This window comes from Taudactylus pleione, unplaced genomic scaffold, assembly GCF_031769625.1.
Source record: "Taudactylus pleione unplaced genomic scaffold, aTauple2 ptg000122l, whole genome shotgun sequence".
NCBI lineage: Eukaryota > Metazoa > Chordata > Amphibia > Anura > Myobatrachidae > Taudactylus > Taudactylus pleione.
The window spans coordinates 6,145,125-6,397,500 of record NW_028284524.1 but is presented as its reverse complement, the minus strand read 5'-3'; the positions used below and the strand labels follow the sequence as shown (position 1 = coordinate 6,397,500).

The 252,376-nt window shown below is 46.5% G+C and overlaps 4 protein-coding genes across 21 annotated transcripts; 3 read left to right on the top strand and 1 right to left on the bottom strand.

Moving 5' to 3' along the window:
* Window positions 1-8,868: 8,868 nt before the first annotated feature.
* Window positions 8,869-86,933, bottom strand: ANKZF1 (ankyrin repeat and zinc finger peptidyl tRNA hydrolase 1). 2 transcript variants are annotated; one of them, XM_088472316.1, is made up of 16 exons: window positions 86,847-86,933; window positions 85,866-85,993; window positions 80,310-80,410; window positions 79,688-79,790; window positions 68,953-69,140; window positions 62,534-62,649; window positions 62,242-62,395; window positions 53,481-53,700; window positions 45,073-45,168; window positions 33,160-33,303; window positions 32,109-32,258; window positions 17,374-17,641; window positions 15,726-15,837; window positions 13,929-14,096; window positions 11,671-11,741; window positions 8,869-10,977 (listed from the first exon to the last, which is right to left on the bottom strand). In XM_088472316.1, the coding sequence occupies exons 1-16, from the start codon at window positions 86,852-86,854 to the stop codon at window positions 10,851-10,853; spliced, it is 2,154 nt and encodes a 717-aa protein (XP_088328442.1). In that variant the 5' UTR covers window positions 86,855-86,933; the 3' UTR covers window positions 8,869-10,850. The 2 variants fall into 2 exon arrangements, with proteins under 2 accessions (XP_088328442.1, XP_088328443.1); XM_088472317.1 differs by lacking the exon at window positions 86,847-86,933 and adding an exon at window positions 81,263-81,315 and having other exon boundaries at window positions 85,866-85,949.
* Window positions 86,934-87,101: 168 nt separating this feature from the next.
* Window positions 87,102-150,419, top strand: ATG9A (autophagy related 9A). Of its 11 annotated transcripts, XM_088472307.1 has the most exons (18): window positions 87,102-87,216; window positions 89,876-89,965; window positions 100,935-101,051; window positions 102,330-102,383; window positions 103,881-104,035; window positions 104,913-104,956; window positions 112,794-112,858; window positions 113,330-113,485; window positions 113,786-113,927; window positions 122,878-123,626; window positions 124,265-124,418; window positions 126,647-126,826; window positions 127,487-127,732; window positions 130,376-130,542; window positions 132,237-132,360; window positions 133,270-133,477; window positions 148,995-149,137; window positions 149,822-150,419. In XM_088472307.1, exons 5-18 carry the CDS (start codon window positions 103,933-103,935, stop codon window positions 149,825-149,827), a joined length of 2,487 nt encoding a protein of 828 aa, XP_088328433.1. In that variant the 5' UTR covers window positions 87,102-87,216; window positions 89,876-89,965; window positions 100,935-101,051; window positions 102,330-102,383; window positions 103,881-103,932; the 3' UTR covers window positions 149,828-150,419. The 11 variants fall into 11 exon arrangements, with proteins under 11 accessions (XP_088328433.1, XP_088328437.1, XP_088328431.1 ...); XM_088472311.1 differs by lacking the exon at window positions 89,876-89,965; XM_088472305.1 differs by lacking the exon at window positions 100,935-101,051.
* Window positions 150,420-167,153: 16,734 nt separating this feature from the next.
* ZFAND2B (zinc finger AN1-type containing 2B) lies at window positions 167,154-192,794 on the top strand. 7 transcript variants are annotated; one of them, XM_088472302.1, is made up of 11 exons: window positions 167,154-167,237; window positions 179,692-179,779; window positions 179,937-180,031; window positions 180,872-181,003; window positions 181,089-181,240; window positions 181,383-181,481; window positions 181,947-182,001; window positions 182,924-183,000; window positions 191,077-191,145; window positions 191,420-191,478; window positions 191,666-191,745. In XM_088472302.1, exons 2-10 carry the CDS (start codon window positions 179,725-179,727, stop codon window positions 191,457-191,459), a joined length of 774 nt encoding a protein of 257 aa, XP_088328428.1. In that variant the 5' UTR covers window positions 167,154-167,237; window positions 179,692-179,724; the 3' UTR covers window positions 191,460-191,478; window positions 191,666-191,745. The 7 variants fall into 7 exon arrangements, with proteins under 7 accessions (XP_088328428.1, XP_088328430.1, XP_088328423.1 ...); XM_088472304.1 differs by having other exon boundaries at window positions 191,070-191,145; XM_088472297.1 differs by lacking the exon at window positions 191,420-191,478 and having other exon boundaries at window positions 191,666-192,793.
* Window positions 192,795-195,385: 2,591 nt separating this feature from the next.
* On the top strand, window positions 195,386-198,995 carry LOC148524025 (uncharacterized). The gene is made up of 2 exons (XM_088472247.1): window positions 195,386-195,939; window positions 198,377-198,995. The coding sequence occupies exons 1-2, from the start codon at window positions 195,386-195,388 to the stop codon at window positions 198,993-198,995; spliced, it is 1,173 nt and encodes a 390-aa protein (XP_088328373.1).
* Window positions 198,996-252,376: the final 53,381 nt, after the last annotated feature.

Below are 252,376 nucleotides of genomic sequence, written 5' to 3'. Positions count from 1 at the left end.
TTACAAAAATCATTTGTAGTTCAAAAAAATCGTTCATTACACTTTAAAAAATCTGACAGAAAATCGTTCATAAAATCGTTGGTAACAAAATCGTTGTGTGTGTATGCAGCTTAAGACTGATTTTCTTTTGGCTATTTCATTAACTAGGAGAGTTCCAGATGTCTTGCAGGCATAACTTTTTATGTAAAATCAGGAGATCAAATTTAATAGAAATCAGTATATTGTGATTCCAGCTTCAGACTGACTTAGACCAATTATCTTTTTTTTCCCCCCTCTATGAAAATGGATTGAATAGCCTTCAAGTAGTAATATATTGCTAGTTTGATTACTTCCATTTGTCTTTGGCTCAGCAGCTATGTAGGATTGGCACCTGGTCGTCTGTTCATACATGAGCGAACACATCCTTACCATAGTTAGAGGACTAGGATAAATTATTTTCATTAATTCCACCTTCCTGCTTGAACATTCTGAGAACTCTGGGGAGTAGAGATATCGGAGGAAAGAGATACGCCAACTTGAAATCCCATCTCACTGCCTGTGCGTCCACGAAGGACCTTGTGGTTGTGGCGTGATGCCATGAGATCTCTCTCTGGTAGACCCCATTAGTTTACCAGGAGCTGAAACACTCCCGGATGGAAAGACCACTCTCCGGCATGTATGTCCTGGCGACTTAGGAAGTCTGCTTCCCAATTGAGTACTCCTGGTATGAATATTGCCGAGACAGCCAGAAAATGATGTTCTGCCCAAATCAGAACCTTTGTTACTTCCTTCATGGCTGCAGAACTTCTTGTGCCTCCCTGATGATTGAGGTAGGCCACTGTAGTCGCATTGTAGGACTGGATCTTAACCAGCCTGCCCTGCAGCAGGTCCTGTGCCATAACAAGAGCTCTGTATACTGCTCTTAGTTCCAGAATGTTTGTTTATTGGAGAGATGACTTTCTTGATTTGTCCATCTTCCCTGAAAGGTGTGGTGACCTGTCACTGCCCCCCCTCCGTGAAGGCTGGCGTCCATGGTGAGAAGCACCCAATTTGGAATCCAGAACAGATGTCCTTTGTTTATATGATCCTTTCTCAGCCACCACCGGAGGGAGTAACGAACCTCTGGAGTGAGAAGGATCCTCTGAGACTTTATAAGATGATGCGGTTTGTTCCACTTGGAGAGAATCAATCTTTGTAGAGGCCTGGAATGGAACGGAGCATACCCCACCATGTTGAAGGTGGATACCATTGATCCCAGGATCTGCATTGCTAACATAATGGATACCCTTCTCTTGTGTAGCAGCTTGCATATTCGCATTGATAGATCCGCAATCTTGTCCTCTGGCAGAAACACTCTTGCCCGAGAATCCAGAAATGCTCCCAGATGTACCATCTGCTGTGTTGGAGAAAGTGACTATTTCTTCCAATTGATTATCCAGCCGTGCCCTTGTAGGCAGGCTATGGTCATTTGAAGATGGTTTTGTAACATAATCGGAGTCTGTGCCAATATCAGAAGGTCGTCCAGATATGGCAGAGTTCTGACTCCCTGACGCCTGAGACAGGCCGTCATGACTGCCATTATTTTGGTAAACACCCGGGGAGCCATGGATAGGCCAAAGGTTAAAAGGTTAGAGCCTGAAATTGGTAATGTTGCTGAAGGACAGCAAACCGTAAGAATTGTTGGTGGGATGGTATAATAGGAACATGCAGATGTGCATCCTGAATGTCCAGGGAAACCATGTAATCCCCCAGCTCCATTGCCAAAACAATTGACCAGAGAGTTTCCATATGAAACTTGGGTACATGGATAAACCTGTTGAGTGTTAGATTTAGTATAGGACGATAATGCCCATTCGGTTTCTGAACCAGTTTGGAATAATAACCCTTTCCCTGTTGAGACACAGGAACTGGGATTATTACCCCCGCCTGCAGCAGTGAGTGAATGGCTTCCTGAAGGGCCAAGGCCTTGACCACATCTGATGAAAGATTTGTGCAAAAAAACTTCTGGTGGGGATGTCTCCTGAAAGTGAGGACATACCCCTGAGAGACCACTTCTCAGACCCAGGCATCTGTGGTTGTCTGATGCCAAATAGTCTGCAAACTGAAGAAGACGGCATCCCACCCTGGGATCCCCCAGGAGGAGGCCCGCTCCATCAGGCCGAGGCCTTGTCTGGCTTAGAAGCTGGACGTCTCGCCGGGCAGATCCCTTAGTTTGTCACTTAGACTTGCGGAAACTAGTTGGCCTAGAGGAAGGCTGTTCCTTTGCTCGTCCCTGATGGAAGGACTGAAAAGAAACCTGCCTAGATCTAGTTTTTGACTTAGATGGCAGACCTGCAGATTTTGAAGCCGCCAGAGTACTGATTATATTATCCAACTCTGCTACAAAAAGTACCTTTCCATAGAAAGGTAAGACTTCCAGCACCCTCTTTGATCCTGTATCAGCTTTCCAAGATCTTAACCAAAGGGCCCTGCGTGCCACTTTATGCTGCTGATGCCCTAGAAGCTAAAATTCCAACATCCACTGTAGCCCCGCCCAGATAGGAAGCTGCTTCACGTATGTGGGAGATGTTTGACATCTGTTCTTTGCTAGCGAATCCTCCAATGCCCTTATCCGTTCTTCAACAGCTTTGGCTACCCAGGCCCCAGCCATAGATGGACAAGTAACCGCTCCAGATGACAAAAATATTGCTTTAAGAAAAGCTTCAATCTTTTTATCTGTGGGCCAGACTGGTGTAGTGAGGACACGGACAATTCCGGGCCCTGACAGCAGCAGCTTCTAATGCGTCCGACACCAAAAGCAAGGACTGTCGCGCGCATTCCTCGTAAGCGAGGAATCGCCTTACCTGACATCTCCTAACGTCTGGTGCAGTCCAAGTCGCAGCATTGCTGCTAGCTAAGCTCAGCCACGACCCACCGAAATCACCAGCACAATTACTGATGTTGCGGCCCTGGTGAAGGTAGATTGAGTCGCATTATCTGCGTCCGAGTACAGATGCTGAGTACTGCTGACTCAAGCATAAGAAAAACAAGAGATATGGTAAGAACTTACCTTTGTTATCTCTGTTTCTACGAAGTCCATAGGGTCCACAGGGTTGACCTTGGGGCATAGGTTGGGAACCAAATCCGGGCACCACGCAGTTAAAGCTTTTAGCTCCCAGGATGCACTTGGGTCCACTCTCCCTATAACCCCGCCCCCCAGCCAGAGGCACCTCAGATTGTAAGTAGCCAAAGGCCGGAGGAGGAGAGAAAAAGAGAGAGAAAACTGGAACACTCTAGAACCATACTCACAGAAAAGGAGACGGGAAGCCGGTGACCAGTAACACAGCCCATATGAAGCCAGGTGCGTCAGGGCGGGCGCCCTGTGGACCCTATGGACTTCGTAGAAACAGAGATAACAAAGGTAAGTTCTTACCATATCTCTTGTTTTCTACTTCAGGGTCCATAGGGGGTCCACAGGGTTGACCTTGGGGATGTCCCAAAGCAGTTCAACCAAGGGTGGGGACGCTCCTGTGCTGAGAAGAGAATCCCTCGCCAAAAAGGAAGCATCCTGAGAGGCAAAGGAAACCAATGCCTAGAACCTTAAAAAGGTATGGACAGAAGACCACGTGGACACCTAGTAAGGCAAAACAGCCGAGGCGCCACGACGAGCCGCCCACGAGGGTTACACGGCCCGAGAAAAAAAACAAGCCTCAACGACAGAAATGCCCACCCATGGGTAGGCCCCTGAGGAAGACATACGAGGCCATCCAGTCAACATTTCATTATAGGCCGGCCATCGTTTCCTGTTAAAACCAGAAACCGCAGACCACCAATAAGGAGTCCGCTTACCATAAGGAACTTGAACGGATCACATAAAGCCAAAGAGGCCGGACCACAGTCCATGAGGCCACAACAGCCGAGAGGACTGGGAACTGAATGGCCATACCATAAGTTCCAGAATAATATGGAACCTAAAAACCACTTTAAGAAGAAACACAGGGCGAGAGCAACTCACACCCTGACATGATGCCCTCCAGAAGAGGGAGCCACATGAGAACGCTCCCCATTCAGACACTCTCCTGGTTGATTTAAACACCCTGAGAGAGAGAGAGAGAGCTTAAACAATAGACCATGTAATGGCTATCACAACCAGCGGTTCCATTGACTGTCCCCGGAGGGAACAAAGAACCACTACTAACTCCCCAGGAGTCCCTAGGGAGGACAAGTGGAGACATAATCCAGAAAACACTCCAAAGGATGAACTGGATATCAGAGCGGAGCAATTCCATATCTTAACCATACCGACAGTGTAGAGATCCGCACTGTCAGGAAGGCCAGGCCAAGGGTGAAACCCAAGCCAGCTGGAAGGAATGCCAGAATATCTGGAAATCCTGGACACCGGAGGATCGTATCGACAGGTACGATACCATAAGAATTATGTATGCCACAGTCCGTGGCAGATCCCAGCAAAGTCTGGCCTATCTGCTCTAAACATCTCAATGAAGACAGAGCCAGGGAAGCCCGAGGACCACAGTAGGGGCGCAGTTAAAGACAAGCGATCCAGATCCAGGGAAAAACAAGGACCCTGAGACAACAGGTCCAGATAGTGAAGCAGTAGGAACGGAGCATCGAGGAGGAGACTCCGAAAATCTTAGTACCAGTGATGTCTGGGACGACCTGGAGCCCCCAGAAGGAAAGCCCCTCCGTCTCGAATTAAACTTCCGAAGACCTCGAGGAAGAAGGGAGACCGGAGGACACAGGTACACAAAGTGGAAGGACCACTTCACTGACAAAGAGTCACTGAAGGTAGCTTCAGTACTCCTAGAGCTGGACTGTAACACCGGTAATGTGTGATCGAGTCAGAAGGCCATGGGGATCAATCCCCTCAGGGAGGCCCCCTCTGCTCACCAGGAGTTGAAACCTCTCTTGGAGAAGAGACTAGTCCCCGGGATGCACGCCGTGACGGCTGAGGAAGCCCGCTTCCCAATGGAGAGCTCCGGGAATAAACACCGCAGAGTTGGCCAGGAGAAGACCCTTGGACTATGTCAGAATGGGTGACATTCCTAACATTGCCACCCAACTACCAGTGTTGCCTAGATGGAAGCCACTGTTGTGACACTGTCGGACTGAACCTATTCAGGTTAACCGTGACAAATGGGTTAGGCCAGAGTGAAAGTCCAAGACAGCTTAAAGTATCAACAAGTTAAGTGGCAGGGCAGAAGCGACAGACGTCCAACTGCCCCGAAATGAATGCGGACCAGACACTGTCTTTAGCAAAGAACACCCTGGACGAGATGGCCATAGCCACCCGGACAGAGACCAACTCGCCTCCGTAGAAAGTATCATGGTTCGAACAGCGATCCGATGGAAAAAACTCGATCCATCTGGAGGGGAGTCAATTATGGCAAGGCCTGGAATGGAACTGAGCACATTCCACCCTACCAAAAGGTAGACACTCTGATAGACCGCGCATCACAAAGAGTAATGACATATGTCGACTGCGTAGATATCCGCACACTCGAAGTTGAAGAGTGGAGATCTTGTCTTACGCCAGAAAAATTCTCAGATTCTGAGAATCCAGCAGTGCTCCCAGATGAAGAAAACCCTGTGAGGGATGCAGGGAGGACTTTTCTGTGACGAGAAGAAGCCCCGGTTATCCTGACCTGGCGGTAAAGTACCTTGGTGATCCTGCTAAAAGTAGGAGACCGTCCAGAGAAAGGAGCATTCGGATACACTGAACAGGTGAACTGTCAGAAAATCCATAAAGCTGGTAAACCCCGGTGGAGTTGAGGACAGCCCCAAAAGGCAGAGCCCGAAACTTACAAGTGTTGCTGTGGCACAGCAAACCTGAACCCATGCTGATGAGAGGGCTCTGTATGTACCCGTAGGTACGTATCCTGAATACTCGGATATACCATAAAATCCCCAGGTTCCAAACATCGGATGATGGAGCATGGACGATTCCACCTGAGTCAAGGCACCGTTGGAATCTGATTCAGGGATTTGAGACAGAGTATAGGCGAAGGAGGACCAGTCGGTCACCGCCCCAAAAAGAAAGTAGAACAACCAGTCCCTCACTGAGATAGTGAGGTTGGCCGAAATAGCTCTGCTTACCACAAAGACTGTATAGCTTTCTGGGATTGTAAGGCCCTGATCAGTTCTGAAGAAGGGCCCGTGTAACAATGCCTGTGAGGAGGCTGCATGAGCAATGAGAGGCCGTTGAGAATCAGTACCTCACTCTGGAAATTCCCCAGATGTAGACCTGTCCCGTCAGGCTGAGGGTATATCCTCAGGTGTAGAAACAGGGTCGTCCAGAAGTCCAGGACTGCTCGGTACTGGATACGGTGGCCCCCGTGGAGGCCGACAGCCTAGGAAAAAACAGGCCTTTAGGCTGACCCTGAGGACAAAAAGACTTAACAGAGTTAGTCCGAATGTAGTGGGAGTAGCTAAAGACGGTATCTCCCCATTAGTGATACTGCCAATGATGCAACGATCTTGTCAAGGTCAGGACCAAACAAGAACTTCCCCCTGGAAGGAGTGTGCACCTCTGCTTTCCCATAACGCAGCCATAGGGTACTGCGGCGGATACAGACGCCGCCGAAACCCTGAAAGTTAGAAGACCGGCATCCCATGAGGTAATCCCACATATGACCACTGCATATTTTGTGAGCGGCAAAAAGATATTTGAACCTCAGACGTGTTGGAGGGGAAAAACGTCACAAAAGCATCACCATGCGATGGCCATGGTAGGACGGGCAACAGGCCCTGAAAAACTTGAGTACATTGATTTCAGGCAAAGTTACCACCTACGGATCCGTAAAATTCGTCCAGGCCGGGATGGGAGGCGTATTAATGCCCGTAACCCGATGATTAACATACAAATCCATCCCAGAAGGGGATTTCCATTACTTGTGAGGACCCTCAGGGAATGGGAAACAGGAGGCCTTTGTGACTCCTCGTATCTGGGGACAGCCAGACTCCCGCTATGAGATCCACCCGCTGGGCAGAAAACGGGAGATGTATGATACTGGTGCAGGATCGACATTCTCTATATCCAGAATGAGCCTGGCTACCAGCCCCAAAGCAGGGATAATAATACTTGAGATCGGCTCCCCCCCATGTGAGAGGGAAAGAGCCGAATATACCATCCAGTTCACGGCAGAGCCACTGGTCAGTAACCACAGGGCGTATATCACGCCAATTAGTATTTCGTATAAAACGACATCCACCAGGGTGGCCGTTGTGGTAATCCCTGCAAGGGGAATGACAGACCGATGTGGTATCGGAGGTAATTCATGTACTGTGAAAAACCCCGGCAGGGAGCGATAGTCTGTGACACAGGGGTAAATTGCAAGAAATTGCGAGATACCCCGAGTTCAAAAGGGCAGTATGGTGAAGTAACTCCCAGCGAGTGACGACAATGGGGCCCGCCCGGCGATCCTCAAAGGAGAGGATCCTGAGAAACAACGCCCTTTAAGGGGGTCGTGCAAGGGGCCCGGCACCAGATGGTGCCGCATACGTAAACCTTTCTGAGTTAACATCCTCCGCACTAATTCCTGCAGGCTATGACTTGCAGGATAGCAATAATGGGTGCAGTATCGTGTGCAATCTCCTGGTCAGATATATCTGACTATCTTGACGGAAATATTAAGCAGCGCCATACCGGTCCTGACTGACGCTAAGATTAGCTGCAGGAACCCATTATCAGCGTACGCAACTCACAGTTCCATCTAAAATATGGCAACGTGCAGCACGCAACAGTATGTGACAAACCTCACAGATATTAACAAATATATATATGTGAGGTCTCAGAACCACCCCAGGTACACCTGTATTAGGGCAGATAAAGAAAAGGGATAGATATACACTGACAGGTGAGAGAAAAAGCAGACAGTCAGCACTAGCATAAGTCACATACAATGCAGAAAAATATATATACATACATAAGCATGACATATAAAATACTGCACAATGTCGCTACATTCAACTGCCCAGATTCAGTGTCTGGGAAGGCTATAGCGCTGTGTACACTCACCCAAAATGGCCAGGTACGCAGGGGGACTGGGCTCACTGACATCCTAAGAGTTCTGCAGCACCACAGAGAGAAAATGGCCGCTGGAGACCTCAGAAGAAGCGTGGCCCGCGGAGGAAGCAGCTCAGCGACGCCAGACTGTATTATTGAAAGGCGCGCTGAGCTGAGGGGAGGAGCCGCTAGACAGGGAAGGCTTCCTCCCCTGGCTAGCAATTAACCCCCCGGGATGCCGGCTCCCGCTGCCGCTATAATCCCTGGTGGGCTGTGGACACGCGGGGTATGCCTCCATGGAGGGGGAGCCCGCCGCCACCGCTAGCGCCTCCGGTCTGTCCCCAGAGACCGGAGGCATAAGGCTGCATGTACACGCGGGTCACCGCAAGCGGTGACCACGCGACTTACCTGTCCCCGTCGATCCGGCAGCAGCCCAGGGATTCCTCCAGAGCCCGGCTAGTACAGACTCTGGGGTCCCGCTGCGATCCCCAGATCTGTACTGGCGTCGCAGCGCCGGCGGGGTGTAGGAGCGGCAGCTCAGACGTCCATTGGACAGTCTGATGCTGCCGCTCTGAAGAGTAGTAAAAAAAATAATAAAATAAAACTCTTTTAAGCTTAGGGGCTGCTAAGCAGCCCCCCTGCAGTAACGGTGACCCGACTCCGGCCGGGCACCAACTTAAACTGAGGTGCCTCTGGCTGGGGGGCGGGGTTATAGGGAGAGTGGACCCAAGTGCATCCTGGGAGCTAAAAGCTTTAACTGCGTGGTGCCTGGATTTGGTTCCCAACCTATACCCCAAGGTCAACCCTGTGGACCCCCTATGGACCCTGAAGTAGAAATAAAAGCTTAGGACTGCCAGAGCAGTCCCGTTACAAAAGGGTGCGTCTTGATCCTGCCGCACCAAACGAACAACTAAAGTGAAGTCCTATGGCTAGGGGCAGGGTATATATGGGAAAGGACCCGGGGCATTCTGGGATCAGAAGCTTTAACTGTTTGGTGCCTGGTCTTCCAACCATAATATTCCCATGGTATCCCTGTGGATCCCTATGGACCCAGAAGAAGAAAATCCCAGTATCCCCCCAATGTATTTAAAGAAAATTATTTAACTGAATACAAAAGTCCTCTTTTTTCCACCACTTGAACAGATTTACACCCAACAGATGCTATTTCTATAGGAAGGCGCATTTATTACACTGGTATTTGAGAGTTTAAAAAGTGTTCTAATGTACATCACTTTGTCTGAGCTGTAGTGCAGTAAAATACAAAACAACAAATTGTAATAAAGAGACTAAAAGGGACAATGTACACATTTCCAGCATGTTTGTGCACACACTATTTACCTGGGGTGCACTTTTGAAAATGGTGTAGGTCAGCTCACTTGTACATGATAAACCACATTGCATATTTTTTTCTCACACACCCCCACAATGTGACAGCAGCCAGAAAGCTGAAGGGAAATTTGGTATTGTGTATTTCATGACATGGTGATAAAGCTGAAACACATGGTCTGGCACTGAGATGTTTACTGGGTAGAAAACTATTTTGTGGTAAACCATAACCTAATAATTTCCGACACTGGCCAGAGACATGACACATACAATAAATATTCCTTACAACTGCACAGATTTCCCACACACCTTATAATCTAGTATTTAACACTAGTACTGAATGAGGTTTGTAACCAATTAAAACCCAGGTGTGCATTCCCCCTCCCCCAATCTTAGAGATCTGGCTGCACAGGGATCAAGCGAATGCTGGGCACACACAATGACAGTCAGCGGACCGATTTGTGAGCTATTCACACTAATCAGTTGGCCACTCAATATGCCTGGCCGGACATGACTGGGTGGACATTTAAATTTGCACACCCAGTTGTGAGGTCAGTGTTCCTTGCAGTAAGATATATCAGCATTGGCTGTGCTGCAGGGTCGACCTGATATATGTGAACGACGTAATTCCCAGGCATATCGGGTATACACACCCCGCCGATGCACTCGCATATATCATTCATCGATCAATATATTGACAAGTGTGTAGCCAGCTTAATCAAATTGCACAATATTCCTAACACCTGCTGATTGCACATTCACAATTGCACAGTGGGGGTGATTTAGTATCGATCGGAATTGCAAAGCTGCAAGCAGGCAGCTCTGCAATTCCGTCCTTGCTAATATGCAAATGCAGCAGGAGGTGTATGACACCCCCTGCTGCATTTGCGATTCCAGCACTGCAACGGGGTTGCAGGCTGGGATGACAACCGCGATTGTCGATGGTTGCAATTGTTGGCGGTGCTGGGCACCAAGCCAGTTGAGTAAGCTTCAGCTTACTCAGGCTGGCTGGCTTGCGAGGCCAGGACACTGCGTCCGTCAACGCAGTCCCTGGCCTTGCCGCTCTCAGAAACCGGGACAGACACACTCCCGTTTCCGGGAACACCGTTCCGCCCCCGCACACCACTCTTTAAATGCCCCTGCTTGTCAATCAGGCAGAGGCATTGAAGGGGCTGCGTGCGACTACGCAGGACCCATTCTGCACACTTGCAGAATGGGTCCTGCACCCGTAGATTCCCAATAATCGTGAATCTGCTTGCAATGCTGAATCAGCCCCAGTGTCATCTAGTTTACTAAGATACACCGTAGTTTAAATTGTTGGTATCGACAATAGCCTTAAAATATTTAGTGTGTTCGCAATCAGGTTCAGCAATGACGCAGCTGGTGATCCTTCATAAGGAAGATTATTACTGGATCTCTGATCTATGTTCCCATCATTCTTATGCCTGCTGTGCTGACTGGCGGTAACAGCTCCAGCACGGACTAGCTGCAGTATTGAATTTCACAGACCATGTGAAGCCATATTTTGTTACACTACACGTTCTTATTTCAGAGATTTGCGACTCTGGCTCTGTCGATGTTCCTGTAGGCAGCGAGTGGAGCAGAAGGAGAAATCAAGGTATTCAAATGGAACTTTTCCCAAGAGAGACTCCCCGCAAAACCAGCAGCGTCTACAAACCAAAGTAAAATTACAGATTAATACAAGGCCAGCAGGATACTAGGACTGTGCCTCTGCAAGTTAAAAAGCAGCAGCATTCACACTAATCCATAAATTAATTTTCCACCTTTAAATATGAATTTAGCTAAGGTAGTAAGAGAGCCATGGTCACAGCCTTACAATTTCCATTCCTTAGAACAGTACTTCCATTAGGACCAACCACCCACTACTATTAGCTGTATTTAGAAGGGTAGAGGCGCTCACCTGTAGCCACAATCTATGTTTTATTGTTCGCTCATTTATCATGTACTGTGTAAGGTGCTGCAGAACCCTTGTGGCGCCATATAACTTATGGATAATAAGAACAACAACAAATAGGCTACTTGGCTCTATTTATAGCCAGGAAGATCCTGCACATGGCTCTAAGGCTTTCAGTGAGACACTGGCAGATGGCCCCTGCTACAGAGAGCGCCAAGTGGGGCTATAGGTCAGGGGTAGGCAATGAGTGGCACTAGGAATCTAGGCTTTATATAAAACAGACACCACGCTATATGAGGTTAGTACCATTCAATATGAAGCCAGCATCCTTCTATATAAGAGTACAAACATTAAGGAGAACAATAAAGAATATGAGCACTCCTCTCCACAAGCAGCTTCACATTAGATGAGTTTGTGTTGTCCATTCTCTGGCAGACGATCTGGTTACCTGATATTACTTCCCGCTGTCTCTTTGGGGTTGAGCTGAGCAGCTAGTCTACGCTCCGCAGCCAGAGCTCTCTGAAAAGGATGAGAAACAAAGATAAAAGCACAATACAGACTGGAGCCATGACTGGTAGATAAAAGGGATAGAGGGCCTGATATAGCAGCGATCGCAAATGCAGCCAAGTACGCAGATTGAGCGATTGTTAGCCATTGCGCATGTGTATAAGCCGCACTGTGCCACGATGGCACCGCGATTACGTACGCACAGAGGAATCCATCGCAGAGAGTCACAGGCTGAGCGCATTTGGGGGGTGGTGACAGGGAGTGGTCGGAAAAACGCATGCGTCCCTTTCCGTTTGAACGCTGTCATGGTTGTGCATATATAACAACTGCAATCGCATACGCAGCTTGAGAGCCCCTCTGCGTGTGAGGAGACTTGCAGTGTCTGCAGCTGGTCAACCTTGGTGTAAATGCTGCGTACCTGTGTGATGTGCGTAGATTGTACTCACGTTTACGCAGAAGAGCGACATTGGGTGGATGTGAGAAAGCAGCAGTGGGCGTCTTTATGCCGGCTGTGCTTTGGAAAGCATTAGCATTTTTGCAGCTGCGTTCCGTAAAGAAAAAAAAAAAAAAAAAAAAAATCATAGTTGCGAACGCAAATGCAATTCGTACTGAATCAGTCCCAGAGATCACTGAAATGGTTTGGGAAAGTGAAATTAAGAAATACAAATTAGTGTATTCTCTTATTTCTTTTTATCATTGAGTAGCCAAATTATTAAGTCCACCGGGTTAGTATTGTATTGGGCCACATTTTGCTCTTAATGCAGCCTGATTTTTTTTCTAGGTATGGTTTCCACTAACTGTCAGTATTTTTCATGGGGAATATTGGCCAGGAAATTGCATTTCCATAGCATTGCCTCTGTAAGACTTAAGAGTTGTGATGATACAAGAAGGATCCATGCTTTTGTGCTGTTGTCTTCATATCCGGATAAAATCCTGACTGTCGGGATGCCGGCGCCAGAATCCCGACGCCTGTCAGAATCCAGACACCGGCATCCCGACGGTAAGTAGCGAGGTTAAGGAGAGGGTTAGTGTTAGGGTACGGGGAGGGGGACGTTAGGTTTAGGCACTAGGGAGAGGGGGGGGGGGGAAGGTTAGGGTCAGGCACGGGGAGGAAGGGTTAGAATACCGACTGACAGGATTCTGAACACCGGGATCCAGAGGGCTGAAAATGGGGTCTGTTCAGGGGGGGTGGCTTCAAATTGCCCGGTCTTGTTGGAGGGGCCTGGGTCCACCCACCTCAATCTTACCTGTCAGTAGCCTCTATCCCCAGCCAAGCAAACACTGCTATGTGCTGAGCTGCAGTGTGGCCAGGGAGCAGCAATCCCCTCTGCTTGTGGGTGGGATTTGCCTCTCCTCTCCAGAGCTGCAATTATTTTCTTTTATATTTTTTTTTTCCTAAAGGGGGCGTTACCACGCTGCCTGTGATTAGGCCATGGCCCCAGACCGGCTCTCTACGGACCTAGGTCTGACTAATCACATTTTCAATCATTTACTGTCCAATTCCTGTGTTCCAGAGAAACTGGAGGAGTTTCCCAGTTTGCAGCAGATGGCAATGGTGTACAGACAGACCTTATGCTTCTATAGCCCATACAATGTAATGTGCGGCATACTGTACTTGAGAGGACATCTGAATTGGTCCACGATTTAGATTATATCTTTAATTTAATGCACTATTGCCCATCTGTGGGACTAAACAAGTCTGCCCATTCTCCATTCCACTCGAGCATCTAGGAACCATTTACGACCACAGACCTTGCGCTCACACCCAATTTTTGTCTGATGATCCATTGTGTGTACACTTTAAAAACTGCCGCTCTCGAACAGTTCACCAGTGTAGTAGTTTTGCGAATGCTCACACTGTGCCAACAATCATTCCACGTTTCCCATTATTTCTAGAGTCATACACTTCATTAGTCTGTGCATACCTTCGTCTTTCCATTCTTAAACAGATTCAGACATCCTACGTCAGCATTATCTGCGGAAGAGCTACTTTGCATAAAATCGCCTGGTGGTCAGATTAATTTGATCACTTTTTTTTGCTTTAATTGGTAGGCTGCCTTCTCCTGACTATTGGTTCTGCCATCAAAATAGCTGCGTCTACTGCGAGTAGATGAAGGCTCTACTTTAAACGCCACACAGTAAATGGTTATATTACATGCTAAGCAGGTTGGCATAATGGAGGCCAAAGCTAGACTTCACCTTCTCACGATCGCTCAGTGCTGCAAATCTCTTCTTCATATCCTCCTCTGCCTCCTTTCTTAGCCTCTCTTCTTTGTCTTCCTTCTCCTTTAGCTTCCTCTGTGCTCTCTGAGCTCGCTTCTTTTCAACCCTGCGCTCCTCCACCTCACCAGATACTGGTCCTGGGATCTGTTGCCAAAAATAGGTTACTAACGTTTTGTGGATCATATTGGGAATCATAGTACTACAAGAAGATTTCCTGGCTCACCAGCAACCTGCACATCCATGTCTAAAGAATCTATCAAATGCAACAAGCCAGTGGATAACAATGACTCAGCTAAGGCTAGACCAGGCAAGTGCACCCTTGAATGTCAAAGTTTTAGGAAACTTGTAAAGACTGCAGAACTAGATTTTCCCGTTTGAACATAAACGAAAACAATATTGCACTAAATCCTTAAAAAAAGTTCGTTCACACATATTGTTAAATATGGGATGGGGACGGGATGCCGGCACTCGGGTTCCCGGTGGTCAAAATCCTGACACCAGCATCCCGACAGGGTTAGGATACAGACACCTGTTGGTAGGTATCTTAACCCTCTCCCTACCCCGAACCCTCCCTCCCCTGTGCCTAAACCTAACCTCCCCCTAATCCCGCTACTTACCTTTGGGATGCCGGCGGTCGGGATTCCAGCGCCGGTATTCTAAGCGCCGGGATACTGACCGCATCCCATTAAATATATGTATAACATTACTGACTACCAACCGGAGGTGACCTCAGTTATCTGGCACTTTATGTATTGTAGTACTTCACTATGGAAACTTTCACTTATTCTGCAATCTACTCATGATCAGGACTCCCAGAGAAGTAAATAAGAAATATATTTACAAATGATTAAAATTCTAAACTGAAAGACTCAGCAGGACACTTGACAAATTGGTGCAACATGTCTGTACTGGAGCTTGATATCAAATCGCTTAAGACTGGAAGAGGAGGGATTCTCCAAATTATGATACTATCGTTGCTCTTATTGGACATGTGGCATGACGGAATAATGGAGTGCATAACTAGCCTATTCCATGACAGAACGCCCGATTCAGCACACAAGCAGCTTCGCAATTCCGTCCTTGCAATTATGGTACTGCAGCAGGAGGCATCACACCTCCTGCTGCATTACTTATCCGAGCTGCGTTGTACAACGAAACAACGAATAATCTGCAAGAACATCAGCCGTCTAAGTGACCCAAGGGGTCATGCAAGCCAACCGCCACAACAGCAGCGTCATGCTTCCGTTTCAGGAAACTGAGCCAGTCGCCGCCCCCTCCCTACCCACAAACTGCAGCGGACTGTCAATCACTGCCAATCTGTGTGTGATCACGCAGGACCCGTACCGCTCATGCGCAGTACGGGCCCGGCGTCTGTAGCGTGCACTGCTGAATCAGGCCCAGAATCCGTAATTTTTTTTTGATTTGCTGTTGCAGTGAATCAAAAGATTGAATTAATAAAAAAAAAAAAAAATTTATATATATATATATATATATATATATATATATATATATATATATATATATATATACATATACACACACACACATACACACACACACACACACACACACACACATATATATATATAGCATCTGAATATTCTTTCCTTCTGCACATTTGGGAATTACAGGGGGTATTCGTGTGGAGTCACAAATGGTTATACTGAAATGGATATATTTCATATGCTGTGCTTTTAACTAAATCATAGAGTAATGAATATTAATACTTATATGTATCAGTTTTAGAACACAGAGAAAGATTTACAGACACACCTGGGATTTACTGTAGTTATATTTGTCGGGATTATCTTCTCGGTACTTGCGGAAGCTGTTCCTGGTGCGTTTGTCAGCAGACACAGAATACGGGGTTTGTGCAGTAGAGTCCCTGGAAGAGATAATTAGAATGTAATCTTACTGTACCCCAGGAATATATTGCTGGTTACATTCAACATGTGGAATAGCTTTGATTTACTGTTATTTTTTGCAGACAGATGAGACCATAGTCTGCCTGGAAAATACATAAAAGAGTCCCTATTTCAGACTCACATCTGTCTAAAGTATATTTATACTGCATTGTACAGAAATCTGGGTCTCGAAAACATGCATCCACGTCCATTAACAATAATTCAGTCAATCATATAGAATTCATATTGGACGACTTGGAAAGTGTATATCCTAACCACTTCTGTGCTAAGGGGTTGGGGTTGGGTATAGGATGCCGGCGCACACATGACCGGTGGTCACAATACCGATGCCAGAATCCCGACTGGCTTGCAATACCAACACCTGGAGTTACGTTGTCTAACCCTTCCCCTAACCCTCCAGCAGCTGTCAAAGTCAAATATTAAAACTGAATGAAGTACAATAAAATACAACACTTTCTGTACGTTATTATAAATATTATTTTCATTATTAAGTGTAATTTCCTATTTTGTATTGAATTTGTATAACTGTATATTGATGTTGTCTTATTTTAATCAGCATTTGAGATGTATTGCTTTATAATAAATACTGCATCTCTGCTGTAAATATAAATGTAATATTATTGATGTAATGTTGTAAATCCATTTATTTGCAGTTAAGCAATGTAATGTGCTGCCCCTGATACTCAATATTCCCCTGACCCATGATACTGTAAAACAAAGGCAATCCAGCATGGGATACTCATCGGCGGGGGCCTCAGGCTTTATGAAGATCCAGCCACTCACACAAAGGAGAAGGTACTGACCTATCCAACGTCGAGTATACACAGATCCCTGCATGTACCCAATGATTTTATTCCCTAAGGACTATTTGAATGTTAACCTTTAAATTGTACTGAAGTGACCTTTGGAAGGCAGTGCATTCAGAATTGAAGCCTTGTGTTGGTGCCAACCACGCATGGGCATTGTAAGGGGCGGTACTCTTTGTATTTCTTTGTGCAAATAAATCTTTTGGACTTTGGAACTCCAAGTAAGCTGATCGGACTTCACAATTATTTTACTTCAATACAGCCTAACCCTTCCCCCACCCCCCTGCAGCTTAACCATAACCCTCACCACCCCCTGCAGCCTATCCCTAACCCCCCCCCTACTGCCTAACCCTAATACTTGCCGTTAGGATGCCGGTACTGGGATTCTGACACCTACATCCCATGCTAAGGACGAGTTGGACTTGTCCTGCATCTACAACTCTATAGTGCTAAAGGCACATTTTGGTACACTTACAGACTCAGGGCAACCTCAATTCAAAGAGCAAAGTTCCCTTTGTCAAATGATGGTCCCACAGAAGTTATTTTTTAGTAATTATGTGTGATTTACAAGTTTTTATTCTGAAAAATGAAAGCTATTGTAGTATTTTCTTTATTAAGAGTCTTAAACTGCGCCCACCTGAGTGTTAAAATTGGAAATAAATCTTGTTTGAGATGGAGCGGCCCGATTACCTGAGTGCAGGATCCCAACCAGCATCCATCAGCAGACATGCCATCTCTCCATGTCCCGCTGATGCGGCCACATGAAGCAGTGTGCGTTGCTCTAACGACAGGCGCTCATTCACCAGTCTGCTCAACACCTCCTTGGCTGGAGGTCTCGGAAGAGGTGTCTGTGCAGTAGGGCTGGGGAGTAGATCCTGCAAGATCTGTTTAGCAGTCTCAGAGTCGCCCGTCTTGCAGCATGTGAATAAGGCATTGCGTATCCTGCACAGTTCATCACCTTATTGGAGGCAGAGATAAAGTAGTAAGTTAATAACATCTTCTACCAGTAGACAAAGAAAATTTGTTAATTACTGTATATGCCTATGTTCATTTTCAAATTTACTTCCATGGTTTAGCTTATTTAAATGCAATGATACATTAGTAAAAAATACAATATAACCTAGGGATGCATTTTTATTTGACACAGCTGTGTGGACAGAGCAGTGACTATGGCAGTACAAGTGCCTGTTGTAGATGCAACAATGAGGGGGAACCACCATTTAGGAGTGATAAGGATAGTGTATACCTGCGTTAAACTACACCCATTAACAATACAGTAGCGGCATCCAACTTGTAAGAGTAATTATATGCACTAATGTGTGGTCGCATGGCGCTAGAGCACTGGTGTTGTGTCAGACAGCTCCACCGGGTAAACTCCATCGCAGCTGCCACCATTATAACAACTTTGGTCCCAGGACCGGTGACGGGGATCTCCACTAGCACAGTCAACTGGGACAAGCTGCTGCGGCCTGTACACCGTCTCTGCAGCCCGGCTACATTGCACTCCCACTTACCCCTCCTGAGAAGCTCTGGTCGGGGGTCAAGGTTTTACTGGACACTGCTCCAGTGGTTTCCATTGCTCTGTCTGCTCTGGGAACCTGCTAGTGTAATTCGAGCTGGGAGCTTTGGTGTGACAGTGGCCATTTTACATCTAAAGCCTACTCGGGTTCCTCTGCTATATAACTTTGCAGCTACAGGTAGCCTCCAATGTTATACAGCTTACTTGGTTTTCGGAAGTTCCTGGTGGCTTGCTTTTAAAATATCCCTCACGTAGCGTCACATTTGGTGAGATTCTATTTTTATAGATATATTTTTTTTCCTTTCACTTGTCTTGCTACCTAACATATTATAAAGGACCGAGTGTTTGACAAGTGACCTGTGCTACCCTTACATGCTAATAGCTATTTGACTCCTATTTCCAATTATATAGATTTTCCTTTTATTTGCCATCTTATTGCCTGAGGAATCCTTCCGATGGGTAAATTTATGACACCCCCAACTGCAGCTAAGACCCAGTGCCAGAAAGAGGGCTCCCACAGAACCTACTCTGCTCACCTACAGTGGACCCTGAACCACACCTTCAGTCTCTCCCCCAGTCATTGCCTCATCCACTTCTCCACCCCATCACTCCTCTGAACCTCCTCCGCTATCCTATGCCGAGGTGGTTAGGGCCATCCGAGAGACTATGGAACTATTAATCCAACAAGTTTCTGATTGCGGTTACGAAATTGATCTGCACACTCATCAGGTCTCAGTTAATGAGCAGTAGATATGGTCGACCTTTCATGAAATCTTGGAGCTTAAACAGGTGGCAGAACTTTCTTCTTCCTACATCCATTTATTGGCTAAAATGGATGATCCAGAACATAGATACCGTCGTAATAGTCTACGGCTGGTGGACCTTCCTGAATCCTACAAAAGGTCCAACTCTATGGAAAATACTTTAATTCGATCTCCCTGCGTTGTTAGAGGTCACGGCATTGCTGAAGCATTGGGAAATTGAATGGGCACATTGGATAGGCCCGCCTAGTACGTCTGATGGCTCCAAACCACGGACTGTTATCTTCAGGTGCCTTAATTAAGTTTATAAAGTTCTATTATGTACTGCTACTCGGAAGACCTGCTCTCTCCAGTGGGAAGGTCATCCACTTTTCCTGTTCCAGGACCATTCAGCTGAAGTCACCAAAACTACAAAAAAGGAAATTACCTCCATCTGCTCGCTACTTGCACAGATGGGCAGGAAATTTGCATTACTGTATCCAACACAGCTACATCTCTTCACGGAACAAGGTCCAAAGGACTTTACCTCAGCAGTTGATGCCAAAGCATATCTCCAGGTAGAATCTGAGGCGATGGCTCAGTCTACCTTGGAGGTGGACACTGGACCATGGGACGCTCGACAGCTGCCCCCCCAGGGGGAAAAACACTCAGGCTGCCTGACCGGAGAACTGTGCACCCAAGTGGACGTTGCCGAAGGCAAAAACAGGAAACCTATAAAATGAGCAAACATGTGGACAGAGGACCAGGTAGCTACATGGCAGACCTGTTCAGCCAAGGCCCCATGGTGTGGCGCATCGCCCAGGAGGTCGCCACCCCCAACTACAGTAGAATGAGCCGACATCCTGGCAGGTGCCGGTCGCCCCACATCAGAATAGGCCAGAGAGATGATGAAGTGGATCCAACGTGCAGTGGTCTACTTCGTAGCCGGCCAGCCATGTTTCTGAGCATCGTAAAGAACTAATAGGCAATCCGCACGACGGAGGGCAGAAGTTCTGTCCAAGTAGATCCGCAGGGCCCGGATGATGTCCAGCAGAGGCAAATCGTCCCAGTTCTGTGAATTCTCTAATGGGGAAAACACAAGAAAGACCATTTTCTGGTTCAAGTGGAAAGCAGAAACAACCTTCGATTGAAATAAAGGAACCATATGGAGAACCGCCCTATCATCAGGGAATATGAGAGACGGCGGCTTGCAAGACAAAGTGCACGGAAGTCCGCCTCCTAATTTTCCACGCCTGGAATGAACACTGCAGACAGTGCTGGAACAAAGATTTCCGCCAAGGATAGAATGCAGTGTGCCTCCACCATTGCTCCCGCACTCTTGGTGCGCCCGGATTCATGTATGCCACTGCTGTGGCGTTGTCCGATTTAATCCGCACCGCCCGACCGGCTAGGACGGACTGGGCTCCGAACAGAGACAGATAGATGGTGCGGAGCTCAGGGCAGCCTCCGATGACTACCATAGACACTAAACACAAAGACTCAACGTCACAGCCCCAACCGATGAGACTTGCGTCCATGGTGATAATGACATGTCAATACATTTTGTTTTTGTTGTTGCTCAGTTTTAACTTGTCGGAACGAGAAAAAAAGTGCAGGTTATTTCTAGGAGTTTCCACTACAAAATGATGCAGTTTTCATGAAAATCGGTTCAGTCGTTTTTGCACCAACTTAGAACTTAACGTTCTTATAATATTACTATGGATTATATGCCAGATCTTTCTAGTATAATGTGCCATGATTCGAGTCTGGAAAGCAGCATGCAATCTATGTAACATGCCAACACGTGAACCAGGAAGGTCAGTACTCCAAAACATAGACACATTTGAGCCCATTTAGCTATGACAGAAAATACAATACATAATAATTGGCCAGAACATGTGAGGCTAGATGGCATTACTGTTTTTAAACAAAGGAAGCAGTGTATCATGACATAATATGTAAGTTATAAGACCAGTACCCATGTAGACAGCATGGAGCAGAAAATGTGGGCTATGAGGGCAGTACCAAGTATAATAAATATGTGCCAAGCTAAACAGGAAAAAACGTGCAGGGTCAGCAATATCAGCGTTCCCGCAAGGCTGTTTTAGCCACGCCCTGCCTGAATTCAAAACTGCAAAATGCACCATCCTTATGACGACGCCCTGCAGAAATAGCTTGCCCAGTGCCATCCCCTCACATGGGCCGCAATGGCCCGCAGGTGAGAAAAGTTATGGTGCAGCGCTCACTGCCGGTAAAAAGATGTCTCGCGAGTGTAGAGCTTGGATGCAGCCCAGCATGTCTGTAAGTGCTAGGCACACCCCAAAGAGTGAGGAAAAGGGGCGCGTCTTAAGGATACACCACTTTTGACGCGGCCACAAACCTTTTCAGCGCACGTGTGACTTCAGCACTCGCGTTAGTGCGCTTTGTACGGTGATCACCAAGTATTTAGTAACCGGTGAGCCTGGAGAGATAGTGTCAGCCATAATTCATCTAGGCTCCCTGACAGGCCGACTGCAACATGACACAGGATAACTCACCGTTTTCGAAAGTGCTGTTCTTTGCGATTTTAATTGCAATTCTATGTGAATTCCAGCATTAATAACGTCGCTATGCACGCAATCATTGGCGGGAGGTAAAGCATCCATAATACGATGCTTGGTACATTCTGCACACAGTGAGAGAAGGACGGAGCTGCGCTGTTAGTTCCACCCATGGATCACTACGTGCAGTTCACAGGCTATGCGGTGTCCAGCGGCAGTCACCCGGAGGTGACACCCCCTTGCCAGGAACATAGGGATGACGGCAGTTGCATCACTATGGGGGTGGGGAGGGCTGCTCTGGGTGTCACCCTCGGAGGGGGTGACACCAACATGTCGGCTCCTCCGCAGTGACAGGAGCCGGGTGCTGCAGTATTACATTATTCTGCAGCACTGTCACAGAGCAGAAGCCGGCAGTCAAGGCATAGAATCCGGGGGACAGGACAGCTGGGCACACCCCTGGAGTGTGTTGAATTCGGATGATTGGCTGAGTCCAAATCTTACAAATTAATATCTAGTGACGCTATTGTGCTCCTGATAGCGGGAGTCCGACATGCTACTGCATGCGGGTGCGGATACGCACAACGCACATTAGCGAATACAAAACATACATACCTGCTCAACGCACATTATCGGTGTAAACATACACACCAGCACAACCCATATTTGCATTGTACACATACTGCGTTTCAGGGGGGAGGTGGTGGATGACAGGGGGGAGGGAGTGGGTTCTTAATAAATTAATTTATTTTCTGTTTCCCCCCTTAAGTTCCCACACTATGTGCTCCCTTGTTGCTCCATGGGGTCTGTGCTCAGCACTCCCCTCATTCCTCATGCTCCCCTGCTGATGTTTCTTCCCCCTCCACAGCAATCACACATTCTGTGTCCCCCCCACCCTGGCAGCTGCGGCCCCCCAGGCTGCACTTACTTAAGAACATCTGCACAGACTGCAGACAGACTCAGAGGAGCCATCTGCCGGACTTTGGCCCTCATTCAGAGCCGTACGCTCTGAGCAGAGCGCACGCTCTGAATGAGGGCCGCCCTCCATGAAAATGGAGCGTCCTCCTGGACGCTCGTATAGCTGTGGGTCACCACCCACAGCCTATAAGAGCGTGCATTTTGATGGCCGCGATGGTCGTGCGAGCCGGAGCCTGCGGTTGAGGTTTTCAACCGCAAGCTCCGGAGTGATTTTGGCTCTATCAGAGCCAAAATCACTCCCACTGACATCACTAGTGATGTCAGTGGGCCGGCTTCTGACGGGAGGCGTTCCCGTGGGAACGCCCCCCTCAGGGAGGCACGCCCCCGGCATGCCCACCAAAGGGGGCGTGCTGTCAATCAACATCGACAGCACGCCCCCTTTGATCAGACACAACGAGCGAAGGACTTTCCTTCGCTCGTCGCGTCTGGCGCATGCGCACGACAGAGCTCCCTCCGTCGTGCACATGCTCAGTGCATAACATCACCCACTTGCGAGCGGACAGCCGCTCGCGAGTGGGTCTGAATCAGGCCCTTTGTCTGCTGCTGATGCTTGCTTGCTTCCTGTGTGTCAGTTTCTGCTGCTGAGCAGGAGGACAGGAGAAGCTGAGCACTGGGGTGGGGACGGGGCTGCCTGATGACACCTTGGATCTCTCAGCCAGTGATCCGAGGAGTCTGAAATAACAGACCAACTGGTTTCACTCTCCTCAGATCACTGGCTGAGAGATCAGAGGAGTCATCAACCTGACCCCATGTGAGTCGCGACCCCAAGCTGAGATGGCCGCGACCCACTTTGGGGTCACGACCCAGTTTGAGAACTGCTGTATAGAAGATCGTAGACAAGTCATGTTTGGTACCATTCTAAATCGCTGTTTATTCACAGCTCTCCAGTTCTATCGGCAAGGAGATCGCATCATGCGTCCGCAAGTTATGAATTATAGGGAATTAGTGGATAGAATGTAAATCTCTGTATGTAGTATCTGATAGCCAGTTAAACCAGTTCGGCGGGAAAACCACACAAAAGGGCTCTATTTACTACAAACCGCATTTGTAATGCAGATTGTAGTGTGATATTATCAAATGAATTCGCATAGCGAATGAGGGCAATATCACAGGGATTTACTACAAATTCCTTGCAGGGACAGAGCTTGCGATAAAGCTCTGTCCCTGCGAATCCCCTCCGCACACTAGTCACTGTATTTTCGACTGCCGCTGCTACCCCCCCCCTCACCCCCGGTGCTAAGCCCCGCCCTCGCGGACCCCCCTCCCTCAACAGCACTTACCTGCAGTCATCGGTGCTCCGGTGATGTCTTCCATGCCTCCGGTCAGCTGACATCCCATACTGCACTGGGACACAGTCACCTGATGACCGGGCCGCAGTGCACCATGGGAGACCAGCTGACCGGAGGGAGAACATCACCGGAGCCCCGATCACCAGTCCCCGGAGTCAGGCAAGTACTTTTTTTTTTTTTTTTTTAGCAGAGATCAGCTTGCGGTCCGTTTAGACCACCTGATCACTGGGACCGGCTCCAGGCTCTGCTCTGCCCGTTACAGCAGAGTAGGAGCCCGGTAACTTGGGGAGACCCTGGATAACGCCACCTCCAGGTGGCGTTATTATCACAGGGCCTCCCTAGGTATTTTTTTCACTATTTATTTTTAGTAACTACCAGGCAGATCACATTTCCCATTACAATTATGGGAAATGCGATCTGCTTACTAAAAAACAAGAGATATGGTAAGAACTTACCTTTGTTATCTCTGTTTCTACGAAGTCCATAGGGTCCACAGGGTTGACCTTGGGGATATAGCTGGATCAGGATCCATGGGCACTACACAGTTAAGCTCCCAGGATGCACTTGGGTCCTCCTCTATACCCCGCCCCCGAGCCACAGGTACCTCAGTTGGTAAGCAGCCTAGGCCGGAGGAGAATATGAAACAGAGAAGGAAGACTGGAACACACAAGAAACCATACTCACAGAAAAGGGAGACGGAAACACCGGTGACCAGCAACACAGCCCATTTGAAGCCAGGTGCGTCAGGGCGGGCGCCCTGTGGACTTCATAGAAACAGAGATAACAAAGGTAAGTTCTTACCATATCTCTTGTTTTCTACTTCAGGGTCCATAGGGGGTCCACAGGGTTGACCTTGGGGATGTCCCAAAGCAGTTCAACTAAGGGCGGGGACGCTCCTGTGCAGAAAGGAGAATCCTGCACCCGAAGGATGCATCCTGAGAGGCAAAGGTGTCAAACGCATAAAATCTTAGAAACGTCTGAACCGAAGACCAAGTGGCTGCCTTACACAGCTGAACAGCTGAGGCACCACGTCTAGCAGCCCAAGAAGGGCCCACAGAACGAGTGGAATGAGCCTTAACAGAGGCTGGAACAGGTAAATGCTCTCATATATAAGCCTCCCTAATAACAGAACAAAGCCAACGGGCCAAAGTCTGTTTGTTGGCAGGCCAACCCCTCTTATGAAAACCAAAGAGGACAAACAAGGAGTCGGACTTTCGAACAGAAGCAGTCCGATCAACATAAACTCTGAGAGCACGGACAACGTCCAACGAAGTCTCCCCTGCTGTAAGATCAGGGGACTGAAAGGCTGGGACCACCAGTTCCTGATTGATATGGAACTTAGAGACAACCTTAAGTAAAAACTCAGGACGAGTGCGAAGCACTGCTCTGTCCTGGAGAAAAAAAATTAAGAAGGGGGGACTACATGAAAGTGTCCCCAACTCGGAAACCCTCCTTGCTGAAGCAATAACCAGGAGAAACACAGTTTTAAGCGTTAACCATTTGAGGTCAACTGACTCAAGAGGCTCAAAGGGAGGTCCTTGCAGAACTCGAAGAACCACCGCCAAATCCCAAGGTGCCACCGGAGGCACAAAGGGTGGCTGAATCCTGAGAACACCCTGGAAAAAAGTCTGTACGTCCGGTAACATAGCAATTCTACGTTGGTACGAAACCGATAAAGCAGACACGTGCACCTTCAGAGTGGAAAGGCGTAAACCTAAGTCCAAACCTGACTGAAGAAAAGCCAGAATCCTTGAAACTCTGAATACCTGAGGATCATAGTTTCTGGACTCACACCACTGAAAGTACGTGTGCCACACTCTATGGTAAATCCTTGCAGAAGCAGGCTTGCGTGCCCTCAGCATGGTAGAAATAACGGAACTAGAAAAGCCCCGGGACCTTAAGACCTGCCGTCTCAAGAGCCACGCCGTCAAAGACAGACGACCCAGATCCGGGTAAAGGCAGGGCCCCTGAGACAACAAGTCCTGACGCTGAGGAAGAAGGTACGGAACGTCGATGGACAGACTCTGTAGGTTGGAGTACCACGGACGTCTTGGCCACGCTGGGGCCACCAGTACCAGAGTGCCTCCGTCCTGCTTGAACTTGCGCAGGACCCAAGGCAGAAGGGATATCGGAGGAAACAGATATGCCAGCTGAAACGTCCATCTCACAGACAGAGCGTCCACCAGACTGGCGCCGTCGTCCCTTGTCCTTGACCCGTACACGGGCAACTTGTAATTGTGACGAGAGGCCATCAAGTCCACCTCCAGCAGTCCACACTTGTCCACGAGTAGCTGGAATACCTCTGGATGAAGAGACCATTCCCATGGATGCACGTCGTAACGGCTGAGGAAGTCTGCCTCCCAATTGAGGATTCCGGGAATGAAGACTGCCGAGATCGCTGGAAGGTGGCACTCCGCCCAAGTTAGGATGTGAGACACTTCTGCCATCGCAGCCCGGCTGCGAGTTCCTCCCTGGTGATTGATGTACACCACCTTGGTGGCGTTATCTGACTGCACTGGCACTGCCCTTCCGCGAAGAGCGGTGCCGGCCGACTGCAGAGCCCTGTACACGGGTCAGTTCCAGAACATTGATGGGGAGAGCCGCTTCCTCCGCTGTCCAACGACCCTGAAGTGACAAAGAGCCTGTCACCGCCCCCCCAACCCCGAAGACTGGCGTCTGTCGTGAGCAGAATCCAGTCCGGGATCCAAAAGGGGCGACCCTCGAGGAGGTGAGCTGTTTGAAGCCACCAATTCAGGTACTGTCGTACATCCGGAGATAGCACCGTCTGGGACCGGATCCGGTGAGGCAACCCGTTCCAGTTTGCTAGAATCAGCCTCTGCAGAGGCCTGGAGTGAAACTGGGCAAATTCCACCATGTCGAATGCCGACACCATGGACCCCAGCACTCTCATTGCCGAGTGTACCAAAAGACTGGCACAATCCAGGCAACTGCATATACGCAACTGTAGGGAAGATACCTTTTCTGGAGTTAGAAAGATCTGCTGCTGACGAGAGTCTAGGAAGGCCCCCAGATGGACCATCTGCTAAGATGGGATCAGGGATGACTTCCTCCAATTTATTAACCACCCGTGCGTCTGCAGACAAGCCACCGTCAGTTGGAGATGTTGCAGCAGAACCTCCGGAGATCTTGCCAGCAATAGGAGGTCGTCCAGATACGGTAACAACCGTACCCCCTGGTTCCGAAGGTGGGCAGCCATAACTGCCATCACCTTGGTGAACACCCTCGGCGCTGTGGAGAGCCCAAAAGGCAGGGCCCGGAACTGGTAGTGATGGTGCAACAGAGCGAACCGCAGATACCTCTGATGTGACGTTGCTATCGGCACATTGAGGTAAGCGTCCTGGATATCCAGGGAGAACATGTAATCCCCTGGTTCCATAGCCAGAATTATGGAACGCAAGGTTTCCATTCTGAACTTGGGAATACTGAGAAACCTGTTCAGAGACTTTAAATTTAGAATGGGTCGATGGGAGCTATTGGGTTTCTGTACCAGAAACAGCGTAGAATAGTACCCCATCCCACGCTGAGATTGTGGAACAGGTACAATGACCCCTGCAGTCAGCAAGGAGTCTATAGCTTCCCTGATCAGCATAGCCTTGGCTATGTCCTGAGAAGGACTCGTGCAGAAAAACTGGTGAGGCGGTCTGCGCCGAAAAGACAGGGCGTACCCCTGGGAGACCACTTCTCGCACCCAGGCATCGGTGGTAGTATTGAACCAGCTCTGGGCGAATTGAAGAAGTCGGCCTCCCACTCTGGGATCCCCCAGAGGGAGGCCCGTCCCATCAGGCGGAAGGCTTATCTTCCTGTTTGGAAGAGGAACGCCTGGCACTCCAAGTTTGTTTCTTGGACTTGGAGGCAGATTTAACTGCTGCTTGCCTCGGGAAAGACTGACCTCTTGCCTTACTCTGAACCCGAAAGGGCCGAAAAGCCGGACCTTGGCAGATGCTGCAGCTGAAGGAAGGAAGGCCGACTTGGACTTTGCCTCCCGTGGATAGACTGGCTATCGGGAAGCCGACTGCCTCAATACCGGCAGCCGGCTTCCCGACTGTCTTATCCCGGCAAGTGTGAAATGCCGGGCGCCACGAGCGGACAGCCGCAGGGGGGGGGGAGGGTTAGGTTTAGGGCTCCCGGGGGGGACTTAGGGTTAGGCACCCCCCCGGGAGGGTTAGGCTAGGGGGAGGGAGGGTTCGGGTTAGGCACCCCCGGGGGACTTAGGTTTAGGCAGCGGGGAAGGGGGTGGTTAGGGTTAAGCACTTGGGGGGGAAGTTAGGGTTAGGCACCCCTAAGGAGGGTTAGGGTTAGGTTAGTGGATATTTACCTATCCACGATCGGGATTTCCAGCGCTGTCGGGCTTCCGCTGCGTCGCACTCTGCTCCTGTCGGGCTGCCGCTGACGGGAATCGAACCGCCGACGGCCGACGGTATTTCATACCAATTCCCTATCCACGATCCTATCCAAGTCTGGACCAAAAAGTAATTCCCCATTAAAAGGTAAGGCCTCCAGGTACTTCTTTGAATCAGCGTCCGCTCTCCAGGACCTCAGCCATAAGGAGCGGCAGGCATGCACAGCCGCAGCCGACACCCTAGAGGTTAGCAGACTAGCGTCCAAGGAAGCTTCTCCAATATAAGAAGCCGCATCTCTAATCTGTCCTAGTAATGCCCTCTGGACTTCCTGAGTATCCTCAGGAAAAGTGTTCTCTAAGGCATTGGCCCAACCCTCAATGGCCTTAGCCACCCAGGAAATGGCCATGGACGGGCGAGCAATTGCTCCCGAGAGGGAATAAATAGACTTAAGGCAAGCCTCAACCTTTCTGTACGTGGGATCCTTTAACGAGGAAACTGACGGTATTGGCAGCGTAGCACTCCTAATAAGGCGTGTGACGTGGGAATCCACCGCCGGTGGAGCTTCCCACTTCCTACAATGCGCCTCCGGGAATGGATAATTGGAAGCCAACCTCTTTTGAGGCACAAATCTCTTACTGGGTGTCTGCCAAGCCACCGCCATATGATCCGTTAATTGATCAGACAGGGGGAACACCGCCGAAGTCACCTTAGTCTTTTTAAAACTAGGGAATTTCGACTTAGGAGCAGGTGCCTCATCCTCTATTAGGAGAATGGCACGCACCGCCCTAACCAGAGCTTGTACATTAATAGACGACCGAGATTCCACCTCCTGAGCCGAGGTGTACGAATCGGAGTCGTCCTGGACCTCACCCTCATCTGAGGACCCCTCAGTGTCCGAAATCTGCGCCGCATGCAACTTATGTGCACCCTTAGACGCCCCTGCAGACCTGTCATTCTGCAGCATCGACTGAAAAGTCGAAGATGCAGCTGCCAGACTCTGGACTGAACTGGAGAGCACGTCCACCCATGATGGAGGAGCTGCCACATTGGCCTGGAAAGGCACCACAGACTGTTGTGTAGCAGGAGTGGCCTGAAAATAGATAGGCAATCCTGAATAAGGGTCCACAGTCTGTGACCAAGAGGAACTCTGCAATAATTGCGGTGTACCCTGGGAATGGGAAATGGTAGGCTGGGACAGAGTCCTCGTAGGGACAGCAGACGGAGCCGTAAGGCAGTCCGCCAGAGACACCAGCATATGTGAAAACATAGCCCATGGTGGCTCCTGTGTCATAGGGGGTCTGGATTGACCAGGAGTCAACTGACACAGGGTCACAAAGGCCATCCAGAGATGCCTCTTCCCTATGTAATCCCGCAGAGCAGCGCCTGCAGGAAAACAACACTGGAGTCCCGGAGTGCTCAACTTCACCCTCAGACATGACCAAATATAATGTACAGACAAAATATATATGGCAATAGAGGAAAAAAAGAATTGCACTTCCCTGTGTGCTGAACAACAGTCCTGAATATGGCACTGTGTAGCACACAACTGTATGTGACAGACCTCACAAATACTTGATTTATATATGTGAGGTTAGTAGAAAAGCCCCTCCTCCACACCTGTAGGGCTAAGGAAGAAGGAAAGATAGATATAAGCTGACAGTAATAAGAGAAAAATACAGACAGCAGCACTAGCAAAAGTCACATACCGTGCAGGAAGAAATACTTACTGCACCTTTACACTACACTCAACCGCCCAGATTCAGTGTCTGGGAGGGCTATAGCGCTGTGTACGCTGTCCTAACAGGGGAAAGGTAAACAGGGGGACCGGTCCGCATGCTCCCTGAGGGATCTGCGCTGCCACATGTAGAAAAAAAATGGCCGCCAGAGACCTCAGAGGAGGAGTGGCCGAGTGAACTGCAGCTCAGGGACGCTAGACATGCAGGCTGAAAAGCGCGCTGAGCTGAGGGGAGGAGCCTCTGAATAGGGAAGGCTTCCTCCCCTGGCTGGCCATTAACCCCAGGGATGCTGGCTTCCCGCTTGCCGGTTATCCCTGGTGGTCTAGTGGTCCCACGGGTTATGGGGGGGCCCGCCGCCACTGCCAGCAGCCTCCGTTCTGTCCCCAGGACCGGAGGCTAAAGGACTGCATTTTAAGGCATTCCGCGCGCCGCCACTAGCCAGCGGCGCGCGGCTTACCTGAATCTCCGGCGACTCCGGCAGCAGTCCTGGGAGGTAGACAGAGTCCGGCTAGTACGGACTCTGGCCTCCCGCCGCGATCCCCAGATCAGTACTGGCGTCGCGGCGCCAGTCGGGGATCAGAGCGGCAGCGTGGGCGCCTGTACAGACAGCCCTTCGCTGCAGTCTGTAGTAAATAGAGAAACTAAAATAAATAAAATCTATTAGAAAATAAAAAGCTTCTGGGGGCTGCTCCTGCAGCCCCCCTGCGCGGTGACCGACTCCGGCCGGGCACCAACTTACACTGGGGTGCCTGTGGCTCGGGGGTGGGGTATAGAGGCGGACCCAAGTGCATCCTGGGAGCTAAAAGCTTAACTGTGTGGTGCCCATGGATCCTGATCAGCTATATCCCCAAGGTCAACCCTGTGGACCCTATGGACCCTGAAGTAGAAATAATTGATACTTAGGGGTTGGAGTAGAGTTTTACAAATTCTACTCCAATTGCCCTGTAATAGGTGATACTAAAATAATGTGAAAAGGGTGTGAAAACACCCTTTTTCACTTTATTTTAGCAAAAATAATGATAATAAAAAGAGCCCAAAGCAACTTCTGAGGAGCTGGGACATACCCCTAATGACACCATATGAACTGACTTATTACCTGCTTCGTACTAGAATGACAAAGAGCATGAACCAATTAAATCATGTTTGCTAGTCTCTATTGTTTTACCTGTGACCTGTAAGGTACATAACTTGTGTACTTGAGCCAGTACTCAGTCATGCCCTTTTGACCACAGATATCAGGTTTGATAGCAGATTACTGGATCCAGTGCGCAGGCATAAGTACCGGCCGTACCTTTGTATTTAATTGTCTTTTGCGCCAATTACATTAGATCAAAGCGTGTAACTTTCTTTTTATTGCAATAAGAACTTTTGTGCTTTGGAAACACAATAGAAGTCTGGAAAGCAATTATTTCTGTTTAGCGATTATTGGGTATTCATAAGTGACTCGCTCGATAGGGAGACCTGCGAGGCCACGCCCTCTTTTGGGCAGGCATTTACAGAGCGCACTGGGTGTCGCATCTGGATGGCGGGGCAATTTGCGACGGGCGGCGCTCTAATGAGATCTACTTCGTGCCCCCCCTTCTCAGAGAACTCCGCAAACAACTAGAAAATTAAAAGTAGACAAGATTAAAAGGTAAGAATCTAGCTCAGCAAAACATGACCATTCCATGATGCACATATATAAAACTAATCTCCTATAGGTCCTACGGCCTCATGGGATGTAGAGGGGGAGGAGCAAGTTTTCAAAGAAGTTTAGTTTGAATTTTGTGCATGATCCCGGATTGGCGCAATCTACAGCCCAGTGTCCCCCAGATTGGATGAAAGAGAAATTTTTATGTTTTTGCTAAGGAACGTGATGGTCAATCAACTGTATTAAGTCACAAAAGTATACTACACCAAGAGAGTTTAAATAGTCACAGTATGGGAGATGTTTTCCCCTCTTAAGCTGGGTACACACTGAGACGATGGCAGCACGATATGTCGTTTCCGGCCGAATCGGAACGACATATCGGCCGCATCGCTCAGTGTGTATGGACAATATGCGCGCTCCCGCGGACGCTTGCGTCATCATCCGGCTGTGATATAGGAAGCAGCCCCGTTGCAGGTAATGAAGGATGGAACGAGGCATCGTTCCGTCGTTCATGACCTCGTTCTAATGTGTACCCAGGATCAGATATGTCAGACCTTATGTGAGGGAAAATGTTATTTAACAGGGAATAACCCACCGCTTCATACAGGTTACTTAGGATGGGGACAGGTTCTTACCTTCCAGTGCCGATACGGTGTGGTGATCAAGATCAACAATTTCCCGACTGGCTGGCTGGTCATCCACATGCTTGTGATGGTCACTGGATTCTTCTATTAACCACGGAGATGTGGAATTGGGTCCAACTATATCCTGGCCATGGCTAAACTCTGAAATAGAAATGTATGGATTCTCCCTTAGAAATTTCTATAAAATCAATTCACTGAGAATAAAACACGGGAGAAAAGGAATAATGGTACATTAAAATACTAGTTACATTATAAGATTCTGTAAAACAAATTTCTTTACAAATTATATATTTCACTTGTAGCGAATAGAGTAATAAAAACAAAATATATTAATTGATCTTAAAATCAATAAGACAACTCTCAGCAACCACATTTTTTTATTTTTGCAATAAATTCCCAACTAAGAGCTGTAGGGACCCATACCAGGCATCGAACGTCTCAATGTGTCAGTCCTGTAGGCATAATGCAGCATTTAAAGCGGTGCAGCCAGCAGGTATTTCTGCCATGGCGTACTAATGGGGGGCAGCCAGCAGGTATTTCTGCCATGGTGTACTAATGGGGTGCAGCCAGCAGGTTTATTCCCGCAATAAGACACCCTCCCCCAAAAAGATCTGTAGTGACCCATACCCGGAATGTTACTTCTCAGTGAGAAAGTCAGCAGGTTTTCTGTCATGTGGCACTAATGAGGTGCAGGCAGCAGGTTTTCCGCCATGTGGCACTAATGGGGGGCAGGCAGCAGGTTTTCCGCCATGTGCTACTAATGGGGGGCAGTCAGCAGGTTTTCCGCCATGTGGCACTAATGAGGGGCAGGCAGCAGGTTTTCCGCCATGTGGCACTAATGGGGGGCAGACAGCAGGTTTTCCGCCATGTGGCACTAATGGGGGGCAGGCAGCAGGTTTTCGGCCAGCTGGCACTATTAAGGTGCAGCCAGTAAGTGTTCGGTCAAGGAATCTAAAAGAAATACACAGTTGTCTCAGGAAAGGCAGAAACTACAGTAAGAAAAAGACCAACTCTTCTTGAAGAGTTTTTTTTTTCTCTTTACCAGATGCTACTTTTTTCGGCTTCTTTTTCCTTTTCCTTTTAGGCTGCAATTCATATTCTCTAAGATGCAATGTGCTGAGAGTCAGCTCTTCTTCCACATACTCCTTAGGCACGGGGGCCTCCTCCTCTGATAGCTCTGGCGTGTCTGACACAAAAGTAGTGAAAAAAAAATGTTCATAAAAATGTTTAAATGTTATACAGACATTCCTCACTTAACGACAGAGTTCCGTTCCTACGACTCAATCGTTAAACGAATTGGTCGTTAAACGAGCAATTATAAAATGAAGCTGGAAAGAAGCTGGCACGTTCAACAATTTTAAATGGTAAAAATAGAGTGGAAGAGTCAGTGAAAGCATCAACAGGATATACAGTACATGCATAATTATAGTACAGTATTGTATACATGTACAGTACAATACAGTACAGCAATCATTTACCTGTATTGTATTATGAAGAAAAGGAAACTGCTTTACTTTGCAAAACTTGTTTCATTTTGCTTTTTGTTTTTTTTTTACTTTGCAAAACTTTTATTTTTGAATAACTGTTTACTTTGCATACACAGTACATTAAATTTGCATAACTTTACAGCACTTTGCAGAACTTGTTTGTTTTATTTGCATAACTTTACTACGTACTACTAGTTAGACTTAGCATAACTGTTGCATACTGCACCTTTACAGAGCATGAACAAGACAATCGGCATTAAAAAAAATATATATATATGAAAAACAGACATTCTAGCCAACAAATCCTTAATCATGTAATGCATCATCATTGGTGTTATCAGGATCTGTAGAGGGTTTGGGTAAGGGAGATGATGGCAAGGAAATGGAAGGACTTGTAGGGGTAGGTGTACTGGGTGTAGCTTTTGAGAAGAATCCTGTTAGTGTGGTCTGCTTTCACAAAAAACAGACAAATCTCAGGTGCACAACTCCAAATTATTAATAATATATAAATGCATTAAATTTTGCAATCAATAGAGGTTTTTATCATAATCTTGGCCAAGGTTATGGGCTACCCACCATATCCAGGTAACCTCTGTAGGGTAGGTCCCTAACATACTACGATTCAAATCCAGAGTGCCCAGACACCCCCAAACTAGCCCAGCTAAGCCGCCCCAGGGCACCGCCATAGTAAGAAAAGTGCAGTGTGAAAGAGATATAGATGTTATACATCTATATCTGTATATAACCCTTGAATGAAGCGACCCCTAATATAATTTGTGCCAACTTATATCTCCTGGCCATAAAATAGCAGGCATAAATTGATATCGCAGTGTTAGATCTATGAGTGTTGATGTAACATACCTTACAGACATATATTATGTTCAAGTCAATGGATGTGACCAGTATATAAAAGTGTATTAATCACGAATCGATTTTATATACCTATAACACCAAAACAATGGTTGTGTGAACAAGGATTTAAGTCACACAAGGAATATCTCACGTCCGATCATACTCCCCAAGGGGGGGAAGTGATACCTGACAGCATTTGTGTCAGCCTGCATTTTCTGTTTAAACAACAGTAGAAGACTGATAATAGATATATATGTGAAATTTTGCCCAATAATATCAAGAGCATAGTACTGACACATTAATTGCCAGCATCTCAGAACTAGATGGCAACATTATTTGTTACAAATAGATACTAGCTTTTCAGTGATATATTGTTGCCATTTATCTAGTAGTCATGTGCTAGGATCTGCAGAATATTCACTGGTAATCAAGAGTCACCACTGGTTTTTTTTTTTTGCTGTCCATAAAACATAATAAATGGTACAACAAAGTGTTTGGACAGTATCATATATTTATATTTTTTATTTTGAGCCACATGTAGATTCAATGAGATTGTACATTCTGAATAACACAAACATATATACTTTGCCTACAGACATATTTATTGATCTGTGGACAGGAGTATCTGCCCATTAAGTGATATGACCCTTGGCATGTTATTTTAATTCTTATATTTCTCTCTTTAATCTTTATTTTTAAATACTTCGCCGTTCACGAATCTTGAGAGGGACTATGTAACCATTTTTATATATACTAATGAAAGTTAATTTTTAGTAATCTACCATATATTACTCGAACAGTGCACCTGAATACTACCCCTTTTCCCTTTTTTTGCAGTATTTACAATAAATGGTAGTAGGTAGCACACCTCCCTTATGCACAATATATTGAGATAGAATATCTATCTAAATTTGTATTCTTAAGGTGGTCATCGAGTAGAATCTGTGCGGTGTTCCATATCTTCTACACATGATTTCATCAAATTAGTCCACAAATTTTTCTTTTTTTTTTGCATTCTGTTTTTATTAGAGGTTTCAAACAAAGAACGTACATCATACAGAAGCAAAACATTATCAACGTGTACGTGTCCAAATGTACGCAAATTAGAAACCACTTTTTTACATTTCAATAAACACATCACACAGTATAAAGAAGGTAAAGTAAAAAGAAAAACTATATACTAAGTAACAAAAAATGGGGGAACAGGGAAGGGTCTTCATGTTTTAAAAGTAAGTGGTTAGCCAATATAAAGAAGCTGCAGTCTATATTACGGGGTAATTACGGCTGGAAACATATAATTTCTATATTCCATAGAGTTTTTGTATTCCAACCATGGAAGCCAAGTATTAGTGAGAATAAAAGGGCTATTGATGGAGAGGGTTGAAGAGTCTTCCATTGACATGTAGTAATCGAGTCTTTGGAACCAGTCCCTACGTGTGGGCGGGTTACAAGAGTTCCAAAGAATTGGAATGACAGCTCTTGCGGCATTACTCAAATGGCGCAGCAAGGACTTTTTGTAGTATCCCAGTGAGGACTCAGAATAATTTATTAACCAAAATGCTGGATCAGTGGGGACAGGCGCGCCTAAAATTTGTTGTGAAACGGAAATGACCTCCAACCAATATTTAGATAGCTGTGGACAGTCCCACCATATATGTAGTAATGACCCTGGAGCCCTAAGACATCTCCAGCAACAGTTGGATTTTGTTGGGAACATGGCATGTAATAGTGTAGGGTGTCTATACCATCTCATCAAAATTTTGTATTGCGTTTCCTTGATAATTGAGCAAGTTGAGCTGCAGTGTGCCTTGAGAAATATTGTTTGCCATTCTTGCTCTGTGAGGGTAATGCCTAAATCTAATTCCCATTTTTTAGCCCAAGGAGGTATGATACAGGAAGGGTTGTTAAGGAGTATCTGGTAGATAGCAGAAATTGTGTGGGATGGATCGGTTGGTGAAATGCAAAGTTTTTCGAAAGCAGTGAGATCTCGACTAGAAACATTTATTCTACCCGCAGAGGACAGGTAATGGCGAACTTGCAGGTATTTCCAAAAATCTGAATGAGGTATTGACCACCTTTCCTGGATATCAAGAAATGCTTTGATACCTGACTTAGTCACCAGCTGGCCAGTCCGAAAAAGGCCTTCCCGCACCCAGTTAGGGAATTGATTAAAATCAATACCAGGGGGAAAATCCGGGTTAGCCAAAAAAGAAGTAAGAGGTCCAAAGCGTGAAGAAATATAAGGGAGATTTCTTAAAGAATTCCACACCGAAAGGGAAGGAGAAATTGTTGGATGATGGAAATCTAGTTTAGGAATGGAAGGAAGCCAAGGTGTTATTTCAGGGGGAAATTTCATGAAGCGACCTTCAAGGGCAACCCATTGCTTCACCTCTCTATATCTAGTCCACTCAAGAATTCTATTAAGGTGGATAGTGTGATAGTATGCTTTGATATCTGGGAGTTGGAGACCACCCAGTTGTTTTGGTCGAGTTAGAAGAGTACGTTTAATCCTAGGTTGTTTCCTAGACCAAATAAATTGCTGAATTAAGACATTTAGCGAACGGAACCAGGAATCTGGAATCTGAATGGGCAAAGACTGAAAGAGGTAAAGCAATTTAGGAAGCGTATTCATCTTCACCACGCTTATTCTACCCAGCCAAGAAAGTTGTTTCAAATGCCAATGGGAATAGTCCATTCGAATGGAGGAGAGGATGGGAGAAAAATTAATATTAAAGAGATGCGACATGTTTTTAGGAATTTTAACCCCTAGATAGGTAATATGAGAAGGGTGCCAAGGGAATGGGAAAGCCGACTGCAAACCCGAAACTACAGAAGCATGCGCAGACAGATTTAAGGCCCAAGATTTTGTGAAGTTAATTTTAAAGTTGGACAACTTTCCAAAACGGTCAAACTCATGCATCAAGTGAGGCAGAGACGTCACCGGGTGGGAAACAGTAGCCAATAGGTCATCCGCAAAAAGAGCCAGTTTGTGTTCCTGTTCACCTACCATAATCCCAGAAATAAGTGGATTGGCGCGTATAGATCCGGCCAGAGCCTCCATGCAAAGGATGAAAATCAATGGCGACAGAGGGCAGCCTTGTCGCGTGCCATTGTGTATGGAGAAAGATCCAGACAGCTCACCATTGACCCTCACCCTCGCCGAAGGACAGGAATAAAGGGCCAGAATTCTATGCAGTGTCACGGGACCCAATCCCATGTGTACCAGCACAGACCTCATAAAAGACCAATTAATTCTATCAAACGCTTTTTCAGCGTCGGTGGAGAGTAGGATAATAGGGATCTTTGATTGAGTAGTAGCAAAGTGTACCAAATTGAGGACTTTTGTGGTATTATCACGTGCCTCCCGTCCCTTAACAAATCCGACTTGGTCAGTATGTATCAGCTGAGGAATGAGGGGGTTTAGCCTATTAGCTATTAGCTTGGCATATAATTTAAGGTCCATATTTAATAATGAAATGGGTCTGTAGCTCGAACACAGGGAGGGGTCCTTACCAGCTTTGGGGATGACTGAGATGTGTGCCTCTAGGAATTGTTTAGAAAATTGCGATTCCACTGAGATATGGTTGAAAGCCTTCAACATCATAGGGATTAGTTTATTCTGGAAACTCTTGTAATAACCTATGGTTAAGCCGTCAGGGCCAGGGCACTTTCCCGTAGGTGAAGAGGCTAATGCTAACTCTAGCTCACGCACAGAGAATGGAACCTCCAACGCCAGCTTATCTAGAGGTGAGATAGTAGGAAAGGAAATGGAAGCCAAATAATCAAGAACGTTTTGTGAAGTGAGAGGATTAGAGGATACAGGATTAGTATTAGGTAGGTTATAAAGAGAAGAATAATATTGTTGGAAGCATTCTGCAAGTTTAGAGGTTTCAACTTGAGGCCTTCCCCCACTATCCTTAAGTGTGTGTATGAATCCACATGCTCGCTGGGCTCTCAGCGCTCTAGCCAAAAGACGTCCCGGCTTATTACCCCAGTGATAAAAGCGACTTCTACACTTTTTAACGGACAACTGTATGTTGTTCGAAAGTAATTTGCTAAGAATATTACGAGATTCCATAAGCTTATGATAGTCCTCTTTAGACATGGTTTGTTTATGCGACGCCTCTAGTAATTTAATTTGTTGTAAAAGGGTCGAAATCTGTGCGGATTTTTGTTTTTTAATATAGGAGCCCAATTGTATAAGCTTACCACGGATAACGCACTTGTGCGCTTCCCATATTGAGATTGGGGAAGTTTCTGGTAAGTCGTTGTGGGTAATATAGTCAGATAGCGCAGTATCGATTTCGGCTTTACAGTATGTGTCCTGTAAGAGGGATTCATTTAATCGCCACGTCCATTGTTTAGAGGAAAAATGTGGAAGGATCAACGTCAATGAGACCGGAGCGTGATCTGACCATGTTATTGGCCCAATGTCAGCTTCAGCGAGCATGTGGAGGTGTCTATGGCTGAGGAATAGATAGTCCAGGCGAGAGTATGTGTTGTGAGGATGGGAATAAAAGGAGTAGTTACGGCCCGTGGGATATAATGTCCTCCAGGAGTCTGCCAGTTGGTAATTATGAAACAAAGTCTTGACTTTTTTGTACTTAGCAAGGGGATACCTAGGCGCATCCTTAGATATATCTAGTGAGGGGTCTAAGGACCAGTTAAGATCTCCTCCCAAAAGAACAATACCCTGAAGTAGGGGGTCAACCATATCCATTGCAGACCGGAGAAAATCATATTGGCCCTTGTTGGGGGCATAAATATTGATGAAAGTGAAGACCTGATTATATATGTGGCATGTAAGTAAGAGGAGTCTACCCGGAATCAATCTATGTATGTTTACATCAGAAATGGGGAGTTTGCGTGAGAAAATAATTGCGACGCCTTTCGACTTCCCCTCTGGGTTATTATTATAATAGGCAGCAGAATAATGTCTATCACACAAAGACTGAGGGCGCGCTGCAATTTTAAAATGTGTTTCCTGAACCAGTGCTACATCAACTCTATTTGCCCATAGAGCGCGCAACATTTGAGAACGCTTTTCTGGAGAATTTAATCCTCGGGCATTGACGGAGGAGATTAAAATTTTAGTAGGCAGGGACATTATGGATGGCAAAGAAATAATGGCATTCAAAGACCCAAGGGAAAAAAAAGAAAAAACAAATAAAGAAAAAAAAAAGAAAACAACATTGAAAAACAGACATTAACAAGATATGCAAGATAAACAATACTGAAAAACCCGCGACTGAAACCACGGAACAACAATTATGGTCCGAAGTCTCAGTAGTAATATACATTAAGCGGGTGAGGGGGCACAGGGGATTGGTGTCAACTTCAACCTCAAAAGGTTAGCAAGGTATAAAACTCTAGATATAAACATCAAGACATATTAAAGTTTAGTGAACATTACATTATGGGAAAATATAACACTGTCAATATTAAATATAAATTAGCTCTCTATAGTGAACATTATCCTAGAAAAGGGAAATGGAAATACACAATCAGGTAACTTCTGCTGCGGAATGATCTGGGGAAAACCTGTTTCGACGTTGAGGATTCCTGACCGTCTGCCAAGAGGAAGGCCGTGATTCAGTTGAGGGCAAGTCCCATTGAGCTAATGGTTCTTTCCAATCAGGAGTTTCAATTTTCGGAAGGCCCAGAGCAGAACAAAAGGATAATAGGTCAGAGGGGTTATAGAGAGTGTGCGATTTGCCCGAGAGAGTCACCTGCAGGTGGAAGGGGAATCCCCATCTGTACTTTAATTGGCGTTTGCGCAACTCATCAGTCAGTGGGCGTAGAGCTCGGCGCTGTTGCAGAGTGTGCCACGATAAGTCCTGAAAGATGTGAATAACATCGCCATTAAAATCCACACCATCTAGTTGCCTGACTTTCCGCATTATTTCCTCTTTTTGGGCAAAGTAGTGTAATCGGCAGATTACATCTCTCGGGCGGTCGGATGAGGAGCCACGCGGCCGCAAAGCTCGATGTACTCGGTCAAATTGTAGCTTGTCGTTTGGGTTATTGCCGAGAATTTCATTGAAAATCTTTGTTAAAGCATCGATTAAGTTTGAGGGGAGGACATCCTCAGGCAAGCCCCTGACGCGTATGTTATTTCTTCGGCCACGATTGTCCAAGTCTTCCATTCTGGTTTTAAGCGAGAGTAGTTCCCTTGATTGTTGGGCAACTATTGTTGTCAACTTAGACAAAGAGGAATCTGTGTGTTCTTGACTATCTTCTAGGGACGTAAGGCGGTCCGACAGTAAAGAAAGATCTTGCTTAACAGACGCCAATTCCTGACGAAGAGTATTTTGGATGTCTGACTTTGTCGGTAATGTCTTGACGTATGTCAGAAGTTCTTGTATGTCATTGTTGGACTTCGCAGAGGATTGCATTGCTGGGGTCTCCATTGACATAGGGCTAGGAGGATTTGATGGATCTGGTGAAGATGCTATTGAGTCAGAGATAGAGTCTTGTTTAGCAGGAGTTGGCAAGAGAAATGGACGTAGGTCAGATTGAGATGGTTCTGTTCTAGGATGAGGAGTCTCTTTCTTGTGAGCAGATTTCCCGGTTTTGCCCATGGCATATAGGTAGCTGAAAATGTAGGTTAATGATAGGCAGTAAACGTTCGTTTAAATGTTACGATGTCATATGAAAAGTTGAGGCAGTCGATCACCAACCCCTAGAGGCCAGGGGATTATTATATAGCCATTATGGATGTATAACGCCTTGTTTCATGGTAGTATGTTAGAGACAGTCATTGTGGTTAAGAGCCTTTTTTACATAAATATCGCTCAAAAGTGTTGTCGACAAAGGTGAAAAATATAAATCTACTGCCAAGTGCTGTTATGGCATGCAATAAAAGCTATGACCACCGGGGGGAGCACCAGTATCACTGGATCAGAGAACACTGTAATGGAGAATAATTACTGAGTCCAGCACAAGTTAAACAGGATAACGGACACCACAGAGGGTTATACAGAGAAAGAAGGCCCAGTCATCTCTTCAGAATGTTCCTTAAGGCAGACGACTCCCTGGAGACAACAACCCACACTTATAGTGAGTATGGACTGGGAGGGGTGTTATAGGTTTCAGTTGGGGCTGGAGGCTGTGTACATGTAGCCAGGGGGACACATCCGTGCGGCCTGCAGGGCTTTGCAAGACCCCCTTAAATGGTCACCAAGGAGGGCGGTGGGGCAGAGCCCAGTGTTAAAGCCTCTTCAAAGGGGAAAGAGCTGTGGGCTGATGTGTCACTTCACGGGGCCCAGCAGGAGCCAGCGGCGGCGGCAGCCGCGATTAAAACAGCGCTCCTTAAAGCGGTGTCCAGGGGGCTTATAAGACGGAGTGGGAGAGGCACTCACCGGAGGATCCCCACGGAGGAAGGTAGCGGCACACCCCGGAAGATAGCTGGGGTCAGGAGCGGCAACATTAGCGGAGGCACAACCCGCGGACCACGGAGGCTCCAAACTCGAGGCCGCGGCTTCAGGGGGAGAAGTAGGCCTCAATCGAGCAGGGGGCTCAAATCGCTCCAATAGTCCGGGCTATGGAGCCAGGGTGGTGTGGGCTCCCACAGGTGTCTGAGCAGCGATGTGTCAAGTGGGTAAGACGCAGGCTCTTCTCTATAAAGGACAGGTAAGGCAGGAGCTGTATAAAGCCACGTCTGTCCACTCTGCCAGTTAGGCCACGCCCCCGTCCACAAATTTTTCAGCTGCTTCTACGTCAGCACTTGCTGCCTCACCGCTGATACTGCGATTATGCAGGTTGAATCTCCGACTAAACCGTTGAAACCATCCATGGCTTGCCGTAAATGTTTCCGCTGATTCATCCTCCGCACGTGTCTTCAAAGTTTTAAAGATACTGCATGCCTTGGCTGGAATAATTGAAAGGCTCAGTGGCATTTTTTTTTGCATAAGGTCATCAAACCAGATCGCCAGTAATTTTTCCATTTCATGAATTAGACCTTTCCGCTGCCTAGTTATTAAGGCTTTAAATCCTGTTGATGCTTTCACTGCCTCTTTCACTTTATCCTTCAAGATTGTTGAAATGGTTGAATGTGTCAGCTCCAATTCACCTGCTATCTCTAACTTTCTTTCCAGCTTCAAAACTTCATTTTCATGTCAAGATCAATAGCCTTCCTTTACTTTGAGCTCCTTTTCTCAGACTTCTTCTCTGACATCTCTCATATCTCATCTCTCTGACGCCACGCATGCTGCCTGTCGCTAAAGCATCAGGGCTGGTCGTAGCTCCGAACGGTTGCTAAAAAGTCAGCGCGGGGCGTAAGTTCGAGGCCGACGGTAACGCGCGGGTGTGGTCGTAAGTGCGAACGGTCGGTAAAAGTGTCGGTTGTTAAGTGAGGTATGTATTAAAAAAGAAAATTATAATAATTCATAATCCACTAATGAGCACACAAAAAAAAAAAAAAAAAGTATAAAATTACAAGCAATTTGGTGGAGCCTTTTTTTCTGCATAATTATGACTCGAATGATAGTTTGATGGGCAGATTTACTAAAGTACAGGTTTACAAAAGTGGAGGTTTTACCATTAGCAATTAGACTCTGGCCATTATTAAGTGGTACATTCTAGGAGTTTATAGCTAGAATGTGAGTGCTTTCTATGAACAACATTTCCATTTTTATAAAGCATAACTTTAAGTAAAACCTTGGCAGTGGCAGATCCAGGGGCGAGCGATTGGGGCGACCGCCCACCGTAGCACTGTGTGGCTGAAATTAATCAGGTCCCTTGTGTCTGTAATCTTAGTATACTTTGCCGGGATCACAGATAGCAGATTGATTAAACGGTCTGCTGCAGTCTGAATCTATCGAGTGCTGAGCTGCTTATTAGCTTGCCAGCACTCTGCTATCTAAAGGTGGGTACACACCTGACAAATATATCTGCAGATATATATGTAGATGGTTGTTCTTATACACTGAAGGACCATCATCTATCCAGCAGCCGCGGATGCCGCTGGCCAGGGGGTGGGGGGGTCCGCGCCCTCCCTGTGGTTGCCGCTGCATGTGTACGAGCGGTCTGCACTTGCCGATGGCCAGATACGTCTGCAGACATATCTGTCCATCAGCTGTGCAGCACAGCCAATACGATATCGGCAGTACACACTGGCCGACAGGCAGCAGATCTATTGGCAGATCAATTGATCAGCAGATATGTCAGCCAGTGTGTACCCACCATAAGACAACCACTCTTTGGCAGCCAGAGGCTCCTGTATATATCACTGCCTACAGGAAGAGATAAGACAGTGAGTACTGCTAATGCGCTGCAGAACGTTTCATGACAATTTGGAGCATGCAAACCCAGAGGGCTGACTAGTATGTACACAATATGGTCACTATGGACGACTAATGTATGCATAGGGGAGACAGTGTGAGCAGAGCAGGAAGATTCACACTGTTTGCAGCTCATAATTAGGAGTCCCAAAATGTGGCTCACATGGCATGCTGGAATTTGTAGTTGCACTACAGGTGACAAGCCACACATCGCTTAGCCTTTTATAGCGCAGCCATTAGCAGTTATTTCAAAGCTCAGATTAATAGATACAAAAACCATTCAATAAGTGCTAAAATTAACTATTAAATAATAATTTATACATGCTGTTATTTTAGTATTTTACCACAAGTTGTTACTTTATTAGAAATGCAGTTTCCAACAGCTCAAATGTTTATCACCTTTACTCCTCTGCACTGCTGACAATCACAGGACACATCCATTTGTAGATATAATGAATAGTATCAGTATTGCTATGAAATGCCACTACATACTATACTACATACTATACTACATACTATAAAAGGTAAGACTGTGGAAGGCCATTTGGATGAGATTGTCAGATTAGTTTAACTTTAGAGATTGCAGAAAAGATTCCTGCAACATGAGAAATTTCATGTTTTTATATGATGTACAAACTACATCAAATAAGCCAGTGGTTCCCAAACTGAGTGCCTCAGGACACTTGCAGGGGTTTCTTGGGTGGGTAGTCCAGTAACAAATAAAATTATTTTCACTCAATGCGATAGGCAAAACCAGAGCTGTTGGCTGCCTATCATATGTGGACAAAAAGAAGCGCAACCCAGTCAACCCCCACATAACTGACCCTAAGGGTGACAGATAAGCACAATTGACTTCATTTATTTTTTGCTGAATTTCTCAATAAGAAACTTTTGGCCTAGGGTGCCATGTAAAATATGCTGATACTCTAGGGCGCCGTGATTTTAAAACGTTTGGGAACCACTGATATAAGCAATAGTAAAACTGAATACATAGTTATTTCTATACTATTTGCAAGCCAGTGACAAGATGATGTTCTATCAGCTAGGATCCTGAATTGTGCATGCTGACAGACATAGAACAGCAGTGATCTTGGGGGGGGTTATGGGAGGGGCCAGGACTGGAAGTGGGTGGAGTAATAAGCAGATAAGGGAAGGGTTAGGATTAATTCTGAAACCACATCTCTAAAGGAAAGTCTACATTCGCTCCTGAACCTTGGGTTAAATTTACTAGTTTCTGCAATTAAAAAGCATGCACATTTAACCATTTATACATTAGTCATTTCTTGTACAATAATCCCCAATTTGAACAAACATAGTAATTCACATTATATTTACCAGCTGTCTCTTCTTTGTTCTCTGGCCGTACAAGTTTTTTACACTTTACAGTTTTCTCTCGTGTTCCAGTGTTCCCCGGCACGGGTATGCCCCTTTCTGTGTTCAATAATAGGTCATGAATACACAAAAGCTGGAAACAGTTCCAAGTTATGCCATAAAATATCAAAGACAAGAAACAAAATATACAGATAACAGAGTGCTTGGGATTTAGTTTAGGGTTTTCTGGATAATGGATTTTCCACAATTGAGACGACAGCACTAGGTCTAAAATATAAAAATAAAATATATAGGAAAAAAGGACCCCCATCTAATCCCCCACCAATGCCACAATTACCTTCCTCGTTTAATTGTTTCACAAAGTTCCAGGCAGTGAAAGCACTGTGTGGTTATTTCTGTGTAAACACTTACTTATACATACACACCTAACCTTAAATCTCGCCAAACAGCCCCGTTTAGCGCGCCAAGGAATTTGCATCTTAGCCACGCTAATACACCTCCTAATACATAATAAGCGATTAAGACGCATGCATCCTTATTCTTAATCTGCAACTTTATACCAGTACTAAATACATGGTACACTATACGCAAAGAAAGATGCAAAATAGAGAAAAAGTAGCAAACTTGAGGAAAAACTAAGCAGTCTGTGTAAACAAGGGTAAGTCTACAATAACTCTCACTTTCTTCTTCAGGGTCCATAGGGATCCACAGGGATACCTAAAACAGTTTCCCCTAAGGGTGGGGATGCTCCTGAGCAGAAAGGAGAACCCAGCGCCCAAAGGAAGCGCCCTGATAGGCAAAATTGTCAATGGTATAGAACCTGAGAAAGGTCTAGACGGAAGACCACATGGCCGCCCTGCACAAATGTTCAGCAGAAATTCCACAGCGAACCACCCACGAGGATCCCATAGACTGAGTAGAATGTGCTGTAACCCTGTTTGGAACAGGAAGATCAGCTTGCGTGTAGGCCTGAGAGTGTCATGCGGAGCCATCTAGCCAGAGTCTGTTAGCTGGCCAGCCTCGCTTGTGAAAGCCATACAACACAAAAACACAAAAAGAGAATCAGATTTCCTGAAGGAGGTGGTACGATCCACGTAGATCCGAAGAACACGAACCACATCCAGGGAGGCTTCACCTGCATTGAGATCCAAGGACTGGGAGGCCGGAACCACAATCTCTTCATTCAAATGGAACCTGATACCACTTTAGGGAGGTAAGGGGGAGCGACATGATAGCACTGCAAAATCAGATACCCTGTGGGCAGAGGAGCTAGCGAGGAGAAATAGTGTCTTCGCTGTCAGCCACTTGAGGTCTATCGAGTCCAGGAGGTTCAAACGGAGAAGCCTGTAGAGCCCAGAGAACCAAGGACAAATCCCACGGAGCCACCGGAGGGACAAAAGGAGGATGAAGGTGGAGAAACATTTTAAAATCAGACAGGGGAGCGATCAGTCTCTGGAACCAGATTGACAGTACAGAAACCTGAACGCTATGGGATGCCAGGTGGAGGCAGAGGTCTAACCCAGCCTGGAGAAAGGCAAGCACCCGGAAAACCCTAAGAACCATAGGGTTATAGTCTCTGGAGGAGCACCATTGAAAGTAATAGTGCCATTGCATCTGTAATAGATGCGGACTGAGGAAGGCTTACGCGCCCTGAGCATTGTCTGGACCACAGAGCAAGAGAAACCTTAGCCTTTATGAGGGATGACTCAAAAGCCATGCCGTCAAAGACAGACAAGGTAGGCCCAGGTGCAGGCAAGGACCTTGCGCTAATGGATCCGTCCGTAGAAGAAGTGGAAAAGGAGTGTCTATGGAGAAACTCTGTAGGTAGGTGAACCAATAACTCCAGCCTGGCCCAGGCGTCATCAGCATCACCTTACTGCTTTCTTGCTTGAGTTTTCGGGGAGCCCTCAGGAGGAGAGAGAGAGAGAGATCAGCGGAAAGAGGTATGTGAGATTGAAGTCTCACCTCACTGCCAGAGCGTCCAGGAAGGCTGCTGAGTGGTCTCTGGCCCTGGACCAGAACCTGGGGACCTCATGGTTGTGACGTGAGGCCATGAGGTCTACGTCTGGTAGGCCCCATTTGTCCACCAGGAGTTGAAAGACATCTGGGAGTAGAGCCCATTCTCCGGCGTGTATATCCTGACGGCTTAGGAAGTCGGGAATGAACACTGCCAAGATGCCGGGAGATGATGTTCGCCCCAGACAAGTATGTGTGCTATTTCCCACATGGCTGCCCAACTTTGCGTGCCTCCCTGATGGTAGAGGTTGGCTACTGCAGGTCGCATTGTTGGACTGGATTTGGATCGGCCTGCCCCAAAGGAGATCTCGCGCCAGAGTGAGCGCTCTGTACACTGCTCGAAGCTCCAGAATGTTTATGGGCAGGCAATTTTCCTGGGTTATCCACCAACCCTGAAAGGTATGATGACCGGTTACGGAGCCCCATCCGCGAAGACTGGCATCTGTAGTGAGAAGTTCTCAATTTGGAATCCAGAAGGGGCGACCCTTGTCCAGATGGGACGTCTGTAGCCACCATGAGAGGAAAAGCCGAACTTCCGGAGAGAGAAGGAACGTCTGGGACCGGATCAGATGATCCTGCCCATTCCACCGGGAGAGAATCAGTTGTTGAAGAGGTCTAGAGTGGAATATAGAAGGTGGATACCATGGACCCCAGGACCTGTATTGCTGAGTAAATGGATACCCTTTTTATTTTTTAAGCAAGTTGCGCATGCAAGTGCAGTGCCAAAATGTTGTCCGCTGGCAGAAAGATCCTTTATGTTCGAGAAACCGGGAGTGCACCCAGATGTACCATCTGCTGTGTGGGAGAGAAGGACGACTTTTCTCCAATTGAGGAGCCAGCCGTGTGCTTGCGGTCAAAGCAATGGTCAGCTGAAGATGGTGTTGTAAAACTGCCGGTGAATGTGTCAAGATTAAAGAGGTCATCTAGGAATGGCAGGATTCTGACTTCCTGACGCCTGAGTTGGGCAGTCATGACTGCCATTATTTTGGTAAAGAGTCAAGAGGCTGTTGACAGAGGGCAGCACCTGAAACTGGTAATGTTGCTGCAGAACAACAAACCGTAGGAATCGTTGGTGGGTTGGAGTAATAGGCACATGCAGGTAAGCATCCTGAATTTCCAGAGAAACCATTAAATACCCAGGCTCCAAGAGTAAAATAAAAACCAGTTCCTCGCTGACTTGAAGGAACCGGTATTATCACACCTGAACGCAGCAGGGATTGAATGGCTTTCTGGAGGGCCAGGGCCTTGATGGAGTCTGAGGGCGTACCCTGTTTGACACCAAGAGTCAGCAAATCGAAGAAGTCAGCCTCCCACCCTGGGATCCCCCAGACGGAGGCCCTCCCCATTAGACGGAGGGCTTGTCGACAGACTTGAAAGCTGGACGTCTGGTCGACCAAGACTGCTTGGATCGCGGCTTGGTGATCTTGCAAGGACTAGGCTGCCTGGGAAAGAACTCTCCTTTTGCCTTACCCTAGGGGCGAAAGGAGGACGACCTAGGCTTAGGGGCAGCTGACTAGATTTTGAGGCTGCCATGGTAGCCATGATTTTGTCCAACTCTGCGCCGAACAGCCTGTCTCCAGAGAAGGGTAAGGATACAAGGGCTTTCTTGGATTCAGTGTCCACTTTCCAGGAACATAGCCAAAGGACCAGGCGGGCGACTACTGAGGTCGCATATGTCTTAGAGGCAAGCAGTCCAGTATCCAACTCAGCTTTTCCCAAATAAGAGGCCGCTTCCTGAATATGGGAGATGTAGGCCAGTTGTTCCCTGGTAGCGTCTGATGGCAGGCAGTCTTCCAGTGCCTCTGTCCATCCTTCGATAGCCTCAGCTACCCATGCCACGCCCATAGCCGGCCGAGTAATAGAGCCAGAAAGCGAGTAAACTGACTTGAGACAAGTTTCCAGTTTTCTATCCGTGGCATTCTTAATGGAGAATGTAGACAATAAAGGCAGCGTAGAGCTTCTGACAACCTGTGCCATGTGTGAATCAACGGTAGGAGGGACTTCCCACTTAGTACACTCAGTAGGGAGAGGGTAAAAAGACGCTAGTATTTTTGGGACCTGGAACCGTTTGCCAGGAGTACCCTAAGCTTCCCCCATGAGCTCAGTGAGCTGGTCTGATTGAGGGTATTCAGCCTTAACCACCTTTTGACGTTTAAACATCGGAGTTTTAGGCTTAGGAGCTGGTTCATCATTTTGTACATTCAGGATCGATTTAAACGCCCTCACTAAAGAAGGGACATCCACTGTTGAATGACAGTCCTCCTCGCCCGAGGGCGCCTGGGGAGAGAACCTTGTGCATCATCTGCCCCCTCAGATGATGCGTCAGTATCCGAAAGCTGGGTGGACTGAGAGGATGATACAGTCCGCCTATGTGCTTCGGCAGCTAACGGTCTGTCTGTCTGTAACACTTGCTGATAGGCGGCAGACGTTTGAGCCATATTCTGAACTGAGTGGGCAAAAACTTCCATCCAAGGAGGATGCATAGGGGTTACAGACATAGTAGGCTGTAACAACTGTGGGTAACACATGTTGGGAGGCAGCGTTAGGGCTGACAAGCGATCCACTAGCTGCGTCATAACCTGGGATAAGGAGGACACCCAAGGTGGCTCCTGGACAGGGGCTGGTACGATGGGCTGGAGAGGTGGTACATAAATAGCACACAGACCGTCCTGCACGGAATCCGGAGGGGACAAGCCTGCTGAACAGGATCCACACTTTGATAAAGGCATCCAGCCGAAACGCGTTAGTGTGACTACAGGAGCGGGACTACAAATACTGTGGCCTGTTTGGGAACCTGAGCGGATTGTGAAAGCAGCCTATTGACGTGGACTTTTTTCCGGAGTTAAAGTCCTCTGATATATGCGATTAACACTTGCCTTGGTCTGAAGGCTCCCTACGGTACGCAGGCATTTTATTGTTTGTGTGTATTAATAAAATTGTTGGTGTCAATAATACACTATGGTCTGTCCCCGTTTCTATCATTCTCTTTGAGGGACATCATTATCTACATATGAATTTTCAGTCAAGAGATTTGTTTCCAAACAGAGAGATGGGAGAAAGACGTTTATTCCAAAGTTATATGAATTTGGTAGAAGATACATGCTGAAAGAAGATTTGTGATATAAATGGACTATTGACTTTTGATCATTATACATAAGTGGACATTATACAGTACCCTAATTGATTTTGCGCTGGGTTTATATTTTTTGTTGATTCTGCAAGTAACCAGCACAGGGGCCGCAGGCTCCTGTTTACCCTTGTCTTTAGAAGACATAGTAATAACCAGCAAGCAGCAATCAGTGTAAAGCTAATAATGCAATGTGACACCCTTCACAAATACAGGTAAATGTGAAGTAATAATGAACCCCTATCCACCTTGTAGTGATGGGTTAAGAAAGAGCAGCAGAGATAGATATAACTGACAGTCAGAAAGTTTAAGACAGTATATCACAACACCATAAGCTAGCACAAGTCACATACAATGCATATAAATAAATATACTTGCCATGGGCACTGAATCAACTACTCAAGCCTTAATAGACTGGTAGGATTGCGCGCTGTATTACCTGGTCCCGAGGAGAGGTATACAGGGAGACTGAACCTGATTCTCCAGAGACCTGTAGTATCAACCATGTCCTGAGAAATGGCTGCTGAGCATCTTACAGTGGGAGGAGGGTGAGAAGGAACAGATCAGAGGCAAGAAACCTCTTATGAGGGATCGTGCTCTGGGCTGAGGGAGGAGCTACCGTGGGAGAGCTTACTCCTGCTGCATTAACTGCCGGGTGCCGCCGGCCTCTCCAATGGTCCCAGATGCCAGACTTAACTGCCCCGGTAGTTTAGTGGGGGTGCGGACGAACTAGATGCCCCACTATAGCGTCCTCCGACTGGTCTCTACAACCGGAGGCAAGAACTGCCAAATTACGAGATTCCCCGCAAGCGGGGAATTGCCTTACCTGTCTTCCCTGTTTGTCCAGCTGCAGCCCTGGGTCTTGAAGTGGAGCGGCTAGCTGAGCCCCGCTGGCGCCCGCTGTTGTCAACGGACCGCTCACCGGTGTTGCAGCGGGGGTAGTTGGAGTAGCAGCACAGGCGCCCATTAGGACGCCCACGCTGCTTGCTCTAGAAAAAAACAAAAACTAAGAAATAATAAAAATAAAGCTTGGGGCTGCCTAATTCAGTTCCCCTGTTTAAAGCTGCAACTGGCTCCTGCCGACACCAAAATTAAACTGATCAACCTTTGGCTGTGGGCGGGGTGTATGTGGAGGAGAACCGATGCATCCTGGGAACTAAAGCTTTGACTGTTTGGTGCCCGGTTAGCTCCAACAACCTACGCCCCATGGTATCCCTGTGGATCTCTATGGACACTGAAGAAGAATATACCTAGTACACTATGGGCCTGATTAAAAAGATGCATCGGATCATCTGCGTGAACATCGGTCATCTGAGTATCCCTCAGTCAATCAGGATGACCGGTGTTTTTAGGCTGTCGGGGACAGTCAAACTGAGTCAGAAGACGAAGACCCTGGCCTTGGCATGCCAACAAAACAGGGTCGACATCCCTTAGTTTTCCAGAGCTTTCCCCGTCGCCGCCCCCTCCCTGCTCCCAAAAGGCCACAAACTGTCACTCATCTGACACCTGCAGTTGTCAGACGACGCAGGACCCGATCTGCACGTTCAGTACGGGTCGTGGACATGCAGTAGTTAAACGAATTATCAGGTTTGCATACATCTCTCAATTAAGCTCTATATGCAAACTAAGGTGCAAAACTGAGAAAAAAAAAAAAAGTGTACAGTACGGGAATTGCGCAAGGCATCTTGCTCCATATGGTGCAAAGGTTGTATGAGGATACATCCGTGCAATGTAATCACTGAATAGCAACATTTCTTTCATTTGTTTTGTTTCTGGCTTTAAGAGCTTCCTATATAAAAGTATTTAGAGTTATGAGCTCCTATAAGCCGCCATCACTGGTCTATACAGTATGAAAATACATTTCTCAAAGTCTCTTTTACACACATTAACAGAGGATGTAGTTGGCATCCCGGTGATCAGAATGCCAGCACTCAGAATCCTGGCGCCAGCATCCCGATGGCAAGTATTAGGGTTAGGTAGTAGGGGGATGGTTAGGGTTAAGCTGGGGGGGTGGAGGTTAATTTGTGGGGAGGGTGACTGTTCTATTTTGCGATATTCTGGGGTAATTTAGATTGATATAGGTGTCAGTGGTGCAGTGTCTAGGTGCATAATAAAGATCCACACGCAGCTTTTCAGGTTAAATGAAAATAAATGGAGCTTTAGTGTCAGCATTCACAAACAACCTAGCCCCAATGCAGGGCACTACCTCACTTCTTGGCCCCTCTCTATAATTGGCAGCTAGTCTGCAAAACGTAATACAGTCAGTCTGTAGTCCGGTCTCTCACAGGTATAGACACTGCCTCTTAGCCTGGCTTGTCTGGCACAAAGTCTCTCTTGTGGTCCGCCCTGCACCACATGGAAGTATGGACACTGGCCTCCTGGCCTGTAGCTTGGCTGCTACAACTTCACATACACAGTGAGAGATTTGTGGTCCTTCCTGTCTGACTGCAGGTCTGGATACAGCCTCTTGGACTCCCACTGGCCTGGCTTGGCACACTGAGGGTCTGATTCAGAGCCGGACGCTCTGACAAGAGCGCTCGCTCTGAATCAGGGCCCTCCTACCTAAAATTGGAGAGGCCTCCTGGCCGCTCGCATAGCTGTGGGTGACCACCCACAGCTTATGCGAGCGGCCAAAAAGATGGTCGCGATGGTCAAGACCATCGCGACCATAGGGCTTGCGACGAGACCCTGCGATAGGGTCTCGCTGCTGCAAGCCCAGGAGTGCTTTTGGCTCTATCAGAGCCAAAAGCACTCCCACTGACATCACTAGTGATGTCAGTGGGGCCGGCCCCAGATGGTAGGCGTTCCCATGGGAACATCTCCGTCTGGGCAGCAACGCCCCCGGCACGCCCACCAAAGGGGGCGTGCTGTCACTGACCTTTGGTGTGAGACCCATAGCGACGGCATGTGCACCATCGACCCGCTTGCGAGCGCTCAGCGCTCGCGAGCGGGTCTGAATCAGGCCCTGAGCTCTTTGGCTTCCTCAGTCCTATCTTGGACTGAATCCTCTGAGCAGCCATTAGGTGTGGTCACACCTTTTTCTTCTCTGTGTTGGCCGATCCCTTTAGCCCTACACAGAATCCATGGTTCACTATTGCCACCATAGCTTTATATTGCAATGCAATACATGCGTAGTGTACATGGTGTTAAACACTTGTTTTACAATAGGTAAAACGTGATCTTAAATATGAGCTCTATTGTATATCCTGCTTTAAAAACAGAGACAGATGGGACAACACTACAATAGCTCCCTGTCCCCTACGCTTACCATAGACTTCCAGTGTGAAAACTTGCGTGTGCACGCGCTGGACCTCTCGGAAAGTGGCTCTCCTAGTGCTGAAGGGAATTCTGTGGACTCGAGTGTCCCTCTGTGGAATGGGTGAATTACGACCCAAGAAAAGGGTCTTATCAGAACGGGGCGCTCGTAGGAAGATTCCACAAGCCTTTGCCAGGTCCTCTGTCCAGCTCTGTAACAGCTGATTTATGTCCTGGGAGATAGAACACACGGCACAACATCAATAGAACTCCCCATGAGACAGGTTAATAGAATACATTTTACTTACTGAAATAATAAAATTATATCCCTCTTCTTACAACATAAAATAGTACTAATGAGGAAACAAGATTTGTTGTCCCCTTTAATATAGATGCCCTTAGATATAGAAATTGGTACAAGTGATACAATTTCACACTCTCACTGTCTCTGAGCTAGTTCAAGAGCTATCCAAATCTTGTTAATTGTTAACTACCAGTACTTATAACAAATTATTTCTTAACGTGCATCATAGGACCTATCTCCACACAGACGATTTAGGATGCGAATTCAAACAACTGCCCTAGATCTTGTCGAGGGGAGGCGGGTCTTTATACCTTTATGCCTACTTATGGGCCTGCCCAGTGGTTCAGGGATTCTGGTGGCAGGTGAAACAAGAGGCAAACACACATTTGGTCAATTATGTTCCATTTTCCCTGGAATGGGCCATTTTGGGTATTTTCCGTAAAGGGCAGAGGTTCACCAAGGGTAGCAGTAGACTTTTATTAACATTGGAGTGCGGCCGCAGAGGAGACCATTCTACAAGAATGGATACATCCTACCCCTCTCAATTTTCGATTATACAAAGAGAACCTCCTTCATATTTCGAATGGACTGGGTAGAGAAGATATTTGACCAAGAAGAAAGTCACAATTTTCTTTAAGTGGGAAAGCTACATCTCAACTCTTCCTAGCTCCACTCAATCTCAGATCCACCACAGTCTTCGCTTGACTCTATGGCATGAAACTCGCTCTTTACTCAATGATCCCTCAATCATTTTGCCTGATGGGTGAGTGCCAGGACCTCACCTTTGATACAAATCATTATTTGACTTGAGACTTAGTCATGCTCTTTAATAATACAACCGACTATTATATTATGTCACTGCCTTTTACTGTACTACATCTTATGTAATGACTGTGAAATAACACTATTTGCGATTTGTACCTTGTACCTGTATGTACATTTTTTTTTTGTTTTTTGTTTGTTTTTTATTGAAGCAAAAGCATCAAACTCCCATGGGCAATACTTCTTACAGACATGAGAAATAAGGAGATTTGTGGTCTTACCTGGTTAAATCCTTTTCTTTGGAATCCATAAAGGTACAGTTATTACAATGGGTATAGGCTGGAGCAGGAGGAGTCTGGGCACCAAGTAGTTAACCTTTTTCTCCCAGCAGCCCCAACTCTTCCTCCCCTATATCCCACCCCCAGCCCGGCCAGTGTAGTAAGCAAGCACAAGGCAGGAGCGAGAAAGAGGAAAGAAGAAGAACTGGAAGCAGAGTAAAAACCCTGCCAGCCCGGAGAATCAGAGTGGGAGCCCAGTGGCCCCTATGGATTCCGAAAAAAAAGGTTTTAACCAGGTAAGACCATAAATCTCCTTTTCTTCTTCATGCCATAAGGGACACGATCATTAAAATGGGACGTCCCAAAGCTATCCCACTAAGGGAGGGGACGCGCCAGAACTGCGCTGACAGCTCTTCGGCCAAAAGAATAGAATCTTAGGAATGTAAGGGCGGAGGACCACGGGGCCGCCCCATTAAGTTGCTCATCCTAGGCAACCTACTCAAGAGGTACCCACCAATCTGGCAAAATGAACCATCACCACAGATGGAACAGGAAGGTCCGCCACAGCGTAACAGAGTCAAACTGAGCCAACTGGCCAAAGTCCGTCTTGAAGGTAACCAGTCCCGTCCGTGAAAGTCATAGAAGACAAAAAAAAAGTACCCGTCCCAGGTCCTGTGCACTATGGACCAGAGGTCTCATACAACATCCAAAGACGACGTCTCCTCTGTAAAACAATTAGGTGCCGAAAAACAGCTATCCCGATTTCCAGAGACATGAGAAACCTAGAGACTACCATAAGCAATTTAGAAGAATGGCCCAGTCCAAGTGAAAAAACAGAAATGGGGACTGATAGGACAGGGTGCCCAAGTCTGACACCTGCCGGGTCGACGCAGTAGCTGGCAGGAAGACAGATTTCCATGTAAACTAACAAATGTCTCCCGAGGACAAAGGCACAAAGAACAACGACTGAAGTATCAAAAACCAATGCCAAGCTGCCATTGGAGGAACAAACAGTGGCTGTACGAGGAGAACTCCTTGAATATAAGTCAGGCAACAGAGCAATCTGACCCTGAAAGAAGACTGGAAGAGCGGTGCCACCTCTGCAAAGAAGAAAGGCGGAGGACTCAATCCAGACCCACCTAGAGCGAACCAGAGAGAAAAGAAGACACTCTGGGGTTAAATTAACTGTCAGAAAACCAAAGTATGTCCGCCAAACCCGTGAAAAAATCTTGCCGAGGAAGGCATGCAGGCATTCAGCATAGTACAACTGACTGCACTGGAAAAGCCCTAAGTTTGCAGGATGGGTGTCTCAAGAACCACCCCATTGAAGTGAGACTGTTCAGAACCGGATGGAAGTGTGGGCCTGAGACAGAAAAACCGACCTCCGAGGAAGACACAGCAGAGCGTCCATGGAGATGCCGAGGAAATCTGCGTACCAATATGCTGTGGCAATCGGGCTAGCAGAAATACTGTGCCACCCGTCTACGTCAACTTGTGGGGGACCCGTGGAGTCAGCGACAGACGTACAACAGAATTAACTTTCACCAGCCTGTCAAGGCGTACACCCGAATGGCTTCTGTATCATGGTGCAAACGCAGAATCTCAGCCGCCTATGAAAGTGCTGAGAAAACGAAGTCCGGCAAGCCCTATTGAAGAAAAAGAAGCTGAAGGACATCTGGATGAAATACCCCTACGCTGGCAAAACCTCTCGAGGACCAATTCCGAACCCCTTGAAAGAAAAAAACAATGACAAATGGCAAAACCTCCCGAACCGTCCACTTGAGGAAGCTCAGGACACTGAGCCAGATAATAACATGCAAATAGCCTCCTAGGACACCCAGGTGACCTATGAAAACCCCTGGCTGCAGAGCCAGAAAAATAGAACGCATAGACTTAAAAGCCCTTTGTGAGGAGTGAACTCACGCCCTTCAGATTATGAAACTAATGCGCTACTTAACAAGGCACACTCTATACGAAATTTGATGGCCCTCAGGTTGAGGCCAGATGGAACCGAACGGCTACTGAACCAAGAAGTGGCTGGCCTAAAAGCCAGTGCCCCTTTGAGACTGGGGAACTGGAATAATTACTTTGGAAGCCAGCCAGGTAGTGAAAGACTCCAGCAGAATCACTGCTTTGCCCGAATCCACCGGAAAACCTGTGGAAAAAAATTAGTTTGCAGGTCGCTTTTGAAAGGCAAGGGCGTAAATAAAATAAAAATAAGAGTTATGGTATAACATACCTTAGATAACTCTTTTTCTTCGAGGTCCATAGGGCCAACAGAATCTACCTTGGGGTATGTAGTGGAAACGATCCATTGCACCAAACAGCTTCTAGCTTTGTAGCTCCCACCATGCATCGATCCTCCTCCCTATATACCCCCTCTCCAGCCATTCAGTTTGTAAACCAGCCTAACGGCAAGAGATGGATAGTGGGGAAGGAAGTACATCGCACACAAGAAACACTCCACATACGAAGAGGGAATCAGTGATACGAAAAAAAAACAGATCAACTGAGGCCAGGTGCGTCAGGGAGGGTGCTCTGTGGACCCTATGGACCTGAAAAAAAAAAAAAAAGTAATCTAAGGTATGTTATACCACAACTCTGATTTTCTTCTTCAGGGTCCACAGAATCTACCTTGGGGACGTCCTAAAGTTGTTCCCTTAAGGGTGGGCACGCTCCTGCGCAGAGGAGAATTCGCCACCCAAAGGAAGCATTCTGGGAGGCAAACGTATCAAACGCATAGAATTTGATAAACGTATTGATGTAAGACCAAGTAGCTGCCTTGCACAGCTGTTCAGCCGAGGCGCCATGTCTAACCGCCCACGACGGTCCGACAGACCGAGTAGAATGTGCCGTTAACTTGTTATGAACAGGGAGATCAGCCTGTATATAGACCTGAGAAATAGTCGTACGCAGCCAGTGAACCGAAGTCTGTTTGTGTTATATGGGTTTCACAAACGAGGCTGGCCAGCAAACAAACAGCAAATCGGATTTCCTGATGGAGCTGGTATGAGCCACGTAGATACGAAGGGCTCGAACCACATCCAGGGAAGTATCACCTGAAGAGTGAAAGGCCGCAACTACAATCTCCTCATTTATATGGAAAAAGGAAACCACCTTTGAAAGGTAACCCGCCTTAGTACGGAGGATAAACCCTATTCTGATGGAAAATCAAATATGGAGAGCGACATGATAGAGCTGCCAAGTCAGAAACTCTACGAGCCGAGGCGATAGCGAGGAGAAAAAAAAAAAAAAAAGTGTCTACGCTGTCAACCATCTTACATCCACTGTATCCAAAGGATCAAAGGGAGCCATCTGCAATACCCTGAGAACCAAAGTCAAATCCCACGGTGCCACCGGAGGGACAAATGGAGGCTGCAGCCGGAGGACCCACTGCAAGAATGTTCTAACATCCAGCAGAGGGGCAATTCTGTACTGGAACAAAATTTACAGTGCAAAAACCTGAACTCTCAAGGCAGCCAGGCGAAGACCTAAGTCTAATCCTGCCTGAAGAAAAGAAAGTATTCTTGCGACCTTGAAAATTTTAGGGTCATATTTTCTGTGAGCAGACCAAAGAAAAAATTTATGCCAAACTCTGTGATTCAGACGATGCTGAGGACAAGGAAGCCTGCTTCCGCCCGCATCTATCACAGAGGCCTTGAGAACGGCATACTCAACAGCCATGCTTTCAAAGCCAGCCAAGGTAAATCCTGATATTGGCAGGGACCCTGCACTAGCAGATCCATCCATAGAGGCAGTGGAAGTGGACTGTCTATGGATAGACATGTCAGGTCGCAGAACCAATGCCTCCTGGGCCAGGCAGGGGCTATCAGTATAATCCTGCCGCCTTCCTGCTTGAACTTTCTGAAGACTCTTGGGAGGAGGGAAATTGGAGGAAACAGGTATGCTAACCTGAAGTCCCACCTCACCGCCAGAGTGTCCACGAAGGTAGCGGAGGGGTCCCTTGCTCTGGACCGTTACCTGGGGACCCCGTGGTTGTGACGTGACGCCATGAGGTCCACATCCGGTAATCCCCACTTGTACACCAGGATTTGTAAGCCCTCCGGATGAAGATCCCATTCTCCGGCGTGCATGTCCTGGCGATTTAGGATGTCCGCTTCCCAGTTAAGAACACCTGGAAGATGGCATTATGCTCACAGCAGAATTTCCGCCACTTCACTCTTGGCAGCCAGACTTTGTGTGCCTCTTTGATGATTGATGTAGGCCACTGCTGTCGCGTTGTCGGACTGAACCTGGACAGACCTGCCCTGTAGGAGGTCAGTATGAGTGCTCTGTGCACAGCACGAAGCTCCAAGATATTTATTGGTAGGTGACTTTCCTGCCCCGGCCACCTTCCCTTGAAGGTGCGGTGACCTGTCACCGCTCCCCATCCTCGCAGACTTGCATCTGTGGTGAGAAGTACCCAATCCGGTACCCATAACAGACGACCCTGGTTTAAATGAGTCGTCTCCAGCCGAGGGAGAACCGAACCTCTGGCGAGATGCGAATCATCTGGGACTTTATCCGATGATACTGACAATCGAAATGAGCTAGAATCCAATTTTGCAGGGACCTGGAGTGGAACTCGGCATAAGCCACCATGTCGAATGTGGATACCATGGAGCCCAGCACCTGCACTGCCAAGTGTACCGACACTCTTTGCTTGCAGAGACAGCATTGCCACAATCTTGTTTTCTGGTAGAAGAATCCTCTCACCCAGAGAATCCAGCAGCGCCCCCAAGTACACCATATGTGGAGTTGGAGAAAGACGACTTCTTCCAATTTATTATCCAGCTGTGCTCTTGTAGACAGACAATGGTCATCTGGAAATGGCATTGTAACATCTCCTGAGATTGTGCTAATATTAGGAGATCGTCCAAATATGGCAGTATCCGGACTCCTTGTCACCTGAGATGAGCAGTCATGACTGCCATTATTTTGGTAAATACTCGAGGAGCGGTGGCGAGCCCGAACGATAGAGCCTGAAATTGGTAATGTTGCTGATCTACCGCCAATCTTAAGAAATCTTTGGTGGGATCGTGCAATCGGAACATGCAGATATGCATCCTGTATGTCCAGGGATACCATGAAATCCCCAGGCTCCATCGCCAGCATAATTGACCGTAGGGTTTCCATACGGAATTTTGGCACATGGATGAACCTGTTGAGACTTCAGATTCAGGAAAGGGCGATGTGACCCATTCTGTTTTAGAATCAAAAATACATTTGAATAATAACCCTTTCCTTTGTGTCACAGGGACGGGGACTATGACTCCTGACCTCAGGAGGGCCCCAATAGACTCCGGGTAGGCCTAAGTCCTGCCCGGGTCTAAAGGAAGGATTGTACCCAAAAACCTCTGAGGGGGATGCCTCAGGAACGTGATGGCATAACCCTGAGAGACCAGCTCTCGAACCCAGGCATCCGTAGTTGTCGGATACCAGACCTGGGAGAACTGTAAGAGTCGGCCTCCAACCCTGAGACCCCCCAGGGGGAGGCCCGCTCCATCAGACAGACTTACTATCTGGCTTGGAGGCAGACCGTTTGCCTGACCAAGATTTCTTGGCCTGACGTGTCTTGCGGGAATGACTGTCTAGAGGAAGACTGACCCTGCACCCTACTCTGTGGGCGAAAGGACCAAGCTACCGACTGCCTAAATTTAGGAATAGTCGTGGATGGCAATTCAACTGACTTCGGTGTTGCCAGAGAAGTCATTATGTCATCAAGCTCTGGTCCAAAGAGTCCTCTTGGATCCTGCATCCGCCTTCCAGATTTTTAGCCAAAGGGATCTTTGAGCTGCAACTGATGTCGCCGAGAGCCTAGAAGCCAAAATACCTGCGTCAGTGACCGCTTCCCCTATATACACAGCTGCTTCTCGCATCTGATAGAGAAAAGACTGCTGTTCTCTGGTAGACTCAGGCATAATACCTTCCAGAGCGGTCGTCCATTCTTCCATAGCTTTCGCTACCCAGGCTACAGCCATAGCTGGTCTGGTAATCGCTCCAGATAATGAAAACATTGATTTCAAAGGTTACAGATAAGAAACTTGACCAAAAGGATGCTGTAGGAATGGGTAACGTAGCGCTCCTAATCTACCTCGTGACATGAGCGTCTATCGTTGGCAGAACTACCCATTTGTTACACTCACCCAGTGCAAATGGGTACATTTGTAGCATGGAAATGTTTCCCAGGAGTACTCCATGCCTCAGACATAAGATTCGTCAGTTGTTCAGACTGAGGAAAGTAGTACTTAGCCACCTTTTGACGCCTAAAGACCACTTTGGCTTTCGGCGGGGCCTCCTCTTCATCTATACTGAGGACAGATCTAACCGCTCTTGCCAGAGAGGGGACATCCACTAGAGACTGATTGTCTTCTTCTACTGAGTAAGACCCAGAACTCAGAGTCAGAAGAGGAGTCCGGGTCGTCATGAGGCAACTGGTAGGAACCTCTCTTATGCCCCTGCTTTGCTGCCATTTGTCCATCTGGCTGCTGAGGAGCTATTGATGGTGGCATACTCAGACTAGAGTGAGCAATAGAATTAACCCAACAGGAATTCATGGGGGGCATATACATAGAAGGATGCAACTGCTGTGAATACCCCATAGCATGGGGAAATACTGCAGCCGATGCCCGCGCTTCTGCGACTTTGTCTACCAAGTGAGACTAAACTGGATACCACCCGGGTGGTTCTAGCGCTTGAGCTCTAGATGTACTGGCTTGAGCAGCTGTTTTACAACAGAGGTAACAAAAAACATCCAGGTTAACATCTTGCTCAGATAGGCCTGCCAAACAAGACACACCTGATCTTAGTACTGGCAAATCATCCTTCTCACCTACAGACATGACAAATGTATAAAAGGTGTACAGCGTAAATGCAATGTGACTCCCTATCAATGAAACTCCTCACACTTTCAGAGGGAGGAAGAGAAACACAGTGATAGGTACAACTGACAGTTTGAAACAAAAAGACGGTACAATACAGCAGCTAGCATTAAAGTCACATACAATGCATAGATACGCACAATTGCTATTGCAAATGGTACTTTGAATCAACTAGCCAGCCCCGGAGGGGTAATGGTAGGCTATAGACTGCTATATACCAGACCCAAGGGAGAGTTATACAGGGAGACGACCAACCTCTGAGACCAATAGCTACAGCAGTATACACACAAACGCGATCTGCGAGCTTCTAGTCAAATATAGCAAACCAGACGCTAAACTCCGTACCGTAAGTTGCATCTGGTTTGGGGGAGGAGCGACCGGGGGAGCACCTTATCTCCCCTAAGCTACAATTTCGACGGCACGGGTACGCTGGCCTTCACCCGGTCTCTATGACATGTTCTCTTAGGTGGAAATATACAGAGCAATCATTCCTATCAGCTGAATTGCTGAGCCAATCTGTGTCACACAAGTATGATGCACACAGCTCACCGTCTTCAGAGCGGCTTGGTTATATCTTCTGAGAGCAGCTCCAGCAGACTTGGCCATGTGACTGCGGTTCTGAGCATCATGCACTGCTTGAGAAGTCCCTCTCTTGGCTCGTACAGTGTATCGATGGAAGGTTTTGTGCTTTAACACCTCCTTTCTGTGAATTGGAAGACAGATTAGAATGGGGTACTGTGGAGTTGTGGGCATATAGAACAATACATAAACATTACATACTGTATCAGGCAGTTTTCACAGATACTTCAGACAGAGGACTTAACAATTTGACTTGATTTACCCCTTATAGACAGCTCCAGCAAAATGTCCTCCACCAGCCATGAGAATCACCACCACCGCCTGCTCCTGCATAGCGCCTACACAATTCAGGAGCTGGTCTGGATTCAGGTCTCCATCCTGTAAAACACACACAGGCTTTATATAACAAGAGATATGGTAAGAACTTACCTATGTTATCTCTGTTTCTACGAAGTCCATAGGGTCCACAGGGTTGACCTTGGGGTATAGCTGGATCTGGATCCACGGGTACCACGCAGTTAAAGCTTTGCTGCTCCCAGGATGCACTTGGGTCCGTCCTCCTCTATACCCCGCCCCCGGCACCTCAGTTGGTAAGCAGCTAAGGCCGGAGGAGGAGACTAAACAGAGAGAAGGAAGACTGGAACACACAAGAAACCATACTCACAGAAATGGGAGACGGAAAACCGGTGACCAGCCACACAGCCCATTTGAAGCCAGGTGCGTCAGGGCGGGCGCCCTGTGGACCCTATGGACTTCGTAGAAACAGAGATAACAAAGGTAAGTTCTTACCATATCTCTTGTTTTCTACTTCAGGGTCCATAGGGGGTCCACAGGGTTGACCTTGGGGATGTCCCAAAGCAGTTCAACTAAGGGCGGGGACGCTCCTGTGCTGAAAGGAGTACCCGGCGCCCAAAGGATGCATCCCGAGAGGCAAAGGTGTCAAACGCATAGAACCTCAAAAACGTTTGAATTGAAGACCAAGTGGCTGCCTTACACAGCTGAACAGCGGAGGCGCCACGTCTAGCAGCCCAAGAGGGACCCACAGAACGAGTGGAATGAGCCTTAACAGAGGCTGGCACAGGTAAACCCTCCTGTGCATAAGCCTCACAAATAACAGAACGAAGCCAACGGGCTAACGTTTGCTTGTTGGCAGGCCAACCCCTCTTGTGAAAACCGAAGAGGACAAACAATGAATCAGACTTCCTAACCGAAGCAGTCCGGTCCACATAGATTCTAAGTGCCCGGACTACATCTAAGGAAGCCTCACCAGCTGAAAGATCAGGTGACTGAAAAGCTGGCACAACAAGTTCCTGATTAATGTGGAACTTTGAGACCACTTTGGGCAAAAACTCAGGACGAGTGCGGAGCACCGCTCTGTCCTGATGAAAAATCAGAAAAGGGGGGCGACAGGAAAGCGCCCCCAACTCTGACACCCTCCTGGCAGAAGCAATTGCTAGGAGAAAAACGGTCTTGAACGTCAGCCACTTGAGGTCCACCACCTCAAGAGGCTCAAAAGGAGGACCCTGCAAGACCCGTAGCACCACCGCCAAGTCCCAAGGAGCCACAGGAGGCACGAAGGGGGGCTGTATCCTGAGAACACCCTGGAAAAAGGTGTGAACATCCGGTAGTGTAGCAAATCGTCGCTGAAACCACATGGACAAAGCAGACACATGAACCTTCAGAGAGGCCAGGCGTAAGCCGAGGTCCAAACCTGATTGAAGGAACTCCAAGATTCTGGAAACCCGGAACACCTGAGGATCATAGTTTCTGGATTCACACCACTGAAAGTAAGTGCGCCACACCCTGTGGTAAATCCGTGCGGAGGCAGGCTTGCGTGCCCTAAGCATGGTACCAATGACCGAACTGGAGAAACCCCCAGACCTCAAGACGGCTGTCTCAAGAGCCACGCCGTCAAAGACAGCCGACCCAGATCCGGGTAAAGGCAGGGCCCTTGAGACAACAGGTCCCGACACTGAGGAAGAAGGTACGGAGCGTCGATGGAGAGACACCTCAGATCGGAGTACCAAGGACGTCTGGGCCACGCCGGAGCAACCAGCACGAGCGTGCCGCCGTCCTGCTTGAATTTCCGCAGAACCCGAGGAAGTAAGGATATCGGAGGAAACAGATACGTCAGGTGAAACGTCCATTTCACCGACAGCGCGTCTACCAGACTGGCGCCTGCGTCTCTTGTCCTTGACCCGTAAACGGGCAACTTGTGATTGTGACGGGAGGCCATCAAGTCCAGCTCCGGCAGCCCCCACCTGTCCACGAGTAGCTGAAACACCTCTGGGTGAAGCGACCATTCCCCGGGATGCACGTCGTGACGGCTGAGGAAGTCCGCCTCCCAATTGAGGACTCCGGGAATGAAGACTGCCGAGATCGCTGGAATGTGACACTCCGCCCAAGCAAGGATGCGAGACACCTCCGACATCGCTGCCCGACTTTGAGTTCCTCCTTGGTGGTTGATATACGCCACCGTGGTGGCGTTGTCAGACTGCACCTGAACCGGCCTTCCGTGAAGAGCGGGACCGGACGACTGCAGGGCCCGATAAACCGCCCGCAGTTCCAGAATGTTGATGGGAAGAAGAGCTTCTTCCGCAGACCAACGACCCTGAAGTGACAACGAGCCGGTCACTGCCCCCCAACCCCGAAGACTGGCATCCGTCGTGAGCAGGACCCAGTCCGGGATCCAAAAGGGGCGCCCCTCGACCAGATGAGCTGTCTGAAGCCACCAAGCCAAAGACTGCCGAACCTCCAGGGACAACACCAGCAACTGAGAGCGGATCCGGTGAGGTAACCCGTTCCATTCCGATAGAATCAGCCCCTGCAGGGGCCGGGAATGGAACTGGGCAAATTCCACCATGTCGAATGTTGACACCATGGAGCCCAAAACCCTCATAGCCGAATGGACCGACAGGCGGCAACTGCTCAGGCAACTGTGTACCCTCAGCTGCAGGGAGGAGACCTTCTCCGGGGTCAGGAAGATCCTTTGCTGACGAGAATCCAGCAGGGCTCCCAAATGAAGCATCCGCTGAGATGGAATCAGGGAGGACTTTTTCCAATTTATCAGCCACCCGTGCGCTTGCAGGCAAGCGACCGTCAAGTGGAGACGATGAAGCAGTACCTCCGGGGAACTCGCCAGCAACAGGAGGTCGTCCAGATACGGTAGTAGCCGTACATTCTGGTTCCGAAGATGTGCGGCCATGACCGCCATAATCTTCGTGAACACCCTCGGTGCCGTGGAGAGACCAAAGGGTAGCGCCCGGAACTGGTAATGGTGTTGAAGGATAGCGAACCTCAGATACCGCTGGTGCGAAGGTGCTATCGGAACATGGAGGTAGGCGTCCTGGATATCCAGGGACACCATGTAATCCCCCGGTTCCATCGCCAGAATGATGGAACGTAACGTTTCCATCCTGAACTTGGGAACTCTGAGGAATTTGTTCAGAGACTTCAAGTTGAGGATAGGGCGATGAGAACCATTGGGTTTCCGCACCAGAAACAGAAGAATAGTACCCCGTCCCTCGTTGTAATTGAGGAACGGGAACAATGACCCCTGCTGTCAGCAAGGACTCTATAGCTTCCTGAATCTGTAAAGACTTGGTCGTATCCTGAGAAGGACTCGTGCAGAAAAACTGGCGGGGCTGTCTGTGTCGAAAAGACAGGGCGTACCCCTGGGAGACCACTTCTCGAACACAGGCATCCGTGGTGGTATTGTGCCAGCACTGGGCAAATAGAAGAAGTCGGCCTCCCACTCTGGGGTCCCCCAGAGGGAGGCCCGTCCCATCAGGCAGAAGGTTTATCTTCCTGCTTGGAAGAAGCGCTCCTGGCACTCCAGGGTTGCTTCTTGGGCTTAGAAGCGGCCTTGGTCGTCGACTGCCTCGGGAAGGACTGACCTTTGTCCTTGCCCTGAACCCGAAAGGACCGAAAAGCAGAGCTCCGTACCTTGGTAGGAGCAGAAGCCGAAGGGAGGAAGGCAGAGTGTCCACAATTTTGTCCAAGTCTGGACCAAAAAGCAACTCCCCATTAAAAGGTAAGGCCTCCAGTCCCTTTTTGGAGTCAGCGTCAGCTCTCCAAGACCTCAGCCACAAGGACCGACGCGCCGACACAGCTGCAGCCGACACCCGAGAGGTTAGCAGGCTTGCGTCTAACGATGCTTCCCCAATGTAGGAAGCCGCATCCCTCATTTGACCTATCAACGCTCTCTGGATCTCCGGAGCATCTTCCGGAAAGGTATCCTCCAAAGCATTGGCCCAGCTCTCGATGGCCTTAGCCACCCAAGAGATGGCCATGGACGGACGGGCCACCGCCCCCGAGAGAGAGTAGATAGACTTCAAACAAGTCTCCACCTTCCTGTCCGTGGGATCTTTCAGGGAGGAGATCGACGGCAAAGGCAGCGTAGCGCTTTTAATTAAGCGGGTAACGTGGGAATCCACCGCTGGAGGAGTTTCCCACTTCCTGCAATGAGCCTCCAGAAACGGATAGTTCGAAGCCAACCGCTTCTGCGGTTGGAACCTCTTGCTGGGCAACTGCCAGGCCCCTGCCATATGATCCATCAATTGATCGGAAAGGGGAAAAACCGTCGAAGCTACCTTGGCCTTTTTAAAATTTGGGTATTTTGACCTGGGGGCGGGCACATCCTCCTCAATGTGAAGGATGGCCCGCACCGCCCTAACCAATGCCGGCACATTAATGGAAGACTTAGTCTCCATCTCCTGGGCCCCGGCATCCGAGTCAGAGTCTTCATGGATCTCCCCGTCATCCGAAGACACGTCCGTGTCCGTGAACTGAGCCGCCAGTGAAGCCGGAACGGAACGCTTGGACGCCCGTGGGGGCAAATCACTGTGCAACATATTTTGAAAAGCCGATGACGAAGCCGCCAGACTCTGAACAGAGCTGGAGAGGACGTCCACCCAAGGCGGGGGTACTGCCTGAGGATACCCCTGAAAAAGGTACCATCGACTGCTGCGGCACCGTGGGGGATTGCACGTATACCGGTAAACCCGCATAAGGACCCACAGTCTGAGACCCGGGAGGAGACTGCACCAGACGAGTCACACCCGGGGAACGGGGGATGGTAGGCTGGGGCAACGCCCTAGAAGGGGCCGCAGTCGGGACCGCAAGTCGGTCCGCGATTGACGCCAGCACTTGCGTAAACATCGCCCACGGAGGATCCTGCGCCACCGGGGGTTTAGAGGGTCCAGGTACCAACTGGCACCGCCCGCACAGACCGTCCTGAGACAAATCTGCCCCGTCAACCCCTGCCGAACAGCGTCGGCAGGAAAACAACACAGGAGCCTCGGAGCGCTCATTCCCCTCATCAGACATGACACAAACTTTTTTGCAATAAAAGTGTCTCACCGAAACGAGGTAAGGCGTATAACACCCACGCACTCCCAAGTATGCAACCTAAAGAGTCCACAATATGGTACTGAGGAGCACACCGCAGTATGTGACGGACCTCACAAATACGTAGATTTATATAAGTGAGGTACACAGAAAGAACACCCCTCCCCCACGCACCTGCGGACCGTAGGAGAAGGAAAGGGATAGGTAAAAAGCTGACAGTAAGTAGAAAATAAGCACAGACAGCAGCACTAGCAAAAGTCACATACCATGCAGAGAAGTTATACTCACTGCACCTTCCGCTACAATCAACCTCCCAGATTCAGTGTCTGGGAGGGCTATAGCGCTGCGAACACCGTCCTGATCAGGGGAGAGGTACGCAGGGGGACTGGTCCACTGTAAGCCTGCCTGGGAGCTCTGCGATGCTGTCTGAGGAGGAGTGGCCAGAAGATAACAGCCCAGCGACGTCATCACACATGAGAGAAGGCGCACTGGGCTGAGGGGAGGAGCGCTGAAGTAGGGAAGGCTGCCTCCCCTGCTAGTACTAAACCCCCGGGGAAGCCGGTTCCCCGCCGGTACTTACACCCCGGGGGCCAGCGGTCACGCGGGGTATTCCTGAAGAGGGGGAGCCCGCCGCCGCTACTAGCGCCGCCGGTCTGTCCCCAGAGACCGGCGGCATGAAGACTGCATTATCCCCGCGTGCAGCGCTGCACGCGGCTTACCTGGCCCCTTCAGTCCGGCAGCAGTCCTTGGGAGGTCCCGGAGCCACGCTAGTACTGACTCCGGGGTCCCGCTGCGATCCCCGGATCAGTACCGGCGTCGCAGCGCCAGCGGGGCTGTTGGAGCGGCAGCGTAAACGTCCAGATGGACAGTCTGATGCTGCCGCTCTGAAGACAGTAAAAATAAAATCTTCGTTTTAAAAATAAAAAACAAAGCTTAGGGGCTGCTTATGCAGCCCCACTGCGCAGGGTGACCCGACTCCGGCCGGGCACCAACTAAAACTGAGGTGCCTGTGGCCGGGGGCGGGGTATAAAGGAGGACGGACCCAAGTGCATCCTGGGAGCAGCAAAGCTTTAACTGCGTGGTGCCCGTGGATCCAGATCCAGCTATACCCCAAGGTCAACCCTGTGGACCCCCTATGGACCCTGAAGTAGAAATTTATATTATGCTCGGTGTCTGCCGATTAGAGTTTGCATCAAATATGTATAACTTACTTATTCAATTGTAATCATGTACAGTGCAGGAAGTGTACAAAGTTCTATTTGTATTGTTTGCAGTTTAAATTTACATACTGAAAAAAAATATTGCTTATGTGGGATATCGCCTTGCACTTACCTTTGTTGCCCCCAACACACAGCGGTAGACAGAAAGCAGCTGTCCCTGTCTGTTCCTGAACAGGACTCTCTGTGAGCGGCTGGGTTGACCCAGTAGAGGAGCTGAGTCAATTCCAGGCCCAGACGTGGTCCCCAAGTCCCCATCATCAGAGCTCTCTGAGTCAGAGCCAGATATGCTGGAAACATCCCCTGAAAGAGATAACAGTCCTCGTACATTTAGGAAATATCGCAATACTGAGGATAGGATGACCGCATCAGGGCCAAGGACAACTAGCACAAGCAGTAACAGATCATGTGGCTTACATGAAAGGTTTTGAGCAAGCTTTTAAGATGTATCTGTGAATACAATGACACAATGAAATAATATGAGATATGGTAAGAACTTACCCTTGTTATCTCTATTTCTACGAAGTCCATAGGGTTCCACAGGATACCTTGGGGTATAGGTGTGACGTCAGTCGCAGGGCACCAAAGAGTTAAGCTTTCAGCCTCCCAGGATGCACTAGGTCCCCCTCCTATACCCCGCCCCCGGGCCAAGGCACCTCAGTTAGTTACCAAGCCATAGGCCGGAGGAGGAGAAGGAAGAGAAAGAACAAAGATCTGGACACATTCAAGAATCACATTCTCACCAGAGGGAGACGGAAAACCGGTGACCAGAGCAAAGCCCATCTGCAGCACAGGTGCGACAGGGTGGGAGTCCTGTGGAACCCTATGGACTTCGTAGAAATAGAGATAACAAGGGTAAGTTCTTACCATATCTCATATTTTCTACTTCAGGGTCCATAGGGTATCCACAGGATACCTTGGGGATGTCCCAAAGCAGTATCCTTTAAGGGTGGGGACGCTCCTGTGCAGAAAGGAGAATCCGCTGCCCGAAGGAAGCATCCTGAGAGGCGAAGGTGTCAAACCTGTAATACCTCACGAAGGTATGGACAGAAGACCACGTAGCAGCCTTGCAGATCTGAACTGCCGAGGCACCACGTCGAGCTGCCCACGAAGGACCCACAGACCTAGTGGAATGAGCCTTCAGAGAAGGAGGGACCGGTAGGCCTTCATGAAGATAAGCTTCAGAAATAGCCATACGGATCCAGGCTGCCAAAGTTTGCTTTGAAGCAGGCCAACCCTTTTTACGGAAGCCATAGAGGACAAACAAAGCGTCCGACTTCCTAAACGAAGAAGTGCGGTCAACATAAGTCCTTAAGGCCCGCACAACATCCAAAGAGGCCTCACCCACGGAAAGACCCGGTGAGTTAAAGGCCGGAACAACTATTTCCTCGTTAACATGAAACTGGGAAACAACTTTGGGAAGAAACTCGGGCCGAGTGCGGAGCACTGCCCTGTTCCCATAAAAAACCAAGAAAGGGGGTCTACAAGAAAGAGCCCCTAACTCAGAAACACGTCTGGCCGAAGCAATGGCCAGAAGGAAAACAGTCTTAGCTGTTAGCCATTTAAGATCCACTGAGCCCAGTGGTTCAAACGGCGGTCCTTGGAGAGCCCTCAGGACCACAGCCAAATCCCAAGGCGCCACAGGTGGAACAAAGGGCGGCTGAATGCGGAGAACACCCTGCATAAAGGTGCGCACATCCGGGATTGTAGCAATCCTACGGTGAAACCAGACAGATAGGGCCGAAACCTGTACCTTCAAAGAAGCAAGGCGAAGCCCATGATCTAGTCCCGCTTGCAGGAAGGCGAGAATCCGAGACAGACGAAACTCCCGCGGTGCATAACCTCTCGGTCGACACCACTGGAAGAACGTATGCCACACGCGATGGTATATCCTCGCGGAAGACGGTTTCCGAGCTCGTAACATGGTACGCACCACAGAGCTGGAAAACCCCCGGGACCTCAGCATGGCCGTCTCAACAGCCACGCCGTCAAAGACAGCCGAGTCAGGTCCGGGTGAAGGCAAGGACCCTGAGACAGAAGGTCCGGTCGTAGCGGCAACCGCAGAGGACTGTCCACGGACAGACCCTGAAGGTCTGAGAACCAATGCCGTCTGGGCCACGCGGGAGCTATCAACAGGAGCGTCCCTCCTTCCTGTTTGAATTTCCGGATTACCCGTGGAAGAAGGGAGACCGGAGGGAACAGGTATGCGAACCGGAACGTCCACCGGACGGACAGAGCATCCACCAGAGACGCCCCTTCGTCTCTTGTGCGAGACCCGTACACCGGCAACTTGTTGTTGTGCCGGGACGCCATGAGGTCGATTTCTGGAAGACCCCACCTGTCCACCAGTAGTTGAAAAACGTCCGGGTGCAGGGACCATTCCCCCGGATGAACGTCCTGGCGACTTAGAAAGTCCGCCTCCCAATTTAGCACTCCCGGGATGAAGACCGCTGATATGGCCGGAAGATTGCGCTCCGCCCAAACCAGGATCCGAGAGACCTCTACGAGAGCCGCCCGACTGCGAGTTCCTCCTTGCCTGTTTATGTAGGCCACGGTGGTAGCGTTGTCCGACTGGACCTGCACCGGGCGACCCTGGAGAAACCGCTGTGCCTGCTGGAGAGCATTGAAGACCGCATGGAGTTCCAAGATATTTATTGGAAGCTCCGCTTCTGTCGGCGTCCACCTGCCCTGGAACAAGTGTGGACCCGAAACTGCTCCCCAGCCCCGAAGACTGGCGTCCGTTGTCAACAGGACCCAATTTGGAACCCAGAACGGACGTCCCTTGTTGAGGTGGGTCGTCTGTAACCACCACGCAAGGGACAGGCGAACCTCCTGGGTGAGCACAATCGTCTGGGACTTCAGAGACTGAGTCAGCCCGTTCCACTTGGACAGGATCAGGTGCTGCAGAGGTCTGGAGTGAAACTGGGCGTATTCCACCATGTCGAACACCGACACCATGGAGCCCAGTAACCTCATCGCCGAGTGTAAGGACACCCGGCGGCTGTGCAGGCAACTGCGCACCCTTGACTGTAAAGCAGAGATCTTGTCCTCCGTCACGAAGATCCTTTGCTGTCCCGAGTCCAATAAGGCTCCAAGATGCAGAATCCTCCGAGACGGGATTAGAGTGGACTTCTGCCAGTTGATTAGCCAGCCGTGCCGTTGCAGCAGTGCAATGGTCAGGTCCAAGTGGCGCAACAGGAGCTCTGGAGATCCTGCCACCAATAACAGGTCGTCCAAATACGGCAACATGCGGACTCCCTGCAGCCGCAGAGAAGCCGCCATGACCGCCATCACCTTGGTGAAAACACGTGGTGCTGTTGCCAGGCCAAAAGGTAACGCCCGAAACTGGAAGTGGTCGCTGCGGATTGCAAACCTGAGGAACTGTTGATGGCGCAAAAGAATAGGGACATGCAGGTAAGCGTCCTGTATGTCCAATGACACCATGTAGTCCCCAGGTTCCAGCGCCAGAATGATGGACCGTAGGGTCTCCATCCGAAACTTCGGGACCCGCAAAGACTTGTTGAGTGCTTTGAGGTTGAGAATCGGACGATATGACCCATTGGGTTTCTGTACCAAAAAAAGATTTGAATAGAAACCCTGGCCCCTCTGGGAGAATGGAACAGCCACTATAACTCCAGCCTGGAGCATAGTGTGCAATACCTTCCGCAGCTCCGTAGCCTTGTTCCGGTCTGATGGGAGACCCGTGGTGAAGAAGCGAGCCGGGGGTCTGTGCCGGAAGGAGAGGGCGTATCCGTGGGAAACCACCTCCAGAACCCAAGTGTCTGTCGTAGTGGTCGACCAACACTGGGCGAACTGTAGCAGGCGGCCTCCCACCCTGGGATCCCCCAAAGGGAGGCCCGGACCGTCAGGCCGCAGGCTTGTCATCTGGCTTGGGGGCCGGACGTCTGGTACTCCATGCCTGCTTCCGGGGCTTGACCGATTTCTTAGGGCCAGCCTGTCGAGGAAACGACTGTGGTTTGGGCCTGCCCTGGGCCCTAGATGACCGAAAGGACGATGGTCCCGAACCAGAAGGAGCAGCGGCCGACGGGAGACAAGCAGATTTGGCTGCCGCCAGCGTGGCCACAATCTTATCCAGATCCGGACCGAAGAGAACTTCTCCGGTAAACGGCAACGCTTCCAGACCTTTCTTGGAATCTGCGTCCGCCTTCCAGGATCGCAGCCACAAGGTGCGACGAGCAGCCACCGCTGCTGAAGAAATTCTAGACACCAGAGTACTAATGTCTAGAGCCGCCTCGTTGATGTAGGTGGCCGAATCACGGAGATTGCCAATCAACTCCGCCTGTTCGGCCGGACAGTCGGATTCAAAAGAAGCCTCTAATGAATCCGCCCAGCGCTCCATCGCTCTGGCAACCCAGCAAATGGCCATAGCCGGCCGTGCTGCCCCCCCTGCAAGGGAATAAGCGGACTTCAGGCAGATTTCTACCTTGCGGTCCGTAGCATCCTTAAGGGAGGACATGGATGGCATCGGCAATGTGGCACTACGGACAAGACGGGTCACGTGAGAATCCACCTGTGGAGGGGATTCCCACTTAGCAAAATAATTATCCGCGAACGGATAAGCCACCGCCAGGCGTCTCTGCGGCTGGTATCTTTTGCCAGGTTGTTTCCACGCCTCCTCTAAATGGTCCACCAACTGACCCGAAAGAGGAAAGACTGTGGCATCGCCCTTCACATCTTTGAAAAAGGCATACTTAGATTTAGCCGCTGGGGGAACTTCGTCCTCAATCACCAAGGCTGTGCGGACCGCCCGAATAAGTCCAGGAATATATACTTTGGACTTAGCATCAGCGTCCTTAGTATGGAGAGGTTCCTGATCGTAAGGATCCAGAATCTCCCCATCATCAGACGTCCCTTCGTCATCCTCATAAGGAGCGGACAGAGACGCCACCGGCCTTTTATGAGGCCGCATCACAGACTCCCCTTGCAACACATCCGACAAGTGCTGTACAGAACTCGTCAGGGAGTTAACCCACGCTGGCTCCTGAGAACCCGGGAGCGGGGAAATAGGGAGACTGTGGGGTACCACCAATTGTCGTGGGAACCCCTGCATGGGTGACGACACCACAGACTGCTGGGACAAACCCATCGGAGTAAACGCGGGCTGCGGAGCTAACTGGCCCACTAAAGCTGTTAACGCCTGAGCGAAACAAGCCCAGGGCGGCTCCTGTACCGGTGCTGTAACCGTAATAGGCCGCGCCATGGACAAACACTGCCGGCAAAGGCCCTCCGCGCTACCCTCCCCCTCCGCTAACGGTACTTTGCACGTGGTACACTGTAGCCGGAGGGGAAAATCACTTTCAGACATGATGGCACCACGTATGTGACCTCTCTCACCAATTAAGTATTAAATAGGCGAGAGACCACCCTGCAGCACCGCACCGCAAGGGCTTTAGCAGAAGAACAGGGACAGTAATAAAGCTGACAGTTTAGAGAAGAAAAGTTACAGGCAGCGCTAGCACAGTCACATACAATGCAGAGAAATAACAATTCCTGCACTAACAGCGCTGATTACTCAACTACACAGACACAGGGCCTGGTAGGACACAGTGCTGCATACACAGACCTGAGCCACAGCGGAGGAGAGGTATGCGGGGGGACCCAGACCACGATGCTTCCGTCCAGCGCTTCCAGCAGCGTTCACCATGCGTTCTGGAGAAGATGGCCGCCGAGGAGCAGAGAGGAGGCTGGCCTGGGGGAGGAGCGCTGCCACAGGACCAGTCGGCAGCATGCAGAGAGGGCTGTGTGCAGCGGGGGAGGCGCCGGCTGTGAGACAGGGAAGGCGCGCTCCCCTGGCATGCATTTAACCCCTGGGACGCCGCAGCGCTACCGCTCTGCTGCGGTCCGCTGTCCCAGGGGGTAGTGGAAGCGCAGGTTGGTCGCCTGGCTCCACGCTGCAGCCAGTCCCCAGGGAGCCCCCTGCCTGGGGACTTAGGACCATGTGATCAGCGGGGACCCACCGCGGGACCCCGCTACTTACCTCTGTCCCCCTTGAATCCGGCCATGGTCCGGAGCATCTGGGGTCACCGCTAGCTGTGACCCCAGACGCCCACCAGCATCCCCGGATCAGTACCGGCGTTCTGGTACCGGCGGGGTGTAGGGAAGACAGCATGGACGTCAGGACTGACAGTCCATGCTGTTCATCCAGATGTGCAGCCACAGCTGCATGAAGAAAAAGCTTCAGGGGCTCTTCTAGCCCCCACTCCAACAGGTGCACCCGACTCCGGCCGGGCACCAAACTAAACTGAGGTGCCTTGGCCCGGGGGCGGGGTATAGGAGGGGGACCTAGTGCATCCTGGGAGGCTGAAAGCTTAACTCTTTGGTGCCCTGCGACTGACGTCACACCTATACCCCAAGGTATCCTGTGGATACCCTATGGACCCTGAAGTAGAAATATTGGTTTTATCACCGATAGAATATATGAACTAACATTCTCTGGTGTCAGTTTCACCACAACACCCTGATCTGATTATGATAGCAGCAATCCCTACACCAGCACTTACATTACAACTGTCTGGACAGGCCGTAGTCAGGTGGGCTTGCCAGTGTTTACTGTAAGCTTAGGGGTTGCGTGCTTGAGCTGGCAACTTAAGCTGGGTACACACTAAACGATGTGTGCCCAGCGACGGGGCGATGCAGTATAATGGTACATCGCGTTCGCCATAAACACTGCACGATCTGGTGTACGACGGCACGATAAGCGATTCCATGCTGCATGTAACAGCACTGGTTCGTTCATTGCGTCGGCCCATCTGCTGTGCAGAACAGCAGAGTGGCTGATGCGATGAACGACGGATCGGGTGTACACGCTATATGATGTGTACGATCCGCTACGCAACACTATATCGTATAGTGTGTACCCAGCTTAACACACTAAACCGAATATGACTGGGGCCATTTCCCTGCGCTACAACATTCACTTGCTCTCTCTGCCTGAAGGGGTAGACTTGTAACATGTCCCTTTGCAGCCGAGAGAAAAGGTTTAACCCTTTGCTTTTAAAATGACTTGCTTTCTGCCCTCAGGGAGAATGCAGGGATATTCAGCAGTAGTTTATCTGATGCTCCTCTGGTCACTGGATGGCAGCCGCATGATTTCTTGTTAGGGAAAGTAACTTGCAGGTAGTATTGCCAGACACACTTCCGCTACTTAATCCAGTAACACTTGTCATTCTCTGTTGTGCAGTGGGACACACAACTGCTACTTTCCCCCCTCCATGAGCCATGACAACTTGCCATTGCACACCAGAAAACTGCTTTGTGCCTCTAGTATAATTATAGTGCTATCAGTCATTGGCCTATGCAAAATATATACACAGTTCATGAGGACCATTAAGGGGCCTGTCCATTTGGTGGCTTTCTGCACGATGCGACCAAAACCAGGAGGTTTTGGTCGCAATGTGCAGAAAGTCTGCAAATGGATAGCCAGCAAGGACCAGTGATGCAGACCCTCCAACATTTCCTAGTAAGAACCCGGTACATGGGGGGGCATGACCGCAGATAAAGGGGAGTGGTAATCGGTAAAGGGGCGTGTCCATGGGGACTGGAGGCATCGGACGCTGGCTAGTTTAGAACATGCAGAAATATACTGCATGTTCTGTATGTATACCGGCGCTGGCGGTCAGGGCAGAGAAGCACGGAGGTCGGCTGTCACTCAGCAGCGCTGCGGGAGTCCTGTGTCCCAGCAGCGCTGCTTAACAAATCTGGTGAGTGTACCAACCCGGTACAAAACGGTACAGCCCCGTTTGCCGGTACAGACCATTAGAAAACGGTACTGTACCGGCTAAAACGGTATAGTTGGAGGGTATGGTGATGCGCGTGCACGCTGGGTCCTTGCCGACCCAGACTATCTATTGAACATGCCCGACAACCTGACGACAGTCGTCAGGTTCGGCATGTTAATAGACAGGGAGGTTGGGCTCCTGCACTGAAGACGTTCAGTGAACGTCTTTGTGTGGCGCTCGCACCTCAGTGACATGAAAGTCTGAAGGCTGAATGTTCAGACTTTCATGTTGTTAAATGGATAGGCTCCTTTACATATATGTCATACAGGCTGTATTGTAAGCCTCAAAAATGTTGCTTTGTTTTAAAACTCTTTTTTTCTCACATTTATCATTACTGCAGCATTGTGTTATGCAAATACATTTGTATTGGGCCCTATTAATGGTTTACATAATAATCTGAAACTGTAGATGTACCCTTCATGTGCAGCTCTTCAAGCCTTCACTTGCAACCCCCATCTCCTACCTTCATTATGAATTTTGTTAGCTACAGCTTATAAAACGTGTTGATGTGTTATTACATTTAGGTGTCTCTTTCCTTCATTAAATATATTAAATTAACTTGCCATTAAGATTAATGTGTGGCCCTTTGAAGGTTAGAGGGTCGTCCCATGCGGCCCCCGAAGTGTATCAGGTTATTTCTCTATACGGTACATCTGATTATGTGTGGTTGAGAGAGAGAGAGAAAGAGAGAAAGAGAGAAAGAGAGAAAGAGAGAAAGAGAGAAAGAGAGAAAGAGAGAGAGAGAGAGAGAGAGAGAGAGAGAGAGAGAGAGAGAGAGAGAGAGAGAGAGAGAGAGAGAGATATCCCATATATATATATATATATATATATACATACACACATACATACACACGTACGTACACCTATGTCCAATATTCCCGACATGTACATAAAATTGTTTGAGGAGGGGGCCAAGCTTGCAGGGGTTAGGATAGCCTTTTTTTTTTGAATGGTTTATTTATTTTATTTAAAGTGCTTAAGACAATAAAACTTTTAGATGAGAATGATAAAACATTGTGCGCTATATAAATAACTGGTAACATTAATAATAATTTCACACATATTCTGCAGCGCTTTACAGAGATCAGATATACATTAGGAGTATATGAGTATATAATAGAAATAATGTAAAAAAACAGTATCAGTAACAACATTAGGCGATTGTATACAGTATAGTAATATATTACAGATAACTGATTGAAATTAGCTGCAGTAAATAAAAGAAAAAAAGAAGAGGGAAAAAATAAATAAAAAGGGAGAAAGAGGAAACGGAGAGGTGGGGGGGCCCCGCTGGTATAGTACCCCAACAAAGTATGGGGCAAAGACGTGCGGTGAGGTAAATAGCTGGGGAGGCACTGGCTAGTATCAGAGCCAGATTTACACATACATAAATGAACCTGAGGGTTCATGTGGGCATTATACAAAGGTGCAGAAGTATATAGTGCTGGAAATTTGGTGAGTTTTGATCAGGGATGTGCGGAAAAGGTAGACAGGGGAGGCAGTGCCTCACCTGCCATACACTTTTTACTCCAGAGTTGGCTATAAAAATTAGTAGAATAATACAAATAAAGATATTTATAATATTTTCTTACATTTTTAGAGTCAAAACTTTGGAGTATACCCAAATATGACAGGAAAGGCTCTGCCAACTTGCCTCACCTAACCGCACATCACTGGTATGGGGTCATAACATATGGTACTAATATAGAATTAAGTCAGTGCTCACAATTAGGATGGCCATTTTGCTATACATGAGAATAAAGGAGTTATATATACGGTGAAGCATAAAGTGATCATGTGCTTTATTATACTTTCTGATATATGTACCAAGGATATAAGCGCAAATTAAATTAAATCAACACCCACACATTTAAAAAATTAGAGTGAACTTTGGACGTATACAGGTAGAATAGGATATACAATCTATTTTTTAATTGAGCATTTGAAAAGTATTAAACTCTTCAAGATAGTTGTTCATTGAGCAGGTAAAGCACAAAACAAAATGCTCTTGATCCGCTTTTCATGATGCACAATGTATCACATCCCTCCCCATCACCTATGTCCTGTCCCCTATAGCCAACCCTTTCACCTACCCAAATCCAGTCTCTCGTCCTTACCCCCTTTTCCCAGTCCAGACCCTCACTATCCTCTTACCTGCCATGTCCTTTCATAGACTAGCCCTCACTAGCCAGGCAACTGTCCCAGCTCAGCCCTCTCAGCTACGCACGTCCTGTCCCAGCTACCCACATGCTGTTCCAGCTCCTCACCCCTCTCAGCATCCTGTCCCAGCTCCTCACACCTCTCATCTACCTTTGCATCCAGTCCCTGTCTCACACCTCTCAGCTACTTCCATCCTGTCCCAGCTCCTCACACCTCTCACCTACCCGCATACTGTCCCCGCTCCTCACCCTTCTCACCTACCCGCATGCTGTCCCAGCTCCTCACCCCTCTCACCTACCCGCATGCTGTCCCAGCTCCTCACCCCTCTCACCTACCCGCATCCTGTTCCACCTTCTAACCCTATCCTATCCCGCATCCACATCTTTCATCTACAAGCATCCTGTTGTAATCCCATCAAGTACCTTTGTCCTGCCTTAATACTTGCCTCACCTACCTATGCCCTGTCTCATCTCCACCCCTCTCAACTTCCTGTGTCTTATCCATCCTAACCACCCCCTCCAACGTATCTTCATCCACTTACCTGCCCATATCCTGTCCTGCATCCACTCAGCTCACCTACTTGTGTCAAGTACCTTACACCCTCTTCTCTCACCTGCTTGTATCCTGTCTCTTACCCATTATCTGCCCATACCCTGTCCCTTACTCCCTCCCACTGCCCATGCCCTGAACCCTACTCCACCTTTCCATCAGCAGACTATTTACTGTCCCTTACTCCTCACCTGACCATGTCATGTCTCTTTCTCCGTGTCCGCTCAGCTGCCCATATCGTGTCCCTCACTGATTCTCACCTGCTTATTTCTGGTCCAATACCCACCCCCCACTCCGCATCACACCTGCCCATGTCCTGACCTGTGCTCCCTCTCCTCTCACCTGCCCGTGTCCGCTCCTGGAAGTCATCCTCAGTTAGTGCTGCTGCTCCTTTGATTTTCCGTTTCAAGTTAAACTGATGCCAATCCAGGGTATAGTGTTCTTTCTTTAATGCAGAAAATATAGAGAGATTATTGATATATCTACAAAGCTATATGTAATAAAGATGCCATCTAATTAAGTAGTACTGAACATTGTGTTAGCTAGGACCCCTAAGTATCAGTGTCCCAAGGTGCTGGGACCCCAAAATATGTAGACATTGTAGACATTCCTACGTAAGTGATATATTATACAAAATAACTACAAGAGACTAATCATAGTCTTTATTACAAAGGGGCCATAAAGAATGGATTGCGTAATTAGCATGCAAATGATAAGACATATGACTAGCACAAAGTTACACGTATAATGTGAATAGAAACTTAGTGACAGTCCAAAGTAGAATTAGAAAAAAAAAAAAACACAAGGTCAAAACAAAGTGATGAAATGTTTGTGTAGCACCCATAGAACAATATTTGTCACAGGTTTTACTTTATGAATTTGCAGAAATTAGTAGGGAGTCACTTTATGGTATTTTAACAGTAAGCCCAAAATTTGTAAACCCCATTGTGACTTAGCGAGTTACCTGTTCCTCTCTATTGTCAAACACACACTGACAAGCAGAGCAGCTCATGCGATCAGAGATCTCCAGGATGACAGGCACCTTAGCGTTGCCATCATTTATTCCTAGATAGGAGATTACAAGTCTTGTATGAAAAGCAAGTCTAACAAAACAGATCTTTACACTAATAAATTTACACTTAAACAGCAAACTATACACTAGATATATGCTTGCATTAATTTTAAACCAAAAAGCAATAGAAAAGCTAAGCCGATATTAAATTTGCATATAACAAATCTACTTGCAAGTTAGAGATTTAACCAGATCAGGGACGGTTTAAGAGGAGGGGGCCCGTGTGGAGCCTCCGTGCAGGCCCCCTGCTCTCCAGCAGTGCAGTAGACTCTGGCTTTATCCCAGAGAGTCTACTGCACATGCGCAGGTCTTCAGGAACATATGCTATGTTCCTGGAAACATCTCTAGTGTACATGGGCAAATCACCGGGAAAATGGCCACCGTGCAATTTTTCCCTTTGATTTCAGTCTATAACATTAGCCAGTGAGAAACTCCGGAGAGGGAAGTGTAATAATTATATGGGTGCAGGGTGTGCGGTGTAGACCCCCTGGACCCTATTCCCATTATAGATACACTAATGGTCTGATTATTGATCGACGGAAATGTGGTGCATTGTACCACAAAGTGATGAACCAAACCTGCAAAGTGCCAAACTATCAGACTGTGTGTGGCCACTATGTGGATGTTATTTTAATGTAATAATGTTACTAGATTCTGTAAAACAGTTAATGCTTATGGTTCTGTGTTCCGCATCCTGTCACACAAAGATACAATGAACACTGCTGGACCGGGTAAATGCTTATTTTCATTCACAAGAAAAAAGGACAGAATATTTACTTAATACTGAGATACACATATTATACCCACACCCGAAAAAATAAATAAAAAATGGGATTGGGACTTACCCAATAAATCCTTTGCTCTGATTCCATGGGGGGGGAACACAGGAACTGTGGAGCTGAAAGAGTGTGGGAACTAAAAGGTTAAGCTTTGAACAGCAAAAGCTCCTACCCCACCCCATGCCCAAAGCAGCCAGTTATTACTAACAAAGCCCAAAGGACAGAGTAGGAGGTGAACAGAACAAACAGGCACACAAAAAGAGACTGGTTTGTCTGGACCGGCACAGCCCTAGAAAACAATCCAGAGCCAAGGGTGTAAGGGAGGGTATCCAGTGTCCCCCATGGACTCAGAGAAAAGGATTTATCAGGTAAAAACCAAAATTCCATTTTCCCTTTAACTCATGACGGATATTGGAAGTGTGTGCCCTCACCAAATCCGGAACTGGCTTGTTGGCTAAAGAATAGGCCTGTTGAATGACCAGCATAATCCAACGAGCAAGAGTCTGCTTGGTAGCAAGCCAACCCCTCTTATGGACATCATAGAGCACGAACAGCATATCTGAACAACGGAAGGTCCATGGTCTTGTCTATGTAATTGCAGAGAGCCCACACAATGGGGGTCATTCAGACCCACTTGCGAGCGTACTGACGATGGTACCCACTGCGCATGAGCACGACGGAGGGAGCTCCGTCGTGCGCATGCGCGAGACCCGATGAGCGAAGGACTTTCCTTCGCTCGGAGTGTCTCATCAAAGGGGGCGTGCTGTCGATGGTGACTGACAGCACGCCCCCTTTGGTGGGCGTGCCTGCCAGACGGAGGCGTTCCCAAGGGAACGCCTACCGTCTGAAGCCGGCCCCACTGACATCACTAGTGATGTCAGTGGGAGTGATTTTGGCTCTGATAGAGCCAAAATCACTCCTGGCCTTGCGGTTGAGAAACCCAACCGCAGGCTTTCACTCGCAGTTCCGATGGTCGCGATGGTCAAGACCATCGCGACCATCATTTTGCACGCTCGTATATGCTGTGGGTGGTGACCCACAGCTATACGAGCGTCCTGGAGGACGCTCCATATTAATGGAGGTGGGCCTTGATTCAGAGCGAGCGCTCTGGTCAGAGCGTCCGGCTCTGAATCAGGGCCAATGTCCAATGAGGTAAGAGATAAATGTGAATTCCATTGATTCTCCTATGGAAGAGAAGGTCCCACAATTTTGTTGTTTATATGGAATTTAAATACCACCTTCGGAAGAAAATCTATCCTAGTGTGTAGGACTACAAAGTCAAGGTGGAATATCAGAAAAGTAGATTTATGGGACAAGGCAATCAAGACAGACACCCTCTGAGCATAAGAAATATCGAGAAGGAACAAAGTCTTCCACGTGAGCCAGCGGAGGCCCACAAATTGCAAAGGCTCAAAGGGGTGAATCTGAAGAGCCCGCAACATGAGAACGAAATCCCACAGGGAAACCAGAGGCTGAATGTGAAGCACCCCTCGATGGAAAGTCTGCACAGCTGGAATAAGCGTAATATTTTGCTGGAAATAGACAGATAGGCCTGAGACCTGAACCTTGGGGGAGATGTATAATAGCAACACAGATCATGCCACTATAACTCTTCTTGCTTCGCCTCTTCACCTAGGCGCAGCATCTCTTCTGCCAGAGTGGGGGGGGGGGGGGGCAACGACAGCTGCATCTGTGGATATTAAAAGCTACAGCTGTCGGGACAGTCATTGCCCAGCTTATCAGCGCTGCTATCTTTTAGATATCTTGTAGATAGCAAACGCCGATAATGACAGAGGCGCATTTAACGCCAGATCCCTCAATAATACATGGGGAGAAGCGGTATCAGCGCACATAACTTGCGCTGATACCACTTCTTCCCCATATCGCCCCTTAAAACATCTCCCCCTTAAGTGATGAGAGACGGAGACCCAAATCCAGGCCCTTCCTGCAGAATTTACAAGATTTTGGAAAGTCGGAAGACTGCCGGGCTCATTTTCCGGACGGAACACCAGGTAAAATCAGCTTACAACACCAGATAATAGCGTTGCACAGACACCGGCTTCCTGGTGAAAAGCATGGTGCGCACCACAGTCAGAAAAAACCCTGGCCTTCTAGAGGGCTGTTTCAAAAGTCATCCTTTTAAAGCCAGGCAAGGGAGATCTGGATGTAGAAAGGGACCCTGGGAAAGAATGTCAGGCCAGAGAGGAAGATGTTAAGGAGCTACCGTTAGAGATCTGCGTACTAGGCCCTGTGTGGCCAGTCTGGAGTCAACAGAATGGCTGAATCGCCCCCAGCTTGAACTTGCCAAAAACCCAAGGCAGCATCAATACCGGAGAAAAGGGATATAGGTGAAATGTACCTGGAACCAACAGGTCGTCCACCAGCAGGTCCCACGGATCCTGAGTTCGGAAGCAGTACCGGGAGGCCATCATGTCTATGGCCAGACAGCCCCAGCAATCCACTAACATTTGGAACATGGCTGGATGGAGAGACCACGCTCCATTGAGAAAGTCTTGATGACCGAGATAGTCTATTAAGTTTTTTGACATTTCGGATATAAACTGCCGACAAAGCTGGGAGAAACCGTTCTGCACAACAGAAGATCTTGCCTACTTCTCTCATGGCTCCCTGGCTTTGTGTACCGGACTAATAATTGCCATACAGAACAGCGGCCACTTAGTCTGACTGGACCTTTACCGCACTGCCCTAAAAAGTGGCCACATCTGGCGAAGGGCCCTGTAAATAGCAATGAGCTCCAGAATGTTGATCAAAAGGAGGAAAGAATGTTGACTCCTGTAAGGCTCCTGCTTTGCCTGGGTTGACAGGAAGACATGTTGCGAACTACTGGCTTGGAGGGGCCTCCCAGAAGTTCAAAAGCATAACCCAGAGACACTATACTTCGTACCGAGGAGTCGGACGTTGTCCGCAGCCATGCTTCTGAAAAAAAAAATAGCTGCTTCCCCAACTTGCCTGATATTGTTGACTACTGACAACAATCCCAAACTAAGTCCCTCATCTAGGGAATCCGTCCATCTCTATAAGGCCTTAGTACCCCAAGCTGAGGTGAGGGCTAGCCGTAGTACTACACCAACAGTAGGAAACATGCACTTGCGGAAAACCTGTCTTTCTGTGGCTTCTGTGAGACCACATTAGGAAGAGGGAACGTGGTGGCCCTAGCCAGGCACACAATAAGGGCATCCACCAGTCTATCCATCTGAACCATCGGGTTCTTATATACTCCTTCTCTAGGTTAGGGGGTTATGAGTATATCCTGTTTTGATTAATAAGTTTCAGCATTCTTTGTACTGGTGTAAGATCATTTGTATGCCACATTTCTTCTGTATTGCCTGCCACGTTTATTTAATTTTACTTTTTTGTTTGAAATAAAAAAATGTCAACAAAAACAACCTCATTGGTTCTGCATCCTGTGAGGCTCTCCGTGGTACAAGGCTTTCCATTGTATTCCACTGTATAAAATATCCTTGTCGGAGATTTAGATTTAGACCTAGCTCTAAATCTTATTTTCTGGCAAGGGTATTTTATATGTGGAAATCTTAGATGTCTGGACATACAGGGTATGTAGAGAAGTATTTTATTATATGTATGAGGAGATGAACGGGATAATTAGGGGTAATCCCGCAGCAACCAATTAGAGTGCACATAAGGGTATATTAAGCAGGTAGTACCACCATAACTATACACCTTGAAAAAGGCTCTTTGGGAGAAGAAACGCATGGTGGTTATTACAAACTGAGTGATAGCCAGGTGATATCTTTGGAGTGGAGGGATTGCTTTGCACATATGACCAGTGGTGTTCCAGTACCCTAAACCCGGGAGGTGACTGATAATACTTTATATGCAAACTTGGGTGTGTGTAATTTGACATCCCTCTCAATCTGCTACGCTGCTCTGTTTGTTACATGGTAGAATTTTAATGGATATGTTTTTAATCTGAAAACAGTACCACACACACACACACACACATTATGTATAATATATATATATATATATATATATATATATACACACACATACATATATACATACATACATATATATATATACATACATACACACACACCCTTTTACTTTTTATGTGCAGAGGAGAGCTGAAATTATATACTGTCAAGCCTTTAAAGAATATCTGCCCCTTTAAAGGGAGGGCATCTCATCTTGATAAGTGAAGTGTGAGACTTCAGAATACTCTATAGGTAAATCTTTGTTCAGCGTATAAAAATACCTTGGAGGGCGCACATAACCACAAGTACTTTGTTCTACATCCGATTTCACAGAGGTGTGGGGGACCACCACAGTGGTTTATTGCACACTATTGTTTTGAAGCGCATGTTTTTCTATATCTTATTCTGTGTTCGTGAACTTACTACATTATGAGCAATCTCCTATTATATTATTTGTTGCACTCTTTATGCATTGAGATAAGACTGGATTACAAGGTGATCTTTAGCATTACAAAACACATATTTACACCTGTTGACACTTGCAATCCCCATGCAATGCTCTAGAATGCAACTGGTGCTGCAGGAGCTGGGGTAGCATCTTGGGAGGAGTCGTCATTTCATATTTTCTAGTGCTCAGCCTAATAGTGGTGAATCATAACCAACCATCTAGGTCTCCTTACAGCTGTCCTCATCAGTATCTACATATGTACCTGGGTGTCTCACTTTTTCTTCTGTGAAGTCCTCCTTAGTGTTACTGTTATTATTCAGTGAAAGGTCTGACAACAAGGTGCTTGTTGGACTCAGATCAAACAGACAGAATGCCTGCATTCCAGGTGGCCTGAGAAGAGAATATAATGAATTACATCAAGCTATTATGGCAGAAGTCCAACTAGACCGTTACTGTATTTTAACATAAATTTTACCTGATCAACATAGTTTTCACCAAAACACAAACTATATTTTTAGAGCTATTAAATGAATAAGATTTTGCTTCCAAAACAATGCCGCCAACATGAGCCATTTCACAGTGTCATAATATTCTGCTCCTGCTTTCCTACTTAAAATAGCCCAGTCTGAATTACATAATCACATACAAAAGAAAAGGTAGACATCATTTTGGGGAAAAAAACAAAAGCAAACTACAGCTACGGATTTGGTATACTAGGTCGACATTCATCATGGTCAGAATGTCAACGGTGAACATGTTGACATGGTCAGAATGTCAAAACTGTTTAAGGTAAGCCCAACACCACCGCTAAGACTAATGTCAACATTTTCACAATGTCAACCTAGTTGCTGCAAGGCTACTACTATATATACACATAGAAATGTTATATTTTATTCACATTAATAAGACATTTCTAGATTTACAGACCAGCATATGGTATATAAGCTAGGACCACATTAATCTATTATCTGTACCTGATTTGTGCAACCTGTGGCTTTACTGCTGCTGTGGAACTAGAAGTTCCAGAATGCACAAGCAATCTCTATTTCAAAAGACCATTTCAAAAAGCATGCGGGAACCTTTCATTTCCACAGCAGCTGTGGAACCACAGGCTGCCTATCATGCACATGGGTACAGCGAATGACAGTTAGGGTACATCTACTGAAGGGGATCTATCCGCTACCTACGTGGGAATGAACAGTAGAATACTGTAACCTATAATAGAACATAGATAAGATCTCACCCCTCCATGCTGCCCACATGGCAGGCACACACTGACACTGATCTATCGGCTCTGTTCCGCGTATGACGTCACTTCCGTCCATCCAACATAAACATGATAAAAACATCGCGCTCTGCTTTCACTTTACCCCAAAATAAAACACGAACCCCGCCCACATTATCGCAATTGGTCAGCGAGTTGCGTGCTCTGACTGTGATTGGTCGTTGAAACGCCCGCAGCCCAAAGGCTATCGTCTTATTGGCTGGCTGTCATGTCAATGCTATAGAGTGAAATGGCAGGCAGTTCTGTGTGATTGTGGTAGAGGAGCGGCCGTGCGTGGTAGACACAGTACCCGGGCAACGGAGGCGGGTGAGAGGCGGACACCCAGCGGGTAATGTGAGAGAAAGGGCCACGGCTGGTATTATGGACCCTCTCTGATTGGCCTGGATCTTCTTTTTACTGACAGTGACAGGAATGTTTGCTGACAGCCATTAATGTTGACTGACATATTGTTTATGTAATTTGAAAATGCATCCCATATATAAGATGCCTAGGCATACAGAGGGATGTGCTGACATATATTGGTAACAATGTATTCACAGCACAGCTCAGGCCCACAGCACTAATCTGATGCATATTATGCTTAGTGTAATATAGTTACTAAGATCTAGTTTTCTTTACAGTTCCTGAACCTATTTGTGCAGAAAAATAGCCGTGTGTGTATATATATATATATATATATATATATATATATATATATATATATATATATATAATTTTTTTATTTTTTTTGCTTGATCATTTTGTGGCATAGTATGAATGTCTAGTTAGAAAGCTGTGTATTACAGTCACTGCTATTTACCTGTTATTGTTTTGTGCATAATTAGATTATTGTATTGAAAAGAAGCATATCTGTGTTTTCAGATATATATGTGTGTATGTCCTCATTCTCCTATTGTTTATATGCCATATGACACGAGACGCTTGGCACATCTTAGATGCTCTGCCACAGATAGTTATTCCCGTACTTTTTCCTGAATTTTGCATCTTATTTGCATCATAGCCACATATAAAGTTGCTTACAGAGTACCAGGCATACTATATTAGTACTCTTTTTTTGCAAATGAATTAAAGTCCCAGATTAAGCATAACATTACGTGACATGAGACATCATGTGTCGCTCATATTGGACTTGTCTTTTGCCTTTTTATTTACATTAATGGCCAAGTTGCAAACAGAAGCTACATGAAATTACAGTGTTAATATCAGGGTACCCATGAATTGTACTTTTGTTGCATCAGTGATATGAAGAAACATATTTTGGGAAAAAGTCTCTGGTAGGACGCTTGGCGTCTGTGACTCGCCAAACGGGTTATTGGACACACACACATAAGATCGGCATTCCCAAAAGTAGAAGTAACTGCCCGGGTGCCCCAGTCCAAGAATAACAATATACCAACAGAAATGGGCTGCACTCCTGGGACTCCCCAACAGCAGCAAAGTATATAGCACATAGCCTTGTATATTTCCAACGTTTCGGGCTTTTATTATACATTTCTATATAATACACACACACAATTTATTTTTTCACCTGAATGTTAGCCATCACGTTTCAAGTCCTAACCTAATCCCATGGGATGGATAAATTATACCCTTGATTCTGATGCTGTCCAAGGTAGTGGAGTAATTTAGGATTCCGAACTCCATGATTACTAATTCATTATTCTATGGCAGTGGTACCCAAGCTGGGGACTTGTGGGGGTGCCACGGGTTGGTGGTCCAGGACCAAATCAAATTATTTATGGTCCATGTTATCGGCAAAACCCAGCTGGTGGCTGACAATCAAAAGTGCATCCCTGTCACTACCACATAATATCCTTTTTCCACCGCCGCAAAAAAAAAAAAACCCGGGTTATTGCCGTGTCAACCCTGATCGTGACTCACTGGGAAAGGCTCCTAGAAAAAAATCCCGGGTCGTATGACCCGGAATTTCTTCCCAGATCTCAAGCAGGGTTTTACTCGTGTAAGACCCGGGTAAGGCTCAGTGGAAACGGGTTTCCCGGATCCCGTTCACAGCATAGGGAGAGCCGCATTTCCTGGCGCTTGGAAATTATGCAATCTCCAAGAGCCAGCAGGGGTAAGCCAAGGTCCAGCCTGCGGTTGAACTGGGATTCAAGCTGCTGTGACACGGCTTGAAACCCATGTTTAGTGTCCCGGGCTGGACCCGAGATTTTGGTGGAAAAGTAGTATAACTGAACCGAAGGATGACGTATATGAACAAATTACTTAATTTAATAATTTTTGCAAAATTCCTCAATAAGAAACTCTTGGCCTAGAGGTGCCGTGATACAAATGCTAGAGTGCCATTATTCAAGAAAGTTTGGGAATCACCGCTCTATGGTATGCAGAAGTGTCTCTGTGTGTGTGTGTGTGTGTGTGTGTGTGTGTGTGTATATATATATATATATAACAAAATAGTAGTAATCCACCAGACCGGCACTCATCCACAAGTAGAAATATAAAAAATTTGCCTAGCTGAAGACTCACTCCGTATACATGTATCCCATTTGCTGTAGAAAAAACACATGGGTGAGTGTTTTGTTATTTATATATGTATGTTGTTTTTGTATGTACATGGTCCCTGAGGAAAAGCTGGTATAAAAACTGAAACGTTGGAATTGCCATGATCTAGTGTCTTCGTGTTTGAAGTCCTGTGAGTTGTGAGTGCCGCCATCTTTGGATATATATATAGATATAGTTATCTGTGCATTGTATATAGATATATATAAAAAAAAAATCTATGTATGTATTTGGTAATTATTGTCCGGTACAAAACTGAATGTCAGTATTATGATAGAGCTATGGAATACACTATATTATACTGTACATGTATCATTGCATGGGATGGTAAGAACAGTAAATATTTATGTGATAACTAATGTCTGTATGATGATAGAGCTGTGAAATAAGGTGACAAACACTGACTTGTGGTTGGCCTGGGCAGGGTGCAGCCTGTATGACTCATCCATTAGAAGTTTCATTTTCACCAGATACAGCCCTGGCATGTTTTCAGATGTGGGAAAGGACTGGAGCTTAAATACATATACTGACAGTGGATGACCATTCTGGGGCTGCTCTTGGTGAGTTTAATAGGGAAGGAAGGAAATTGCTTTATATGGGAGCATCTACTAGACAAAAGTGGTGTTTTTGTCATTTCTAAAGTCTAAGCTACAGTAGATAGCAGTTTGATTCTGTAGGCTTGATTCACTTCTAAGTGCTGTTAATTGACTCAGGTATTCAGCATGGTTCAGGTATTATGCCACCCTTTCCCATAGGCACCATAGCAGAATTACGTTCAGTTGCACTGGGGCTCAAGTCTACAAATAGAAATGATGAAGGTCTGACCCTCCCCCTACCAAAAGTGATGAGGTTATTTGTAATCGCGGTCTAGTGGTAGCTGGCATGTCAGCTGACATCAGGCCACTAATACAAACTATATCACAATGCTAAGGTGCAAGGGGCACCTGAAAGGGTAAAATATCATCTTTTCTTGTTTTTAAATGAGTCTACTGATGTGTCCACAAACATCTATCTTCCGTGCTCTACAAGTCGCGCTACACATAACGCAGGAGCTCCGTGTGACTCAGTAGCGCAGAGCGTCTTTTCGTGCGACTTTTTACCTTCCAATGCGTATTAATCACAGCGCAGTGCGAATAGGACACACAAGCAGCTTCTGCTGATTAAAATGATATGCGGCTTGCCTATAGGTGCGGTGTGGGGCCTGATTCAGATTTGCCTACAAGTCTGTTTTACAGATGGATCATGTGAGTTTTTGCAGAGCACATGCAGCAGAGCATACATAGTTTTGACCAAGTAAGGGTGATTCATCCACACTTGGGGTTGAGTGGGTGTAACTGGGCAGTAATAGGGCGTTCGCGTATAGGCTAAGTTTCTACTTCAGGGTCCATAGGGTATCCACAGGATACCTTGGGGTATAGGCGATGGCGGCAGACATCCAGGCACCACAGAGTTAAATTTTCAGCCTCCCAGGATGCACTGGGGTCCCTCTCCTATACCCCGCCCCCGAGCCTCAGTCCACTCAGTTTTTGTCGGTGCCTGGGCGGACCAGTCGCACCGTACAGAGGGGGGTCTTTTTAAGGCCCCTGAATATTTATTTGCAGCTGTGGCTGCACAACTAGAGTGCTCCAGCATAGGACAGTCAGTATTGACGTCCATGCTGTCACTCCTAAACCCCGCCGGTACCAGAACGCCGGTACCGATCCGGGGATGCTGGTAGGTAGCTGGGGTCACAGCTAGCGGTGACCCCGGCTACCTGGACTGTGGCCGGATGCACGGGGAACAAGGTAAGCGGCGGGGTCCCGCCGGTAACACAGTCCTGTTTGGTCCCCAGGCAGGGGGCTCCCTGGGGACCGGCTGCGCGTGGGGCCAGGTACTCATCCTGCGCCTTCCACTAGACCACCAGGGACAGCGGACCGCAGCATGTGCGGTACAGCGCGGCGTCGCAGGGGTTAATAGCAGGCCAGGGGAGAACGCCTTCCCTATCTAACAGCCGGCGTCTCAGTGCCATTCCACAGCGGTCTGAGCGGGCTGTGTCAGCGCTCCTCCCCCGGGCCCTGCCTTCTCTCTGCTCCTCGGTGGCCATTTTCTCACTACATGGGGATGGCAAACGCTGCTGGAAGCTGATACAGATGCCATTGCGGTCCGGGTCCCCCGCATACCTCTCCTTCAATTAAGGTCAGTGTATGCAGCACTGTTTCCTACCAGGCTCTGGTCTGTGTAGTTGATCGCAGTGCTTGTAATGCAGGATGTTATCTGTGCATTGTATGTGACTTAAATGCTAGCGCTGTTTGCCTGTACTTTCATTTCTGACTGTCAGCCATTTTCCTATCCCTGTTCTTCTTCTGCTACAGCCCTTGCGGTGCGGTGTTGCAGGGTGTTTATTACCTCACAGTAAACTTGGTTTTTCTGTGTGGGAAGTCACATACGCTCCGTTCACACTCCTCATGTCGGAAAGTGAACGAGGATATCCTCTTCCAGCTATAATGTACTGATATCATGTGCAGTTAGCGGAGGGATATGTAGACGCTGAGGGTTTATGGAGGGCATGTTGTATTCTATATCACGCCCCATTTCTGTCACTGTGCCTGCAGAAAAAGGGTCCGCCCTCGGCTGGCTAAGATGCTTACAGCCCTTGTGGGCAACGCCCCCTGCGTTTCCCCATAGGGGTTATCAGTTGATGGTACCCCAGTGTATCCTGTTTTTCACCCCCCCAGGTCTCGCAGGAGCCTGTGTGGGTGAATTTATTGCCCAAATGGTATAGCACCTGATGGACGTTTTACAGGGGGAGTCACCATTTCGGCCTTCTAAACGGCCTTTCGGGTCTCAGACAGGTAAAGGCATGACGTCTGATGACGGTGACATTATTGACTTTTTCAGACACGAGCCCCTTAGTGCAAAGGAGGCGTAGTCTGGGTCTAAAGTCTATATACCTGGCCTTATACGGGCAGTCCGTGCGGCTTTGGTTAGTACATATTACCCGTGGCTAAATCCAAATATGCCTTCTTTAAGGATAAGGGTGTTGCCACTGTAATTCCTCTATCTGGTCAAGTGGATCATTTAGAGGAGGCGTGGAAAATCCGGGTAAGCGGTTCCAGCCTCAAAAACGGTTGACCTTTTGCATGCCCCTTTGCGGATAATTACATTTCCGAATGGGAGTTACCTTTACGGGTAGATTCTCATGTTACACGCCTAGTGAGGAGTGCTACGTTGCCCATGCCCTCCAGGTCCTCTTTGAAGGAGGTTCCAGATTGCAAGGTGCAAATATATCTAAAATCCAATATTCCCTTGCTGGAGGGGCTTCCAGGCCGGCTATGGCCGTGTGCTGGGGGGCAAGAGCCATGGAGCGCTGAGTAGGTAACTGGATCTCTGCACACTGACTCTCCAGCAGAGCAGGTGGATAGTGGCAAATTCTCAGAGACTTTGCCATGTTCATAATGAGACGGTCTTACATATAGCCTACTCCTTTCCAGAATCTCCTCGTCAGCAGTAGCGGCTTGCCGCTCCCTGTGGTTGCGCTCTTGGAAAGCGGACGCAGATTCCATTTGAATTGCTTTGCCTTTTACGGGACAAGTGCTGTTTGGCCCTCGTCTGGACGCAATTGTGGCCCCGCAGGCAGCAGCTACGTCTGCGTGTCTGCCATCGGCTATAGTCCCATCAGGGTCTGGGGCTTTGTCTTTTCGGCCCTGTGAGGCCAGGGTAAGTCTAAAATACAGCTTTCCAAGACAGTCAGTAGCCAGGAAATCTGCTCAGCCATAAGAACAGACTTGGAGTACAAGACGTCCTACTCCCAAGTTGGACTATAAGCCTTCAGCCTCACGGGACGGGCCTCCTCTCGGGAGACCCCAGAGTTGGAGGCCAGCTTCTCCAGTTCGCCCAGTGCTGGTGTCTGACCACCACGGACACTGGGGTAAGAGAAGTATTTTCTTGAAGGTATGTCCTCTCCTCCCGGTAAAAGCCTCCCAGACGGTTTTTCGTTACAGGTCTTCTGTCAATTCAGGACAAGGCCCTGTAATTTTTGAGGGTGTTACACTCTATGCTCCAGGCAGGAGTTATAGTACCTATTCCGTTGCCCCAAAGGGGAACGAGGTATTGCTCCATCCTCTTTCTGGTACAGACACCCAATGGGTCTTACCAGGACATTCTCAACCTCGAATCCTTCAACAAATTCTTAAGGGTTCCTCAGTTCGGGAGGGGGACCCTGCGTTCCATCATTCAATGGAGCCTGGGAATTTTGTGGTGTCGTTGGATATATTCAGGGTGACTACCTGAATATCCCTCATTTTCTTAGTACACCAGTGTATTCCTCAGGTTTGCAGTGGTCGATAAGCATTTCCAGTTTCTGGCATTGCCCCTTGGTCTAGCCTCCGCGCCTCACGGTTTACCAGGGTCATGGCAGTTATGGCAGCCCACCTGCAGATGCAGGGGGTCCGCTTGTTACCCTATCCGGGCGACCTCCTGTTGTTACCACGATCTCCAGAGATACTTCAGTGCCATATGCAATGGACAATATCTGTGTTGCTACGTTAGGGCTGACTGATAAACTGGAAATGGTCCTCTCTGATTCTTCACAGAGGATACTCCATATCCCAACATCTGAGGATCTTTGTGATTGAGGAAAAGATCTCTGCATTACAGGCAAAGGTACGCAGTTGCCTGCAGAGTCGCCGAGTGTCTATTCACTTGGCAATGTGGTTCCTCCAGGGTGTCGTTGTTCGACATGGTGGAGAGTACCCAGCTTCACTCTAAACCTCTGAAAAACTTGATCCTCTCCGGATGGGATGGGTTGCCCCATAGGATAAAGTCAATAGGCTTTCCCCGGAGGTTTGTCTCTCTCTGGCCTGGTGGCTGCGAAAAGTTCACCTAAACAAGGGGCACCCCCTTTGGGATTGCGGGCAGGGTCCCTCTGACGACGGACGCCAGTATCCGTGGCTGGGAAGCAGTGACGGGTCCACACTTGTTCCAGGGCAGGTGGATACCAGTAGTTTTTGCGCTTCCCATAAACATCTGAGAACTCTGAGCAGTATTCAAGGTTCTCCAGCATGCAGGATAGGTCCTCCACGGAAATACCGTGCAGGTACAGTCTGACAACGCCATCATGATGGCTTATGTAAACCACCTAGGAGGTTCCCGAAGTCAGGCGACTCTAACAGTGGTGTCCCGAATTCTGGCTTGGGTGGAAGGATATATCCCTGCCGTCATCGGCAGTGTTCATTCAGGAATCCTCAGATGGAAAGCAGGCTTTCTCAGCCGTCAAGACGTGCATTCAGGGAAATGTCCTCTTTATCAGGAGGTGTTCAATCTTCTGGTGAACAAGTGGAGCCTTTCAGAGATGAGACTCTTCTGATAGACGTAGGTAGGTCCACTGGACCTTCCAAGTTGTGTACCTCGTCCCTCCGTTATCCCTTCTTCCTTCAGTATTAGCAAGAAGGAGGCACGCTCCTGCTGATAGCTCCAGCGTGGGCCAGATGGCACTATTACTCAGATCTTTGGAGCCTCTCAGTTAACACTCTGAAGCTGTTGCCTCTACGCCCGGACCTGTTGTCTCAGGATCCTGGCTGATACCCAGACCTGGGTTGTCTGTCCTTGACGGTGTGGCGGTGGAGACTGCCCTCTTAAGGTCTAGGAGTTTTTCCAGCTCTATAGTTAACAGGGGCTCTGTCCATGCTAAGAGCTCGGAAGCTTTTATCTGCAAGAATTTACCATTAGGTATGGTATACTTTCTTTCAGTTGTGTCGCCCTAGAGGCTAGGCTCCTCGGATATTGCGGATATCCAGAGGTTGGCTTTCCTACAGGTGGGCTTAGATTACGGTCTTCGCCTTGCTTACCTGAAGGTGCAGGTTTCTGCCCTGTTAGTATGGTTTCAGTGTAGGATTGCTACTCTTCCTGATGTCCGCACCTTTGTGCAGGGTGTACATTATATTCAGCATCCCTTGGTTCCACCTGTGGCTCCTTGGGATTTGGCTGTGGTCCTTAGGGCTCTCTGAGGACCGCCATTTGATCCACTGGGCTCTGTGGATTTCAAATGGCTTATGGCTAGGACTGTATTCCTTCTGGCTCTTAATTTGGCCAGTAGGATCTCAGAATGGGAGGCTCTGTCATGTAGACCTCACACTTGCCCTGGTTTTTTACCTACGGGGGTGTCTAGTTTCCACATCAATGAGGAAATTATAGTACCGGCCTTTACTTCCCCAGTCCTGTCTGCTGGTGAGGCCTCTTTGGCTGTGGTACGGGCGCTAAGAATTTAAGTTGACCGTACCAGTCCATTTAGGAAATCAGACTCTCGGTTTTGTCCTTTCTGGTTTCCATAAAAAGGGTTGGCCTGCCACTACGCTAACTTTGGCAGGATGGATTCACAGGTCTTCCTGTTCCATCCTCTATTAAAGCTCTTCCACTAGGTCTGTGGGTCCTTCGTGGGCAGCTCGACGTGGCGCCTCAGCGGTGATTGGCAGCCACGTGGTCATCTGTCCATATTTTTGTAAGGTATTATGCTTTTGATACCTTCGCCTCTCAGGATGCTTCCTTCGGGCGGCGGATTCTCCTTTCAGCACAGGAGCGTCCCCACCCTTAAAGGATACTGCTTTGGGACATCCCCAAGGTATCCTGTGGATACCCTATGGACCCTGAAGTAGAAAATATGAGATATGGTAAGAACTTACCCTTGTTATCTCTATTTCTACGAAGTCCATAGGGTTCCATAGGACTCCCGCCCTGTCGCACCTGTACTGCAGATGGGCTTTGATCTGGTCACCAGTTTCTCCGTCTCCTTCTGGTGAGAATGTGATTCTTGTGTGTTCCAGACTGTCTTCTCTCTCTTTTTTGCTCCTGCTCCAGCCTATGGCTTGTTACGAAACTGAGTGGCCTGAGGCTCGGGGGCGGGGTATAGTAGAGGGACCCCAGTGCATCCTGGGAGGCTGAAAATTTAACTCTGTGGTGCCTGGATGCCTGCCGCCATCGCCTATACCCCAAGGTATCCTGTGGAACCCTATGGACTTCGTAGAAATAGAGGTAACAAGGGTAAGTTCTTACCATATCTCATATTGTTCTGAGGATGTGTCATGGACATGTAGGCGGAATTGTGGACTATGGAAAGTTCAGTCTGATTGCAGATGGATCTCCTGCACCAAGTATAGGACTGCAAATATGCTCTGATATTTATGATGTCTCCTTTCACAAGCACATGGATAGGGGTGGTGCAGCTGTATAGATGTGTGCAAATCTGAATACAGATCTGCATATATTCCCGACAGAGCCGTAGCTAGACATTTTGGTGCCCTGGGCCGGCAGGCGCTTTGGTGCCCCCCCCCCCCCCCTCCCCATCGTAGAAAAGGACAGTGCATGCCACAGGGGCGCGGGCCAAAAAAGGGGCGTGGTCTCGTAGGAAAAGGGCATGGCCACGCTATAGTACCCCAATTCACATTATGCCACAATTATTGCCCCTTATTCACATTAGCACCCTCATATTACCCCCCAGTACACACAATGCCCACATGTTGCCCCCAGTACACACAATGCCCACATATTGCCCCCCAGTACACACAAAGCCCACATATTACCCCCAGTGCACACAATGCCCACATATTGCGCCCCAGTACACACAACACCTCCAATATTACACCAGTAATGTCAGTAGGGCCGCCCACAAACGGCAGGCGTTCCTTGTAACACCAAGGAACGCCTGCCATTTGTGGGCGGCCCTACTGACATTACTTGTGATGTCAGTAGGTGGACCTCCTGCTCTATTAGATCAGGAAGTCCACTGGGGCTTGCGGCCACGAGACCCTACCACAAGGGTCTCGTCGCAAGCCCGATGGTCGCGATGGTCTTGACCATCGCGACCATCACCTGGCCGCTCGCATATGCTGTGGGTGGTCACCCACAGCTATGCGATCGGCCAGGAGGCCGACTTTAAAAAAAAAAAAAAAGGGACACCCTGATTCAGAGCGAGCGCTCTTTCAGAGAGCGTCCGGCTCTGAACAACCCCTCTGTGCGAGCGCACCACCCTAGCTACGGCCCTGATTCCCGAGCACACAAAATACATGCATCTGCGGTCAGCATGTGTTCAACTCTGAATCAGTCCGTTGATATCTAATAATGTTTTTTCTGACCCTGCCCATTCCAGTGCACCACCAACAATGCTTCTAATACTCCTATATTTAATTTCTGCACAGCGACCTTGTAATTAGCCCACTGTTTTTTTAGGTATTCAATTCTGCGTGATGTGGCACCAAACATTTCAGCGATGTCTGACTTTGCACATTTACATTCTATCACTACCATGGATACTGGTCACACAGTACCTTCGTCCAACTGTTCCAGGGTACTTTGTGGCCATCCAGACATGTTAATCCTCTGTTAAAGGCATCTGGCTGACCAGTGAAGCTTGTTTCCACTACCTTCACACTGATATTTTTTCTCTTGAAAGCAATATCTGAGTTGATTGCTATTCGTGAGATTTGCACACATGGGCCTCTGGGTCCAGGTAGGGAGGCCCACACTGCACACCCTGCACCCATATATAATTATACTTCCCTCTCCGCAGTTTCCAGAGTGCTGCTCTGCAGTGCTGGTCCAGCGCTGCAGAGAAGCAAAAATCACAGGGAAAATGGCTGCGGCCATTACTCCGGTGCCTTGTGCATGCGCAGTAGAGCTGTCCCCGGGAATAAGGCGCAGATGCCATTTTACCAGAGACCCGTGCATGTGCAGTAGATTCTGGCACCAAGCCAGAATCTACTGCGCTGCCAGAGAGGAGGGGGCCCACACTGAGGGGCCCATGGATCATTAATCGCATTTATAGCGCCCATGATCGCATTGCAGAATGCAATTACGTCGTCGGTATGTATTATAGAGCACCTGCAGGGACAGGCTCTCCGAAAAGAGCCCATCCCTGCGATGTGCTTCCGGGGATGGGCATGCGCAGTCCCGCTGACCGTACATGCACAAGGCCCATTTCGCCTGAATTTGCGATGTGTAGCCCATAGGCTACAATGGGTTACCGCTGCGGTGGCCAATCTCTGGAATGCTTTGTCTTCCAGAAATTGGTAAATATGGTAGCATCGCATCCCCCATAGAAACCTATGGGGGATTCAGCTGCCGGCAGGAATGGAGAGATCACAGCAGGTACTGGAGATATCTGCTGCGGCCCCTCTGTGATACATCTGGTGGAAACTTAATATTTGCGGTTAACCCCCGAAAACTGGTGTTTTGGGGGATTAAGCCGCAAATATACGATTATAAATGGGCATCTAAGTCTGTACATTGACCCTCTCCTCTCTTAAAACGCCCCTGATCATGGGCGTATATGAATAGCTCCGTGTGATTTTGACTCATGCTTGTGGGGAAGGAAAGGCTGTTTCTGGCAGATTTCGTAGCACGGGGCTGGTGCAAGTGGCGATACAAATTATGTGGCTGCCGACATAAAATCAGTGGGTGGCACTGGTTTCCGCGTGCACACTCACATTCCCCCGCATTAATTTAACGAATACTCGCATCAGCATCAGGTAGTAAATCAGGCTGCCGCTGCTGTCCGCAACTACAGCTGCTCTGCATGCGACTCAGAATCAGCCCCTATGTAATTACCCGCCAGCTGCTTAGCAAAATCTATCAAAGGGAGGACACAGAAACCCCTCTATTGTGTGTGTATATGTGTGTATATATGTGTGTTATATATATATGGAAAACAAAAAGGTGAGAACGAGCGCCTATATAGTGTAGTATTATATATATATATATATATATATATATATATTATATATATATATATATATATATATATATATATAATACTACACTATATAGGCGCTCGTTCTCACCTTTTTGTTTTCCATATATATATAACACACATATATATATCACAGAGGCTCTGCACTCACATAATAACTAATACTAATAATTATTATTAGTTATTATATATGTATATATATATGTGTAGTGTTCCCGCTAGGCTGTTTTAGCGGGGCGCGGCGCCCTGCCCTCCTTCTGGAGGGCAAAAAGCACCCTGCCCTCCAGGAGGAGGGCAAAAAGCGCCCTGCCCTAACAGCCTGCGGGAGCCGTTCTCACCCGCGGGACGCAGTGTTCCGCGGGTGGACAAACATGCGGTGACCCGGTCACCGCCGGAGAATAGACACCGGGCGCATGCGCCCGGCGTCTATTCTCCCTTTCTGCAGCGCTTGGGGGCTGCCCGGCATGTCCGTAAGCGCCGGGCACGCCCCCAAGCCAAGTATGACGAAAAGGGGACGCGTCTTATAGACACGCCCCCTTTTCGTAACCACGCCCCCTTTTCGGACGCGCGCGCCGAAGGCGCACGCACAACATTGCCCTCTCTAGCTCCGGCGCCCTGCCTGCCGCCGGAGCTAGAGGGAACACTATATGTGTGTGTGTGTTTATTGACAGATTGACAAAGAGATACAAAACTAATGTTATTGACAAGGAGTTAAGGTAGAAAAATAAAGACATTGGGCCTGATTCAGACCCACTCGCGAGCGGCTGTACGCTCGCAAGTGGGTCGATGGTCTGCACTGAGCATGCGCACGACGGAGGGAGCTCCGTCGTGCGCATGCGCCAGACACGACGAGCGAAGGACTTTCCTTCGCTCGTTGTGTCCGATCAAAGGGGGCGTGCTGTCAATGTTGATTGACAGCACGCCCCCTTTGGTGGGCGTGCCGGGGGCGTGCCTCCCTGACGGGGGCGTTCCCACGGGAACGCCTCCCGTCAGAAGCCGGCCCACTGACATCACTAGTGATGTCAGTGGGAGTGATTTTGGCTCTGATAGAGCCAAAATCACTCCGGAGCTTGCGGTTGAAAACCTCAACCGCAGGCTCCGGCTCGCAATTTCGATGGTCGCGATGGTCACGACCATCGCGGCCATCAAAATGCACGCTCGTATAGCCTGTGGGTGGTGACCCACAGCTATACGAGCGTCCAGGAGGACGCTCCATGAAAAAGGAGCCCGGCCCTCATGCAGAGCGTGCGCTCTGCTCAGAGCGTACGGCTCTGAATGAGGGCCATTGCTAGTGCTGGGCATACACAGCCAGATAAAATGTCTGTCAGACCGACAGACATTTTATCTGGCCGGCTGCCAGCCGCAGATGTCGCCGGCATACACTGTGAGAGAAATCTCATAGTGTATCAGCCCGACATCCGCGCTCCGCCCCTGGGGGAGGAGACATTTCCTGAACACAGGAAATGTCTGTCTGTCGGCTACGCTGGGCATACACTGCCCGATGCGACCGACAGTTTACCGGGTAATATTGCATCGGACGGGCATGCTGGACCATCCAGCATGCCCGACCGAGCAATATTTAACCCTCGGTCGCCCCCCCACACGCTACAATTATCGCGGCGATCCGCCGATATCGGGTGGATCGTCCCGATAATTGTAGCGTGTATGGCCAGCATAAGTAATGTAATAGCTCATACAAATAGTCGACATCATAAACAGAGTAACATTATAAACTTATAGTAAAGAAACAGAAGGCAGATATTTCAGCGAAAAACTTTACAGGGAATAACAATTGGCGTTTCCCCCCATAGCTAACCTGATTGCATGAGTTCTGAAGGGGAGGGGCACCATTACTGAGAGTTTCTAAATTGTACCAAGACGTCAGTTGAAAACAGTTCCTCAGGGCGTCTTTCATAGTGAGCGATGATGTAAGTACATAGGGTAACCATGTGTGAAAAATGTCTCCACTAATCTTTCTTTATGGAGGAATGCTTCTGTCCAGTCCATCCGGAATAGAAATTATACTTTGGGAACAATAATGCCATTGGGGGTGGATCTGGTGCTATCTATTGGGATGATATGTCTTTTTGGTAGCCGCCACCAGCTTAGTAAGAAATAGGCGAGAACCTTTAGGGGTACCTGTTGTGGTGGTTTTAGGATAAATCCCTATAGTTTTAATTTACTCTGTAAAATAATCCTCGGACATTCCTGCTTTAAGGACTGGAAGCACTTTTTAACCTGGTATTTACAAAATCCAGATGGATGCTGGTTTTCTCGATTTTAAAGGGTACAAGTTTACACCTTTTGTGGCTTTATTCTTAAATCCTGTATCCTAGGGTCTGATTCAGCAAGGAATGCAACTGCAATTCCGCACGCAGTCTCACTGCGATAGTATGCTAATTCATTGCGAACGCTATGCCACCGCAGCACAACATAAGGACGCCCACTTTACCTTACACACATCCGTAATGTTTAGCAAGACTGCAAAACCATCAGTAACATGGAGTACCACACGCACACTTGTACAAGCCCTGACCTTACTCAGAAATTGCTAACTGCATCGCACACTATGAGTCCTGAAGCCGCATATGCCGTCGCTGTTGCTAATTTATGCACCGCCCCTGTAACAGCGCTCAAACGCACTGGCACGCCTGCGTTTCTCGATTCCCCCCCCCTCCCCCCGTCACCACCCACAAACGGCACTTCCTGTCAATCACTCTGTCATAAGTTGGCGTAACCTCTGCGTATGCAGTTCTGACCGCAGCTTCTGGCTCGCGCACGTGCAATGCGCAGTATGAATTAATCGGCCGATTGAGTGCGTATTAGCAACTGCGTTCCTTGCTGAATCAGGCAGGCCCGGTGTTGTTTATTGGAAAATAGTTATTTTTTTTCCCTATAAATTGCAGATTGCTATCTATTTCTTGGATTTGTTATGTGCTGGATTTTTTCTGTTTGACATTAATGGAGTGGCAGTATTCAAATATGTCTAAGATTAAATAAAATTTGACATTTATAGTGCTTACTTAATTAAAAATAAAATTCATATTTGCATTTTGTTACTTTTCAATTTAGTTTTGCTATATCGTTCTACTCCTCTGTGTTTGGGTTTTTATGGGTGTTTTTGTTAATGGAGTGGAGTGACCTCTCCTATTCAAGAGCTAAATTAAATGAATCTAATTTTTTTTCTATTGTTTTATTACTCAAAGGTGCACTGGGAACTAAAGATTTTTAGAGAATGAGAAGCTGAACAATTTGTAAAGGTTCGTTAAACCGCTGTGACCTTGATCATTTTGCGATTTCTACCTGAATCAGGAGTCTGAATTCGGAGTCAGTCTATAAGTATACATGTGATTCGGTCCTATCTGTTCTGTTTTATATATCTAAATTCTTCTATTGTTCATGTATTCTCCTTTTAGTACTGTTATGGTGCACACACACGGTCAGATTTAAACGATAACTATATCGTTTGATCATATATCGTTTGCCCCCTCAAACGATTAAACGATGCACGGGCACGAATGGTCGATATCAATATCGACGATCACCCGTGCATGCAGGCCAACCTGGTCGATATCGACCAGGATAGCCTGTTTACTATAGGGACCGTCGATCGTTGATCCAGTGTCGTTATAGTAGTTGGGGGAATGGTGCATGTGCTGGATGTTCGATAACAATCATCCAGCACATGTAAGCCGATCAGGCGATGATATCTGATCGTTGTCTGATCTGACTGTTTGTACGGTCCATAACACATTTTCACTTTCCTGATCATATTATCACTGTCTTTTTTTCATTACACATTTTCTTGTAATAATTGAACAGCATCCTAATATCATTGTTCCGTGTGAGTTTATGTTGTCATTGTAATGACTGTCCTGCTGCAAAATCTTTTATTTTGAAATGGAAGAAAATAGATTAATGACAGGTCAGTGTTATTGTAGGTTTCCCCAGCCATTGTCTTCTCTACATTCCTATTATGATCATTAGGCAATACATTCTATATTGCACATGATACTATCATTTATTCTACATAGATAAAGGAACTGTGGAGGTGAAAATAGGTATAAAAAGTTGGGGTAATAAAGGAGGAACATGGGGAAGGGTGAGGACAAGGGGAATGAGGGAATCGTTTTCTTGGCTGTTAGTGAAAAAATACTTCAGCATTGTTGGTATTTTGGGTGGGTTGGGTACAGGATCTTGGCAGTCGGGATGCCGGGAGTCAGAATACTGACGGCAGCATCCCGACAGTCAAAATCCCGACACCCAAAGGTGAGTAGCCTAACCCTTAGCCATTCCCCAACCCACCTTTCCTGCAGCCTAACCCTCCTCCTAGTCCTTAACCTCTAACTCTAAACCTAATCCTAATACTTACCGTCTGGATTCTGGTGATGGAATGTCAACTACATCCCTATTGGGTTATATCATGCAAGTTTAATTAAATTAGAATGCTTGTAGTGTATTGCTAGTATAATGCACTGCATTAACTAATATACAGGCAGCCTACAGAAAAATTTTTGCTTACTCAGCAGTTTGATCACAGAAACATATTTTCACATAAACTAATATGACTGAAAGTTGTCGTTGTTTGTTTTTTTTTCTTGCCCAAGATTTAAAGAAATTTCCAACATCTGCATCAATGAAACAGGGATCAAACATAATTAACTTCAGTATTCAGTAATGTCTCATGATTATGTAATCATTAGAGTCTAATGGTATGATATATAAAATATGTTTCTGCACGGTCCTCTCTGTTCCAGTGGCTCCTCCACTTTGAAAGCTGAGATCTGGATGTGAGGCTGTGGAGAAGAGATGGCTGTGTTTGACACACCGTACCAGAGGCTGGAGGCCTCTTATACTGACTCACCACTGGGGGAGGATGATCTGCTGGTGCATGTGCCCGAGGGAAGTAAATGTGAGTATTCTTATCTCTTCTCAGATCCGCCATCGCCCCTCTGTGCTACAAGCTCTCTATAAAAAAAAAAATATATATATATGTATATATATATATATATATATATATATATATATACATAATATATTATTATTATTTTATTTTTTTTTCTCCATTATTTGCTTGGGTGGGCCAATATTGTAAATGTTGAACTTTTTTAGTGCTTGTTTTTGTCTTGGTTTTATATTTTGTTGACTTTATTTATTGACACGATAGCAGTCATATGTTATTATAGCACAATATGTTAAGGCAGAGTCTGACAAAAGAAATGCACCCATTAAGCAGCAAAATTCTATAATAAACATGATGATATTTCTTATAGATTTCTTATAGATTATTTAGTGAAGTTACCTCCATATTTGTAGTCAGCAGGCTCATATGATGCCCATTATACGTAAATCTTGTATCCAGTAAATACAACACTTGTAACTCACAGTTTATGGGCTCGTTCAGACTGACAATAGCTCTGGCCTTAGGGTCATTCGCCCTGGTGCCTTTACACCATTTCCGTGCATACACACATCAGTATAATCTGTGGGTCATGCTGATACACTGGGACAGCTGAGTCATGCAGGCACCAGGATCACTGATCCCAATGTCCACAGTATTCGCTATGTTGAAATAAGTAGAATTTTGCACAAGAATACACAGAGTGGTGAAGCGTAAATGCCGTAAGTTATTAATCCACAAGTAAAGTTCAGAGGAAGCACTCCTATCATCCACATCCAGTAAGCAAATGAGGATGATGGTATTGCATGCTCAGAATTGGTTTTGCTGTGGTTTAGTAATTTTTCTATTCTACTGTGACATATGACAATCTGACTTTTCTTTTCCCCAGCTCCATGGAATCACATAGAGAACCTCGATATCTTCTTTTCTCGTGTATCCTTTGACAGCTGTGATAGAAGTACAGAACTATAAGCAGGAGAGGCTGCTGGACACAATAGTGTCTAAGTGTATTACTGTACCTTATTTCAGGAGGTCATACACTGTAAAATCTGGAGACCTCATAAATTGTATCCAGTTAGTGCAATCAGACATGGGGGTCAATCCAATTGTTTGCGATGATCTTGCGGGTGCGAGTCATCGCGAGAACATAGGGCTCCTAGCAAAATTGTGCGAATTCGGTCTCAGAACGGGCTGCGAGGGGTGCAAGATGCGGTGCCGTTGCCAGGCTTTTTAACACCATAGCAACAGCATTGCACACCCTTAGGATTGAGACGCCTACTTTTAGCGCCCGTGCACACTATAATACAGATCGGTGCGTCCTTAAACGCCACCATCGAATACTTGAACCAGCCCTATGGCAAGTGCAGTTTCTACTTCAGGGTCCATAGGGTATCCACAGGATACCTTGGGGTATAGGTGATGACGTCACGTATCGGGCACCATAGAGTAAAGTTTTCAGCCTTCCAGGATGCACTAGGGTCCCCCTCCTATACCCCGCCCCTGAGCCAAGGCATCTCAGTTTCGTTTGGTGCCCGGCCAGGGTCGGATGCACCTGCTAGAGGGGGGCTAAGAAGAGCCCCTGAAGTTTTCTTCATTGCAGCTGTGGCTGCACATCTGGAAGTTGAGCATGGACAGTCAGTACTGACGTCCATGCTGTCTTCCCTACACCCCCGCCGGTACCAGAACGCCGGTACCGATCCGGGGATGCTGGTAAGCATCTGGGGTCACAGCTAGCGGTGACCCCAGATGTTTGGGCCATGGCCGGATCTAAGGGGGACAACGAGGTAAGCAGTGGGGTCCCGCGGTGGGACCCTGCTGAACATGGTCCAAAGTCCCCAGGCTGGGGGCTCCCTGGGGACTGGCTGCAGCGTGGAGCCAGGTATTAACCTGCGCTTCCACTACCCCCTTGGGACAGCGGACTGCGGCAGAGCGGTAGCGCTGCGGTGTCCCAGGGGTTAAATGCATGCCAGGGGAGCGAGCCTTCCCTGTCTCACAGCCGGCGCCTCCCCCGCTGCACACAGCCCTCTCTGCACACGCTGACTGGCCCTGTGGCAGCGCTCCTCCCTCAGGCCAGCCTCCTCTATGCTCCTCGGTGGCCATCTTCTATAACGCATGGTGAACGCTGCTGGAAGCCTAATACGGAGGCATCGTGGTCTGGGTCCCCCCACATACCTCTCCTCCTCTTGGTCAGGTCTGGGTATGCAGCGCTGTGTCCTACCAGACTCTGTGTCTGCGTAGTTGAGTGATCAGCGCTGATAGTGCAGGATTTAATTTTCTGTGCATTGTATGTGACTGTGCTAGCGCTGCTGCCTGTACTTTTAATTTATTACTGTCATCCTTATCACTGTCCCTGTTCTTTCTGCTAAAGCCCTTGCGGTGCGGTGCTTGCAGGGTGGTCTCTCGCTATACTAACAAGTATTGGTGAGGGGGGTCACATACTTACCATTATGTCTGAGAGTGACTTTCCTCTCCAGCTTCTGTGTACTACGTGTAAGGTACCTATAGCGGAGGGGGAGGGTAGCGCGGAGGGGCTATGCCGGCAGTGTTATTCATTGGCACGGCCAATTACTGTCACGGCACCGGTACAGAAGCCGCCCTGGGCTTGTTTCGCCAAAGCGCTTACAACCCTGGTGGGCCAGTTAGCTCCGCAGCCTGCGTTCTCACAGATGGGATTGTCCCAGCAGTCAGTGGTGTCGTCACCCATGCAGGGTTTCCCGAGGCAATTGATGGTACCCCACAGTCTCCCTATTTCCCCTCCCCAGGTCTCTCAGGAGCCTGCATGGGTTAATTCGCTGACTAGTTCTGTACAGCACTTGTCGGATGTGTTACAAGGGGAGTCTGTGTTGCGGCCACATAAGCGGCCGGTGGCGTCTCTGTCTGCTCCTTATGAGGATGACGATGTGACGTCTGATGAGGTGGAGATTCTGGATCTTTCGGACCAGGAACCTCTCCGTACTAAAGAGTCGGACGCTAGGTCCAAGGTATATATTCCTGGACTTATTCGGGCAGCCCGCACAGCTTTGGTGATTGAGGACGAGGATCCTCCGGTGTGCCATATCTAAATATGCCTTTTTTAAGGATATTAAGAGTGACGCCACAGTGTTTCCTCTTTCGGCTCAGTTGGTGGACCATTTAGAGGAAGCGTGGAAACAGCCTGGCAAACGGTACCAGCCGCAGAGACGTTTGGCGGTGGCTTATCCGTTTGCGGATAATTATTTTTCTAAGTGGGAATCCCCTCCACAGGTGGATTCTCATGTGACACGCCTAGTCCGTAGTGCCACATTACCCATGCCCTCCATGTCTTCCCTGAAGGATGCTACGGACCGCAAGGTGGAGATCTGCCTAAAGTCCGTTTATTCCCTGGCGGGGGGGGGCATCTAGGCCGGCTATGGCCATTTGTTGGGTTGCCAGAGCTATGGAGCGCTGGGCTGATACTTTGGAGGCATCTTTCGATTCCGACTGTTCGGCGGAACAGACGGAGTTGATCGTCAATCTCCGGGATTCGGACACTTATATCAACGAAGCGGCCTTGGATATCAGTACCCTGGCGTCTCGGATTTCTTCGGCAGCTGTAGCTGCTCGTCGCACCTTATGGTTGCGATCTTGGAAGGCGGACGCGGATTCCAAAAAGGGATTGAAAGCTTTGCCTTTTAATGGAGAAGTCCTATTTGGTCCGGACCTGAACAAAATTGTAGCCACACTGGCGGCAGCCAAGTCTGCATGTCTTCCATCTGCTGCAGTTCCTTCCAGGTCAGGTACGTCGTCCTTTCGGCCTTATAGGGCCCAGGGTAGGCCTAAGACGCAGTCCTTTCCCCGACAGGCTGGCCCCAAAAAATCGGCCAAGCCCCGGAAGCAGGCCTGGAGTACCAGACGTCCGGCCCCTAAGCCAGACGACAAGCCTGCGGCCTGACGGTCCAGGCCTCCCTTTGGGGGATCCCAAAGTGGGAGGCCGCCTGCTGCAGTTCGCCCGGTGTTGGTCAGTCACCACGACAGACACTTGGGTTCTCGAGGTGGTTTCTCACGGGTACGCCCTCTCCTTTCGGCACAGACCCCCGTCTTGATTCTTCACCACGGGTCTACCATCATACCGGAACAAAGCCTTGGAACTGCGGAAGGTCTTGCACACTATGCTCCAGGCTGGAGTTATAGTGCCTGTTCCATTCTCCCAGGGTTTCTATTACAATCTCTTTTTGGTGCAGAAACCCAATGGGTCGTATCGTCCGATCCTCAACCTCAAAGCTCTCAACAAGTCTGTGCGGGTGCCAAAGTTTCGGATGGAGACCCTACGGTCCATCATTCTGGCGCTGGAACCTGGGGATTACATGGTGTCGTTGGACATACAGGACGGTTACCTGCATGTCCCTATTCTTTTTACGCCATCAACAGTTCCTCAGGTTCGCAATCCGCAATGACCACTTTCAGTTCCGTGCGTTGCCGTTTGGGCTGGCGACAGCACCACGTGTTTTCACCAAGGTGATGGCGGTCATGGCAGCTTCACTGCGGCTGCAGGGAGTCCGCATGTTACCATACTTGGACGACCTTCTCTTGGTGGCAGGATCTCCGGAGCTCCTTCTACGCCACTTGGACCTGACCATTGCGGTACTGCAACGGCACGGCTGGTTGATAAACTGGCAGAAGTCCACCCTAATCCCGTCTCAGCGGATTCTGCACCTCGGGGCCTTATTGGACTCCGGACAGCAAAGGATTTTTGTGACGGAGGAAAACATCTCGGCCTTGCAGTTGAGGGTGCGCAGTTGTCTGCAGAACCGCCGGGTGTCTCTGCACTCGGCAATGAGGTTACTGGGCTCCATGGTGTCGGTATTCGACATGGTGGAATATGCCCAGTTTCACTCCAGACCTCTGCAGCACCTGATTTTGTCCAAATGGAATGGACTACCTCAGAGTCTACGGTCCAGACGATGGTGCTCACTCCTGAGGTTCGCCTGTCCCTAGCCTGGTGGTTGCAGACGACCCATCTCAACAAGGGTCGTCCGTTCTGGGTGGCGAATTGGGTCCTGTTGACAACGGACGCCAGTCTTCGGGTCTGGGGAGCAGTCACGGGTCGGGCGGAAACGGAGCTTCCGATAAACCTCTTGGAGCTCCGTGCAGTGTTCAATGCTCTCCAGCAGGCACATCAGGTTCTCCAGGGTCACCCAGTGCAGGTCCAGTCGGACAACGCTACCACCGTGGCCTACATAAATCGGCAAGGAGGAACCCGAAGTCGGGCGGCTCTCGTATAGGTGTCCCGAATCCTGGTTTGGGCGGAGCGCAATCTCCCGGCCATTTCAGCAGTATTCATCCCGGGAGTCCTCAATTGAGAGGCCGACTATCTCAGTCGCCAGGACGTTCATCCGGGGGAATGGTCTCTGCACCAGGACGTCTTTCAACTGCTGGTGGACAGGTGGAGTCTTCCAGAGATCGACCTCATGGCGTCACGGCACAACAACAAGTTGCCGGTGTACGGGTCTCGCACAAGAGACGAAAAGGCGTCTCTGGTGGATGCTCTGTCCGTCCAGTGGACGTTCCAGTTTGCTTATCTGTTTCCTCCGTTTTCCCTTCTTCCTCAGGTAATCCGGAAATTCAAACAGGAAGGAGGGACGCTCCTGTTGATAGCTCCCGCATGGCCCAGACGGCACTGGTTCTCAGACCTTCAGGGTCTGTCCGTGGACAGTGCTCTGCGGTTGCCGCTACGACGGACCTTCTGTCACAGGGTCCTTGTCTTCACCCGGACCTGACTCTGCTGTCTTTGACGGCGTGGCTGTTGAGACGGCCATGTTAAGGTCCAGGGGGTTTTCCAGTTCTGTAGTGCGAACTATGCTATGAGCACGGAAACCGTCTTCGGCAAGAATATACCATCGTGTGTGGCATACGTTCTTTCAGTGGTGTCGACCGAGAGGTTATGCACCTCGGGAGTTCCGTCTGTCTAGAGTGCTAGCCTTCCTGCAAGCGGGACTAGACCATGGGCTTCGTCATGGCTTCTTTGAAGGTGCAGGTTTCTGCCTTGTCTGTCTGGTTTCATCGTAGGATTGCTACAATGCCTGATGTGCGCACCTTTATGCAAAGTGTTCTATGAATTCAGCCGCCGTTTGTTCCACCAGTGGCGCCTTGGGACTTGGCTGTGGTCCTGAGGGCTCTCCAGGGACCGCCGTTTGAGCCACTGGGCTCAGTGGATCTTAAATGGCTAACAGCTAAGACTGTTTTCCTTCTGGCCATAGCTTCGGCCAGACGTGTTTCTGATTTAGGGGCTCTCTCTTGTAGACCCCCTTTCTTGATTTTTCATGGGAACAGGGCAGTGCTGCGCACTCGTCCTGATTTTCTTCCCAAAGTTGTTTCCCGGTTTCATATTAACGAGGAAATCGTTGTGCCGGCTTTTAACTCACCTGGCCTTTCAGTGGGTGAGGCCACTTTGGATGTTGTGCGGGCCTTAAGGACTTATGTTGACCGCACTTCTTCGTTTAGGAAGTCGGACGCCTTGTTTGTCCTCTATGGCTTCCGTAAAAAGGGTTGGCCTGCTTCAAAGCAAACTTTGGCAGCTTGGATCCGTATGGCAATTTCAGAAGCTTATCTTCATGAAGGCCTGTCGGTTCCACCTTCTGTGAGGGCTCATTCCGCTAGGTCTGTGGGTCCTTCGTGGGCAGCTCGACGTGGTGCCTCTGCAGTCCAGATCTGCAAGGCGGCCACGTGGTCCTCTGTCCACACCTTTGTGAGGTATTACGCGTTTGACACCTTTGCCTCTCAGGATGCTTCCTTCGGGCGGCGGATTCTCCTTTCAGCACAGGAGCGTCCCCACCCTTAAAGGATACTGCTTTGGGACATCCCCAAGGTATCCTGTGGATACCCTATGGACCCTGAAGTAGAAAATATGAGATATGGTAAGAACTTACCTTTGTCATCTCTATTTCTAAGTCCATAGGGTTCCACAGTACTCCCGCCCTGTCGCACCTGTGCTGCAGATGGGCTTTGCTCTGGTCACTGGTTTTTCCGTCTCCCTCTGGTGAGAATGTGATTCTTGTGTGTGTCCAGATCTTTTTTCTCTCTCTTCCTTCTCCTCCTCCGGCCTATGGCTTGGTACGTAACTGAGATGCCTTGGCTCGGGGGCGGGGTATAGGAGGGGGACCCTAGTGCATCCTGGGAGGACTGAAAACGTAACTCTATGGTGCCCGATGCCTGACGTCATCACCTATACCCCAAGGTATCCTGTGGAACCCTATGGACTTCGTAGAAATAGAGATAACAAAGGTAAGTTCTTACCATATCTCATATTTTCTCCGTCTGACTAAGGCCTCCTATATCTGTGACTGTGCGTCTGAGAACGCAGCCGCTTGCACTGACAAGTCTGCGAGACTCCCATTATACACCCACTTAACAGGCCATATTTGCATGCACTACTAGCCACCCCCAGTTACTGCCCAGGACACCCATCATTTTTCAGCCTCATGTCTCATACCGTCTTAGTATTCTCGCTAGAAAGTAGGCAGGGCTGTTCACCGGCCGCTGATCTGTCACCGCAACTTTTCCCAAACCCTGGGACACTGAGGCCCGTGGGTCGGGAAGGCTCAGGGCAGGCTGTTTTAGTGGGACGTCGCTAAAAGGACAGCTATGTAAACATGGGTGCTGCTCTGAATCAGGCCCATTGTCTCTAATGCTCACATTCCTACTGATTTGTTTGTAGCATTTGGGCATTTTCTGCCCTGCGTTATTCTGCACTGCATCTTCTATAGACCACAAATAAACCTAAAGCCTAAAGTGACCTCCTGTGAGCTCAAATCATTAGTAACAAACGCATTGCAAACACACTTGCGTTTGACGTGGGACTTTACTCATTTATTTGCATTTTTTAGCAACTAAAAGACCCAAGTGCTATGAAGCCTGATTATCTTGGTGGATGCATGCATGACTGGTTGGGTGAAATACCGGTAGTCGGGATGCCAGCTGTCAAAATACCGACAGCGGCATCTCGATGCTCAGTATCCCGACAAGGGTACATAACTATGCTAACCCTCCCCCCTTTCTTCCTCTAACAGTAACCCTCCTTTCTTGCACCCCAACCCTCACCACCCTGCACCCTAACCATCGCTCTTCCGTTTAGTGCTGAAACCTAACCCTCCCCCCTTGGTGCCTGAACCTAACCCTCCCCCCTTAGAGCCTAACACTAATTCCGCCCCAGTGGTGCCTAAACCTAACCCCTCCTGTCCGTAGCCTAACCCTAACCTCCCTCCACCAGGAGCCTAACCCCCCCATTGTGACTAAACCTAACACCCCCCCACGGATAATGCCTAACAGGGACCCACTATACTCACATTCGGGATGCCGGCCGTCGGGATTCCGGCATCGATATCTAAACTGAGAATCGGGATTTAGGGATTCCGATGCCGGGATTTCAACACCCGGCATCCCGTCCGCCGGCAAGGTAACTGCATCCCATGCATGACACATTGGTATGAGGTTTTATTCAGCAGATGGACCGTAATACAATATAAATAATTGAAATGTATAGCATAACTGTGTGGGATATCTTTATAGTAATAGGAATTGTACCAAGAGAGGGTTTAATTCCTTTTATCCTGTGAGGATTGGAGCCTCATTCTTCAAATGCTATATGGTATCTGGCAGTAATTGCAGACAACAACTGTCATCATATTATAGCAATGCAGTACAAATTATACCCTAGGGCAGTCTTCAGTACCTTCCTTTCCCATGTAAACTACAGTGTTCTCTAGTTTTACTGTGCAGGTCATTGCTGCAGAACGTTCCTTAACCCAGGCTCCAGGTGTACAACTTGCACCAGAAGAACGGATTCACCTGCATGTTGATTGGAGAAATCTTTGAGCTGCTGTGAGTTTCTGTCTGTTAGGAATGTATTTATCTATTGGCAGCATCCTAGTTTTATGTTTATAATTATTGCCATTTTCCTGAAGTTTTCTATTAAAGCTTATGTTTGAAATGTTGGTCATTTTGCTGTACACCCTACAGAAATGTTTTAGGTTCCTTTTTCTCTTTTCCTCGCTGTATTGCCCCATCATGCAGATAAGATTGCAATCTACCAAAAGGAAGTGGGTTGCCACTGCAATCCTCAAGTATCCCCAACAGGTTATGTTTTCTGGATTTCTTTAACCATGCACAGCACAGGCTGCCCTCTAGTGTAGCAGAACAGTGAAAATATATCAGAGATGGACACATATGAATTAACAGGCACAGGTTATATAAAAGAGTGTATATAATGAGCCTGAGCTGTTAATTTGCCGTTGTCATGTTTTGTACATTCTTCTCAGTCTTCTAATTACTCCTTTTGTGTGTGTTGTGCAGACAATTCATCTTCGTTGTTAGTTTCACCACGTTCCTGGTGAGCTGTGTGGATTATGACATCCTGTTTGCAAACAAGATGGTGAACCATAGTCAGAGTGAGCATAACAAAGTGACACTGCCAGATGCCTTCCTGCCCCCTGGTGTCTGCAGAGACCGGTAAGAGGCTCCTTCACATTCTGTCTATACCGCCCACATAACGGGTGGGATTTGTAGGCTGAAGCAGTATTTGCGAGAACGCAGCCTCATCATCTAAAGTGAATTCTCATGAATATTGGTTCCATTCACATAAAGCTGCATTCACTGTGTTGGTTACAGGTCTCTAAATTGAATCTACTTTGGTTGTGTTCTGTAAATATTCCCTCTTACGTCAAATGGACAATAGAAGTATGGAAATTGTGGTGTGAAACCTAGACAAAAAATAACATGTATATGTCCCTTCCTCTCGCCCCATCACAGCATACAGGAGAACTGGTTTCTTACCTCTCTTCTGGTCATCGCTGGTGTTTTCTGGATTCACAGACTCATAAAGTTTATATACAATGTCTGCTGCTATTGGGAGATCTACAACTTTTACATTCAAGCTCTGCGCATCCCTATGGTGTGTACCAGACATGATTACTATATACATTTCACTGTAAGGGGACCATTTATCAATGATCGCTTTTGCAACGCGTTCAGGGCATGCCAGTAACGCCCCTGATCGCATTGCAAAATGCGATCTCTTCGGCCGGATGTATCATCCGGGACATGTAGGGATACGGGCTCTGAAAGGAGCCCGTCTCTGCCATGTCTCCGGAGAGCGGCCGTCCACTAAAGGGGATGGGACTAAAGTCCCATGGACTGCACATGCACATCTACCATAGCCGGGGAGGGTTCCGGCGGATCCCTCCGCCAGCTAATAGTGCGTGGTGTAGCCCATAGCTACAGCGGCTAACGTCATCTTCAGATGGCATTAGCTGCGGGGGCCAATATCTGGAATGCATCGAATTCCGGATATTGGTAAATTTGGCAGCATTGCTTCCCCCATAGAAAGCTATGAGTGATGCGGCTGCCAGCGGTAATGGAGGGGGCTACATCCGGGGGATACTTAGTATTTGAGGTAAACCCCCGGGGATTTTACATCAAATACATTTTGATAAATGGGCCCCTAAGTCACTTGTAGTGATATTCCATATTCCCCAGATAGACAGACTCGGGTCACTTCTGTACAGATGTGCTGTGACAGCAGCTAAACAGATTATAGCTTTCATAAATAATAAAAAATTGGTGATCAGATCAAAGGCGATACAGGAAAAACAGAAAGCTAATGGTAAATGATGATAAATTCAAACCACCATGCTGTCAGTCAAATTCTTCCTCATATGGGATAAACTCCAAATGGACAGGATATGAAAAATAAATAAAAAGAAAAAAACAAATGTGAAGCACAATAACAATTATGGGTAAAAAACTAAAATAATTGTAAGTCCCGTGTAGAAATGGAGTTGTGTGTCAACTGGAGATGATAAAACAAGGGATAGAACCTCGCCACCAATCTTTGGGAGACTGAACGTACCACAGACTCACATAGAAAGTGGGTAGGAAAATTATATAAAGGTATCTTTCACCATAAACCAAATGGTATCGCAAATACTGGATGGGCGTACCCCAACTCACGTGTTCAGGAGGTGGGGATCCACATGTAGCAGTATCTTTAAACTTCTTAGTTTTTTAGTCCAAAAGATTTCCACAGGATAAATCAAATGAAGAATACTTTATTTAAATAAAATGGGGACAATAGAGCAGGATCTTGAATGACCAAACAGAGTCCAAAAATTGTCCATGCAAGGTAGGGCAGCAATTAGTCCAATCACAGGTAACAAGGTCCGGACTTAATACAAGTGGAACTCACTGCATACCTCCAAGCATAGCAGTCCTGGTCTGTATAAATATTCTTAAAGCCCACTGGTCTCAGCACCAACGCCGTTTCGATCTCTAAAGGATCTTTGTCAAGGTGTAATGAGACAGTGGGATAGTAGATTGGGGATTGGACAGTGGGATTGGATTTTTCTCCTTCATCCACTAGGGGACACTGGAGTTCAAGACAATGGGGTATAGACGGTGGTAGAGTAGAGCCTGGCACTTTAAATAATTTAGAAGTGTGACTGGCTCCTCCCCCTCTATGCCCCATCAGCCCCAGTTTTTAGAATGTGCCCGAGAGAGCCGGTCGCACATCAGGCTGTCTCCAGCCTTTCTCATATAATTTTTATTTTTTTATTTTTTTTTATTTAACAAGCTGAGGACAGGCAGGCTGCTTACTGTGGCAGTCTGCCTGCTACGTGGGAGCCGCCGGGAGGGCACCACACGGCTACTGCAGTCTGTGTCCGGTGACCCTGAGGGGGTCCATGAAGACCCGCCACAACTGAAACCGGTTCGTGTCCGGGTTTCCTCATTTGCCCCCCAGCCCAGCAACCCGGCCGCAGCAGTCCGTAAGTATATCCCACTACTCCTGACTAGCTGGAGTGGTGGGCCAAAACGCTGGGCTCAGGGCTGTCACATACGGCTCCTTCCCCCTGCCAGTGAACGTGGTAGTGTCGGAGCTGCTGACGAGACCTGCCGCTGCACTCGACAGTCAGCGTCCGGGTCTCTGGCTTATTCCTAGCCATCCCCCTCCTATTAACGAGGGGATGGAGCGCGGGCCCCTGCAAGTGCGTGTTAAGCGGCAGTGATTCCGTGACTGTCACTGAGACGCCTGTTCCTCCCTTCTCTATATGGGAGTAGAAACGCTGGGCGGTGTGAGTAAGATCACACAAATGACAGACGCCGCACCGCTGCTCACTAAATAGTGCAGCACAGGCGAGGTCCTGCCATCTGCCATTGGTAGTGTAATGGCCGGCTTCAGGAGGCCAGACGCGTCCCTCTACATGAGGCAGTGCAGTGCTGACAATCAGCGTGATCCTTGGTGTAGGAGTACCCGCGTATAGAGGCTTCCCTTATTGAGAACAAGGGCCCAGCCTTATAAATGTGTCTGCTGATGACTCCCGTACCCCGCTCAGAAGGGCCGGGAGGAAGGTTGTCTTCCCTACATTACGCCCAGCCCACTTTTTCCTAGTAAGTGGGCAGAGGCGAGCCTTACAGTGCACGCGCACACACTGATTTTAGGGAAGGGCGCGTCATGCATAATAGCCGCGCCATCTGTAGTCGGGCTCGTGCTCTAAGCCCTCATCTGAGAGCAGCACGGTCTGCCGGTCCGTTAGCGCTGCTGTGCAGACATACTCTGCATTAGTCCCCCCATGAAGGGACCTCAGAGGGCATCCTGCCGCGTCTAGAGCAGGCAGCAGCAGCCCCCCCAGTATTAAAATGGCGGCCGCACTCGGGGCAAAGCCACGCCCTCTTCGCGGCCCTAATTGCAGGCGCGCAACAGCCCAACCAGCGGGGCAGCCACCACTGCCTGCCGCTGGTTAAAGATGCAGTGCAGTGCAGACCAGCGCCTGAATGAGCGCGGCTGCCTCCTAACTCCTGCAACAGGGTTAATTAGCGTGGGTATCCTATGCGACTCCCTCCCCCTCCCACGCTGGGAGTGCTGCTAGCACAAAAGTAGAAGTAGGAGTATAGTGCTAGCTACAAATAAGTATCAGCGCAGGGCTAGGATCTCTCCACGGCTCTTGCTGTGTGGAGTTTGTATGTTCTCCCGGTGCAGGCAGCACTGTCTTTGCTTAGGCTGATCTTAAAAATTAGCAACGCTCCTCATCTAAATCTCAGGAGGAGATGCCGCGTCCCGCAGCTCCTGGCTGCGCTGAGCAGGCTTCCCTGTTAGCTATAACATAGGGCTAATAGCCTTACATTATACCAGCACAATGCGGCTCCCCGATGCAGCGCTGTATGACCATCACACTCCTGTCACAGCAGGACAGCATCACCGCTTTATACTATTAAGGGGGCTAGCAGCGCTGTGCTGACTGGAGTGTAGCAGTTTGCACACGCACAGCGCGGTATTCATGAACAAACAGCGCCCCCTGCTTCCCTTTTACGGACTGTACTTACTGCCTGCACACAAGCAGTATAGCTCAGTGCACTACCTGCAGCAGGGAGTGCTTTAGCGTGGGTCTCTTACGCCTACCACACTGGGAGTGCTTCAGCGCAAAAGGTAGGGGAGGCCCTGTCCTTGTATGACAGGAGTTTAGTGCTAGCTACAGTGGATAGCTGGTTGCTAGCTATATGGGAACTAGCCCAATTCCCTTTTGCACCATAACACCACGTTAGGCGGTTCTGAAAGAGGCCAGTTCAGTCGATGCATCACAGCTAGAAGCGAGGGGTTGACGAGACAGTCCCGCCAATGCAGCGCCGCTTGGCAGTCTTCCCTTCGTTCTATAACAAAGGGCGCCTAGCTTAATCTAATGGCTTGGTATCTTAGCCTGTGAAGTATCATAGCCTCATGGTGTACTAGCTCTACTGTTCTGGTGCTGCTGCCAGAACTTATGGTTATAGCATACCCTTCACCCAGGGTTAGCACATTTTGGCGTCCCATCCCCAGGCTTATGCCTCACATGGGCTCGCCTTAAAGAGGGGCAGTATCTTCCCATGCATATATGTGGCAGCACATATACTACACTATAGGCTGGTCTTAAAACCTTTCACCAGCTTTCTGTGCTTACCTTAGAAGGTATGCGTATGTGCATCTATTTATTTCTCATGTGTTCCCTTCGGCAGCACATACAGGAAGTGGTTAGTAACGTGGCATTACTGCCTCACAGCACTGAGGTAGTCTTTTTGATTCCCACTTCGAAAAATGGGTTAATCTGGCGCTAAAATGGCTTACCTGCTAAGGCGAGTACACCTGTAACAGAAGGGTCCCAGGATCGAAACCAGTCTGGGACAGCACGCAGCTAACATATCCTGCCCCTGCGCAGTAGCAGAGTGACGGCCACACGCGGTACATGAGCAGTCCCCCTGCGTGGGGGTAAGCCACGGGTATGGTATGTATATATGTGTGTGTGTATGTATGTGTATATATATATATATATATATATATGTGTGTGTGTGTATATATATAATATGTATATTGTATTTTATACTAGCCCTGCAGTAGAACATATACATGCTGGAGTGAATTTTGTCCTTGGGCTCAGTTCCTTCCATGGCTTTAATTTTTGCTCATGTTCTAATTTTACAATATTATCGTCACCTACTAAATTTGTATGTAGGTATGCGTATGCATATATGGATATCGCTTCTTATCCTTACCATAAGAGCAGGGGTAGGATCTGTTCTTATCAGTTTTATGTCTGATACCTAGCATATTGATAGAAGGCTGCGATTGGAGGCTGGACTCCTGATGCGGTAGTTGGTACAATAACTCCGCTTAACACGATCTCTCCCGGGGGATTGGGTTGTGTGTGTATATACATGTATATGTGTAGGAGGCCTATACTTCCACAAGCATTAGGTTACCTATAATACCACGCATGGGAAGCCGCCTGGGATTACCAGAAGCTGTAGGCTATATCGATACATATTATATGGTGGCTCTATAATCTAAAGTCATGTGCTGCAGCTTACATAGTGATAGTCACAATTCCCTAAGGCATTGCTTCTAGTATGGACCCTAGACATGTCACATGTATATAAGGATATATACTTATATAGCTCGGTTCATGTGAGTCTATATCTATGGCGCCCCGTTTCGGGGGACCTATTATCATTAGTGATGCACTTGGTAGCAAACTTGTAAGACGCCCATTCTTTGTATGTATATTTCCTAATAATTGGGAAACAAAAACCTGTTTTCTGTTTAACCCTACTGGGGTTATCACTACTGCTATCTCCCTTCTTTGCTTGGGATAACTAACGAGTTCTATTTCTAAGTACAGGTACCCTTCTCAGTATCGATTCCGGTACTCCATATTATTGCCGCATATCTCAATAGAATGAGTCTAAAGGGCCCTTAGGTACAATTCATATCTTGAAGGCCTAGGGCCACCTACCGATTTAGGCAGGGACAGACCTGGGTTATATTAGATTGGTGGGCATAATACACATTGTAAATATTTATGTAAGGATACTTAAACTAGCAGACCGTTTTTGGGGTATAAGTATAATCTACAGATACACGTCTCTAATGGAACAGGCTCAGGTATAGAGTCCTGTTTTACGACCTTCTTGTCTCCACTAACATTTTGCTAGTTTCCACAGTATTTTCTACTGAACATCTCCAGACTGAAGTACGTGCTGTAGGGCATTGGTCTTAGTCCACTGAAGCTACTCTCTATTCCTAATGTGGCGGGTTGCTTTGCGATAGAACAGGTCAGTGACATTCTACATTTCGGCCAGAGGGCTTCTGGTCGCTCACAGGTGAGAGCTTACCCACTAATGCCTCGGTAGAGGCTCCTATTTCACGTAAACTGACATACATAGAGTTCTTCTCCCTTACTGCCTCCTAGCAGCCATCCGCTCTTTTAATCAGTTGGCTCTACACTGTAGAATTTTCCTGGAGTGTGGGTGCATAGTTACAACATTGAGAACCAATTCTACTAGAATCTGTTGGCGTTATGGACCAAAGCACATCTCTGGGCTACTGCACATCTTTACATAGAAGTGTGACAGTCACTATGTTCCACTCAGGGGACCTGGTGGGTTTTCTGTTCAGTAGCTGTTGATATTTTTATCATACTGACAGGTACCTGACTGGTATCTTCCTGGTTTTTTTCATGCTATGTTCAGGCCAGCAGTTACTACTACCTATGCACTTCCATCATGTTGGAAGTTGTCCGTTGTTTTCTCTTTAGCGTCAGGGTTTCAGTTGCTGGTTTATTCCTGTTCTCAGAATGGGTTGTACTGCGGTCTAACCCTCTGAAAGGTATTGTAATCTCAATCCTCTCAAAGCCGCCTCATGCCCAGGGTTATCTCCACTCTTTGGAGATTTCTATGGTCTCATCCTTCCGCTGGTTAACAACTTTGTAGTAGTTGGACTTCCAGAAGGGTTCAGGGCGACTGTGCGGCCTTGACTTTTACCTCCCTGTATACTCTTTGTGAGGAGTCTGTGGACTCTCTGTTTTTGTAGATTGGTATCGTTATACTTCTATCTATATGAGTTATGTCCTGCAGTGCTGGTATTCTGCTATCTGCAAAATGTGGCAGCTTCCTGTTTCCGAATCTGGTACGGATTCCTCGAGGTTTCTTCTCGGGTTACTGCCCTTCTCCTATGGATTCGGGTAGGAGTTCTCTGCTCCCAACAGTCTGGCTTGGTCTGTTTTCAGCTGAGTTTACAGTGTTCTGGTGCTTCTCATCTGAGGGTGTTTTCTCGCTAGCCGCTTATTCCATTCGACTACTGTACGTTGTGGTATTCTGTGTCTGTTCCGCACGGAGTTCTGTTTGTCTCCTGGCTCACGACACTTGATTCTCAGCTCTTGCCTTCCGTTGAACCTCCGGTTCTATGCGGTCCCTGTTCGGTTGGCCGAAGGGTCGGCATGTTCTCCGCGCTTCCCACCCGGGAGGTTGGCTTTGGGACGTCCCCATTGTCTTGAACTCCAGTGTCCCCTAGTGGATGAAGGAGAAAACAGGATTTTGGTACTTACCGATAAATCCCTTTCTCCGATTCCACAGGGGACACTGGACGCCCGCCCGGCGCGGCGTACCTGCCTGTTGTGGGTCTTTATATAGTTGTGTGACTGCATGTGTTCCCTGCAGTGGTTTCCTCTGTTCTCCTTCAGTCGGTATTGTTCCGTTCTGTGGTCTTCTCCTTCTCCTCGTTTTCCTGTTGTCCTCCGTCTCCTCTCGGGCTCAGTTCTTAAACTGGGGCTGATGGGGCATAGAGGGGGAGGAGCCAGTCACACTTCTAAATTATTTAAAGTGCCAGGCTCTACTCTACCACCGTCTATACCCCATTGTCTTGAACTCCAGTGTCCCCTGTGGAATCGGAGAAAGGGATTTATCGGTAAGTACCAAAATCCTGTTTTTAATCCATACCTATTGTTTCCCTCGTACATGCAGGACTTCCGGTCTGCGTACTGAGGATTAAGCTGATTCCAGTTACTTCCGGGATCCCTGGAACGCACGTGGAACGCAGGATATCCGGTCCACGTGTTGTTTATGTTAAATCCTGGTGTTTGTACCCCAGTACATCGATATACTGTTATAGTGGCTGTATTAAGGGACTGTTTTTGATATGTGCATATGAATTAGGTAAATTGGACACACCATTGTTGCTCATTGTGTTTCTTGTTATTCCATTTTTTTACATCACTTCCTGTCAGGAAGTATAAATAGCCTCACTATCCCACTGTCTCATTACACCTTGACAAAGATCCTTTAGAGATCGAAACGGCGTTGGTGCTGAGACCAGTGGGCTTTAAGAATATTTATACAGACCAGGACTGCTATGCTTGGAGGTATGCAGTGAGTTCCACTTGTATTAAGTCCGGACCTTGTTACCTGTGATTGGACTAATTGCTGCCCTACCTTGCATGGACAATTTTTGGACTCTGTTTGGTCATTCAAGATCCTGCTCTATTGTCCCCATTTTATTTAAATAAAGTATTCTTCATTTGATTTATCCTGTGGAAATCTTTTGGATTAAAAAACTAAGAAGTTTAAAGATACTGCTACATGTGGATCCCCACCTCCTGAACACGTGAGTTGGGGTACGCCCATCCAGTATTTGCGATACCATTTGGTTTATGGTGAAAGATACCTTTATATAATTTTCCTACCCACTTTCTATGTGAGTCTTTGGTACGTTCAGTCTACCACAGATTGGTGGCGAGGTTCTATCCCTTGTTTTATCATCTCCAGCTGACACACAACTCCATTTCTACACGGGACTTACAATTATTTGAGTTTTTTACCCATAATTGTTATTGTGCTTCACATTTGTTTTTTTCTTTTTGTTTATTTTTCATATCCTGTCCATTTGGAGTTTATCCCATATGAGGAAGAATTTGACTGACAGCATGGTGGTTTGAATTTATCATCATTTACCATTAGCTTTCTGTTTTTCCTGTATCGCCTTTGATCTGATCACCCATTTTGTATTATTTAATATTGCTACCTTATTGGAAAGGTTATTTGGAGATCAGGATTGGGCTGACACAGATTTTGCCTTGCGCTAGGATCCGACTTATATTTCCTTTTAGATTATAGCTTTCAGTTTTAAGTACAGTTTAGAAAGCTGACATCTGATTGGTTACTATCCCGTATTCACTATTTACTGTTTGTGCTGTCAAGAGTCATCTAGAACTAATAACAGCCTTAAACTGGTAATTGCTGTATGGATTTCCCTGGGTGAAAGGTTAGCTGATGAAGACAGAGAACTAAAAATAAAAAAAACCTCAAAGTTAATGTCCCTGTCTCCAGAATAGAGGCTGTGTCTTTGCTGCCTACATGGTATATTAGAGGTATGCAACAGGAGCCCCAGCTGTTGTGGAAGTGAAAAATCCCAACATGCATCCAGGGCATGCTGGGACAAGGATTTGTAGTTCTACAAAAGCCAGAGGTTACCTAGGCCTGTTCTAGACAGTCTAGCATGCCATACTTACAGTAACTTCCCCTATTCTCTGGTCTCCATCCTATAGGCAGATCTCCCCTATTACACTTGGGAGGAGGTCCAGAGCAGAATTGTCCAAATCCAGAAGGAACATCAGATCTGCATCCATAAGAAGGAATTGTCGGAGTTAGATGTGTCTCACAGAATCCTGCGCTTCAAAAACTACATGGTGGCCATGATTAATAAGAACCTGCTTCCACTTCAACACAGGCTCCCTCTGCTGGGCAACACAGTCTTCTATACCCGTGGCCTCAAGTACAACTTTCAGCTGATCTTTTTCTGGGGCCCTGGATGTCTTTTCCAGAATGAGTGGAGTTTAAAACCGGAGTACAAGAGAGCTGGCGTGCGCCTAGAGCTGGCTGACAAGCTGTCTCAACGCATCCTTTGGATTGGACTTGCCAACCTGGTGCTCTGTCCTCTTGTACTTGTCTGGCAGATCCTCTATGCCTTCTTCAGCTACACAGAGGTGCTGCGCCGGGAGCCTGGTAGTCTTGGAGCCCGATGCTGGTCCCTATACGGTCGCTGCTATCTTCGTCATTTTAATGAGCTGGATCATCAGCTACAGGCAAGACTGAGCCGAGCATACAAGCCAGCCAGCAAGTACATGAACTGCTTCCTCTCCCCACTCTTGGCTGTGGCTGCCAAACACTTTGGATTCCTGGCTGGCTCTATATTGGCGGTGCTGATAGCGCTCACTGTGTATGATGAAGATGTTCTTGCAGTGGAACACGTGCTGAGTGCAGTCACACTCTTAGGGGTTGTAGTGACTGTCTGCAGGTCAGTGTGAACTATGACTGGTACTTGTTATTAAAAGGCCCCTACGCACAGTTTTGTGGGCTGTACTTATATTTATGAGAATGCTTCATGCCGGTGACATCACTAAGTGACTTCATGATTACTGTTCATGAGGAACTGGGTCGCTGTACATTGGTAGGCTGCTCTCACAGGTATATTAACTAAGCCCAATATTGGACGCCTACACTGTGTGTGAGCAAGTGCTCTTTAAATTTATCACATGGTAGATACAGTACCTGAGCAGAAGTGTCTTCATTGACTTTAATGGTACATTTTGTTTAAAATGTACTTTTATAGCATACAATAAAGAGGTCGCTAGTTTGCGTAATCCATATGGTTAAATAATTTACTAAACTGTTCATTTGTGCTGCATCTGTCAGTAGACTTTTTAGATGATTGATGTGCAAAAATAATGCAGGACGTTCTGCAGGCCTTACAGAGGTTCTGCATGCTGCTGACTCCAATAACATTATTTTGTAGGTAAAGGGGATATTTTATTTGGCAGGAAGATCTCTCTAGAATAAAACACAATTAGTTTCCTTCTGTTGATATTTTGACACAGGATATCTGTTTTAGATAATGGGGGAAACCTAATAATAGTTGATGTTTTTGTTTTTTAGATCATTTATCCCGGATCAGCACCTGGTGTTCTGTCCAGAGCAGCTACTAAGGGTGATTCTGGCTCATATTCACTACATGCCTGACCACTGGCAGCGCAGCGCTCACCGGGCAGAGACCCGCGGGGAGTTTTCTCAACTTTTCCAGTACAAAGCCGTGAGTGTTATCCTACCTGTGGGTTATGTGTCCAATTTATACAGCTGTTACGTTATATAGTAGTAGTCACCTGTTTGCAGAAGTTTGGCTTCTCTGCAGACAACACTCCTGCAGGCCGTAAGGAGGCACTACAGCCTCTCAGTAATAATTTCCCAGATACACTGAAGTGCCAAAAGTCATGGGATAGCAGTATGTAAAGGTAATGGTAGGTGTCGTCAATGTACTGTGCTGTTTGGAAATGCTCAGACCTGCATCAGTTGTAATCTGACATCCCTTGAGTCAGTTTGAACACCGCCTAGGCTGCTCAAATGTACTGTGCCGTTTTGGAAATGCCCAGACCTGCATCAGTTGTAATCTGACATCTCGTGAGTCAGTTTGAACACCGGCTAGGCTGCTGATGGCAAGGTGACGTGAAGTATCACAGTTCGAATGGTGCACTATAGTGGGTGTTAGACGAATGGGACATTCCATTTCCGAAGCTGTGTGGACATTCAACATTCCTCAATCTACTATGTCACGTGTGTACCAGGAATACATCATGGAAGGCATTACCACCCACCCTGGACAGCGCAGTGACCGACCATGGGTGCTTAATGATTGTGACCAGTGGCGTCTGGCCAGAATTGTTTGTGGTAACAGACAAGTGACACTGGCTCAATTCACATCCACATTCAATGCAGGAGGTACCAGGCGCATATTCAGCAGGTCAGTGCAGAGTTCTTTAGCTTCCATGGGATATGAGAGCAGAAGACCCTCCAGAGTGCCCCTGTTAACACTACGACACCGGATACAGCGCTTCATCTGAGCACGTGACATCACTACTTGGACCCTGGAGGACTGGCAACATGTGGTGTGGTCCGATGATTCACAGTTCCAGTTGCTTCAGGCTGATGGTAGGGTTCGGGTGTGGCACAGACCCCATGACACCATGGACCCCAGTTGTCAACAAGTCACGGTGCAGGCTGGTGGTGGTTCCATCATTTTGTGTTCACGTGATATGGGTTGGGTACGCTAATCCGCCTGAACACATCATTGGGCATGATTCAGCAGCTTTCGCAATTGCTATCGCAGCTGCGACTTCGTGCGGAACGCAGCTGCAAACATATGCTAATGCCTGCCAAAGCACAGCCGGCAGAGGGATGCCCACTGCTGCTTTCTCATATCCATCCAACATCGCTTTTCTGCGTATACCTCGATACCATTGACGCACATCGGCCCGTCAAGAAGCATTAACGGCAGGTCTGACCAGCCGCAGAAACTGCAAGACTCATCGCACGCAGTGAGTACTCAAGCTGCGTATGCAATCGCAGTGGCTAATGTATGCACGCCCATGAAACGGCACCATCCCCCAAACGCTGACAGCCTGTCACTTTGCCATGGATTCCTTTGTGCATCTGTAATCGAAATGCGATTACTGCTCACGCACGCAGAGTGGCTTGTATGCATGCGCAATGGCAAACAATCGCTCGACTGCTTCTGTAATCGCTATTGCGTACGCTGCTGAATCAGGCACATTGACCGGTAACCGCTATGTTGCATGGCTTTATGACCATTTGCAGCTCTTCATGGACTTCATGTAACCCCACAACAATGGAATATACCAGCTGGATAATGTCATCGGTCCCAAATTGTCCAGAATTGGTCTGGAGAGTTCCCACGAATGGTGTCACCACCACATTCGCCCGATATGAATTCAATCAAGCATTTATTGGACATGGAGGAGAGGTACATGTGCAACCAAAATCCTGCACTTTCAAGTATCAGGGAGCTGTGAGAAGCTATTCAGATGGCATGGGTCATCATCTCTCCAGAGGTCTTCCAACCACTTGTGGAATTCATGCCACATCGAGTTGCTGCACTTCGCCGGGATAGAGGGGTCCTACATGATAATAGGCACCTATCCCAGGACTTTTGGCACTTCAGTGTATAAACCAAGAAGTATGATAAAATCTAACTCCTAAAAATGTGATTGTTGTACTTTATTCTAGTAGTTAAGTATTGCATAATGAGTATAAGAGGAAGTGTGGTTCTTATGTAACAAACTCCCCTCCCTTTATGCTGTAGCAAACGTAGAGATGTATTGTATAATGGTTTCACGCGCTCCTAGCACTCTCACTTTCATGGTGACACTATAGACCTAGGTTGGGTCTCTGTATTCTGCATCTATGTTCTGCCTATTTGTCACACTGGACAGTTGACCAACAGTTAACTTATTGCTCTTCTTGTAGGTTTTTATTCTAGAGGAACTCCTCAGTCCGCTTCTGACACCCCTCGTTCTAATATTCCGACTCCGGCCAAAGTCACTGGAGATCATAGACTTTTTTAGAAACTTCACAGTAGAGGTGGTGGGTGTTGGAGACACCTGTTCATTTGCACAAATGGATGTCCGACAGCACGGCAATCCTGCGGTAATTTCCTAACCGAATTTAACTGTACATACAGTATTAAATGCATACATTTACCATAGGTCTTTAGGGTGAGAGTAATCTAGAGTAGTTTCTCAAATTGTTTTATTGTCACATACATGTTCATTTATAGCATGCACACCATAATTTATGTATATTTTTAGCTACTATCTCCTTATGGACTTGTCATTTTTCAAACACAGGGGTCTATTTAACAAGCAGTGAAAAGTGTAGAGACGTGGTCCAGTGGAGAAGTTGCCTATAGTAACAAATCACCTTTGAAGTAGCATTTATCAAGTACAGTCTATAAAATAATAGGTAGGAGCTGATTGGTTGCTATGGGCAACTTCTCCACTGGTCCACTTTTCCACGCTTTTCATTGCTTGATACATAAACCCCACAGCCTGTAAAATGACAGTTAGGGGCTGATTGGTACTTTCTCTCTTCACTTTATCTCTCTCCAAGGCTTAGTACATCTCCCCCTATGTCTGTAAAGGTGTCATAAATAATTATATATTTGTTCAGTTTCATTACATTTGGGTAATATAAATTACACCTTTTCAGCCTTACTAAATTGGGTCAGACTTCAAATTTGTACTGGGATGATAACAATTGCCTTGTGGATGTCTAATTAGTCATTATACATTCATACTTCTGTTACAGTGGATGTCAGCCGGCAAGACGGAGGCTTCGGTTTACCAGCAGGCGGAGGATGGGAAGACTGAGCTTTCACTTATGCATTTCGCTATAACTAACCCTCGGTGGCAGCCCCCTAGAGAGTGCTCAGCTTTCCTGAGTCATCTACGGGAGCGAGTTCAGAAAGACAGTGGTGGAACAACCCCCAAAAACCCTATTGGGCTGGCAAATCCACTGCACTGCTCCGGGCTATCCCTGCAGTCTGATTGTGAGGTATGAACGTCCTCTCTTTTTGTCGGTCTACTTTGTTCAAGCTCAATTTCTGACAACAGGGCAACATTTAAAAAGTGCTGAGAATGCAATCTATATAGTCTTTAGGAACAAGTGACACCAGAATTTGTCGCATACAAGAAAACACTTAGAGGAAATGAAAACAGTTATCGGGCCAAATGTAGGGTGAGCGTTTAGAAAACGTGAGCTTAAACTCTGACACTTTTTAAACTCGGCCAATGTAATAGAGTCTGAGAACATGCAAACTCGTATGTTTGTCAGACTCAAAAAACGCTCACGATTTAAACTCTTATCCAGGTGTTTTCCCATTTTGTAAAAACAACTCGACCAATGTAATATTACTGCTAATCTCTCACATTTTGTAAGCTCTCACGCTATTACATTTGGCTCTTGATCTCTAGAGCTGGTTAAAAAATAGATACATAAATAGTTCATTACTAGCGGTCTTCACCATGACAACAATTATCTGCAATGTATGTAGCAGCATTAATTCATATTTGCAATCCCTCAGAAGATACTATCTTATGGACCCATCCAAAACTAATGATATGTAAATCTGCTCACTGGAACTTCTCTTGTACATGGAGTTCCCACCAGTGCTGAAAACAGTGTCCACTCGCCTGGACTAAATATCAGATCAGGTGAAGCATATCTAACCTGATAATACAGTGTATGTGATCCCAAAAGCCGCTTATGTCCAATATCCAATTGGATCATTTTTGGGTGTGCTTGTAAATAAAAAAAAGATGAACACAGGTGACTTTTATTGGCCTGTCTGTGTGGTCACCTTCCAACTGCACTAACAGGACACTGTGATGCTGAAGGGAATCTGGCTGCTTGGTCAAATGCTGACTGGGCACATTTGGATTATTCCACACTAGTATGTGTTGCCAAATTGGACACTCGCCTATGTGACGGGAATGTACAATGTGTTTCTGGTATTATTATTATTATTATTATTATTTTTATCAGCAAAATCCCTATAACCTGTTATGAGCATCTCCTGATATGTATCTTCATTGTTCTAATCTGGCACGCCCACCCTGCTGTTTAAATCCTACTGAGGTAAGCTGGGTACACAACTCAGAGATATTCCGAGCCAGCGTTGCGGTGATGCTATATAACGATATACTGCATGGCCATACACCCTGCACCATACGCTGTACAACTGCACAATATATGGTTACATGCTTAATGTAACAACACCGCATCATTTGTGGCATCGTCCCATCTGATGAATTGGGTGGATTTTGGGGTACACACTATACGATGGTCGTTATGATTTATCGCAAGATCAGCCAATATATTGTATAGTGTGAACCCAGCTTAAGTCCTAAATGCCCTCAACCATAAAACTGACCTTGGAGAGACCTGAAAATAATATGTTCAAATGTAGTGTGCTGAGTTTTGAGCAAGAGAAGTTTTGGTGGACAGATTTACGTATAATGTAATTTTTGTAACTTTGTGACATACATCTAGCCTCAATACGCCATATGACGTGAGACCCCTGGCATAAGTGAGCCGCCAGGTCCCGTGCGACTGCTTGTGCCGAGCATCTTTTTATGCGTTTTTCTTTGCCTGAAAATGTTTCTTAGTAGCAACGCAATGTGACCAATCCACACCAGGAGACTGCACTGATTAATTTCATATCAATACTTGCATATCTGAGTGCGGTTGAGTCTTTAAATGAAGCACAACGGAACATGGCGTGGAAAAAACTGCGGTCGCTGCATCGTAGCACTTAGTATACAGATTCAGACAATTTTGCTCATCCAAATTACTCAGTGCAGTTTCCTGGTGTGTCTTATTTACATCGCATTGCGACTGAGACGCATTGTCAGCTGAAAAAGATGCTCGGCACAAGCAGTGTCGCACAGGACTTGCAGCGCCAAGAGGGGCTATTTGCCGCGACTTGAGCAACCGTGTATGATGACACATCTGTATGGTAGAGAACCACTATTAATAATGGATTATTTATATTTTTTATTATTTTCTATGGACTTATAGCAACCAATACACATACAATGTTGTTCCTGTTAGGTCACTTGCATTTACCCACTTTTAGAGAAGTTATAGCCCAGTCATCCTGTGGTAACTGATCCACCACTATTGTGTAATATATTTTTCTTCTTACAGCCATGGGGGACACTGGGAGCCATGGGTATAGAGTGGAGCAGGGGAGCCTGGACACCAACTAGTTAATCTTTTTTACCCAGCAGGACAGGCTCCCTCTCCCCTATACCCCGGCCCCTCAGCCGGAGAGACAGTTTTAGTTTGGTGCCTTAAGAGTGGCCACGTTTTTAGTGGCTGGTACTGCAGTTATATTTTCTTTTATTTTGATTTATACTGAGCCGGCAGCGGGTCAGTGCCATTGACACCCCCGCTGCCACAACACCGCCCCTGTTCAGAGCACTGGTGACCGGGTCAGTGACCCCTGCTGGGTAAAACAGGTTAACGGATTGGTGCCCATGCTCCCCTGCTCCACTCTATACCCATGGTTCCCAGTGTCCCCCATGGACTTCAGAGAAAAGAATTTAACAGGTAAGGACAGAAATCCCCTTTTTGCTATCTGTGTCATACAAAGGCCTTCGAGAGTCTATTGTGCACCATGTTTCTGTGTTTCAGCCCCACAGTCTGGCGGTAAACATGTTCTCTGCGATGTCTCCAGGAGGGATCCCTCCACACACTGATGCTCTCTGCTCTCCACATGTCTCTGCCGTGTCTGAAGTAGCTTCTGCTCTCCGCTCTCTGTCACCACAACAGGCCTGTCACATGGCACCAAATCAGAGCGGGTGAGGAAACCGGAGTAAGGCAAATAGATACCAGAATTGTATAGTATTAGTCATTGGTCAATTGAAAACTATGCTTGTGCCAATGTGTGTGATTCGTAACTTAAGTTTCAATTGCACAAACGGTCATGTCCAACCACTACAGCAGAAGTTTAAGAACTGTGGGATAGGTGTAGTTCTTGAGCATATAACATTAATGGTAAATATTATGCTTAAGGAGCATAGGGGTCTATGTACTAAGCTTTCAAGAGATATAAAGTACCAACCATTCAGCTCCCAACTCATTTTTAAAACACAACCTGTAAAGTGACGAGCTAATTTATTGGTACTTTATCTTGGTCCACTTCTTCTCTCTGTAATGCTTAGTACATAGATCCCAGAGTCTGGTATTTGGGTAGGGGAAGGTTGTCTGTCTGGACTTTACATTTTAAAAAAAATAGTTCCTAGTTTTGTTTCCTACTGCGGATTCTAGTAACCATACCACACCCAACCACATGTGGGAATTCCATTCCCTTGATCTTCACTGTATAATGCTTTGCCTATAATTGAGGTGGCAATTCTTTCAAAATGTTCACGGTGCCTGTTAATGATCCCATCAAAATTGATAGCATGTTGGAAAATGCAGTGGGAGGATGACTATAGGTATAGTTATCTTCCTACTACACTTGTAGGCACCAGACATTGGAAGTCATACAACCACTCCTCCTGATCACCGAATGGTTGAATCTTCACCAGCATAAGTAGCCAAATTGGATAATTGGTACAGGGATGGAAGATTACGTCGATTAGTTGACATGGACTAAGGGCGGCAGGGTCAAATGTACGACATAGTCAAATGGCCGTATTATAAAAGGTCGACACATGGTTTTTCATAATTGTTAGGGGTAGGATGAGGTTTAGGAATTTGAGGGAGGGTAAGGGTTAAGCTGCGGTAGGGAACGGTTAAGGCTAGGCACTAGGGAGAGGGTTAGACACCAGGGGGAGGGTTAGGTACCAGGAGGAGGGTTAGGGTGAGGATTACGGTTAAAAGAACAAAAGAAAAATGTGTCGACCATTTGTGTTTCAGCCTTTTGACCATTTGACCCTGTCGACCATTTTGACCGGGTCGACCTATTGCCTGTCTAATCTTTTGACTGGCTATCTAAATAGTGTAGATTTTTCAATCCACGCCCGGATAATGAGTCTGTTGCTTAGCGTTCTGGATGAGCAGCAGGATTGCAGTGCGTATGACCAAATTAATTAACAGGTTTTAAAGTAACTAATGATGATCTATTAAAGTGAAGCATTTTAGTAACATTGATGCAATATGTGTTGGCTTTTGTTTTTGTTCGATAGTATATTGGACATTTTAGGGAAAATGCAAAGTTGAACACATATCAGACGTAATTACTCCTGACACACATCTCCCCATACTCCACAATTTTATAGACACAAATCTTGCTAAATTCTCTTAGGTGTATATGCCCCATTAACGATACGTTCTGCCCCTTCAACCGCAGGTAGAGATGCGACTGAGTGAATACAACTCTGAATTACTTGTCTAAACGTGCACGATAGATCCCCAAAACTGACTTGCATTCAACTCTGCATAAGTCCCTTTGTTGTTTGTTTTTGCTTTATTATATGTATTAATTTCATTATTAAAATGATCAAGTAACATAATCAGTTTTTTTGTTTTTCTGTGATTTGGTCACAAGATGTAGTATTGAATTCAGGAATAGCAGTTTCGGTAGCAGTTTGTGGGATGGTCCTATGACCAGTGGCCCTCTGTCTGAATACGCCTCAATGGAGATGAGCCTACATGCCGTGTACATACATGAAGTAAGTATCAAGACACAAACTCCATGTCTCTGCTCTGTCCTAGGGACTGTGGGCCTGATTCAGAGCCGCTCGTAAGCGGCCGCTCGTTCGCTCCGAGCGATGTTCGCACATCTGCGCATGCGTATGGGTCGTAATGCGCATGCGCCAACCAGTCAGTGCGGTCGGAAATCGTGTGTTCGCAAAATTGCGAGTGCCTGCTAATTTGAGTGACAGGATGAGGCGTTTGTGGGTGGTAACAGGGGAAGGTGCTTGAAAACGGGGAGTGGAGATCCGAACGCAGGCGTGCCAAACGTTCAAAACGGGCGTTTTAAGGGTGTGCATAATTAACAAAGCAGCGTCATCGGCCACGTCACTTGGTTGTCTCTTAGCCTGAACTGTTCACATGATTGCGGTAGGAAAATCCAACCATAAGCACTGCGAGCAGTTCAGACGCCTTTCGATGTATTCGATTAATTAATAAATAGCGGAGATGACGTATGATGCGAGCGGCCAGGGGGCGTCTTTACAAAATAGCGAGCGCATGTTTCGTTCGCTCGCTCGCTCAGACATAGAGGCGTCAACAGACCGCAAAGAGCGAGCGCTCAATTTAAATAGCCGGCCCCTTTTTCTGAACGAGCGAGCGCAAATAGCGTCCGGCTCTGAATCAGGCCCTCTGTCATTTGCTTAATTCTTTATTACTCTCTTGCAATTTTACATTTCACTCTTTGTATTTTAAAGTTTATTCCTTCCCCCATTGTATCTTGCATATTTTTGACGCCAGTCGCCTTTGCTTCAGTTTGGGAATATGACCCTGTCTGATTTGTAGTTTGCTCATTTCTGGTATAGAATGCTGAAGATTGATTGCTCAAGATACAATACAATAAACATTAAATGTAATTCCACTCAGGCAGTTTCTCATCTCTTGCGCAGTTACATCAACAGCACAACCGAATGGCACCTGGCCGGCACGTATGGCACAGGCAGGAGAGTGATGAGAGTGGAGAGAGTGTCCAAGGAGATGTGCTGATCAACACTACACCCAACATACCTTCCTCTACCAGCTGCCCCTCCCCAGCTGCGCTGCTCCGAGAAGATAAGATGCCCCCAATCAGTGCCCATAGGTTCAGTGCCAGCACTGGTATGTTTTGTGGAAACTGCAAATCTGTTCATAAAATCACATTTTCCTTTCATGTGAAGCTTGTGCAACACAGTATCTTTTCTCCTATAAGCCCAGTGCTTGTACGGACAGTGTGTATATCCTGTGGCAACTGGAGGCTTGACAAATATTCTTTTCTCCTTCATCCACCAGGGGACACTGGAGACTATAGACTGGTGGATGAGAGGAGCTGGCACTTTAAATTTATAAGTGTGAGTGACTCCTCCCCCTCTATTCCCCACAAGCCCCAGTTTTAGAATTGTGCCCAAGAGAGCCGGTCACTTGGGGTTGAGCTCAGCCCAGAACTGAGTAATTTGCCTTTATTTTATTTTTATAGCTCACAAAGCATTGAGGACAGACTGACAGTTAGCTGCACCTGTCAGCCTGCGACATGGAGGCATCAGGGGACCCACCGCCACTAAGTAAGAGTGAGTGTCCTGGTCCCAATTATCCTGACATTGTCAGGGAAGGGACATGACGCAGCCTAGTATAGAGGTTGTCTCCATGTTTCCCTCTTTACCGCAGTCTTGATGCTGGCATCAGGTAAGTTATGCTCTTCCCTTGTTTAGCAGGGGACTGAGTTCATTTAAAACTGCAGTGCTCCCTTCCCCCCCTCCTGTAGTGTGCCTGAAATCCTTGCATGGCTGAAGCAGGCACAGTGTTACGGAGTCTCCTCCGGAGCAGCGCATATAAGGTAGAGGATGAGAAAGGGGAGACTGTGAGCAGCGCTGATCGTGGAAGCGCTTAGCTCACAGAATTAGCGGCCAGCGCCGCTGTCCTTGGGGGAAGCCTTGCAGGCTGAAATGGGTCAGCGGGGACCGCCAATGCGGGGGCAGAGCTTAACTTGCGTGCCTTGGCAGAAGTGACAGAGACAGAGGCAGTGCATTCATTGGTTCTCCCCAGAAGGGGGTAAGACCAGTACAGCCCTCTGCTTCCTTTTTCAGCGCCATTTTACAGAGACAGGCGCTTTCCAAGGGCAGACAGCAGCCTTCTGTAGTATCTTCCATAGCAACAAGGCTGTGGCTATAACATTCCAGCACTCTCCCTATTAAGAGGTTGTGAGTACACTGGGGTGTTTTCTTGGCTGCTGAGCAACTAAGGGAATTTCCATTGGGGTGGGATACAGTGACTCCTCTCCCTCTGTGCCCCGTGGCTCCTCTCCTCTCCTTGTCTGAGTGTCCTCTTTTCTGTCTGTCTGTGTGTCTGACTGCATCATGACAGGTAGAGGGACAACTGCAAAAACATCACAGAAGGTGTTTATTTGCTCTAAATGTAATGCCAAGCTGCCTCAGGCACACTGATGGTGCAGCTTTATGTGAGTCCTGTATGTCAGGACCAGTTATTGCATGCCTATCAGCCCCTACGCCACCTTGGATATCTACCTGGGCAGGTGTTATGGCTGATCTCTCCACGGAACTGGCTGCTGCATGCAGAGATAGAGAAGCGGCTAAGAACTGTTTTGAATTCCGCAGAGAGAGAGCCAAGTTTGGCAAGAGACCTGGCCCGTTCTGTGGATGGCTAGGCTCAATGCATGGGTTCTTCTGCTTCCTCTTCTAGGGTCGATGCGGCTGCTCGACCATCTAACAAAAAGTGGCTTCTCCCAGCGGTCATCCAGTCGGATGACTCTGACGCAGAGCCTCTTTCACAGGAAGAGGAGGAAGGTGAGTTGGAAGCTTTGTCAGACAGTGACGACCTTCACCAACAGTCCTCTGATTCGGGTGTCCAGGGAGTGGAAGTCCTTATCCTGACGGCCCAACATATATTGAAGATTCCAGACGAGGAGTACACAGAATCTTCTGATGCATCATTATTTGGAACAAAACAAAGGTCTACTATTTTCTTTCCTTTTTCACAGGAATTAAATACGCAGTTGTCTACAGCCTGGAAGCATCTTGACAAGAAATTTCAGATGCCCAAATATTTTTTGTCCAATTACCCGTTTCCAAAATCGGTCACGGAAAAATGGGAAGCTCCTCCTCCAGTAGACTCGTCAGTCTCACAACTTTCTAAGAAAAACACTTTTCCTGTACTTGCAGCGACAACCATTAAGGACAGTTCCGACTGGAAACTGGAAATCTCCTTAAAATCCATATACTCGGCAGCAGGGGTGTTGCTTAGATCGGCTTTGGTTGGCTCTTGGGTCAACAAAGCTGTGGAAAGATGGGCAGAGGAATTGGTCAGTTTACTTGAATCAGGAGTGTCAAGATCTGAACTTATCGTTTTGGCCGAACACATTCGTGAATCTGCTGTGTACCTGAGAGAAGCGTCTAAGGACATTGGTAATGTTGGTTCCAGATTCTCTGCGTCAGCAATAGCGGCTCGAAGAGCTCTCTAGTTAAGGTCTTGGCAAGCCGATGCGGACTCTAAAAGAGCTGTGGAGGGCCTCCCTTTTATGGGGGATATCCTTTTTGGACCTGAATTGGACAAATGGATTTCCCAGGCTACAGGAGATAAGTCTACTTTTCTGCCATCCAATGCTCCAGCTCCGTGTCGTGCTCTGGCTGGTCCTTCCTTTTGTTCATTTCGGGCCCCTCATTCCTTTCGGGAATGTTCCCGTGGTCCTCATCAGCTACCCGTGGAGGCAGAGGTCGACAGTCTAGTTCGACCCGTAATCCTGCTACCAAACCAGACGAAAAACCTTCGACATGACGGGCTCCAGGCCCAAATGGGAGACTCCAGAGTGGGGGCTCGCCTTTTGCGATTCAAGGATGTCTGGTTTCAAACCAGTTCATAGGTTTGCATTCGCAACCTGGTGTCTCCCACCTTATCGGTTTTTCACCACAGTTCTTCCCGTCTCCTAACAGAAACGGAAAATACTTTTGCAAGCAATACAGAAGCTCGTGGATTCCGAGGGTCTGATACCTGTTCCAGTCCAACAGCGTTGTCTGGCTTTCTATTCCAATCTCTTTGTAGTTCCGAAAACAGACTGCTCTGTCAGGCCTATTTTGAATCTGAAATCGTTAAATCTTTATCTGGCGTTTTACCAACTCAAGATGGAGTCTCTTCACTTGATTGCAGGTTTGAAACAGGGGGAGTTCCTAGCATCCATGGACATCAAAGATGCTTATCTTCATATCCCAATTTGGAAGCCACATCAGGCTTTTCTTCGATTTGCTGTAAGGGAGAAACATTTTTAGTTTCAAGCTCTACCCTTCGGTCTGACGTCAGCGCCTCGAATCTTTACCAAGATTCTGTCGGTGGTGATCGCTCATCTTGGATCATTGGGGGGGTACTATTGTTCCTTACCTAGATGATCTCATCAAAGCTCCATCTGTTCAGATTCTCAACGAACATGTAGCTTTAACACACCGGGTCCTTATCCATCACGGATGGATAATCAACTTTCAGAGGTCCAGTCTGATTCCATCTCAACGCCTCCAATTTCTGGGAATGATGTTGGATACGGAGGCTTTAAGGATCTTCCTTCCGGTGGACAAGGCTCAGGTTATTCGTCAGCTTGTCCTCCTGGTTCTCAACCTGAAGCGGATGTCCATTCATCTTTGCATTCGTCTCTTAGGAAAGATGGTGGCAGCTTTCGAGGCTCTTCAGTTCGACAGATTTAATTCTCGTCCTTTTCAATTGAATCTCCTGGCCCAGTGGTCCGGATCACATCTTCATGTGCACCGCCTGGTACGACTGTCACCTCTGACATGAATCTCCCTTCTCTGGTGGATTCAGCTCGATCACCTAACTGCAGGACGCCGGTTCGGCTTTTGGAACTGTATCATTCTGACAACGGATGCCAGCCTCAGGGGTTGGGGAGCAATGGTTCTGAACCATCACTTCCAGGGCCATTGGTCTTGATAGGAGTCAAGTCTACCGATCAACGTTTTGGAACTCCGGGCGATTTTCAAGGCCCTTCTGGAAGCGGTTTCTCTGCTAGCAGGTCAGTCGATTCGTGTCCAATTAGACAATGCGACAGCTGTCCCATACATAAACCGTGAAGGCGGGATGCGCAGTCGCATGGCCATGCGCAAGGTAACCCGCATCCTTCGATGGCCAGAAAGCCACGTGGTGGCGATCTCAGCAGTGTTCATTCTGGGAGTGGACAATTGGGAGGCTGACTAACTCAGTCGCCAGGACATTCATCCCGGAGAATGGGCTCTTCACCTGGATGTTTTCTGACAGCTAGTATGGAAATAGGGAATGCCAGAAATAGATCTCATGGCATCCAGACACAATCATCAGGTACCACGATATTGTTCCAGGACTCGAGTCCCGGATGCGGAGGCAATAGATGCTCTGACGGTTCCTTGGAGTTACAACCTTGTGTACATCTTCCCTCCTTATGCTCTGCTTCCACGTGTTCTCAAAAGCGGTTCAAGAGGGAAGCCTAATGGCTCCGAACTGGCCACAGAGGGCTTGGTCCTCGGATCTTCAGCAGCTCCTCGTCAGGGATCCTTGGCCGTTGCCTCTTCGACCAGATCTTCTACTTCAAGGTCCTTGCTTTTACCCAGACTTAGAGTGGCTGCTTTCAATGGCGTGGCTGTTGAGTCCGCTCTCTTAAGATAAAGTGGTGTTCCGGACTGTGTAATACCTACTATGCTCCTGGCTTGTAAGCTGATCACTTCGTCTCAATATAACCATATCTGGCATGCTTATGTGGCCTGGTGTGAGGAACAGAGGTTTCACACTACTGACTTTCCGATCTCCTGTCTCATTCTTTTCCTCCATTCAGGTTTGGATGCGGGTTTGCGCTTTATTTCTTTGAAGGTTCAGATATCTGCATTGTCGGTCTTTTTTCAGTGCCGTCTTGCCTTGATCCCACAGGTTCAGACCTTTTTACAAGGGGTCCTTTTATACCACCTACAGCACCATGGGATCTTAACTTGGTGCTGAACTTTCTCCAATCTTCACTGTTCGAACCTTTTGGAAGACGTAGATCTTCGGCTTTTCACTTGGAAGACTGACCTCCTTTTGGCTTTGGCTTCGATTAGGAGGGTTTCTGAATTAGGGGCTCTTTCTAGTCGACCTCCTTACCTGATTTTTCACGATGATCATGCGGAACTCCGTACTAAGGCATCCTTCTTGCCAAAGGTGGTTTCTGCTTTTCACATCAATCAGCCTATTCTGGTTCCAGTGTTGTCAGATACTTCTCTGTCTTCTATCACCCTAGATGTTGTTGTCTTAGTATTTACGTGGCCCAAACCGCTGCCTTGCGGAACTCGGATACCTTGTTTGTTCTTTATGATGCTTCCAAACGTGGTTGGCTGGCTTCTAGGCAGTCTTTAGCCAGATGGATTTGTCTGGTAATTCGACAGGCCTATACCTATGGTGGCCGGGTTCCGCCGTCCTCTATTTCTTCCCATTCCACTCGCTCAGTGGGAGCCTCCTGGGCTTCTCGTCAGGGCGCCTCTGCTTCCCAGTTGAGCGTGCGGCCACTTGGTCCACAGTCCATACCTTAGTTCAGTTTTATCGGTTTGATACCTTTGCGGCCTCTGAGTCTAGTTTTGGTTGCAGGGTTTTACAGGTTTCTCAGAGCTCTCCTGCCTGGGGAGAAAACTTTGGGATGTCCCCAGTGTCTTAGCCTCCAGTGTCCCCTAGTGGATGAAGGAGAAAATAGGATTTTGGTATTTACCAGTAAAATCTCTTTCTCCAATTCCTCAGGAGACACTGGACGCCCTCCCAGCACTGCTTTACCTGCCTTGTGTTATGTTTTACACATCTTGAATGTTGTTCTGTGTTTTTTCTTCGGCTCTGCCGTTGTGTTTGACTCCTTCTCCTACTTTGTTTCTTTTTTTCATTCTGTTTCCATATTCTCGGGCTCCAATTATCTAACTGGGGCTTCTGGGGGATAGAGGGGGAGGAGTCATTCACACTTATAAATTTAAAGTGCCAGCTCCTCTCATCCACCTGTCTATACCCCAGTGTCTTAGCCTCCAGTGTCCCCTGTGGAATCGGAGAAAGAGATTTTACTGGTAAGTACCAAAATCCTATTATTATTCAGTAACAGACCCATCCTCTTACTAGTCAGTTGTTTGTCCAATCATCAGGTGGCACAAGACTAGGGACAGTGAGCCTGATCCAGAGGTAGACAAATTCTGTTGCAGCTCGAATCACGCAGCGTTTGTGAGAAAATATGCAAATGTCGCAGCAACTGAGATATGTATGGGGACACCCACTACCGGCGTCTCATGTCTACCAATTGCGTACAAAGGCATCAGTCGCATATTGGTCGCAGCATCAATGTTCTGAGCAACACTAGTTTTAGCTCAGAATATCTGTTTCAAGTAGGCCACCGGAGCCTTAACCACTGTGTACGAAGTCACAGGGGCGTGCATAACTTAGCCACTGCGATGCCATACGTAGCTTGGGCGTTCACTGCGTGCACTGAGGTTAGCAATTTTTGACCTTGTGCAAGTGTGTGTGAGGCTGCGATGGTACTCGATGTTACCGATGCTTTTGCAGACTTGCTAAGTATTACGGATGTGTGCAAGGTAAAGTGGAAGTCTTTATGTTTGGCTGCGATGGCATTGCAATTGCAATCATTAGCATATTTTCACAATGAGACTGCGTGCGATTACAGAGCTGCGATCGCAATAGCGATCCATAATGAATCAGGCCCATTGTCCTAAATCCCTTTCATTGCTGTAAAAGTAGAATCTACATTCCTAGCAATGAAATAGAATTTGACTGATGTGAGGAATGAGCCCTCATTCCTGGAATGGGAGGGATGAGCTGGGCCATGTGACCAACCGTAGTTAGAGGATACTTGCATACTGCCCCCTTTTCTATAGTACATTGTACTGATGAGGATGGTGCTTAGAATATGGGCAGGGGGAAACAATGACAGATCAATGCAGAAGCAGACTCTCCTTTCCTGAAAAAACATTACTGAGCCAATTCAGATTCTTTGTAGCACAGTGTGATCAGTAGCTGAGCATACACATCTACAGACGATTCAGAGTCTTACGCTTCTCAGGGCTGTATTCAATTAGAAGCGAAAAGACGAGATCCGCGGAAAATTATCGCGGATAGGCGGCTTTTCGTGTGGCGGAAACTTATCTCCGTATTCAATTCCAGACGGGTTTCGCTTATGCGGAAAGTCAATGTAATGTAATAGGCAAAAAAGATTCGCCTCTGAATAACAGGAGAAAAGTAGTGCAACATTTGTATTTTTAGGGTGCAAAGGTGGGGAAACCACTCAGAACCCTTGGGACAGCCCCCCCAAAGGACAACTGTGTCAAAATATTCCTGGAAAAAAATCGTAGGAACACCCCAAAAAAGTACTTTCATTTTGGGGGTGAAAAAGCACAAAATGGAGGGACAACTTCAGAAACAAGCGAAATAGGGTTCTGGGGTGCTCTGAGAAGGGGACAAGTGTTTTTGGGATTGCAGGTGCTTTTATGAGGGAGGAATTTCACTTTTATTAAAACTTCACTTGAGAGACATTAAAATATGCTAGCCCCCAATTTCAGGTACCCCAAATTTACCTGGAATACTTATTTTCACCAATAAATACTGCTTTATGCCATTCTTCACCACTTGTGCAAAGACGCTAATAAGAAGCTATTGAAACAAGTTAAGTACCCCAAATAGCTTTATTAGGGCTATTCGGGCACATCTACATTGATCCCCAATATTAGTGCATCTTTTTGGGGGGTTCAGGCTGATTTCCCCATTTCTGACAGCATTGTTCCGACATCGCAGCTTGCCGTTTTCGCGTGGTTTGGAATTGAATAGGGCGAATAGCGGGGGCGCGCACGATAAGTTTCCGCGTCCAAAACACGTGATGTAGACGGAAAGTTGGGCAGGTGAAACTTTATCGTGGACGCAAAACTAATTGAATACCGCCCTCAGTCGCAACTACACTTGTGCATAACTGCGTGTTTGCACAAAGCCTAAATTAAGTGAGCATGTGTACACAGGGTTGTAGGCTGTGCTGAGTGGAGTGTACACCAAGATCTGTCACCAAATATAGAGCAAGTGCATGCTAATAATGATGACATCTATTTGAACAAGCAGATTCATAAGCACGGTGTGGCAGAATACCGTAGTTGCGTGCAACTTTGCGTATGGGTGAATAGCCACATTTAGGGCCTGATTCCTTGATCTATACCAATGCAATCGTAGTTACTAAAATATGCTAATGCCTTCCAAAGCACAGCCAAGTATAGGGATGCCCACTGCTGCCTTCTCATATCCTTTTGACGATGTGCAACAGCGTAAACATTGGTAACATAATACACATTGGGCACTCATGCAGCATGTAAGTCATGTCTAAACAGCCGCAAACACTGCAGCTCTCCTGACATGCAGAGAGTTCTCATGCTGTGAAGGAGAACGCAATTGCTAATTTATGCACGCCCAGTAGATGGCGTTAAAATGTTCAGCGTTTTTCTAACCATCCCCCTCCTTCATTATCACGGGTACCTCTGTACGAGCGTAATCACAATGTAATCGCTGTGCATGCTCGGTATGGCTTTTGCACATGCACACTTGCAAACAATCTGCGTAAATATTGGCTTTGCAAAAATCTCTGAATAAGGCCCTTAGTCCCGTGTATATAGTGCGAGTGTAATTGTGGCTGACATGCCTGCATGTCTGAATCAGCCCCTATGATTGTCTGTTTAAAAGAAATGCCATGTACATTAGTTGCTAATGTCCCTTCAAATGCCTACACACAACCACATACACCCTGTATACTGTATATTTAATAAAAGCAAATATATATCCATATAGTCTCACATACCACCACATGTGTTTTCATGTAGTGGAGTAAGACCAAAACTGACAACCTCCATAGATTAGCAGTTATGCACCTCTTTCAGATAACTTTAAAATAAAAGGGTCCACCGCACCATAGAGAATGCTGCAGCGATGAGATTATCAAAACACATTGTAATCTCACTAAAAGACATCAGATTATCCAATGACCCCATGGACACAAGATCGGACAGTACCATCTCAATGGTAATACTATTCTTTAAAAACCACCAATGACTTCTTGTGAAAATAACTGACCATCCACAACATCAGTGAAACGCGCCTTACACTTTGACTGATGACATGGTCAATTGATGTCTCTTCCAAGTGAAGATGTTTTTTGGATCTAAACTTCAAAAAAAATATCTGCAGAGTCGCTACAGAAATACAGTAGTTGATTTTATAAAAAAAATATAAATTTCACAAAAAGAAGATTACAAATATGTGAGGCTCACGCATAGCATCACAACAAAAGAGTGTTAAGAAAGAATATACTTCACATTTTATAGACATTGGCATAAAATCACTGTGAGCATCATTTTATCCAACGCTACCCAATGGTAGACTACCTTCTGACCTATTTAAAGACCACTGCATAAAAAAGTTGTCGTCATCATCATTAAATGAAACGGTTATAAAATCCTGCTTCCCAAAATCCCCCCCCCAAAAGACCAATTTCTGTTCTCAATATTGCAGGATTAACAAAACAATAGGCCTTCTCTCAACCATAGGCCTTCTTCGGGGGTAAGTTGTTGTTCCAGGTCCAAAGCCACAGAGGTTCTGTTGCTATTCTCCCAATTTCTGTGCTGTGCCCAGGAAGGATGTAGCGTATTGTGGCTGAAGACGTCTAACTGGGCTACAATAGAACGTTCTCACGCATGCAAAGTTCAGTGAGGGCTATGCAGACTTGGACTTAGGTGTAAATACGCCTGTTTCGAGGCTTACCATTTGATACTCTGGTACACTTATGATAATTAGCAGCAAACAAGTGTACATATAGGGGCGGGTGCATCGTGAAAAGCGTACACTATTATTGTCAAATATATGCAGGTTGTTCAACTCTACATTAGGGCCAAAGTCTTCAAATTATGTTTCCTACTTTAAATCGAGATTAGTATATTTATTCTCACTAATTCAAGTATTAAATCCATTGTTGTGAGGATTCTTCATAGATGCAAAGGGCAATTTTTTACATAACAGAAAAGAAATATGTCGCACTTGGTTCTACCCTTCTTGTACATGGTACCAGCTGTGTGGCAGTATTAATGCCATATATGTATACAAAACAGAAATATTATTGGCATTAATAATATACTACAAATCTCTGTGTATTGCTGGTCACACTGCAAGAAGGAATGTCTGTAAAACTGTATTTGGTTGACATGATAAAAGCTCCATTTTGCAGCCTTACAGTTTCTCCTAGCGGTTCAGCTTCCTTAGTAGTTTTCCATTCCCTTACATTTTCAAAATCCACTACTTTTCGTGTCTTTGCATTAACAAAGGTAAAGGGAATGGGTTTTTCCTGAACGAAAACTAATTCAAGCTATGATGTTAATCCTCAGGAAGACCTCTTCCAAAGATCTGTCTGATGACTTCTTCTATAGTAGGGGTTCTTTTGCCATGCTATCACATGCATCCGGCAATACTGCTTTGTCCACCATTTGGCAATCTAGTCTCTCCTTGGCACTTAAATATTGTGTTGACCATCCAATGAAATCCCTACATTGAACAAATGGTATTGCTCCCCTGTGTCTTTCCTGTAAGTCCCATCAATGCAGAGGGTTGTCGCAGTTAAGGGGGTATGCAGAGAATGCGCAGGGGGCACTAGCTCTGACCGCTAACAGGTGTCTTTCCCTACCCTTCCACCTCTGTCCCCCACCACACCCAGCCCCCCCCCTCCCATTTCATTGTCTCTCATCTCTATGCCTCCCCCCCAATCTGTCTCTAATCTGTGCCCGCCCCCCTCCTCTTTCATCTGTCGCTCTGCTCCCCACAATCTCTTTCGCACTAGCTGGGGGGAGAAGTGAGCCTGTGGCTGTGGGAGAGCTGTTGGGCACATCCCTTACAGTTTTGTATATTACATACTTTTCTCCTGATTTACGTTTGTTATTATTATTATTATTATTATTAGGCACTGACTCCTACGAGCTGTATTTCATCACTGACCCTTTTACAGTCCTTTTATACCTAAAATATAAACATCACCCCATGCAAGTTTGTGACTTTTGCCTACTTATTGCAGATGTGAATTTTTCAAGACGTTAATAGAGATTAAAAAAAAAGTTCAACTATCTGCGCTAGTTTTGCACGTGGCCTATCTGATAACAAAGCCAAGGGCTTATTTATTACACCTACTCAATTTTTTAGACCCTTCTGTCTCTTGCTTAGTCATTTCATCTAATACAGGCTTGTGCTACCTGTGTCCATTAGACATAATGCATACACCCAGCCTTTGTTAAGACAGAAAAGGGCTCGTGTAGAGTCCATATATAATAATGTAGAATGACATGTTCTGAGATGGGCATGTTGTGGTGGAAAGGATAGACCAGCAGAGGAGTACCCAGTGCCAGCACAGATAAGTATTGCAGAGGAGGTGGGCTGATGTTGCCCTGCATATACCAGGTCCATTTTACTAGTTTTACATATTACATTTACATAAGAAAAACACATGCATGAAAAAAAGTTTCAATCTTTGCAAGGGTGGTACATGCTTTAAGTTTATGCCAGGAAAATACAGTAGCATATTTGCTTGGCTTTCATTAAGAGTAACAAAAGCGTAGAGATATTACTAGATGGTGTTAGTAGTAAATGTAAAAGTTAGTGGGATGGGCCCAGACACAATAAGCCAGTCAAATGAATGGTTGATCATCATGATATGCCTCCTGACTAGCACATGGGCCTGTGTTGATTGCACTTATGAGAACACACCATTACTGTACTCGACCTAAGCTTGCCCGCATTTTCCCACGTCTGATCCACCTCTAAGACTAGGAAATCGTAATAGTAAGATGTGAACAAATCTGCAGATGGAAACAGGCATAAGTTTTATCTGCGCACACATAACAGAAATGCATAGCTCACACAAACACAAACTCCTACACGGTGTTTCTAAGTAAAAGAAAAAAAATATGGAAACTCTTTTTTGTAATGTAGCAGTGACATCACTTTCAGTGACATAAATAAATGGCGGATGGAGAATTAAACCATAAAAGAAACATTTGCATATTGGGACAAATGCTCAGATTTTAATTTATCTATTTATTGTAAAGCTACTTTGCTGATGTGCTTTTGCAGTTATTAGGATGGGTGGTGATGGATCTCCCTTCATTATTCATGTCTCACTTTCTCTTACAGTTGTTCTGGCCTATAGATAGTAGAAGCTCCTGAGACCTATTTCAAAATTTAGGGCCTGATTCAGACCCGTTTCAGTAGGATGCGTTCGCATGCAGCCGTATGCAAATCCCAAGATCGCTAGCAAGACATTAGCATGCCCACTATGTCTTCCCGTGCGATCGCGGTATGTATTTAGACGCCCACCAGCCTGTCACAAGACGCCCACTTTCCCTTAGTTAGAAACGTCATCTCCAGGAAGTGTGTGAAACAGTCGGTAACATCGGACCCATACGCAGGACTTGTGGCTGACCATACCATACCGCAAGCACTGCGAGTGCTGCTGTGTGTAATTCAGCCATGTGACGTGTACGCTGACGCTGCGTCTTAGTCATGCACGCCCCTGAAACGGCATTAAGATGCACAGACATGCCTGTGTTTGCACCACCACACCCCCGTTTCCATCGACCACCCCTTGTCACCACCCACAAACGGCTCGTTCTGTCACTCATTCTAGCGGGACGTCTATGTACATGGTGCGAACGCTTCGCGATCGCATGGACTAGTTTGCGGACGCGCACTGCGTCTTTTACGCATGTGCAGATTGCAAACATCGGCAGGCTACGTGCGAATGCAGCCTAGCGAATGGGTCCGAATCAGGCCCATAGTCCATTGGGGATTAGCGCTTTAGTCTGCAGATCCATGTTGTTTCTAGTCCTGATAAAAGTTTTTTAATTTCCCCTTGATTGTTGTACGTCATGAACTTGGTTGTTCTGGTACTTCTGAAGTGTTTTGTCAGTGTCTTATTGTTCTGTAAGTTGTTTATGTGTTGTTGTATCCTTGCTTTTAATATCCTAGGACCTACTTGTTCTTCCTACGTATTGAACTTCTTATTTGCTTATGATCACATATACATTATTTCTCATGAAAGTTATAACTTTATTGCTTAGTGAGTTAATATTCCTTTATCCTTTTGATATATTTAGACTTTTTTTTTGTGTCGTTGGCTTGACCCGATTTGCTATCCTTGTCTCTCGTCTAATCCGTATCACTTGATTTCAGGAAGCTCTGTCCTAGGCAGCTCTCTGTATCTTTTTGCCTTAAAGTTTGTCACGTTTAGTTTCTTAGTTGAGTTCCTATGTATTCTTTACTCTACTCTCATTCTCCTGTTTGTAGATGCCTGCGTTTTATTGCGTGATAAACTATTTTGTGTCTTTTCCATATTTAATAATCTTGTCTTTGGGTTGACTTTTATAATTGGAATTTTCTGTACGAGTCTTCTACTCTTACACGCTTACATCAAGGATTTCTCATTATCCTTGAATCTCTGTGTCATCATTTTGCTTGTTCTTTGTAGAATGTGGTATCCGAGCAGTTCTCCTTTTTTCATTTCTCTTTTTTAAGGCACTGGACATTCAGAAAAGAAAGCAGAAACCAATTAAGCAATAGAAAGGAAACTGGAAAAAAAAACATAGCTAATGATTTATCATTGTGGCTAATCAGCTTATAGAAACCAACAGAGAACAAATACAGTATGAATAAACAAAGTGTTCAATACAGATCTTAACAAGTACTGTGTCTGACCTAGGGAGCTCCCTCCCACTTATCATAGACCTGGGATGGGTCCAGAGAAAAAAAGGGGAGAGAAACAAAAAAATCTTTAAAAAACATACCCCCAACAATAGATTATCCTAAGAAAGTCTAATCGGGGGTCTCCAGCAATAATCTGAAGTTCATACCAGGTTGTGTTATGAAGGCAACTCATGAGCCAATGTCTCGTATGGTCTGGAAGGGAATCTGTGTAACTCTCCCAGATATCAAAGAAAAGGGCAATTTACTCTCCCTTTCCAAAGCGACCTCCACCCACTCCATGAGAAAGAGATATGCCAACTTTTCTTTTGGTGCAGTTCTTCTTTAACCATGTTACAGTATGTTCCTCAACCATGCCTCTTTGTAGCAGCTGCTACTGAGGTCATAATTGTTGCTGTCTACGAGTTTGTAGTGTAGTTTTGATTGCATCTTCAGTTTATCAGTGTATAAGGTGATATACAGATAGTTTATTCTTCTGGGACTGTGGGCCTCATTCAGAGGCGGTCGTTAGATGCAAGCGGCCGCTTGCATCCTGAACGGCCGCCTCCTTGTCGATCGTTAAGCTGTGGGTTAACACCCACAGCTCTAACGACCGACATGGGTGATGGTCGCGATGGTCAAGACCATCGCGACCTTCGGGGCTTACGACCAGACCCTAGGGTAGGGTCTGGGCAATCGTAAGCCCCAGGGAGCTTCCTGCTCTGTTCGATCAGGAAGTTCCCCACTGATATCAGCAATGATGTCAGTGGGGCCGCCCCCAACGGCAAGCGTTCCGACTGGAACGCCTCCGTTTGGCCGGGCATGCCCCTGGCCCAACCAGCAAACGGGGCGAGCTGTCACTCAACATCGACAGCTCGCCCCGTCTGCTACGAGACCCCTAACGACGGAGTACCCATCGTTAGCCGGGTCTCGAGCATGCGCACGACGGAGCCGGCTCCGTCGTGCGCATGCGCTGTGGGGCAACATCGAGTCAGTTGTGAGCGCTTAGCGCTCACGACCGACTCTGAATGAGCTCTTGTGTCTCATATCTGTGTTGATCCGGTTGTTGTTGATGTATCCTATGCTGGAAGCCTTCAGATCCATTTCAGATAATGATGATATGAAGGTGTCATTGGTGTATCTTTTTCAGTATTATATGCTTTATGAGCCTATGTTTTTATATCAAATGGTCTTCACACATGCTCATTTGGAGATTAAAGGAGCTTGGAGTGAATTACGTTCCCTGTGTCAGTATGTATTTTAAGGTATCTATTACAGTTAATCCATCTCAGTCATAACTGCAAAACTCTGCTAGGTAGTTTGTATATTTAAGAAGGTACTGTGGCACTACATTTGGTGTTGCAGCATGAGGTTCCAACAATGAGTCCAAACTCATTCATGCACTGAGGAAGCTCCGGTTCAGCAGCAAAATATGTATGGGTTACTAACATTAAAGTTGTCCTACTGTATATGACATCTTCATTTAATGGCAGGTCTTAGACGCCAGGTAAATTAATCTAGGAAAAACAAGGACCACCTTGCTTGGACCCTGGACCACCACTCTTGTTTTTAGCTGGGCTATAGAAATAAAATTGCACCAGCAGTGAAACCAGCACCCACAGGCACCTGGAATGTCCTATATTTGTTTTGTTTGGTACCAAGAGCTATTTGAGCTAGTGAAGGAGGCTCCAGGTTGTAGCTTAGAATGATCAGTTCTAAGCGCACAAGTAGAACCATACAATGGAATTTGAGATTTGTACCAGCAGTTTTTGTGCCAGGCTCCATGAAATGTGTACATTACAGTTAATCCATCTTTGGTGATTACATTTTTCCTGCTCTCTCTTCATTTGTAAAGTCTTCTTTTATTTAGAATTATGAATATTATCCTTCCTAGATTTTGGATCTGTGCAAAGAGCCGCTTCTAATTTAGCAAGGCAACCTATGGGTGGGTGGAGTGAAGATGCACAGACCACCAGGCACCCAGAAACTGTGCCAGAGGAGGGCTCTGAAGATGAACTTCCACCCCAGACACAGAAGGTAACATGTGTCCTCTGGGCCTGATTCAGAACCGCTTGTAAGCGGCCGCTCGTTCACTTCGAGCGATGTTCGCACATCTGCGCATGCGTATGGATCGTAATGCACATGCGCCAACCAGTCAGTGCGGTCGGAAAACGTGTGTTCACAAAATTGCGAGTGCCTACTAATTTGAGTGACAGGATGAGGCGTTTGTGGGTGGTAACAGGGGAAGGTGCTTGAAAACGGGGAGTGGAGATCCGAACCCAGACGTGGCAAACGTTCAAAACGGGCGTTTTAAGGGTGTGCATAATTAACAAAGCAGCGTCATCGGCCACGTCACTTGGTTGTCTGTTAGCCTGAACTGCTCGCATGATTGCGGTAGGAAAATCCAACCACAAGCACTGCGAGCAGTTCAGACGCCTTTCAATGTACTCGATTAATCTAATAAATAGCGGAGATGACGTATGATGCGAGCGGCCAGGAGGCGTCTTTACAAAATAGCGAGCGCATGTTTCGTTCGCTCGCTCAGACATAGAGGCGTCAACAGACCGCAAAGAGCGAGCGCTCAATTGAAATAGCCGGCCCCTTTTTCTAAACGAGCGAGCGCAAATAGCGTCCGGCTCTGAATCAGGCCCTCTGTTATGATTTGTATCTCTCAGATTGTGTTTCCTTAGAACTCAGCACTTAACTTTTTTTTTCCTGCAGGTGTAAAGTTTAGCCATCTTCTGAAGAAATGGTCTACATATAGACCTCTCCCCACCTCATGATTTCTTGTTGACCAGGAAATGCTTGGAGAGGAAACATGTTTATGAACTGTCTATGTGCATCTGGCTAAATATTCGCTTCAATACATGTAAATATTTATAGATACATATAAATTGGGTTGTCTTGCGTATGTATGCGTGGGCCGCGGACTAACCTGGATTTGCACTGGATTATGACTTTTTTTGTGATGCCGTGAAGATGAATAGAATACACAGCGTGATGGAATGGAGATACACATTGTACAGGTGTCTCTGTAACACTGTATATACAACTAACGTGACGGCAACTTTTTTTTTTTCTGAACATAATAAGAATGAAGTGACTAACAAGGCTTGTTGAAATAATACATAAGACTGCTCTTTACTATTTACATGGGGTCATTATCGCTGCTGGATACCCATTGCTATAACTGTTGTGTACCACTAACTAGTCTGAATAGTCACATCGTTCTGCAATGTTTTGTATAGAAATGTATATTGCATATTTTGTACCATTGTATAATTCTAATTAAAGAGATTATCTGTAATGTTAGACAAGATTGTGATGACCAGTTCCCTCCTCTCTTTATTGTCTTATTACATAATAAGTTGTGTTGTAATAAAGTGTGGGCTGTATAGCAGCTGAGGATAACAAGTCAAAGGGAGCAGGTTTTTATGACAATGGAATCTTTGCTCTGCCTTATGTTACTGATTAAATATGTACTTTATACACTGCCGTAGATCTGCAAGGATAACTGCTAGGAGGCATAATAACCACGGGCTAAATGACATTTAAAAAAATAATAAAAAAGATTGCCTTTTAGAATGCTTGTTTCTACAGCCATACCATTAATGTCATCAGCAGTAAATTTGGGAATGATATTTAATGTTTGAACACTAAGGGGTCTATGTACTAAGCCTTGGAGAGAGATAAAGTACCAACCAATCAGCTCCTGTCACTTTACAGGCTGTTTTTGTTTGAAAAATTACAATGGGGAGCTTATTTGGTTGGTACTTTATCTTCATCCACTTTATTCTCTCTCCAAGGCTTAGTACATAGACCCGCAAATCCCTAAGCCATTAGATGTGCCAAAATGCAGTGATGAAGAATTACTATCACTTCACTAAACCATCTGAGAAACCATCAGATCCACATCAGGTTTATCTAAAGAATACTCACTGACATAAAAGTAGTTCTACTGGATCAACTCCATAAATTTTATCCGTATATTTCTCTGGCAGCAAGGCTGGGGAAGACTGGACCATGGGATTGCAGGTTGGGGCTGGAGCTGGCACTTGAACTATATTGTAGCATTAAAACTGAGCTCCTCTTCCTGCAACCCCATCATGCCAGTCTTCTTTAGGTATCTAACTGAGTAGGGCACATTTTGGATGGGCTGCTACGCAGACCTTGGTTTAGGTAGCTATTTATGTTTTATTTGTAATCTGTTTGTACTTTACAATGCACATAAACGTGGACTACTGCGCGTTGGTTCCGCTCGGTCATCATTTAAGCTTATTCTAGTGCGGGGAGATGGGCACCGGGTTGGGTGTCAGTGCATTCCTCAAGGGCAGTGGCGACTTCCTGGGCAGCACAACTTGGGATTTCGGCAGAACAGGTCTGTCGTGCAGCTACCTGGTCCTCTGTCCACACATTTTTACCTGTTTCAGGTTTTTGCCTCCGGTGGCACCCATTTTTGGTGTACAGCTCAGGCACCTGAGCGATCCCTCCCCTGGGGGCAGCTGTAAAAAGTCCCATAATCCAGTGTCCCCTAGCTTTGCTGCCAGAAAGGATTTTTGGTCACTTACTGTTGAATCCTGTTCTCTTAAGCAGGCTGTGGGGCACTGCATTCCCTCCCTCACGCTCAATCATCCAAAGTTTTGGTTCTTCACCGGCTTTTCCCTTCTGGTTTGTTTTATGGTTTTAACAGTTTCACTGGGTTACTGCTACTCCTCTCCGGACTCTTCTAAAGAAGTACTGGCATGATGGGGTTGCAGTGGGGAGGAGCTTAGTGTTAACGCTACAGTATAGTTTAAGTGCCAGCTTCAGCCCCAACCTGCAATTCCATGGTCCAGTGTCCAGATTCAACGGTAAGTGACCAAAAATCCTCTTTTTATGTTTCCCTCATTTTTAGTAGGTGGGTTACCACTGTCAACATGAACATCCTGGATGATGTTGCTATTACTGCAGGGAAATTGGATGTTTACCCTTTGCATGGTTGTGGCTTTGTCAGGTTGGATGGTTGTGTCCTATAGAGGATCAGACTAGTGAATTATAGAGCTGTAAATCACTCTCCGTTTAAGATTAATGATTGGTAATAAGGTCTCTGGGCCTGATTCAGACCCGGTCGCAAGCGCTGAGTGCTCGCAACCGGGTCGATGGTGGCCCAGAGCACATGCGCACGACTGAGCCGGCTCCGTCGTGCGCATGCGCGAGACCCGGATAGCGACGGGCACTCCGTCGCTCCTGGTCTCGCACCAAAGGGGGCGTGCTGTCGATGTTGAGTGATAGCACGCTCCCTTTGGTGGGCGGGTCGGGGGGGTGGCTGCCCAGACAGAGGCGTTTTCATGAGAACGCCTACCGTCTGGGGGCGGCTCCACTGACATCACAAGTGATGTCAGTGGGAGAGCTTTCGGCTCTGCTTGAGCTGAAAGCTCTCTGGGGCTTGCGGCCACAAGACCCTACCACAAGGGTCTTGTCGCAAGCCCGATGGTAGACCATCGCGACCATCATCATGGCTGCTCGCATTAGCTGTGGGTGGTAACCCACAGAAATGCGAGCGGCCGGGAGGCCGCTCCATAAAAAAAAAAAAGACGCCCTGATTCAGAGCGAGGCTCTGAATCAGGCCCTCTGTCTGCAAGCAAACACCGGGCACTGTTAAAATTCCCCAAATCTAATGCAAATTGTCACAACCAGGGGCACTAGTGAACTACGAATGTCCATCCCCGAATATGACTGGGATATGTGATCTTGCTGTCTAGATCCATTCTGAATCTTATTTGTTTGTTCCATTAGTGCATGAGCATTTTGCAGATCATGCATGTGGATCTAGGCAAATAGGATCAACTCTATGTCTTCAACAGTTGTACCCAAGATTCTCATGTAGTAACCCAAATAACACCTCTAAATCTATTGTTCACTTTACATTTAATAATATACTTTATTTAAATCGTATATGTTTCTCTACAAATGAATTCAAAGTTCGTGGGTTGTACACAATTGGTTTGGAAAAACAAAAGGATCATGAAAATCATCCCTGGTTTAAAAGCAGCTACTTTGTTTGCATGCATTGCTGTTACATTGGTCAGCCATAAACATTTCCGCTACCTCTGTAAATTAAGAGAGAAATTAATTGTCAACCTCAAATGTTCTGATTGTGCAACTGCATTCTGTGTGCAGAAATAAATGTGGATCTTTGAGTTGCACGTCTCTATGTCCCCATCCATCCACTTGTCAAAGTATTGGTCATTACTGTCGGGGCGTATTTGCACCAGCAAATGGTGCAAGAGATCTGTTCAAAATTGGACTTAACTCAGTATACCACACAAGTCCTCAGTACACATAGCCAGCCATTCAGCCACAAGTAACGATGCCACTGAGAGGCGTATAACTCTGAACTGGCGATAGTTGCAGACGCTCTGCCACGGAGCATGTGCAGTGCTAAAGCTCGATCTGCAAAAACGTTGTGTGAACTCTGAATCAGTCCCGTAGTGTAAAAGATAACTTGGATAAGCATTTGTGCACATCCGTTGTACTTTATAAGTGAATAGTTGTGGGGAAAAGTTGCTCAGAAAATAGAAACAGCAAAGCTGCAGGGCTTTTTATAGCATCTACAACCTTTTATGTACTTAATCTAATACAGCGGTTACAGCTGGCGCTGCAGGAGATATAATTGAAGGTGGACAAGACTTCCATTCTCAACTGTTTAGCGTTTTTCTCTTAGCGACACATCAGCCAAGGACTCCACATCACCTACATGAGAGAAGGAGAAAGACACACTAGCCACACCAGGACGAAGACTTGAGAACTTTCTTTATTAATGCATCTACTTATGGATCTAGGACGGTTCATATTTAGTATGTTACTCAGGGACCTGGGACTGAGACAGGGACAGCAATGGCTTCAGCAGAAACCTCCTGTGGATGAAGATTTCTGAATCTGCACTAGTATAATTTTCTAGCAGTGACATATCTGATGCTACTTCCAGCCACAAATCTGTTGTCAGTTCTCTGAACCACCAATCCTGAAGAAAATAAGACCAGAAGCTATTATTTTATGTGATGTGACAATCAAATGGGTTGTAGAAAGCTCTTCGGCAAAGTATGGAATACAATGTGTCCTCCTACAAATATCCATTTTGCGCCATGTGGCATGAGATACCTGGCACGATTCCTGTGCTGCGTACTGTTTCCTCAACTCTACTATTTTTTCCTTCATTGTGCTACTTTTTCCTCAATTTTACTATATTTGTCCTTCATTGTGCTATTTTCCCTCAGTTTTGTGACTTCGTAAATTGTCTACTAGGTATGTACTTAAGAGGGTTGTGTACGAGATCCTGACGGTCAGGTGCCGACTGTCAGAATACAGACAGCGGCATCCAGACAGTCAGAATACCAACAGAATTTGGTTAGTCACCCTAACCCTCCACCTACCTCGAACCCACCTTTCTCACAGCCCTCCCCTCCCGTAGCCTAACCCTAAGCCTTCCCTTAGTGCCTAACCCTAAACTTAACCCTAATCCTCACCGTCAGGATGTCAGCGGTTGAGAGTCTATAGCCGGGATTCCGACAGCCAGCATCCTGACCGTTGGGATGCTGACTACATCCCACTTAGGATTACTTTATACAAATTCCTTTGGGTCAAAAAAAGTAACATTTAAGCGTAATGATGCATGGCAAGGTTCACTCGTATCAGGCCTGTCTTTTACCTGTTTAACCTAGATTGTATACTTTTTCCTCACTTTTGCTGCTTTTTGTTCAATTTTGCTGATTTTTCCTTCATTTTGCTAGTTTTTCTTAAATTTTGTGTCTTAGTTCGCTTATAGTATCCTAGGTATCTAGGCTTAATGTTTTGGTGCAGCTATGTAGCAAAGTCTGGGGCACATCACAAGGGGTATTTGGTACAATTTTGAGGATAGGTGTATGTGGACACATCTGTAGGCAATAACATATATACATTATATATACAGTCAGGTGCATAAATATTGGGACACTGACAGAATTTTCATATTTTGGCCTCTATTCACCACCACAATGGCTTTGACATGAAACAAACAAGATTTGCTTTAACTGCAGACTTTCAGATTTAATTTGAGGGTAATTACATCCAAATCAGGTGAACGGTGTAGGAATTACAACAGTTTCTATATGTGCCTCCCACTTTTTAAGGGGCCAAAAGTAATGGGACAAACTAAACAATCCTAAATCTAACTTTCACTTTTTAATACTTTGTTGCAAATCCTTTGCAGGCAATTACAGCCTGAAGTCTGGAACGTATAGACATCACCAGACGCCGGGTTTCATCCCTGGTGATGCTCTGCCAGGCCTCTACTGCAAATGTCTTCAGTTCCTGCTTGTTCTTGGGGCATTTTCCCTTCAGTTTTGTCTTCATCAAGTGAAATGCATGCTCAATAGGATTCAGGCCAGGGGATTGACTTGGCCATTGCATAACATTCCACGTTTTAGCCTTAAAAAAACTCTTTGGTTGCTTTTGCAGTATGCTTCGGGTCATTGTCCATCTGCACTGTGAAGCGCCGTCCAATGAGTTCTGAAGCATTTGACTGAATATGAGCATATAATATTGCCCGAAACACTTCAGAATTCATTCTGCTGCTTTTGTCAGCAGTCACATCATCAATAAATACAAGGGAACCAGTTCCATTGACAGCCATACATGCCCACGCCATGACACTACCATCACCATGCTTCACTGATGAGGTGGTATGTTTTGGATCATGAGCAGTTCCGTTCCTACTACATACTCTTCTCTTCCCATCACTCTGGTACAAGTTGATCTTTGTCTCATCTGTCCATAGGATGTTGTTCCAGAACTGTAATGGCTTTTTTAGATGTTGTTTGGCAAACTCTAATCTGGTCTTCCTGTTTTTGTGGCTCACCAATGGTTTACATCTTGTGGTGAACCCTCTATATTCACTCTTGTGAAGTCTTCTCTTGATTGTTGACTTTGACACATATACAGCTACCTCCTGGAGAGTGTCCTTGATTTGGACAACTGTTGTGAAGGGGTTTTTCTTCACCAGGGAAATAATTCTTCTGTCATCCACCACAGTTGTTTTCCGTGGTCTTCCGGGTCTTTTGGTGTTGCTGACCTCTCCGGTGCGTTCTTTCTTTTTAAGAATGTTCCAAACAGTTGATTTGGCCACACCTAATGTTTTTGCTATCTCTCTGATGGGTTTGATTTGATTTTTCAGCCTAATGATGGCTTGCTTCACTGATAGTGACAGCTCTTTGGATCTCATATTGAGAGTCGACAGCAACTGATTCCAAATGCAAATGTCACACCTAGAATCAACTCCAGACCTTTTACCTGCTTAATTGATAATGAAATAATGAGGGACTAGCCCACACCTGTCCATGAAATAGCTTTTGAGTTGATAGTCCCATTACTTTTGGCCCCTTAAAAACTGGGAGGCACATATAGAAACCGTTGTAATTCCTACACCGTTCACCTGATTTAGATGTAACTACCCTCAAATTAAATCTGAAAGTCTGCAGTTAAAGCACATCTTGTTTGTTTCATTTCAAAGCCATTGTGGTGGTGAATAGAGGCCAAAATATGAAAATTCTGTCAATGTCCCAATATTTATGCACCTGACTGTATATATACACATACATACATATACATACAGTCAGGTGCATAAATTTAATTTGAGGGTAGTTACATCTAAATCAGGTGAACGGTGTAGGAATTACAACGGTTTCTATTTGTGCCTCCCAGTTTTTAAGGTGTGACATTTGCTTTTGGAATCAGTTGCTGTCGACTCTCAATATGAGATCCAAAGAGCTGTCACTATCAGTGAAGCAAGCCATCATTAGGCTGAAAAATCAAAACAAACCCATCAGAGAGATAGCAAAAACATTAGGTGTGGCCAAATCAACTGTTTGGAACATTCTTAAAAAGAAAGAACGCACCGGAGAGGTCAGCAACACCAAAAGACCCGGAAGACCATGGAAAACAACTGTGGTGGATGACAGAAGAATTATTTCCCTAGTGAAGAAAAACCCCTTCACAACAGTTGGCCAAATCAAGAACACTCTCCAGGAGGTAGGTGTATATGTGTCAAAGTCAACAATCAAGAGAAGACTTCACAAGAGGGAATATAGAGGGTTCACCACAAGATGTAAACCATTGGTGAGCCACAAAAACAGGAAGACCAGATTAGAGTTTGCCAAACAACATCTAAAAAAGCCATTACAGTTCTGGAACAACATCCTATGGACAGATGAGACAAAGATCAACTTGTACCAGAGTGATGGGAAGAGAAGAGTATCGAGAAGGAAAGGAACTGCTCATGATCCAAAACATACCACCTCATCAGTGAACCATGGTGGTGGTAGTGTCATGGCGTGGGCATGTATGGCTGCCAATGGATCTGGTTCCCTTGTATTTATTGATGATGTGACTGCTGGCAAAAGCAGCAGAATTAATTCTGAAGTGTTTCAGGCAATATTATATGCTCATATTTAGTCAAATGCTTCAGAACTCATTGGACGGCGCTTCACAGTGCAGATGGACAATGACCCGAAGCATACTGCAAAAGCAACCAAAGAGTTTTTTAAGGCTAAAAAGTGGAATATTATGCAATGGCCAAGTCAATCCCCTGAACTGAATCCGATTGAGCATGCAGTTCACTTGATGAAGACAAAACTGAAGGGAAAATGCCCCAAGAACAAGCAGGAACTGAAGACATTTGCAGTAGAGGCCTGGCAGAGCATCACCAGGGATGAAACCCAGCGTCTGGTGATGCCTATGCGTTCCAGACTTCAGGCTGTAATTGCCTGCAAAGGAATTGCAACAAAGTATTAAAAAGTGAAAGTTAGATTTAGGATTGTTTAGTTTGTTCCATTACTTTTGGCCCCTTAAAAAGTGGGAGGCACATATAGAAACCATTGTAATTCCTACACCGTTCACCTGATTTGGATGTAATTACCTTCAAATTAAATCTGAAAGTCTGCAGTTAAAGCACATCTTGTTTGTCTCATTTCAAAGCCATTGTTGTGGTGAACAGAGGCCAAAATATGAAAATTCTGTCAATGTCCCAATATTTATGCACCTGACTGTGTATATGTATATATATGTGTATATATATGTGTGTGTATATATATATATATATATATATATATATATTTGTAATAGGAGCACTAGAGAAGTTAGGGATGGCGTGTATATGTGTCCCAGATTCCTGTAATGTATTTTAACCGCCAGGAAAAGTCTGTTTTACAAACAGATCTGAGGGTCGGCTTTTGGTAAAAGCTGGAGAATGAGTCCTGGGGGTGTGGATGTGAGAGAGCAGGGAGGGCTCCATTCACAGGGCCGTTTCAGGTGTTAGGCCTTTCAGCCTGAGACCAGGCTAATTAGGGTTTACACCTGGAAATGGCTCAAGATAGCTGTGTAAGAGTTTTGATGCAGTGTCTCACACACCCTGGGGAGCACAGACACTGAGGTTTTGTTCTGAGACACTGTGACACAGCTTTTTTCCATGCCAAGTTCTGTTTACAGATTCAGTTGCATACGCATATACAAGTGTTGCATATCAAATTAATCCGCACAGTCTCCTGGTGCGTCCTAGTAGCATTGCATTTTCAGCAACAAAAAAAAGATGTTTGTGGTAAGGCAGTAGGCCCTGCCACATGTAGAGAGAGAGTTACCTGTCTAGTTAGTGCCCAGAGGGGCTAGGGTGTATATTTATGTTTTGTTTGTTTGATTATTGGTGTCACACAATAAAAACGACCAGCTTGCACGAAAACCCTTGACTAATGCTGTTTCCTAGTTGCTATGTGTAAGGAGGTGTCCATCTACCCCAGGAGAGGGACCCCTACCCCGATCATATCACAATAAATATATATATATATATATATATATATAGTCCCAAATGGTGTGGCACTCTTGGCACTGACAGCGGCATGTACTGTATGTGAATGTTTCAGTAGTCTTTAATATAGCAGCACTTTCATCGGGATAACAAATACAGTGTAACATCTTACCTTTATAAAAGCCATATTCACCATATGGGCACCAATTGCCGGAAACTGGATCTCCCACCGGCAGACCGCACAATTTGCATGACGTCATTAAGGCTGGTACAGCACCTGACCAGGCCAGAGCATCACTAGTGTGCACACCCCCATCCCCATAGAAACCATAATAAAAGGAAACGCTACAAGGGAAACATAATGTAGACCACAGGTTCTCAAACTCGGTCCTCAGGACCCCACACAGTGCATGTTTTCCAGGTCTCTTCACAGAATCAAAAGCGAAATAATTATAACCACCTGTGGATCTATTAAAATTTATCAGTGAGTAATGAATACACCTGTGCACCGGCTGGGTGATCTGGAAAACATGACCTGTGTGGGGTCCTGAGGGCCGAGTTTGAGAACCACTGATGTAGACAATACAATGCGCTATTAGAAAGCAGCAGTCAAAGAGAATGTCCATCTCAAAAAGATAGGGGCATGTAGTGCAAGAACACTTAATGCAGCCTTTTTTATTGGTAAGAAAATACACAGATAAATGGGTTAATAATGAGATTTGCTATATATTATGCTTTTCTGCATTAAGATAAAACTAAGATGGTAATATGAGAAGCATATAGCAATGATACTGTCTATGGACATGATTGATTTTATTTATCTATAACATGGTGTAAGTTACATGAGCTCAATATTCTTTTTAACTCTGACCTCTTGAGAGCTGTTGACCTATGCCGTCTGGATAGATTACCACAGCTCCCTGATATTTGTAGGTGCAGGATTTTGGTTGCGAATGGACCTTTTCACCAAGTCCCATAAATGTTCTTTTGGGTTCATGACCGGCGAACGTGGTGGACACACCATTCATCCGAACTCTCCAGATTGCTCTTCAAACCAATTCTAGACAACTTGGGACCGATGACATGGTGCATTATGCATTATCCTTTTGAAATACACATACAGATGTGTCCTTGCTCATCTAGCCTCGATATGCCTAGCGTGTGACTAGGACGCACGAGGAGACTGCACTGATTAATTTGACATGTGTCTTTTAATCAGCATGCGAAGTGCAAGGATGCAGCGGCCCCAGCTTTTTTCCACGCCAAATTCTGTTTACAGATTCAGTTGCGCACACATATACAAGTGTTGCATATCAAATTAATCCGCACAGTCTCCTGGTGCGTCCTAGTAGCATTGCATTTTCAGCAACAAAAAAAAGATGCTGGGTGCTAGCAGAGTTTCACGGGACCAGGAATGCCAGGAGGGGCTGTTTGGTGCGACTGCAGCAAAAATGAGGACACATCTGTACATGACAATAAAATTGGTACAATATTGCATATTTAACAATAGGGGCAATATTGAATCAAAGCAAATATTCAAACAATTTAACTTTGATAAAGACAAAAATAAATAATAGGTAAACAGTAAGAGAGTGAAGGACTGGAAGAAGTAGTGTGTGTGTGTGTGTGTGGGGGGGTCCATGTGTGGTATTGTAAAGTGTAAATAACCACAAAACAGCATCTGGTGGGTCATTCGGAAAAAGTCTCGTTTCATACCACAATGTGGATTGAAAACCTTTCTTAATCTGGGCTTTGTTTTTGGAGGCAAAGGTGTCAATGAAACTCTCCCATATTTAAAACTTGCTGGGATACCCAGGTTGAAGACTGGACCCTGAAGTACACCTGCAGCCTTTATCTTGTCCTTGTCTATAACCCCATTCCATTGGTCCTGAAAAGGACCCCACTGTTTGCTAAAATGCTTGCAAACAGTGGCGGAACTACCGTGGATGCAAGGGGTGCAGCTGCTATGGTGCCCTGGCTGCCTCTGTGGCCTGCCACTCTCCCTGAACTTAGTCACGCACACAAGCTGGCCCGTCCAGTCAGGGCCGTCGAGGGGGGTACTGGTGTCAGCAATATTGATTTGGTGCCAGCCCGCCAGCTGATTACAGCTGGTGCACTTGCAGGCAGTCATAGAGAGACACCGCTGCCGGTCGCGAGGCAGTCGGAGGTCGCGGACTGGCAGCCAATCAGCAGTGGCGGCTCCTGATTGGCTGCCGGTCCGCAAGCTCCGATTGACTTGCAACCAGCTCCAGATTCAAATTGCGCTGGCGCTATATGTACATGTCTACCGGTGTGCGAGCTGGCGGCCCAGCCCCAAATCCACACCTGCTGGCTGCTGATGGCACACAGGGAGAGATGAGAGGCTGCTCGAGGGACATGGGGAGGTGAGTTGCTGGGGGGGGGGAATGTGTAAGGGGCACTACTATTGTGTGGAATAATGTGTTATATGAGGCACTACTACTATGTGGCATAATCTGTAAAGGGCATTACTGTGTGGTATAATGTTGAAGGGGCATTACTATGTAGTATAAGGGGCATTATTGTGTGGCACAATGTATAAGGGGCACTACTGTGTGGCATAATGTGTATAAGGGATACTACTGTGTGGTATAACCTGAATGGGCTCTGTGTGGCATAATCTGAATGGGGTCTGTGTGCTATAACATGAATGTTTTTACCTCTGTTGGGGCCCTTTTAAGATTTTGCTCTGTGGCCCACAAAGTTCTAGTTACACCCTGGAGTGCAAAAGGGAGGCGGGTACTAATTACCTGGGGTCGTTGGAGAGGCCCAGCAGGGTCCGGCGCTGCCCCTCCCTCTTACCTGTCAGCAGCCCAGAACCCGCTGCTGTGTGCTGGGCTGCAAATGGAGACTCTTTGCTGCTGCAGTCTCCTCTGCTTGTAAGGGGGAGTGATCACATGGATCGTGCCCCCCCGCACCTGGATTTGCACCGGACTGGGGGGCTCACAGCGCCCTCCCCAGTGTGCAGCAACGCTGCATAAAGGTTTTTCCCTCTAAGGGATCGTGACCATGCTGGCCTCGATTAGGCCACGCCCCTTCCCCGGGCTAGCTCTCTACGCCCCTGGTTATGCCCTTTCATGCAAACACAGAGGCTCTGGATTTAATATGAACTTGCATGAGTGATCAAGTTTGCTGTGGTGAACAGGAAACTTTTGTAGCTTTCTCACAGGTTTTTGTCAGACTGCCAATTTCCACTGGAGTCAGCCCTGGAACCTGTGTAATTTAAGAGTGTCCTCATTTTTAGCGCTTGTGTGATCAAACTACACCAACATGCCAAATTTGGTGGAGCTAGGTCCAAAACTCTGACTGTGCATAAAGGACAAAAAGAAAAAAACTCTTTCTCGCTTAATATGGGCGATTGTCGCCCGACTGCGCATGCATATGCATTGCAGTGCACGAACTAGTCACTGCATTTGGGAATCGTGCACACGTAGCACAAAGACTGAGCGCTACTTTGAGTGACAGTGCCGTTTGTGGATGGTAACGGGAAGGTGCTTGTGAACGGGGGAGTGGTGCTGCGAACGCAGGCGTGTCTGGGCGTCAAAACTGAGTTTTATTGGTGTGCATAGTTAGCATGGAATCGTCATTGTACACGTCACTTGGTTGTATTTCAGCCTGCAGCACATGCGAAATGGCAATCGCTCAATCTGCGTAAATATTGGCTTTCCGAAAATCTCAGAATCAGGCCGAGAGTACGATGACAATAATTGAGGGTATTTTCCGTAATGTTCGGAAAATGTCTCTGCCATATAGTCAGCCCCTGCAGTATATACACCACTAAAATAAGGAATGGGATTGAAATGCCGGCGGTTGTTGCCCGACAGGATCAAGATCCCGACAGAGGTAGGTAAGTACCCTAACCCCCCCCCTTAGTGGTGCCTAACTCTAACCTCACCCTGGGGGTGCCTAACCCAACCCCCCTTACCACTCCCTAAATCTAACCCTCCAGGGGGTGCCTAACACTCCCCCCTAGGGGTGCCTAAACTTAATCTCTCTTCCCAAGCCCCCCCCCCCCCACCACCACCCCCAAACCTTACCCCGCTATACTCCCTAATCCTACCCCTCCCACCCCGGGGCTAACGCTAAGGGTGCCCCGGGCTTACCTTCGTTTGGGATGTTGTCCTCGATATTCTGGAGTCGGGATTATGATAGGCATTGGCATTTCGACTCCTATCATAAATCTCTAGCTGGCATTCCACTGTTGGGATTGTGACCGGTAGCCTTGCGGCCGCCGGTCACATGATTACATCCCCTAAAATAAGGCAATCTGAGAATTTTATACAATTATGAAATAGCTCTTCCTGAGCACTTAACACCCATTATCTAATGGATTGATCCAAACCTGCGGCAATAGACAAGAGAGCACTTTACAGGTGTAGTTTTTAGTAAGCCAGAAATTAAAATCAAAACGTAGTTTGACATGCTCAAATGTTAAAGGGAACTTCTGTGTGGTATTAGTGAGGTGTTTAACATTTCTGAAGCCATGATATAACCAAGCTACAAACGGATAGGACACTACACCCTGTTGAAAGTCGGGTTTCTCCATCAGAGGGAGAAACAGAGAATAGGAGGTATTTAAATTAAATTGACAACAAATGGTATAATACGAGGACCAGGCTGACATTAGAAGGGGATTGCCAGAGCCGACCCTAGGCATAGGCAAACTAAGCAAATGCCTATGGGTACCCAAACCCGCCTAGGGCCTGCAAACGTTTGGGGTAGGCAGAGCTGGGGCACCGGTAGCAGCAAACAGTGAGCAGGCAGCAGTGGAACAGCCAAAGGCAGTTTGCGGGGGCGTAGCACCAGGGTGCTGTGCTGAGAGAGGGGTGATGGGTGCAGTGCTGTGCTGGGTGAGGGGTGCCGTGATCTGTGCTCTGCTGGGACAGGAGTGCTGGGTGAGGGGTACTGTGCTGTGATCTGTGCTGGGAGAGGGGTGTTGTGCTAAGAGAGGGGTGCTGTGCTGAGTGATGGGCACTGCTGGGTGAGGGGTGCTGGCAGAGTTGTGCTGGGAGGAGCACAGCACAATGGGGGAAGTTCCACAGCAAGCAAGACCATGCCCCTTCCATGAAGCCGCACCCTTTTTTAGGATCTGGGGGGGCACCAACCAAAATGTTGCCTAGGGAGCTAATTTGGCTAGGGTCGGCTCTGGGGATTGCCAAGAATATGTGGGGGAATCACACATTTGTTCAAATGTAAAAACTATGTCAAATCTATGTTGTTTAAGAACCATCTCTCTAAGGAACTTTTTGTGTTTAAATCCCTATGATGGATCCAATCCTTGATATCTCGGCATCATATACATCTCTGAAAGGTGGTCAAAAGTTTTTTCTCATCAGATGATGATATTTATTTCCCAGGGCCATGGTAGTGGATAGTGGATAGTGGGTAGTGAATCCAGAAAGAAGACTAAAATTATTTAGTTTTAATTATTCAGCTTTTCTATTAATATCTCTGGCTTGCTGTCCTACAGCAACATTACCAAATTCAAGCACTGCCTTTTGGGCTTTCTACAGCTCCACGGGTCTTTACCAAGATCATGGCAGTTATGGCGGCCTATCTTAGTTGTCAGGGGATCAGACTGCTCCCATACTTGGACAATCTCTTGCTCTTAGCAAGCTCTCCAAAGATTCTTCACCGCCATCTACAGGTAACCATTGTCTTTCTACAGATGCATGGCTGGCTGATCAACTGGAGAAGTCTTCCCTGACCCCTTATCAAACAATGGTGCACCTGGGAGCCTTCCTGGACTCTCAGGATCAGAGAATTTTCCTGACCGCAGACAAAATCTCTGCACTACAGCACCGAGTGCGCAGATTACTCCACAGTCGCCAAGTGTCAATTCACTTTGCAATGCAGACCTTGGGATCCATGGTGTCCACATTTGATATGGCGGAGTTTGCTCAGTTCCCTACAACACCTGATCCTCTCCAAGTGGAATGGGCTGCCCCATCTGCTCAGATCCCAGATGACCCAGATGATGGGCCTCTCTCCGGAGGTTTGTCTGTCCCTATCCTGGTGGCACTCCTTCGAAGGACGCTGGACTCCAGCAGAGGCGATCTTACCAATCAATGTCATGGAACTCCTAGCCATCTACAGAGCCCTCACTCTGGCTCAGGATATTCTTCACGGCAGGCCAGTACAAGTACATTCCGACAACGCCACGGGAGTGGCCTACCTCAATCACCAGGGAGGCACATGAAGTCGGTCAGCAATGGCAGAAGTGTCCGTCATTCTCACATGGGCAGTACACCACCACACGGGCAGTGTTCATCCCGGATATTCTCAATTGGGAAGCAGATTTCCTCAGCCGTCACAAAGTGCATGCAGGAAAGTGGTCTCTACATTCAGAAGTCTTTCAGCTCCTGGTGGACAAATGGCCTCACAACACAACCACAAGCTTCCAATGTAATGGGCCAGGACAAGGGACCCCAACGCAGCCTTCGTTGAACAACTGCTTTGGGACATCCCAATTGTCTCACTTTGGAGCCCTATGGACCCTGAAGAAGAAGAAAAGGAGAGTTTTATGGTAAAATTTACCCTTGTTAACTCTCTTTCTACGAAGTTCAAAAGGGCCACATGGCACCCGCCCTGACGCACATGGCTTCTATGGGTTTCTTCTCTTGGTCACTTGTTTCCTTCTCTGTGTGAGAGTGTGATTATTCAGTGTACCAGTCTTCCTTCTCTGATATCCTACTCCTGCCTTGGGCTTGTTAACAAAACAGTTGTTTTCAGGCAGTGGGCGGGGTATAGGGGGAAGGACCGGAGCATCCTGGGACAGAAAAAAGCTTTGCTGTTGATGTCCTTTCCACCAAGTACCACCTACACCCCATTGTCTCTCTGTGGACCCTATGGACTTCGAAGAAAGAAAGTTAACAAGGGTTAGTTTCACCATAACTCTCCTTTTTGCTCCACATGGCACGAGATACATTCTGCAGATGCCAATATGTTCAATTTCCACTTTCCAACGATGTCAACATCATAACTGTCATGGTCATATTTGTGTTTGTGTGTGCAAATGTAAATGTGTGCATGTATTTATATGAAAAATACATTATCACATCAGCTCCAACAAAGCATTACTATACCCCAAAATAACTTCAATAAACCCCAGATAACAAAAATATACGCCCATATAATTATTACACCCCCACAATATCAATATACCCCCCAGATAACAATAACCTTATCCTCCCCACCCAGAGATTGCATTAATACACACAACCCCTACACATATACTGATGGTGCCGCCCCATGTTGTTTTGTGGTACTTTCAACATATTTGCCTACTTTTCAAGCCTGCCATCTGGCTTTAGGGTTACCAGATTATCCCTTTAATTTAGGACACATCTGAATTACACAAGTTCTGTGGCTAATTAAAACCAGGTGAAATGGAGAATTGAAGTCAGCCAGCCACAGAATCTGTGTAGTTCATATGTCCCTTATTTAAGGGATGAAGTGGCAACCATACTTCAGGGAGAGGGGGGTCAGATGATTGTATCCTGATAAGGAAGGCCTGGCAAACTAAAAATGTGGGCTTGACTTCATGATTCCCACTATTAAGTGGGTACACAATGAAGCTAATTGTTTCATCTGCCTCTCTCTGCCCTGTTAAGGGTCAATCCAATTAGCCGCAAAGGGTGCGAGTTGCCTTTGCCACGGCGATAAAAATTAGAGAATACGTCCCTTTTTCTAATGGCCACTCCCCCTTTTCGGGTGGGCATGCTTTTGCCGCTTGCGACAGAGCCCTTTTTATGGTCCGGCGCCGGACCTAGATCACTTATATACTTATCTATTCCTTTACAATACATGGTAAGACTACTTCTAATATGCAATATTAGAACTGTGCAATTGGTCAGTGTTGAATATAGGAAATATTCCAGAAGCTGTCTAAAGGTCAGTTTAGGTAATTTAATTAAAATATCCTAGACTTTACTAATTTCTGTCCAAAACTGGTTTATCCAATAACTTAAAATAAACAAGATAAATACAAAGTTACAATGAAATAAATGTCAGCCTATAACAACAGAAGGAGGTGGCTATCCTAAAATACAGTAAATTATAACTTTAATAAACACAAATTGCCAGATCAAGTCATGGAAGTTGCACAACTCATCATGGACTCCAGCCAGTAAACAAAAAAAAAACAGCTGTGGGTGTACCAACATGGCCGAAAGTCCCGCCTTCTATTTATTGACAGTTCACTACAGCCTGTAGAGAAGCTGATGTGTTAGCGTGCTGCTGGTCTCCGGGGTAACAGACAGGAAGTGACGATATATCCGGGTGTCTGTTGTTGCAGGCTGGGGACTGGTGAGTGTATGCGGGTGTAGTCCGGTGTAGTCCGGTGTAATCAGCCATGATGACCGGGCTGTATTCCGGGTGGAGCTGGGGTGATTGGTATGCAGAGTATGTGCTCTGGGTGTAGGAAAGCGCAGTATAGGGGGAGGCCGTGTAGGGTTATAGCCAGGTAGGTCCATACTGCACACCAGCAGTAGTATCCCCTATGTTACATTTAACGGAGTGTAACCCAGACTGACTTCCATAATTAATTGCTATATTTATGTGTAGCCTCTGTATGTTTTGACTGGTGTAATATTTACTGCATAAAGGTCAGAAACATTTATAGTGTCATTTGTTAAATAAAACATTACGGGAAATGTAGGGGATAAAGAAGATGGCAAAATACATATACTGTCATGTTTATATAACACCAATCACACAGCTACTGTAATGGTGTAGTAATCTGAAGTATTATCTAAATAATATATAGCCTATAGACATTTTGTCAAAATATGATCTAAAATATATATGCTGTGACAGCAGGGATTAAAACTACATCCCGCACCAACCATTATTATACAGCTACTGTACTCCTGCACCAACCATTATTATACAGCTACTGTACTCCTGCACCAACTATTATTATACAGCTACTGTACTCCCGCACCAACTATTATTATACAGCTACTGTACTCCCGCACCAACCATTATTATGCAGCTACTGTACTCCTGCACCAACCATTATTATACAGCTACTGTACTCCCGCACCAACTATTATTATACAGCTACTGTACTCCCGCACCAACCATTATTATACAGCTACTGTACTCCCGCACCAACCATTATTATACAGCTACTGTACTCCCGCACCAACTATTATTATACAGCTACTGTACTCCTGCACCAACCATTATTATACAGCTACTGTACAGGTGTATTCAGCTAGAACATGCTGATTCCGGCTTCCTGACTACATCCCGTCTGTGACACATAAATGGATACCCATCCAGAGCATGATCTAAAATTAATTACACAGTACATCCATTGAGGATTTGCATTATATAAAAACTGCATATATGGGCATGATCTAAAAGTCAGCTGTCATGTAATTAGTACATATACACATTATTTTGTCAGAACATGATCTAATAAAAAAAATACATATACTGCAAGTTGACCAAAATATGATCTAAATATATATCTGAATTTATTTTGCTAGAGCATGATCTAAATCAGGGGTGGGGAACATTTTTTTTTCTGCCGAGGGCCATTTTGATATATATAACATTATTTGCGTGCCTGGTTTAGGCCATGCCCCCTCAGCGTGGTGTCACTCAGGGGGTGGGGCCACAATCATTGGTAATTACAGCAATGCCCAGAGCATCCTGAGGATGCTCAGGGGAGCTGTAAGGTCAGCTGTGTGACCGTCTGAAGCATCCTAAGGACGCTTGAGATGGCACTGCTGCATAGATTCTGGCTGCAGAGTGCCATTCTAGGCACCCTGCTAGCCAAATTAGGCTAGGAGAAAAAAGCCCAGATAGCCAGACCAAATTATTCCGAGGGTCTTATAAGGCCCCCGGGCAGAAGGTTCCCCATCCCTGATCTAAATAAACAATACATGTACAGCTACTTGCTGTACATGTATATATCTATGAATCTATAATTTGAATAATGTTGGGGATAAATAAATTTTCATTTCAAGCAATGTAAGATGGGAAGCATATAATTGTATTCTGATAGGGTACAAACACATTGGCATTTTCATATTGTGTCAAATGTGCCTTTAAAAGGCTCCACCACTTGAAAGCAATTCCAAAAAGTGCCTATTGGTTTATTTCCCCCCATAAATAACATGCCAGGCATGGGTATGGAAAATGAGCACTGCAGGAGAAACCTCTATCTAGAATAGATGTACTTTACAGACACCTGGTATACCACAGAAAGCTATTATTTACTAGATGTCAAAGCTATTGGTTTCCATATACTTCACATAACCTAATGCTGGGTACACTCTGACAGATACATTGGCCGATCAATTGATTGGCCAATATATCTGCTGCCCATCGGCCAGTGTGTACCCGCGATATGTTGGTGAACGTCGGCGTTCACCGACATTTCGCATTGGCTGTGCTGTACAGACGATGGACAGATATGTCTGCAGACGTATCTATCTGTCCACCGGCAAGTGTGTACGGGGGGTCTGCAGACCTCCCGTACACACACAGCGGCAGCCGCCCGCCAGGACACGCCCCCTGGTCACTGGGACCGTCAGCCAGACACAGATGATGGCCGTTCAGTGTGTATGAATGACCATCATCTGCAGATATATCTGTCAGGTGTGTACCCACCTTAAGGCTGGACAATTCCAGAAACCAGTTGAACATATGTAAATTGCAGTAATCTTTATAGATTACTATAACTGTTAAACCTGCATGATGATCCTCTGTAGTGTTGTCAACTTTCATAAAACTGTCTTTTTGGAGAAAACAAGTGAAAACAAAAGCATGGATTAAAGGTAAAAAGTGGATGCAAATTAGACTGGTGACTGAGGGCCTGATTCAGAGCCGCTTGTAAGAGGCCGCTCGTTCGCTCCGAGCGATGTTCGCACAACTGCGCATGCGTATGGGTTGTAATACGCATGCGCGAACCGGTCATTGCGGTCGGAATTTGTGTGCTCGCAAAATAGCGAATGCCTGATAATTTGAGTGACAGAATGAGGCGTTTGTGGGTGGTAACGGGAAGGTGCTTGAAAACGGGGAGTGGTGATCCGAACGCAGGCGTGCCAAAAGGTCAAAACGGGCGTTTTAAGGGTGTGCATAATTAACAAAGCAGCGTCATCGACCACGTCACTTGGTTGTTTCTCAGCCTGAACTGCTCGCATGTTTGCGGTAGGAAAATCTAACCACAAGCACTGTGAGCAGTTCAGATGCCTTTCGATGTACTCGATTAATCAAATAAATAGCGGAGATGACGTAGGATGCGAGCGGCCAGGGGGCGTCTTTACAAAATAGCGAGCGCATATTTTGTTCACTCGCTCAGACATAGAGGCGTCAACAGACCGCAAAGAGCGAGCGCTCAATTTAAATAGCTGGCCCCTTTTTCTGAACGACCGTTCGCAAATAGCGTACAGCTCTGAATCAGGCCCTGAGTTAACAGAGATAGGTAATTACGTGCGGCTATACGTTTCACTAGTGTGCATGTCTTCCTTAGTGGTCAAGTGGCCATTTATTATTTATTGAAAGCATTACGTTTTTCTTGATTTTTCCATATGTTGAAACTGAGTAATTACTATACAACACTTTACATCAATAAATAGGCAAGTGTGTTTCTTTTTCAAAGTAGCGCCCTTCACATTCAATACATTTTCTGCAGTGTTTAAACAACGATTCAAAGATATGCAGTAGACTGTTTTGTGACATCACTTTTAGGGGCATATTCAATTAGGTGCGAAAAGCCATTTTCGTCGAAAAAGTTTTGCCAGTGATGTCATATTGCATGGTGAAAACTTATCCCCGTATTCAATTGTGGTGACTTTTCGCCAGTGCGGAAGTCAATGCATTGGCATAGGCGAAAAAGATTTGCCTGTGAAACCAGGCGAAAAAAAGTGCAGATTTGAGGTTTTGGGGTGCAAAGGTGGGGAAACCCCCCCTGCTCCCTTGGGACTGTCCCCTAAAGCTGAACTGTATAAAAAAAGAAAAAAAAATTTAACACCACAAAAAGTGACTTTGAAAAAGTGGGCGAAAAAAAACAAAGTTGGGGGACAAACTTAAAAACTAGCAAAATAGACTCCAGGGGGATCCCCAAGTATGGGGCAAGTGTTTTGGGGATTGCAGGTGCTTGCAGCAGGTGGATTTTTTTACGTGTTTTTTTTTTAAACTTCACATTAGCAACTTCAAAATATTGTAGCACCCATTTTCATGTACCCCAAATTTGCTGGAACTAGTTATTTTTAAGAAAAAATATTGCTTAATGCCATTCTTAACCACTTATGCAAAAACGCTAATAGCAAGCAATTAAGAAAACTTAAGTACCCAGATTAGCTTTATTAGGGGTACTAGTACATCCCTATAGTGATCCCCTATGTTAATGCAGCTTTTCGGGGGGTACAGGCTGTTTTCCCCGTTTTTGACAGTACTTTTCGCTTGCTTCGAATTCGCCTGGTGCCGTTTTCGCTGATTTCTAATTGAATACGGGGATTAGCGGGGAAGCGCTTTTGATACTTTTCTGCATAGAAAACCAGCGTTGATGGCGAAAATCTTGCCAGGCGAAAAGTTTTCGACTTTTCGCACCTAATTGAAAATGCCCCTTAGTGTTGCAGCTGCCGCATTTTTCACTTCACCATCTGTTGAGACTTCTTTCTGTGCAGTTGTTTTTTCAGGGTTGGGAATGCTCAGAAATCATAGGGTGCTAATCCTTGGCTATATGGAGGGTGTTCCAGTGCCGTTAATTTCAGTCCGTGCTACCAATGCAACATCAGCAACATTTAGCCGGGCATTGTCTTGGAGCAAAAACCACTGTTTCTTTAGCTAATGTGGTCTTTTCTTCCTCATGGATCCATGCAAATAGGTTGTCAGGATGTTTGCATAGTAGTCACCATTAATTGTCTGTCCACGGAGAACCCAGTGCTGTAGGATCATACCGTGCACATCAAAGAACAGTAGAATCATGACTTTACACGCTGAAGGAATTGCAGAATTTTTTGGGCAGAGGCAAATTTGTGCTTTTCCATACACTGGACTGTTGTTTGGTTTCTGGATCGTAATGACGAATCCACGATTCATCACATGTCACATTAGGAAATCTGGTATCCTCTCTGACATTCAAGCGGTGTTCTTGCACAATTCAATTCGTCGACGGATCTGCTCTTCTGCTACACTTCTGGGTACCCACCTGGCACACACGCAATGCATTTTCAGTTCCTTTGTCACAATATGCTGAACCCGTTTGAGATGCCAAGTGAACCATAAAGTTAGCCTTCTGTCATTTTGCAACATCTACGCAGCTTTGGCAATGTTGACATCTAACTGCGGTGGATGGTCTCCCAGAAAGCGCTTTGTCATTCACTCGTGTATTACCCTCTTTAAAGTGCTTCCAACACCGAAATACTGCAACATGGCAAATTGTTTCTCCACCGTATTCTTGCCGTAACATTTAATGAGTTTCATTTCCGCTTTTTCCAAAAAAAATATAAAATTCAATCACACATCTCTGACGTAATATCACAGACACGTCTTTCTCATCCGCCATGACGAAAATTACGAAGATCTTCCACACGCTGTGACCAAACAAAGACGACTACAGCAGTCCAATTACAGGTTCAGACACATCTATGTATGAGCTTCACAATAACCAGCATAGCGTTGGGATTTTGTAGGATTATAGTCGGGCCAGATTAACAATGGGGCGGATGGAGCTACAGCTCAAGGCCTCCACATAAAAATAGGCCCATCAACATGACAGCATGATTACCAGCTGCCTAACTGGCCATAAATAGTTTTTCCAGTTTTCCCTCTAAAAACAATTATGCAATTTTTCTATTTCTATGTAGTTAGGGAGACATTGTGTCTCATAGTGTAGGGGGTGTACACACCAAGGTGACTTTGACCACACCCACATAGCACCGATCACAGTTCTTACACTTCTCAGTATAGGCCCTTGAACATTTTCAGCTCCAGGCCCATGTGGGCCTTAATCCGGCCCTGGGTGTATGATTAACCAATCTTACCAAACTGGTGATAATGATCATCATTTTCATATGTAGGTTGAAACACAGGGCCTGATTCAGAGCCGCTCGTAAGCGGCCGCTCGCTCCGAGCGATGTTCGCACATCTGCGCATGCGCCAACCAGTCATTGCGGTCGGAAATCGTACGCTCGCAAGACAGCGAGTGCCTGCTAATTTGAGTGACAGAATGAGGCGTTTCTGGGTGGCAACAGGGGAAGGTGCTTGAAAACGGGGAGTGGAGATCCGAACGCAAGCGTGCCAAACGGTCAAAACGGGCATTTAATGGGTGTGCATAATTAACAAAGCAGCGTCATCGACCACATCACTTGGTTGTCTTTTAGCCTGAACTGCTCGCAGTGATTGCGGGAAGTAAAACCACAAGCACTGCGAGCAGTTCAGACGCCTTTCGATGTACTCGATTAATATAATAAATAGCGGATATGACGTATGATGCGAATGGCCAGGGGGCATCTTTACAAAATAGCGAGCGCATGTTTAGTTCGCTCGCTCAGACATAGAGGCGTCAACAGACCGCAAAGAGCGAGCGCTCAATTTAAATAGCCGGCCCCTTTTTCTGAACGACCGTTCGCAAATAGCGTCCGGCTCTGAATTAGGCCCACAGTCATTACCTGAAACAGAAACAGCTGTGTAGGAGGTTTAAAACTGGGTGAGGAACAGACCAACTCTGCTACAAAGGTGAGGTTGTGGAAGACTGTTTCATGTCACAGGTCATACACCATGGCAAGACTGAGCACAGCAGAAAGACACAAAGTAGTTATACTGCATCAGCAAGGTCTCTCCCCGGCAAAGATTTCAAAGCAAACTGGGGTTTCAAGATGTGCTGTTCAAGCTTTTTTGAAGAAGCACAAAGAAGAGGGCAACGTTGAGGACCGTAGACGCAGTGGTTGTCCAAGGAAGCTTAGTGCATCAGATGAAAGACACATCATGCTTCCCTTTGAAATTGGAAGATGTCCAGCAGTGCCATCAGCTCAGAACTGGCAGAACCCAGTGGGACTTGGGTACACCCATCTACTGTTAGGAGAAGTCTGGCCAGAAGTAGTCTTCATAGAAGAATTGATGTTGCTTTACTGTTGACAATATGAAAAAAGGAATCTCACATGGTGTTCAGCACTTACAAGCTGAGTTGATGCCATAAGAGTATTTGTTTCAGTAATATTAAGCAATCATCATACTTCCAAGATGTCAGTACAGTATGTGCAAGAATACAGCGTGCTTAGCTCTCTGTCCCCATTGAATCGAATGAAATAACAGTATCTACATGTTGGCTGCAATCATTTACTCATCAAAAGTGCAGTAACTTTGTATTTTCTATTTGTTGCCCATAAACAGAGCCATGGAAACTGCCAGTATTGTTCATGAATTCATCTTCTGCAAATAATTGTTTGTGCAGATCAAAATAATGGCTGAAAGAAGTCAGGAGATTTAATTCCGAATGTAGAGTTCTCTCTGTATATTGATCTAAGCATTCTAATTTTTTCTTTGACAATAAATCTGAACTTAGGTAGGTATACATTTAGCTGCGGTGTTTACCCCACGACTAATTGCCGGCCAAAATCCCCACGGCGCGGGGAAAAGATATTCAATAAAATAGCCTTTTCTTCAGGGTCCATAGGCTCCACAGGGAGACCTTGGGGTGTAGGGGGTGGATGAAGAATCTGGGCACCACACAGTTAAAGCTTTCAGCTCCCAGAATGCACTGGTCCACTCTCTCTATACCCTGACCTCTAGCCAGAGGCACCTCCATTTCGTTGGTGCCCGGCCGGAGTCAGGTCACCATTACGCGGGGGGCTGCTCAGGCAGCCCTAAAAGCTTTTTATTTTATGATTTGTTCTTTTACTCTTTTTCTACTAAGTGCGAGCAGCAGCAGACTGTCCATAAGACGTCTGCGCTGCTGCTCCATAACCCCTCCGGCGCCGCAACGCCAGTTCAGGCTGGTGATGTTGGCGGGCATCCCGGGGTCCATGTTAGCCAACCCCGTGTACGGACACAGACTGCAAGCCGGACGCTAGGAGACATGTAAGATGGATCATCGCTTGAGGTGACCCGCGCTTTAGCAGTCATACCTCCGGTCTCAGACAGACCGGATGTGCTGAGTGTGATCCACTAGACCACCAGGGTACATATGGTCCGGGAACCAGCATCCCGGTGGTTAAACAATCGGCTAGGGGTTGTCAGCTTCCTTGTTAAATCGGCCCCTCTGCTCAGGGCGCCATTCCTCGGAGGTCTTGCTTCTCTGAGCTGTTCTCCTCCGACCACGCCCCATCTGAGGTCTCCAGCAGCCATTTTCTATCAGTGGCATAGTCGCAACTCTCTCGAGGTAACGGGAGGTCCGGTACACCTACATACCTCTCCCTGGAGTCAGCGTATGTAGCGCTATAGCCTACCAGACACTGAGTCTGTGTAGTCGATTGCAGTGCCAATTTGCAGTTATATTTCTGCATTCTATGTGACTTATGCTAGCGCTGCCTGTTTGTGTATATTTTCTACTGTCAGCATATATCTATACCTTTTCTCTCATTGTGCCCTAATACAGGTGTAGTTAGGGTGGTTCCTATACTTCACATCTATAGAACTAAACATATTTGTGAGGTTTGTCACATACAGTTGTGCAATGCACTGTGCCATATTTAGGCAGTGGGCTCCTGCAGCTTACCCAAGCATCAGACAGGACAAGTATGATGCTCACCTACTGGTATGTTTATCTACTGGCATCCTACATACTCGTGGTTGCATTATACCCAGTGCCATATTGTGTGTTATATTGCTCTGCAGCTATGTCTGATAGGGACAAGGGTAACGAGCACACTTCTCCACCCATTCTGCTGTGCTGCAGGTTTAAGCGAGGAGGATTTGGTTCAGGATGGATTATGTGTGAGGTGTTATAATCCACCCTGCACTTCAAACCCCATGGCACCTGTACAGGAGCCCCCTTGGGCTGCCTTTTCTCAGGTTCTGGCCTCCATCGCGTGCCGCTTAGCGGTTCCCGGGTGTTTTTCCCCCTATGGGTTACCGCAGCAGACTGTTATTCCCTCACAGAAATTACCACAACAGATTCCGGCTATGCAGACTCCTCCTGTGCCTCCACCATTGGTAGACGTTCTTTCTACTTCAGTGCAGAGCCTGCCAGCTTCCTCTGCTGCCCTTCAGACCATGTTGCAGGGTGAGAAACCCCTAAAGCCTGCTAAGCGTACTGTGTTGTCCTCACAATCCACACAGCTCTCAGAGTCTTAGATGTCATCTGACGACGGAGAGGTTGCTGATGTCTTTAACCCCGACTCCCCTCTGCAGGAGGTGGAGACTCGGCCTAAAATTTATGTTCCTGCTTTGGTGCGAGCTGTCAGAGCCGTCTTAGTAATAGAGGATGACGAGCCAGCCCCTCAATCCAAGCACCCTCTGTTTAAACGAATGAAGGTGACTTCTGCAGAATTCCGTTTCTCGGATCAACTAGTTGAACATATGGCTGCAGCCTGGCAGTCGCCTGGCAAGAGGTATCTGTCACAGTGCGCCGGACTCCGGGGTGCACTTACCGGGTCTGGCGACACTGGTCTGTTAGGCAGCGGGTGAGGAGTCCAGGGCGCCCGCCGCCGATGCTTCCGGCTCCCCCCAGCGGCTGTAACAGGCAGCCACGGCTCTCCTAGGAGCGCGCGCGCCGTCCTATCCAAGATTTAAAGGGGCATGCGCGCCAAACCCTAATGGCTTATTGTTTAAAACTTCCTGGCACTCTTAAGGTTCCGAATGTTTTTCACGTCTCCCTTTTGAAACCACTGGTTCTGAATAGATTTTCGAAATCCTGTGATCCTCCATCAGTTATTCCAGTAGATCATCAGGAGGATTACGAGGTGAAGCAGATTTTAAACTCCAGGATGTCCCGTGGCATAGTCCAATTCTTAGTAGTCTGGAAACTATATGGTCCAGAAGACCGCTGGTGGATTAAGGTCTCGGATATCAATGCTCCCCGACTTCTTCAGAAATTCCATCAAAAGTTCCCTGGCAAGCCATTTGTTCGGTGCCCACCCCTAGAGGAGGGGGTAATGTCAAAGTGCGCCGAACTCCGGGCTGCACTTACCGGGTCAGGCGACACTGGTCTGTTAAGCAGCGGGCGAGGAGTCCAGGGCACCCGCTGCCGACGCTTCCGGCTCCCCCCAGCGGCTGTAACAGGCGGCCGCGGCTCTCCTAGGAGCACGCGCGCTGTCCTGTCCAAGATTTAAAGGGGCAGGAACGCCAAACGCGATTAGCGTTAGGCGCGAGATTTCAAGTCCTCCCTATAAGAGGGATTCTCTGGCAGCACATAGGTGCCAGAGTATAGGCTCACTTACCATACTCCAGCATTTCTGTGTTGTTCCATTACCTGTTTCTGACCTTGGCTTCGTTTTGTGACCATGATTTCGCCTGACCCTTGGTACTACATCTGACATCTGGTTTTGACCTCGGCTATCCCCTGTGACCTGTTTATGCCTGCTCCCTGGTACCGTCTAGTCCGTTTGGTTCTGACCCGGCCTGTCGACTAAGCAATACGTGTCCTCCACTGCTTCCTGAGTTTACAAGCACCTGTATAAGGGAACCTATCCTGAGGGCCACAACCTGTGTGTCGGACGCAGCCAAGTCCATACCTTCTTGCGAGGGTCCCTGGTGAATACCGCCGGCACATTAGACTCCGCGCCTCAGGCATAGGTCTAGCCAACTCCCTAAATACGGGTCACATCCATAATCCATCCGAGAGTTGTGACAGTATCAACCTCAAAGGCGTTTGGCCTCATGTTACCCATTTCCTGAGGCTCATTGTTAAAAAAAATGGGAATCATCCCCTGCAGTGGATTCCCATGTTACACGTTTAATTAAAAGTGCTACGTGACCTATGCCTTCCATTTCTTCCTTAAAGAATCCAGATAGGAAAGTGGAAACTTGCCTGAAATCTATATACTCTCTTTCAGGGGCTGTTGCAGTCCGCCCATGGCTATTTCATGGGTAGCTAAAGCTATAGAGAGCTGGGCCGAAGCACTTGAGGACTCCTTTCCCTCAGAAGCTCCTGGGGATCAGGTGTCATTGGTTGTTCACATTCGAGATGCGGCTGCATATATTGGAGAGGCTACATTAGATGCCAGTCTACTGACCTCCAGAGTCTCAGCCGCGGCCGTGTCTGCTCTCCGTACCCTGTGGCTGCGCTCTTGGAGGGCGATGCCGATTCTAAGAAAGGCCTGGAAGGCTTACCCTACAATGTGGGAGATCTTGTTTGGCCCAGACCTGGACAAGATTGTTGACACGTTGGCAGCATCGAAATCGGCGTTTCTGCCTTCATCATCCACTTCTTCAAAGCCTTGAACTTCTTTCTTTAGGTCCCCAAGGAAAGCCCAAAGGACAGTCCTTTCCTAGACAGTCAGCAAGGCCACCAAACCCAAGAAACAGGCCTGGAGCACAAGACGCCCTGCTGCTGCTAACCCAGAGGATAAGCCCTCAGCCTGATGGAGCGGGCCTCCCTCTGGGGGATCCCAGAGTGGGAGGCAGACTTCTTCAGTTCGCCCAGTGCTGTTGTCAAACCACCACTGATGCTTGGGTAAGAGAAGTGGTCTCTCATGGGTACGCTCTCTCATTTCTCCGACGGCCTCCCCACCAGTTTTTCTACACAGGCCCTCCTTCTGACCCGAACAAGGCATTATAGATCCAGAAAGCCATACAGTCCTTGCTACAGGCGTGGGTAATTGTGCCAGTCCCACTATCTCAGCAAGGGACTGGTTATTATTCTACTCTCTTTCTGGCTCAGAAGCCGAATGTGTCTCATCGGCCTATCCACAACCTCAAATCCCTGAAGAAATTCCTCAGGGTGCCAAGGTTCAGGATGGAAACCCTACGCTCCATCATACTAGCAAAGGAACCTGGGGATTTTATGGTATCGCTGGATATTCAGGACGTGTACCAACATGTGCCTATAACACCCTCTCACCAGCATTCTCTCCGGTTTGCTATTCTACAGGAACACTTCCAATTTCGGGCTCTACCCTTTGGCCTATCCACAGCTCCTCGGGTATTTACCAAAGTTATGGCTATCATGTGGCCCATCTGCGGAATCAGGGTGTCCGGCTGCTACCATATCTGGACGACTTCCTGCTATTAGCGGGTTCTACAGAAGTGCTCCACAGCCATAGGCAACTAACAATTGCTTTTCTACAAGCACGAGTGGTTAATCAATTGGAAAAAGTCCTCCCTGAATCCCTCACAGAGGATGATGCCCTGCTGGATTCTCAACAGCAGAGAATCTTTCTGACTTCCGACATGATCTCCACATTACAACTACGAGTACGCAGATGCCTCCACAGTCGCCGGGTGTCAATCCACTCAGCGATGCAGGTTCTGGGATCCATGGTGTCCACCTTCGACATGGTGGAATACGCTCAGTTTCATTCCAGGCCTCTGCAATAGCTGATCCTCTCCAGGTGGATTTCCCGTTCGGATCAAAGCTCAGGCAATGGTGCTCTCTCCGGAGGTGAGTCTGTCTGTCTTGGTGGCTACTGACATCTCATCTAACTAAGGGTCAAACCCTGCTGCTAATTGAATATACCTTATGTGTTAAATCTTCAGTCTCCTAATAATGATATGACAAGGCTTATGCATGTATATTTAAACTGCAAATAGAAGAACAATTTGGAATTTGACTAGTAGCCAAACAAATGGATGTTATAAAATAATATGGAGACTTGAATATTGTTTCTGTCTGTAGATAATGTGTCCTTTTTTTTACCTTCAGGCAATTATTTCCTGATTCTTGTAAGGTGATATAATGGAGTTTCCAGACCTCGGGAAGCATTGTTCAGAATCAACTTGCAAGCAGCTTGGTAATTATAATGGTGAAAGCAGTCAGCCCAGAAACAAATGGGTTTAATATGAACCAGATTCTGGTCTGTACTTTGGGTGCCAGTAATTTAAGGCTGTTTGGTACAGGGTTAAATAGTGCCTGCGTCACATTTTCACTGGATTGCTTGTGCTCCACAGATTTCCTACCTCTAAAGTGTGACGCATGTGAGCAAATCTTCTGCAAAGACCACATTACATATGTTCTCCATGGGTGCAGCTCAGCCTACAAGAAGGTAATAACCAATTCAGTTGATATATAGACCTTTGTTATGCTAAATTCACACTGGCCGATGTATCGGCTGTTCAGTTGAACGGCCGATATATTGTAGTTGAGTTGGCAGGTGTGTATCAGCCATATGTCATGTGTAAAGGCGGTCAGCTGACTGCCTGCTGCAGAGGCCGCCGGTGACTGACCTCACAACTCGGCGGGCACATGTGACGGGACGTAGTCATGAGCCTCGAGGCCGCCGGGCTCAATGCTGATACTGGAATCGAAATACCCACGCCTAACTTAATCCAGACGCCAGAATCCAGGAGGACGCGTGCCCGAACGAAGATAAGCCCGGGGCTTGCTTAGTTTTAACCGTGTAGGGGGCAGGGTTAGGTTTAGGTAAGGTAGCTGAGTTAGCGTTAAGTTTTATTTGGGGGGGAGGTTAGGGTTAGGCATCCCTAGGGGGGAGTGTTAGGGTCAGGCACTAAGGGGAGAGGGTTAGGTTTAGGCACGAAGGGGGGAAACTCAAGTTTAGGCACTAACGGGGAGGGTGGGGAAGGGTTAGGGTTAGGCTACAAGAAGGGAGGGTTAGGGGGAGAAGGGGGGAGGGTAAGTATACTGGGATACCAACCATCGGGATGCCGCTGTCGGTATTGTGACAGGAGGAATCCCGACAGCCGGCATTACATACCCATTCTGTTGTGACATCAGGCACGACACATTTGGCTGACAATTGGTTAAGTGTGTATGCACTTAGCAATCATCAGATAAGATGGCTGATCACTCATCTTAGTGTATACCCAGCTTTAGAGTGCAGTTATGTGTTACCCTCACAAAAGTGCTCTCTCTCTCTCTTTGTCAGGATGTGCAGGTTCCAGTCTGTCCGCTTTGCAACACCCCAATCCCAGTTAAAAGGGGACAGACTCCTGATTTCGTAGTTGGAGAACACATTGACCGTGACTGCAAGTCGGATCCAGCTCAGCAGAAGCGCAAGGTGAGGATTACACAAGTGACGGCCATGAGTCCCCACCAGTTATTGCCTGTCTTCATGCTAATGGGTCTCTGTGTTTATTATTAAGATATTCACTAACAAGTGTGGGAAACCGGGCTGTCGGCAGAAAGAGCTCATGAAGGTGATATGTGACGACTGCCATGGAAACTTCTGCCTCAAACACAGGCACCCCCTTGATCACGATTGCAAAGGCGAGAGTGTCCCCATCTCCAGGACAGGGTGAGCTCCTAATATCATAATTTTATCATGTCCTAAAATGTCCGTTTTCTGTACTATACTGACTATTCCTGAGCGGTTTTTGGAAAAAATATTTGCCAGTTAAGTGGTTAATAGTTCCTCATTGTGAGATGTTACTTTGCAGACACGCAGCATTGCTCCGATCTCAGGCCTCCTCTTCCAAAGCCCCTGCCTCCTCCAGCTACACAGCTGCCAAACCAACAGCACAACCCCAGCGGAACAGGTAATGGGAAACCGCAGTTGTTATGTACTGTATAGCACAGCACCTTCACTTTGGCTTCTTGACCCTTTAAATCTAATGCTCCTAATGTGACTATTTATAAAATGTGGTAGAAATATTGGGGTATTAAAGGAGAGGCACCAAAAGGTTTGCAGCGCCAGACAGTCAAGGTAACAAGTAAAATGCAAGTTAAATGAGCATACTAGTCATGTGAGAATGCGTATGTGAGAAGAGAGTGTGGTCACTGCAGCCTGTGATTTCATCCCTGCAACTGTATCTGACACTGATGGGGATGATTAGCTCCTATATCACACAGTGTGTACTGCAAATACAGATTCCTTTGTCAAATGTCAAAATTTGATGATTCTACAGTTTTAGTGCAGCCCAAACATTTATTATTCTAACAATGTCCTAGGACATGAAAGGCACTGTATACTGTTATATGTTACTTTGGTCTGTCTCTTTCAGAGTAAGTGTCCCCAGTGTACAGCCCCCTGCAGCAGCTGCTTTGCAGAATGGATTAGTAAGTGTCCTTTTCCTAATACCCTATCAATAAGACCATCAAATAGATGTATTAAGGAGCGTTTTGTGACCAATATCCCTTAAGATTTTCAATCTAACCTAAAAGAAAAGGTTAACATCTCACTGCCTTTTGTGGATAGTTTCATGTGTTCTGGCCATCTGAGGACTTCTCACATGACCAGAAGTGTGTCTGAGATTGCAGTCCCAATTAAGGCCAGAAGTGGGTCCCGTTTTCGCTGATTTGGAATGAATACGGGGATAAGCGGGGACGAGCGTGATACTTTTTCACACCCAAAACCAGCAATGACGGTGAAAAGTCCGGCAATGGACTTTTCGCTTCTAATTGAATACGGGCCTATATCTAAGGTCCCTGCAGAATTGGAGTGTAATATAGCAATACAAGTAACCACATATCGACACAACACAATAAGACACATCTCAGAGGCTGGTCACTCAGCTGTATTTACACACCTAGCTAGTTATATGCCATAGTAATTCTTAACGTCAGCAGTAGGGAGGACGTCCATCTATAAACCCCACACCAAATTTGTCAGGAGAGCCCATGGAGAGGTGGGTACAGTCTCATTGATCAGCGTTTTCCACAAAGTGACAGCTTTACCAGGGAACATTAAAAAGCGTACTGAATGGAAGAGAAAACTGCCTTTACTCTTTCTGATATTGTAGCTCTTTTCAGCTTATACAGTTTGTATATGTATCATTTATTAGAGAAGCAGTTTGAATTATGATAAACTGGAATTGGTTGATAGCTGTTTGATACTGTAATATTGTATTCATACACTTAAATCTCCATAGGAATAGCTGCAGTATAACTTACCCTAGTAGTCTAGGTCCATTTTTCCATAAGAACCAGTCATTACCGCATCACTGTTTCTGCTATTTTTGACTCTATGCTGTTTTCTCAGACGGAGGAGGAAGCTCTTCAGAGGGCTCTGGAGATGTCAATCGCGGAGTCAGCACAGAATGTGACCCAACAGCACAGGTACAGTGATAGGCAGTTTAAGGTGAACGCCAGTCCCATCCCTGACCAACTGAGTCTGAATCTGTACACGAATATTTACAATGCAGCGGCCGCAGCTTTTTTCCACGCTAAGTTCCATGGTGCTTCGTATACAGACTCAGTCGCACACAGATATAAAAGTGTCGCTTACCAAATAAATCAGTGCAGTCTCGTGAAGCAGCTTGTCGCATCCGTTTGCGATTAAGAAGCATTTTTCGCTCACTTGCACCAGTGTCTCGCGCCGCATGGTTTATTGGGGTTAGGTGTATGAGGACATATCTGTATATTTATAAGGCCCTCTGCTGGAAATCTTCAGTATTGATATGTAATGTAATGAGAGTATGGATGTAACTTACAGGTAGAATAATGGCTGAACCAGGTGCGATTATTTATATGGTTTTGCTTTATGAGTCCTTGGTGTTCCCTGTTTGTTGGGCCTCACTTCTGTCTGTATACCTTCTAGAGCAGGGGTGCTCAATATGCAGCCCCACAGCTGTACTGGAACTTCACATCCCAGCATGCTCTGCCACAGTTTTAGCATTACCTAATAGCAAAATTGTGGCAGGGCATGCTGGGATGTGTAGTTCCACAACAGCTGGAGGGCCGCATGTTGAACACCCCTGTGCTCAGGGCCGGATTTACCACTGCCCATCCTAGGCGGCCGCTTAGGGCCCGGCGGGACCCAAGGGGCCCGTGGCTAAGATGTATAGAGTGACCGTGCTCCCCCCACCCCCACCCTGGCGGCCGCGCCTGGCACCACCTCCCCCCCAAAAGTAAAATAAGGTGGCCCCGTTACCGTGTCCGTAGTGCTGAGCGCTGCCAGTGCCGCTCGCGTCATGACGTCAATGTGCATGACGCTGCGCGGCCCTTTCCCTCTGACCCTCTTGCCTCTGTCCCTGGTCTGACGCTGCGTGATGTGCCACGTGATCCTCCGAGGAGCAGCTGCAGCAGGGAAGGAGGGAGGAAATGGAGCCGACCTACTGTACGCCGGGCCCACGCACAGCACACAGGCACAACTCTGCACCTCCACTGTTCCAGCAGCTTTTGTGGGGGTGAGTGTGACACAAATGACAGGATGTATATATACTGTGTATATATATATATATATGTGTGTGTGTGTATATATAGATATATATATATATATATATATATATATATATATATATCTATATAATATATGTGTGTATATATGTTTATATGTGAGTATGTGTATATATATAATATATGTGTATATTATGTTTATATGTGAGTGTGTGTGTATGTATATATATATATATATATATATACATATATACATATATACACACTACTTTGATATAGATGCAGGAGGGATTTGTGGGTTGAGGGGGGGCCCCAGAAATATCAGTGTAAGGGGACCAAAATTTTCTGTTGCAGGCCAGGCCGGCTCTATCAATAGGCAGGGTATAGAGCGCCGGAGGGTCACATGTTACTGCTGTCTATCCCCTCTGCCTGCGCTATCAGGAGGCACTGCTCCGTGATGCGATGTGACGTCATCACGTCACACCGCAATTTACACTGACCAAGGCAAAGGAACAGCCACTCGAGGAGCCATGGAGGTCAGCGGCGCTAGTACAAATGTCCCCGGCAGGTAAGTTTGGCGGGGAGGGGGGGGGGAATTGAAAGGTGCTGTGAGGGAATGGGAAGGAGTCGAGCTGCGAGGGGAGGGGATCAGTGTTGAGAAAGAGAAAGGAAGGGGGGGTCTCTGCTAAAGTGGTCTATGCTTTGAGGGCAGAGGAGTCTGTGTTGTCAGTGGAGGTGGTATCTTTGGGAAGGGGGGGGTCTGTTCTGAGAGGTGAGGGGGGTTATGTGCTGAGAGGTGAGGGGGGGTCTGCTGAGAGGTGAGGGGGGGTCTGTGCATAGAGGTGAGGGGGGTCTGTGCTGAGAGGTGAGGGGGGTCTGTGCTGAGAGGTGAGGGGGGGTCTGTGCTGAGAGGTGAGGGGGGGGGTCTGTGCTGGGAGGTGAGGGAGGTCTGCACTGAGAGGAGAGAGGGGGCTGTGCTGAGAGGGGCCCCAAAACCGGTATCTTGCCTAGGGCCCCATGAGGTCGAAATTCGGCTCTGCCTGTGCTAGAGCATAAGAAATGTATCTATCATGCTGCATACTTCTGTGGATTTCTTCGCATAACAGGTGGCTACAGTGATGCCATTATTCTTACAAAGCTTAATAACATGTCCAAATAAAATCGAACATTCATTAAAATCCCTTAATGGGAGCTGATGGCAACTGAGTTATAGTTGAGGCGTTTATGGCTACTGATGGGAGGATGGGGATGCTTTACTTTGTAACATCATTGGCTTTTTGGAATTTTAACATGGAACAAATGTGTGTGTTTTATTTTTGTCTTATAATTGCAAAACCGCAATAAAGAAAAGGGTTTAAAGAATAATGGCTGCTGTTTTTTGTTGCGATGGCTGCAGCTGACTGGAAATCGTCTGTAATTTCTTCTTCCTCCAATAGGGGGGCACAGGGACAACGCTGGGTATAACCTGAAGAGGAGAGTCTGGGCACCAATTGGTTAAATACAAATACCCACAAAGCCCAGGCTCCTCTCCTCTATACCCTGCCCCCAGGCAGGGGCCCATCAGTTTTGAGTTTGGTGCTAGGCAGGAGCTGGTCACCAGGTTTTAGGGGGCTACTTTAGGTGGTCCCCTACGATTTTATTTCACTTTTATTTAATTTATTTATAATTAGTTTACTTCTGAATGTGCAGTCGATGGTATCCTATAGGACGCCCCCACTGCTACTCCACCACCCCAGTGCCGGTGGCCACAGCACCGACGACTGGGCCATTGACTTTGGCCACGGTCACCTCTACATCGGAGCCGCAGCTGGCACTCAGCCAGTTAATTTGTGGATTTCATCGCCGGAGCAGGAGACCTCAGTCAGTGCTGGTAGGTGGGGGCTCCCGATTCACCATGCTCTAACCTAGACAACCAGGGATGCATACTATGATTCAGGGGCTGTTTAATAAAGCAGCAGCGGCCATATTCCTGGGGGGTTTTGCCAGAAAGAGGGAGGTGGACGGTTCTCTGTTCGCCCCTCTCCCACCCTTTGAGCGCGCTTCTCCCTTGCAGCCAGTAAGCTCCAGGTGCCTGCTCATTTCTATCCTCCTCTCCTAGACGCTGGGTGGCCATTTTACTGCATGCCTGCCTCAGCACTAGAGTGATAAGTTTTGGGCTATATTCTCCTTTATAGCCTGCTCCCTGGAGCTGTGCTTTATTCTGCTCCTTCCTGCTTTTTAGCTGGATTGTTGAGCTATTTAGCCCACTATTCTGCATTAAGAGGTCTGTGTGCATGAAGGTAAGAGTACCCTTTATTGTGTGCCTGTGCTGCTGTTACTGGTCACTGGGGGAGCATCCCTTACAGGGATGAGTACAGTATATTAATATATACCCATATTGCTGTTATATTATACTGACACTACTTGAGGACCCCTTTGTTGCTTCACATACTCTTCTTAAGGTGTGTGGTGGTACTTCTGCGACTTCTAAAATGTCCATAAATAAAACTACCAAAGAGACAGGTGCATCTGCATTGCAGACATGCAAGAAATATCTTCTTATTCTGTCTCCTCAGGATCTAGAACATGACGGCCTGTGTGTTAGTTTCTTTGGAGCTCTGCAACAGGTGGTTGCGCCCATGGATTCTACTCCAGAAGTGGCCTGGGGGCCACGTCTGACTCAGGTTATGTCGCAATTTGTAGACCGTATGTCACACCCAGTACCGCCTGTCCCTGTTGAGATGCCACCCTGGATGCAAACTTTTGCACAGTCAGTACAGGGGTTGGCTCAGGTATCCACATCCTTTCAACAGATGTTGGATAAGGATTGAGCTCCTAGGCGTATGCCTGCCCCACGCGAAAGCCCCACTCCAGTATCTGGCGGAGTTTCGGAGTCAGAAGTCTCTTCTGATGGCGAGGCTAGTGCTTCTATTGCATTCGATGTGGAGACGTCTTCTGTACCTGAGGAAGCAATGTCTCCAGTAGACGTAGAGGCTCTTATTAGAGCTGTTAAAGCTATCCTTCTGGTGGAGGAATCTGAGCAACCTCCCAGATCCAAGGCATCTGTCTTTAAAAGACAAAGAAGACAGTGACGGAATTTCCGTCGTCAGTACAGCTAGAAGACCCTAAGCGGGGGCGTGGACTCACCCTAGCAGGCGCTTTCAAGTTTCCAAACGTATTGCTACCTTTTACACTCTCCTTGAAGAGGATAGGGCTAAGTGGGAGTCTCCTTCCCCGGTGGATGCCCACATCACTCGGCTGAATAGATCATCCCTCCTACCTATTCCTAACACAGCATCTGTTGCTGCTGGACAGACGCTTTGGAGGAAGGTCTTACCTCGGGTGTACACCGACGTGATTTAGTTTCAATGGTTACATGAAAGAGGCAGCTTCTTATCTCTCCTAAGCAGCCATAGATTTGGGGGTTTTAACTTCTAAAATTTCTGCTTCAGCAGTTGCGTCAAGAAGAGCACTCTGGCTGCGTACCTGGAAGGCGGACACGGAATCTAAGAAGGCCCTGGAAGTCCTCCCTTATTCTGGTGACGTTTTATTTGGTCCGGAACTGGCAAGATAGTGACTACGCTAGCAGCTTCTAGATCTGCTTTCTCCCATCGGTTACCACCCCGAGATCCAGAACTTCTACATCTCGTTCCTTTCGTCCTCAAGGCAAGGCCAGAGATCAGCCCTATCTCAGAAACCAGCTTCCGCTTCTAAAAGCTCCAAACTCAAAGGTAAGCAACCATGGTCCACTAGACGTCCAGCTGCCAAGCCAGCAGACAATCCTGCCGCATGATGGGGCGGGCCTCCTTTCGGGGGACCTCGGAGTGGGAGGCTGTCTTCTTTGTTTTTCGGCTATGTGGATGCAGACCACAACAGAAGCTTGGGTCAGAGGCGTCGTGTCTCAAGGCTACGCTCTCACATTTCGTCAGCATTCACCTTCCCGGTTCTTTTCCATTGGCCTGCCAACACAGCCAGACAAAACAGAAGCTCTCGAGACATCGGCTCGCTCTCTCTTGGCCTCAGGGGTCATCATTCCAGTTCCCCCATCCCAGAGAGGGGTAGGCTTTTATGCCAATCTATTTCTAGTTCAGAGGCCGGACAGCTCCTTTCGACCCATCCTCAACTTGAAACATCTAAACAAGTTTCTTTGGATTCCCAGATTCTGAATGGAGTCCCTTCGGGCCATCATTTTAGCATTGGAGCCGGGGGCATTGTTTGATATACAGGATGTATATTTGCATATCCCTATACGAGCCAATTACCACCAATTTCTCAGGTTTGCTAACCAAACCAGTCACTACCAGTTTCAAGTGTTGCCCTTTGGTCTGTCCACAGCCCCTCGTGTGTTCACAGTCATGGCAGTGATGGCTGCACATCTGCACTGATGGGGTGTCACAATTTTACCATACCTGGACGACTTGCTGCTACAGGCACAATCTCCAACAATTCTCAAAGAACACATCCATCTGACGGTAGAGCTCCTACAATCTCACGCATGGATAATCAATTGGAAGAAGTCCACGCTGTTACCGTCCCAGGAAATGCTCCACCTAGGAGCACTGTTGGATTCAAGAGCTCAGCGAGTATTCATCCCTCCGGAAAAGATTTTGACTTTACAGACCAAAATACTTAATTTTCTCAGTCACCGTTGAGTTGGCATTGAGCGTTCTCAGTCACTCGTGCATGCAGGTTCTGGGGTCGTTGGTCTCAACATTCGATATGGTGGAGTACTGCCAGTTCCACTCCCGGCCTCTCCAGGTTATTATTCTGAAACGATGGATCAAGTCTCACCCGAACCTCAAGGCTCAGACTCTACTTCTTCCTCAGGAGGTACGTCTCTCCCTGCTGTGGTGGCTCCAGCTCTCACATCTGGACAAGGGACGCCTATTTTGGATCCAGGACTAGGTCCTTCTCACCACGATGCCAGTCTTCGAGGGTGGGGTGTGGTCACTTGTCACCTAACATTTCAAGGACGTGTCAAGAGAGTCGGCTGTCTATCAACATACAGAGCCCTGTGTCAGGCACAACACCTTCTTCGGGGACGTCCGGTGAAGGTTCAGTCGGACAATGACACAGTGGTGGCCTACATAAACCATCAGGGCGGCACTCAAAGTCTGGGAGCCATGCAGGAAGTCAACCGAATTCTTCGTTGGTCAGAGCGTCATCTTCCGGCACTGTTCACCGCATTCATCCGGGGTATCCAAAATTGGGAAGCGGACTTCCTAAGTTGACAGGACGTCCATGCAGGCGAGTGGGCGCTGCATCCAGACGTCTTCCAGCTATTGGTCCGTCGCTGGGGCCTACCGGACATCGACCTGATGGCATCTCCCTACAACCATCAACTTCCTTGGTATTGCTTCCGCATCAGGGATCCGAACGCTCTTCTGGTGGATGCTGCACGCGGATCTGCTGTCTCGGAGTCCATATTTCCATCCGGACCTGGCCAGACTCTCTTTGATGGAATGGTTCTTGAATCATCCATCCTAAGAGCAAAGGGATTCTCTAGAAAAGTTGTTAGGACCATGCTACAGGCTAGAAAGCCTCGTTCTTGAAGGTCCAGGTATCCTCTTTGTCGATCCTCTTCCAAAGGCAGATTGCTCTGCTGACGGTGGTGCATACCTTTTTTCAAGGAATTCTGCACATTCAGCCACCATTCGTGGCTCCTTGGAACCTTTCTTTGGTTCTCTGTGCTTTAAAGGCAGCTCCCTTTGAGCCATTACAGTCAGTGGATTTGTGCTGACTTACGTGGATGACTGTTTTTCTACCGGCCATCGCATCTGCCCGGCGGGTGTCTGATTTGAGCTCTCTTTCTTGTCGCTCCCCATTTTTGTTTTTTTCATTCTGACAGGGCTGTGCTATGGATGCACCTGGGCTACCTTCCTAAAGTGGTATCCCGTTTCCACATTAATCAAGAGATTGTTGTTCCGGCATTCCAGCCTACAAATTCTTCTCCACCAGAAGCTTCGCTGGATATGGTAAGGGCTCTCCGGATTAATGTCAGACGGACCAAGGAGATACGTAAGTCAGACTCTCTTTTTGTGTTGTATGATGTTTTTAAGCAGGGCTGGCTGGCTTCTAAGCAAACCTTGGCCAGGTGGCTCTGCCTCTCCATTTGCCATGCTTACTCCCTGGTGAACCGTCCTGCCCCTGCCGTGGTGACGACATATTGCACACGGTCAGTTGGGTCTTCTTGGGCAACATGCTGTGGGGCTTCTGCCGAACAGCTCTGTAGGGCTTCCACATGGTTGTCTGCTCATACCTTCATCAAGTTTTATGCTTTGACACTATTGCGTCCTCAGACGCCGCCTTCAGGCGTTCTGTGCTCACTGCAGCTCAGGAGCGTCCCCGCCCATAGGGGACTGCTTTGGGACGTCCCAGCATTGTCCCTGTGCCCCCTAGTGGAGTAAGAAGAAAATTAGACTTATGTCTTACCTGAAGTTTTTTTTTCTTCGACTCCATAGGGGGCACAGGGCACCCACACTGACGCACCGATCTGCTGGGGGTGTTTCCTTGGTGACTGGTCTGGCTGTACTCGCCATGGTATGGGTGGTTCTGTATGTATTCCGGACTTCCTTCTCCTCTGCCTCGCTCATACCTTGTGCTTGCTAACTAAAAACTGAAGGGCCTCTATCTGGGGGTGGGGCATAGAGGAGAGGAGCCTGGGCTTTGTGGGTATTTGTATTTAACCGTTTGATGCCCAAACTCTCCTCTCCAGGCTAAACCCAGAGTTGTCCCTGTGACCCCTATGGAGTCGAAGAAAAAGACTTAACAGGTAAGACATAAGTCTAATTTTCTACTTGTACATCAGATCCCTACTATACTTCCACTCTCCAATATTGTTACTGAAGCCTGCCAGCAGAGGTCCCCCCTGTAACCAAGTAAGCCGCGTTCGGCAGAGGTATACTGTGTATAACACCCATCAATGTATTACAGTGGGGTTCAAATAAACATTATCTAGCTTCTGATTTCACATATATAATACTAATGGTGGATAATGTCTTTCTGCTGCTATTTAGTATTTTGTTTCCTAGCACTCAGGAAGAAGAGGACTTGGCTCTGGCACAAGCTCTGTCCGCTAGTGAGGAAGAGTATAGACGGCAACAAGCGGTGAGTACACAGAAATCTGAATATAATCTGCACCCATGCAGAGCATGGGTCTGTTCCTGTGTTTTATATTTAGACTAAAACCTATATCGCTATTACACATTGTGTATCACGTTCCAGTTATTTATTGCCAACCTGTGTTACCTAATTTTCATTTATGTTACACATTTAAATATCCAAGAACTGATTTGCTTCCATTTAGTATACTATACTTATAATGGCTCAGCCTCCAGTGGATGAAATCTCACAATATACAAGGTGCCTATTTTTTCTTTAGTGCTCTGACCGACACGCTTAGGATTTTGCATTGCACCTAGCGCAACACTGTGCACACAGGTAAGTGTAAAATAAAGAGATTCAATTTTTATTTATTTTATGTTCATTTGGTTTTATTTAGGAATATGGTTTATTAGCCTACTTGTACCTTGTATGTTGTACATTGATTCACTAATATGCATTGTTTTTATTCAAACTGTTTTAGACCATAAGTTTACACTAAATATACTGTAATATCTGAATTCAGGAGCAGAGTCGCAGTGCCAAACAGACCACCTGCAACTTGTGCTAGCGCAGCACGGGACCTTCCACCCCCCCCCATCACAGACACAGGGACTTCAAGCAGAGTTTCGACAGAGTTACAGCAGCAGCAGCACTTGTTTTGCCTTTTCAAAGCGGAGATGTTATTTGGACAGTGTTGTATGCCTGGGTTTCACATTAGTGTATCGCAGAAAGGCAAATATTGTTGGGAATAAGTTAGGTTTAAAGTTTGTCTGTCGCCTACAGTGGGAGCAGCTACAGTATTGGCCAAACAGATATTCATGACAATACAGACATTAGTTCAGCCCAAAGGGCGGCTGTCTCTGCTGTCTGTTGGTGACAGGTGCAATTTAAAAAGTCCAGTTTCAAAAAGGGTTTATATGTTGTATCAGCGGTAAACAGGGGGCCTTATGTTCTATGTGGCGGAATTCTATCAAGCACATTTAATCATTTCCATTCCTGCTGCTTAATGAAAAGAGATTCAGGTGATTTTTATTCAGTAGATCTAGCTTAGATAACCTGCGGCATGGTACCTGCTGTTTAGACTACAAGTCTCAACATACCTTAAGATAGCAGGGTATTATGGCATTTGTAGTTCAGCAACAGCAGTTGCAGCTTTACTGTTTGGTGCTAGAATTTGAGGAAAGGCTTCTTATGCTTTGGCTCGTATAACTGCCTGGAACACAGTGAGTCATCGGTAAACTGAGTAACGTGGATGAGACACAGGCACAAATCAATATTATTACCGAGTCTGCCTAATTGTAAAACCAATTTTTATATATCCAAAATGTTATAAAGATTAACTTATTTAGGAGTCTTAATTACATCGTATTCCTAAAAGAAATAAAAAATAATCTTACATACTTATTTTCTAGATAGTTTTGTAAATTTATACTTTCTTATTCGAGTGATATTCCATAATGTTCTCAACTTAATAAAAAACAAATTCAGCTGTAAGTTGGAGATAAAGGGCCTGATTCAGACCCACTCGCGAGCGGCTGTCCGCTCGCAAGTGGGTCGATGTTCTGGACTGAGCATGCGCACGACGGAGGGAGCTCCGTCGTGCGCATGCGCCAGACGCGACGAGCGAAGGAAAGTCCTTCGCTCGTTGTGTCCGATCAAAGGGGGCGTGCTGTCAATGTTGATTGACAGCACGCCCCCTTTGGTAGGCGTGCCTCCCTGACGGGGGCGTTCCCACGGGAACGCCTCCCGTCAAAAGCCGGCCCACTGACATCACTAGTGATGTCAGTGGGAGTGATTTTGGCTCTGATAGAGCCAAAATCACTCCGGAGCTTGCGGTTGAAAACCTCAACCGCAGGCTCCGGCTCGCAGTTTCGATGGTCGCGATGGTCACGACCATCGCGGCCATCAAAATGCACGCTCGTATAGCCTGTGGGTGGTTACCCACAGCTATACGAGCGTCCAGGAGGATGCTCCATTTTCATGGAGACCGGCCCTCATTCAGAGCGTGCGCTCTGCTCAGAGCGTACGGCTCTGAATGAGGGCCAAAATCTCTAACTTATTATGGCTCCTAATGAAAAGAGCCTCACTGAGACCAGAACGTGCCACTAATTACACCAATAGGAATTTGGGTATCAATTTAAATGTTTGCAGTCTATTAAGTAAAATTTATGCACGAGTCCCTTTGATGACTATTATTCACAGAGAAGCTATATAATCACAACCCAGTGCTTCTGCTGCAAGTGCGGCAGTCTTCTAACTATATATTTATATCTCTATATTAACCATGTTCACAAATAGACATCTGATGTGTACATTTACCACACAGCAAGATGTCCTGTTCTACTGCCTGTTATATGTTCTAGAGAGAGAACACAAAATATGCTTGTGTACTTATTTAAAGGGTTTATTATGAAACATTAGTGCGAGTATGGCGTGTGCATTATTAACTGGAACATTTTTCTAATTGTATTTATTACAAAATATGAAATATTGAAAAGATCTGTGTTTCTAAGATAGAATACCTTTCCATGCATTTCACATTCCTTCTGTTTCATGTGAGTGTTGGCTGCATTTGGGCCTTATGTGTGGACTTTATTGCTGATCTCAGAGGTATGGCGCAACCTGCTATGGTGCTCAGAAAGGGTTCATAAGCCAAAACCTCTGGCATATATTCAGAGACCTTCCAAAGACGTGATCTTAGTATGAGCATAAGGAATGTTGAATTTGAAGGGAAGGGTAGATTTTAGGACATAGTCTAAAATTAATTTAATTATTTTTGTTTATTAAACTCAATTAGTAAAATGAGTCTTCTAACAGTGAATGAATATATGTCTTTTAAATCTGCACTAGCACCTATGGAATTGTTTACTCAGGCCAGGAGGACGGGGCATGTTGGTAAAAACAATGATGTAAGTGGTAGTGTATCCTTAAAGATTAATGATAATCCTAAGTAAGGCGATTTTCTCAGGTTCCGTAAGCGCCGAGAAGCGGATGTTTTATGATGGCTCTTTCCATTGATACTGTGACTATTTTAATGATTGGAGGAAAAATGTCAGAGAGAGCATCACCTCCACATGTTATTTTAATTTATAAGGAACCAAATAAATTATGAATGTACATCAATCTAAGACTCATTATTTCTATGCATTATATAACTCTCTTACTAATCATTATAACAAAAGTACTGTCATTGGTGGCAGATATTTCATTATTACACGTGTCAGTCACACAGTGGTAGCAGCCATTTTGTGGATGTCCCAAACTTCATTAGCTATTTTCAAGAATGCAATATATAACTTAACAAGACCCTATCACTACTGTATTACAGGAAGCTTAGCCACTGCATTAACAACATTGCTTCAATTTAATAGATTGATATAATAACCCTAAATGTTTGTCAATATCAACATCCATCTGTCCATTGAATCAAAGTAACTTATTTTGTGACAGGTTTAGAATGAAGGATATAGGTGTATTCATTATCACAATCACATCATCATAGTGCAACCTTACCCTGTATTTAGGGAACAGGCATCGAATAATTCACTCCTAAGTCGATATGAGTGTGTGTGTTATATTGTCATTATCATTGATAGTGCCAGAATATTTGGTATAGGAGCTATTAAGTAGCCTGGGCTCAGCCGCATGTAATTGCATTGTTTAAAGAACTATTCATTATCAGGCAATTCATTTTAGCATCCTACGTTGTGAGATTAGTGTAGACCTGCAGTTATCAATGTATAGGGCAAGATTCACATACATATATATTTTGTAAATTATGCATGTATAAACTATTAATCTGTCGCTCTTTATCAATACTTGCCCTTATTGCCCACTCCTGGATCCTGAATAAACATACTGAAGGATGCCTGGAGTATTGTTCATGTGGATAAAGCCGTGGTTTGCTGGGTCACACACAAGACAAATACACTTCTAAAGAGAAAATCTGAATATGGTGCTTGTAAGTGAGCTTACGAGCATTTCACCCATGAGTTACATATACTATCAGGAGTTAATGTCATTTGTGGGAAATGTGCATAACCCTGCCCTGCAAGTATTGCTTTCCAATAAATGTGTTCTGTTCACTTATGCAGCACAATGTAAAGTCAGAACAGACACGCCTATTGTGGGAAATGAAACAAAACTGTACATGTGTGTGAATGGAAAGTGAAATATCTTTAGTTATTTGTTGCTTTAGAGGCTGTCAGAGCCCAGTGTACGATTAGGTGAAGTGCTAGGCTCTATGACAATGGAGGAGGATGGAAAGGCAGTGGAAGCTCGTGTAAGGACTTTGAACATCCTGAATGATGCTCTGAATAAGAAGGACCGGCTGCTGTTGGAGCCAGGAGTGGAATATGAGAATATTCAGGGGTTTGAAGACTGTATATTACTCAGCACAGAGCTGGTAGAAAACATAGCAGCTACCTTGCAGGATACCACACTTTTGAAAGACGATAACCCAGAGAATGGCGATGCCATTGCCGATGTATATCCTGGTCCAAATAATATTGTTGTCAGCTTATGCCAAGCTTTTTGGAAAAAAGAGGAGTTCCTGGGACTCTCATCGTGGCCTGGGGCATTAATCTTAGTGGCCGCAAATATTTGGAAGTACTGTACTTCTGACACTTTTTGGATTGAGAACAGAATTCTGAAATACAGACTGTATCCCCCAGCGGCTGATGACATCTGTGCCGCGTTTGAAGTCTGGATGAATCACAAAGGAGACTATATAAATGGTTCTTACAACTGCTGCGGGGAGAAGACCAGGGACTCAGTGTGTGAGGAATCTGATATGAGGTATTACATGTCTGTTTATTGGAAACCTATGGCTGAGCTCCAAAGTCTATATACATCTCTTGTTAAAAACATTGTTTACTACTATCTTCCTTGAATCCAGTGCCAATTCAATATCTCACCAAGATTAATCAACTTTCTATACAATGATATATTAATGAAAAATAAGGGGTACAGTAAAAGCCAAAACAATGTAAAGGGAGGCAAACACCTGCTAACACCATTAACGTAAAAAAATGGACCTAGAAGGTATTCGAAGACCCCAAGTGTCCGCAAAACTAATAACTTTCTGGTCATAGATTATTTGTTTTGTGGACCATTGGTGGTCTCGGGTATAACCATTGAAGGTGCCGGGTGGCTGGTGTAATGATGATGCTGCAGCACAATCCAGTTATAAAATCCTTAGTATTGAAGCTGTCTATTTGCATTACTCCATTGACATCTCAATTTGGATTAATGCAGAGGATGATTCCAATATGATTTTTAAAGACGTAAACAATGGATATGGAAGTGTTTGTATATAAATGTATATTATGTGGAATATGCAACTTTATTACAACTTTCTGTTAGGGACCCCAATAGGTATCACAGTGGCGTAAGTTCACCCCCCCCCCCCCCCCATCACAGCCGCTGACACTGTAATGTAGCAATGCGCATGCATGCTACATTACAGACAGGCTATAAATAGACGAAGCAGCAGCTGGTGGTCTGACATGGAGCTCTCCACTAGTGTATGGTGGTCAGTCCGGGAAGGGGTGTCATGTATTGGGCGGCCGTGACGGTACACTCCGGGTACATAGTTACAGACCTCAGTGGGGTTAATATGTTGTGGACAATGGAGGAGGTGCCCCTTCAGAGCTGGAGCCAGGCGGCAGGCGCCTCCATTGTCTCCCATAGTTCTGCCCCTGAGGTATCCCAGTTTGACTCTAGCTAGGTCAGAGCTAATAGCTGTATCACCCTGACTGGTACTACACTAGGATCTGGACTCTGATCACAGAGATCCCCAAGTTCTAGTAATGAGGGCTGAGCCTAATATAATACTCCCCCTGATTATTCTATCACTCTGCCCGATATACAGTATACCATATAATTTTCTTTACTGCCATCATCCAAGGAAAGTACAAAGGGGCCACAGGTCCCCAAACCCTATCACAATCGCACATTCTCTGCGACACAAACTAGCACTCAGATAGTTGGTCTCCTGCTTCTAGCAATCAATAATAGTTATAGCTTAGCCTTATCCATCTAATAGCTTCTTCAAAGACTGGGTGCTGGAGCATATGTGAAGTTAGACTAATCAAGGGACGCTTTATTTACTAAAGGATGTACAATACTTAGTCACAGAAATTATATAGATTAAAAGGGTTACAGATTACATAGACAAGTGTATGGTGCAATTTCAAAATAAAAAGGAAAAACCTACACAGAATTACACTTGGCTCATGCTGGGCCGGGTGGGGGGGGTCCAAGCTTCAACTTAGAATTTATCCCCGAAATCTGACTCAGAACAAAATACCTTTTATTAGCTCCCCCCATAGTAATGTCATGACCTAGTCCCTGGAGACTGGCTGGACAGATAGTAACTCAGAGACCATGCCAGGAACGCCCATGTAACTATTTACCCGAGTACAAATAACTACATTATTCCTGTGCAGCAGGTATGTTCACATTAATCTCTATGATTTAGAAAATGACTGCAAACCAGACTGCTCTGGGATGTGATCTGTGAGCACAGAAAAGCCCAAGGCTACAGGTATAAATACTTTTATACAGGTCATAGAAACCTGAACTGACTTCTCATATCCTTGTATTTCATAGCATGGGGTGCTCTTTTCTTTATAATACCGAGTGATATAACACAGACTAACATGTATACTGTCAGATACAGACCGACATCCTCTTGCGTAACATGAATCGCCTGCCTGGTGCCAATCACTGTTGCACATGAGCTCCATTAAATGAACAGCTGATCAGTGAATAGAAAGTCACATTAATGTTTTACTTATTCAATATTTGGTCTCTCATGTAACCACAAACCGATGAGCATAGACGGTGGCTAGGGATTGGAGGGAGCTGAATGTCTGTATACAGCGGGGGGCGTGACCGGGTGATGATGACATTGGGGGCGGGGCGTGACCGCGTGGTTATGTCATTGTGGCCCCACCCCCTCTTCACAATGCCACTGCAGGGGGGTGGCGCCAGCCAGGAGATTTGCCTACTTCTCTGAGTGGGGGGGGGGATGTGCCACAGATGAGCATATCTTTCCTAGCATATCCAGAATGTGCCACAGATGAGCATATCTTTCCTAGCTAATTATACATAGATAAAGTGTGCACAGGAATGTATAGTTCTATTATATGTTTAATATTTATTATATGTTGCTTTTTCTATACCTTTGCAATAGCTATAAGTTCAAATAAATGTTTTCCTCATTGTTTAGATTTTCTTTTCTGCCCTGTATGAGTAAAGATCAGAAGAATCTGGTGGAAAAGGCAAAACATACAGCCCTGAATATCCTCATTGACGCGCTCAGGAAAGACCTTCTGCTAGATAGGCCAGTCGTCTCAGATGTAGTGCAATCCGTGGTGGGCTTGCCTCTGATCACTACTAAACTAGTAAAAGAGCTCATCAGAAAGCTCCAGGATATGACTTTTAAAAGTGACAACAGACCTAGAGCAAAGTCAATGTTTGCCTACATCCATCCCAAATCAAATAATGTCATTTATTTGTGTCCACTCTTCTGGAAAGAAAAGGAATACCTAGACCAAGGGTCTCGTCCTGGAACGTTAATCCTCTATGTTGCAAACATACTGGGCTATAGACATAGGTTGACGCACAGTGGTGCTGTTGAGGCTGAGGAAACAAAACAATGCCGCCAAGTGGATTCACTGACTGCTGATGACATTTGTATGGCTTTTGAAATCTATATGAATCACTCGAAAGAATATAGCGATGGATCCTACTCCTGTTGCGGGGAGACAGCCCGGGATTCTGTGTGTGAAAAATCTATTATGCGTTCATGTCTAAAGGAAAATAAGTCTTTAATAGAAGAGTACTGACTTCAACAGCTGTAAATTAAAAATGACTCATGCCAAATATCCTGTGTTCCCAGATTTTCAGGGAAATGGGCACTTGCCACCAGGAGTGTTATACGCAATCACCAGGTATCATGGCAATATTTACAGGGAGAGGGGGGAGGTGATATCTGTTCATCTGCTTTGGAGGGTCCTGCTCTGCTCTTTTGAGCAAACGCTGGGGCTGGTGCCTCCAAGATCTGGCCTCTGGAGTGCATGGGCCAACGCAGACACAGTTTACCCCACAGCCTGCAATTAATCATTATATATGTAAAGAAAAAAATCTGTATATATGTGTATAGAGAGAGAGAATTTCTGCTTCTCTGTTATAGCGATATGAGACTACATGGCAGCAGGATATGTCAGTAATTATGATACAATAAGGACCAAAGTAAAATAAGTAAAAAAATAAGCTTTTTCCATTATACGTTCAAACCATGCTCAGATCTGCCCAACCACACCCTCTTTCTATCAGGGCCACACCCTCTTTCTATCAGGACCACACCCTCTTTCTATCAGGACCACACCCTCTTTCTATCAGGGCCCCACCCTTTTGTGAGTCAAAGATTCTATGCAATCCCATCAAAATCAGGTCTATTAGGAAGTATGTAATATTACATCTACCATCAAATAACTGAACTGCTCTGAGATGAAATTCCTTCCCACCTTGATCATTGTATAAGAATGCACGGACGGCTAGCATTTTTACTGACATGCTAGTGTCATGTACATTAAAAGTGGGATCACTCATTGTATGCACAACCTTAAAATGATAGAATAGTGTAGTGTAGTATTAGTGTTGGGAGGGGGTCTACTTTTTAATACCTTTACTAATTATTATTATTATTACATTTTATTTATAAGGCGCCACAAGTTATCCGCAGCGCCATACGTACATCAACAGTAGGACAGTACAGGGCAAACAGAACATTACATTTCAGTCACAAAAACAGACAGAGCACAAGTAACAATTAGCACCACAATTCTCAGTACACAATACAGCTGGAAAGCTGAAGGCTCTCATTGAAGTGCTAGAGAAGAGGGTTGTGAGAACAGTAGGGAGGAGGACCCTGCTCCTAGGAGCTTACAATCTAGGCTGATGTAAATTGTTTTTCTTAATGACAGATGACATTTTTACTGACTGTCAGACAATTTCTACTAAATGTAGGTCAGTCCTGTGTTACATAAGGAGCCATGAGATTGATTTTCGTCTCAAATTAATGCATATGCAATCACACATTTTGACTGACAGTACAAAACATTAATTCGTTAGTGTTTTAATAATTGTATTATTTATAATAATAATACTTAGAAGTAAATAAATATTTGTACATTATGACACCTCATATAGGGTATGATAGATTACATAACTACATGGAAGTATCACATTTCTATCTAGGGCAGGATTAGGGGCCACAAGGACCTGGGACTGAATATGACCAGGGACCTATTGTGAGAAGCGGAGGACCAGTGCTGTGTGGGTGTGACCTGTCCTATGTGGGCACGTACATCCCCTACACTTAGAGGAAGAACAGGGCTCTATGCCACCCCCAAACCCATGACATCATGATGTCACCCTTGAAAGTGGGGCTGATGGCTCTAGGAAGTAGAGCATCCTAAGGGCGCTTCTGACAGCTCCACAGGCTGCAGGGTGCTGTGGGCAGCTCTGCAGCAGTGCTACAGGCTGCAGGGCAGCAGCAGTGCCGCCCCCAGAGGCATGTGTGACAGCACCACTCTCACACTCTTAGTTACAGCCCTGCATACACTTACAGCCACGATGTCTCCTAAATAAGTAAAAGTAGAAAGATTACATAGGGGTCTATTTACTAAGCAGTGTTAGGAGACAGAGTGAAAAGTGATAAGGTGCCAGCCAATCAGCTCCAAACTGTCATCTCACAGGCTGTGTTTGAAAAATGACAGTTGGGAGCTGATTGGCTGGTACCTTATCACTTTTCACTCTGTCTCCTAACACTGCTTAGTAAATAGACCCCATAAATTGTGAGGAAAACAGAAATACAATTTTAAAACTTGTGATTTATGTGTGACCAGATGGCCAGCCGGGTTGTTGATCCTCATCATGCTGTTACATGATGGGCCTGATTTTATGTGGAGGCCTGGAACTATAATACCATCTGCTGCATTGTTAATCTAGCCCTGTTTCCATCTGCCAATCATAATCATGGACAAATGTAATGAGAACAATGTGGTAGAATAGTGTTTAGCATTGATGTCTTACAGCACTGGGGTCATGAGTTCAATACCCTGACCCACACGGCACGCCCTATCTGTGTGTTACAGGATTTAGACCATACTTACCTACATTCCTGGGCAACTTTCCGGGAGCAGCAGGAGGGGACCTGCTGCTCTCCTCTTCGGGGGGCGGGGCCAGACGATAGACAACATTAGGCCCCGCCCCTTTACAGGAAACCCCCGTGATTTGCGGGTCCGTGAGGAGGGGGCGTGGCTAAATGACGCGATTTGCCTAATTTAGCCCCGCCCCTTCCCGACGGACCCGATAATTTCAGGTAAAATCTCCACATCCTACCCACTTCACTAGGAAGTGGGCGGGATGCGGGAGATATGCCTACTCTTCCGGGATCGCGGGGGGTTACCCGAAAAATCGGGAGCCTCCCGCGATTCCCGGGAGAGTAGGCATGTATGATTTAGACTGTGGTACAGAGACTGATGTGAATGACAAATATTCTCATTACAGCACTGTATAATATATGGGTACTATAAATAGGCAGTAAAAGTAAAGTTGTGAATAAATATTTGTACAGTATGTATATTTGAGATGTATAAGAAGGAACTGTGGCTACACCCTGGTTGGACTCTACCATGGACATTGATGGAACATGTGCCAGAACCTTCCTTTATAGATGCCTCACCAGGTTGCCAGTTGCACAGATTGGGGTTCCCCTGAATATAGTGGCCAGACAGGTACAAACTGTGAAGGTGAATGCAGTTGAGAAACATATCATATTATACATATATTTTGCCTTTGTATAATTATCCTCTAATATTAATTTGTTAATGTTTTCTTATTTTTAAATTTAGCTTTATTCTTGATAGCAATAAATCATTTCATTGTTCAAAGTACCGCATGTTTGTAATAATTTATACTTATTTATTCATTTTACTTCCCCTGAAAGAACCCAGCAGTGGGAGTTTGGTCACTCTACACTGCCACAAATAGAGTGAGAATTGGATCTTATACATAGATTAAAATAAATGTACAGTTAGCCCTTGTCACAAACCTGGCTGGCTCTCAGATACAGCAACCTGGACCAGCTGATTGTGACGGTGCACACTTAAGTCACTTACCAGTAAGTCACACAAATGTCACTGCCACCACAAAAGAGGATACAGGTTCTTTGCGTTTCCCAGAAAATTATTAATAGTTCACATTCAATTACACATAGGTATCTAGCATGGGCCTCACAGGTTCAATAAGAATCACAGAGATTATGCTAGATTAAATGTGTTTAATCCAAAAAATGTTTCCAAGGCTTAGTTACAAAAAATGATTAATAAAATGACATACAGCAGTGGTTCCAAAACTCGGTCCTCAAGGCACCCCAACAGTCCAGGTTTTAAGGATATCCATGCTTGTGTATAGATGGTATAATCAAACTGACTGAGGTACTAAGTAAAGTCACATGTGCTTAAGTATGGATATCCTTAAAACCTGGACTGTTGGGGTGACTTGAGGACCGAGTTTGGGATCCACTGACATGTAGATTAACATGCAAAATAGTTTAAAAAATAAAAGGAAGAATCAGATCACTTGCAACGAGGCCAATATCTCTGCTGTGCAGGAGATCACAGGAAAGTTCGCTTGGTACATCTCAGCCTAAAGGCTTCTCCCTGGAAATGAACATTGAAAGCTAGGTGGCATTGCTTTTTATGGTCACCCAGCTTCTCTTTGTTTCCTACTCAAAACAGGTGTCAATTTAGCAGAGCCTATAAGATATATAATATAATTCTTGTCATTGTGATATGGTACTTGCATTACCCATCTGGCAGGAAATAGTTGGGATTCAGTGGTCTGCAACATCATACAACCTGTTCTCTCTGAGGAATGTAAGCCAGTTGACTTCACAAGATTTGCTCCCCCCTGCCAGACTCAAAGGGGTACATTTACTAAAGTGAGAGTTTTTAGATGTGGAGATCTTGCCCATAGCAACCAATTAGATTCTAGCTATTATCTTCTAGAAGGTGCATGTTCAATGTTTAGTAGATCTGATTGGTTGCTATGGGCAAAATATCCACTACTAAAAACCCACACTTTAGTAAATATCCCCCCCTAGACTCTGGACACAGCACAAGTTGAGATTTCTTCCTGACTCATACACATTCTCCCTACTGTGAAGAGTACACACATTCTGTTGGAACTGCTAATTACATACTTGCAATTCATATACAGTTTGAAAATAGCATATATTCTATACCAGTGGTCGAAGTGGGGTGGTATAATATACCGCCGCTTCCCGGCCCCACTTCATTTTAGATGCAGAGGAGAATGTACCAACGCTGGAATCTAGTATGGCATCCCAGTGCTGGAACAGCGGCGGCAATGTGTAGAGATGTGTCCCGCAGGGGACACATCTCGATCGGGGCAGCAGAAGCGCTGGCATGTAGCCGGGACAAAGTACCGGGTCCCGGCTGCACTAGAAGCACCACGCACTGGGCGGCTGTGAGCCTCGTGATTGGCTGGCAGCCGCCCAGTGCGTGGTGCTTCTAGTGCAGCCGGTACCCGGTACTTTGTCCCGGCTACATGCCAGCGATTCTGCTGCCCCGAGCCAATCACGAGGCTCGCGGCTGCCAGCCAAACTGCTAAATGGCAGCTTCTCATTGGCATGCATCGGCGCCAGCAGCAACGAAGAACCGAGGCTCCCGGTGGCTCCATTCCAGTACCGCAGGTCAGAGGGAATTAGAGAGGGGAGGGTGCGAGAGAGGGGCAGACAGAGGGAGGCAGGCAGTTAGTATTGTAGGGGATGAAAGAGAGGGCATCATTAAGTTAGAAGGGCTGGGTGTGAGAGAGGGGAGCAGGCAGGGAGAAGTGTGTGTGGGGGAGGGGTGAGAAGTACAATGGGGTGATATGGAAGCAGGGGCCCAAAGGGGGGGGAGATTCAATCTCCATACCCCCACCTCTAAATTCCCACTTTGAGCACTGTTCCATACAGGGTATACAATCGGGAAGCCGGCTGCCTTAATACCGGCAGCCGACTTCCCGACTGTCATATCCTGGCAAGGGTGAAATGCCGGCAATCTATATCTAGACGCCTGTCATTTCCCCGATGCCGGGAGACAGGCACCCGGCATTTCGATCAAAGGGATGCCGTGCGCCGCGAGCGGACAGCCGCAGGTGGGAGGGTTAGGTTTAGGGCACCCGGGGGGGACTTAGGGTTAGACACCCCCCCCCTGGGAGGGTTAGGGTTAGGCACCCCCGGGGGCAGGGCCGGACTGGGACTTAAAATAGGCCCTGGCATTTTAAGAGCACACAGGCCCACCTCGCGTCATCATCATGCTCCTGGCATAGACCCCTCCCCTTACTATTCCTAACCCCTCCCATTTCTTAGTCTACTCTCCTACACATATATTATTCATATTAGAACATACAAGTACACAAACAACAGAGCACATCCTGCAGGGGATTCAAACATGTGCCATAGTCAAACATTTGGTATTGTGTTGGTTCTGTTAAGCTGTGTACACACCTATAGATATATCTGTCCAATCCATTTGGTGGGAAGGAAAATCTGGGAATGTATGGGAGCAAATAACAATAGAAATTTGCTCCCAGATGCTGGAAAATAGACCAGATTTTTCTTCCCACCAGACAGATTGGACAGATATCTATAAGTGTGTACACAGCCTTAGGTAAAGCTGGCACTTCACTGGTGTAGGTCACACACAATAAAAGGGAAGACAGGAAAGAGAGGAGGAAAGGAGGGAGCCGGGAGAAATTCGGGGAGCTGAGGGAGAGAGAAAAAGAAAAATGGGATCCAACATAGGAGAAAGAGAGCCCAGAGAGAGAGGGAGCCCAGAGAGAGAGAGAGAGAGACAGAGAGAGACAGCCAACCACAGAGAGACAGCCACAGAGAGAGACACAGAGACACACGCACAGAAAGAGAGAGACAGACACAGAGAGGGATAGAGAGAGACAACAGAGAGACACACACACACACACACACACACACAGAGACACAGAGAGAGACACACACAGAGAGAGAGACAGAGAGACACACAGAGAGAGAGAATAGGGATAGAGAGAATAGGGAGAGAGACAGAGAGACATGGAATAGAGAGACGGAATAGAGAGAGAGATGGAATAGAGAGAGAGACGGAATAGGGAGAGAGAGAGAGACGGAATAGGGAGAGAGAGAGAGAGACGGAATAGGGAGAGAGAGAGAGACGGAATAGGGAGAGAGAGACGGAATAGGGAAGGAGAGAGAGATGGAATAGGGAGAGAGAGAGACGAAATAGGGAGAGAGAGAGAGACGGAATAGGGAGAGAGAGAGAAACGGAATAGGGGAGAGAGAGACGGAATAGGGAGAGAGAGAGACGGAATAGGGAGAGAGGGGGGGATAGGGAGAGAGAGGGGGGATAGGGAGAGAGAGAGAGGGAATAGGAAGAGCCCAAAGAGAGAGAAGGAATAGGGAGAGCCCAGAGAGAGAGAGAGAAGGAACAGGGAGAGCCCCGAGAGAGAGCAAGAGAGAGAGCCCCGAGAGAGAGCAAGAGAGAGGCCAGAGAGAGCTAGAGAGAGAGCCCCGAGAGAGAGCAAGAGAGAGGCCAGAGAGCTAGAGAGAGTCGAGAGCGAGAGAGAGCCAAGAGAGAGAGTGAAGGAACAGGGAGAGCCGAGAGAGAGAAGAAATTTGGGAAGCTGGGACAGACATAGGGGGAGCTGGGAGAGACATAGGAGAAATAGGGGGAGCTGGGAGAGAGTCATAGGAGAAATAAGGGGAGCTGGGAGAGACATAGGAGAAATAGGGGGAGCTGGGAGAGACATAGGAGAAATAGGGGGAGCTGAGAGAGACATAGGAGATATAGGGGGAGCTGGGAGAGACATAGGAGAAATAGGGGGAGCTGAGAGAGAGGAGGAAAAATAGGGGGAAGATGGGAGAGACAGGAGAAATAAAGGGAGCTGGGAGAGACATAGGAGAAATAGGGGGAGCTGGGAGAGACATAGGAGAAATAGGGGGAGCTGAGAGAGACATAGGAGATATAGGGGGAGCTGGGAGAGACATAGGAGAAATAGGGGGAGCTGAGAGAGAGGAGGAAAAATAGGGGGAAGATGGGAGAGACAGGAGAAATAAAGGGAGCTGGGAGAGACATAGGAGAAATAGGGGGAGCTGGGAGAGACATAGGAGAAATAGGGGGAGCTGAGAGAGAGGAGGAAAAATAGGGGGAAGATGGGAGAGACATAGGAGAAATAGGGGGAGCTGGGAGAGACATAGGAGAAATAGGGGGAGCTGGGAGAGACATAGGAGAAATAAGGGGAGATGGGAGAGACATAGGAGAAATAGGGGGAGCTGGGAGAGACATAGGAGAAATAGGGGGAGCTGGGAGAGACATAGGAGAAATAAGGGGAGCTGGGAGAGACATAGGAGATATAGGGGGAGCTGGGAGAGACATAGGAGAAATAGGGGGAGCTGAGGGAGAGGAGGAGAAATAGGGGGGAGATGGGATATAGAAGGTAGGAATAGGGAAAGACAGGATACAGGAGGAATAGGGGAGACAGGATGAATAAGGGCAGACAGCAGTTTAGGTATAGGGGGAGATGAGAGGAGAATAGGGGAAACAGAAAAGAGAGAAGAAATCAGGGGAGATGGAAGAGAGTAAGAGGAGGAGGAGGAATATAGTGAGATGAGAGACAGAAGGAAACTAATGGTGGAGATGGCAGAGAGAGATACCTGATGTAGTTTTGGAGTATGAAGAGAAGGTTTTAAACAGTCAGCGTATGCAGTCCTCTGTGACGCTGCTGCACTTCTGTTTCTGATGCCCGGGTTTAATCTACCATTTCATTACCGGCACCTATAACCCGGAAGTGCGGCTCCTCTGAATGAAAAGCGGCTTGTGCGGTTCCACCTCCAGGCCAGCAGACTGTCTATATAGTGCGCCGCTCACCCTCCCACCCAGATTAACAATGCCCCCATTGCCAAGGGGCTTGGACGCTGGCCGCGTTATGACGCAATTGCGTCATGACGTCATTGCGCAATGACGTGGCCGCGCATTAGTGAAAATTCCTTGCTGTCTCTGAGCGGGAGGGTGTACTGCCCGGTAAGCCTGCGCTCAGCCAAGCCGGCCCATTTAGCCATCGGCCCTTCTGGCATTTGCCAGAAGTGCCTGATGGCCAGTCCAGCCCTGCCCGGGGGGGGCTTAGGGTTAGGCACCCCCCCGGGGGACTTAGGTTTAGGCAGCGGGGAAGGGGGGTTAGGGTTAGGCACTTAGAGGGGGGATTAGGGCTAGGCACTTGGGGGGGAGGTTAGGGTTAGGCACCCCTAAGGAGGGTTAGGGGGTTAGGTTAGGTTAGTCAATACTTACCTATCGACGATCGGGATTTCCAGCGCTGTCGGGCTTCTGCTGCCGGGAACTCTGCTTTGGTCTGCCAGGCGCTCCCGGGAATTTCATACCGATTCCCCATACAGAATATACATTGATACAACATACAGTTTGCACAATACCGCGTTTTGGGATCAGATAACGTGCATGATCGCAACAGGCCGTGTTAGTAAAATAGAAATATATCCAGGGAGGAATCTAGAAAAGATATTATCGTCTCAGGCAGCACAATCCATAATTCAAATAGGGGAATCGCACCAACTGCCAGTGAGTCCCAGCCATCTGTGTGTGGCAGTGTATGAAATGGCAATAGGTGTGGTTACCCTATTTGAAATTTGGACAGCGCTGCAGCCCCACCTCTGGAGCCGTCACTGGTCTCAGGTAAAATTTATAATTGGAGCTTGACAGCAAAGGAAAACAGGGTTACAGTAACTCATGTTTATTACTGAACAATCTCCTATTTTTCTGGTTTGCTCATATTTTCTTTTGTAAATATGTTTCTTTCAGTGTAATTCTGTTTTTTTAGTTTTTATCTCTCTTTCCAGTTGTTGTCTTGTAATCCCTTTAGACTTACTGTATGTATGTTGTGCATACATGCCTACTCTCCCGGAAGTCGAGGGAGGCACCCGATATTTCGGGTAAGCCCCCGCACCCCCGGTAGAGTAGGCATTTATCCTGCATTCCTCCCCACTTCCTAGTGAAGTGGGCAGAATGGGGAGAATTTCCGCAGGTCCCCGTGTAGGGGATGGGGCTTAATGTAAAGATTCTGCTAGAATAGCTTCATTTTGCTCTGCCCCTTATTTAAATCTGCGCAATTCGCAGCAATTTACCACAAGGGGGTGGGGCTTTATGATGCAGACCGTTGTGTCGCGCCCCCATTGCCACCCAGCTGCTTCTCCTCCCCGGACTTCTCCCGGGGTTACTAGAAAAAAATCGTTGGCAGGTATGATGTTGTTATGCTTTTATGAATAATATAAGCAGAAAGGGGCAGTTTAAGAGAAGAGGGGCCCATGTGCAGCATCCAACCACCCCTCCCCCACCCTCTTGCAGATGTGCAAGTCTCCAGGAACATGGAGCTACCATCATGTCCCTGGTGATTTCTCTACTGCACATGTGCAAATCTCTGGGAAAATGGTGGCTGTGCCAATCTCCCAGTGATCTTTGCAGTGCCGGACTCTGGAGAGGTAAGGATAATGTATGGGTGTGGGCCGTGTGCACTGTACACCCTGCACCCATTATAGATACACTCATGAACATTGTTCATCCTTCTTTTGAGGCTGATAGTTAACAACCAAATCCCTTGGTAACTTATAGTATACAATAACAAGTCCTGATTCAGAGGTGGACGCAAATGGCTTCTCAGCTGAGATCCCGTGTGCAGTGCGCTTCCACAAATAAGCAAATGTCGCAGCCACATAGCTTTGTATTGAGTCACCCACTGACTGCTTCTCAAGTCTGCTGCTTGCGTATTGCGACGCAACTATCAGACACACATCGGTCGATAATCGACCATCTTAGTAACCCTATGGTCGCGCAGAATGACCGTGGGAACTGTGGCACCAGAACCATGTATACTACATATGGGATTGCTATTGCAGTCTGACACATGCCCCCGATAGTCGCGACTCACCTGTGTTTGGGTTGCTACTCCCACAAACGCTCCCTGACTGTCAATCACACTGAGACCGCCATCAGTAATGAATGTACAGTGAGACTCATACACATGCACAGATCACTGATATTCACTCATCAGCATCTCTGTATCAGGCCAGAAGACTTTTGCATTTTATTTAGCTATGGAAGGATTTTTTTTTAATGGGTTTTGTTACTGGTTGACAGCAGCACACTGGTGGGTTTTAGAGTGTTACTTATAAAATGACTGTGCAACTTGTATTTTGTGTGTTACTATTTGTGTGGTAGTTATGGGATCAGTAGCTGACAGGTAGTGCTGGTCCTTGTAGTGCCATCTCTGAGTAAAGGCCCCCATACATCAGCAACAGTGGCGAAACTCCTGGAGACAATGGAGTCATTTGCCACCGGGCGTCAGCACTGAAGGGGGCACCTGGCTCCATTGTCCCCGGGAGCTGCATGGAGAAGGAGTGCCGCTGATCGGCGCTCCACCTCCATTGGCGTAACTACGGAGGGTGCAAGGGGTGCGGTCGCACGACCTGCACCCTCCATTTGCCGAGCGCCCGCTGAGTGTGTTACCAGCGGGCGCCCAGCTCCTATTCAAACCCCCGGCGGCAGCCGGAGGACGGAGCTCCCTCCGTCTTCCGGGTCCCGCAGTGAGTCATAACGTCACTCACATAGTGCCGAGGAGCGGACGCCGGGGACGGAGCTCAGGAGTGAGCTCCGTCTTCCGGGTCCCGCAGTGCACTATGGGAGTGACGAAATGACGTCAGTCCCATAGTGCCGAGGAGTGGACGCCGGCGATGGATGGCAGCAGCACTGGAGCGGGGATAAAGGTAAGTGTTTGTTTGTTTTTTTTTTTTGTGTGTGCGCGCACGGTGGGGGCCATCACTACTGGGGGCAACTACAGGGTGCTCACTACTGGGGGCAACTACAGGGGCCTCACTACTGGGGGCAACTACAGGGGCCTCACTACTGGGGGCAACTACAGGGGTTCACTACTGGGGGCAACTACAGGGGTTCACTACTGGGGGCAACTACAGGGTGCTCACTACTGGGGGCAACTACAGGGTGCTCACTACTGGGGGCAACTACAGGGGTCTCACTACTGGGGACAACTACTGGGGTCTCACTACTGGGGACAACTACTGGGGTCTCACTACTGGGGACAACTACTGGGGGCAACTACAGGGGCCTCACTACTGGGGCAACTACAAGGGGCTCACTACTGGGGGCTCACTACTGGGGCAACTACAAGGGGCTCACTACTGGGGGCTCACTACTGGGGGCTCACTACTGGGGGCAACTACAAGGGGCTCACTACTGGGGGCTCACTACTGGGGGCAACTACAGGGGGCTCACTACTGGAGGTACTGCATAGGGGGACCATTACTGGGGAGCACTACATAGGCGGGCACTGCATAGGGGGACCACTACTGGGGGCATTATATAAAAGGAACTGCATAAGGGGGGCGGTGGCAGCTGGGGCTGGCATAGGTGATGGGGGGGTACATTTTAGTTTGGGGGGGGCACCAACATTTATCTTGCCTCCGGGCACCTGGGATGAATTTACGCCACTGATCAGCAATATGAAAACCACAATTGAACAATTTGAAGATTTATTGCCCGATCTTAGGATTTCCCAATCGAGCAAAATGTGCCCATACATTACAGAGCTTTTTCAGTGATTTGCAGATCGATTGCAGAAAACACAGATCGGGCAATCTTGAAAGGCCTATCATTTTACTGGTAACGGTCTGCAATTCTGCTGATCATGGCCATACACTGGCAATCTTCAGCCCCAATCCATCTGTGAAATCCAACATGTTGGACAATCTGATTTAACAATTCCAATCACTTTTTGGTTGCAATCTGCGATCTGTGAAGCCCATACATTGCAGATTTTTATACACAATCGATTGCAAATTGCAGAATTGCCACAATCGATTGCTGATGTATGGGGGCCTTAAGTTAGCATTCAATTGATAAAAAAACTTTAAAGCATGATGTCAGAAAGAAAGTCCAAATCAGTATGTTGACCTATAGAAGTGCACAGAAAGCATAGTACACAAAGATTATAAAGTATGCAGAAATGGCGCCATCTACTGATCAACTATGGGCATTTTTTTCGGAAGTTTTGTTAGATGTAAGAAAAAAACCCCAGAGAAATGCATAAATAATATCAATTATAAAGTAAAAATCTCTATGAATACACCATATGCAGATTAATAGGTTCAAACAATTGCTTGTGAGCATAATATCTCAAGTAACCCGGTCAAGTGTTCACTGAGAGTTTACATGATGTCATGCTAGCGATCTTCTAGTAGTGTTAAATTTATAATCTAAAAATAGAGCTAATTTGATTTAATTCTGTTCTGTGGTTTAATCAGAGGAGTAGGAATAGGACTAGCACAAAAAAGTATTGCAAGAGTATTAAATACAGCTGCAATTCATACAATTGATTTGGAGTACCAGAAGAAGTATTACTGATTACACATTGTAACAAATGTTTTTGTACTTGGGCAGTAAGTGCTGTTTCTTAATTGCTTATGTCTGAAAAGTACAGAAAGTGGTATTTAGTCCACTCAAGCACTGCTTTTGTGACCAGGACATTTTATACTTTGAAATTTACCTATTTCAGATGAGAAAAGGGCATATTTGCATTTTCTTTTACACAATGTGAGAAAGAATCAATGTATGTATGAAAATTAACATATTAAGTTGTACAAACATGACCACAAAAGAATTAGAAGTGAGTAGCTTTGATTATACAGTACAGTATATCACTTTCACAAATCAATCCACAGATGTAGCCCCCCCATCATGTTTGCATTATAGCTGCGTTCAAACTCCAGTTAACCCTGGTGGAAGCGCTCGCCTTGCTCCACCGAGCACGCTCCCATGTTCTCCTTGAATTTCTCAAGATGAACATCAAGAAAATGGACTTTGGGGGACATCCTGCACCCCATTGTGCCGAAGTTCTTCACAAAGTCTCAACCAACTCCATATAGTTTTCGGCCTTGTGATTGTCCAGGAAGCCCCGAACCACTGCACTAAAGCTGGTCCAAGCAGCTTTCTCATTCTGAGTAAGCATCTTTGGGAATTCTTTGCACTGCAGGATCTTCTTAATCTGTGGTCCAACTAAAACACCGGCTTTGACCTTTGCCTTAGACAGCTTAGGGGAGAAGTCTTGAAGGTACTTGAAGGCTGCCGAATCCTTATCTAGAGCTCTAACATATTGTTTCATAATGTGTAGCACCTTCCCGGAGTCCACCAGTGGCTGCCACCCGACATTATTTGTCCCCGCACATAACTTTGTCCGTTGTGGCCAGTGTCATCTGTTGTAGTGCGTCTTGGTGTCCCTGCTCATAGGCAAACGCAGGGGGGGTTTCCGGTTGCCTTGAAACCCCCCTTCCCCAGCCCACACCATGACCACAATATAAATAGTAATATAATAGAATTTTACTAGTACTGCATGTTCTTCTCAGGACCACAAATGAAATAATTAGCACCACCTGTGGATCTTTTAACATTTGTCAGCCAATAATAAATACACCTGTGCACCAACTAGGAGATCTTGAAAACATGCATTGTTAGGGGTGCACATCTAGAGACCAGTATGTACATATATGCCCAGGGTAGTGCTGGGTTCTTCTACTGCTCCCCCAGACTCATTAACTTGCTCCAATGCTTTGGAATGGTACCCACATCTGAAATAAAAATATTCAGCTCAGGCAGGATGGCCCTACTGCCGCATATAATGGCTTACTATGATCTCTGGTCCTGTATATGCTGGAATTATGACACAATACACTTTGTATGACGCATATTAAAGCTGGTTAAATGCTAATAATACTCTATTCATGGACTGGCCATACTCACTCTAAAATCTAGCATTTGGAAACCCCCCTCTAGAAGTCCTGTGTTTGCCACAGCTGCTGTCCTAAAGGCAAAGAAAGCAGGGAAACTTGGTAGGGATGCGGCTGAATGCTCTTTGATACACACCCAGCTGAGTTTACCAAGCAGCATTTGGAGGTATAGTCAGTGTTATTGGGCTCCCCTCTGGCAGAGTTGGACTGCTCTTCGGTCCCTGCTTTGCAACCGCACTGAAGTATCAGAAATGTCCTGGAAAATAAGAACATTTCAAAGTATCTCTCATCAGGTCTCAAAAGCATGGTTTGTGGGGAATAATAATTGCCATTTTCTATACTCTTGGGACATAGGCAATTAGAAAATAACACTTCAAACACAAGGACAAACGAAAAAATTTAATTTGTTACATAGTGATTGTCACAGCGAGCCCAAACCCGGCGCCCACTTACCGGGTCCGGCAGCGCTGCGGTCTGGTCGGCGTAGGGCATTGGGCGGGGATGCATCTTTTGCTAGTGTTCTGATCTCGGCTCCTCCTCTTGTCATCCCCATGCGGCTGCAAGTGTAGGTAACCCTGGCCCGAATTGAACTCCTCCCTATAAAGGGAGTCTCTTGGCACTAGGCAGGTGCCAGAGTATAGGCTCCCAAATCATACTCTAGCATTTACAGTAATTACTGCTGCTCGTTCCTGACCTTGGCTTCGGTTGTGACCTGATTTTTCTCCTCCCTGCTACTGCGCTTGTATTCTGGTTTTGACTTTGGCAGGGGCGTATCTATAATGGGTGCAGGATGTGTGGGGCACATGGGCCCCACACCGCACACTCTGCACCCATAATATTATTTACCTCTCCAGAGTCCCACGTCGGAGCAGGGGGTCCGGCGCTCTAAAAACATCTGGAAAATACCTGCCGTGGCCGTCCGTTGTTTGCGCATGCACAGTTCAGGGAAAATGGCCGCCGTCTAGTGCCCAGAGTCTATAACTCCGGCGCTGGCCGCGCACAGCTCAGTGCGCTGCCGGACGCCGGACAGAGAGGAGGGAGTCCGTGTCGGAGACTCTCTAGAAACGCCCATGGATTTTGGCTATCCTACGTGACCTGTTTATGTTTGCTCCCTGGTACCATCTCGTCTGTTTGGTTCTGACCCGGCTTGTCAACTACGTGGTACGTCTGCATTGTACTCCACTCTATCCAGAGAGCACCAGCACCTGTATTAGGGAACCTAGTCTGAGGGCAGCGACCTGCTTGTCAGATGAAGTCTAAACCTCCTTGCGGGGGTCCCTGGTAAATACCGCTGGCATGTTAGACTCCGCGCCTCAGTACTGGGTCTCGTCAATCCCGAAGTATGGTCTAGCATCCACTATCTATTTTTGCTCTCTGGCTAGTACTTCCTAACACCTATTGATCTCTGTGAAAATGTTTTACTTTCACAAACTTATAATGGGTGTCTGTGGTCCATTGCTCTTACTGGTAATCCAGCTTCAGTTGGTTTGCACAAAGTACTGCAATTTAGTCCTGCCAGTTGTGTATCGCTGCAGATCAGCTAAAGTTAATACAACTAATATATATTTAGAATATCAATAGCTCTATTTCTGCTGGTTATAATTTTTATTTAGTGGCTATGGGGTCTATTCAGCATCAGGAGCTCAGCTCTGATTGGGCAGTTCAGCATGCAGCAGACGGGCAAGCGGCAGAGGTAACGGGGAGCAGAGAGTGGGCACAAAGTAAAATGGCCACTGGAGGACTGTTATGCATGCCCAGCCGCAACAGCTCCTCCTCCCATGGGCCTTTGCGGAGTCCAGGACCAGAAAGCTGCATTGACTGGCAACTGCAGGGGCGGACTATGGATGCAGCTGCTTCACAGTCAGCCTGGCAGAGTGAGTTTTCTAAAAATGTAGTTTTGACTAAGTCAAGTCAGCATGTATGTGAGGGCGCTGAGATGAATGGTGTGAGGGCTACTATGTGTGCTGGCCGGGTGAGGGGTGATGGGTGTTGCTGGCTCAGCTACTGCTGTGATCTGTGCTTCTGGTTAAGGGGTTCTGTGCTGGGAGAGGAGTGCTGTGTGAGGGGTGCTGACATGCTGTGATGGGAGATACTGTAGGTGCTGGGTGCTGACATGCTGTGGTGGGAGAGGAGTGCTGTGTGAGGGGTGCTGACATGCTGTGATGGGAGATACTGTAGGTGCTGGGTGCTGACATGCTGTGCTGGGAGAGGAGTGCTGTGTGAGGGGTGCTGACATGCTGTGCTGGGAGAGGAGTGCTGTGTGAGGGATGCTGACAAGCTGTGCTGGGAGAGGAGTGCTGTGTGAGGGGTGCTGAGGAGTGCTGACATGCTGTGATGGGAGATACTGTAGGTGCTGGGTGCTGACATGCTGTGATGGGAGATAGGTGGTGGGTGGTGACATGCTGTGCTGGGAGAGGAGTGCTGTGTGAGGGGTGCTGACATGCTGTGATGGAAGATACTGTAGGTGCTGGGTGCTGACATGCTGTGCTGGGAGAGGAGTGCTGTGTCAGGGGTGCTGACATGCTGTGATGGGAGATACTGTAGGTGCTGGGTGCTGACATGCTATGCTGGGAGAGGAGTGCTGTGTGAGGGGTGGTGACATGCTGTGCTGAGGAGAGGAGTGCTGTGTGAGGGGTGCTGACATGCTGTGTTGGGAGATACTGTAGGTGCTGGGTGCTGACATGCTGTGCTGGGAGTGGGGCGCTGTGTGAGGGGTGCTGACATGCTGTGATGGGAGATAGGTGATGGGTGGTGACATGCTGTGCTGGGAGTGGGGCGCTGGGTGATGGGTGGTGACATGCTGTGCTGGGAGTGGGGCGCTGGGTGAGGGGTGGTGACATGCTGTGCTGGGAGTGGGGCGCTGGGTGAGGGGTGGTGACATGCTGTGCTGGGAGTGGGGCACTGGGTGAGGGGTCCTGATATGCTGTGCTGGGAGAAGGGTGTTGGGTGAAGTGTCCTAATATGCTGTGCGGGAGTTGGAGTGCTGGGTGAGGAGTGCTGAAGAGGAGCCTGACACCGAGATAGGAACATCAAGAACCTGAAAAGGCGTGCCTTGGAGAAGACAGAAGAAGCATAGAGTTGAAGAAAAAAGTGTTTTATTATAAATGTTTTTCCGCAAGTAAGAAGATGTGGGCTGGGGCTGGAGAGAAATAAGGGAGGAACGAGGCTGCATGGGATGGGACCACAGCACAATGGGGGAAGGGGAGCACAGCACAGCGATACCATGTCCCCATCTGTAATTACACAACCCTATTCAGGATTCCACATGGGGGGGGGGCACCGGCCAATATCTTGCCTAGGGCACTAATTTGGCTAGGGCTGGTCCTGGGTCTTCCACACATTTGAGCCCCATACATGGAGCTGAAGCAGGCCAACATAGCTGAAAATGACCAAGCTCTCCTACATGGAAACTCATGATCATATGCTAGATGGTTGACAGATCATAAGGTGGGTACACACTATACAATATATCATGCAATGTTACAAGTTTCTACCAGTCTGCACGACCAATGTACAGTATGTATACCCAATCTATCATTTACACTTATCGTTCATCGCATCATCCCATCTGATGTGTCTGCACGACCATTGTATAGTATGTACACCCAATCTATCATTTACACACATCGTTCATCGCATCGTCCCATCTGATGTGCTGCATGACCATTGTACAGTATGTACAGCCAATCTATCGTTTACATACATGGTTCATCGCATCGTCCCATCTGACGTGCTGCATGACCATTGTACAGTATGTACAGCCAATCTATCGTTTACACACATCGTTCATTGCATCGTCCCATCTGATGTGCTGCACGACCATTGTACAGTATGTACACCCGATCTATCGTTTACACACATCGTTCATCGCATCGTCCTATCTGATCTGCTGCATGACCATTTTACAGTATGTGCACGCAATCTATCGTTAACACACATCGTTCATCTAAACATCCTATCTGATGTGCTGCACGACCATTGTATAGTATGTACACCCAATCTATCGTTTACACACATCGTTCATCGCATCGTCCCATCTGATGTGCTGCACGAACATTGTACAGTATGTACACCCAATCTATCGTTTCCACACATCGTTCATCGCATCGTCCTATCTGATCTGCTGCCCGACCATTGTACAGTATGTACACCAAATATAAAATGTACGCACATCGTTCATCGCATCGTCCCATCTGATGTGCTGCATGACCATTGTACAGTATGTACACCCACCCAATCTATCGTTTACACACCGTTCATCGCATCGTCCCATCTGATGTGCTGCACGAACATTGTACAGTATGTACACCCAATCTATCGTTTCCACACATCGTTCACCGCATCGTCCTATCTAATCTGCTGCCCGACCATTGTACAGTATGTACACCAAATATAAACTGTACGCACATCGTTCATCGCATCGTCCCATCTGATGTGCTGCATGACCATTGTACAGTATGTACAGCCAATCTATCGTTTACACACATCGTTCATTGCATCGTCCCATCTGATGTGCTGCATGACCATTGTACAGTATGTACACCCGATCTATCGTTTACACACATCGTTCATTGCATCGTCCTATCAGATGTGCTGCATGACCATTTTACAGTATGTACACCCAATCTATCGTTTACATACATCGTTCACCGCATCGTCCTATCTGATGTGCTGCACGACCATTTTACAGTATGTACACCCAATCTATCGTTTACACACATCATTGCATCGTCCCATCTGATGTGCTGCACGACCATTCTACAATATGTACACCTGATCTATCGTTTACACACATCGTTCATCGCATTGTCCTATCTGATGTGCTGCATTACCATTGAACAGTATGTGCACCCAGTATATCGTTTACAGACATCGTGTATTGCATCGTCCTATCTGATGTGCTGCACGACCATTGTACAGTATGTACATCCAATCTATCATTTACACACATCGTTCATCGCATCGACTCATCTGATGTGGTACATGACCATTGTACAGTGTGTACACCCAATATATAATTTACACACATCGTTCATCGCATCGTCCCATTTGATGTGCTGCACGATCATTTTACAGTATGTACACCCAATCTATCATTTACATACATCGTTCATCGCAATGTCCTATTTGATGTCCTACACGACTATTTTACAGTATGTGCACGCAATCTATCGTTAACACACATCGTTCATCGAAACGTCCTATCTGATGTGCTGCACGACCATTGTATAGTATGTACACCCAATCTATTGCTTACACACATCGTTCATCGCATCGTCCCATCTGATGTGCTACACAGTATGTACACCCAATCTATCGTTTACACACATCGTTCATCGCATCGTCCCATCTGATGTTCTGCACGACCATTGTACAGTATGTACACCCAATCTATCGTTTACACATATCATTCATCGCATCGTCCTATCTGATGTGCTGCCCGACCATTGTACAGTATGTACACCCAATCTATCGCTTACACACATAGTTCATCGCATCGTCCCATCTGATGTGCTACACGACCATTGTACAGTATGTACACCCAATCTATCGTTTACACACATCGTTCATCGCATCGTCCCATCTGATATGCTGCACGACCATTGTACAGTATGTACACCCAATATATCATTTACACACATCGTTCATCGCATCGTCCCATCTGATGTGATGCACGATCATTTTACAGTATGCACACCCAATCTATCATTTACATACATCGTTCATCGCATCGTCCTATCTGATGTGCTGCACGACCATTGTATAGTATGTACATCCAATCTATCGTTTACATACATCGTTCATCGCATCGTCCTATCTGATGTGCTACACGACCATTTTACAGTATGTACACCCAATCTATCATTTACACTTATCGTTCATCGCAGATGTGTCTGCACGACCATTGTATAAGTATGTACACCCAATCTATCGTTTACACACATCGTTCAGTGCATCGTCCTATCTCATGTGCTGCACGACCATTGTACAGTATGTATACTAGGGGTGTGCACCGGCCACTTTTCGTGTTTTGTGTTTTGGTTTTGGATCTGGATCTTTCTTCGTGTTTTGGATCTGGATTGGTTTTGCCAAAACCACCCTTCCGTGTTTTGGGTTCTGGGTTTTGTGTTTTGGATCTGTATTTTTTTTGAAAAAAAGCATAAAAACAGCTAAAATCACAGAATTTGTAGGTTTTTCTGCTCCTATGCTATTATTAACCTCAATAACCTTAATTTCCACTCATTTCCAGTCTATTCTGAACACCTCACACCTCACAATAGTGTTTTTATGTCCAAAAGGTTGCACCGAGGTAGCTGGATGACTATGCTAAGCGACACGAGTGGGCGGCACAAACACGTGACCCATCTAGGAGTGACACTGCAGTGGCAGACAGGATGGCAGTTAGAAAAACTAGGCCCCAAACTGTACATAATGCAAAGAAAAAAAGAGGTGCAAGATGGAATTGTCCTTGGGCCCTCCCACCCACCCTTATGTTGTATAAACAGGACATGCACACTTTAACAAATCAATCATTTCAGCGCCAGGGTCTGCCACACAACTGTGGCTGAAATGATTGGTTCGTTTGGGCCCCCACAAAACAAGCTGGCAATTAATGTGTCCCTGCACAAACTGGCTCTACGGAGGCAAGATGTCATCCTCATCCTCCTCATCCACCGATTCCTCACCCTCTTCAGTGTGTACATCCTCATCCTCACAAAGTATTAACTCGTCCCCACTTGAATCCACCACCACCTCTGTACGTTCTGGAGGCTGGTCTCCCTGGAAGAGCTGATAATTCATTTTGATGAACATCATCTTCTCCACATTCTGTGGAAGCAACCTCCTACGCCTTTCGCTGACAAGGTTCCCGGCTGCACTAAACACTCTTTCGGAGTACACACTGGAGGGGGGGCAACTCAGGTAAAATAGAGCCAGTTTGTACAGGGGCCTCCAAATTGCCTCTTTTTCCTGCCAGTACAGGTATGGACTGTCTGACATGCCTACTTGGATGCTGTCACCGATGTAATCCTCCACCATTCTGTCAATGGTGACAGTATCATATGCAGTGACAGTAGACATGTCAGAAATTGTTGCCAGGTCCTTCAGTCCGGACCAGATGTCCAAACTTGGTCCTGCCTGCCCTGCATCACCGCCAGCGGGTTGCTTAGGATACCTAAGTTTTTTCCTGGCAGCCCCAGTTGCGGGAGAAAATGAAGAAGGAGCCGTTGACGTGTCACGTTCCGCTTCAGCTGACAGTGTGTTCACCAGCAGGTCTTTGCACCTCTGCAGGCTTGTGTCGGCCGGAAAGAGAGACACCACATAGGCTTTAAACCTAGGATCGAGCACGGTGGCCAAAATGTAGTGGTCTGATTTCAACAGATTGACCACCCTGGAATCCTGGCAAAGCGAATGAAGGGCTTCATCCACAAGTCCCACATGCCGAGCGGAATCGCTCCGTCTTAGCTCCTCCTTCACTTTCTCCAGCTGCTTCTGCAAAAGCCTGATGAGGGGAATGACCTGACTCAAGCTGGCAGTGTCTGAACTGACTTCACGTGTGGCAAGTTCGAAGGGCTGAAGAACCTTGCACAACACGGAAATCATTCTCCACTGCGCTTGAGTCAGGTGCATACCCCCTCCTTTGCCTATGTCATAGGTGGATGTATAGGCTTGTATGGCCTTTTGCTGCTCCTCCATCCTTTGAAGCATATAGAGGGTTGAGTTCCACCGCGTCACAACCTCTTGCTTCAGGTGATGGCGGGGCAGGTTCAAGAGTGTTTGCTGGCGCTCCAGTCTTCGGCACGCAGTCGCTGAATGGCGAAAGTGGCCAGAAATTTTTCGGGCCACCCAAAGCGTCTCCTGCACGCCCCTGTCGCTTTTCAGAAAATTCTGCACCACCAAGTTTATTGTGTGAGCAAAACATGGGACGTGCTGGAATTTGCCCAGATGTAATGCCCGCACAATATTGGTGGCGTTGTCAGATATCACAAATCCCCAGGAGAGTCTAAGTGGGGTAAGCCACTGGGCGATGATTTCCCTCAGTTTCTCTAAGAGGTTGTCGGCGGTGTGCCTCTTACTGAAACCGGTGATACACAGCGTAGCCTGCCTTGTAACGAGCTGGCGTTTCTGAGATGCTGCTACTGGTGACGCTGCTGCTGTTGCTGCGTAAGGTGATACATCTACCCAGTGGGCTGTCACAGTCATATAGTCCTTAGTCTGCCCTGTTCCACTTGTCCACATGTCCGTGGTTAAGTGGACATTGTGTACAACGGCATTTTTCAGGACACTGAGGACACTTTTTCTGACGTTTCTGTACAGTCTCGGTATCGCCTGCCTAGTGAAGTGGAATCTAGACGGGATTTGGAACCGGGGACACACTACCTCCATCAATTGTCTAAATCCCACTGCACTAATGGCGGATACCGGACGCACGTCTAACACCAACATAGCAGTCAAGGCCTCAGTTATACGTTTTGCTTCAGGATGACTGCTGTCGTACTTCATCCTCCTCGCTAAGGACTGTTGGAGGGTCAATTGTTTAGTAAAAGTAGTGGTGTTCCTACTTCCTCTCTGGGATGATGAACGACTCCCAGCAGCAGCAGCAACAGCAGCAGCGGCAGCAGTAGGCGTAGCAATGCAGGATCCTCCGGAGGAATCCCGGATAGGAGAGTCAGTCATGCCAGTGATATGGCCTGCAGGACTACTTCCGATCCTGACTAAGGAGGAAATTGACGAGGAGGGAGTTGACGGTGTGGTTTGCAGGCGCTTGGATACAACAGGACAACGGGATTTAGGTGTCCCTGGACTGCTTACGGTCTGAGCCAAAGTTTCTGAACTTGACAGTAACTTTTTATGAACGCGCTGCAGGTGCCGTATAAGGGAGGATGTTCCTAGGTGGTTGACGTCCCTACCCCTACTTATTTCACCTTTACATATGGTACATATGGCAAGACAGTTGTTGTCCGGATTTGGATAGAAATATTGCCAGACCAAAGAGGTGGAATGTTTGGTCTTCTGCCCAGGCATGACCGTGATGGGCTTTTTCATCCCACGGACAACAACTGTCTCCCCCGGAGCCTGATTTAAACAAACCACATCACCATCAGAATCCTCCTCGCCAACTTCCTCCTCAGCGCCAGCTACACCAGTATCCTCATCCTGTTGTACTTCAACAGTGACATCTTCAATTTGCATATCAGCAAGTGGACTGTGGGTGCTCCTTTCAGCACTTGCAGGGGGCGTGCAAATGGTGGAAAGAGCCACCTCTTCCCGTCCAGTGCTGGGAAGGTCAGGCATCGCAACCACCACCACACTTGGACTCTCCTTGGGGATTTGTGATATCTTCTTAGAAAGCACAGTTCTTCGCTGTGCTTTTGCCAGCTTAACTCTTTTGATTTTTTTAGTGGGAGGAGTGCTTCCATCGTCATGTGAAGCTGAACCACTAGTCATGAACATACTAGGGATCGACCTTAGCCGTTCCTTGCCACTCCGTGTCGTAAATGGCATATTGGCAAGTTTACGTTTCTCTTCAGCTGATTTAAATGTCTTTTTCAAGGTCATTTTCCTGAACTTTGCCATTTGGGATTGTATGTGCCCTCTACTATGACATTGGGCATCGGCCTTGGCAGACGACGTTGATGGCATGTTATCGTCTATGTCATGACTAGTGGCAGCAGCTTCAGCACTAGGAGGAAGTGGTTCTTGATCTTTCTCTATTTTATTTTTATCGGAGAAAGTTTGGTCCTCCATTTATGTTATATCGATTTGATATATACGTGCGGCTAAACACAGAAAATAATTTTTTTTTTGGTTTGGACTGGAGTGTACTTTGTGGGTTACAGCACCCTTTAACGGTCAAGCCAGCCGGCCCTTTACTTATGACACAGGCGCACTCTTGGCACTACTTTGTTGATGCACGTGCGGCTACTGCGCACACAATTCACAAACACAGAAAATAATTTTTTTTTGGTTTGGACTGGAGTGTACTTTGGGGGTTACAGCACCCTTTAACGGTCAAGCCAGCCGGCCCTTTACTTATGACACAGGCGCACGCTTGGCACTACTTTGTTGATGCACGTGCGGCTACTGCGCACACAATTCACAAACACAGAAAATAATTTTTTTTTGGTTTGGACTGGAGTGTACTTTCGGGGGTTACAGCACCCTTTAACGGTCAAGCCAGCCGGCCCTTTACTTATGACACAGGCGCACGCTTGGCACTACTTTGTTGATGCACGTGCGGCTACTGCGCACACAATTCACAAACACAGAAAATAATTTTTTTTTTGGTTTGGACTGGAGTGTACTTTCGGGGGTTACAGCACCCTTAACGGTCAAGCCAGCCGGCCCTTTACTTATGACACAGGCGCACGCTTGGCACTACTTTGTTGATGCACGTGCGACTACTGCGCACACAATTCACAAACACAGAAAATAATATTTTTTTTGGTTTGGACTGGAGTGTACTTTCGGGGGTTACAGCACCCTTAACGGTCAAGCCAGCCGGCCCTTTACTTATGACACAGGCGCACGCTTGGCACTACTTTGTTGATGCACGTGCGGCTACTGCGCACACAATTCACAAACACAGAAAATAATTTTTTTTTTGGTTTGGACTGGAGTGTACTTTCGGGGGTTACAGCACCCTTAACGGTCAAGCCAGCCGGCCCTTTACTTATGACACAGGCGCACGCTTGGCACTACTTTGTTGATGCACGTGCGGCTACTGCGCACACAATTCACAAACACAGAAAATAATTTTTTTTTGGTTAGGACTGGAGTGTACTTTCGGGGGTTACAGCACCCTTTAACGGTCAAGCCAGCCGGCCCTTTACTTATGACACAGGCGCACGCTTGGCACTACTTTGTTGATGCACGTGCGGCTACTGCGCACACAATTCACAAACACAGAAAATAATTTTTTTTTTGGTTTGGACTGGAGTGTACTTTCGGGGGTTACAGCACCCTTAACGGTCAAGCCAGCCGGCCCTTTACTTATGACACAGGCGCACGCTTGGCACTACTTTGTTGATGCACGTGCGGCTACTGCGCACACAATTCACAAACACAGAAAATAATTTTTTTTTTGGTTTGGACTGGAGTGTACTTGGGGGTTACAGCACCCTTTAACGGTCAAGCCAGCCGGCCCTTTACTTATGACACAGGCGCACGCTTGGCACTACTTTGTTGATGCACGTGCGACTACTGCGCACACAATTCACAAACACAGAAAATAATATTTTTTTTGGTTTGGACTGGAGTGTACTTTCGGGGGTTACAGCACCCTTAACGGTCAAGCCAGCCGGCCCTTTACTTATGACACAGGCGCACGCTTGGCACTACTTTGTTGATGCACGTGCGGCTACTGCGCACACAATTCACAAACACAGAAAATAATTTTTTTTTTGGTTTGGACTGGAGTGTACTTTCGGGGGTTACAGCACCCTTAACGGTCAAGCCAGCCGGCCCTTTACTTATGACACAGGCGCACGCTTGGCACTACTTTGTTGATGCACGTGCGACTACTGCGCACACAATTCACAAACACAGAAAATAATATTTTTTTTGGTTTGGACTGGAGTGTACTTTCGGGGGTTACAGCACCCTTAACGGTCAAGCCAGCCGGCCCTTTACTTATGACACAGGCGCACGCTTGGCACTACTTTGTTGATGCACGTGCGGCTACTGCGCACACAATTCACAAACACAGAAAATAATTTTTTTTTTGGTTTGGACTGGAGTGTACTTTCGGGGGTTACAGCACCCTTAACGGTCAAGCCAGCCGGCCCTTTACTTATGACACAGGCGCACGCTTGGCACTACTTTGTTGATGCACGTGCGGCTACTGCGCACACAATTCACAAACACAGAAAATAATTTTTTTTTTGGTTTGGACTGGAGTGTACTTTCGGGGGTTACAGCACCCTTAACGGTCAAGCCAGCCGGCCCTTTACTTATGACACAGGCGCACGCTTGGCACTACTTTGTTGATGCACGTGCGGCTACTGCGCACACAATTCACAAACACAGAAAATATATTATTTTTTTAGCACTTGGGGGGAGCACCCCTGATGGACAGAGCACCCCCTGGACAACACTACAGCACTCCTTTAGGACTGGGACACTGCACAGGACTTTGGAGTGGACACAGCCCCTATGGAGAACTGACTGCACAACACAGTCCAGCCAGCCCCTATGGACTTTGAAGTAGTGGACACAGCCCCTATTAACAACAGCAGCACAGCACAACACAGCCAGCCCCTATGGACTTTGAAGTAGTGGACAACAGCAGCACTACACTACACTACACTACACAGCCCTAACTCCCACCCTCCCTCTTCACTGTCCACAGCCGAGTGAGAAAATGGCGCCGACGTGTGTACCTTATATAGGATCCAAAACCCGCGAGACTCGGAAGGCGGGAAGATGACGTTTTGCCTCGATTTCAGATCCGAGTCAGGCGGGAAAAGTCGAGCCTGACTCGGATCGGACTCGGATCGGGGGGGCTCGGGGGGGTTCGGATTTCAGAAATCCGAACCCGCTCACCCCTAATGTATACCCAATCTATCATTTACACTTATCGTTCATCGCATCATCCCATCTGATGTGCTGCACGACCATTGTATAGTATGTACACCCAATCTATCATTTACACACATCGTTCATCGCATCGTCCCATCTGATGTGCTGCATGACCATTGTACAGTATGTACAGCCAATCTATCGTTTACATACATGGTTCATCGCATCGTCCCATCTGACGTGCTGCATGACCATTGTACAGTATGTACAGCCAATCTATCGTTTACACACATCGTTCATTGCATCGTCCCATCTGATGTGCTGCACGACCATTGTACAGTATGTACACCCGATCTATCGTTTACACACATCGTTCATCGCATCGTCCTATCTGATCTGCTGCATGACCATTTTACAGTATGTGCACGCAATCTATCGTTAACACACATCGTTCATCTAAACATCCTATCTGATGTGCTGCACGACCATTGTATAGTATGTACACCCAATCTATCGTTTACACACATCGTTCATCGCATCGTCCCATCTGATGTGCTGCACGAACATTGTACAGTATGTACACCCACCCAATCTATCGTTTACACACATCGTTCATCGCATCGTCCCATCTGATGTGCTGCCCGAACATTGTACAGTATGTACACCCAATCTATCGTTTCCACACATCGTTCACCGCATCGTCCTATCTGATCTGCTGCCTGACCATTGTACAGTATGTACACCAAATATAAATTGTACGCACATCGTTCATCGCATCGTCCCATCTGATGTGCTGCATGACCATTGTACAGTATGTACAGCCAATCTATCATTTACACACATCGTTCATTGCATCGTCCCATCTGATGTGCTGCATGACCATTGTACAGTATGTACACCCGATCTATCGTTTACACACATCGTTCATTGCATTGTCCTATCTGATGTGCTGCATGACCATTTTACAGTATGTACACCCAATCTATCGTTTACATACATCGTTCACCGCATCGTCCTATCTGATGTGCTGCACGACCATTTTACAGTATGTACACCCAATCTATCGTTTACACACATCATTGCATCGTCCCATCTGATGTGCTGCACGACCATTCTACAATATGTACACCTGATCTATCGTTTACACACATCGTTCATCGCATTGTCCTATCTGATGTGCTGCATTACCATTGTACAGTATGTGCACCCAGTATATCGTTTACAGACATCGTGTATTGCATCGTCCTATCTGATGTGCTGCACGACCATTGTACAGTATGTACATCCAATCTATCGTTTACACACATCGTTCATCGCATCGACTCATCTGATGTGGTACATGACCATTGTACAGTGTGTACACCCAATATATAATTTACACACATCGTTCATCGCATCGTCCCATTTGATGTGCTGCACGATCATTTTACAGTATGTACACCCAATCTATCATTTACATACATCGTTCATCGCATCGTCCTATCTGATGTGCTGCTCGATCATTGTACAGTATGTACATCCAATCTATCGTTTACACACATCGTTCATCGCATCGTCCTATCTGATGTGCTGCATGACCATTGTACAGTGTGTACACCCAATCTATCATTTACACACATCGTTCATTGCATAGTCCTATCTGATGTGCTGCATGACCATTTTACAGTATGTACACCCAATCTATCATTAACATACATCGTTCATCGCAACGTCCTATTTGATGTCCTACACGACTATTTTACAGTATGTGCACGCAATCTATCGTTAACACACATCGTTCATCGAAACGTCCTATCTGATGTGCTGCACGACCATTGTATAGTATGTGCACCCAATCTATTGCTTACACACATCGTTCATCGCATCGTCCCATCTGATGTGCTACACGACCATTGTACAGTATGTACACCCAATCTATCGTTTACACACATCGTTCATCGCATCGTCCCATCTGATGTTCTGCACGACCATTGTACAGTATGTACACCCAATCTATCGTTTACACATATCATTCATCGCATCGTCCTATCTGATGTGCTGCCCGACCATTGTACAGTATGTACACCCAATCTATCGCTTACACACATAGTTCATCGCATCGTCCCATCTGATGTGCTACACGACCATTGTACAGTATGTACACCCAATCTATCGTTTACACACATCGTTCATCGCATCGTCCCATCTGATGTTCTGCACGACCATTGTACAGTATGTACACCCAATCTATCGTTTACACATATCATTCATCGCATCGTCCTATCTGATGTGCTGCCCGACCATTGTACAGTATGTACACCCAATCTATCGCTTACACACATAGTTCATCGCATCGTCCCATCTGATGTGCTACACGACCATTGTACAGTATGTACACCCAATCTATCGTTTACACACATCGTTCATCGCATCGTCCCATCTGATATGCTGCACGACCATTGTACAGTATGTACACCCAATATATCATTTACACACATCGTTCATCGCATCGTCCCATCTGATGTGATGCACGATCATTTTACAGTATGCACACCCAATCTATCATTTACATACATCGTTCATCGCATCGTCCTATCTGATGTGCTGCACGACCATTTTACAGTATGTACACCCAATCTATCATTTACACTTATCGTTCATCGCATCATCCCATCTGATGTGTCTGCACGACCATTGTATAAGTATGTACACCCAATCTATCGTTTACACACATCGTTCAGTGCATCGTCCTATCTCATGTGCTGCACGACCATTGTACAGTATGTATACCCAATCTATCATTTACACTTATCGTTCATCGCATCATCCCATCTGATGTGCTGCACGACCATTGTATAGTATGTACACCCAATCTATCATTTACACACATCGTTCATCGCATCGTCCCATCTGATGTGCTGCATGACCATTGTACAGTATGTACAGCCAATCTATCGTTTACATACATGGTTCATCGCATCGTCCCATCTGACGTGCTGCATGACCATTGTACAGTATGTACAGCCAATCTATCGTTTACACACATCGTTCATCGCATCGTCCTATCTGATCTGCTGCATGACCATTTTACAGTATGTGCACGCAATCTATCGTTAACACACATCGTTCATCTAAACATCCTATCTGATGTGCTGCACGACCATTGTATAGTATGTACACCCAATCTATCGTTTACACACATCGTTCATCGCATCGTCCCATCTGATGTGCTGCACGAACATTGTACAGTATGTACACCCACCCAATCTATCGTTTACACACATCGTTCATCGCATCGTCCCATCTGATGTGCTGCCCGAACATTGTACAGTATGTACACCCAATCTATCGTTTCCACACATCGTTCACCGCATCGTCCTATCTGATCTGCTGCCTGACCATTGTACAGTATGTACACCAAATATAAATTGTACGCACATCGTTCATCGCATCGTCCCATCTGATGTGCTGCATGACCATTGTACAGTATGTACAGCCAATCTATCATTTACACACATCGTTCATTGCATCGTCCCATCTGATGTGCTGCATGACCATTGTACAGTATGTACACCCGATCTATCGTTTACACACATCGTTCATTGCATTGTCCTATCTGATGTGCTGCATGACCATTTTACAGTATGTACACCCAATCTATCGTTTACATACATCGTTCACCGCATCGTCCTATCTGATGTGCTGCACGACCATTTTACAGTATGTACACCCAATCTATCGTTTACACACATCATTGCATCGTCCCATCTGATGTGCTGCACGACCATTCTACAATATGTACACCTGATCTATCGTTTACACACATCGTTCATCGCATTGTCCTATCTCATGTGCTGCATTACCATTGTACAGTATGTGCACCCAGTATATCGTTTACAGACATCGTGTATTGCATCGTCCTATCTGATGTGCTGCACGACCATTGTACAGTATGTACATCCAATCTATCGTTTACACACATCGTTCATCGCATCGACTCATCTGATGTGGTACATGACCATTGTACAGTGTGTACACCCAATATATAATTTACACACATCGTTCATCGCATCGTCCCATCTGATGTGCTGCACGATCATTTTACAGTATGTACACCCAATCTATCATTTACATACATCGTTCATCGCATCGTCCTATCTGATGTGCTGCACGATCATTGTACAGTATGTACATCCAATCTATCGTTTACACACATCGTTCATCGCATCGTCCCATCTGATGTTCTGCACGATCATTTTACAGTATGTACACCCAATCTATCGTTTACACATATCATTCATCGCATCGTCCTATCTGATGTGCTGCCCGACCATTGTACAGTATGTACACCCAATCTATCGCTTACACACATAGTTCATTGCATCGTCCCATCTGATGTGCTACACGACCATTGTACAGTATGTACACCCAATCTATCGTTTACACACATCGTTCATCGCATCGTCCCATCTGATATGCTGCACGACCATTGTACAGTATGTACACCCAATATATCATTTACACACATCGTTCATCGCATCGTCCCATCTGATGTGATGCACGATCATTTTACAGTATGCACACCCAATCTATCGCTTACATGCACCGTTCATCGCATCGTCCTATCTGATGTGCTGCACGACCATTGTACAGTATGTACATCCAATCTATCGTTTACACACATCGTTCATCGCATCGTCCTATCTGATGTGCTGCACGACCATTGTATAGTATGTACACCCAATCTATCATTTACACACATCGTTCATCGCATCGTCCTATCTGATGTGCTGCACGACCATTGTACAGTATGTACATCCAATCTATCGTTTACACACATCGTTCATCGCATCGTCCCATCTGATGTGCTGCATGACCATTGTACAGTATGTACACCCAATCTATCATTTACATACATCGTTCATCGCAAACTCCTATTTGATGTGCTACACTACTATTTTACAGTATGTGCACGCAATCTATCGTTAACACACATCGTTCATCGAAACGTCCTATCTGATGTGCTGCACGACCATTGTATAGTATGTACACACAATCTATCGTTTACACACATCGTTCATCGCATTGTCCCATTTGATGTGCTGCACGACCATTGTACAGTATGTACACCCAATCTATCGTATACACCCATCGTTCATAGCATCGTCCTATCTGATGTGCTGCCCGACCATTTTACAGTATGTACACCAAATATAAACTGTACGCACATCGTTCATCGCATTGTCCCATCTGATGTGCTGCATGACCATTGTATAGTATGTACACCCAATCTATCGTTTACACACATCGTTCATTGCATCGTCTCATCTTATGTGCTGCACGACCATTGTACAGTCTGTACACCCGATCTATCGTTTACACACATCGTTCATCGCATCGTCGTATCTGATGTGCTGCATGTCCATTGTACAGAATGTACACCCAATCTATCGTTTACACACATCGGTCATCGAATCGTCCTATCTGATGTGCTGCATGACCATTTTACAGTATGTGCACCCAATATATCGTTTACACACATTGTATATTGCATTGTCCTATCTGATGTGCTGCACGACCATTGTACAGTATGTATACCCAATATATCGTTTACACACATTGTTCATCGCATCATCCTAACAGATGTGCTACACGGCCATTGTACAGTATGTGCACGTAATCTATCGTTAACACACATCGTTCATCGCTACATCCTATCTGATGTGCTGCACGACCATTGTACAGTATGAACACCCGATCTGTCGTTTACACACATCGTTCATCGCATCGTCCTATCTGATGTGCTGCACGACTATTCTACAGTATGTACACCTGATCTATCGTTTACACACATCGTTCATCGCATTGTCCTATCTGATGTGCTGCATGACCATTGTACAGTATGTGCACCCAGTATATCGTTTACAGACATCGTGTATTGCATCGTCCTATCTGATGTGCTGCTCGACCATTGTACAGTATGTACTACCCAATCTATCGTTTTCCACACATCGTTCATCGCATCGTCCTATCTGATGTGCTGCATGACCATTGTACAGAATGTACACCCAATCTATCGTTTACACACATCGGTCATCGAATCGTCCTATCTGATGTGCTGCACGACCATTTTACAGTATGTACACCTAATCTATCGCTTACACATATCGTTCATCGCATCGTCCTAACTGATGTGCTGCACGACCATTGTAAAGTATGTACATCCAATCTATCGTTTACACACATCGTTCATCGCATCGTCCCATCTGATGTGCTGCATGAGCACACATCGTTCATCGAAACATCCTATCTGATGTGCTACACGACCATTGTATAGTATGTACACCCAATCTATCGTTTATACACATCGTTCATCGCATCCTCCTATCTGATGTGCTGCACGACCATTGTACAGTATGTACACCTAATCTATCGTTTACACACATCGTTCATCGCATCGTCCTATCTGATGTGCTGCCCCACCAGTTTACAGTATGTACACCAAATATAAAATGTACGCACATCGTTCATCGCATCGTCCCATCTGATGTGCAGCATGACCATTGTACAGTGTGTACACCCAACCTATCACTTACAGACATCATTCATCGCATCGTCCTATTTGATATGCTACACACTTTTTTACAGTATGTGCACGCAATCTATCGTTTGCACACATCGTTCATCGAAACGTCCTATCTGATGTTCTACACGACCATTGTATAGTATGTACACCCAATCTATCGTTTACACACATCGTTCATTGCATCGTCCCATCTGATGTGCTGCACGACCATTGTACAGTATGTACACCCGATCTATCGTTTACACACATCGTTTATCGCATCGTCCTATCTGATGTGCTGCATGACCATTGTACAGTATGTACACCCAATCTATCGTTTACACACATCGTTCATCGAATCGTCCTTTCTGATGTGCTACTCGACCTTTTTACAGTATGTGCACCCAATATATCGTTTACACACATTGTATATTGCATTGTCCTATCTGATGTGCTGCACGACCATTGTACAGTATGTATACCCAATATATCGTTTACACACATCGTTCATCACATCGTCCTAACAGATATGCTACATGACCAATGTACACTATGTGCACGTAATCTATCATTAACACACATCGTTCATCGCAACATCCTATCTGATGTGCTGCATGAGCATTGTACAGTATGTGCACCCAGTTTATTGTTTACAGACATCGTGTATTGCATCGTCCTATCTGATGTGCTGCACGACCATTGTACAGTATGTACTACCCAATATGTCGTTTACACACATCGTTCATTGCATCGTCCCATCTGATGTGGCGCATGACCATTTTACAGTATGTACACCCAATCTATCGTTTACATACATCGTTCATCGTATCGTCCTATCTGATGTGCTGCACGACCATTGTAAAGTATGTATACCGAATATATTGTTTACATACATCGTTCATCGCATCGTCCTATCAGATGTGCTACATGAACATTGTACAGTTTGTGTACGTAATCTATGGTTAACACTCATCGTTCATCGAAACGTCCTATCTGATGTGCTGCACGACCATTGTACAGTATGTACACCCAATATATAGTTTACACACATCGTTCATTGCCTCGTCCTATCAGATGTGCTACACGACCATTGTACAGTATGTGCACGCAATCTATCGTTAACACACATCGTTCATCGCAACGTACTATCTGATCTGCTCTACGACCATTGTATAGTATGTACACCCAATCTATCATTTACACACATCATTCATCGCATCGTCCCATCTGATGTGCTGCACGACCATTGTACAGTATGTACACCCAATATGTCATTTACACACATCGTTCATCGCATCGTCCCATCTGATGTGCTGCACGATCATTTTACAGTATTTACACCCAATCTATCATTTACATACATCGTTCATCGCATCGTCATATCTGATGTGCTGCATGACCATTGTACAGTGTGTACATCCAATCTATCGTTTACATACATCGTTCATCGCATCGTCCTATATGATGTGCTACAAAAAGAGTTTACAGTATGTATACCCAATCTATCGCTTACATACATCGTTCATCGCATCGTCCTATCTGATGTGCTGCACGACCATTGTACAGTATGTACACCCAATCTATCATTTACATTCATCGTTCATCGCATCGTCCTATCTGATGTGCTGCACGACCATTGTACATTATGTACATCCAATCTATCGTTTACACACATCGTTCTTCGCATCGTCCCATCTGATGTGCTGTATGATCATTGTACAGTGTGTACGCCCAATCTATCATTTACACACATCGTTCATCGCATCGTCCTATCTGATGTGCTGCACGACCATTTTACAGTATGTACACCCAATCTATCGCTTACACACATCGTTCATCGCATCGTTCTAACTGATGTGCTGCACGACCATTGTACAGTATGTACACCCAATCTATCATTTGCATACATCGTTCATCGCATCGTCCTATCTGATGTGCTGCACGACCATGGTACAGTATGTACATCCAATCTATCGTTTACACACATCGTTCATCGCATCGTCCCATCTGATGTGCTGCCCGACCATTCTACAGTATGTACATCCAATCTATCGTTTACATACATCGTTCATCGCATCGTCCCATCTGATGTGCTGCACGACCATTGTACAGTGTGTACACCCAATCTATCATTTACACACATCGTTCATCGCATCGTCCCATCTGATGTGCTGCATGACCATTGTACAGTGTGTACACCCAATCTGTCATTTACATACATCGTTCATCGCATCGTCTTATCTGATGTGCTGCACGACCATTTTACAGTATGTACACCCAATCTGTCACTTACACACATCGTTCATCGCATCGTCCCATCTGATGTGCTGCATGACCATTGTACAGTGTGTACACCCAATCTATCATTTACACACATCGTTCATCGCATCGTCCTATCTGATGTGCTGCACGACCATTTTACAGTATGTACACCCAATCTATCACTTACACACATCGTTCATCGCATCGTCCTATCTGATGTGCTGCACGACCATTGTACAGTATGTACATCCAATCTATCGTTTACACACATCGTTCATCGCATCGTCCCATCTGATGTGCTGCATGACCATTGTACAGTGTGTACACCCAATCTATCACGTACAGACATCATTCATCGCATCGTCCTATTTGATATGCTACATGACTATTTTACAGTATGTGCACGCAATCTATCGTTAACACACATCGTTCATCGAAACGTCCTATCTGATGTGCTACACGACCATTGTATAGTATGTACACCTAATCTATCGTTTACACACATCGTTCATTGCATCGTCCTGTCTGATGTGCTGCCCCACCAGTTTACAGTATGTACACCAAATATAAAATGTACGCACATCGTTCATCGCATCGTCCCATCTGATGTGCAGCATGACCATTGTACAGTGTGTACAACCAATCTATCACTTACAGACATCATTCATTGCATCGTCCTATTTGATATGCTACACGACTATTTTACAGTATGTGCACGCAATCTATCGTTAGCACACATCGTTCATCGAAACGTCCTATCTGATGTGCTACACGACCTTTGTATAGTATGTACACCCAATCTATCGTTTACACACATCGTTCATCGCATCGTCCCATCTGATGTGCTGCACGACCATTGTACAGTATGTACACCTAATCTATCGTTTACACACATCGTTCAATGCATCGTCCTATCTGATGTGCTGCCCCACCAGTTTACAGTATGTAGACCAATTATAAAATGTACGCACATCGTTCATCGCATCGTCCCATCTGATGTGCAGCATGACCATTGTACAGTGTGTACACCCAACCTATCTCTTACAGACATCATTCATCGCATCGTCCTATTTGATATGCTACACGACTATTTTACAGTATGTGCACGCTATCTATCGTTAGCACACATCGTTCATCGAAACGTCCTCTCTGATGTGCTACACGACCATTGTATAGTATGTACACCCAATCTATCGTTTACACACATCGTTCATTGCATCGTCCCATCTGATGTGCTGCATGACCATTGTACAGTATGTACACCCGATCTATCGTTTACACACATCGTTCATCGCATCGTCCTATCTGAAGTGCTGCATGACCTTTGTACAGTATGTACACCCAATCTATCGTTTACACACATCGTTCATCGAATCGTCCTTTCTGATGTGCTACACGACCTTTTTACAGTATGTGCACCCAATATATCGTTTACACACATTGTATATTGCATCGTCCTATCTGATGTGCTGCACGACCATTTTACAGTATGTACACCCAATCTATCACTTACACACATCGGTCATCGCATCGTCCTATCTGATGTGCTGCACGACCATTGTATAGTATGTACACCAAATCTATCATTTACATACATCGTTCATCGCATCGTCCTATCTGATGTGCTGCATGACTATTGTACAGTGTGTACACCCAATCTATCATTTATACACATCGTTCATCGCATCGTCCTATCTGATGTGCTGCACGACCATTTTACAGTATGTACACCCAATCTATCACTTACACACATCGTTCATCGCATCGTCCTATCTGATGTACTGCACGACCATTGTACAGTATGTACATCCAATCTATCGTTTACACACATCGTTCATCGCATCGTCCCATCTGATGTGCTGCATGACCATTGTACAGTGTGTACACCCAATCTATCACTTACAGACATCATTCATCGCATCGTCCTATTTGATATGCTACACGACTATTTTACAGTATGTGCACGCAATCTATCGTTAACACACATCATTCATCGAAACTTCCTATCTGATGTGCTACACGACCATTGTATAGTATGTACACCCGATCTATCGTTTACACACATCGTTCATCGCAACGTTCCATCTGATGTGCTGCATGACCATTGTACAGTGTGTACACCCAATCTATCATTTACACACATCGTTCATCGCATCGTCCTATCTGATGTGCTGCACGACCATTTTACAGTATGTACACCCAATCTATCACTTACACACATCTTTCATCGCATCGTCCTATCTGATGTGCTGCACGACCATTGTGTAGTATGTACACCCAATCTATCATTTACACACATCGTTCATCGCATCGTCCTATCTGATGTGCTGCACGACCATTGTACAGTATGTACATCCAATCTATCGTTTACACACATCGTTCATCGCATCGTCCTCTCTGATGTGCTGCCCCACCAGTTTACAGTATGTACACCAAATATAAAATGTACGCACATCGTTCATCGCATCGTCCCATCTGATGTGCAGCATGACCATTGTACAGTGTGTACACCCAATCTATCACTTACAGACATCATTCATTGCATCGTCCTATTTGATATGCTACACGACTATTTTACAGTATGTGCACGCAATCTATCGTTAGCACACATCGTTCATCGAAACATCCTATCTGATGTGCTACACGACCATTGTATAGTATGTACACCCAATCTATCGTTTATACACATCGTTCATCGCATCCTCCTATCTGATGTGCTGCACGACCATTGTACAGTATGTACACCCAATCTATCGTTTACACACATCGTTCATCGCATCGTCCTATCTGATGTGCTGCCCCACCAGTTTACAGTATGTACACCAAATATAAAATGTACACACATCGTTCATCGCATCGTCCCATCTGATGTGCAGCATGACCATTGTACAGTGTGTACACCCAACCTATCACTTACAGACATCATTCATCGCATCGTCCTATTTGATATGCTACACACTTTTTTACAGTATGTGCACGCAATCTATCGTTTGCACACATCGTTCATCGAAACGTCCTATCTGATGTTCTACACGACCATTGTATAGTATGTACACCCAATCTATCGTTTACACACATCGTTCATTGCATCGTCCCATCTGATGTGCTGCACGACCATTGTACAGTATGTACACCCGATCTATCGTTTACACACATCGTTCATCGCATCGTCCTATCTGATGTGCTGCATGACCATTGTACAGTATGTACACCCAATCTATCGTTTACACACATCGTTCATCGAATCGTCCTTTCTGATGTGCTACACGACCTTTTTACAGTATGTGCACCCAATATATCGTTTACACACATTGTATATTGCATTGTCCTATCTGATGTGCTGCACGACCATTGTACAGTATGTATACCCAATATATCGTTTACACACATCGTTCATCGCATCGTCCTAACAGATATGCTACATGACCATTGTACACTATGTGCACGTAATCTATCATTAACACACATCGTTCATCGCAACATCCTATCTGATGTGCTGCATGACCATTGTACAGTATGTGCACCCAGTATATTGTTTACAGACATCGTGTATTGCATCGTCCTATCTGATGTGCTGCACGACCATTGTACAGTATGTACTACCCAATATGTCGTTTACACACATCGCTCATTGCATCGTCCCATCTGATGTGGCGCATGACCATTTTACAGTATGTACACCAAATCTATCGTTTACATACAACGTTCATCGCATCGTCCTATCTGATGTGCTGCACGACCATTGTAAAGTATGTATACCGAATATATTTTTTACATACATCGTTCATCGCATCGTCCTATCACATGTGCTACATGAACATTGTACAGTTTGTGTACGTAATCAATGGTTAACACACATCGTTCATCGAAACGTCCTATCTGATGTGCTGCACGACCATTGTACAGTATGTACACCCAATATATAGTTTACACACATCGTTCATTGCCTCGTCCTATCAGATGTGCTACACGACCATTGTACAGTATGTGCACGCAATCTATCGTTAACACACATCGTTCATCGCAACGTACTATCTGATCTGCTCTACGACCATTGTATAGTATGTACACCCAATCTATCATTTACACACATCATTCATCGCATCGTCCCATCTGATGTGCTGCACGACCATTGTACAGTATGTACACCCAATATATCATTTACACACATCGTTCATCGCATCGTCCCATCTGATGTGCTGCACGATCATTTTACAGTATGTACACCCAATCTATCATTTACATACATCGTTCATCGCATCGTCATATCTGATGTGCTGCACGACCATTGTACAGTGTGTACATCCAATCTATCGTTTACATACATCGTTCATCGCATCGTCCTATCTGATGTGCTACAAAAAGAGTTTACAGTATGTATACCCAATCTATCGCTTACATACATCGTTCATCGCATCGTCCTATCTGATGTGCTGCACGACCATTGTACGGTATGTACACCCAATCTATCATTTACATTCATCGCATCGTCCTATCTGATGTGCTGCACGACCATTGTACATTATGTACATCCAATCTATCGTTTACACACATCGTTCTTCGCATCGTCCCATCTGATGTGCTGTATGATCATTGTACAGTGTGTACGCCCAATCTATCATTTACACACATCGTTCATCGCATCGTCCTATCTGATGTGCTGCACGACCATTTTACAGTATGTACACCCAATCTATCGCTTACACACATCGTTCATCGCATCGTTCTAACTGATGTGCTGCACGACCATTGTATAGTATGTACACCCAATCTATCATTTGCATACATCGTTCATCGCATCGTCCTATCTGATGTGCTGCACGACCATGGTACAGTATGTACATCCAATCTATCGTTTACACACATCGTTCATCGCATCGTCCCATCTGATGTGCTGCCCGACCATTCTACAGTATGTACATCCAATCTATCGTTTACATACATCGTTCATCGCATCGTCCCATCTGATGTGCTGCACGACCATTGTACAGTGTGTACATCCAATCTATCATTTACACACATCGTTCATCGCATCGTCCCATCTGATGTGCTGCATGACCATTGTACAGTGTGTACACCCAATCTGTCATTTACATACATCGTTCATCGCATCGTCTTATCTGATGTGCTGCACGACCATTTTACAGTATGTACACCCAATCTGTCACTTACACACATCGTTCATCGCATCGTCCCATCTGATGTGCTGCATGACCATTGTACAGTGTGTACACCCAATCTATCATTTACACACATCGTTCATCGCATCGTCCTATCTGATGTGCTGCACGACCATTTTACTGTATGTACACCCAATCTATCACTTACACACATCGTTCATCGCATCGTCCTATCTGATGTGCTGCACGACCATTGTACAGTATGTACATCCAATCTATCGTTTACACACATCGTTCATCGCATCGTCCCATCTGATGTGCTGCATGACCATTGTACAGTGTGTACACCCAATCTATCACGTACAGACATCATTCATCGCATCGTCCTATTTGATATGCTACATGACTATTTTACAGTATGTGCACGCAATCTATCGTTAACACACATCGTTCATCGAAACGTCCTATCTGATGTGCTACACGACCATTGTATAGTATGTACACCTAATCTATCGTTTACACACATCGTTCATTGCATCGTCCTGTCTGATGTGCTGCCCCACCAGTTTACAGTATGTACACCAAATATAAAATGTACGCACATCGTTCATCGCATCGTCCCATCTGATGTGCAGCATGACCATTGTACAGTGTGTACACCCAATCTATCACTTACAGACATCATTCATTGCATCGTCCTATTTGATATGCTACACGACTATTTTACAGTATGTGCACGCAATCTATCGTTAGCACACATCGTTCATCGAAACGTCCTATCTGATGTGCTACACGACCATTGTATAGTATGTACACCCAATCTATCGTTTACACACATCGTTCATCGCATCGTCCCATCTGATGTGCTGCACGACCATGGTACAGTATGTACACCCAATCTATCGTTTACACACATCGTTCATCGAATCGTCCTTTCTGATGTGCTACACGACCTTTTTACAGTATGTGCACCCAATATATCGTTTACACACATTGTATATTGCATTGTCCTATCTGATGTGCTGCACGACCATTGTACAGTATGTATACCCAATATATCGTTTACACACATCGTTCATCGCATCGTCCTAACAGATATGCTACATGACCATTGTACACTATGTGCACGTAATCTATTATTAACACACATCGTTCATCGCAACATCCTATCTGATGTGCTGCATGACCATTGTACAGTATGTGCACCCAGTATATTGTTTACAGACATCGTGTATTGCATCGTCCTATCTTATGTGCTGCACGACCATTATACCGTATGTACTACCCAATATGTCGTTTACACACATCGTTCATCGCATCGTCCTATCTGATGTGCTGCATGACCATTGTACAGTATGTATACCGAATATATTGTTTACATACATCGTTCATCGCATCGTCCTATCAGATGTGCTACATGAACATTGTACAGTTTGTGTACGTAATCTATGGTTAACACACATCGTTCATCGAAACGTCCTATCTGATGTGCTGCACGACCATTGTACAGTATGTACACCCAATATATAGTTTACACACATCGTTCATTGCCTCGTCCTATCAGATGTGCTACACGACCATTTTACAGTATGTGCACGCAATCTATCGTTAACACACATCGTTCATCGCAACGTACTATCTGATCTGCTCTACGACCGTTGTATAGTATGTACACCCAATCTATCATTTACACACATCATTCATCGCATCGTTCCATCTGATGTGCTGCATGACCATTGTTCAGTATGTACACCCAATATATCATTTACACACATCGTTCATCGCATCGTCCCATCTGATGTGCTGCACGATCATTTTACAGTATGTACACCCAATCTATCATTTACATACATCGTTCATCGCATCGTCCTATCTGATGTGCTGCACGACCATTGTACAGTGTGTACATCCAATCTATCGTTTACATTCATCGTTCATCGCATCTTCCTATCTGATGTGCTACACAACCATTTTACATTATGTACACCCAATCTATCGCTTACATACATCGTTCATCGCATCGTCCTATCTGATGTGCTGCACGACCATTTTACAGTATGTACACCCAATCTATCGCTTACACACATCGTTCATCGCATCGTCCTATCTGATGTGCTGCACGACCATGGTACAGTATGTACATCCAATCTATCGTTTACACACATCGTTCATCGCATCATCCCATCTGATGTGCTGCCCGACCATTGTACAGTATGTACATCCAATCTATCGTTTACATACATCGTTCATCGCATCGTCCTATCTGATGTGCTGCACGACCATTTTACAGTATGTACACCCAATCTATCACTTACACACATCGGTCATCGCATCGTCCTATCTGATGTGCTGCACGACCATTGTATAGTATGTACACCCAATCTATCATTTACATACATCGTTCATCGCATCGTCCTATCTGATGTGCTGCATGACCATTGTACAGTATGTGCACCCAGTATATCGTTTACAGACATCGTGTATTGCATCGTCCTATCTGATGTGCTGCACAACCATTGTACAGTATGTACTACCCATTCTATCGTTTACCCACATCGTTCATCACATCGTCCTATCAGATGTGCTACATGACCATTGTACAGTATGTGCACGTAATCTATCGTTAACACACATCATTCATCGCAACGTCCTATCTGATGTGCTGCACGACCATTGTACAGTATGTACACCCGATCTATCATTTACACACATCGTTCATCGCATCGTCCTATCTGATGTGCTTCATGACCATTGTACAGTATGTACACCCAATCGATCGTTTACACACATCGTTCATCGAATCGTCTTTTCTGATGTGCTGCATGACCATTTTATAGTATGTGCACCCAATATATCGTTTACACACATTGTATATTGCATTGTCCTATCTGATGTGCTGCAATACCATTGTACAGTATGTATACCCACTATATCATTTACACACATCGTTCATCGCATAGTCCTAACAGATGTGCTACAAGACCATTGTACACTATGTGCACGTAATCTATCATTAACACACATCGTTCATCGCAACATCCTATCTGATGTGCTGCATGACCATTGTATAGTATGTACACCCAATCTGTAGTTACACACATTGTTCATTGCATCGTCCCATCTGATGTGCTGCACGACCATTGTACAGTATGTATACTGTGATAGGATCATTGGTAAATTGGTCTGTGGCAGGTACATTTGTCCCAGATTCCTGTCTTATGTGTTTTAAACCTCCAGGAGAAAGTCTGCAGTGTAGCAGGCTTGAGTCTCGGCTTTTTGAAATGCCGGTTTGGGACCTGGGGGTTGTGGGTGAGAGGAGAGGGAGGGCTCCACCCACGGCCACTCCAGGTTTTGGTTCTCTTAGCCTGGTAACAGGCTTGTTAGGGTTTCCACCTGAGAGTGGCCAATATAAGCCTAGTGTGTTGAGGGCTGATGGTCTCACCTGGGAGAGCAGACAGGGAGTTTGCTCAGAGACACTTGAAAACCTAACTGTAAGTGTTGTGCTGTGCCTTGGTTGCTGGTGAGGGCATTAGGCCCTGCCAGGTTCTGGTAGTGAGGGAAATACCTGTGAAGTTAGTGCCCCGACAGGGCTAGGCTTTATGTTTATGTTTTCTTTATGTTGTTTCTGACATTGTACAATAAAGACTGGCGTGGACCAGCTTGTACTTGCATCCAGACTGGTGTGCTGCTTCCCTGCTGCTGTGCGTGTGTGTAAGAAAGGAGTCCTTCTACCCAGGAGAGGGAACCCCTAATCTGACTGTGTCACAATACCGAATATATTGTTTACACACATCGTTCATCGCAACATCCCATCTGATGTGGTGCATGACCATTTTACAGTATGTACACCCAATCTATCGTTTACATACATCGTTCATCGCATCGTCCTATCAGATGTGCTACACGACCATTGTATAGTATGTACACCCAATCTATCGTTTACACACATCGTTCATCGCATCGTCCCATCTGATGTGCTGCACGATCATTTTACAGTATGTACACCCAATCTATCGTTTGCACACATCGTTCATCGCATCGTCCCATCTGATGTGCTGCACAACCATTGTACAGTATGTACATCTAATCTATCGTTTACACACATCGTTCATCGCATCGTCCTATCTGATGTGCTGCCCGACCATTTTACAGTATGTACACCAAATATAAAATGTACGCACATCGTTCATCGCATCGTCCCATCTGATGTGCTGCATGACCATTGGATAGTATGTACACCCAATCTATCGTTTGCACACATCGTTCATCGCATCGTCCTATCTGATGTGCTGCATGACCATTGTACAGTATGTGCACCCAATATATCGTTTACACACATTGTATATTGCATTGTCCTATCTGATGTGCTGCACGACCATTGTACAGTATGTATACCCAATATATCATTTACACACATTGTTCATCGCATCATCCTAACAGATGTGCTACATGACCATTGTATATTATGTACACCCAATCTATCGTTTACACACAATGTTCATCGCATCATCCTAACAGATGTGCTACATGACCATTGTATAGTATGTACACCCAATCTATCGTTTACACACATTGTTCATTGCATCATCCCATCTGATGTGCTGCACGACCATTCTACAGTATGTACACCTGATCTATCGTTTACACACATCGTTCATCGCATCGTCCTATCTGATGTGCTGCACGACCATTGTACAGTATGTACACCCAATCTATCGCTTACATACATCGTTCATCGCATCGTCCTATCTGATGTGCTGCACGACCATTGTACAGTATGTACACCCAATCTATCATTTACGTGCATCGTTCATCGCATCGTCCTATCTGAAGTGCTGCATGACCATTGTACAGTATGTACACCCAATCTATCGTTTACACACATCGTTCATCGAATCGTCCTTTCTGATGTGCTACACGACCTTTTTACAGTATGTGCACCCAATATATCGTTTACACACATTGTATATTGCATTGTCCTATCTGATGTGCTGCACGACCATTGTACAGTATTTATACCCAATATATCGTTTACACACATCGTTCATCGCATCGTCCTAACAGATATGCTACATGACCATTGTACACTATGTGCACGTAATCTATTATTAACACACATCGTTCATCGCAACATCCTATCTGATGTGCTGCATGACCATTGTACAGTATGTGCACCCAGTATATTGTTTACAGACATCGTGTATTGCATCGTCCTATCTTATGTGCTGCACGACCATTATACCGTATGTACTACCCAATATGTCGTTTACACACATCGTTCATCGCATCGTCCTATCTGATGTGCTGCACGACCATTGTACAGTATGTATACCGAATATATTGTTTACATACATCGTTCATCGCATCGTCCTATCAGATGTGCTACATGAACATTGTACAGTTTGTGTACGTAATCTATGGTTAACACACATCGTTCATCGAAACCTCCTATCAGATGTGCTGCACGACCATTGTACAGTATGTACACCCAATATATAGTTTACACACATCGTTCATTGCCTCGTCCTATCAGATGTGCTACACGACCATTTTACAGTATGTGCACGCAATCTATCGTTAACACACATCGTTCATCGCAACGTACTATCTGATCTGCTCTACGACCGTTGTATAGTATGTACACCCAATCTATCATTTACACACATCATTCATCGCATCGTTCCATCTGATGTGCTGCATGACCATTGTTCAGTATGTACACCCAATATATCATTTACACACATCGTTCATCGCATCGTCCCATCTGATGTGCTGCACGATCATTTTACAGTATGTACACCCAATCTATCATTTACATACATCGTTCATCGCATCGTCCTATCTGATGTGCTGCACGACCATTGTACAGTGTGTACATCCAATCTATCGTTTACATTCATCGTTCATCGCATCTTCCTATCTGATGTGCTACACAACCATTTTACATTATGTACACCCAATCTATCGCTTACATACATCGTTCATCGCATCGTCCTATCTGATGTGCTGCACGACCATTTTACAGTATGTACACCCAATCTATCGCTTACACACATCGTTCATCGCATCATCCCATCTGATGTGCTGCCCGACCATTGTACAGTATGTACATCCAATCTATCGTTTACATACATCGTTCATCGCATCGTCCTATCTGATGTGCTGCACGACCATTTTACAGTATGTACACCCAATCTATCACTTACACACATCGGTCATCGCATCGTCCTATCTGATGTGCTGCACGACCATTGTATAGTATGTACACCCAATCTATCATTTACATACATCGTTCATCGCATCGTCCTATCTGATGTGCTGCATGACCATTGTACAGTGTGTACACCCAATCTATCATTTACACACATCGCATCGTCCTATCTGATGTGCTGCACCACCATTTTACAGTATGTACACCTAATCTATCGTTTACACACATCGTTCATTGCATCGTCCCATCTGATGTGCTGCCCCACCAGTTTACAGTATGTACACCAAATATAAAATGTACGCACATCGTTCATCGCATCGTCCCATCTGATGTGCTGCACGACCATTGTACAGTCAGTACACCCGATGTATCGTTTACACACATCGTTCATCGCATCGTCCTATCTGATGTGCTGCATGACGATTGTACAGTATGTGCACCCAGTATATCGTTTACAGACATCGTGTATTGCATCGTCCTATCTGATGTGCTGCACAACCATTGTACAGTATGTACACCAAATATAAAATGTACGCACATCGTTCATCGCATCGTCCCATCTGATGTGCTGCACGACCATTGTACAGTCAGTACACCCATTCTATCGTTTACCCACATCGTTCATCACATCGTCCTATCAGATGTGCTACATGACCATTGTACAGTATGTGCACGTAATCTATCGTTAACACACATCATTCATCGCAACGTCCTATCTGATGTGCTGCACGATCATTTTACAGTATGTACACCCGATCTATCATTTACACACATCGTTCATCGCATCGTCCTATCTGATGTGCTTCATGACCATTGTACAGTATGTACACCCAATCGATCGTTTACACACATCGTTCATCGAATCGTCCTATCAGATGTGCTACACAACCATTGTATAGTATGTACACCCAATCTATCGTTTACACACATCGTTCATCGCATCGTCCCATCTGATGTGCTGCACGATCATTTTACAGTATGTACACCCAATCTATCGTTTACACACAGTTCATTGCATCGTCCCATCTGATGTGCTGCACGATCATTTTACAGTATGTACACCCAATCTATCGTTTGCACACATCGTTCATCGCATCGTCCCATCTGATGTGCTGCACAACCATTGTACAGTATGTACATCTAATCTATCGTTTACACACATCGTTCTTCGCATCGTCCTATCTGATGTGCTGCCCGACCATTTTACAGTATGTACACCAAATATAAAATGTACGCACATCGTTCATCGCATCGTCCCATCTGATGTGCTGCATGACCATTGGATAGTATGTACACCCAATCTATCGTTTGCACACATCGTTCATCGCATCGTCCTATCTGATGTGCTGCATGACCATTGTACAGTATGTGCACCCAATATATCGTTTACACACATTGTATATTGCATTGTCCTATCTGATGTGCTGCACGACCATTGTACAGTATGTATACCCAATATATCGTTTACACACATTGTTCATCGCATCATCCTAACAGATGTGCTACATGACCATTGTATATTATGTACACCCAATCTATCGTTTACACACAATGTTCATCGCATCATCCTAACAGATGTGCTACATGACCATTGTATAGTATGTACACCCAATCTATCGTTTACACACATTGTTCATTGCATCATCCCATCTGATGCGCTGCACGACCATTCTACAGTATGTACACCTGATCTATCGTTTACACACATCGTTCATCGCATCGTCCTATCTGATGTGCTGCACGACCATTGTACAGTATGTACACCCAATCTATCGCTTACATACATCGTTCATCGCATCGTCCTATCTGATGTGCTGCACGACCATTGTACAGTATGTACACCCAATCTATCATTTACGTGCATCGTTCATCGCATCGTCCTATCTGATGTGCTGCACGACCATTGTACAGTATGTACACCCAATCTATCGCTTACATACATCGTTCATCGCATCGTCCTATCTGATGTGCTGCACGACCATTGTACAGTATGTACATCCAATCTATCGTTTACACGCATCGTTCATCGCATCGTCCCATCTGATGTGCTGCATGACCATTGTACAGTGTGTACACCCAATCTATCATTTACACACATCGTTCATCGCATCGTCCTATCTGATGTGCTGCCCGACCATTTTACAGTATGTACACCAAATATAAAATGTACGCACATCGTTCAACGTATCGTCCCATCTGATGTGCTGCATGTCCATTGTATAGTATGTACACCCAATCTATCGTTTACACACATCGTTCATCGAATCGTCCTATCTGATGTGCTGCACGACCATTGTACAGTATGTATACCCAATATATCGTTTACACACATCGTTCATCGCATCATCCTAACAGATGTGCTACATGACCATTGTATATTATGTACACCCAATCTATCGTTTACACACATCGTTCATCGCATCGTCCTAACAGATGTGCTACACGACCATTGTACAGTATGTGCACGTAATCTATTGTTAACACACATCGTTCATCGCAACATCCTATCTGATGTGCTGCATGACCATTGTATAGTATGTACACCCAATCTATCGTTTACACACATTGGGGGTCATTCAGACCCACTCGCGAGCGGCAGTACGCTCGCAAGTGGGGTCGATCTTCCCCACTGCACATGCGCACGACGGAGGGAGCTCCGCCGTGCACATGCGCGAGACCCGGTGAGCGAAGGGCTTCCCATCGCTCCGGGTCTCGCACCAAAGGGGGCGTGCTGTCGATGTTGATTGACAGCACGCCCCCTTTGGTGGGCGTGCCGGGGACGTGCCTGCCAGACGGAGGCGTTCCCACGGGAAACCCGACCGCAGGGTTTCCCTCGCAAGTCCGATGGTCGCGATGGTCAAGACCATCGCGACCATCTTTTTGGATGCTTGTATATGCTGTGGGTGGTGACCCACAGCTATACGAGCGTCCAGGAGGACGCTGCATTTTAATGGAGGAGGGCCCTGATTCAGAGCGAGCGCTCTGATCAGAGCGTCCGGCTCTGAATCAGGCCCATTGTTCATTGCATCGTCCCATCTGATGTGCTGCATGAACATTCTACAGTATGTACACCTGATCTATCGTTTACACACATCGTTCATCGCATTGTCCTATCTGATGTGCTGCATGACCATTGTACAGTATGTGCACCCAGTATATCGTTTACAGACATTGTGTATTGCATCGTCCTATCTGATGTGCTGCACGACCATTGTACAGTACGTACTACCCAATCTATCGTTTACACACATCGTTCATCGCATCGTCCCATCTGATGTGGTGCATGACCATTTTACAGTATGTATACCCAATCTATCGTTTACATACATTGTTCATTACATCGTCCTATCTGATGTGCTGCACGACCATTTTACAGTATGTACACACCCAATCTATCGCTTACACACATCGTTCTATCTGATGTGCTGCACGACCTTTGTACAGTATGTACACCCAATCTATCATTTACATACATCGTTCATCGCATCGTCCTATCTGATGTGCTGCACGACCATTGTACAGTATGTACATCCAATCTATCGTTTACACACATCGTTCATCGCATCGTCCCATCTGATGTGCTGCATGACCATTGTATAGTGTGTACACCCAATCTATCATTTACATACATCATTCATCGCATCGTCCCATCTGATGTGCTGCATGACCATTTTACAGTATGTGCACCCAATATATCGTTTACACACATCGTTCATCGCATCGTCCTATCTGATGTGCTGCACGACCATTGTACAGTATGTATACCCAATATATCGTTTACACACATTGTTCATCGCATCGTCCTAACAGATGTGCTATATGACCATTGTATAGTATGTACACCCAATCTATCATTTACACACATCGTTCATGGCATCGTCCTATCTGATGTGCTGCACGACCATTTTACAGTATGTACACCCAATCTATCATTTACATGCATCGTTCATCGCATCGTCCCATCTGATGTGCTGCATGAACATTGTACAGTGTGTACACCCAATCTATCATTTACACACATCGTTCATCGCATCGTCCTATCTGATGTGCTGCACGACCATTTTACAGTATGTACACTCAATCTATCGTTTACACATATCGTTCATCGCATCGTCCTATCTGATGTACTGCATGACCATTGTATAGTATGTACACCCAGTCTATTGTTTATTCGCATCATTCATCGAATCGCCCTATCTGATGTGCTGCACGACCATTGTACAGTATGTACACCCAATCTATCGTTTACAAACATCGTTCATCGCATCGTCCCATCTGATGTTCTACACGACCATTGTAGAGTATGTACACCCAATCTATCGTTTACACATATCGTTCACAGCATTTTCCCATCTGATGTGCTACACGACCAATGTACAATATGTACACCCAATCTATTGTTTACATACATTGTTCATCGAATCGTCCTATCTGATGTGCTTCACGACCATTGTACAGTATATGCACGTAATCTATCGTTAACACACATCGTTCATCGCAACATCCTATCTGATGTGCTGCATGACCATTGTATAGTATGTACACCCAATCTATCGTTTACACACATTGGGCCTGATTCAGAGCCGTACGCAAGTGGCTGATCGCTCGTTTGATGAACGAGCGAGAAAATGTAAATTCAAGCGCTCGCTCGTAAGTTCGCTCATAGCTAATCTTCCGCCCCAAAGTCTCCCAACCCCTCCTATAGCTAACGAATGAGCAAAATTGCGACCGTCCATCTCCAAATTTGGTTGCAGGGAACGCTCGCACAAGTCCAAACCGGAAGTGGGCCTGTCAGATTTCGATTACCTGCTCGTTCATTCTGCATACATACTTTAATCGTATCATGCCAATCAATATATTAATTAGCTTAATTGCTCTTCACATGTTTGCAATCCTTTTTTTTTTCATTTTCAATAAACTTTATTCTTGTCCGTGTGTGTCATTTTTCCTGCAGAATACGTACGGTTTCACCAACGGTTTACTTTATCAAAAATACATGTTGTAACCAATTATCCTATTGTTTTCCTGTGTTTAGGATAGTCCTATTTTCCGATTTTAATTTCTTTATTTAAATTAGCTTACGCATGTCACTGCATGAAGCCTATCATAACTCACATTATATTTTGGAGCCTGTAGGACACATGACTCCTACAATAACCAATACAATGGTTCCTGTTAATTTACAAAATACATTAGCCAATCAAAAGTTTTCTCTGGCCTTTATTAAAACTGTTTGTTGTTAAAAAAATCATTGCCATCATGAGAGCCTCCACATTTACCACATTGGAGCTGTTGGTCCTCACCGAGGTCATGGACCGGAGGATCACCAGCCAGCCTCCCCCCATCACCAACCAGGCCAAGCGATTGGCCTATGCGGAGGTTCGCCACCACCTGCGCTCCTTCGGCTCACGCCGTAATATCGGGCAATTAGAGCGCAGGTGGTCGGATCTGCGGTGCCGCACCCCCTGCTTGCTGGCATGTTTTCGGCTGCGGATCGCTGCAAGTAAGTGGTTTTTTTTTTTTTTTTATGATTTGTTTTCGGCCCTATCTGCGTGTGCTTGTTTCCAGTATAGCCCTGTTTGTTTATTGCGGCCCTATCTGCGTGTGCATGTTTGTTTTCAGTATAGCCCTGTTTGTTTATTGCGGCCCTATCTGCGTGTGTATGTTTGTTTTCAGTATAGCCCTGTTTGTTGTTTTTTGACATGTCTGTGAGTGCATGTTTTCAGTATAGCCCTGTTTGTTGTTTTTTGACATGTCTGTGTGTGCATATTTTCCTTTTTTTGAATGTTTGTATTTTTTTTGTGTTGTAAATTTGTGTTCCACCCCCCCCTCCAAAAAAAAAACCAAAACATTTTTCATTAATCATTTAGGGGCTGAACGCAGAAGCCAGCCTCGCCGCAGACTTTGTCGCCGGGCTCGGCCCCTGACGCCGACGACAAGTCCCAGCCCATCTCCCCAACCTTCCCCCAATTCCCCCTCCACCCCTGCCCGGCCAATAGCTGAGTCCCCTCCCTCTCCCAATTTGCACCACCCCCAAAATTCCCCCTCCCCTCCACCCCCCCTCTCTTTTCTTCCCCCTCCCCTCCACCACCCCCTCTCTTTTCTTTACCCTCCCCTCCACCACCCCCTCGATTTTCCGCCCCGTCAACCGTTTCCGCCATCTCCCCTCCCTCAACCCACCAGCACTGGCCCACCCCCGAGGAGGAGGAGGATGGAGGGCCTCCAAGACCATCAAGCCCAATGACCGGTATGTTTCCCTTTCTTTTGTTTAAAAAATACATTTTGAATTGGATATACAATGTCTTGGATATTTTCCACTGATACATATCACACATGTGAAAACACTCATTCTTGGGGTTTTTTGGTTTACCCTAATAAGGGTACTTCGTTCTTTTTGGGTCGCCTTTTTGTGTGTTAATTTATAATTTAGTATTGATACCATCTTAGCATTTGCCAGTACTTGTTTTTTTTCCGCAAAACTGGATCTTGTTTGCAACTAGATTTATTTGTTTAGTTTGTTTATTAAACTTATAATGTAAGGTGTCATTTCATTAAGGATCCCCTTTTTTTTTTATACCAACAGAGGACCAGAGGCGGATGCATGGTATGCAGGAGGGCTTGGCCGCCTTGTGTGGCCACGTCATTGC

What these genes read in the sequence shown, in the direction of transcription:
- ANKZF1 (XM_088472316.1), bottom strand. An exon ending in GCTGGAGCTGTCTATAAGGG is followed by an intron (nt 62,396 to 62,533) that starts GTAAATCAAGTC and finishes TCCAATTCACAG; the next exon opens with AAAGGAGGTGTTAAAGCACA. An exon ending in CACCGTATCGGCACTGGAAG is followed by an intron (nt 17,642 to 32,108) that starts GTAAGAACCTGT and finishes GCCTCCAATAAG; the next exon opens with GTGATGAACTGTGCAGGATA.
- ATG9A (XM_088472306.1), top strand. Translation starts at nt 103,933, where the DNA reads ATGGCTGTGTTTGACACACCGTACCAGAGGCTGGAGGCCTCTTATACT. An exon ending in ATGCCGTGTACATACATGAA is followed by an intron (nt 132,361 to 133,269) that starts GTAAGTATCAAG and finishes TCTCTTGCGCAG; the next exon opens with TTACATCAACAGCACAACCG. An exon ending in TAGGTTCAGTGCCAGCACTG is followed by an intron (nt 133,478 to 148,994) that starts GTATGTTTTGTG and finishes TATCCTTCCTAG; the next exon opens with ATTTTGGATCTGTGCAAAGA.
- ZFAND2B (XM_088472298.1), top strand. Translation starts at nt 179,725, where the DNA reads ATGGAGTTTCCAGACCTCGGGAAGCATTGTTCAGAATCAACTTGCAAG. An exon ending in CAGCTCAGCAGAAGCGCAAG is followed by an intron (nt 181,004 to 181,088) that starts GTGAGGATTACA and finishes TTTATTATTAAG; the next exon opens with ATATTCACTAACAAGTGTGG. An exon ending in GTCCCCATCTCCAGGACAGG is followed by an intron (nt 181,241 to 181,382) that starts GTGAGCTCCTAA and finishes GTTACTTTGCAG; the next exon opens with ACACGCAGCATTGCTCCGAT.
- LOC148524025 (XM_088472247.1), top strand. Translation starts at nt 195,386, where the DNA reads ATGACAATGGAGGAGGATGGAAAGGCAGTGGAAGCTCGTGTAAGGACT. An exon ending in TGTGAGGAATCTGATATGAG is followed by an intron (nt 195,940 to 198,376) that starts GTATTACATGTC and finishes CTCATTGTTTAG; the next exon opens with ATTTTCTTTTCTGCCCTGTA.